The 256,052-nt window shown below is 40.4% G+C and overlaps 15 protein-coding genes and 1 long non-coding RNA gene across 21 annotated transcripts; 5 read left to right on the forward strand and 11 right to left on the reverse strand.

Annotated features, from left to right (window-relative positions):
- Positions 1-969: 969 nt before the first annotated feature.
- Positions 970-6,966, reverse strand: LOC306979357 (bone morphogenetic protein 7-like). Its single transcript, XM_079578259.1, has 7 exons — positions 6,646-6,966; positions 3,869-4,058; positions 2,408-2,556; positions 1,859-2,059; positions 1,481-1,554; positions 1,282-1,392; positions 970-1,178 (listed from the first exon to the last, which is right to left on the reverse strand). The coding sequence occupies exons 1-7, from the start codon at positions 6,944-6,946 to the stop codon at positions 1,029-1,031; spliced, it is 1,176 nt and encodes a 391-aa protein (XP_079434385.1). The 5' UTR covers positions 6,947-6,966; the 3' UTR covers positions 970-1,028.
- Positions 6,967-10,284: 3,318 nt separating this feature from the next.
- Positions 10,285-15,339, forward strand: rae1 (ribonucleic acid export 1; the record flags this gene model as incomplete). Of its 2 annotated transcripts, XM_079579431.1 has the most annotated exons (13): positions 10,285-10,405; positions 10,749-10,867; positions 11,101-11,235; positions 11,357-11,449; positions 11,517-11,603; positions 11,678-11,764; positions 11,837-11,908; positions 12,115-12,222; positions 12,516-12,622; positions 12,705-12,780; positions 12,857-13,051; positions 14,203-14,288; positions 15,004-15,339. In XM_079579431.1, coding segments are annotated over exons 2-13 (1,137 nt in total). In that variant the 5' UTR covers positions 10,285-10,405; positions 10,749-10,777. The 2 variants fall into 2 exon arrangements, with proteins under 2 accessions (XP_079435557.1, XP_079435558.1); XM_079579432.1 differs by lacking the exon at positions 15,004-15,339 and having other exon boundaries at positions 11,131-11,235; positions 14,203-14,292.
- A 1,284-nt stretch (positions 15,340-16,623) lies between these two features.
- LOC306979359 (RNA-binding protein 38-like) lies at positions 16,624-28,695 on the forward strand. The gene is made up of 4 exons (XM_079578263.1): positions 16,624-17,084; positions 19,321-19,444; positions 20,647-20,701; positions 27,246-28,695. Exons 1-4 carry the CDS (start codon positions 16,872-16,874, stop codon positions 27,592-27,594), a joined length of 741 nt encoding a protein of 246 aa, XP_079434389.1. The 5' UTR covers positions 16,624-16,871; the 3' UTR covers positions 27,595-28,695.
- A 22,070-nt stretch (positions 28,696-50,765) lies between these two features.
- On the reverse strand, positions 50,766-54,543 carry tada3l (transcriptional adaptor 3-like). 2 transcript variants are annotated; one of them, XM_079578258.1, is made up of 10 exons: positions 54,527-54,543; positions 54,323-54,403; positions 53,967-54,221; positions 53,304-53,551; positions 53,131-53,236; positions 52,915-53,050; positions 52,353-52,456; positions 52,175-52,281; positions 51,508-51,699; positions 50,766-51,256 (listed from the first exon to the last, which is right to left on the reverse strand). In XM_079578258.1, exons 3-10 carry the CDS (start codon positions 54,174-54,176, stop codon positions 51,064-51,066), a joined length of 1,296 nt encoding a protein of 431 aa, XP_079434384.1. In that variant the 5' UTR covers positions 54,177-54,221; positions 54,323-54,403; positions 54,527-54,543; the 3' UTR covers positions 50,766-51,063. The 2 variants fall into 2 exon arrangements, with proteins under 2 accessions (XP_079434384.1, XP_079434383.1); XM_079578257.1 differs by lacking the exon at positions 54,527-54,543 and having other exon boundaries at positions 54,323-54,501.
- Positions 54,544-54,983: 440 nt separating this feature from the next.
- Positions 54,984-57,806, forward strand: arpc4l (actin related protein 2/3 complex, subunit 4, like). Its single transcript, XM_079578897.1, has 6 exons — positions 54,984-55,123; positions 55,756-55,874; positions 56,466-56,577; positions 56,669-56,764; positions 56,884-57,054; positions 57,328-57,806. The coding sequence occupies exons 1-6, from the start codon at positions 55,121-55,123 to the stop codon at positions 57,331-57,333; spliced, it is 507 nt and encodes a 168-aa protein (XP_079435023.1). The 5' UTR covers positions 54,984-55,120; the 3' UTR covers positions 57,334-57,806.
- A 734-nt stretch (positions 57,807-58,540) lies between these two features.
- pfkfb4a (6-phosphofructo-2-kinase/fructose-2,6-biphosphatase 4a) lies at positions 58,541-68,081 on the reverse strand. 3 transcript variants are annotated; one of them, XM_079578287.1, is made up of 13 exons: positions 64,637-64,963; positions 62,818-62,934; positions 62,649-62,745; positions 62,503-62,566; positions 62,295-62,426; positions 62,093-62,214; positions 61,134-61,341; positions 60,901-61,047; positions 60,647-60,751; positions 60,353-60,482; positions 60,163-60,225; positions 60,020-60,084; positions 58,541-58,881 (listed from the first exon to the last, which is right to left on the reverse strand). In XM_079578287.1, exons 1-13 carry the CDS (start codon positions 64,848-64,850, stop codon positions 58,822-58,824), a joined length of 1,524 nt encoding a protein of 507 aa, XP_079434413.1. In that variant the 5' UTR covers positions 64,851-64,963; the 3' UTR covers positions 58,541-58,821. The 3 variants fall into 3 exon arrangements, with proteins under 3 accessions (XP_079434413.1, XP_079434414.1, XP_079434412.1); XM_079578288.1 differs by lacking the exons at positions 58,541-58,881; positions 64,637-64,963 and adding exons at positions 59,310-59,750; positions 67,898-68,081; XM_079578286.1 differs by lacking the exon at positions 58,541-58,881 and adding an exon at positions 59,312-59,750.
- Positions 68,082-70,716: 2,635 nt separating this feature from the next.
- Positions 70,717-89,315, reverse strand: mapkapk3 (MAPK activated protein kinase 3). The gene is made up of 10 exons (XM_079578169.1): positions 89,018-89,315; positions 82,384-82,523; positions 77,378-77,442; positions 77,218-77,297; positions 77,015-77,141; positions 74,478-74,553; positions 74,286-74,410; positions 73,940-74,025; positions 73,767-73,847; positions 70,717-71,338 (listed from the first exon to the last, which is right to left on the reverse strand). The coding sequence occupies exons 1-10, from the start codon at positions 89,309-89,311 to the stop codon at positions 71,183-71,185; spliced, it is 1,230 nt and encodes a 409-aa protein (XP_079434295.1). The 5' UTR covers positions 89,312-89,315; the 3' UTR covers positions 70,717-71,182.
- Positions 89,316-90,886: 1,571 nt separating this feature from the next.
- Positions 90,887-113,332, reverse strand: dnah1 (dynein, axonemal, heavy chain 1; the record flags this gene model as incomplete). The annotated part of the gene is made up of 73 exons (XM_079578432.1): positions 90,887-91,018; positions 91,417-91,651; positions 91,769-91,975; positions 92,285-92,429; positions 92,600-92,730; positions 92,840-93,010; positions 93,180-93,356; positions 93,440-93,619; positions 93,699-93,869; positions 94,219-94,350; positions 95,521-95,679; positions 95,760-95,904; positions 95,978-96,174; positions 96,252-96,403; positions 96,489-96,684; positions 96,780-97,005; positions 97,102-97,262; positions 97,329-97,478; positions 97,647-97,766; positions 97,875-98,000; positions 98,066-98,197; positions 98,264-98,455; positions 98,537-98,704; positions 98,780-98,971; positions 99,052-99,237; positions 99,327-99,437; positions 99,523-99,714; positions 99,813-99,984; positions 100,098-100,306; positions 100,374-100,509; positions 100,733-100,929; positions 101,272-101,502; positions 101,582-101,754; positions 101,923-102,096; positions 102,179-102,336; positions 102,432-102,592; positions 102,701-102,841; positions 103,406-103,510; positions 103,587-103,745; positions 103,839-103,958; positions 104,299-104,493; positions 104,558-104,735; positions 104,826-104,980; positions 105,054-105,145; positions 105,226-105,412; positions 105,481-105,567; positions 105,657-105,806; positions 105,876-105,989; positions 106,077-106,182; positions 106,280-106,468; positions 106,553-106,666; positions 106,842-107,005; positions 107,074-107,214; positions 107,296-107,475; positions 107,564-107,669; positions 107,939-108,060; positions 108,157-108,321; positions 108,416-108,628; positions 108,872-109,125; positions 109,215-109,413; positions 109,556-109,711; positions 109,900-110,041; positions 110,141-110,223; positions 110,303-110,422; positions 110,512-110,737; positions 110,812-111,005; positions 111,238-111,388; positions 111,494-111,792; positions 112,080-112,291; positions 112,381-112,541; positions 112,640-112,895; positions 113,015-113,134; positions 113,203-113,332. Coding segments are annotated over 73 exons (11,973 nt in total), but the record flags the coding sequence as incomplete, so codon positions are not given.
- A 5,731-nt stretch (positions 113,333-119,063) lies between these two features.
- chchd4a (coiled-coil-helix-coiled-coil-helix domain containing 4a) lies at positions 119,064-120,375 on the reverse strand. The gene is made up of 3 exons (XM_079578802.1): positions 120,266-120,375; positions 119,810-119,908; positions 119,064-119,732 (listed from the first exon to the last, which is right to left on the reverse strand). Exons 1-3 carry the CDS (start codon positions 120,285-120,287, stop codon positions 119,410-119,412), a joined length of 444 nt encoding a protein of 147 aa, XP_079434928.1. The 5' UTR covers positions 120,288-120,375; the 3' UTR covers positions 119,064-119,409.
- Positions 120,376-121,404: 1,029 nt separating this feature from the next.
- Positions 121,405-126,560, reverse strand: LOC306979726 (protein transport protein Sec61 subunit alpha-like 1). The gene is made up of 12 exons (XM_079578823.1): positions 126,280-126,560; positions 125,230-125,297; positions 125,094-125,159; positions 124,939-125,017; positions 124,515-124,646; positions 124,311-124,420; positions 124,074-124,227; positions 123,831-123,991; positions 123,184-123,381; positions 122,471-122,662; positions 122,310-122,386; positions 121,405-122,221 (listed from the first exon to the last, which is right to left on the reverse strand). Exons 1-12 carry the CDS (start codon positions 126,284-126,286, stop codon positions 122,035-122,037), a joined length of 1,431 nt encoding a protein of 476 aa, XP_079434949.1. The 5' UTR covers positions 126,287-126,560; the 3' UTR covers positions 121,405-122,034.
- Positions 126,561-137,717: 11,157 nt separating this feature from the next.
- LOC306979355 (inositol hexakisphosphate kinase 2-like) lies at positions 137,718-143,803 on the reverse strand. The gene is made up of 5 exons (XM_079578256.1): positions 143,227-143,803; positions 141,256-141,481; positions 139,910-140,094; positions 139,318-139,493; positions 137,718-138,474 (listed from the first exon to the last, which is right to left on the reverse strand). The coding sequence occupies exons 1-5, from the start codon at positions 143,480-143,482 to the stop codon at positions 137,911-137,913; spliced, it is 1,407 nt and encodes a 468-aa protein (XP_079434382.1). The 5' UTR covers positions 143,483-143,803; the 3' UTR covers positions 137,718-137,910.
- A 15,017-nt stretch (positions 143,804-158,820) lies between these two features.
- On the forward strand, positions 158,821-172,378 carry mfsd4aa (major facilitator superfamily domain containing 4Aa; the record flags this gene model as incomplete). The annotated part of the gene is made up of 10 exons (XM_079578599.1): positions 158,821-159,053; positions 161,370-161,568; positions 161,928-162,179; positions 163,742-163,853; positions 166,401-166,510; positions 166,597-166,770; positions 168,766-168,913; positions 169,643-169,713; positions 170,092-170,221; positions 172,020-172,378. The coding sequence occupies 10 exons, from the start codon at positions 158,821-158,823 to the stop codon at positions 172,082-172,084; spliced, it is 1,494 nt and encodes a 497-aa protein (XP_079434725.1). The 3' UTR covers positions 172,085-172,378.
- Positions 172,379-174,791: 2,413 nt separating this feature from the next.
- On the reverse strand, positions 174,792-180,200 carry elk4 (ETS transcription factor ELK4). Its single transcript, XM_079578600.1, has 6 exons — positions 179,993-180,200; positions 178,819-179,031; positions 176,562-177,347; positions 176,089-176,328; positions 175,443-175,562; positions 174,792-175,136 (listed from the first exon to the last, which is right to left on the reverse strand). The coding sequence occupies exons 2-6, from the start codon at positions 179,023-179,025 to the stop codon at positions 175,038-175,040; spliced, it is 1,452 nt and encodes a 483-aa protein (XP_079434726.1). The 5' UTR covers positions 179,026-179,031; positions 179,993-180,200; the 3' UTR covers positions 174,792-175,037.
- Positions 180,201-183,985: 3,785 nt separating this feature from the next.
- LOC306979649 (Krueppel-like factor 15) lies at positions 183,986-190,062 on the reverse strand. Its single transcript, XM_079578684.1, has 4 exons — positions 189,893-190,062; positions 188,661-188,948; positions 186,872-187,709; positions 183,986-186,604 (listed from the first exon to the last, which is right to left on the reverse strand). Exons 2-4 carry the CDS (start codon positions 188,902-188,904, stop codon positions 186,436-186,438), a joined length of 1,251 nt encoding a protein of 416 aa, XP_079434810.1. The 5' UTR covers positions 188,905-188,948; positions 189,893-190,062; the 3' UTR covers positions 183,986-186,435.
- Positions 190,063-195,405: 5,343 nt separating this feature from the next.
- Positions 195,406-205,057, reverse strand: nucks1a (nuclear casein kinase and cyclin-dependent kinase substrate 1a). Of its 2 annotated transcripts, none has more exons than XM_079578950.1 (8): positions 204,783-205,057; positions 203,559-203,614; positions 203,315-203,405; positions 202,989-203,035; positions 202,760-202,915; positions 200,481-200,630; positions 200,253-200,405; positions 195,406-196,529 (listed from the first exon to the last, which is right to left on the reverse strand). In XM_079578950.1, exons 1-8 carry the CDS (start codon positions 204,797-204,799, stop codon positions 196,228-196,230), a joined length of 972 nt encoding a protein of 323 aa, XP_079435076.1. In that variant the 5' UTR covers positions 204,800-205,057; the 3' UTR covers positions 195,406-196,227. The 2 variants fall into 2 exon arrangements, with proteins under 2 accessions (XP_079435076.1, XP_079435077.1); XM_079578951.1 differs by having other exon boundaries at positions 203,565-203,614; positions 204,783-205,056.
- Positions 205,058-205,382: 325 nt separating this feature from the next.
- LOC306979363 lies at positions 205,383-210,330 on the forward strand. Its single transcript, XR_013793949.1, has 3 exons — positions 205,383-205,483; positions 208,088-208,227; positions 210,252-210,330. It is a non-coding gene; the product is annotated as an uncharacterized lncRNA (long non-coding RNA).
- The last annotated feature ends 45,722 nt before the right edge of the window (positions 210,331-256,052 follow it).

Here is a 256,052-nt window from a genome sequence, read left to right on the forward strand (position 1 = left end):
GTGTACATAAGAAGCCAAATGTACCAGGAACTGGCACACATTTAGAATCAGACTTTTAATTAAAAGAAAAGGGTAAATAATGGATTAAATAGTCCATTACTGGAGAACTCCGGCAGCTCTGGCGTCTGCGCCGCGCGCTGCCAGACCGAATGGCCTTGTAGCCTTATATTGATCGAGAGCGCTTTTCTTTGAATGCATTAATGGGTTTGCCTGCACTTCTGACTTTAGTGGTTCACACTTACAAAGCATTTTCCTCTGATCATAAAGCCCTCTCTTTTCATCTGCCGTTACAGACTGTCTGTCAAATTCTGTTACATGATGCAATTGACAATCGCTTCAAAGCAAGTTTGACATTCTACCTCATTTAAAATTAGATACCTTTCTGTGTTATTAGACTTCGTAAATGTTGCTGTACAGCTTGTATTTGCAGTTAATTGTCTATGTCTTTTTCTACTGATGTGATATTAAAATGACACAAAATCAATTCGATTAATAGAGGGTTAAAGGCAAATGCATGTACATGTCCGAAATGGTGTCTTTCGTTTTGTATTATACACATGATGTTGTTGACAATGTTTTACTTGTATATAATAAAGTAGCTGAGTAGCATAATAGCCTTGAGATGAGATTATCTATTTGACACAAAGCAAAATTGCAAATGTTTAGAAGGAATAACACAGATACCAAGTGAGACAAACACAGAACAGATTTATTAAACACACAGCTCTGACCTGAACAGGCGGCTGCACAGTGAACCCTGCAGAGAGTTACAGTAATATACTGTACCAGCTCAGTCATATTGGACTCAGTATTGGAGCAGTCCCACGCGTTTCATTCAGTGCATAGATTGTCATCCTTTGTAGGACTCTTCTAAATGAGTCTTTTCAATGCACGCAGATTCATAGGAAGGGAACAGTACTCTTCTCTGGCCATATGATGGTTCTTGTACAAATATTTGGTAACTTTGTTCCTCACTTTGTCCATTTGCTGTAAATCATCTTTCCCAACTCCAGTGGAAGGAGGCGGGGTCAGTGACAGCCGCATGCCCGGACCACCATGTTACGATACTTCTTGAGGATGACGTTGGAGCTGTCGTCAAAGTAGAGCACTGAGATGCCGTGCAGCTGGGTGGGTGCGCAGCAGGGTTTGGGTACGGTCCCTGGATTTATGAAGTGCACCTAGGGTTAGACATAAAGCGTTCAACACAGGTATTACTTAAGTAGTTTTGCAATGCAAAGGGAAACGGTCGGTGAGCCATTTTTCTTTTTTTTTTTAACTTACCAAAGTTTGCACAATAGCGTGATTAGTTGCGTTCATGTAGGAGTTTAGAGGGAAAGCACATTCTCCATCACAGTAGTATGCTGCATAGCCCTCAGGAGCAATGATCCAGTCCTGATCCACATAAATGAAACAACAATCAATCAAGCAGTTTGATCATGAACACGGAAATTACCAGATAGAAAAATTCAAAACTTAGTACCTGCCATCCCAAATCTCGGAAGCTGACATATAACTCATGTTTTTGACATCCCTTTTTAGAGAAACCAAGGTTTCCTGGAATTCAGAAAAATGCAGGGTAAGATTTATTCAATAGACTAGTCACAATGGGCTCAAGGCCGTCTCAGAGATTGCTAATCAAATCCACTTTAACCCCTTACCCCCCGTCTAAACCGAGTGCATTTTCTCCAGTTCCAGTTTTTGTCACATTGCCACATTTTTTCCGGCACGTTTTCAATGCTTTTTTTGTTGTTGAAGCTTTTAGACTTGGGTCAATTCAAACAGGAAAAAATGTGCTCGGTTCATGTGGGGGTTAAGAGGTTAATAGAACATTTGAAGGTCATCCCTGGTCAAAACTCACCTGTTGCTGCCTCTACTGCCTTCAGGGCATCCTGAACTGTCCTCTGTTGCTTGTTGCGGTGGGAGTGACGCCCCCTGTGGGCAGATCTGATACTCCGCAGACGCACCTCGTTGGCTTTGAAGAAAGCAACCATGAAGGGCTGCTTGTCCTGGGACCCTCCGTCGGTTGCCAGCCCTGCCAAGCCCGGGCTCCTCCTGCGCCCTGCATCAGAACTTGGAGATTAATCTATCCTTATGTGATTGGGATGTTGAAAGCTACTCCAAAGATTCAAAGACCATAATGTACTTTATTACATTGTTTTACTTTTACTTTGAAGACTCTTTGGAAAACGTTTGCTATGGAACAGACAATGTTTTTAAGCTACAACAATATTTATTTCCCAGGGATATGATGTTTTTACTGAATAATGGACCTGGGTGCACATCTGTTGAAAGGCTAATATTTTGAGAGAGAGAGAGAGAGAGAGAGACTTCTTTTCATCAAACTGATTTATCTTTTATTTAACGTATTTAACTCAACAGAGTCCCTTTTTTAGCGTCTGCTACTGACCTTGGCTGTCCTCCAAGACCAGGTGAAGTCCCAGGTTGTGCTCTGGTTGGAGTTGCCACAGATTACTGGAGGCTGTCAGGTCAAAAACCAGCCACCCATCCTCCGCCGCCCACACCTCTCTCTGCTCCAGCAACAGTAGCTCCCTCTGGCTGCGGGGCGGCAGAATTAAAACAATTACCACAACTCACATTCGCACAAAATCAACAAGCTTTAGAATAACTCCAGGGATCCGTGTCAGCTAATCGTGGTCACCCGACACCCCGTTTTCTGCTCTCCCACTCTGTCATAACATTACATGTATTTGGCCATTTTGAAGCAATTATTTTCATTCTTTTGTGAAATGAAAGGTAGGAAAACACGTCGAATGTGTGTGGCATGTTTGGGAAGTGTCACATGGATTTTAACATATTTCAATGAGCAGGATGAAATAATATGTGCATGGTCTGTGTGGTCTTGTAACGCCAACACTGCGGTTGTAAGGTATCTCTATACGGCATTTTGTCTTTTGCTCATTTTACTGCCAAGATATTATTAGAAGACATGGGCGTTTTATTACTGCTCAAGGTTTTAGAATAGGTCTGCGAAGTTAAATAAGATTAAAGGCTGTTCCCCTGATGCCCTCTTGTCTGTGAGCGTCTGATGAATGACAATAGGCCATTGCCCCAGCCCATTGTCTAAGAAATGCCACAGGAATTTAGCATACACAGGTTGAAATAGTGATGCACTTCTCTAATCATGCAAATACACATCTTAAAGGAACAGGCCACCGTTTTTCCACACTTAGAAGTTCTTATCAGAGCTTAGACAAGTTGATGCGTACCTGTCTGGCCGTTTTACGTGCCCTCAGTCATGCAAAAAGACGAAAGATGTTACATTTAGCCTCTCCTCCTCTCCTCTATGGGGCCAAACGGGGGTGAAGCTAGAAGCGACCAAGCTCCTCCACGTTTCCCCTATTTATATACAGTTACATGAGTAGTTGCACGATCCAAGTATAGACACAAATAAGCGGATAAAAAGGGAGCACTTCGACAATACTGCACGGACGTCGAGGTGCTCCTAAGGTGTTATTACCCTCAAATTTATCCGCTTAGAAAACCGACATGTTTAATTTTGTGTAACTATGCTTGGATCGTGTAACTACTCACGTAACTGTATGTAAATAGGGGAAACGTGGAGGAGCTCGGTCGCTACTAACTTCACCCCCGTTTGGGTCCATAGAGGAGGGGAGGAGAGGCTAAATGCTAACAACATCTTTGGTTACGTGACTGAGCGCATGCACAAAGACCAGACAGGTACGCATCAACTCGTCTAAGCTCAGGTAAGAACATATCTCAGTATGGAAAAACGGTGGCCTATTCCTTTAAAATAATGCAAAATGTGTCTTTAAATGACCGACGGCCCATAGTTGCTGAGGTAACACCTATTGAACAACACAACGTAAAATGCGATGGGTCTGTGTACCTGTTTGCTAACTTGGGCAGGACTTGGTAGATGCTAACTATGAATGTTTCGTTTTCATGTTGTTCGTGAATATAATCCTTGTAGACTCTGAATTCTGCTGCGGTGATGGCCTCTCCCTCTGGAATTCGGGACAAGTCGAACTTGAACTCCCTCAGGATAAGCTGCTGGTAGTGGCGATCACTGTGTTCAACTGCAACGAGAAACAAAGAGTGGACACGTGATTAGGCCTCAGTGGCAAAACGAAAGAGCCCCGATGACTCTGTTTCGAGGGTTTGACTCAAAATGCGCTGAGTACAATCAGATGTTGCTTTTGTGATCTGTGCCACAACTCGGAAGCAGTGTGGCTGAAATAGGAGGGGGGAAAACTTTTGATTGATCTAAACATCACTTAAGCGCATTCAGGCGTATGTTCATGCCAGTGTGGGAGAGAAGGAAACCCACTCCTGGCTGCGTTTGGATCACAGTCTAAATTACACACATGTGCTGACCACAAGAAAAGGCCCGTTAAGGCACTGGCCGGAAAACCACAGCAGCCAGTGTACTTTTATAAACAGACTCATAGGACCGTATAGAGGATCTCACAAATTCATGTGTGACTTAACTATAACGGTGCCACCCACACCTCTGTAATCACTTTGCCAGGACGGCCCTGATCACGGCTCCTGGACACAGGCATTAAAGTGTGTGGCAGGAGGGGGATTACACTCAGCTCTTAAACTGCAGAGACAATTGGTAAATTAGGAATTGCTTTTGGCATTTCACCTAAGGATTGGTCTATGGCGTACAGTTGTGATTGGCGACTGCACGTTTCTCTGAGTTTAGGCCAAGACAAAGCACAATAGCTTGTAAGTGTTAGGCGTCAATGTGGGTTGTTTGGGAAAGTTTGAAGTGAAGTTTGTACATTTTCAGTGTGCATGCTCTAGTGGTTTGTATGTGTAGAGTGAGGAGAAGGGGGGAAAAAAGGGCTTATGTTTGTCACAGAGAAGAGGATGAAGTGAATGGATACAGATGCAGCCAGATGATTCACTGTGGCAAGAACACTGTTGTAAACTTGTATGTGATTAGTTTGGTGGAAGGGAGAGTGTTATTCCAAATCTACTATTAAGGGAGAATTCAGATGGGATTACACTATTGCCGATACAAGACAAGAGTAGAGCAGAGTGAAAACATTGGGTGCACCTGTGAAGTAAGAAACAAGCGAAAGTCCCAGTGGATTTGTTTATGAGGAAATGTGTCCATTTAAGTACCACTCAAGAAAATCTTCAGCTTTCTCCAAACCAAACCATGACTAAATCAGGTGAAAAATAGGAGTAAATAGGAAATAAAATTGGGATTTTGTAAAATGAGACCACGACCACGACGGCAGAATAACCCACTGCTCCCACTGGTTTGTAACGTTGCCCATTGTCATGTTTACACAGCTTTGGAGTTTATCCTCATCGAGAGCAGCATCTGCGGTAGTGGTGGTGCTGTGTGTGTCATGACACCCATTACTCCTCTACTGGCACCCACTATGACATCACCTTTCACCCCCCTCTGACAACTTACTATTGTTTTAATGCACTGCCTTTTCCAGCACCCACTCTGTCTTGAGTAAGTCTTCTAAAAACATCTCCAAACCAAAAACACACAGTCGTTAGGCGCGCTGCATTCTGAACCTTGCCAGTCATTTGTTTGACCGCAATTAAAGCCGGGAATGGAACCAGGAGTGTTTTTATGATGGCTATAATTGCTTGTACGGACTCGGTGTGTTTACGTTAGGGACCATTAGCTGCACTGATCAGACCTCAGATATGCAAACTTCCCCGTGGGAGGCGTTTCAACACTTCACAGTGCTCCTGACAGAACCGGGCCACACAACCAGCATCCGCTTCACTGTGTGGCATCAACACCTCAGCTAACTCTGCTTGAAAAAAAAAAGGACTTGAAAACACTGAAGATATCAAATAAAACGTCATGTGCCTGAATAAATTTGCCAACCTGAAGCTGAACTGCTTGTTAGATTACCTCTGGTGTTTGTTGTTACTTTTGAAACAACAATTGGATTATGCTAAATTTTGGTTAAAACAACATGATTGCTTCAGAGCATAGAGGTCACTTTTAAGATAAGGTTGTTTAAATGATCTCATCAAGGGACCTAACAGTTCAAAGGAGCTGAAAGTTTAAGTGAAACATCACGCATATCGAGAACAGATATGAAGAATAGAATTTTCTGTAGAACACACAAATTCTTGCAGTAAGCTTCCATAGCTTATAGCTTATAATAAAACTACATATAGTATTGTCTTTCAATAACAGACAAATTAGTCACTTTTTTAAAACTTATTTCACATTTATGTTTTCTCTATATTTCTCTATATCCCACTGCTGTTTATTGTATTAAAAACAGCATACGGTACACTGCAAGTAAACATTATGTATATGCTCTTAAGAAAAGGATCTTTAAACCATTATTTATGAACAAATCACACCAGGAATCGTGGTCTCCAAGTGTGCAAATTACAACTTTTTTTTTATTATCATGTATTCTAAAAAACATGTGTTTAGAATTTTAGATTCCTTAGCAAAACAAAAAAAATCTGATTTATTTGGGAACAATGAAACGACTAATACATTTGTATTATTGGCCTGACCTATCCTACATAGCATATCAAAATAAGTCTATTTTATTGCATTGGTATTATTTAGGTAGGCTAGTATTCCAATTTTACAGTCATTTATATGTAGGCTATATTTTAGTATTTTATCAACAACAAATAAGTGTAAGCCAAACTCACCCATGTTGACAAAACTCATGACCGTGTCCGCTTCATCCAGAAACTGGCTGTCCTGCACAGAGATGGCAGGGGGGAGCAGAGTCGCTGCAGGTTTGTACTCGAACCCGGTCGCGTGGAGGTCTGTGGAGATGGTTTTGTACAGGTCCAACATGAACATTGGCGCTGCGTTTTGTTTAGTGTGGACGTGCGGCCGGGGGCGGTGCGGCAGACCGAGGACGGACAGGATCTCCCGCTGTATCTCTCGGCGCTCCTGGCTGCGCAGTCGTCTCTGGATGAAGCTGGAGTGCACCTCGTTGTCCATTGAGAAGTTAGAGAAACCTACGTGGGACGAAAAGACGCACTGGAGCCAAGAAACCACACAGACAGCCTTGGCAAAAGTGTTTGGCACCATTTTGGCACCGACTTTTACGCACGACTGCAAGTGCAAAAATATGCACACAAAAAATATCTATTTTCACACTAAATGAAACAAATGAGAAAAGCGTCAAAGTTCCCAAGCGGGCTTACGTGGTGTTATCGTCGGTGAGCACGCTCCACTGATCGCCCTGTGTTTTTATTGAGGGTTTTGACAGGGGATTGGAGGGAGGGGCGCGGGGACAAGTCTAGGCTGACTCAATTAAACCGATCAGTATGTAATAATGAAGAGGTGTCTTTGTGTTGATAATGAGAAAACAGGGTGTGTGAACAGTGTCCACTTTACATGTCGTTTTTCGTTGGCTGGATTATCGGGGTGGTTCGGAAAACAATTGACTTTTGTACAGTTTGGTTACATTGCCTTCATGGACATTATAGGCTTGCTTTTTTGTTGAAAAAATATTTCATACGTCCAAATTTTTATTTTTACCAGTAACTGCCCAGTACACCCTGCTTTCTTGTTATCAACATGGTACCTCTGTGCCGTTGTACTGACTCTGTAAAATAGTCTGACAATAAGAACTGAAAGATTTTCCATTTTCAATGCTGGTGTTTAAAGCCTCACTGTGGAACATTCCCGTGCATATGTTGCTACGTCACAAAAGCAACTCAACTGTCGTAAAACTCATGAAAAACCAAACAACATGGAGCATGTTGGTTGTGATCAGGTTGACACCGACTATGCTATTTTTGCTGTGGGTTATCAAAATAAAGCATTTTTAATAGACTTAACTGTATTCAAACCTCATGTGGCTCCCCGACATCAAAGTAAAACTGCAACATTTGTTTGGAGAAGAGCTGGCGATGCTCCGCTCTCACCAAAGACATGAGTCATGTCTGAGGAAAAGCGAGGACGCACACGATTAAGTGAGTAAGCAAAGTAAAAGTGAAGTATTTTTCACCAATAAAACATCCATAATGAAATCAATGCTCGCATTTTATGCTGCTTTGGGATGAAATGTGTACCAAATGTGGCTTTGTTAAACTTAGTGATTTTACACTGTTTGTTAACTTTTTTTCTTTTTAATATAGTTTTATACATTCACAGAGGGCTATGGAAATGTTTCTCAAACAAATCACATCAACGACCTTTTTTACGTGATCCTTTACCACATGAAAACCAGATTCATAACAGGACTATACCGACTTTCTGGACCACGAATTAAATAGTTCTAAACAGGTAGCAGCCCCCAAAAAAGACAAACACATAAATAAAATGGACTTTGAATTACAGTGAATATAGAAGTGACTCTCAGTTTGAGAAACACAAGTGTAATAACTTTTTAGTACATTCCATTGATATTTTTGGTTTGTTTGTTTGTTTGTTTGTTTGTTTGTTTGTTTGTTTGTGTTTGGTAACTTGCGTGGCAAGAAACAGCGAGCGAGTGAGAATTGGGACTATGTTCAAGAGTTTAATGTGAATTCAATATGCTATGAATTAGCCTGAGAATAGGCCTATAGAGCCCACATGCTTGTTCCAATGGAAGCTGGTTCTTTAATGGCCCAAAATGCTCCATGAGTAAAGATTAAGCAGAGGTTTAAAGTTTGATCTACGTACAAGATTTAAATTGTCCCCAGATTGTGGTGAAAATAACCTTTTCTAATTAGCGGGGGTCTTTCTTACTTGTTTTGCTTGACTATGTTTTAAGTCACTTAAAACTGCAGCACCACCTCATTCCCAATCACCATGACAGAAGCTGAATGTAAATCAAGGTGTTGTTGCTACTTAACACTCACTCCATGGTCTGTCCTTCAAAGCAGTGATCACAAGAGATTATACTTCAGAAGGCTGCATTGAAACATGATTGAAACTGTTTTTAATTTCACAAGATCAAATTATTTGCATTTTTCATATTGATGTTTATTCATTTATTCAGCTTCCCCCCCTTCAGTGTGCATCTTTTGGCACAAAAGGAGCTATTGGTGTGGCTTTGTTGATGTGGGGCAACACACCAAATTAGAGATTGTAACATAGCTATTATTAGGCTAGGCCAATCTTTTGCATGCATGCCACAGTTGGGACCAATCTGTATAGATAAAGGATGAATAAAAACAGCCCATAGCTAAAAATGTATTTATTACACACTTCATGCAACTGGAATTACCTTGTTGTCTCTTCCTCACCCTCCACGGTGAGGAAGAGTCCCTCCAAGCTCGGGTCCTCTACAAGAGGCCTGGGAGCTTGAGGGTTCTGTGCAGTATCTGTTCCTAACTGCACTTTTCTGGACTGAGATGTCTGATATGGGATGGAAATACATATACATATAGTTTATTTTTCTAAACAGTCTACTAAAACAAGCAACATAGCGCAGTGGCCCCCAACTAGATTTCAAGGTTCAAAGTGCAATCGTTTACGACTCCAAAATAGAGGCAGCTCAGTGACACAAAGTAAAAGGATAATTTTCTTATTTTTGTGTTTGTTTTAGTACACTACTGTTTATAATACTGTTAATAAATAATAAAAGAACCTGACAATGCAATTGTTGCACATGGAAGAATGCTTGAATGTTTTCTTCGCTTTTCCGTTCTGACATGGCTGTATTTAGAATACAGTTATCTCAATACACTGAAACAGAGCTCATGCTTGGCAATGTCTATGCTGGACAAAGCATCTGAAATCTCTCCATGAGCGCGGAGAAAGATTAACCAATGACCTTACAGCAGCAGCATCCCAACCCACCCCATGATTTGGCCCGTCTGCTGAGGGACTCCCATCGGCCCTGGGTCTATCTATAGCCTGTCCATGGGAGTGGATCTCTCCTTCTGTGGTTTTTCCTCGCCGTGCCGGAGAGTCTATGGATGGGGGACACATGCCGCATTTGGACTATGAACTGAACTTTACATTGTCTTATTTACGGTTTTGTTTTATTGTCTTAATGTTTGGTGCAGCCATATGAGGTAACTCCTGTTGTGGTATTGGGCTACACAAAACCATTGATTGATGATTTGCATACGATGTGAGAAATACAGAAATAAATACAGATGTACAGAAATAAATAAACACATAAATACATGAAAAAAGAATGAAAAAAACACATATTATCTTTATTTAAATAAAAAATCATAAATTCTTCAATTCATAACTTTTATATATATGTATTTATATGTTTTGGCAGCCACAGTCCTCCAGCAGTTCTAGATTTAAAATGATCAGTCAGTACTTTCTGCCCTGTACTAGCCTTGTGGATGTATAGTTCAATGACTGCCCCCCAGCGGCCAGATTCGATAGCCTCTGACGTCATCCACACGCGACAACCGGAGAACAAGCGCCACATTTTACCATTTTAATGCGACAAAAATATTAAGCCGTTTCTCACTGATTTCTGCTCATGGTTTCGAGTTAGTGGTATGTATTTTAGTTAAGAGAATTGTTGGATGTGTTTTTGTACAGTTTGCATTGGTGCTCTAACAGCCGTGACGGTATCTCTGACATTTAGCAGTAGCATAGGTTTCATGCTACTCCATTAAACCTAATGGGCTCTGTTTTACATGTATATTAGACTGTGTGTAAATCGAGGTTGTCCTTTTGTTTGTTTGTTTGTTTTTTAACTTTTGATTGTAGTGATCATATGATAAAAAATGACACTTCAAACGTGCTTTAGCATTAGCGTCTGTCATCGCGGAATTAATAAACTTGTAAACACGTATTCACTTTGATGCTAAAAACAGAAAAACCGTTTCCTTCACAGGCTCAGTTGGGAGGTACAGTTCATGCGCCATGAGTTTATTTGGGACAACCACCGGCTTTGGAACTGGAGGTACAGGGGTCTTCGGAAGCACAACCACAGACAGCCACAATCCTATGAAGGTACACATCAACCTGATATAAATGTATACAGTAAAAATATGTTTGTCCCAGCTCTCTTAAACGTTCACTTACTAACAACAATATCCAAATATAAAGTCAAACCCCCTTAAGATGCGGTGCTGCAATATGTACGTACAACTGTTTGCATGCACGCATTTTTTTTTCTTATCATGGCTGCACAAACATAATTTTAATTGTATTACTTTAATTGTTGTTTTTTGCTCATCACATAGTGCGGTGTTGGTGTACGAACTTTGTTACAGGATGTAGAAGTGTCTTCTCCTCCTGATGACAGCATCAGTTGTCTAGCCTTTAGTCCGCCTACTCTGCCTGGGAACTTCCTCATCGGAGGATCTTGGGCTAATGATGTGAGTTGTAGATCTAAGTCTTCACAATGTTAAATCCTATACTTCATATAACATGCTTGTGAATATAGCTTTCTACCATTTTCTTGCTGACAAATATTTGTATGTAATTTATTCCTTCAAGGTCCGCTGCTGGGAAGTACAGGACAATGGACAAACGGTCCCCAAAGCCCAACAGATGCATACCGGACCAGTACTGGATGCCTGTTGGAGTGATGTAAGTGCTGGGGTGTGGTAATAGCTGTGCTAAAGGCTATTTATGATGTGCTGTTTTTGTTCAAAAGGATGGCAGTAAAGTGTTCACAGCCTCGTGCGATAAGACGGCCAAAATGTGGGATCTTAACAGCAATCAAGCCATGCAAATCGCTCAGGTTGGGCAGCCGTACAAGACCGATGGTAGTGTGCAAACTTTAGAATTTCAATGCGACTTTTTGTGTTTTTACAGCATGATGGTCCAATCAAAGCAATTCACTGGATAAAGGCTCCTAACTATAGCTGTGTGATGACGGGCAGTTGGGACAAAACACTGAAGGTACAATAACCTGCTTTTTCTAGTTTGAACAGCAAAAGTTGTTTTGTCGACCCAGTTATTTTTTCTTTTCAGTTCTGGGACACGCGTTCCCCCAATCCCATGATGTCTTTGCAGATGCCAGAGAGATGTTACTGTGCAGATGTTGTAAGTAGTTGCACATTTTGTCTCTGAGAATACAATGTTTTGATGAGTGGTGTCGTTTATTCTAATTCGTGACAATTCTTTGCATCAAAACTATTTTTGTAATTACTGAACATTTTTTTCAGCAGCTGTGCTCATTTCTTTCACTTTTTTCACAACTTGGCACTATTTAAAAATGGTCTTGTATGGACGTCTTTCCCCTGCGTTAGGTGTATCCCATGGCAGTGGTGGCCACAGCTGAGAGAGGTCTCATTGTCTACCAACTGGAGAACCAGCCTTCTGAGTTTCGTCGAATTGATTCTCCTCTCAAACATCAGGTACTGAATATATATTTTCATGCATGATCACAAACATACTGGACACACGTGGCCTTTAAACTCTACAGTATTTAGATGCCTCAGTAAGGCAAGTCAAGTTTATTTGCAGAGCACAATTCATACACAAGGCAATTTAAAGGGCTTCACAGTTGCATAAAATTACAAGAAAGCAGATCAAATCGATCCCTAATAGAAAGGATAAATTAATTACAGCGAAAAGCAAGAGTGCAAAAAAATACTAGCCGAACCTTCCTGCAAAATTGATGGAAAGTAATGTCTGTGTTTCTATGTAGCACCGCTGCGTGGCCATTTTCAAAGACAAGCAGAACAAGCCGACAGGATTTGCTCTTGGAAGTATTGAAGGAAGAGTGGCCATTCACTACATAAATCCTCCAAACCCGTAAGCTTGAAAATATCTGTTTCCCAAAGCAGATGTTTATGTATAGTTAAAATGGTTATTTGTTTATCTTATTTTCTTTCAGAGCTAAAGACAACTTCACCTTTAAGTGCCACCGATCCAATGGAACCAACACCACCACTCCACAGGATATTTACGCTGTATGCTTTCCTGAAGTGTCTGTGATGTATTTCTTTCTATGACAGTGTCTGATTCATATCCATTTGATTCATGCAGGTTAATGCCATATCCTTCCACCCTGTGCATGGCACCCTGGCTACTGTGGGCTCAGATGGACGCTTCAGCTTCTGGGACAAAGATGCTCGCACAAAGTTGAAGACTTCAGAGCAGCTTGACCAACCCATCACTGCATGCTGCTTTAACCACAATGGCAACATCTTCGCTTATGCTTCCAGCTATGATTGGTCCAAGGTACAAGGCCTTTTTATTATACAGATGAAGGATGTCACTTCTCTATAATTTACATGCACGCAGAGATCAGGATTTGAGCTGTATTCTTGGATGAAGAATAGTTGTCCCAGTGAGATAGTGAGAACTATACTTAAATGCCTGACTAATAGGGCTGGGACAAAATATCGGATCGGATTTGGATCTTAATACTTTGTGCTGCAATACCACGTATCGATACTTTTTCAAGTATCACAATATTTTCAATACTTGTGTTTGGAGGCATTTTTATCCTTCACTCCTTTGTTTTCCAGTAACAGCACTTTGTTACATTTTGCGTTAATTCACTTTTCGATCTTAACACTTCAATAACTGCCAAATGGAATTGGGTTTATAAACTTTAGACACATGACTGTTTTCTTTTTATACATTTTAAGGTAAACATATTACAAATCATGATTATTTATTGTATCTGATCGGCCCCTGGGTATCGTGATACGTATCGGATAATGACAAAAGTGGATCGTCCCAGCCCTCACAGTATTATTCTTTTTATGAATTTCAAATTATGAAATGAAAACATTTTTAATAATATGCATCAAATGTTGGGGATGGGCCAAGATCTTGTGCCACAAGATCTTGCAAGTTCAAATGCCACAAGATTTTTTGCTATTGTGGATTTTAAAAAAAAGATATATTTATTTAGTTAATTGTTACCCACCAGTGTTTACATAATATATTGGTTTGGACTTTTAAATAGATTTTTATATCTATATACTGTTCAGTAAAAGGGAATATTTATCAAAATCTCATCTTGTTCTTGTGAGCGCAATCGCGTGTCTCGTCTCATGGAATTTGTGTGTCGGCCTACCCCTAGCAAACGTTGAAAAATTACTAAATGTAAAATTGTACTAAAGGTTTTCTAAGTCATGGCTTGTTTTGAGTTGGGGACTTATCACCTCTCCTAGAGTCTTCTGATGAGACTTGGCCGCGCCCCTATTTAAACTCGGCAACCCAGTCAAGTTGAGGACTTTTAATAACATTACCAATAACCAGAATTGATACTACAATACAATGGAAAACATTAATGTAACATTGTCTTGACCTGCAAATTCTTGTCCGGAAAACTCATGGCAACGACTGATTTTTTTCTGTTTTTGTTTTTGTTTTTTTAGGGCCATGAGTACTACAATCCTCAAAAGAAGAACTATATCTTCTTAAGGAATGCTGCAGAGGAGCTGAAACCTCGAAACAAGAAATGGTGAGAGAAGGGAAGCCATACTTCTTAAATCTGGGGACAGAGGTCACTGGATGAGGCTGCTCAACTTCCTCAAAATCCTAAGACTTTTGGTGGTGCTCCCTTGTACACGCGGGAAGACAGTAGTGACTTGAATCAGATTTTAGTACTGCTATCTAAAAGAACCATTATGGTGTGACGCTGTTGTTAAAGGCATGTTTTGGTTCCGCCAGCTGACTTTTAAACAAAGATAATACAGAGAGACCCAATGGGTGTGTGATATTACAGCATCAAACCCAAATGTAATGCACACAGTTTGTGAAATTGAGATCTTATGCAAAATGTGGCTCTGAATAGCTCACACTATTATGTCATTAGGAACTTGAAACTTAGAGTTGCTTCTCTCAAGATGGAGACTTGATATTGCCTTAATTAATCCTGGTGTGAAATGTGCCTTGTAAATGGAAGTGTGTTTCATTGTGTCATGCTTGTAGATATTTTAAATTAAGACTTGTTTGTCCCACAACAGAGCAATATCAAACTCACAGTAATTTCTCTGCTGATGGCAATGACAAGATGTGGCTTTGCATTTAACTTATTTAATTTTATTGATACAAAAAAATACATATGACATTTGCACAGATTTTTCCATTTCGAGTTTGTTTTGTGCAGATTTGCGTGAAATAAATCTTAAAATGTAAAACGTTCTTTGTGACTGACTGCTTGCTCCTGTCTTTAGATCCGTCGTGCCAAGTCAATTCTCTTTTGGAGAATTGTGGAAGACCTGCTGCTTTAGTGTTTTAATGCCCAAGACTGACTCCTTCCTTTCGGCAAACGCATGGACCAATGCTGAGGTGCTGGGTACAGTGCATGGACCAATCAGAGGGGCACACTGGTGTTGATAACAGATTTGTAACTGTTTGTCTCAGTGGTCTTCACAAAAGGAGCGTTAATGTCGCTCATTTTGATGTTTCTGCATTATACTGTGTCAATTTTATTTTTTATTGCTCTCCAAAGACTTCATTTTCTCATCTTTGGCTGTTTAAGGTATAGATCTTTAAAGAAATTTGGATGTCAAATAAATAAGTGCATTCTCTGTTACTTGAACATGCTTCTTGTGGCTTCTAAACAAATGTTAATTTACGATTTATTTGAGAGAAAATACAATGACAGATTTGATAAGTCAATGTGAGCTGCCAGCAGGTGGAGCTCAACACATGCTAAAAAAAACTGTAGCGTTGACAAACTTAAGACATCTTTGTAGCTGAGATCTAACGGGTTCCAACAAGGGACAAATAAGATCAAAGCTGAATCTATCGTATGTTTGCGGTGAGAAAGTGGTGGGATTTGTCAACAGGATATGAATGTGCAGGAGACGACGCTACAAAGGGTATGTGTGAAAAGTGAAGCAGTTCATGAAGAAGCGGGTGTGAATTAAATGTCTTTTTATTGAGGTCATTAGAGTGTCACCTCACTGTCAGACTGTCCTAGTACTTCACAGTGGAACACGAGGCATTGAGGGTGACACGTCATGACCCCTGGATTTTTACTGAAGATCTGAGTACTTATACAGAAGCATATACTGGACCTAAAAGTACCTATACATTCTTACAGAGTAGTGCTGTGAATAAAACTACCACTGTCTCAATCACAGCAGTGTTTCTCAATGACTTCAACTGCATTCATTCCTTTAAATTTCATGTAGTTGAAAGATATTTTATTGATGTCTTTCAGTATCATGTCAAAAAATACCTATTTTCAGGTAATCCAAGAGTGCTAGTACTAGAGTATAAGGGACAAGTGCTGCAAATTAGCTCCTGCTATAGGCACTGATGCATACACCAGACTTATGGCACACTTTGTCTATGTTTTTGTATCTGTCCCTATCAAATAAATAAATATCATATAGACTTTTGAGGTTGTACTGTAACTCCCAGTCCCAGAGAGCTCTCCCCAACAGTTTAGTTGAAACATGAAATTAAAAAAAAAATATGCCTGTTACTGTTATATTTCTTTGCATGGGTTGTGCTCAACTCGTAAGCAGAGATCAGGGCCAAACGGACAGATGTGCAGGTCAAGAGCGGATGCTTAATAAACATATAGGGTAATCTCAGCCCCAGACCCGGACAATGACTTGCTCATTAATGCGGTACAATAGACTGTGTGGGCCAGTCCCGCTCTTTTCGTTTACCCTTCAATATAGACTTGTCTTTTGTGTTTCTAGGGACAAAAGCAGGTGCAGGACATCCACGAGACAGACCAGTCAGTGGGCGGGGCCAGGAGCAGAGAAGGTCGGGGATTGGTCAAGAGTTGTGTGTGGGCGTGGCTTCGGCTGTAGTAGATAAAACACCGCGGCTCGGGCTATGGTGACACAGTCCGCCGTAACACCCATGGTAACACCGCGCTCATCACACTTTTGAACCGAGGATTTCACGTTTAAAGCACCGCTGTTGACACCGGCTCGAACGGCGCTCAAGAGTCTCCGCGACACGGTGAAATAGAGTGGGCCTGAGCTCGTCTTTTCTGATGCTGGGACGTTATTGTTGAGCCACTTGTTTGCAGTAGTTCAGCGGCGCGCGTGTTGGCGGTGTTGTCAACGACGGACCAATGCTTCTGCATCAGTTCATGAACGGCGCCCTGGAAGTCATGCCCCCCACACCGATCCAGAAAGACACCCGCCTCACCAAAATCTTCGTCGGTGGGCTGCCGTACCACACGACCGATGCTTCGCTGAGAAAATACTTCGAGGCGTTTGGGGAAATTGACGAGGCGGTGGTTATAACCGACAGGCAGACGGGGAAATCGAGAGGATATGGATTTGTAAGTAAAGTTTCTCCCAACTAGTTTGCTTTGTCATCTTTTCTTTATTTTATTATTTTTTTTATTTCATTGTATATGCCATCTAAATGTTCAGTCCCTTTACAACAATTCACTCTGGTTTTTCTTTTGTGGTCCTTCCTTGTACATCCATTGTTCAACAAGCCCACATGCCAATGGGTTTTCTCCACTGGAGCATGATAATTGAAGAGCATCCCTGCTTTTTCGCCTGACTGGCTGTTTTTTTTTTTTTTTTTTTAGTTTAATGAGGATGAGGGATCTCACGAGTTGATGGGTAACTAAGACGATTATATTTCAACATATGTCTCCTGCCCCCCCTGTTAACCCCTCGATCACCCCTGGCTTATGCTCCGGATAAGTGTGTGTCTTGCCTGCTTGCTTTATATGGTTACTGTGGAGCAGTGTGGAGTTGACCTTGTACACTCTGCTCTCCATTGTCAAGGACTGGAGAAGTTGCTTGTGTGAAGTGTGAGATTTATGCCCAAAACTTGGCTGCTGTGAAAGAATTCCCCACCAACAATGAGTTTTTCTGAACTTCCTTTGATATCAACATAGGAAATATTCAACAAATCTGCATTCCCTGCTATTGTGGTCTTTGTTGGAAATGCTTGTTTGCTTTGCCCATGCATTAATCACACAGTGACCCTTGTCCATAGCTGGATTAATGAGACAGACCTCCAGAAAGACTGTCCTTTTTCACTCACACAAAGAACAGAAGAAGCAGAAATGCAAATATTTACCAGAAGTTTGGAAAGGCAGCCACAATTGTCCCGTCAAAACCAAAGAAGGAATGGAAAATGTGCATGTTTACTTGTAAAAGCAGGACAAGACAATCGCTTTCTGTTGACACATAAACTCTATAACACTGTTAGTGTTACAGGTTTAACAGGCTTCAGGCCGTTGGGTGCTGCCATGAGGTGAACGCCATGTGGTAAACTGCTAAGTCAACAAAACGGCAAGGAGGTGCCCCCTTTTTTTTAAATACACTTTAAGTGGATTAGCAACAAAAAAAAAACTCTGCTGTGTTCATCGCAGTGTAAACACGGGCTCCTTCCTGTATGTTCAGAGCACAGGCCCTGGAGGGGGCTTTGTTCTGCTGCTTTCTACTGTCAAGTGCTTTTAAGTACAATTGTCTGTTACAGAGAATGTAAGGGGTAATCGATTTTTACATTTAATGTTTGTAAGGTAATTCTAAAGAATGGGCCAGGTATGTGTTGAACAAGGCCTCAAAATTAGTCCAGTAAAAGTTTGCATTCAGCATTTCCTTTGCTGCTATTAATAATTAATTAACAATGTGGAGACGGTGGCTCATATAGTTGGGTTGACTTGTAATCGGAAGGTTGTCATTGACATTGCCAGTGAATACAGTGAGTGAATGAGTGACTGGTGCTGCTGGAGTCGTCGACAGGCAGCCTTACTCCAGTCAGTTTTCCCCAGGGCAGCTGGGGCTGCAATAGTTGCTTACCACCGCCAAGTGTGGAATGAATAACAACTGCAGTCGGGTTGGCATCCTATAGACCAGGGGTAGGCATTAGGCAACATCAGGCCCAGGGGCCTCCAGCATCAGATCTCTGGCCACAAGATGATTGTGAGAAATATTATTACACAAATCCAGGGTCAAATATCTGTTGAAGTGCCCTGAAATTCAGAAATTACTGTCAATTACATCCCAAGTTTCCTAGGATGCCCCCAACTCCCATATTAGGGCTGATGATGATGATGAACAACAGTGGCATTTGGAGAAAGTTGGGCTTCACTTTGGGTCACAAATGGGAAGTTCAGCCCCTGAACTTTTCATAAGGAAGAAAATCGTCCCACCACTAAGCTAACTTGTCTTTGTTAGCTCTTTACTGTACAGCCCTATTGACTTGCAGAGGTTACTGAACCCTCTGAGTTGGCTGTAAGGGCACAGACGGCCTCTTTAATGCCAGGAGAGAGAGAGGAGGGGCTGTCTAATGGCAATCTCCTTTAATATTTAGTTCCTAATTGGATAAGATCTTCTCCAGATCCATATTTCAGCAGCTTTGCCCAGTGGCAGCTTGGCCTTCACTGCTGTGGGCACTTAAGCTTATCACTACACTTTGCATTTGCATTGTTGTACAAACAGGGAAATCGTGGAAAGCTTCTTGATATTTTTTCACAAACAAGTTTCATAATGAACATGTTGAGTCGTCTTGATAATATTCAACATCACCGATTTGTGTTTGTGTCTGTGAAGGTGACGATGACCGATGAGAGAGCGGCGGAAAGAGCCTGCAAAGATCCCAATCCGATCATTGATGGAAGGAAAGCCAATGTGAACCTGGCGTACCTGGGTGCCAAGCCTCGCACCATACAGCCAGGTGAGAACTAGTCAGAAAGTTGCTTGTGTATGTTATTAATTACTTTCGTCTGAATATCAAATCTTATTTGCATATGTAAGATAAGCAAATGTTCGAGTTAAAGGTACACTGCGTAACATTTTGGACTGTACTATTGCCATCAGAACAAAACAAGCTCCTAATGACCAGCCCGACACAGAAAAGGCTATATCTGCAGAGGGTAATCAAAGAATGGATTTGGATGAAAATCAAACCTTTTTTAATCTCAAATTCTACTGACTTTAGTCAACATCTCCATGGAAACGAGCTGGAGACGTACACACTCCTGGTAAAGTTGCAGTCATGTCTTTAGGAGAGTTGAGCCGCTCACAGTAAAGGCACCTGTTTGTACATTTATGAGGTATTTTTCATAATTGAAAAAAACAATTCAATTTTGTTTATTGGGTAAAATTCTACACGGTGTGGCTTTATGGTGAGGGCCACTTTTTGCCCTCTTTGCCCCACTTTTTTTTTGCTTTTGACCCGTTCTTCTATGCTATTTTACCACCTGAAAGGAGCCGTGACCGCACTGCAGTGCTCTGTTATTCATCTGCAGATCTTCAGCCATGTTTGACCTGAACTGCTTAGAGGTTTAGACCGTGATTCGAGTAGGGCGACCTCCCAGAAAAAATAAATCTTTGATACGATTCAATATATGACTGTAAATATATTTTAAATATATATTAATTGTTTTTAGTTAAAGTGCATCAACAAACTCCAAAATAGCAAAGGCAATCACTGGTGGTGTATGTTTTGGGGTTTCTGCAGAAAACCAGAGCATTTGGAGAAAAGCCATGGACAGAAACTCTCCAAAAGCATGGTCCGCCTTTTTGGGACCTTTTGTCTGTGAGGCGAGAGGACTAACCACGTTAAATATTTTTCTGAAAGACGTATAAGTAATCGATTGTTTCTACCAATTGTTTTTTAGGCTAAGAAATTCCCAACTTGTTATTGAAATTGTGTAAAACAAAAATCACATTCTGACACAATGCTGGCCTGTCCACAGTTATACAGTCAGTCAAGTGTGTGCGGCTGCAGCCTCCTGCTCTCCGAGCACTGCAAACTGTTGTGTTAGATTCCAAACAGAGTTGCCCTCTGTTTTTCTCTTGTCGGGCCTCTGTGCATTGTTCCGCGCTCCGCCTCTGTAAATGCAAATGTCTGACAGGCTGCATCGTGTCTTCCAGGCATATCCATCGGAGTGCAGCCTATTCACCCCGCGCTCATCCACAGGCCGTACGGGTAAGTCAGCACCACGAGTGGAAACCCTCCTGATCTTTCCCCTCTCTCTCGCTCTGGCGATGCCTCTAGCCCATCGGAGCTAGGTTATCGTTGACACACAGGGCCCCTGGACAGGACATGTCAGTTTCTGTGTCTGTGTAAAACTCCAGCTGTACTTCATTAGCATAAGACGGTCCTGCCCGGAGATGGTTCACATATCTATGGTAATGGGCGAGCATTCCAAAGGTGAATGTCGGACTCACTTGTTAGCTTCTGTCAGGCACGCTCTTGACTCGTGCACCTGCCTTAACTGCTCTGTCACCGAGAAGGCCTTCATCCGGGGCGTCTGTGTTGTGGAAACCGACTCCATAGCGTCTCAGAGTCACGGTCCAGCGACAAGTAATGTGCCTCAGCCCGCTGCAGTGACACCCCCCCATGGCTCTCGAATGTCCTCCCTCAAACAACAGTTTTAACGATATTCACATTTGATATAGTCAGATCTGGATGCAGCAAACCCATTTAAGGACAGGTCCAGACAGTAATCGTTTTAGCCCATAAATTATTACACGGACTACTCCCAGGAGTCATAAAACCGTTAGGCTTTTTAGATCCTTCAGAAGTGTTTAGCTGGATATTTATTTTGTAATCCTTCTAAAGATGAATTATCCTGTAAATGTATTTGCCTAAACTTAAAAGCTATTTATCTAAGCCCTTGAAAGTTCACCACGTCTACTGAAGAAAATATCAACTTTGCAGAGAAATAAAGCAACAATTTGTGATACATTCTAAGGCTGACTTTGATAACATTTCATTTGATCAAAGCACAGGCAGTTTACAGGAAAAGTTGGGTTTATGTGTTTATTAAGGGAGTTACTAAAACTATAAAGAATATTCCCTTATCGGCCCACTGGAGGGGTCAACAGGGACATGTCTAGTCCTGCGCCAAGTCCAATCGGCCACTGGAAAGTCCCCCAGTGTCCACAGTGAGCAATGGTGAGCGCGGATGGCACAAGAGCCCAGAGACGTGAGGAATACAGTGGTGCTTTGAGGCATGTGTCTGACAGGTGTGAGCTCATATTACAGCCTTTTACACCCTCTTAATCTCCCATGACCCGCACCCCAGAGACGCAGGGCCGGCCGCGCACACACAGCACCTGTCGGCAGGACTCCCGAGTCGGCCCGGCTGACAGATGCAGACCTCCCCGAGATGCACAAGTGGCTTTTCTTTGTGCCTCTCGCCTCCCTACAGAGCCCTTGATAACATATGGCGTGAGCAGAGTACGTGGTGGGATTGTTGAGGCACCGGGCAGTGTGGGATCCGAGAAAACGCGTCAGGGGCTGGTCCGCATCATTGCCTTGGCATTCATCTGCTTCATCCCTCAGACAGTTGCCCATTATCAGCTTATTTTTATTGTCAGAGCAGGTGAACAATGCGAGGAAAGGCCCAAGATGGTAGGGCTGTGCTACATATCACCAAATTGTTATCGCAGTTTTCATCCATATCGCAAGAGGCTGCAATATATCGCATGTTGAGGTTCTTCCATATGACTTGTGAGGTTTTTTTTTTGCTTGTAGCTGTGGATTGGTGCGGCGCTCTCGACGCAAAACATTATTCTCCTCCAGCTTTCTGTTTTGAACTGCTTTTTACCTGTTTTTGTCCCATTGGAGCGCTGTCACCGGGAGCGCTGCATGGAGACGGAAAGCTGACACCTCCTGCGTGGCTGCGAGGTGCGGGGGGTTGAAAGCAGATTTGGGGGAAGAAGAAGAAGAAGAAGAAGGGAGGGGGTGTCTGGGGCGTCTACTTGGGGGACTGATGCTTAATGAGCCGGGGTGCTCCCTAGGAAACTCACTACAGGTGTCAAACAAAACACCTTTTTTCTGTTCCTGCTCAAAGACGACTCCCAACAAAGGAGATAATCAGCTCATACAAGTGTTCGAAGGTGTTGTTTTTATACACCCACCCACTCCCTGCGCTTCTGTTTTCACACCAGCGGAGTCACGAGATGAAGGTCACTTTGTTATCACCGCTAAGTAATATTTAGCACCCTGTTGTCATAATTCGCAGGCTGTTCCCATTAAGTGCTTTATAAAGCCACATAGTTTTTTTTTTTTCCTTTTTGAGTGCTAAATGTTTCAGGATCTAATGCAATGTGGCGTCCTGTCATCTCTGCAGTGACGGTCAGCACAAAAGCAGCTGACTGTTGGCTTCCACGCATCAACCACTTTTCACTCAGCTTGGCATTTTTGTTGCTCAGGGACGTCGGATATGACAACTCCTACCCGAAATTACAGAGGCTTTGACATTGACCCATCGGAAAAAAAATAGAGCTTCTAATGTTATCGGTAGGGCGAACATTTTGAATAACTATCACATTGCAATATTTTCCTTTTTGTAGGGAATATTTAAGCAGAACTCTATTTTTTTTCACTCAAACTTGGCTGTAAATACTGTTTAAGTGGTGCCAGCCCACAGTTAGCTTTGCCCGTTAGCCTGTTAGCTTCTTCTTTGTGTTTCCATTAGTGTGTATTGGTGTTCTCCTACCCGGAGGCAGGAAAGTTGCATTTGTGGTTTTCTGGCCAGAGACACCAAGGGGAGATGAAAGACCCCCAATCATCCGAGTAGCATTTGTATTATCCCCCAGGAGGGACTAAGTAAAGGATTTATTAAGGTAAACAAGTTACTTAGTTCTTCTTTAAAGTACTAAAAAGGGGACCAAAACAAGGCTGAAATTGAACCGAATTAGAAAAATCATGACGAAACTTTGGCTCATGCGCCCATGCGTTTTTGTTTTAGGCTGTGCTGGCAAAAATGTGTCGATCTCCGTGAGATGGAAGACCTGAAGGTCTTTGCAATATATTGCAGCTTCTTTATATGGATATTGCTTCACCTAATATTGCGATATAATGATAATTTCCTTTATATGGTGATTTGTATGTTTTTATTTACATTTCTATGTCATGTCATAATGTTCGGGGTCAACCAGTGCTTTTGAGAAGTCGATCCATTACAGACCAGAAATGTACCAAATCGAAATCCCATTTTTATTTATCATTTATTCAAGCTATAATATTGGCATCTTTGCATGAACAAGAACCTGTTTTTGTTCCCAGCTTTCATAAGCCTCATAAATTCTGTTGCACTTAACCCAAACGTGACTATTTGGATATGAAAGGCAGACCACGGCGAAGTGCCCGTGGCTAAACCGCAGAGTAGGCCATCTCCTTATGCACAATGTGAGTGAAGGCACATATGCCCAGCAGCGTCGATGTATGGTCATCTCTGAAAGCTGGACGTCACAGTGAATGCCTCTTTGTACGGCGCTCAATGGCACAGTCAGGGCACAGTGTAGATTGAAGTCAAGCGTGGGGGGGGGGTTGTCTTCATTTGCTTATGTCGCGATGCCACTGTAGCCTCTTGTGGCGCTTCGCCCAATGACACTGTTCCCCTTCAATTCGCCAGATGCCTGTGTGAAATTTACTTGGAAAGAGTCCCCTGTTTGTTCTTCACGGACAAGTAAACCTTGAATGTAGCAACAGTGAAACAAAGTGTCTGCTTTTTTTTTTTTGTAAGGAACTAAACTTGGATTGGTAAGCTTTTAAAAACATCTACACTTTGTTATTGTTCCTCTTTTAATGAAAACCAGACTGTGCTGCCTCCTGGTGTGGGCGTTATGATGATGTAAAATCAATTGGTGGTTAGCCTGTAACGACTTGCCTATTTGAAGACATTTATATATTGGGATTCAGTGCCTGCAACTTTAAGCTCAGACTCATGCTGTCTACTTTTCTCTATTCTGATCCTATTGGTCAGCCTCTGTGAGAGTGACATGAGGATGCGACCAATCGTAATTAAGTGCAAACTCTCAAAAGTGTGTGTTACATTTAAGTAACTGTAATCCTCGATTTCAACCTAGTCAAGCTATCGTAACGAGTAAAGATTCTAGCTTGACAAAAAATCAAAAATCTCTTGTAGAAATATAAAGGTGCTCTATCCTAACGTATGCGCACAGTTAGCAAGCCAGCTGGTTAGGAACCTTTTCAGTCCCTATAGCTGTTCGCATTAGCCATCAAACATCGCAAATTATGAACGATCCAGATGTTTTCAGCTGCTGTGTCAACCCATCAACCACATTTAGGTCAAAGCCTAGTTAGAAATCATTAATGAATGTACAGACCTTTTTGACTTTTGATACAAACTGACGTATAAAAGTGGCGTCTGAGCTAAATGCTAACTCGTTATTGCTTTTTTCAGTCAGATACACCTCCCATGGCCACTAAACATCATCCTCTAAGACGTTGACGATAAAGAAACCACAGAAATTATATAAACGCCATGAAACGGACAAAACATACTCCACCATATGTTAGTATTGTGCCTGTGCCTTCCCTAAAGTTTTCATTTTAAACTGGTCCGGGATTCGTTGGCTAACAAAATCTGCCATTTGTAGCAACAGGTTCAGACAGCTTAAGGCACTTGTATGATTTATATAAAGTCTTTCAGCAGGAGCAAAGGGGCGTAGCCATGGGAACCACCTCTGCACCAACTGATTCTGGATCAAATACTGAAAATGTCACCCAGTTTCGCCCTGGTTTTTGTTACTACGTTTCCGTCTGCAGTGCCCAGGCAGGTGCACACAGCAATATGAAACGGTATAGCCACCGGGAGAATAATAATTAATATTTAACCTTTCCTTATTACAAATGCTGGAACATTGGCTCATTAAAATCCTGTTGACTGAATAGCACATTTCGTAATTCTCCCACAATTTGCGAGATATGATTCAGCCCGTACCGCCGTGAGTGACAGACAGTCGGTGTAGTTTCACTGATGGTAATTCCAGCCTCTTATCCTGTGTTTGCCGTGATGTCTCTGCACTCCCAGCTGAAGCAAGCGCCCCCCAGCTGAGGTCCCGAAGGCACAGTAGCCCACCACCACCTCCTCCTCCTCCTCCTCCTCCTCCTCTGTCCACTCCAGACCGTGTCCAAGGCGCCGCTGATGGTTTGAGAGGTGTAGTGGTGTGCTGTGACGGACTGGAGTGCCTCTCTATCTCTCCTTGTTTGTGGTGTGAAGAGGTTTTGCTGATTGCAGTCTGACTCTTTTTTCCCTTTTGTGGCATGGTTTGGGGGTTTGCAGTGGTAACCTGTGTGCGTGTGTGTCTGTGGGACAGTCCTGGGGAGGGACGGTTTGGGCTGTGGGAGTGGGGGGGTGGGGGGGCGCATTGGAAAAGGTGGGCTGTGTGTGATGATGAGGAGCCTTTTCCACGCATGCTTTTGCTGTGCTGCTGACTCACTGGTAGGACTGGGTGATATGGCACAAAAATTGTACAAAAGTTTGATATTTTATTACATGTACTGCAGTGTTTCCCACAGATATCTGCAGAGACTATGGTGGCGTTTGGAGTTTAAAAACAAAAAGCGTGTCGGTTTTCTTCTTTTAAATTGTCTTTTTACGACTAGAGAAGTTGATGAAAATTGTGTCTACGGCCAATTTGATCAGTGTTTTGACTAAAGGTGGCCAACAAAGTCTCCTATCGATGGGAAACACTGCACTGTTTTCTGTGAACATCAAGTACCATTTTCACACATTCCTCTTGGGGATTGCAGTTTCCTGAAGCTCATCTTTGTAACTATGGTCGTAGACATAACCACTGTAAGCGGTAATATATTTATGTTATGCTAAACAGTATCTATTCAGAGTTTGCTCTATATTCATTTTTATAGCAACACCCTTTGCATCACAAGAGAAGACCCCGTGTCAAAAATGTAGGTGGAAAAAGGTTTTAAGAAGTGGACTAGTCTAACCCCTGACAGAAAGGATTCTGAAATGAACAAAATATACCCAGAATACGGAGACAATGCAGTCCCCAGTCTCTCCTGCCCTAATCAGCTCCACAAGACCCACGAGACTCAGGCCCTGATGAGGTCCCAGGCCACCATTTTGACCCCCCCTCTGGCTGACAACAGCTCCTGATAGTCTCCAGCACATATCACTTCCCTTTTTTGAGCAAATTTGTATGAAGTTGTGTGTGCGTGTGTTTGAGAGTCAGTGAAGCGCAGCAGCTGTTAAAATACTGGATGTCTGCGTTTGAAAACCTGCCAGTAACGGCTGACGCTACCATCCACCCCCCTCCGCCCGCACCCCTCTGTCGTTTTCCCTGGAGGCCCAAACCAACAGGTTGGGTGGGTTTGACTAACCGACGTGCGGGCTGAGTCACCTTGGTCTTTTACATGTAATTCATTTTAATTCAGTCTAGTTTTGTGTACATACGGCTATTGACAATAGGGGAACATGTTTACACTGAATCTGAATTAAAAATGTAATCCGAGGGGTGTACTGCTAAGGTGTTAAAGTCGGTATAAACAACTGGCCCTGAGTTTAAAAGTAAAGCGTACCATATGTCATGAGCAGTGTGTAGTTTAGAATAATAAGAGCAGACTGTGTAAATTCAGCTTCTACAGACCCTCTCAGCGCTGGCCCTCCGGGAGCACTATGTAAACAATAGAAGACAGGCGTTAGGATGTGCCCCCATGCGTAACCCTCTGTTTGCTCTGTGTTCTGCCTCAGGTTGGCCCAGCCGTACATCTATCCTCAGGCCTTCATGCAGCCCAGTCTGGTGCTTCCTACTCAGCTCTCCACCTCCGTCAGCTCCAGTCCATATCTGGACTACAGCGCAGCGTACTCGCAGTACGCTCAGGCCGCCTTTGAACAACAGTACCCCTACGCCGCCTCTCCTGCTGCTGGTTACCTAGGTTACAGCTATGCCACCAGCCCCACAGCCAGCGCCGCGGGGCCTGCGACCGCTGCCACAGCTCCCACCACAGTGCACCCTAACCTACCTTCAGCCACTGGGCCTACCCCCACCTTCCTGCACTACGCACCCCAGCAGCACATCCAGCCTGACCGGCTGCAGTGATGCGGTGATGGTCGACCGAAAGGCCAAGGATTCAGGGAAAAAAAAAAGAGTGGGACTATTGCACTAGATCCACAAGGGCCATGTGCTTATGGCTTTAAGGGCAGAGGGTCAGGAGGACTGTTCGAGGTTCAGTTTGGGAAGCTTTTCTGCAAAAAGTATGTCACCGCTTCAAGTGCTTCCAAAAGCTGACTTCACCCTTTTATTATTATTATTATTATTATATTATTATTATTATTAATTATTTTATCCTCCTTTGTTATTTGTATGTTATTGTCAAATGTGTATGCTATCTTTATTCATGTTTATTGCTCAACCAGTGGACATTGTTTGGGACAGGTTACCCTCTTTACTCTGAACGATCTGGAGTGGACAGTCACTGCTGCTTTATGCTGATGGGTCGGCTCTGCCCTGTTCTCTGTAGAGTCCAGAACAAACCTGCAGCTCATGGACTGTGACAAGAGGAAGTGGACATTTGGTTTTCGAGTCACTGTCAAAGAAAACCCTTTATTTTATTCAGTTAAAAGCCTTAATAAATCGTTTTGTAGCTATAGACAACTGTACGTTAATACCCAGCCCGCAGAGCCCATAAACACCTGTGTTCTTGCCATCAGTTTTGTCGGTAGGAGAGAGAAGCAACAAGTGTGTAGTTCATGAAGAAGCGCATTGTCGTTACTAGTGACCGTCAGCAAATGGCATCTTTTACGTAGTATGTGGATATTGATTACACGGCGTGTGGCGATTGAGAAGCAGGAGTGCTGTGTGGAGCTGACAGTTCACTTCCTTCACTGTTCTTCAGATTGTCATTTTGTTTTGTATTATTTCAAAGGGACATTCATGTACAGCATTTCCAAATGTTTTCATTTATACAAAAACATTTGCAATATTTATATGTAGATATTTATAAGAGGTACTAAGTTAAAGTAGATGTAACTGACTCTCGATGTGGCGCTGACCTGGCTCACTGCAGAGCTACTGACTGCAGTTTTTTGTTCAGTCAAAAATGTCAGAGGTACAGCAACTACACTAGTTGCTCTTTTGTGGATGGTTGCATCAGAAATAGTCTAGATATTTTCAATAAATTGCCTTTTACAGTTTCTACAAGAAGCAATAAAAATAAATAAAATTCTGAATTTTTACATACAAGTCTTGTCTTTTATTGTTAGTATTTAAAAAATTACCTTTTGACAAAACGATCGTTGTGTGGCTGGTGTACAATGCATTTTCTGAATTCCTTTGAATAATAGAGCATTTACTTTTAATCAAACCTCATAGGGGGAATGTGCATGATGTTGCGCCGTGGCAGAGGAAGCCAAATGAGAGGCAGGTCTGCATTGTTATTTGATTGGACTCTGTACAAACTGAGGGTTCTGACAGAAATGAAAAAGATCTATTAAGTCAAAACGCACTTATACATTCACAGTTTTTGAATATGTCACTCACTAGGAATGTGAATACAAGATCTAGGTTATAACTGGGACATTGCTGGCTTGATTTGTGACGAGAGCTACAGTCTCACTAACAACACATGGCACACATCTCTTTTCTTTGTTCTACATCCAACATGTTATCAGTGTTCACAGTCGGCCTATGGATACCTGCACTGTCACTGTATTCAAAACAACTCTGAACTGCTGTTGTTGGGATTACGGTGTGTTTCTTATCACACCGGTAGAAGCTGTCTGGTGGGGGGTGAGCAGAAGGAGAGCAGAGCAAGGGCCTCAGACTTTTATCAAGCCACAACACCACCTGCCGCTGCTGCCGGGCGTTCATTTACTCACTCAGTTTGTTCGATTAAAAACAGGTTCCTTACGCAGATCTCTTTTATTTCCTCAAACAAGCTCGGTTGGCTTCCCCAGCAGTGCCTCTCTGCGTGCCCATGCTTAGCCTAGCTTCATTCAAAGATGTGTCACTTTTAAGCCTCGCTCAGGCCCCAGGAACAAAACACAGGCAAGGTTTGTAGAAACAACAACACATCCATAATGGTTTTGTACTCGCGTTTGACAAAAGAGCCTGTAATTCATCCACCCACTGATGATTTACAATACGACTCCCTTTTCTATGGGCTTTCCTGCTCTGCTTTGTTTTTGGTGAAATCCATTTAGGCTTTGTTTACAATGGAATCAGTGTGGTTTGGGTTTACCGTCTTCAATGGCTTCAGCTTTTCCTTAAGTTTGGGAACCGCCATAAAACTGGTTAAGCCTTTGCCAACTGATGCCAAGCAAAAACAAGGGTTTGAGAAAGAAAAGTTCTCTACTAATACCGGCTACTACAAGGATTTAGTCAATTATAGCTTGGTATCCTGTCAGAGCTCTGTGACTTGGACACAGCCAATGAGGACTTGGGTGAAACTAAAACTTGAAACGTGATTTGACAATGACACTGTTGTACAACATCTAATGGTCATGGAGTTTATCATAACCATGATACTATGACATACAAAGGACACACTGTGGCAATGGCAATATTTATGAAAGTATATTTGATCATAAACATGACAAAACAAAGAGCTTTTTCAACCCCGGATCCTGACTTAACTAAACTGAAAGACATACCCTTTATAGACATTACAGTTGTATTCTCAATATATACTGCTAAAAAAATAAAGGTAACACTTGAACAACACAATGTTCCCTTTGTTTTATATATAAATAAAGGGAACTTGGATTGTGTTGTCCAAGTGCTCCCTTTTTTGAGCTGCGTATATTTACCAGAGAGCTACAGGACTTGTTTAGTGTGTCAGGGAATTCTGTTTTAGTGTAAGCTCCGGGAATATCTTGCTTTAAAATAGAAATCCACCAACACCGAGTGAACAGACGCTGCAGAGAAGAGCAGTGATGATAAGTCGCTGAATCATGTCACAAAGTGTGAAACTCTGTAGCGTTGGACAGAGCAGATGCCATCGCTGTTTGTCTGTGATGTTTATTTCAGTCATCCTTTTTTTGGTTTTGTCACTTTATCTTTCACTATCTTCCCAGCCCCCCCTCATGCACAAACAGTCCTGTTCCCTCTCACACCTTTATTTACTCAGATTGTCATTTGTCTTCTTCACACTGAATAAAGCTTCCTTCCCTCGAACCAACTGTACTCACCACCTCATTTCAACTCTTCAACTTTAATCATGTTAACAGTATTTCTTTTAACTTTAATTTGACATGAAAACCCTCCATTAAGTTGATTATATACTCATTTGTTTATTAATATCAGTTTGAAAAATAACTTATTTGCTACTCATTTTTTATTTATTTTTTTAATTTCATTCAAAAGTGATGTCATACAATCACAATAAAACCGTCAAGCCAACACAGTGTGAATGAAACGGAGCAGAGGAGAACAAGCCTTATATTATCTGCCCCCTTTGTTACTTCACACTTTACACTTCACACTGTTGTCTTTTGAGAAAAAAAAAGTATGTATATATGTCTACATACATGTATTTACAGTCTTTTGTATTCTATATTCAGTTAACAATATATAAAATACAGAACCGTCATACTCATTAATGTTTACAAATGTTCAAAAAGAAACAAACCATCGTATTCATGTTTGTTCAAATCAAGTATCCCACATTATTCAGGTCCAAATACTTCATACTTCTTTAACATTGTAGCTTTGATGTGTTTTTTTAAACTCCAGGAGAGATTCTGACTCTTTCACTTCTTTCTGAAGTTTATTCCATAGACTGATTCCTGTCACTGTAACAGTTTGTTCCATTGCTTGAGAATTGAACCTGGGTTTATTAAACATGTCTGTTCCTTTCAGATCATAGTGACTTTCTCTTTTCTCAAACCTTTCTTGGATGTTCACTGGCAATATTTTTTTTATTTGCTTTATACAAAACCTGGAGGATATTATAGTCAACTCTATCCTCAAATTTTAATAACTTACATTTAATAAATAGTGGATTTGCTGGATCTCTATATCTAATGTTATGTTTTGTTTTCAGAGCCCGTTTTGAACAGTGGCTGTATATACGTTTTACAGGTTGAGCCCCAAATTTCCACACAGTAAGTTAAATATGGTATATGGTAATCATTGTGTTGTATAAAGTGAGTAAAGCGGATAGATTTAGAGAGAATTTGACTTTATGTAGCACCGCGATGGATTTAGCTATTTTTCCTCTTGTGTAATTTACATGTGACTTCCATTTGAGGTCCTCATCTATTGATACATTAACTGTTTTTCTTTTGTCATTGAATATGATAAAGTTTGCTTTTTTAACATTGAGACTACTACTCATAGCCTCACAAGTGTCTACCTGCTGAACGAGGTCACGCAGGCCTGACACTGCCCATAACGCTGAGTCACCCTGAGGTCGTACTTTCACATGCACATACAAAGTGACTTTGGTCAGATCGCACTCCCCAAACGCTTCTCACTGCACTGTGCAACTCTGACGTCAGGGGATTCCTCAGAAGGTTCCCATCTTATCAGAGCACAACACTAACCTGTATCGCAACCAACACATGCAAGACTACAAACAGTATGAGCACGGTACTTGGGATGTTATTGTCTTTTAAGTCTTTTCAGTTAACATACTTTGTTAGTGTTGATTTCAGTCAGTTGTACCGACCTGGCATTAAGTTGAATAAACTTTGGCATTAGTCCCTCAAGAGGCCTGCTCTTCGTCAGCATTAGTTTCCAATAGGACAGGACTCGCTACTTTCCCACCAGAGTACACAACTGCTAATCAGATATCAGAGACAGGTCTGGGCAAAGTTACTCCAGACATGGTTGGTGGCAGAGCAGAAATCATTTGCAAACCTATGAATGAATAACACGACACTTCCAAACAAAGGTGCAATGAACCTGGATGGGAAGTTTCTAAAATGGTTCAACGGTCAAATTCTTTGCTCAAGCTGAATAACCTGAAATATTCCTCAAATTCAGCAGGTCTGACCAGTTAATTGAGTACACAGTTAATCAGCAAAGTAAACACTACTGCTATGCCACTTAAAGGAACTATACAGAGTTTAAAAATGTTAAAATTAAGTATTTTCCTCCCCCTACATGTTCCAGTAATGTCCTAATGTGTAGAATGCGCCCAGACCTGTTCACCACATCTGCCTCTAAAATCCTGCACTGTCACTCAAAAAGGTGTTAATTCGGGTCCGAAGTGCCGTCAAGCACAAGCTTAATATAGAGACTTCGGCTACACATAAGACCAGAGGTGGCAGTAGTGAGTATAAAATGACCAACTTGCATCTAGCCCCTTTAAGATGAGATTGTTTGTTTTAACAGTTGAATCAATTTTATGAGATTATGCCGAATAATGAAAAAAAAAAGTTCACCCAGAGGTAAATAGAATGTGATATTTGTGATGAAGGAGAGTCTTCAGGAGCCGGGCAGGGTGCTGCTCTGTGTCCCGTCTGTGACAGCCTTCATGGCAGCCTGACACCTATGGCGTCGCTGGCCTCTTCCACGAGAGCGACACTAAGCAGACACAGACCACGGAGTTAAAATACTTAACAGGCACTTACAGCACTTTACATTACTTCATAATCTAACTTACTATACTTAGAGGAATAGGCCAGAGTTTTTTTCATACTGAGATATGTTCTTACCTTAGCTTAGACGAGTTGATGTGTACCTGTCTGGTCTTTACGCTTGAGCTCAGTCACACAAAAACACAACATGTTGTTAGTATTTAGCCTCTCCTCCTCTCCTCATGGACCTAAACGGAGGGGAAGTTAGAAGTGACAGAGCTCTTCCACGTTTTCCCTATTTAAATACGGTTATGTAGTTACACACTCAATTTTCTAAGTGGATAAAAAGGGGTACTATATTGTAAGGCGTAATATTTTTTTGAATTGTATTTATTGATTTATTTGACAGGGACATTGCAGTTCAACATAGTACAAAACAAGCTTGTTACTGATGTGATGCAAAAAGAGTTTATAGCTAGTGCTAATTTTCAACTCCAGTCCCTGGTTGGGCCTTTCTACACAAAATTAACATTTTCAATTTGATCTTAAAAACTTACCTATATACACTGTATAAATCATTTACACACAAAAACTCTGTGCTATTTACAAATTCACAAATGGGTACAATTCTGTTTCGGTTTCAGCCAAGACTTAAGTCGAGAGGTGAATATTTCAGTTAAACAGTGCTTTAATACCTTAAAAGCACTTTGATGTCCGCGCTGTAAAGTGCTGCTAAAGTATTATTATGCTCACAACGCGATATTTTAATAGGTGAAAACGTAGAAGAGCTTGGTCGCTTCCAACTTCACCACCGTTTGGGTCCAAGAGAAGAGGAGGAGAAGCTAAATGCTAACAACATGCTGTTTTTGCGTGACTGAGCACACGCACAAAGACCAGACAGGTACACATCAACTCGTCTAAGCTCAGGTAAGAACATATCTCAGCATGCAAAAACGGTGGGCTGTTCCTGTAATATTCTCTCCCCTTTAGGCCTGAGTTGGAGGACTTGAACTCAAACTTATGGACCAATCACTTGGACTAGAACTCTGACTTGGCTAGATACAGCTCTTAAATTTTTGGCACTTCTCGCCTGTATAAACATCCTTTGAAGATCAAGCTTTTAGAAGCCGGTTTTAGTGGGAACCTGACTCAAACTAGACTGGACGGGGATAATGAGGACTTCAGCGTTAGCTTTCTAAGATCGGGACATGACATCAACACCGACTGAACATTGTACGGCACCTAATTTATTCCTTAGAATTAATCTGACATATTCATGGTGGTTCGATGTAAATTACTTTGAGTGGAGGTTTTCAAAAGTCACCTCAGTTAACAGGCAGAGGCTGGGGGTGTGAAGACTGTAATTATTTGGCGAGACAAAGCTGAGGCGACGTGCGGCCAGCTGGAGCAGGTAGCACCGTTAATACTAAAATGATGAACAATATGAGAGGGCTGGCCTCATCAGATGCATACACTGGGTACAGGATGTTATTCTTATGGTAATATGTGGAAATCCGATACTAAAAGTGCAAATGATATTGTTTTATTTATAAAAAATCTACACATTGACTTACAAATAGGCTGTACCTTTCTGTCACAAAGACTGGAATTTACCAAAGACCTAAAATTAATGTTGCAAAGCTGCACAACTACAAGAGAAACAGTTGTAGCTTTTCCATTTGTTCGAATCCCACTTCTGTCTACTGCAAACTATCATTGTGTCCGTGGGCATGACACTTTAGACTTCTTGAGTATTTATGAATGTGGTGTGTGGGGGAATAGTAAAGCGCCTTTGAGCATCCTTACCAAAAGATAATAAATGCATCTAGTTTTAGTAACAGACTACAGTATTACGTAATAAAACAGTGATGATTAAAAGAGGTCCGTAAACTTTCTGACCCCACTGTTGCTGTTGGTTTGGGTGTGTTCATCAATGTGTCTCTCATTAGCCGATCGTAGCTTTCCGTAACGTGATCCCAGTTTGACGTTGAAAGGACTGTGCACGCTCGTCTCCAGTACAAAAATAACCTGAGTCAACTTTTTGTGTCAACCGGTCGATAGCGTAGCAACGGATGAAGTTCCACTCATTTGCCAGCGTTACACTGTCTTGGACACAACTTAAGCGAGAGAGGAGTGGTGCGGTCCACTTCCTAAAGCTTTGACAACAGAGACAAACATTATGGAGCACAGAGGATTCTGGCAAGCACAATTTGGTGAAACGCTAAAACTATCGTATACGTTGCATTGCTATTGGAGGACGAACCGAACCTCAGATCAAGAACCCCCAAAGTGTCGTTGTCTGGCTGTCATAAGTTTGCATGGCATTACACATAAAACAAGGCAGGTTGTTTTTCTTGAGCCGATATTACAACAATATTTCAGTGATTTAACAATATAACTGTTAGAGTTGACCAGGTTGGGAGGAGTTCATAGTTGCTAGGTAACAAGCCGCCGATAAACAGTCAGTTGGGCAGTGACAGAGGTGGGTTAAACGATATATTTTGATGGCTAGTGTATGTCTTAGTACCGTTTCCGATCAAATCTAGTATATTAGTAGTGTTTAGCGTTATTTTTTACAAGGTATGCCCAGTTAATTCAAGTATTGTGACTTAAGACATCACCTATGTTGAACTAGGGACTCATACTACTAATTAACATACTATTCCATGTTCACCATAGATCACCAGGCTTTTGTAACAGATTGAAGTTGCATTAAAACTTTTAAAACGGCCCTTCATGTGTCCGACTTTGCTCCTTTATAAAAGTGTTGGGTGGATGAAGAATCCAGAAAATCAGTTTATACACTGTCCTACTATCCTGAGAATTGGCCCTTCCAGCCCGATCCTACAATCCCGAATATTGGTCCTTCGAGCCGGATCCTACAACCCAAATATTGGTTCCTTCGAGCCGGATCCTACAACCCGAATATTGGTTCCTTCGAGCCGGATCCTACAATCCCGAATATTGGTCCTTCGAGCCGGATCCTACAATTCCGAATATTGGTCCTTCGAGCCGGATCCTACAACCCGAATATTGGTTCCTTCGAGCCGGATCCTACAATCCCGAATAATAACACTGCCTAAATAATGGTAGATACGTACAGAGATGGTAAATGAGGCGTACACTCCTTTTCAGGCACAATGAATGAATATGCATAACTTTGCTTTCTGTTGAATAGCGTTATTGGATGCCATTTCATTGTCAGTTATTTATGCACTTCAGCTTTGGGGGATTGCGGATGAAATATTATTCACTTAGTCGCTAAGAATAAATGAAACAAAAGCTAGACCTATATATCATATACTGTTCACTGATTTGAAGCTGTAGAAAGTTTACTTGGGGTGCGCAGTTCTGAGGTTACTGCCACTGTGATGATAAGAGGCAGCCCAGTGACTTGACAGAAGGAGAAATCATAACTAGTTATTTACAACATTTAAAGTGCAAATGACACATTAGACAAACTTTTTGGCGAAAACCTAGTTAACACAATTATATTTAAGATTTTGCTAAAAGATTGTACCCAGCTTTAGTTTTTGTGATGTTTATAGTTTCACTTCCTAGTGACATAGATGAAGGCAAACCATTTTAAACTGTTGCCGTGCAAACCATGTCAACCCCTTACTGCCTTAACATCATTAACAGCATTTTCTCCAGTTTGGCTTTACCCAAATCTAAAAGCTTTGCGACTGGAGCTTACAGTCCATAGGCCAGAGTAACGCCTCATTTAAAAGCCCTACAAAACTGATCTAAACAGATCTTTTTCCTTGCAATGTTACCATATTATTGCTATTTTGACATTTTTTTCAATATGCTTTTAGGTTTGGGTAATGCCAAACTGGAGGAAATGAGGTCGGTTCAGATGGCGGTTAAGAGTCTATGGGCCCAATCTTGTGTCTCAAAATGCAGACGATAGCGTGACATTTTGCGCTCAGTAGAAGCGCACTTTGTGATCTTGCCACTCCAGACTTAGCGCATTTAAGTGGGTGGAGACACACATTTTCCTCCAACCAGATGGACTCCGCAGCCAGTACAGTGGTTGTGTGGGAGTGGGGGGTGAACATGTGCATTTATTTTGCTTCGTGTTGACGCCAAGTGCGGGCCTATTCGCGCCACCGCGGAAGCTGTAGCTCGCTTTCTCTCCAGACGTGAACATTGTTTAGCTCCCGATGGGGTAAATAAAGTTTTTAGTTTGACCCGTGAGACCCGAAGGCTTAAGAAAGAACGCAAGGCAGCGCAATGTAGACGTGGAAATGAATGGTGTTTGCATCAGTGCAGTCACCTCCTCCTGTGACGCCCCCTCACAAGTGACGGAGGCTAATGGCGCATATTGCTCCGCCACTCCGAAAATAATTTGCCAAGAGCCTGTGCCCCTCCGTGCGCCACCACAAGATCTGGAATGTTATCTTCATCTATGTCACCTGTCGGCAGCTTAAAAATTCAAATAAAAATAACATTTCTGCCAAACATTTCTTCATTAAAGGGACTATACAGAATGTTAAAATTCTGTATTTTCCTCCCCTTAAATGTCAACAATGTCTCAACGTGTACAATGAACCCAGGCCTATCCACCACAACTGCCTCTAAAATCCTGCACTGTCACTCAAAAATGTGTCACTTTGGGTCCAAATTGCCGTCATGCACGAGCTTAATATAGAGGATGCAGTGACACGTATGAACTGAGGTGGCAGTCGTGAGTTTACAATGGCTAACTTGCATCTAGCTCTTTTAAATTGCTAATTCACTGAAATAAAATGATAATTATGCAACTGATGAACTTGCAAGTGATGCTATCCTTCTAAATAAGTCATATTTTCAAAAGCATTAAAACCTGTCATATGCACTTTAAGTAGTTTGAAATATTGATCTCTGCCTCGGGTTTCCCCCTTTTAACAGGCTAAACCAGTCTGGGAACGCTGGCATGCGCACACACACAAATCATGAGCTGGCCGGTTTGTTCTGTTCCATTGTGCATGTGAGCAGCTAATGAAGCATGGGTAACAAAGACGGGGAAGGAGAGTACTTCAGGATGAGTGAGGAACAGTAAGCTGGCAACGAGAACGGTGGATCTGTGGGTCACGACAGGGCAAGGCCGCGTGCCATGTTCTCAGCGGCTGTAAACATTTCACCACTCTGAGAGGCGCTGCCCGCTTCTGACACCTATTTGCTGTATGCGTTTTCACCATTGGGGCATTTCATTACAAGCCTGTTTATTCCACACACTTTGGATCACACTGTTTAACCACAAAGTCTGCATTGTATAAGGACTTGTTCTCGGCAGCAGTGTGAATTATTTGCACAAAGGGGAAAGCAACTAGGTGTCACAGTAAGATGATTTTTTTTTTTCTAAATTGTTCTGCTTCCTACAATTTACACTACACTATTTAAACCTCTTAACCCCCACCTGAACTGAGCACATTTTCTTCTTCCTTCTTGAAAAAAAGCGACGAAGACGAGGATGAAAACGCAACAAGGAAGTAACAAAAAAGTGGAAAAAGAAAGACAAGACAAAAAAGCATTGAAAGAGTAATGAAAAATGTGACTAAAATGAAGATGAAGACGCAACAAAAAAGTCACAAAAGAAACGAAAAAAGTGGCGACAATGCAGCAACAACATGAGGAAAAAAACTAGCTTAGAGGAGTTTTGTAGGTCTTGGCTTTCAAATTAGGCATTACTCTGGCCTACAGGCTGTAAGCTTTTAGATTTGGGTAAAGCTGAACTGTAATGCGCTCAGTAAAAGGAATAGGCCACAGTTTTTACATAAAGCAGTAATACCTGAGGAGCACTTAGACTTTACTGCAAGGACGTCGAAGTGCTCCTAAGGTATTATTACGCCTTACAATATAGTGCCCTTTTCATCCACTTAGAAAATCGACATGTTTAATCTTGAGTGACTATACTTGGATCGTGTAAATGCTTAGGAGTGGGTACGTCTCCAGACTAAACTCAGCAGAATTTGTGTTTGAAACAGGTTAGATCATCATCCAAATAAATTCTTACTCACTGCAGAAATGGTCATTGGGAGCATGTTTTGTACTGATGACAACAGTATAGTCCAAAATGTTACACAGTGTGCCTTTAAGTAACCGTATTTAAATGGGGGAAAACGTGGAAGAGCTTGGTCGCTTCTAACTTCACCCCCGTTTGGGTCCATGAGGGGAGGAGGAGAGGCTAAATGCAAACATGTTTTTGCGTGACTAAGCGCACGCGTAAAGACCAGACAGGTACACATCAATTCGTCAAAGCTAAGGTAAGAACATATCTCAGTATGTAAAAACGGTGGCCTATTCCTTTAAGAGGCTTTAACATATCATTGATTCTCTGGATGGCTTCTTCATCCCTATCTTTGCTCCTCATTTTACTCTCCAAAGGAAAAACCCAGACAATCACAAGGATACAACAGCAGATCAGCGAAACAACTCTGACAATGTTGCCATAGATATGAAAAGTCTCACATGATACTTTTCGGGTTGATTCTTGAGCTCCTAGTTAGCTGTCATTTTCACGCTGCATGCTACACAACAGGTGCTATATCATCTTCATTTCAATATATGTTTTTCTCTTTTACACAAGTCTCCACTGACGCTCATCTACACTCCCCTATCGCTTAAATCTCCTTTGTCACTCTTACATGTGTTTATGGCTTTCTCAGATGTGAAGAAGTCGTCTGTTGGTGTGGTGCCAGTTGTGCCTTATCTGTGCGTAACATGTTCACATCGACCGGGAGGGCCTCCAGCTTGACCTCAGCCAGTGTTGGGGGAGGTAAAGAAAAGCAACAGGTTGAGTGTAGAGAGGCGCCCTGTGCTGCTGACAGCCACAGACAGCTGAACTTCCTGCGGGGCCAGAAGAACCACAAACTGACAGTTTATATATGGAGACTTCCCTGTGCTGCTAAGTTGCCTGGAGTGGCTATAAAGCTGTCCAGGTGCCTATGTGTTGCTTTCCCTGATGTATAATGTGGATTCGTAAAGCTTCGTAACCTCTTATGTAGCAGTTTAACAGTATGCATTTCTTTGTACTGGAAAAAAAAGAAAGAAAATGACATCTGTTTTCAGATCCTGTACAACAACTGCAGACTCCTTACATTGCTCTCAATTGTAGTTGTGCTGGTTTTGAACATTCACAAACATTTAGGCCTGAACTAAATTTCATTCATTGCCCATGATGCAGATAAGTCTCTCAAAATGACTGAGCGTAGATTGTTAGGAGTGACATAAGAACGTTTTCTGTATCAAACTTCAGTGACAACATACAGTGAACAGGTGGATATAAAAACGTCCTGATCCCGATTTACGCTAAACGTGAAGCAGAGTCAGTGGTCATAGTCCTGTCTCACAGACTCGCACATCATGATGGATATTGCAACAGGTGTCACAGTGCAGTTAGGAGTTAGGACATGCCGTAAACCTGTTGTCCTTGGTTTGACCTCTGCATTCTTGAGCTCTCACCACGGACATATGACAACATCCATCAAAATGCTTATTTGCCTCACACAGAGCATGGTTAACCTCCACATGTCTACATCATAGAGCTATTGGTGAGACAGTTGTTCATATAGGAAAGGCCTGTATTCTGCTGAACTGACCTAGTTTATTTAAAGCCACACCACGTACGTTTTTACCCAATAAATAGAATAAAATACGAGCATTTGTTTTTATTACACACATTTTTATTGTTGAAATATACGTTTAAAATATGATCAAATAAACATGTGGGTACTTCTCCAGCTCGTCTCCATGGAGATGTCGACTTAAAGAGGGGGTATTATGCTTTTTTCAATCACATAGCACCAGTCTATATCACACTACAATGATGACCAAACCTTCTGTTGGTCTGTCAATGCAGTAAATTAGAATAACTGCCTTGTATAAAATTGCTCTCTCAAAATGGCTGTAGCGAATGTCTTGAAATAGGCCTCTGTCTCTTTAAGAACCTCTGAGCCTTTCCGAAACGCCCCCTCCACACACTGTCTGTGGCATCAGTGGGGAGGGGGTTCTGCTGAGGTGCAGTGGTTGGTTACTCGGCTGGTGACGAAAGCTCGGAGGCGTCTCCAGGAGGTGGGGGCGTTCCTTGGAGGACTCAGGCAAAGCTATCCCTGAAATGGCAGCCATCAGAGTTTTTACAGATTACTCAAAAATACGTGAATGTGCCAAGGCAACACTTCAGGCATGTTTTTAATGAGGGAATGACATAATAACATGATGTAAAGCTTGACAAAGTCGATTTTACATAATACCCCCCCTTTAACAGAGCCATATATGAGATTTAAATAGGTTAGGTCCTCATCCAAATCCCTTATTTGATAACGCCAGTGCAAAAATATAATTTTCTGTGTTTCTGGGTCACTAGGAGCATGTTTTGTATTGTATTGCTGGCAATTGTTTAATCCAAAATGTTACGCAGTGTACCTTTAACGCTGTTCTCTCGTACCTGGAGTGTTTTGTTTCATTCATGAATATCTGAGTGATCGCCTGAACCTGCTCCTCTGTGTTCAGTCGACTTATTCTGATCATCTCAGCGCAAAAATTATCTCCACTACAAATGGTTTCTTGCTTTTGTTTTTATCTGTATGGAAATGGTGTCACTCCCAGGCAAAAGACAAGATATTTAGGCTGGATTACTTACTTTTACCCTTTCCCATATGCATAATTTGAAGTTTAAAATAAAAATAGAATAAATCAAAATTATTTGTAGCAAGCCAGAATAATCTTTGGAGAGACTGCTGATGTAATAGGCGGTTACTCGAGCAGCAGTGGAGACAGGAGTAAATCACATTCAGCACTTCCAATGATGACACACAGCTGTTGGATTGTTAATACGTCTTGAGAGGAACAATGAGGGAGTTTCTATGCTACATCTATAAAATTCAACTGGCCATGCGTTTACGCTCTGCAAAAAAAGTAGTCAACAAAACATTTCGAAACATTCTCATGCAGTGGTTCTTTTATAGGGCACTTATTGAAATACTTTGAAATAAATAGTTAAAACTTATGTGTGTTATTGGGGAACATAACACAAGTTTGTTTCTAAAAATTATTCTGTCTTCATGTTAAGCTTCAAGTTTCCTCACAATTTATTTATTGCATTGTATTGTTGTTTATTTGTTTGCCCTTGATCATCAGGCTTTTGATCACGTGACATGATTGGTCACATGATCTCTCTTTTAAAATCTCCACACCCGTGATCAACTTTACATGCCCTGACGAAGACCTGTGTGGTCGAAACGTGTAGGCTGGTCCATTACTAATAAAGGACTTTTATTTTTGCGATATGACTCGAGTGCCTGGGACTTTATTTTGCTTTTTTGACTGCTTTCGCTACTTTAGCACAAGCTGTTCTACAAGCCAGTCTTAGCTAATTTACTCTTATGTAAGCTCAGCCCAGTCTTTGAAGAGCACCGGTCTACCTTCTCACTTTTTTCCCAGACCATTGACGCCCTCTTCTATTTTCACAAGTTTATTTCTGTTGCAACATTTAACATGCAGAAAATCCATGTGAGCGAAGTTACCATTTGGTTCCTTGCCCTAAAAAACTGTAAACGAACTTACATAGTTAAATATGGACAAAACTCATTAACTTTAGGTTTATGTGAACAGGGCGTATGATCAAATATGGTGCCTGCCTTTTTCATGCTGTAATTTCACTTATTTCACTACGTCCTCCGAAATCAACATATATATCATCAGCACAATTGTTCACTAATAAAATTAGTTTAATCAACTTACCATGGTTAGTTTTGAAGTTATGTAAAGAAATGTACCATGAATTTAGCCAGACTTGGGTCTTTTTGAGCGGGCGACAGGTCAAATGCCACAGTAGGGTGATCTCTTCTGATTGGATGAGTGAGGACTACATGTTTCTTTATCTTACTGATGTGCAGCTGGGAGGCCATATGTAAAGTGTGTGGAAATCACCAAAAATAGTCACTTGCCCTATAAAGGGTTAAACTTCACACCCCAAATACCACCTCAAAATATGTTTCCCTTGAACCACCACCAGGGATAGACTAATACTAAATGGAGTGATCTCGTCTAAAACGGGCACTAACAGACATAAACGTGAACTAAATAATGACGAAACTGTGTATAAACCTGATCAAACCCTGCAAAGGGCCACTCTTGAATCTAAAAATGCAGAGAACTTCAGAAGTTGTCAGCAGTGCTTTTACTGTTCGTGTACCCTTTCTACTATTTATTTATATACAATCCATTACATTGCATTTCAAACAGGTCATATATGGCATTTTTGGCTTTTCGGACTTTTGACAATAGCTATGTGGCCTAAATGTCTTGCTGTCAAATATTTAAAAGCTTTTATAGCTTGAAAGAATGAATGAAATCACTGGGAATACGTTAAATATAGATTATTTTCACTAAAGCTCTGAAAAGTTTCAATATTGAAGTGCATAATCTCATACAGTTTTGTCATATTGTAAAAATAATATATAGCCAATACTGTTTTTTGCACCAAGGGTTTGAGACTAACACACTTGATAGTGTTTATTCTGCTTTGCATGAGGTAAAAATGACAATAGAGCGAGCTTTACTGAACTAATAAAAACAAAGTATGCAGGCACAACACGTCTCTGTGGAGTCCTACCAAAAGCATCTGTCAGACTTGGGGAAATCTGCCTGAGGCCGAAAGAGGGCAAGTTCAAAACACACGCAATTCACTGTTATCAAGATAAAACTTAGGATAAAGTACTGTCTATGTCTGAGGGTCTGAGTGTGAGGTCTCACATGAACGATCAGACAATAAGTGTGTGCAAAACAACGTGTCGATCCTCTCCGAGCCGCCTGCGATCTGCCAAAACATTCCCTTTAACACATAGCCAAGTGTAGATCTTACAAAATCTGACTAAAGCTGTTGAGCGAGACAAGATTATCAAATTAGCCAAAAAGGGACATCTTCTAACAGGCTGCAGATTTGTTCCCAGATAAAAAATTCAAATGCGCGATCCATCTTTGGGGATATTTTTGGACGCGAGGTGGAGGCTTGTGTCTCAATGGGGCCGTACAAAGGAACTCCCCCGTCATGTTTTACTGCACTGTTCCTTTTCAGTAGTTCCCTCGGACCTCTCCTATTTTAGTATGTTCCTCCCGACATTATTTACTCATTTGTGCGGATCGAGAGAGATAGAGGGAGAAAACGTTGCTAAGCTCTCTCAAAACATTAGTGCGTGATGTGCTCCATCCTGAGGGGGCTGCGCAGGATCGTCCAGCCGGATCCACTTGCAACTCTTTATAAGGACTGGAGAAAAAAGGCCCGCTGACGCTAAATTTAGACTCACTTTATTCAGCCTGTAGTTTTTCCTCTCTCCCTCCTGAGCTGCTGCTGTTCGGAGGCTCTCACCAAAGCCATGTGGGCGGTCGGTCCTGCTCTTCAGCGCGGCGAGGGGAGGATGATAGTGATCTGGCGATAGTAAGAGCAGAGGAAACATGAGAGACGAGAAGAGATGAGTGAGAAGTAGTGGGTGAGGAGAGTCATTGAGTTGCAGTTTTTGCTACAAGCTTATTCTTGACTAAAATGTTACTGACGCATCCTTGGTACTCTACCATCATCCTCCCATGAAACAATCCTAATAATGGTTTGGAAATCGTTTTGTTAGAGTGAGAACCACTTAAATCGTACAGTGGAATTAATCAAAAATCAATAGAAATATCAACTGTTGACAACATGCAAACCAAGTAGACTAAAGAATGACCATTAGTAACTTCTTTTCTTTTTAAAACACTATCCAATTTGATTAGAATCACTTAAACAACAAAGCAACGATCCCTATTTTGTATTTTTCTCCCTTTTTGTTTTATTCAGGGGACGAGCTCAACAAATGCTCTCTCTGCTCCTGCTCCATGACCTCTGACTGAACATATGAAGCACTGGGTGTAGTAATATACCGCGATTAAGACCAATTTGAATGAGCGCTGTCTGTTATCGGACAAACATATTTACATGGGAATTCAAGCTGGATGCTGAATGCTGGACAGAGAAGCCGACAAATCCAAGTCGACCATAAAGAGACCGTTTTGAAAAAGCACATTCATTCATCCAGATTCTCGAAAGTAAAACTAAAACTTCATTTGGGGGCCAAGGGAATGATATATAGTCTTTTTTTTTTAACTGTGAAAGGCAATTGTATGAAGAAAATAGCCCTTCGATGCCTTACTAACCCCTCGCTGTGACCCTTGTCATACATGTACAGTAGGACATAAGTTACGCACAAGTAAATCCGCTGCATAGGTGCCGTTCAGACACTATCAGACCTTATCTCCAAAGCCAAACATATTTCACAAGAGCTTTGACCTCTGTGTCCAAATTTACAGCCAATGACACACTGCACTCTTATCCACCTTTTCTGCCTCTCCGTCTTATCTGTCCCACGAATGCCGCGTGACTCCAACAAAGTGTAGCTCCAAAGAGAGAAAGGCATCGGCTCACATGACAGCACTGCCACTGCCAGGCAAAAACACTGGCAGAAACTGTCATTGATTTTTGAACTAAATGCGCAGGGAAATAATTGCAAAGACCTTTTATGATTATTTTAGAAAAGGCAAAACAAGCGATTAGACGTCACTATTTTTGGTTTGGGTGTGTCCAGGTAAGGCCTTAAAGTAATATTACATATGACATAGGGCCTCATTTCCCAGTTATCCAGAGTGTTGTTGATTTCTGGAGATGTATATATATATTTCTCAGTCAGTCCTTTTATTTGAAGAGTTTAGTGGTGCTAGGCTAGTGCTAGGCTAGTGCATGTCTATGGTAACTAGTAGCCTGCATTAAAAACAGTCTCACCCAAACACAGTGCACCTGAGCCAAATCACTTCTAACACCAGACTACAGATATAAATGTCTGTGTTGACTGAATAATTTTTGAAACAAAACCATTTTGCATTTAAAATAACTTATATTTGAGCAACATCAGCTTCCTGGTTGTACTGTAAGCTTCACAGCGGCGGAGTGATCTCCGTAGTTTTTTTTAACTGCAGCCGGCATTACTACACGTGGAATTCACAAAGGAGCTTTCTACAAATCAGATATGGCAACATTTGGAGGACTAACCCATGATTTAGAAGAGGTTTTTAATGCAGGCTACTAGTTACCATAAACATGCGCTAGCCTAGCACTAGCCTAATAGACGCATTACATCGCCATATTAAATTTAACTAAATAATTAGAGTCTACACTGTGCCACAAACAGTGATAGAAAACAACAGGAATATCAATAACTGAGTATTGAGCCCGATAGTACTTCACGGGGCTATACTTTGGCATGAAGAGGGTTGTTCATTCATAGGTGTAACTTGAATGAACTGATTTATTCAGGGCTGGTACAGTCGCCCCCATCGTCCCCGAGTCAGATTCAAATCAACTGTATTAAAATGCAGTGGTCAGTTGTGTCGAGTCTGGTTTGGTAAGATCAGACTCTGCACTTTGATGCAAATGCTGCTTTGTTACAGTGTTGTTGTGACTGGGAATTTAACGGATTTTTACAGATTAAAAGAAATATAAATTGCTTACAATACACACCGAACCTGCCTTGAATGGAGCTGGAAATACTGTTGATCTTTCATCTTTGTGTGTGAGATTTGGATACCCATTGCTGTAAGTGAAGTTACCTGTGAATGTTTTTTTGTTTTGTTTTTTTTCATCACAAAGGCCTGAAGACATGCGCGACACAAAGAGAGACCAGCAGAAATCCATGCGGTGACCTTGGTGGTGAGCAGGCAGGTGGGCAAGTTGGATTTGCATAGGAGCTGCGGAGCTGGGAAGGAGTACAAGAAAAGCTTCAACTGCCATGCAAATGAGAAGCAAATGGGATTCAAAGCAAGTACAGACAGGGCAGCGAGTTACAACAGGGTTTCTGTCCATAAGTCACCTGTGTTTGAGGAAGATTTGATGGTAAAATAGTGTAGACAAAACAGTGAAATGTGTATGTCGCTTTATGTTAATTTCTATGCGACAATAAGAGCCATGCCACCAGCAGGACGCTCGATCTTTGATTTCAGAAGATAAGAACAGGGCCAGGCCTGGTTATTACCAGGACTGGAGACATTGTGTTAAAACTAGATCTGACCAGGCGAGAGTGGCTCTGTGGTTAGAACGTTTGTCCACGGGTCGGATTCAAAGGTCAGCGTTGAACAGTGCTGTCATCATGTCCATGGGCAAGACACTTCATTCACACTTTCTAGTATGAATGTCATGTCTGTGTGAGGGGCGGTCATGTTTTGGTTAGTCTACCTCTTCCCTTCCCAATAACTGAGATCAAATTGAGTGTTTGATTTTATCTTTATACACTGCCTAGCCAAAGAAAAGTGCCACGTAAAAAGGTCATACACTCACATATTTTTGTTGGATCGCTTTAGCTTTGAATACAGCACCCATTCGCTGTGGCATTGTTTCAATAAGCTTCTGCGATGTCAAAAAGACTGAGTGCATTAAAGGAATAGGCCACTGTTTTTACATACTGAGATATGTTCTTGTCTTGGCTTAGACGAATTGATGCGTACCTGTCTGGTAAACGCACTTAGATGTCGAGTCGAAGTGCTCCTAAGGGGTTATTACGCCTTACAATATAGCACCCCTTTAAATCCGCCTAGAAAATCGACATGTTTAATGTTGAGTGACTATAGTTGGATCGTGTAACTACTGGCGTAACCGTATTTAAATAGAGAAAACGTGGAAGAGCTTTGTTGCTTCTAACTTTACCCCCTTTTGGCCCCATAGAGGAGAGGAGGAGAGGCTAAATGCTAACAACATCTTCGGTCTTTTTGCGTGACTGAGCGCACACGTAAAGATCTGACAGGTACACATCAACTCGTCTAAGCTCAGGAGAACATATCTCAGAATGAAAAAATGGTGGCCTGTTCCTTTAATCTTTCACTAAGATCTTGTATTGATGATGGGAGAGTGTGACCACTGAGCAAAGCCTATCTCCAACACATCCCAAAGAGTCTCAATGGAGCAAGATCTAGACTCTGTGGCCAATCCATGTGCGAAATGGATGCCTCATGCTCCTTGAAACACTCTTTCACAATGTGAGCCCCATGAATCCTGGCAGTCATCTTGGAATACACCCGTGTTATCAGCGAAGAAGAATCACCAGGTAGTCGGCTGATCTTTGACCACCTAGTGTTGCTGAACCTAAGCCTGATCAACTGCAGCACCCCCAGATCACAACAGTTAAATAACGGTGTGTGTGTTTTGGTCTGGCAGTGTGTATTACTAAATGTTTTAAATGTATGTAATTCTTATAACACCTATTATGCTGTATGCTATAATTGCTGTATGTTCATGTCAATGTGGTTTTCAAAGTGACAGCAGCACTGTTGGGACAAACCATGACATCAGAAGGAAAGACGCACAAGTGAAGACAAAGGCTCTCTGTGGAGGACGAGGGGTGAGGCGTGGTTTGGGAGGACAGAGGATCTTCTCAGCGCTGTCCCAACCTCTGGGTATTCTTTAAAATCTACAGAGAAAAGTCTAAAACCATTGGAATACTGTGTTATTATTTTTGTTCCATGTCTCAAAATCCGGATTGTGCTCTTCCGTCATAAATCTACACAAAGTTACCATGTGCATCCAAGGCATGAAGAGAACAGAACAGAATTATGTGAAATCCCTCCAGCTGAGGAACGCAGCGTGGAGGTGGAGTAGGAGGAACCGGGGTTCATACAAAACCGGCAAAACAAAGAGCCAATGAAGAGGGTTTTTGGAGAGAGTTTTCATGTAAACACGCTTCACTCAGGGCAGGGCTGGAAGGCTGTGCCAAGCCATTTTTACATCTAATAAAAAGTCCAGATATGCAATACAGATACCTCAAATGCAGTTTTCACTAGAATAACTACAATTTCTGATATCCATAATAACATTTCTACTACTCAATATAACTTTGGATATCCATCCATCTTCCACTTTTCCGTTTCCGGGTCGTAGGGCTGTTGCAGTTGCCTAAATCACATTGCACCGGGCCCCTTATGGCTCCTCTTGCAGGTGGTGGGTCCACAGAAGGACGGCCTCACGATTAATCGGGCCTGTTGGTCTCTCATAAGGGGCTTCTGAACCACTCTTGGTCTGACCCGCCACCTAGGACCTGTTTGCCATGGGAGACCCTACCAGGGGCACGAAGCCCCCGACAACAGAGCTCCCAGGATCATTCGGGGGCTCAAACCCCTCCACCACGTTAAGGTGGCGGTTCCAGGAGGGGTAATTTTGGATATACATGACATCATTTCAATAAGTACAAATGACACAGAATCTCCCATTCATTTCTATGGATGATGTCATTACGACTAGTCTAGTTCAGTTAGGGATATCCTATTATATTATATACAGTCTGTGATTACGAGTAGTAATGAATCTAGCTCTAGATCATCTACAACCAAATTTTGACTTACACATAGTTTAATTCTGCTTAGAGATATCTATAACTCCTGAAAATGTTTTATGTATACACAAATCTCTACTCAAATGAATATATCTTAATTTGACTTTTTGACTAGAAAAAAGTTCATTCAACGTTGTTTCTTTAGCTGTTTGTAGCCTCTATGGACACTTTTTATTGGGGGAAAGAATGCACTTAATGCAATTTGCCAAAATATTTGCAGAGATTTGGGTGATGTAGGCCTACAAACTACTTTTAGTCTCCTTAATTCAATTTGAAGTCTCCTTTAACATCAGAATGAATGCCTGGTCTGTGTTGACAACAGCTTTCTGCATTTGTGATGCCATGATGCTGCTGCACGTGGGTTAAACACTAACACTGTCATTTTCTGAAGTCTACATGGCTTCCCAATGAGCAGAATAATGTAGCCTCATATATTCAGGAATAGTTAATCACGGCCTCACCTGCTTCACAAGTGTTTACAGAAGCCTCCATAAGCCAATCATTTTGAGAATGCCCACAATCACTCACCAAGTCAATCTGCCACATGGACTGCAGAGGCCTGGGTGCTTCGGGACAACACAGGGCGGAGTAAATGTGGAATAAGCAAACAGTAGATGAGCATCAGTGAACGTGTAAGAGACATAAGCGCTGAACACAAAACCCACCTGCCTTGAGTGAAGCTCGAGAGACAACAAACCAACAAAAGGATCATCTGCTGCTCCCAGCCTGGAGGGGCCGCCGCTGCACCAGCCCATTCAGCAGCCATTCACCTGTGAGCGGTGCTGAATAGACCTGCGCGCTAATAAAAGCTTTTATTCGCAAGGTTATTATTGGTCTGCATGTCTGATATGAGGATATTAGGCTTTCTGTCTACAGCTTGATCAGGGATGTTGAACTACACTGCATGTAATATGTTGCAATGTCATAAAACTATAGGGAAGAGGTTTTGACTGTAAAGACACGTGTATAAGACCATCAAGCCAAAATTATGAATCAAGTTGTTGAATAAAAATGTTGCCTCTGTACTATTTTCAGCGTGTGCTCTCCCTCCAGTCTTTTATTGCATGTGTATCATTTACTACACATTTTGGCGCAAGAATGGGGTTCATTTGACCCTTTTCCTTGAGAATTGAGACACATTTTCAAGGAGTTGGGCCTTCCCTGGACCGTCCCAAATGAACGTGCTGCCATCTAGTGGTGTTTTTATGTTTCTACATTTTACAATACACATGGTTACTGTGGTTACCAATAACATGGGATGTGCTGACCAACTACTTCTGTAAGTGTGATTACAGCCAATTGTGCACCTCCACATTTGCATATCATTAACACAATTACAATAACCTCGGTTAACACATGGCTCCAGTCAGGGCCATATGTAAACTTTAACTTGACAGAAGATGCAGAACATATTCTATTCACAAATATTTCATTAAATCACATGTTTTTTATACAGTATCACAAAATTAAAATGAAAAAGGCATAATCACTCAACAAAGAAAACAAATATAAAATTGAAACTACAAATGGGTCTCTGCTAGAGGACATCACTGATGAAATTGGCTTTATGCTGTTAATAACACGTACTGGGCTCAGCTTATTGATCATGTAACAACATTTACGATCATTAGTCCCTTGTTCTGTGGAATTGTGTACATTGATCTCTATCCATCGAGTAATTTCAAGATGCTTTCTCGCTCTTTCAGTGCTTTCCAAGCTTGGTCTTTCTCCTTCTTGCTCGGTGTGCGTTTTTTTTGCCGAGCTGCCATGATTCGCCGAAACGCCTCCATGACCTCGTTGTCCGACACTCGTACTCGCTGCCTCAGCTCCTGTTTGCGCATCTCCTCCTTTGCCAAACTAGAGTAAGAAATAAAGTACAATTAATCCTATGTTGTTTGTTTGTAATGTTCACCAAAACCATTGAGGGGATATTCTCTACAGAATTTTAACTTTGATCATGTTTATTTTTGTTTTAACATAATAATCAAGGCTTTCTTTCTTTTTTAATATTGACACAAATTCTTCTTACGCTTGTCCAACAACTTCATGAATTTTTCTTTTTTATTTAAAAGTTCATAAAGAGTTAAACAGAAAACCCTAGCACTTACCGGAGCAGCTCCTGTTTGCGAGCTCTATTGTGAGCGCTCAGGGCTTTGAGCTCGGTCTGTCTCTTCTGGAGCTCAGCCAGAACCTCATCCTCTGAATCTCCACCAGGGCCCGGCCGCTCCTCAGAGTCCAGCAGCCCCTGTGCTACCAGCTCCTCTTTGATCCTGGCCTCCAGTGAACGCGTGTGGGGGACACTGCACAAAACAGGGGAGCGGTGAGCGACGCCTTTTGGGTCTCATAATGTTTTCAGTTCACACTTCTGTTCACATGGAAAAATACAAAATCCTAAAACATTGTGCATTCAGGTGGATCAAAACCACAATGCAAGTAGTTTCAAAATGCTAAAAGAAACCAAAGAGATAAACTATTTGGAACACACACATATGATACTACAAATAATATATTCATTTATAATTAAATCATTTATTTCTATTTTATTTTAAGTGAAAGAAGCTTTTCTGCAGCTAATCCAAATCTCAGCACTATAAAGTTTTATTTTTTATTTTTTAAATTCTGGACAAATCAAACAAACTTTGTCATTGTAGTAAAAGATCTTTACCAGTTTTACCCTTTCTTTCGAGCAATGTTTTTTTTAAATATAGGTTATTACATGAGTAAGATGAGACTCAAAAAAGTTTCTGTCGGTATGACTACTTTACATGCGCTCACCTGAAAGATTTTCCTTGGCTTCGGGGAGAAGTTCCAGCTCCATCATTAGCATCTTTCCCAGTAATGTCTGGGATGGGAGAATCCTCCATAGGGGATATAATGTTCTCCTACAAGAATCGCACAGCCATTTTCATATGTTTTCAAGCCAAGGATGAATGAGAGTGATTGTTGACGTTACCTCTACAAGAGCCTGTAGCAGACGCTGGGTCAGAGGACCAAAAGGACAACCATCTTCTGGAGATTCATGCTGAGATTCAGACTTCTTTAGGAGTGAGTCCACATCTAAAGACATCAACAACAACAAAGAAACAAACAGAATTTATCAAGCATGAGTGAAATTAGCCTGGCTCGCAGCCATTCATTGCTTCAACAGTCGAGAGCCACTGCTTTAGGTCACAAAAGCACCATCTTGGTCCATCAGTGAAAACGTACTGTAGAATCTTTGACCCTTAAAGCATTGTCTTTCAAACTGTGGTACATGTACCACTGGTGGTACTTGGACATCTTCAAATAGTACTCGGGGTCAACTGTAGTTTTCAACTTCATTTAGTTATACTGTAATAATTATAATTACGCTGTAATAATCGCTATGTTATCGTTAAGATTTTGTCCGATTTAGATTTCTTTTCGACCCTTTCAAGTCCAGATATGAGGAGAAATATTTTATCAGGTGGTCCTTGGTGTGAGAAGAACTACTTCCATAAAAGTAAGAATATGAACTGTGCAAGAAGTCACTTTACCCTTTGCATCCAGCTCCGACAATGGCCCGCCCATTAGATTTTTCTTCTTATCATTGGCTCGTGCTCCTTCCCTCTGCTCCTCCAGCAGATCCTCCTGAGCCCACCGCTGAGAGTAGTGTTTTCCTAAGGCTGGTATCTAAAAACAATAACAAATGGCTTAAATGAAACAAAACGCAGGGATAAATTAAACTAAGAGTACATTTGTTATTGTCATACTTTGAAATACTCTGCCTCATCGTCTGGGGGCTTTAAAAGTTCCTCTAACAATCGGATCTCCTCATTTGTGATATCAGCACAATATGGTTCCACTGACGCCCAAAATCTAAGGAAAAAGCTTGGCATTACTGGAATTCACTGTTGAGCAAACTAATGATATGACCTTGGTTTACCTGTTAGGGGCGTCATTCTTGGGAACACGTGGAATGTCCTGTGGATCTTCTGTAAATTCATACTCCTGAACCTTGGGCTGGATGTTCTTCGACTTTGGTCTACCTGGGCCAGGACCAGGGGCATGGCTTCCTTTGCCATCCAACTTCTGTTTTTTTGGTTTATGCCGGGATGTGGCAGCAGGATCTGGGTCTTTATCAGTCTTCAGAAACCGCTTGTCTCCTTTCTTGTCTTGCCAGTCCGTGAGAATCTGAAATTTAGCGAGACCCGAAATAAACTAAAATACAGAGCTTCTTCTTCAATGGGATTAGTGACTGGTGGTGCTATAGTTCTATGGATCCCAACCTTTTTTTAAATTATTATTTATCATTTTATCCCTTTCCTTTATTCCAATTACATTTTTTATCACTGATTTGAGATGGAACAACCAAGTAACTTTCTTTAGTGCCGTTTCAGGACACACAAGGAATTAAAACTTTAGTACATGTTTTTTGCTAGATACCAAGCCCTACTGACAAAACCTTTTGAGATGTGAGGTGAAACCCCGAGAGCTAAAACAACCCAGTACTTATATAGACTTGAGACCCCTTTTCTACCATGCAAAACTCCAGGACAACAGAGCCAGCACTTAGGCTCTGCCTTTGAATTGTCCCATCCAGCCCTACCTGTCTCTGTTCTTCTAAAGCTCTGAGGCGGCGGCTGGCTGACGACAGGAGGGTCTCCAGTTCTAGCTGCAGAGTGTCCAGTTCTTCAATCCCGATGCCATCGTCCTCTGAGCGGCCGAGCACAGCTGTGTATCGTGGGCACACCTTCACGTGCTCCACGGGCTTGAAATCGTAGTACTTCAGAGGAGGGCAGTCCTTAAGTTCACTCATGATGCTGAGAGTCACAGGCTGAGCAACACACCTCTGTTATGTCACCTGTGTAGAAGGAAAACACAGAAGCGTCAACTATTAGCGCTGATAAAACAGATGTATGCATCTTCTCCATCTCACTCACACACCCACACTCACGCACTTACGTAAACTCACGTACACGCCATTGCTGCTTTGCCTTTGGGCCCGAATCAGCAACAAAACGCTTTTTATGCTTTTAAAACACACTGTAATATAACAATAATGCGCGGGTAGCTTGCGTACCTACTATTTAACCATTAAAACCGATAAATACAATATAATGCGGGAATTAAGCAAAATTATAAACGTTAAAGAGAATTTTTTTTTACCGTCAACGGATGGCGTCCATGATGGAATAGACCATTAGGTGCCTATGGGGGGGTCGAAATTTTACTAAGTCATATTTACAAGTACATTAAAATGATTCATACAATAGTAAACAAATAAATACTACACACTAAAATAAATTAATGGTAAATCACACAAATATGAAGCAAAACAAATATGTTAAACAGGAAAAACTAAGAAATCTGTGTGATGATCTCAGCGTAAGATGGTATGACCGGAACAAACCATGAAGCGCTGCAAAAGAAAAGAAAAAAACACCGAAAGAAACAATTAAAAAAAAAAGGAAGTTATTTGTTTTTCAATCAAACTACTTTATGTTGCACGTTTTTAATTTCAAATATATATATCAAAAATGATCATTCATCATGCCGGCGTTTTATGTCCTTATATAGAGTTACAGATTACGGTTGCTTTGTTTTGCGCACCGCGTAAGCGCCGCGATGGCCAGAGCGGGTTGTGAACGAGGCTTCTGCTTCCTCTAAAAACAAGCGCACCCTTTTTCATCGACGATGTAGGATTTACGGAAGCAGAGTCCCAGGCGTGGCAGTGGAACTTCCGTCCTCTACAGCTCCAAAATGGTAATGTATCCTCTAACGCTTGCTTTATCTTTATCTTTTAACTTGACAAACCTTTCATACAAGTCTATATTCTGACTAGCTACATAATACCGTGTTGCTGCTTTGGATGTTTTTAAAAGGTGTTGTGAGGCTTGACTCTTGCATCCCTGACAGAGACATGAAGCAGATCAATAATCACCTTCATATTTCTTATATTGTCACTATTATTTCTCTAGGAGGCTATTTCCACTGCAAACCCATCTTCAATCTTTTCACTTTATACATGAGCAAGAGAAAGGGATGAGTTTTGCATGATACAGTTGCATACCACTGTACCATGTATCCTCAAATCCAGAGAGAAGTTGATGACAGTCCTCTAGCAAAGTAGTGCTTTGTTTACACAATGAGCATGCATGCTGTGAGAAGTGAGTTTAGTTTTCATTTGAAGCACAGCATTTATGTCCATTATAAAAGAACCAAGGCGTAATATTTTACAAAAGCAGTGCTTCATAACATCTTAAAAACATTAGGTTCTAGGTGCTTTTGCATATGACAGTGAAATCTATCAGAAAATGAGCAACTACTTCAAAACAAGTGATTAGATTAAGTTCAAATTCATGCATCTTCCCGGTCTTATTTTTTGTTTTCTGCAGACGGCAACTTTACGCCCCTACTTGAATGCTGTGAAGGCCACTCTGCAGGCTGCCCTCTGTCTGGAGAACTTCTCATCTCAAGTGGTGGAACGCCACAACAAGCCCGAGGTGGAAGTCAGGTATGTCCCTGCTTTAGAGTGTGTAGTTTGAGGCTATTCTCAGATTAGTTTGAACCTTCAGGCGTGTACAGACCTGTACAAGCATGCAAGACATTCACAAAGGTTTAGAAAAGACAAGCACGGGCAGGTTTTCCTTGCAGATGTTGGCACACGTTATCATGTCTGAACTTTTCATTGTAGTTTGCACTGTTATTTGTTTTTCTGCTATTAAATATGTAAATCAGGGCCGAAAGCAAATTGCCCCACGGGAACCATGTCTGTTCTGCTTTTATTGGACAATTATAAAGTGTTACATACTCATTATAATGATGTCCTCTGCTGTGACCACCCCTTTTTGTGTTCATTGAAGTAAAGCTTAATCAACTATGTGTTAAAGATGATTTAGACTTGCAGGTGAAATGCATAAAGTTTACTAGTGTATTAATGGAAGAATGAATTCAAGTATCATCACTTTTGTCACCTAAAATATTGCTTCATATGATTTAACTATAATCATACCAGGCAAATGTTCTGTCTTAACTTGTTGAGTGTTATTTAATTATATGTCATTTCACCGTCTAATGGAATTCTCATGTTTATCTGGGACAACAGGAGCAGTAAGGAACTTTTACTCCAGCCTGTAGTGATCAGCCGCAATGACAAGGAGAAGGTGCTTATCGAGGGATCCATTAACTCAGTCAGAGTCAGCATCGCTGTCAAGCAGGTAACTACAAACATCTGCTCTATGTACTTTGTGATAATACAAGATTTAAAAAAAAAGGTAAACATGATAATCATCCTGCCTCAACCTTCAGGCTGATGAGATAGAAAAAATCCTCTGCCATAAATTCATGCGCTTCATGATGATGAGAGCCGAAAACTTTTTTATCCTGCGGAGGAAGCCTGTTGAGGTAAGATACTGCAAATGTATAAGGAGTTTTAAAAAGTTGGATCTATAATTGCTATGTTGTGTTTAAAAAAGAAGAAAGCATTAAGACTAGTTGTCGCTCTTTCCTCTTACGATTTCCAGGGATACGACATTAGCTTTTTGATTACCAATTTCCACACGGAGCAGATGTACAAACACAAGTTGGTGGATTTTGTCATCCACTTTATGGAGGAGATCGATAAGGAAATCAGCGAGATGAAACTGTCTGTCAACGCTCGAGCCCGTATTGTTGCAGAGGAATTCCTAAAAAATGTAAGATTTTGTGTTGTTTTTGTCAACATAGTAAAAAAAAAAAGGAGCAAAAGAAGGATTGCAGTCATGGGGTCTGCCCTCTGCTATACTATACCCGCCACAGCTACTATTTGTTTGAAATCTAAAAACACCAATCAATAATCGCAGACAATAATGGCCTTTTTGGAAACACCTTCTGGCTGTACAAATATTTTTTTATTGATTTAGATGTGTTGTTTTGGTTTGTCTAACTTCTTTTTCATAAGCCATTCTATTTTTGTTCGCTCCACCCAGTTCTGAAGTTGCCATTATCGACGAAACATCTCCAAACCCACGGGATGCTCAAGGGGCCAAATCAGCACAAGCGTGAAGACGTGAAATGGAGAGGGGCCAAACAGAGTATGAGAGGAAAATGACTTATCTGGCAACACCGAAATTTGTGTCTGTCTCAAGCCGACCCTGTACTCATGAATATCAATGATTGTATATAATGAAATCTTTAGTTGTTTCATTTTCTGCTACTTAGAACACAATGGGCGGGTCCTTGATAGTATTAAAGTTGATAAGCATGATTACAGGGCTGCTGAGGCGGCGTGAATTGAAATGGCCAGAATCTTTGTAGTTTGTCTGTGTATGTCATTGCCATTGTTGTCTCTTTCCAAATCTATCAAGAAGGAACAGAGCACAGGCAGTTGATTGTCAAAAAACATTTCTGCCGGCTGACAAAATGTTTAAAAACATGTGTTGATTCGAAATAAAATCAAGTGTTTGTATCTATCCATCTTGAGTCTTGTTCATACTAAATATCCTAAAATTATTTTCATCCTCTTTATTTTATAGAGTATAAAAGTCTCAATAGTAGCATCGAAAGAAGAAAACATGTCCATACAATATTCATTCATGTTAAAAGTTTCAATACAAAGCACAAGTTCAGTTGTTCAGCGGAGGAGGAAATGTTGTCAGACTTTAACTACTTCTCACTTTCTGTTTTTAGCCGAGTTACTCACGGATATGTCAACCTTTCTGGGCCTCAATGTTCACATGAGACGAGCGGCTCTTTGGATGTCGCTTCTAACACTTTAACACAAATTCTTTTTGATTAAAAAAGTTTGCCTTGTATGAAATGCTCGATTGAAAGTTTTAGAAATATCAGTTTTTTTTCCTTTTAATAAATAATAGTTATTATATAAGTTAATTCTACATTTTAATAAAATTATTTTATGAGACTTAAGAATAGAAATTAAAAACAAAACAAGGTCACTGCACTACACTCAAAAGCAATGTATAAAAATAGCACGTTTATTTTGTTTTAAGCAAGATACTGTCAGCATAAAGTCATTTGCAATTAAAATTACTTCACAGAAATATAATTAAATATGGAACATCTCGGTATTTTTTTAATTTATGTGCAACTTTATGGAAATTTAGTATCATTAAATACATCACAAATTAAGTCACTGTAAAAACACAGTGGTAATTATTGATTGGTTGTATCACAATGAGGTCAGACTCCAAATTGCACATAATCAATGAGCACGTGACTGACACTTGATCATTTACTGAAAACTCCAGAATTAAAGTGTGGTGTCTGACCCCCAATGTACAAGAGAATATATTTTTGGATCAGAGTTCCACAAGTATCTTATAAATATGAACACTGAAGCTTTAACACTACTGTGCAGGAGCGAATCAACATAAACAACTTCAATGTAGAAAGTGCAGAGGTGGAGGAAGCACGTCAGGAGACTTCACTGGTGAGGAGGCAGAGGAGGAGGTGACAGGGCAACATCAGAAGTGAGCAGGAATGGTCTGCAGAGCATCTGCGGTCGTGCGGTGGATGTTCACATTCTACAAATAAAACCACATGTTAAAAGCATCTATTTGTTGCACTGTAGCTTAAGAAACAGAAATCCTTGATATTTTTTAATACAAATGCGAGACATAAACCACCAACTGTCCTGTCATTAGAAGTCAGAGCCTGAATGTTAATGAATGCAGTTTGTTGTGCAGCCTCATGAATGGAAGTACTTCATCGTGTGCGAGAATGGGAGACTAAAAAAAAAGCAGAGCGCTGACTTGTGTGGCTGTCCGCAAAACAGAAAAATAAGCAAATAAGATACTGATATTAATATTATCAACAGAGAAAAAACAGGACGAGGATTCATGGATATAGCACTGGTTGATTACAGTTTATTTAAACTTTAAAACACACACACGACTTTAATTATTGTTAAACAGACTTGAAGATACTGTATACTGACATTTGTGCAATGCTGCAACATATAGGGAATGGATTTTCTTACTTCAACACAAATAAAATTGAACAGACAAGATTCAGAGACTGTTTAGTTTACAGATAAGCTCAAACAAGTATTAACAAAAATATTTTACCAATTAAGGCTTAAGCCACCCTTAAGGATTCTGGAAGAAAACTACTTGACACAAAAATTGTGTCTGTATTTTATTCAAAGTAATTATCAACTGGATTCCAGTCAATTGCAGCCATGATCACAGCTTTAAGAAGAGAATCAGTATTGACAGGCGTCGCTCAGTCTGGCAGGTGCATTGTGCGTCTGAATGCTTTAGCATGTGTTGTGTGGGGAATAGGTAGAAGGCTATGGCCTCATTGGTGTAATGTGAGGGAGAGGGATATAGTCTCATTGATGAGCTGGCACTGTTAGCAAAGCATCCTCTGACAGCCGCCATACGTCTACGTTCTGTTTGATGACAGTAAAGACACATCAGTTAAACGCTAAGGCAGTCTCTGAAGAAGAAAACATTAAGACATTTTTACAATATATTTGTCAGATCAGTTTTGTGTTTTGTCACACACATCCAGCCTGGCATGTTTACAGGCATGAGTCCCATGTGTGTTTACGACCATGCACTGGCCTTACCAAATAAATAAACAAACAAACAAACTAAGAAGACCACCCTTAAACAATTTTACCAAGCATTTCAAAAGTCTCTTGTGGGTTTGACCTACCTCTGGCTTCTCTCGGTGTGTGTCTACAGCCTCTACATTTAAATGGATCGATTCAACCTTACAACCTAAAAAGTCAGTACATGTACAGTGTTAGAACACTAACAACTACCATTTCCATTGTCAGTGCTGAATAATGCTCCTACCATAGGCCACCGGAGTCAGCTTGAGTACAGTATGCAACGGGCACTTTAGGTACGGCAGCTCCTCTGTGGAAGAAAGAAGAAATGCATTACTACACCACAATTAATACTTTTAGCAGTCATGGACCACTTCACATGCTTTTACATTATTTCATTACAGGGTTTCAGTCATACTTTGCTGTATACTGTGTACCTGCTGTCTTATCCAGGAAGTAGGCCAACAGGCAGCGCATCACGGCCTGATGGCAGACGACCAGCACATTCTCCTGCCTCTCCAGCTCCATGATGACTGGCTCCAACCGCTGCACCAAGTCTTCATAAGACTAAATACAAGCAACATTTTGTCAAAGTCCAGTATCATCTCGGCACGTCAGAGTTGTGTGTGATTGCATTTAGAGTTGGCTCAAGTACTTAATTCAAAGGCAACGCAACAGAAATACAAGAGACAATAGACAATAAAGTGACGGGGGATGTTCTCAGTACTGACCTCTCCTTTCGGGTAGCGATAGCGGTACTTGTCCTGGTCTCTCAGAGCAAACTCCAGAGGATAGTTCTCTTGGATTTCCTCATACATCAACTCCTCACACACACCCTAAAATCATTTGAATGCAAATTATTATTCAACAACTCTTACTTCAAAGTTAACTTTGTCACCCACAGAGTTTGTGTATGTATTATCCACAGTGTTTCTTTCCACCCATTACACATTGTTTGTTTACACATAGTAAAATGCCCACTCACTGCATCAATCTCATTCAGGACTTTCCACTGTTCATAAGGCACATGCAGGGCCTCTGCCGTCTGGATGGTTCTCTTCATCTGACTGGTCCATATCTTAAGATCGCTGATGTGCTGGGTCTGGATGAACTGGCTCAGCTTCTTTGCAAACTTCAGGATAAACACATGAGAAACCAGTTTATTATGACTATGTGCCAAAATGCTTGCTGCAGAATGTTCCCTGTGATTATTTGCACCTCTTTTCCTCTGAGAGTGAGGCCGGAGTCTCCCCCGATGCAGCCCTTGACGTTGAGCTCACTCTCGCCATGGCGACACAGGTAAATGGAGCGAGGCGTAATGTGTATGTTCATGAGGTAGTAGACGATCCGGCTCTGGATGTGGTCTAACACACGGTTCACCAGGTAGCGCTGACCAACATCTATGATCTTGATGTAGGACAGATCCCTGCGAGACCATCACAGTGAAACATAGTATTGCTGAATACTTTTGCAATTGTCATAGTTCTACCATTTTATTAAGAAAAATGTATTAGAAAATTCTCTGTGACTGATTTGGAGAATTGATGAGAAAGAAGTGCATTAAAACTGTATAATGCACGGCTCCGAGTTGTTTAATCCACTTATACCATGTTCCCACAAACAGAAACTGTCATCAACTCCAGGGCAGGAGATTTTTTCTGTTTTAAGCTGTTTTACCTGAAACTAGTTACAGCTCACATGTTTGTCGTTACTATGGAAACAGCTGCAGTGGAGTGATACGTTTGTTAAGTGGTGACGTCACAGCTCTACTTCCCGGTAGTGCGTGAAACTACAAAAAAACTCGAATACCAAAACCAATATTTCTGAAACTCAACGGGGAGTTACTGAACATACTTATTTCTCAGGCCCATTAGCCAAAAATGCTGTACCTACTGCTATCAAAGTAATATTTACCAAAATCGGTACATCCGGGTTAGCGGAGAGAAATGCTAACGGCACAGCATCTACGCTAAAGTTTTTAATGTTTTTTTTCTCACATATTTACGGTCTGCTAGTACCCGGAAGCGGAAGTCGTGACGTCACACTTAACCAACGTATATAGAACATGATTGACTGGCTGGACATTATACAGTTTTAACGCACACCAGTTAGCCAATCAGAATTGAGTATTCACCCAGACCATTGTATAATTATTGTAATGTGGTTTCCGTCCTCACCTGTCGAGTACTTCATCCAGGGTTTCATACGAGTTTTCATAACATTTAATTCTCTTCATAAAGTCTTCCACTGCCTCGTCCGAGTTACAGTTGGTGTAATCTGGACTACCGAGCTTGACTTGCTAGATAAAGCATAGAATACACACAACACTTAGAAAGCTACATACAAATAAAGCAAGGACGCATGTAAAGAGACACTTGCCACGATGTTCTCTTGTATGACGTCAGGGTCTTCACACACAGACTCCACAAAGAACACTTTAAACCCATTTTGATCAGCGAACTGGAGAATGGTATCTCTTCTCTCCCTGGTGGTGTTTGTTGCATCAAAAACCTAAATGATTAAATTATGACAAATAGTAGGATTAGAACTGCCATGACTTACTCTTGATCACAGTTAACAGACTTACAGCAACTTGTCCTCCGCTCGTAAGATATTGTCGCACATCATTCAAAGCAGCCGATGCACATTGTCTAAAATGGTTAATAATGTAATATTAGTCCACAAATTTATCAAAGAGAGGCTAAAAATACCGGGGACAATCCACTTTGTTACCGTCGTATCCTTAAGCCCTCCTCATTGTCGGGACGAAAGAACTCAAAAGACTTGTAGATCTTTAGAAGTTCTCTTCTGTACTGCCCGACATTGAATTCTATACAGAAGAACATACAAAACACTCATCGAATGCGTATGGTCCATACTTCAAAGACATAATGATACATACCTCTGGTGGGCACTCCAATCCAGTTTAGATAGCGAGTCAGTTTCTTGGAGATGTACGTCTTCCCTCTGGCAGGAAGGCCCACAGTCACAATCAGAGTGGGGCAGTTGGTCATGCATACTGTGAAGAAAAGTAGATGATCAAAGTTTATTCATTTGGCTTAAACATTGTGCGAATTTCTGCCTGTGTATAATTAAGACAGCTCATCTCTGGCGAAAAGCAATCAAAAAGGACAAAATATCCAAGAAAACGGAACTTTTGTCTGAAATATGGAGTCTCTGAAACATACACAGATTTGACCAAGTACTAGAGATTATTGAAATGACGCATTTTCTCCAGCTTTACCCATATCTAAAAGCAAAAAAGGGTCGGAAAGCAACAAAAAAGGCGACAAAAACACACAGTTAAAGTAATAGTCTGTAAGTTTGCAAAGTGAGGAGATGGTGAAATTTTAAAGTAAACAATCGAGTCCCACCCTTCCCCTCCTGACTGGACCAACAAGCCACCCCTAGTTTGCAAAAGGATGAGAGCGAGAACAAACGTAAGTAAACGATCAAGCTCCTCCCCCTTCCTCCTGATTGGACCTGACAGGTCGGTTTACAGGAAAGCTCGTCTCATTGGTCAAAATGATGGCACCGGGGATTCTAGCTAGTGTCTGAGGACAGCAAAGGGAGGGACTTTAGTAAAAATATAGTTATTGAATATTACTTAGCTCACGTCAAATCTCAGCGCTCAGTTATACACACATCTATTACATTTTTAAAACATGTAAACTTACAGACTATCACTTTAAGGAGTGATGAAAAAGCAACAAAAGTGACAATAAAGTGACAAAAACAAACACAACAAAAACAAAAAAGTGCAAGAGGCAAGAGTATGATGAAAAAGCAGCAAGAAAGCCAAACAAGAACAATAAAAAGGTGACAAAAATGGGATTAAAAAGTGACCAAAACACGGCAAAAAAAAACTACGAAACCGTGACGATAAAACGCTTTAAAAATGTGACAAAAAAGCTAGTCAGTTTTGTAGTTCTTAGCTTTCAAATGAGGCGTTACACAGGCCAATAGAGTTCGGGAATGTGATGTCATATCGCTAAGCATCATGGGATTAGCAGCAATTATAAACTAATGGAGATTTTAAAAGTTAAAATACTGTTAGTTATTGTTCACATCAAAACACTTTGACACTACTGTGAGTTAGATGCTTTTTTTTTTTTAGATGCTTTTTTTCCTCTACTTTTTACACCGTTTAGCTAATAATATAATGCTAGTATGTAAATGTATGCTAACAGCTGCAAACATGGCGGATCTCCATGGTAACTGTGGATTTTCCCGAACACCCCCTGTCCAGAAGCTTTTGGGTAAAGCTGAACTATGGAAATGGACTTGGGTAAGACATTCATAAACGGTACTGGAGTGAGCAAAATGACACAATCCAACTTCTTGTACTTTGCTGTATATATTTCTATGTTTGCAACACATCAGTGCTTTGCGGCGCATCCCTCTCATCCCCCTGCGCTGTGGGATACTGTGACCACTGTGACCCTATTGCACTGAACATCACATGAGGAGAAACCTTACGTAACAAAGTGCACCAGATGGCAGCAGAATGACACGCCTGAACTTCACGAACTCAAGTGTTGTCTTTTCGTGAATAAAACGCTGGCGTGATCCTTGTTTGATTGTAGCTTCTTCCACGTGCGCAGAGGTATAACAGAAACCCAGACAACGTAGCTCACTGTTGCTAAACGACGACAAACTGGAGCTAGCCGCGCAGTGCTAACATCGCAGCGCGGATCCGACTCCCCGACTGTCATACGCACCCTTTCTCTGAGAGATGTGCTTTTCGGGAAGGCCATTTTTACAAGGCATCCAGATCTTCTTCAATGGGTTTTGTGTGAGTTCCCGCGGATTTGACGGTGCGTTGTCTTCCATTGCGTGTTGTTGCTGTTGTAGAAGAGGAGGGCTGGAGGGGCTCTTAGCGGGAGCACGGGCTCTCTGTCCGTGAGGATGCTCTGAAGGTGACCGGTGTTTCATCCGCGGGGCAGAGATCGCGGAGGATGGCGATAGAGGAGGGAGAAGCAAGAGCTGTGCCTGTGTCTGTGTGCGCCTCACTCACTCCCGGGACACGTGATAGATCTGACCACGAAACGTAGTGACGAGTGGCGTAACTTCATCTACTCATTCATCGAACTTGAGCCACAAATGGGGGTTTGAAGACAAGGTGAAAGACTGGGATAAAACCGAGAGTTAAGAAAACATTAACAAGCCCCTTGATTTGTATTTTGTCGTGTTGATTTAAACATCCCAAGAGCAGATTACTGTGCACCATTTCTGAACACAAGAGGGCAGCAACAGCAAAGACCTTTGAGACATGTTATCTTGTTCCTGATCACCTTTGTCATGCTGTGCTTCCCTCTCCAGCTGACTCTCACTATGCAGTAGTACCTCAGCAACTGAGACTGAGGATCATCTGCGGTATGTATGAACTATGAAGCACGTGGAGCACAAACCAATAATAATAGCCTTAAACACAACTTGAAAACAAGTTTCAATCACATAAATAAATATGTATGAAAAGAATGTTGACATTCATATAAAACAGTTGCAAACACTATAGCCTAACAAAATATAGAGATAGTTTGATGTACTATTTTCGGCAGCATTTTCAAAGAATGGATGGCTATTTATTACAATTGTTATTTAGACAAAATAATCATTACATATGCATCATAATGTAGCCTATACTCTCTGTAAGCTTTAAACCGGACTCATTAGATGGCAGCATTAGATCGAATCTACATGGACTACAATGAACACAACTCTGTGCCAAATGTGCTATCTTGCTATCTTGTTATTGTTTTTTACCCTGGATAATAAGGTCCACAACTAAGTTGTACAGGACATCCATCCATCCATCCATCCATCCATCCATCCATCCTTCTTCTTCTTCCACTTGTCCGTTGCCGGGTCGTGGGGGCAGCTGTTGGCGCTGCCCAAATCACATTGCACCAGCCCCTTATGGCTCCTCCTGCAGGTGGTGGGTCCACAGAAGGACGGCCTCACGATTCTAACTGGGCCTGTTGGTCTCTCATAAGGGGCTTCTGAACACACAGGACAATGGTTCTCAAATGGTGGATCGCAACCTAAACGTGGGTCATAGGACTATTTTTAGAATGTTGCAGACCGTTGCCAATAATGACTATACCTTTTTGATTGTCAGCCAATGATCAAATTATCTTCTAATACGTTTTAAACAATCACTGGATCATGGCTTATCTTGATTTGCTGAAGTTTAACAAGTTGGAAGCCACATGCTCCTCTAACAGGCACAATGTGCAGCCCGGGGGCCAAATGAGGCCCTCAATTAATCTTTCATAAATTTAATTTTGGACCCACTAAAAGTGTTGGTTTTGACGGATGATTTCAAAATCATCAAAAAAAAATCATTCAAAAACTCAGGAGATGGTGCAATTTCTCAGTCAATCTCTATACTAACAGTCTCACAAAAACTGCCATGAGGAGGCTCCCTGGATCGAGGGGGAAACTTTGGCATGTGTCGAAAATGGAAATCCAGTTGTCTTGTAAGACAACAAGACAACTTTTGTTTTAAATTGGAGCTTTGAAAATAATATCCGTACAGAAAATCCACAAATATTTAACCTTTTTACTTTTTGTTAATAAATTTTGAAACTATGTTAATCTGTGGAAACCATGAGTTTTTTCAACTGACAACTAATCCAGCCGTGTGACTGACAAATGTCACCATTTTTTATTCCATATGGATAGATGGCCTTTAGGGCCAGTAGTTAGTCAACCTGTGGGCTGGGACCCCCACTGAGGTCTCTAGACAATTTCAAGGGGTCTCCTGATCATATGGGAGACACAGATATGTATCCTGTCGGCGTCGCAAATAACAGCGTTTCAAAAGATTGAGAACTACTGACTTAAGCTTTAGGCATCTGTATCACATAGTCTATATATCAGGAGCGTCCCATCTTTTTTCATCGAGAGCCACATATCGAAGTGTAGACCAACGATCGGTGGTCTGTGTAGTGAAACATTCACCCAGGTGCATTTCACAAAGTAGCACGAGTAAAAAGTACAATCTGTGTGCCAATTCAACAAGAAGTCTGAGGGCCACCAAAATGATTTGGCCCCGGGCAGCACTTTGGGCACCTCTGGTATCATAGATTTCTGACATATCCTCTGCCTCAGTGATAGACTACAGGTTCTTCAGGATGTTATGTCACATAAAGGCAATATATAAGACACACAAAGACATAGGTCTACCCGATAGTTGTTGTGTTTGTGTGTTTGTTTACAAAGACTTGACAGGACTAATGCCAGGGTCATTAGTCCTGACATTATGGTCTAAATGGGGATCTTGAATGTAACTCTACGATCCTCTTTGAATGGGACATGTTGGCGGGGAGTTCAAAATGGGGTAAGGTGATTTATGTCTCTAATATTAACAGGAAGCTGCGCAGGGATCCTCTTCCTCAGCAGCTGTCAGCCTCTATAGTAGCTAACAGTCTTTAGCTTCCAGACAGAGACTGATAGGCGCTTATAGCCCGGTATCATTATAGGCACAGGCAATCCCTTGTATTTAACTTTTTAGAACATGGGGCGTGTGCGCACGTAGCTGGCTACATGATCAAACGCCACATGACAACAACAGAGGGATGCGCAACCAGTAGGTCATCATAGACTATAGATGTCCGCGGTCTGCAGTGGGATATCAGAGACATATTTGGCTACTAAATGAAGGTAAGCTCTCATAAACAGAGCACATGGAGGACGCAACACGAAGCAAAAACTGATTTCACAACATAAACATCTGACAAATGTTTGATTGTCTCATATTCCCTTGTTCATTCAACTTCATGTCAGCGGGTCTGTTCTGCGTCCTGAGCTGGGTACAATGCCAGCCGAGACTGCCGTGGAGAAGTAGGGGAAAGGTGACAGCGCAAGCACGTCTCGCTTTGTTTACGTCCTCGAGCTTCGAGTCACATCATTGCACTATTATGGCAGATGTACACATACTGTTGCCTGTTTAAAGACGTTATTACGTGTGGTCCTACCTTCTTGTCCCTGGATCTGTGCGCTCCTGGCCCGGCTGGAGCAGCCTCTCATCATGGGTGACTGTCTGATGGAGCGCGCGGCTGGTGGTGGAGTAAAGGGTTTGTTCCGTGCTGATGTTCACAAACGCGCACCCAATGCCCCTGGAATGGACCAACTGCCCGTTTTCTCAAAATCTACCTGCCTCCCCCCGAACCCTCCCACTGCCCTCCCACTGTCTACAGCTGGGTCTGCCCTGTCTATGTCCTGCCTTCGCCGTGACTGAGCTCCCATGACGCTAAAGTTAAATTTAGGTCGCACGTATTGTCTTCACGAGCCTGTGCAAGTGCAGGTCTGTCGCTCATCACTGCTCATTAGCCATTAGACCAGGTCTTACACTAAAAGACCATTAGCATTCAGCTCTTAATGAGATATAATTGTGAATGAATTATGCTGGTTTAAGTCTTTTATAGAACTTGCAAAACATGTTTTGATCGTAGTGACTGATATACTGTAGTTCTTGCTGCATCAGTAAATTGAGAAGTTTTACTGTTATTGTCAACCAAAGACAGATTGAGTAGTTGATCCAGTTGTATATGCTGTGCATGTGAAATAGTATCATTCACTGAATTGAACCAGTAATAATCACTATACTCTTAGATTTCTAACGTGTGTAAAAGTGTTTTTTACTTTCATATATATTCTGTCGTTAAGATACAAAATTCAAGGTGAAGTAAAACATGCTGTTCGTTGGTGATTCTCACGGGGAACATTCCTTGTAAAGGTCACAGTGCATGACCTCTGTGTTTGGCCCCTGCAGAATGAGCCAGGCCCCCTGCAGCACGTCACACTCACGTATCACCTGGGTCCAGGGCAGCTTTAATTTGTCCTCATTTCTATCATCATAAATGTTTCCTGTGTTTTTTCTAAACCCTCAGCACATCCAGCGTTCGTCCTCAGACCCAATCAGGGTTTGATCCCCGCTCCCGCGAGTGCTTATGATGTTGTGTCCTGAGGCAAGACACTTTACCCACTTTTACCTTAACTTTTTTCCAGCTCAAAAGTTACATTATGCACCTTTAAGTTAAATGTATTTTATTTCCGTTAAGGAGAATACATGAGTCCTCCAGTGTGCTGCATATTATCTTGCACTGTTGGTACAGCATGTGAAAGGCCCATCAGAGAAGTGGGTTCTTGGAAAAGAGCTAATTGTCAAATATCAATAAGAAACTTCACATAAAGATTATGAACTGAATAAATAATTGTGTATAATTTAAGTATTGAATTGCACTAATGATATCCATTCGATTTCTCCTACAAGATGTAGCCAATGCAGTGCAGTTGTTATTGTCTCAGCATCACTCCTGTCTGCCCGACAAGTCAATGAAAAGTCCTGTGGCTGGACAAACACCGCTAGACACTGAGCCCTGCTCGATAGAATTGTCAATGTCGCCTGGAAAGAACAGCAGCTGAGGGGTGAGGAGAACTGACCTGCTCTCTCACAAACACTCTTTCAACTGTGTGACTGCAGAATCAGAAACCTTAGAGAATCATGTCCTGACACCCGGGTCACAAAAGGGCTGATATGAAAAACTGGTGCTCATCCAGTGGGCAAAGAATTATTGGAAACCTATCGATTAAAAGTTAAACACATTTCACAGTCGACTTCACCAGGTGTGTGATCAACATATTGAACAAGGTCATGGTCATTCACCGACGAGGCGACCTGTGAAATGCAGGAAGCAGCTGTCCATCGTTCTACAGCCAACAGACCTTTCTTCATAGTGAGTAATTTGCGTCTGAAAGTTTCCACTCCCTTATGATGACAATGATGACTAAATGAAGGCGTGACTGGGTACAGGTGTCTGAATCTGAGCATTCGGTAGAAAAACACACTGAATCATGATATAATTTGATATGATTCAGTCTTTAAATTTTACAAACTTGATTTCCCAATGTTTGTTATGGATTTCTGCCATTTTCAGACCCATACCGTTATGTTATTTACTCTGAGAGTTGTTTAGAATACAAAAGACAACACAATATTACTGTAAGAAATATGACACAATAATGTCGTTAATGTGACTAAGCTCTCAATAACAATCACAAGATGTATTCATGAAATGTATATTAGTAATACTTCACAGTAAAATGAAGTAATTTCCAAAAGGCTGTGGAGTTTTGTTCTTGGAAATCTACTCTAGCAGCTTAATATTTTGAAGACCATATGAAATGAAAGTAGGCTAAAGGTACTGACTTTATAATCTGACTATATTAATGTTGACCTTTTCCAGCGTCAGATGTCAACCTCCCAAAATGGCTCTTCTGTCTCTATTTATAGTTGGCACTTGATGCCCGAGTGCCAGCACAATAAAACTCACTGTTACACATGTGGAGTGGACCAGAGTAACAAAACAGTCTACGGTTTACAGGAAGCATTTTTCTGAAACGTGCAATCAGGAACTTTCCAAATGTCACCAGCCGTATTGACACACACCTAAGCAGACCGCATAGCACAACTCAGGATAATACACAGGCTGTGTCTGTGAACACATCACCTGCTTTTAAAGTCGCAATTGTAATCAGCGCATAACAGCTTCTTTTTATTAGGTTGTAACAATTGCATCTTAAGTACAAGCCTCTAACTTTCCAGCTATTTGTGGATTTTTTGTCTGTGTAAATAGCCTGTCCAGAAAACTTTAAATTTATACCTCCTTGTTGAACAGAATAAAGTCCCAAGACCTCCTGATCGTCCTCCACTCTCAATCACTATGACGTTACAATAAATGTGTTTAGAAAAGTGTATTTCATTATTTTTTTATTAATGATTTTTTCTTGTAAATAATTTAAGCATTTAACATAAGATAGATCCTTACAAATGTTTTTCCTTTTTCAGAGACCCTGTTTGCATACCCCCCGTTCATTAAAAAAAATGGAACTAACCATTGTACTTGAGTGATGGTTTCTGCACATGAAAGAATAGGCAGAAGAAAACTTGATTGGCTGAGCTGACTTGACACGCGCACTTTAATAGAGAAGGCAACAAACAGCTGATTATTTAAGACAAAACAGGGGCTTTTCACAGTTAGTCCATGTTGTTTGCCTGTGTCAAATTCAAACAACGATGCATAAAAACACACACTTGAACGAGAGGGTACAAAACCAACAGAAGGAAATTACAACCAATACGTAAAACATACAGTACATAAAAATATTTTAGCTAAAATATTTCCTTCACTAGTAATTATACTTCATACATGTCCATCTGTAGACCTCTGCAGCAGGCCTTCACACTTTGAGTCTTTTGTCTATTGACTTTGGCAGACAGTGGAGCCGCTCTTTCCACTTGCGGCCGCTTTTTTGCGTCTCTTGTTCAATAGCGGGTTGCTCGATGTATCTAAATCCTTAATCTTCACCTGGTCATAGTCCACACGCATTGTCGCCAAAGCACTGGTCATCTCCTCCTGTGGGAAAGCAGATAAAATCAATAAAACATCAACATAAAAATGTATCAATTTCAGTAAAAGGCAAGAGTGCAGATAAAATACTTTCAGTTGTCATATGTACGGGTAAAAAGAACTGCCTGGATTTGAACATTGTCAGAGTTGAGGCCTGTCTCACATCCTCATGAGACTGTTCCATATTTTAGCTGCATTAAACTGAAACGCAGCCTTACTGTGTTTAGTCCTGACTCTGGGAAACACCATGAGACCCCGCCCTGAAGTTCTCAGGGCCCGAGATGGTTCATACAGTTCTAACATGTCAGAGATGTACTTTGGTGCTAAACATAACAAGCAGAGCTGTTTAAAATTGTATTCTCTGAGCAACTGGAAGCCAGTGCAGAGACCAGAGCACTGGAATAATATGGTTGTATTTCCTGGTTCTTGTCAGGACTCCAGCAGCAGCGTTCTGGATATACTGCAGTTGTCAAACAGTGAGCAGGCCGTTACAGTAGCTAGTCTAACCTGCTGGAGACAAATGCATGGATAAGTGTCTCTAAGTCTGGTTTTGACACTATTCCTCTGATCTTAGCAATGTTTATCAGATGGTAAAAAGCTGCTGATGTTATTGCTTTGATGTGGCTGTTGAAGTTCAGGTCTGAGTCCATGATTACTCCTAGATTTCTAACCTGATTTTTTGGTTTTAGAGAGTGAGACTCGAGGTGACTGAGTGATAACACTTTCTCTTTGTGTCTGCGGGACAAAAACAATGATCTCAGTTTTGTCTGAGTTTAGTTGGAGGAAGTTGTTTTGCATCCACAAACTGATCGGTTGGATGCAGTGACAGAGTGTATCTACAGGCCCATGTTCACCAGCCGTCAGTGACACATAGACCTGAGTGTTATAAGCTGACCCGATGGAAGCATGTACAGGTAGAATAAGAGGGGTCCCAAGATTGACCCCTGGGGGACTCCATAGGCCATGGCAATTTTGTCTGAGACACAGTTGCCAATTTCAAGATAGAACTTGAACCAGTTTAGAGCAGCACCAGAGATTCCAGGGAGCATTAGCAGGGCTTCCTGATAGAAATAGGGATTTGAATAGTTGCAGTTAGCAAATCACATTTATTTATGTACAGGATTGAGTATAGCCAATGTACCCTGTAGTTTTGCTCTTCACTAACATGTTCTGAAATGCATTATGTGAGTCTCCTCTCAAATGTTACTGCTGCTGTTAATGCAACCGGATGTGTTTAAATCATGAGTTAAGTCTTGCTATAAACTATATATATATATATATACATACAGCGACATGTTTCCTCATTTCCTCAAAAAAAAAAAAAAAAAAAGGCAAGGTGTGCAATGCATGACTTTCTTAACTTTTCATTGCTAAAGAGAAAAGCTGTAGCCATCACTATTGTGTCAGCTCAAGTCATATCAAATCTAACAAGTGAAGGAATGCGCTTCTCTATTCACCGCTTGGGCAGCAGGTCAATAAGAACAGTGTTTCCTAATGGGAGACTTTTTGCGACCTTTTCCAAGGAATTCACTCAGCAGTGACTTGTGATGACAGCTTTAGTGTTGTGTAAACCCAGTCTGTGTTGTAAACTACAGGCACATAACCATTTTTGTTCTGCTTTTGAACGTGGCTCCCCCTAGTGGCTGATAATATAAAGTTAAACTATCATCAACTAACAATACCTTTTAGTGGATTATTTACCATCAATATTTGAGAGCATTAATGGGCCTGATCTGAAATGCACTGTGTGATTCTTGTTAGGGCTGGGCTGTAAGTCAAATTCATTCATGAACACATGCTATTAAAAGTTGACCACGTGGAAAATGGGCTCTATGCATTGGCCTAAAATATTGATGGAATCGAAATTATGTAGGTTTTGACAATGCACTTTCTTCATTTGAAAAATACAGTGGTCCCTGTCAAGGTTATTTATAAATAGATTGATTAAAATTGTAATCGCCTAAACTTTAAAAAAAAGGAGGATATTTCTTTTTGACCATTGCGTATTTTCCTCCCCCCACATGTTCCAACAATGTCCTAATATAAGGTGTAGAATGAGCTCAGACCTATTCACCACAACTGCCTCTGAAATCCTCCACTGTGACTCAAAAAGGTGTTAATTCGGTCCGAACTCCTGTCATGCACGAGCTTAATATAGAAGGTACAGTTACATGTATGACCTGAGGTGGCAGTAGTGAGTATAAAATGGCTAACTTCATCTAGCCACTTAATCCAAACACAGTGCCTAGAAAAATCACAGTCCATAATGATAAGGATCGATGAGCGCTAATGTGCAATCTATTCATTGATGTATTCAGTACTATTTTCTGAAAAACGCCAAAGGGGCTGATTATAGCTCATTAATAGAGGTAAAAGGGAAAAACACACAGTGCAACATCAGAAGATGTCCAGCAGGTGGCAGAGTTGCACTGACCTTAACGTCTTCCCAAAGCTCTTTGTCCTCGTTCAGGACCCTGGTGGTATGGAGCGGAGTGGAAGGGACTACCATCGACTGCTGCAAATAAAAACATTTGTACATCATGTGACACAAACACAAAAAGTTTCTTCTCCGTAAATATGCTGAGAAAGAGTAAGGCCTGAGCTTACGTTGATCCAAGGGTGGTTCATGAACTGTGTGATGGTCATTCTCTCATTGGGGTCTGTTTTTAGAAGCTGATTTATCAAGTTCTTTGCTGCAAGAAAAACATTGTTTACGTAATGTATAAAAACACACACACTTTTGTTTAATGTTTAAGAAGACAAAGCCAGACTAAAAAAACAGCCCTCTCCTCTGTCTGTTTAAATCCATGGTTTAAGTCTAGACTGAAAACACCACTCTCCCTGGCCTTCAGTGTTTGCTGTGTGCACATTTGCCACAGCATTTGTAAACTATAGTGTATCAAAACGTCTCACATATTTAGAGAAGCTCTGATGTGTAACGCCATCATCTCACCTTCCTGTGACACCTCAGCCCACTCTGGGTTGGGAAACTCATACTGGCCCATCCGAATGCGTCTCTTCATCCCAGGAGAGATAGCTTGGCCTGTGTTAGAATAAAATGGTGGAAAGCCGCACAACCTGCAAAAGAATAGTAATTAACTACAGTTAGAATAGAAACATTTGCTCAAGACCAGTGTTTACTTACAGAATATACATGATGACCCCCAGCGACCACATGTCACATGACTTGTCATACTTCTCTGGACCCAAAACCTCTGGAGCTAAACAGTAACAAGGCAAACACAACAGAATAATTAGCGTAGACCTACTGTAGTAATACACTGCGTCATACGAGGAAATTGTTAAATATCCTGCTGTTATAGGACAAATTTCTCTAAAAGTGTTTTTTTTTTTCAACCCAGCCAATACCATATTTAGCTCCTATCCATTTACTATATCAACTAAATTTAAGTATCTAGGGATTCACTTTTTAATACATAATTTCACAACAATGTACGAACAAACAAAGGAATTTGGACAAATGGGGTAACCTGTGCCCATCATACATCTGCATGCTTGAACGTTGCTTGTGGTGTCCCCCAGGGGTCAGCGTTGGGCCCTAAACTGTTTAACCTGTACATAGATGATTTATGTAACCAAAATGCTTGAAAATGGTCCTCTTCGCAGATGACACCAATATGTTTTGTTCTGGTGATAACCTTGATCAACTAATAGATTTTATTTTTTATTAAAAATAAAATAAAATCATGGTTTGATTCTAACAAACTCACCCTAAATTTAAGTAAAACTGAATTAATGATATTTGGTAGCAGTAAGAAATTAAATGCACAATTACAAATAAATGGATCAGTTATTGAAATTGTGAAACAAAATCTAATTTCTTGGAGTAATATTTGATGATGAAATTCGATGGAAAGGTCATATAGAACATATTGGGAACAAGATATCAAGAAACATTTCTATAATGCAGAAGTCATAAATCACTTAATATGTTGTATTGTTCACTGGTATTACCCTATCTAAGCTATTGTGCTGAGATTTGGGGAAATAATTACGAAAGTTCACTGATTTCATTAACTCGTCTTCAAATAAGAGCCATGAGAATTATCAACAAATCCGGTTATCTTGATCATACCAACATATTCTTAGAATCAAAATTCATTAAATTTTCTGACCTTGTAGATTATCAAACAGCCCAAATAATGTTCAGAGTACAGCAGAATAGCTTACCAAACAATATACAACAATATTTTCTCAAACAAAATGTGTACAGCCTCAGGAGTGCTGATGACCATACATTTACAATACAAACGTTCAAATGAACTATGAAAAGTTTTTGTGTTTCCATTACTGGTGCCAAATTATGAAATAATTTAAGCTCAGGTCTACAACTGTGCTCCAGTATGAATCAGTTCAAGAAGAAATATAAAGATTTTTTTTTTTGAAATATGAAGCAACAGAACTTACAGATTCCAAGTGATGCGTCTCATGTTTGTGCCTTCTTATATATTTTTCAGAAAATAGTTTAGATTGTTATTATTGCTTAGTTATTTTCTTTTGAGTTTTGAGAAACTACGTACGAAGAGGAAATTGATGTTATCAACTGTTTTTGAAATAGGGGGTGGGGTTAAATAAGTTAAAGTTCTCCTCACTCCTTTTTGGACACGTGCATTAGTATTTGGCTTTTCAAGGAACTGACAAGTTTGCTTTTGTCTTTTTGATTTGTAACAGCCTTTACGTTAAACATTTTGTAAAGGTGTGTTGTGTTGCCCACATGTTCTCTAGTAGGTACTAAAGTAGTAGTACTAAAGCCTTTTATTTTGCTAAACTGGACAGTTTAATTTCCCAATTCATTTTGAACAAAAAGACTCCTAGGATTAAGAAAGCTCTTCTACAAATACCAAAAGAACTTGGTGGGATGGGATTGCCTCACTTCAGATTCTACAACTGGTCGTGTAATATCTGACTGGAGAGATGGAGAGAGATGGAGAATCAGAGTTGTCACACTACCTCGCTACAAGCATTGATTTATTCTTCTTTAAAGACTACTACCGGTACTCCCAGAGTCAACAGTCCAGTAGTCTCTCATACTGTTAAAATTTAGTCTCAAATTAGAAAACATTTTAAATGGCAAGATATTTCAGTTTTAACCCCGATTACACTTAACCATGACCATCAACCCAGCACTTTGTGAAGTTTCTTTTTGTCAGTGGAAAGTCAGAAATATCAAAACGCCAATGCAGATTTTGTTTGTTAAATAAATGCTCCCATCGTTTCCTCGTCAGCCTCCAAGCTCAGACATGAACACTATACTTCTAAAAGATCCATTGAAAAAAGCGTACATTTCTAAAATATGTAATGAACTGTCAGACATGGGATACATGCCCTCACTTGATCACTTAAAGCACAACATCAATAATAATAAACATCACTGCCTCTCAATGGACTAAGGCTCAAGACGATGTCCACTCCTCTTGAGTCTGTGCTCATCATGATCTGCTCCAATTCAAAGTTCTACACAGATTACGCCTCCCTAAAGTACAGCTTTCCAAAATGTTGGGGTGAACACAGCTCGTGCGTTACATTACAGCTGGACTCAAATCTTTAAATTGTTGTCTGTCTCCCTTTTTTTTTTTGTCATTTCCTTTTAATCAATTTTTTTGTATAATGTTCAAACACGTTAATAAAGAGAATAAAAAATAGAACAATCCTGCAGCTTACCAACATAGTACGGTGTATAACACGGCGTCTGGAGGGGGTTGTGTAGCGTTGTCTCTTTTGCAAACCCAAAGTCCGTTAGTTTTAGGACACCATTCTTTCCCTTAGAAGTGTACAGGAGATTTTCTGGCTGTGGAAAAATACAGGATGTTATAACTGATGTGTAAACTCAATCAAGACAGTCTCCTACTCCATCGCTTGCTTACTTTAATGTCTCTGTGCGCGATGTCTATGCTGTGTAAATAGTTGATGGCTGTGCCGATGTCCCTCATGATCTCGGACGCCTCTGGGAAACCAAGAAACACGGCCACTCTCTCAAATCAAAGGCCAATACAGGATTAATATCGAGTGTTTAGCGTTCCTCACCTTTCTCTGTGAAAGCCTGGTCTCCTCGGACCTGGATTCGACTGAACAGTTCTCCTCCTTCCATACTGCAACACACACATTGACATCATTTGAAATTTTGTTGACTTTGAATTGTGAATAAGTGAATAAACTGGGCTTATACCGAGCTAAAGAGAGTAGGGTCAGACAAGAAAGAGTCACATGTACAGAGTTTAATTTTGTGGATCAAAAATGTGCCAAATACTGACATCAAGCTCCCAAACTCTGGAACAGTCTCCCCCTAAATGTCAGAGCTGCTCCAACCATAGAAACTTTTAAAACACATCTGTTTGCATTGGCGTTGTGTGTGTTTCTCTTGTTGTTTTGTACTCTCATTTTATATTGACTATATCACGTTCAATAACCTGTATGTGAAGCACTTTGGGCATCCAGTGTTGTTGAAAATGTGCAATACAAATAAAGCTGACATTGACATTGACATCATGTATTGTGTGTGCTGTTGCTGTTTTTCTTTTACTGGTGTAAAAGTAGGAATTGCACAAAATATTTAATAAATACACCGGGTTTCCCCAAGGGTGTGTGCTTAGCCCCTTGCTCTATACTTAATTCACACATGACTGCTCTGCTTCTTTTCTTTCCTATCTCATTGTTAATGTGGCCGACGACACCACAGTGCTCTGTCTCATCAACAACAATAAGACGGATACCGAGCTGAAGTGCAACATGAATGAACCTTAAAAAACAACTGGTCCGCACCTCCTTAAAGAGTCTGTTCCCGACTCGGAAGGGGGTAGATCTTTGGAATGACCAAGATGAGGAACTTAAGGTTAGCACCTCATTTGAGCAATTGAAACATAAATGTAATAAAGCAATATTAGACCAATATGCTAAAGTGAAACCATGACCCAAACTGTAAACTGTTGCATCTTAACAACATGATCGTGTGCATATGGACATTATTGTTGTCATTATCACCAAGGAATTGTGTCAATGAAATGAAATGAATGTCAACAGCTATGTTTGTTAATGTATGAGGGGATAGGCATTTATAAGTTCTCTTCTGCCTACTCCCTTTGGGAACAGTGTTGTTATTAATAACAACCTTGCAGCCCAAATAAACTAAACTAAACATCTAGTGCCATGGTGTGTCAGTAATAACCTGTTTCTGAACATCAAAAAGACCAAAGAGATCATTGTGGACGTCCGCAAAAGGAGACCCAATAACCTTCCACTTTTTATCGGAAACGAGGTGGTAGAGAGGGTGCCACATTTTCTGTAATTGAGGACCTGTCCTGAGGAACCGACTCTGCCTCAGTGGCAGGAAAGTCCCAGCAACGCTTTTTTTTTTACATCTTGACCAGGGGACTACAGATGAAAGATAACCTTCTGGCTACTTCTGCCCTTTATAACCACGTTTGTTCATGTGTGCACTGTCCCTTTCAAATAAACCAATCTAACCTAACTTGATGCCCCGACTACCTGACAGTAGTAGGGGCTGTTGGTAAACTTCTATAACTGTGCATCAGCAGTGTTTTCACATATAGTTTCTTAGTGTGGTGCTCCAATGGGTGGAAAATCATTGGGACGACTCTTCCAGAGATCAGTGCCATCTACAACGACCCTCTGTCTGAAGAGAGTGCACAACATTCACTGCACTTGTTCCACCTGCTGCCCTCAGGGAGAAGGTACAGGTCCATCAGTGCCAGTAAATGTTTTCATGGTTTAGAATTAGCACCAAAGCACATCTCTGACATGTTAGAGCCGTATGAACCATCTCGAGCCCTGAGAACTTCAGGGAAGGGTCTCCAGGTGGTTCCCAAAGTCAGGACTAAACACGCTGAGGCTGCGTTTCAGTTTCATGCAGCTAAAATCTGGAACAGTCTTCATGAGGATGTGAGACAGGCCTCAACTCTGACAATTTTCAAATCCAGGCAGTTCTTTTTACCCCTGCATATGACACTGAAGGTATTTTATCTGAACCCTTGCTTTTTTACTGTAATTAAATAATGTTTTCCTATAGCTCTTTTATGTGTTGGTTTTATCTGCTTTCTTGTAATTTTATGAAACTGTGAAGTGCTTTGAATTGCCTTGTGTATGAATTGTGCTCTACAAATAACTTGCCTTGCCTTAAATCCAGACTAACCTTATGCAATGCGGCTGCTTAATGATGCTCCCTTCTCCTCTCTCCCTCCTCCCATGCCAAACCAAGCCTCCCTCTGCAATAACTGTGAACTTTGCATTGCTGCAATAATTACATTCCGACCATATTTTCTGTTTCTGACGCCCTTGATCAGTTTTTGCCTCTTTGCTGCTGCCGAGAAAGAATGTTGCTGTATTTGTGCCTGAACAACAATTTACTCTCGGTGTGCCATGTTTACACAGAGGGTATTTATCAATGTCATCTGCACCATTTATTTATGCACTTTCACAACATACCATGTACTGCTGTAATGCGTTGTTGTTTTGAAAATGACATTGACAATAAAGCTTTCAATGTTGAATAAATATGGCCTACATATCCTTTTTCAACAATCGCACAAATCTTTTACAGGATGCGAAAGTGTTGTTTTAAGACAGCAGAACAAATCTCAAACATTGGGTTGCCAGATTCTCCGGCCAAATCCAGTGATAAAGGACGCTCTCATTTTAATACTTCCAAAACAGCACCTGTCCCCAATAAAATGAGTGCAAAAATCATCAAAATAGTGATAAAACAAAAAAGTAATGAAAAAAAAAGGCAAAACAGTGATGACAATGTGAGGAAAAAGATTAGTTTAGATGAGTTTTGTAGGTCTTAGCTTTCAAATGAGGCGTTACTACACGCGTTTAGATGCTTAGAAGCTGAACTGGAGAAAATGCACTAAGGCGAGGGTAAAGAGGTTAAGTACAGAAGTAGGAAGCGAGTCTAGTGTTTGTGTCCTTACTTTGCAGTTTGTTTAAATACACGATGCCTTTAATACTGCATAGGTACAAGTGTTTCTTTGACCTACTTCTTCCATCCGTTCACTCAGACTTTCCAACAGCCAAGTGTGTTTTAGTTTCAAAAAGTGCCTCCCACTCACAACTTTCACAACCGTTTTCAGACCCGGCCTGTCTCCTCCCTCCTGACTCAACAGTTCGAGTGTCGTCAGGAAGCGGCACAGAGAGATTCAGCAACGCAGAACCAAACAGTTCACAACATGATTCAGTTCCAGAGAAGCCTTTGATGCGCTGATGTCACATAATACATGAATATAAAGTCACTGGAACAGCTGATTGTACAAGGCTGACACGTCATTGTCTGATTCTGAATAACTGCGTGACAAAGTAACTTAAACCTACTTTGTCACACAAACTGTCTAACCGTTTAATCAGTGGATTATGAGTAACTATTTCATTCTAATTGACCTTTCTGAAAAAGTACTTTATCTTAGTCAGTATTATTTTGTTCTAAAATAAAACTTTTACTACAGTACAGAACCCGTCAAAAATGTGGAAACATGTGCGTGATTCTCATTGAAGACATTACACTAATGAACACATGGGATTAAGAACCAAACATATTAAAAATTGCCCTTTATTCTTGTCATCCCTGGTTTCCAACAGTCTTGAGAAATGAAAACCATTTCTGGTGATATGTTAAAAGTGCACAGCGGTAATGAAAGCAAAAGACGGCTATTTTGAAGAATCTATGTCCACTTTTTTTTTGCTAAAACTTAATTCCATATGTGTTAATTCATAAATGAACGTCTTCAGTGAGAATCTACAATGTAAATGGTTTTGAAATAACCATACATAAAAAACTTTGGACGGCTACTGTACATGCAGTAGAATTAGGGAGAAACATTCTTCATCTGTAGAGATATTTGCTTTGTTTGACACATTGTTAAATTTGCATTATAACAAATCCACAGTCAAGTGATACGATTACATTGTTATTGCTTTACCGAAGAGTTTAATGACGGTTAAAACCGCCTGTTCTAGTTTTGTTTTTTTGTTTTCTAACAATGTGAAATATTAAGCAGAGGAACCACAGCTTCCTGTCAGTAGATTTTCAGTTCCTCCAGCACCTGTTTCACTTTGAAATAAAGGCCCTTGTGTAAGTTACGGTAAAACTCCTCAAACTTACAAATACTACCACAATTAGGACTATGACCAATTACAATCAGTAACATGTAACATTGCAATAATGTTATTAGGAAATTTGAACGCAGCATTTTTCAATTAAATTGATCTTTTCTTTTGTGTGAATAAAAATGTGTACATCTCTTCAGTTGGAAGACCTCATTGATTTTGCACAATTTAACTGCACTTTAGTAGTGAAGACTGCAAAAGGTTACTGAAGTAAGTGTGTATGTGCGACGCTATGATAGTGGTTCTCAAACCTTTCTCACCAAGTGACCCCTCATAGATTTCAATAAAACTCTTCCTGCCATCAGTGAGATGTGTTCATATCACAGCCTCTTCAGTCCTGCGTCAGGGAGAAGATGATGGAGTCTCGATCCATGTCAGCTCCAACTGACTGACAAGGACAGATTCATCCACCAGGCTGCCAGGAGGCTGATCTCTCCCCTTGCCTCCCACTGGTCACTTTATGGTGTACATGTATTTGATATTGTTTGTATGTAGTGTTAACTACTGTCTGTTTGTATCAAGTTACACTATTTTGATTCTCGTGTGATAGAATTAACAGTAAAACTGTAAATATTTGTCCTTCCAGGTGTCCCTAGAGCAGAATCGAATGAGGGCCTTAAAAGGGCAACTAAGTTGACCAACTGGACTAAAATATGTCTAAACGGTGTAAATCATTTCTAAAGTAGAAAGAAAACCAAACTTAAATGCATTACTAAAGCATAAATAAGTTTATCTCTCATTCAAATGAATAAAGTTTTAGCAGATGAGTTTGAGTACCTGGTGAAGAGGCCCAAGCACCACCGGTTGAGAATCATAAAGCCATAACGTACAAACATGTTTTAATCTATGAGGTTACATGTTGCCAACATTGCGGCCTTCTAAAGCTGTGAAGCAGCGTTGTTATGGTGACGTACCACTCCATGACGATGAGCAGGCACTTCTTCCCGTGATGCATGTTTTCATACAGACTCAGGATCCGCACGATGTACGGCCCTGCTGACACCCGGCAGTGAAGCTCCACCTCACGCCTGGCTTTGGGGCTGTCGTACAGGATCTGAGGACGGACAACCAGTCACAACCATTACAAATATACACAGAAGGAGATATAGTAGTAGTAATAGTAGCAGTGAAAGTAAAAGTACTTCTTGAGTACTAAGTGTGATTTATGCTTTAGTGCTTAAGTAATGGGACAGACAAATCATGAAATAGTGCAAAAAACGCTGATATATCCAAATAATACATCATAAAAATGGGATGGAGTACTTCTACCGCCTGAGCTATGCCCAATCCCGTCAGACCTTGGAAGCTAAGCAGGGAAGGGCCAGGTCGGTACTTGGATGGGAGACCGTTTGGTAACACCAGGAAGCCTAGCGAATGTAGTGAGTGAGTGAGTGGTTGGTGGTGGTCGGAGGGGCCGATGGCGCAGACTGGTTGCCTCGCTTCCGTCAGTCTACCCCAGGGCAGCTGTGGCTAAAATAGTAGCTTACCACCACCGAGTATGGAGTGAACGAATAGTGCAATGTAAAGCGTCTTTGAGTGTCCAGAAATATAAAACCAATGCATTATTATTATTATTATTCTAATCTTAAGGTCCAATACAATAATTATTTAAGTTATCCTCTTAACTCCCGCCTTAACCGAGCACATTCTCTCCAGTTCAGCTTCCTCCAAATCTATAAGCTCCCCGACTGGAGCTTCTGTAATGCCTCTTTTGAAAGCTAAGACCGACAAAACTGACCTCAGATTTTTTTCTTGCAATGTTGCCACTTTTTTGTTGTATTTTTGTTGCTTTTTTTGCTACTTTTTCATCACTTTTTTTGTTGCCTGTTTTGTCACGTTTTTGTTGCTCGTTAGATGCTTCTTTTTGGCTGAGTTTTCATCCTCATTTACGTCTCGTTTTTGTCCCTATTTTGTTAAGAAGCTTTTAGAGTTTGGTAAAGTCGATCTGAAGAAAATGTGCTCAGTTCAGGTTAAGAGGTTAAGTAAAGCTAGACTTCTGTTATTGACAGATTTACTCACGGTCGAAAATGTAAACTTACACTTTTTTTTAAACTTTTTTTTTTACAAAACATTCTGATCTGGACATTTTTCCCATTCCAGACCTTCCACTGAAATCGCACTTGGAGGCCATTTCTCTGGGGAAAAGGTTTGGTTTACAAATACTGCAATTTACAAGCAAAGATAGTATCTGGAAAACCTGCAGTGAATTCTTGTGCAGCACATAACCCTATTTTACACACAGTACATTATGTGTCTTGTGTTTTGGACATGCAGGTCGTTTAGGGAGAACACGGAATATTTCAGGTTAAGCATCGACCAGTGCTCAGTCCATGTTTACATTTTTCCCTCAGACTGAACCGACGCCACTGCTCATCTGTGGGAAAGACAAATGGGTCAATACCAATGGGAACTGGTCAGATAACTCTCCCAAATACTTAGGCCGGGACTTTTTTCAATCAATTATGATTCATTCATTACATAAGGTTTAGCACAGTTAAAAATATCAATCAGAAACAATCACACTTTACTTTACAGACTGTTTTTTCTTCTTTTACAGACACTTTTTCAGTTTCCTTTTTGCTTAGGGATGAGCACTGCGTAAAGCCAAAAACAATGATACTGTCAAACTTGTTTATTTATATAGTTAAGCCGACATAAACGTATTGAAAAAGACTATTCTCCAAAATAGATCAAACTTCGTCCGTCTTTGGAATGATCACACAGGCCTCACATCTCCATTTACAAATAAGTTCAAATGTAGGAAAATACAAAGAAGCATCTAAAATATATACAACCTTCAAATGAATGAGGCTTAAATGCAATTAATTAATTAAAAAAAGGCAATAATTCACTCAATTAGAAACTGAATTGAGTCCCACCACTACCAAATTATACACAAATAATACTTAGCCTTGAATTCATTAACTAGTCTAGGGACCATATGCAGTCACTGTGCTATCCATTACAGTAATATAATAATGACTTAATTAACTTTCAGCAGCCAAGCAATTACTTCTCTCTAAATAAAAAAAGCAAGTCTCATATTGGACTCAACTAGACCTACAGTAAAACCTGATGTAATATCGGCGATTATCAAAATAAGCACTAAACCAGGACCAATGCAGGACAGTGTTCATTTCGTCGACTAAAATTTTAGTCTTAATTTTAGTCAAAGTGATATTTTTGCTGCCTAAAATTGGACTAAAACTAAATTAAAAGTTTCTCATGAGACTAAAACTATGACTAAAATGTCCAGATATTTTAGTCGACTAAAATAAGACTAAATAAAAATGAAAGGGAGAGACTAAAATCATCCAACTTCTATTGACCGTCTGAAAGAGCCTCAGATCATGTAAATTCTCTGCCAAAGGAGCAGCTCTGAGCTTTATTCATGTGGGAGCAGCTCCATGAAGTCGAGGACCTTGATTAAATATGATTATAATGAATATCATCAATGCAAAGTCAACTAAATTAGTCTTAAAGTTAGTCGACTAAATTAACATGCAATTTTTGGCGACTAAATCTCGACTAAAATTAAACTACATTTTAGTCAAAAGATAAGACTAAAACTAAAATAAAATATGTTGTCAAAATTAACTCTGATGCAGGATGGGACTTGTAGTAGCAGCAGTATCACAAGTATTTTCAAAAGTAGTGAAAGGCCATGTTTCCCATGAGCACAAGTGCTGTCCAAGCAAAACAAAGTGCTCTTTATGTGGCCGTCTGAAACAACAAACTTCCCTTTCTAAACTTTTACTTGAATTTTGAATGTCAACATCATGGTAACGGTATTCGGACCATAAACAGCAACTCCAGGCCCATCCCATTGCTCTCAGTCATGTAGCTGTTGTAGTATTCATTGCACATGATACAGAAAGGTGCAACCTCTTAACGGCATTGATTTTTAATTGTAATAATTGTATAAAAAAAAACTCAATAATGGGATCTGATTTGTTGTTGTTGGTACCAGACTTCAACATAATGACAGAGGAATAACACTAGGGAAGAGTGTCTGTGCTCATATAGATGTCTCATGTCTGTGAGAGAGATGGTCACATGAGCCAGCAGGTGGTCGACCCTGACACCCCTCATCGGTCACACTATATTTTGGGACATGACAGTGATGAAGTGGCCTACTGCTGTTCAGAGAGCCCGGCCCAAAGCCTGACTCACTCGCTACACACAATCTGAAGGGGCAAAAATATCAGCATACAGAAATAGAAACAGTCACAAACATTACTAACATTACATGAACTATATAATGTATGGAGTCAGGTGGGTCTCGCGCATCACACGCATGTCAGATTATTCTGAATGGAACTGGACGTTGACAGTCTGTCAGTTCAGTGAGAGTTGAAAATAGATATTTGAGAGAGTCCACGTGATGTGAATGTGGCACAGGTTCACTGATTTTTAAAGCTTTATGATCCTGATCGGAGCAAACAGTGTGGAAGCTACAGCGTATAATAACCACATGCTGCAATAAAGCTTATCTAAGTTGAAACAAATAAAGAGTGTGACGAAGAGGCTATGGAAAGCGGGGCAGCTTTAGACCTCATCTCACAATAAGCCTAGGCTTCCCAATCATCAAGTTAATTAAATAGTGCCCATTATTGTCTCATAAATGCCTTATCCGTTTGATTTTATTAAGCCGCTCTCATTGAGACAACGGCAAGTAAACAGCGAGCTATTGCCTTTGGTGCTTATTAAATGTGGATAGAAGACAAGAGACATCTACTGTGTATAAATTAAATACATAAAGTCTACAATTATTATCTGTCTTAAAGCAAAATAAAAAATATTATTATATATTTGTATAGTTTATTAACCTGTTACCTGCCCTCTCCCCTGATCAGGGGACTAGGGTTAGGGCTAGTCAACCCTAATCCAGATATAATTAGGGTTAAGAACAGGAAATGTACCGCAAGTTGTGTTTTACTCACACATATTTTTAGAAATTAGAAGGTCTTGGCTTTCAACTTAGGCATCACACTGGCATAAGCTCTCCAGTCAATACGCTTTGAGATTTGGATGTAATTCATTGTTAACCCTAACCCTAAAGTGGCAGTTAAGTGATTGACAGGTTATTGCTCCATGGGGTGAAATATTGGTTGTGATATATAGAGTTCGGGGAAAAACAACTGTTACCATGGTGATCTGCCATGTTTGTGGCTGTTACATACATTTTCCATAGACTAACATTAGCTAAAAACTGTATAAAAAGTGGACAGAAAAAAGCTGTGGAACAACTCCGTTAGCTGCTGATTTGTCCAAGTGTCTTAATGTGAACAATAAGTCCGGTATTTTACCTTTTCAAATCTCCAATACTTTATTGTTGCTGCCAATCCCATGATGCTTAGCAATATGACATCAAAGTGCAGCTAGAGCACCAACATGTGGATTTTGTGCAATAAAGGTTAATGAGCAACATTAACAGCTCCACACTGTCATCACCAAGTCTGACCCAAATTAAACACAATTCCTATAGCTCCAATTGCTTTAAGCAACTATGAAGACCACTTATAATGTAATACTATGTGTGCTACGGCCTCATCAGCTCTATTTATCAGAGTAAAGTCTACTACACTTCAGAGGGTATGCACATGCTTTCCTTTCATTCTGAACACACTGCTCAGTGACCTCAAAGACTTTGAAATCAGCATAACTGTGGATGAACTTGTGTAGTTGGAGCAACTTTTTCTGTGTTAAGCTGTGTATAAACCTGGTCTTATTTGTAGCTTTGGGACATCAGAAATGCTGGATCCAACACAAAAACAAAACAAACAATAAAACATACATAAACTAACAATTTTTAACGGTAGGGAATTTGGTGTGATTCATTAAAAACTCAAACAAAGATGAACTAGGCGCAGTGTCTTGCCCAGACAATTAAAGCTGACAACTCTTTTGTTGGTGGGAGAATGCTTAACCCACTGCATTGCGGTCACTATTTCACCACTAGTACTTTGAAATAATAATGTACAGGCATGTGTGTTGTTACTTTTCACCTTTAGTTACACACGATTTGTACCTATTCATTATAATACAGACAGAGAGACAGAGAAAACCTGGCACCTCTTACTTAAATGCCATTTAATCTTCATAAAAAGTCCATCTTACTAGTCTTTAATGGTACTTTGAAGCATACAAATAAAAACTAGTGAATGAAGTGTCTGATGGGCTGTCCCAGGAGACACACAAATCCCAGTTAAAGAAGCCTGATGGGAGTAAGTGAATTACTTCAAAGCATGGCTCCCCTCCAGCTTTTCTGCAAAGTGGATTAAAGCCATAGGCCTCCATTACATTAGACACTTAGAGAAACACTTAATTCAAAAGAACTGGAGTGTTGGTTCTCAGCGCTGGGCCACATCACAGCCGCTGTGCCATTATGAACCGACATCAAAATATTGACCCAAAGAAATGTATTACAAAAACAAAGCAACATTTGTATTCAGTTAAGGTGCCATAACAGTAAAATCTAAGAACATGGTGCTCATGTGGCGTGCTCCCTTGTGCCTAACCTGACCCCTTTACCTTTCTGTCTGTCAGAGGCCCAAACCTCTCAGGAACCAAGTAATGCTATCCTGGTTCACATGTCGGCTATGATCAGAGAGCGCAGCACAACAGATCTGTGCCTTGAAAGCTAAACAAAGGAACTGGGCACATTATTTTTGTGAGCATCTGTTTCAAAACTCAAGAAAAATGGTTCATTGAAGTTTGTGGACGGTGAATTACTTCATAGAAACTACTTTAGACTCCATGAAACAAATGTAGTTATTGTTATTAGCCTATTTTAAACAACTAAAGGTGGGTGTGTCAGCCGTAACAATACACAATGTTGATTGCTGGTGCACATTGCTGGTGCAGAGGGCCCATTTGTAAGCCTGCTGCTGTCAGCTCTGGCAGATGGATTACTGTAAGCTACTAAATCTACGCAGTCAGCCCATGGTGACAGGTGAGCAGCACGGGCAGAGTGACTGTCTATGAGACTTTGGCCAGATTTCCACTGCTCTGAGAATGGTGCCTCTGTCCCACAGCGGACTTCTCAGAAGATCACAGCATATGGAAAACTGATGATGACACACCTCTGATTCAAGCTCAAGCCACGCTCCTGTGGACAACACATGAGCTCAGAGAGGAGCATTTACAGTCTGTTGAAAAGGATATTTGGGACAAGAAGTGTTAGTTTAACCTTGTTATCGAAGCCAATTGACTTTTGTAAACTTTCTGTCAAGTTAAAGAGTATCTTTAAAAAAACTGTGTAAGTGTGTTTTTAAGGCAGTAGACCTAATCCATTTTCTGATGTAGCCTTTTATCCTGCTTGGCTTTAACATATTTTTGTGGTATAAACGTGTTACTATGACTAAATTATTAACAGACTATCATTATTATTAGTTTATTTATTTTTTAATGGAAACTATTTTTGACATGGCTTAGTATCAGATAGGCTAATAGACAACGTGGGGCCACTAAATGGAAATAGATGCAAATAGATGGCCAAAAGGCACATCATACACCAGAAAGGGAAAACGTGTCAATGTCACCTGCCTTCAGCGCGCACTTCTGTCCAGTCTTCTTATTGTAACACTCCAAGACTTTGCCATTGATGCCTAAGCCCAGGACGCGAGTGGACAGGGTGTAATCGTCCGTGACCGCGTTACGCTTTATCTCCACTTTGGGGTGAGCGGGCATCGGGAAGTGAGTGGCCTCCGCGTCCACTGCGTCCTTCCTGTCCGCGTCTGGAGCTGCCTTTTCTTCTGAACTGTCACCTTTGGAGTCTGCCTGTGTCTCCGCGTTTGCTCCTTGGGGAGGCTTCTGTTTTTCGTTTCCATTCTGCATCATGTCTCCTCTGCTGGTGGGAAATAAGTGCGTAAAAGAGAAAAGTACGCGATGAAGTCCGTTCAGGAACACTTGGATCTGTCGTGGCTTCGATGTCCAGGGTTCACTTGTCCAATAGTGACTCCTTACCTGATATATCCGCGTCTGTCTCTCAGATTATTACACAATCACAAATCTTCGCCTCTCACCCTCACCAAGAGAGGCTAAAAGTTAAAAAAAAAAGAAAGAAAGAAAAAAGTTAAAATCGTATCAACATGATTCGCTCTCGTGTGTTCAAGTTCAGTTCCGCTGATGGACAGACTTGACTCGCTGCGCTCACGAGCTCCACATGGCCCAAAGTCTGTTTGCTGAAGCGCCACCCTCCGCACACTTCAGACTTCTTAGCTGGACATAGGTGACCGCCTTAAAGGAGCAGGGCAGAATTCAGACACCGGTGAACGAACGTGCGTTATGGAAATAAGATGTAGAGTCTACAGCTATACTTCACTAACGGAACATTTTTTTTTAAAGCAGACGTCAAAGTAATAAAGAAAAACTACCACTACTGCCCCTGCCACTTAACCTCTTAACCCCGAGAACATTTTCTCCTGTTTGTCTTTACCCAAATCTAAATGCCCAAAAAGGAAACGCATCAAAATAGCGACAAAAAAACGAGGATGAAAACACAACAAAAAAGAATAAAAAAGCAACAAGTTAGCAACAGAATGTGTGACAAAAATGTGACAAAAAAGAGATGGAAACATGACAAAACAGACATTACACAGTCGAGAAGCTTTTAGATTTGGGTAAAGCCGAACTGGAGACAATGTGCTGGGTCAAGGCGGGGATAAAGGGGTTAAACTCTTCTACCTATTGAAAATATAGTATTGGGCTAGGCCTGGTGCGATATGGACCAAAAGTCATATCTGGTTGAAAATCGATATACGATATATATCCCGATGTGTTTTCCGCAAAGTGAGAGCTGTGGAAGGAAAAGTTAAGTCAAAGCCAAATATGAGTAGTTTTCTTGAAAACTCACAATAAAATGTAAGCATAAACACTGTATAACAAAGCTCCGTAAGGTGCACATTTAAATAAAAATAGTCTTGAAAATAAAATAGGGCAGCATTTATATATAAAGAGCTCAGTTTAAGAATAAGATACAGCAAAAAAAAAAAAAATGAGATTACCTGTTTCTTTTTGTTAACTTAATAGCTTATCTGAATTTGAAATATCCTGATATATGCGATTTGGTCTAATTCCATATCTCATTTAAAAATAAATCGATATGTCTTAAGTATAGAAATATCCTCCAGCTCTATATTGGGCACGACTCAACAAATGTCTCACTAAAAGCACTTGTATATGTTTCATTACAGTCAAAAGCTTTATTACAGTCCAACAAAAGAGCGACAAGGTTATTATATTATTAGATATTACCCATAAAGCTGTGACGACTCAGCACCTCGTATGTAACCGTGTTCAATGAGTAAATATCAGAAGAAAAAATGAACTGCAAATAACTCTACATTTTACTTTTTTCTCGCATGCTGTAGGAGAAAGTATAGTGTCCGGATCAGGCGTTACATTCCAAAGTGTGGTCAAACATTCAGTAATCTAAGGCGCAGATGAGGGCCACTCCTTGTTTGATCCAGTGCCTCTGTGTCCGCTCAGTAGGCAGCTCCACAGACATGACATAGTTGGTTGAATGTCCCGTCGTAGAAAGAGTTCCTATAGGGCAGATACGGGACGACAGTCACGAAACATGACTTCAAACATTCCTTTGCACATTTCAGTCTTGATCCCTGCACTGAATCAATGTTTTCCAAGCACTTTAACCTGCAATCATGAGGTGTTGCTGTGTGCAGAGGGTGGAAAATACAGAGCTGCACTTTGAGTAGCTTAGTGTAATGGGACACTCGCTAAAGTCTATTTTCAGGGAGTTATAAAACCACTAAAGAAGATATGCACAAACACATAACGTGAGCACTGTCGACACCTACTTTTCACACACGGAAAAGCATTGATCTCGAAGTTAATATTGCATTATTGCCTGACTTTTTCCTGTGCTGTGGAAACTTAACATTCATGACACTTTACTCCCATGTGGTGAGGTGTTTTGTACAAACCAGCACGTGTGAGGGTCTTGTAGATGGGGCACACATAGATGCCTGAGGTTGGTGCTGTGCGGTTGGGCTTTGGTATAAGCCAGAAGATAGCCATTTCGGTGTAAAGCTCTTTGGGCCTGGACTGTGCGAGCAGACCCGCCTTACGATCCCAGCGAGCCCCCTCCAAGAATAGACCGTGGATGTAGCAGCCTGTGTCCGGCTTCTCTTTTATCTCTGGTACAGATTTGGGTATTACCTATGGCACACGGCGTCGCAAAATGGGACAAAAACCTTTATCAGACAACACTCAATGTAGTGGGAGAATTACACATGTTTTGTCCACATTGCTTTGATGCACTTCTATGACGCTGACCTCAAAATCAAATCCAATGGTGTCAATGGAGGTGCTGGAGCGGCGGGCGTAATTCTGGAGTGTTCCGGTGAGAAAGGCTTGGGGGAAGAAGAACCCGCTAATCCAGAAAACAGGTGGAATGCCATCAGTGATCCACCTCTGCAGGAAACTGATCCTCTGAAGCAGGTCTGTCACCCAAGAGGCCAGAGGCTTCAGAGAGGGGTATGCCTGAGGGGCAAGTTATGCGTTATTAGAAAGCAAACCATTCACAACATTCACTCAGCAGGGCACAGTAGCCATCCAATAAATCATGTAAAATAAATAGGTATTATGATTCTGTTTTGGTAATAATGCCCTCAATTATATCTACTTTAACACATTCACATAGTTTAAAAAAAAGTAAAGAAGTCAATCAGCCTATTACAAGTCCCTTACTGACTAATTTAAAGAAGTGATTACATTATGTTTAACTTCATATTCCTGCGATATTTAGATTAATGTCTGAAAACTGCAGTAGTAAATGTTGATGACTGGTACCTTGGCGTTCCACATATCAGGCACAGTGTTGTTGAACAGGCTGTTGGCCATAAGCTCCAGTTCTGATGACATCACCACTAAACCCTTGAGGGCCTTGACAATATCTCTGAGGCTCTTAGAGATGACTTCAAGCAGCTTGTTATATCTGAAGGAGGCAGACAGTAGAGAGCAATTCATTAAGTATTAATGACTCTATGTCTGATATAGAGGTGGATTAAGCTACTGATATTTGAAGCCACCAACGCTGACAGAAATCCCAGCATGTATGTTGAATTTGCAGAGAAAGACATTTGATTACAATGAACTCGATCTTACCGAATAACCTCCTGGATGAGCACAGTGTTCATGGATTCCTCATACTGGACAGGATACTTCGCCATCACCTCATTTACACTGAAGGCCGGAGGGATCTTTTCCACAATCCCAGTCACAATGTCCTCTACGATCTGTCGAACACAGAGGAGTAAAAATCATAGCGCTGACGTATTATAACAGTATGAAAACACAGGCATTGTTTTCCATGTTTGTGTTATCTGAGGAACAGTATCTTTGCACCTCTTCTCGGGTTTTGTCTCCAGCAGAAGAAGCTCTGGGCTGGAGCCGAACCACTGTCCCCAATAGGGTAAAAGTTTCATTCTGGGCAAAGCTGATGTTGGCGTTGTCATGGAGACCAAATATCTCGGGAGTGTCATTGATAGGCAGGGCGCTAATGTATGCCAAGTAACCCTGTGTTACAAAACACATTATCATACAGATGAAGGATGACAAAACAAAAATATATGTATTCAATTATTGGATCGGTGAAGTGCAGCAAAGAAAGAAAATATATTATATTAATCTAGTGTACCACAAATAGATGTTTTAGGCTTTACGCATTTCAGTATCTTTTCTCTACCTTAACATCCAGACTCGTGTCAATCTGCCGATACACTCCTGAAGGAGAGTAGATATGATCGGCTTCAAGCACATCAGGACAATAGAAATCCTCCAGTATACTAAGCAGACAGCGCCGGTCCCAGTCATCTGTCACCCTGCCGCCATAGTTAATCTCCCCAGCCGTGTACTTCAGTACCTTCACAGGTCGGACAAAAACAGGGCAAGATAAATGCAAGGGAGTTCATACATTATACATTGTTCTTGTACTTTTTCTCAAACCTTGTAAGGAACAGTCTGGTATTCATCCAGGAACATTTTTAGTTGGCTGATGCAAATATTCAAGTCTCCATCTGTAAACTCATAAGGAATGTTGAATCCTAATGCGCCAAACTTTCTTCTCTCCAACGCAATCCCGTGAAACAAAGTCAGTGACAGGAGCAAAGGCTTCAACAGATTTATCTGTAAGAACGAGGTATAGAGAATTCACTGTCACTAGTCTACCGGTAAGTAAAGATATATTTCAGGAACCTGGCTCGACCTGAGAGGAGGAGTTGATGAAGTCATTGGTGAGCTTTGAATACGTTCTCTGGAGGTTGGCTTTGATTCCCTTCGGGGGCTCAATGGTCATCTTGGAACCATTTTGGAGAATAGAGACAGGAAACTTGTTGCTGGGAAGACTTGTTAGCCACAAACGGAAGTCCTTGTGCACCTGTTTGAAACAATGGGCAGACCAGTGATTTTAGCCCCTCTAATGCATGAAGGAAGGTCTTGTTTTGATTACAAGTGGTTCTCAACAGTGGATCAGGATCCAAAATCTGCCCCAGAACCATTTACTGAATTGTAAGCCTTTACCAAAAATGAAGTCTCATAACCGTTGCTTGTATCTAGATACATTTAATGAAATAATGCATCTTGATATTATATCTATAGCAAATAGCAATTCAATGTAGTTTTTTTTTCTTCTTAATTATAGCAATTATTTTCTATTTGGGTCACAAAGCTACAATGGTTGAGAACCACTGTTGCAGTAATTTGTGTTGGGTTGTTTATGGTCTGACCTTTCCCGGGTCGATATGTTCAATCAGTCTCTCTAGTGAGGGCATCCAGCTGGGAGCGAGGTGACAGTTCTGGAAGAAGACCCAGTGGCCTTTCTTCATAGCAGCGTGCATCATTGTCTCAGCCCAGGGGCCCTGAATCCACACCAAAGCCCACATAAGCAACATGTACAGAAACAACAGACTGGAGGCAGAGGTACAGAGTCACAGCAACGGGCTCGATTCCCAGACCATGTGGGACCTTTCTGTGTGGAGGATGAATGTGTCACTGTATTTCCCGTGTTTAACCCAAAATATACAGTGCACAACACGGCAATCTTTCAGCTAGATACTCCTGGCACTGCACCTGGGCCAAGATTTGGAGAGGGGTCCTGGGTCACTCAAACAACAAATAAGCAAATGGGGATGAAAAAGAGAAGTCTGACTTAAAATTAACATTATATAAACATTAACTAATTAATTGCGAGAAAAGCAATGAGTTGCGTGGATGGCCCAGTGAGTTTCACCCAATAAAGCCAACAGGTCAAAAATCCTTTAATTTTATTTATTAAACCAGGAAAGTCCCACTGAGATTAAGAATCTCTTTTTCAGGGGAGTCCTGGCCCCAGAGGGGAACCTACTGTACATGTTTTAGTAGTAGTAGTAGGGGAAACTGGAGTACTTGGAGGAAACACAGAACACACAGAAAGGCCCCGTCCAGGTGGGAAACGAACCCAGGAACTTTTTGCTCTGAAGCACAAGCGCTAACCGCTGCGCCACCATACCGCTCAAAAAATACATTTAAAAAATAGCAAAAAAGGAGAAGAAGAAAAACAATGGGAAATGATTGGAAGCCATAAAGAAGAAAGGTTTTATGGGGCCGTTAAAGCCATCAGTCCTTTGTAAACCGGAACTGCAATCATACTATGGTGACGCCCCCTGTTTGACCCTGTTTTCTTAAATTGAAAGTAACATAGTAAATACAAAGTGCACAAAAGAAGCGTTTAAGTAAAATGTTATAAGAAAAATGTACTATTTGTCAGTAGTTCTTTGTTACAGAAAAAGAAACAGATGCCATTAGTGCACAGAAAAAGCATGTGAGGTCGAGTTATGAAAATGCTGATTTATGCAATGTCTTGGAAGAGTAGATGAGAAGAATAAAAGCAATTGCCAAATGATAAGCAGGAATCAGTGGACACACTGTCACTAAGGCTGTACATATTACTGGATTATTCCTGGACTATTAATACAGTTATGTGTAAAAAGCCCAGCCCAAAAGGACAATATTTTTAATTGTGTTAAAATAAAACAATTCAGTTGTGTGACCTGTCCTTGGCCGAGGGAGATAGCGCTCATCTTCTTGGAGAACTGCATCACATCAGCAAACTTATACAGGTCCGCTGCAGGGTCAGTGCCTGGCGACAGCACGAAGATGAGAGGAGTGATGTGGGAAGACTCTTTGAAGACCTCAGATAAATCCGATGTCTAATGGAGAAAGTTATTATTATTATTATTAAAATATAATCTATTAGGTGCAGGGCCTTCAACATTAAGAGCTATGATACCTGGGGTTCTATGAATCGCTGACCCAGTTGAGCAGCTACAAAGTCCTGTAAGCCTTGAACAAGACAATCAGCCCTTAAACAGCGCAACACCAAAAGCTTCTGAAATGAGTCCAAATTTGTGTCCCATTCTCCAGGTAGGGGCTCCCTGTTGTCCAAAAAATAAAAGTTTTGTGAACTGAATTTCATACAGGTGTTTGCATGTCAGCATAGTCAGTAACCTGTGTGGTTGGTTGCTGTCAAAAATCAGCCTAAATCCCTGAAGGTGTTCAGCGAAAGTCTTTGCCAGTTTGCCGAAGTTCTCCAGATTACTCAGGCCCAAGATGTCCTGCCAAGTCCGTTCTGATAACCAACTCACAGCAGGATTAGGAAGCTCTTTTACTGGCATTCCTCCAGATAACAGAAACCGCCATTCAACCTGACACAACAAGAAATAAAATTCAACTTAAACAGCATAAATAATGTTTAGAAAAATGTAACAAATGGGGCACTTGCCATGTCGATTTGTTTCCTATTCATCAGGATGCGTGCACACAAAAGGAAGGCGAACATAAGCTTGTGCTTCTCAAACAAGCTGCGGCACACATTGCTGTACAGGCTGAAGGTGAAATATTCATTGATGTTGATGATTCTCTGTTTTATATCATCTGAAGAGCACATAACAGAAATAATGGAGCCATCACTGCAAGTGCATTTTGCATAAGGTACTAGCTCCCAGAAAATGGTCTCTACCTGCTTTCTTTGAGTTTGCGATGGCAGACACAAAGATACCAAGGAACCACTCCAGAGAATACTGATACATCGGGTCTACACTGGAGAGGTCAGAAACACAGAAGAACAGGATCTGGGTCCGCACTGCTACAGGAACATACTCCAGACGAGTTGCATCAATTTCACGCTCTGTTTTTTCGGCAGCCATCACTTTCGCCTTTCAGGGAAGATACCATAAAAAATATATAAAAAAGGTATTTAATGAATATGTTATGTACAATGGAGTCATGTCCTGTGTCTTTTAGTTATGACCTTAATCTCTCCAGCTTTGATTTTGGAAGCTCCCAAAACTTGAATAAGTTCTTCATTGTCCACTGGGTTTCCCTCTGTGGAGCTGAGTCGCAACAGAATCTCATCCTCAATTGCTTTAAGGTCCTGCTTCATTTGAGCATTACTAACTATTAGCTGATTTTTGGCTTCTTCCAAGTCTGCACACTCTTTAGCCACAACTTGACCAAGCAACTGGTCTTGAAGTCCGCTGGTTTGGCGGGAAAAACATAGGTAGAGCTTTTGTTAGTTGGATACTGAGTGTGAAAGTGTAGACGCTTTGTGATTTAGAGAGTACAGTAAATACCTAGGTGATAAGGTGAAATTTATTAATGTGACTTTGGTGGAGACTTCTGGTGAGTAGTGTGGGTTTGGGAGCTTTGTAGTAATATACATTCTGAAGTTTTCATGATATGGGATAACTGAATCACCAAGCTTCAGCATCGTGCTGCCTGATTGCTTAAAGGTCTGAAGAAAAACACAGTGATGGCACAAATCACACAAAACAAGTAAATGGTGACTATGGGTCAGTACCTGCTGTAACAAAACAGGCTCCAAAGCAGGATCAAGTTCCTCCCCTACATTCTCCAACAGGGCGGGTTTGCCAAAACGGATCGCATTCTCTAGGCTACGTAGGAAATCATTGTCACTAAGTTTCACAACCTCAAGTCCGTTTTCACGTTCCTGGGGGGCAAAAAGTAAAAAAGGATCAAATACATAGCAACTACTTATACGTAGTGTACGGCTTCAAACTGAATCTGCAGCTCAGAATGACCATAAACATGAGTTGGTGAAGTGTTGAAACATTTGATATTTGTTGTTAATACTTACACATATTACAACAACTCTTACCAAGTTTTTAATCCACTTATTGGCCTGTCCTTGTGGATCAATAAAAAGACACCACCGTAAAGAGTACTGGGAAATCACCCCATTCTCAGCTGAAAGGTTGTCCTTAGGCAATCCTGCAATCTGAACTCATTATAGAGGACATGAAGAAATTAATTGGCAGGGCTAAACAAAAACTATTGTGCAGCCACTTAATTATCTAAGGGACAAAATAGACTTGTATGTCCTGACCTGCCATGAGCGAATCTTTACAGGGTCTCCAAGAGTGTTAATCAGATTGGGTTCACTAGTATGAGGAACATTTAACTGCTTGAAACTGTGAAGCCACTCCTCTGCCATAGCAGCCCTATACTCCCCCTGCAAAACACTTTCATGATTAAGAGCAATTGTAATGACACATGCCAATTGGAGTCGTCACTTACAGTAAAAGGTCCCAAGTACGCGACATATCCAGCAGACAGTAGCACATCTCCCGTCACATTATTGACCATGTAATCCAGGTTTTGAACTGTTTCTTTCCAACGCACCTTCTCATCAGCCAGTCCTCCTATGAGCTGAGAAGAAAAAATGTTCAACATTAAAAAGTTGTCATTAACTCTTTTCTAGTCTGAAACACTTACCTTATCTGCACGAACGAGGCGCTTTTCACATAAATCATACTGATACTCCAATTCATTTTTCTTTGCTACACGGTCTTCATACTTGGCCTGTAAACTGGCAATGCCACCCTCTACTGCCGCTAGCTTTGCTTTTGCATCATCCAATATTTGTTGGGTCACAGCTAAGTCATCCCTGGCTCCTTGAAGAGCTTGCTATAGAAATATAAAGACAAAACAAACCACGTAATAGACAATTGGGGAACAGGACCCCCGAAAAATAAAACACGTTTTTACCCTTTTAGGTTCGACTGCCTTTGCCACAAAATGGTACACATACATTGCTCTTGCCCACTGGCAAATGGACGTGCAGGCTTTGGACACTTTGGCAATAGCAGCTGGTTGAAATTCCTCATTGTCCATGTATGGCTGAATCTGCTGTATCGCAGAATCTGGAATGTTGTCCTTTAAAGACAGAAAAGATTTACACAAAGAACAGACAAAATGTGGCCAATACATCATATTTTGCATAATTACCACCTTGTCATAATTAAAGAGACCTTCCAGAAATTTACCAGGGTCTTTGAGCAGACCCTTTCCAGGTTCCCAGTAGTCATCAACCTTAGTGCCTGGCTTCTCCCCAGGTACCTTCTTGGGTTTAATGCCCTTCATGATACATACTGCGTCAATAACCAGCTTCACCCCTGGAGGAGGACGCTGTAAAGCTCGCACCTATCAAACACGTATAATGTCAATAATATACAACAATAACACAGCACAGCACAAGAAATAATCAATTTGAAGTGTCTGACCTCAGTAACATCATTTTTGTTCAGTGACTTAAGGCTTGTGAGAGCTGCATCCAGGGCTGGTAAAGCCTCATCCAAGTCTCTCTGGGCGTCAGCAGCAATAGCCTCTGCTATTTGGGCTTTCTTTGAGGCTTTAGTTTCTTCTTCTTGTACTGATTTACGAGTCTCTTCGGCAATTATTGTGTCTTTCTAAAAACAAACAACTGTACAGTACATACAGTATACTGCAAACATACAATTCAAATGCAAAAATACTGTGGAAGTTTTTTTTTTCATACTCTGATTGACTCCATGGTGATCTCAGTTTCTCGAGCAGCCTCCTCCAAAGACGGACGCCTTTTTTCCAGCTCTTCCTGCATCTTACTCACATCCTCTGCTGTGCTAAGAAGCTTTAAAAAGACAAATTGATATAACACCAAATAAAACCACACCAAATGGTAAATAAATCAGTGGAAAATTATTTTTAATGCTTGCCTTGTCTAGACCCGTTTTCATGCGTTGTCGTGCATTGCTTAGTTCATTCTTTTTACGTGAGGTAAGTTTTGAGAAAATATTGAGCAATTCTAGATAGCTTTTGGGTGTTACATAGTTGTATCGTGAAAGCTCAGCTTTGAACTGATCACATTTCCTGGCTACCATCTGGTGGATATTCACACACATCATTGTCTAGATAAAAATGTAAAAGGACGTGGGTCATGCATAATGTACATTCATGTAATGTATGTGATTGAACAATGTGAATGTAATTGTGTGTAGCCAGTTACCAATCCTCTAAGTGTTTCACCACTGGCTTCTAGTTCAGGCATCTCATTCAAAAATGTTGAAGCCACGGCTTGAAGAGCCTCCTCTGGCCAAGCACTGAACCAGTCAATAGTGCAGCATGTGACCAGTGAAGGAAACTGCCTCAGTCGAGCACGGAATACTTCACCAATAGGACTAAAACAAATGATCAAAATAACCCAATTATAGCTTTGATATGAAATGGAAACAAAATGAAGCAGTGGAAATACATAAATTATTTCTAAAAACAAAAATAGCTTTTGGCTCACCTCATGCACAATACTGTATGAATATTGCTGCGGACTCTCTTGAGATATGCAGCCATAAGATTGGCCTTTGTTGGCTGCTGGCCCAGGTCTAGAACCACAGGCTTCATTGTATTAAGAATTCGTTCTTCCTCATCGGATGCGTACAGATTGGGAACATCTCCAGAGTTTAAAATGTTATTAATATCTTCCAGGAAAGACTCACTTTGTATCTAAGTAAAACAATACTGATCAGTGGTTTGTAGATTTGGGGAATTGTTTATACTGTATTTCACTTACCTGTGTATCTACAAAGAGGAAAGTGATTGACTGGTTTTGGAGACCAGCCTTTAGCATGATACCTTTTAGATCTTCCCTCCACTCTGGCAGTCCATAGTTTTTGGACAATTCAATCTGAAAACACTCATAGTCTGATCTGAAAATGGAGGTGAAAATACTATCAGCCAAATAATTGTACCGCAGCTACAGTCTTTACAATAACCTTGCTAAAAAAAATCTATTCTGAATATTAGCTAATTCACAAGCTAATGTGGCTGCCTTTTTAAACTTAATAGTGTGACATACAAAGTAAGCTTCTTTTTGTTTTAGAAGGTTCTTTGCCATTTATCCACTTACAACAAATTGAAGCAATGACTTACATGTGGGAGGCCAGTTTGGTCAAGGACTGCCGACCGCTGCCCCCTACGCCCAGCAGAAGAGCATTGCCTAAAGGCTGGCGCAGGATACGGCTGATACGACACACATGTTCTATGGCATCCATAAAAAGCACAAGTTTCATCTTTGCTTTGCTGGTTTGATTATAATCATCCATGTACCCCTCGATCGCTTTCACCAACTGAAAAATATCAAAAACATAAACACACAATTTAGTTAATTTCACTATACACTACAGTTTAATCAAAGACTTAAAACCAAATGTCACAAATGTTTTAAGGGTTTAAATGGTGATATCCAACAAATAAGTTCATCACTATGGAAACTAACTAATCAATAATAGAGAAGCATAAATAGGGACCAAATGTCCAAAACACAAGTGGTTTGCTAGAATGTGTTCTTTGCAACTGAAAATATTAAACAGTTGTAAAGTCTATCAAATTTAAAGAAGGTCAACTAAGAAAATAGCTGTTCAAACACATATCTGTCAGAAACCTCAACAATGTGTATTTCAAAAACGCACCATGTCCTTGTCCTCAATTAGTGCATACACTTTCACATCAGCTCCAGGAATCATAAAGTCTCCATATATAACAGGCTGGCATGTCACAACTTCTTCAAATGTGGATCCAAATTCCTGGATACAATCTTTCAATAGTGCACTAAACCATTCTCTGTCCTCAAAACAGACGAGGCGGTCCTGAAAAACCCGGCAGCTTTCATGGTACCACAACTGCAGCAGCTGTGATTGCTCCTGCGACAACATATACAAGATTTTAGCTTTTTAATAACAGCAAATCAACTGTTTAGCCTGCACATTTTTAGTTTACTACCTGAACAGAGCCCGCATTAGCCATGAGCATACCCTGGAAAACCTTAGACAGGTCTCTGAGGTTGAAAGTATAATGAGATTTTGCTGGAGTTGGGAGAAGTTGAGAAGTAATAGTAGAGTACACTCGAATAGTGGCATCGACAAGAGCCCCATTCAGTGGCAGGATTGCTGGACCTGAAGAAAAGAGTCAAACCGATGATGTGCTGTTTCGAATATTCTGATTACTAAAATATGAGAATATCCTGGAATACTTTGTATTTTCTGTTCTTGGGCCTTTGGCCCCATAAACCTCAGTAACTTTCTGCCTCTATAAAACCACATAGCCTAAATCGTGATCCTTACCCAGCCAACTGCCAAGAATTGTGGTAAAAATGTGCTTCTTGCTGCCATCATCCATTTCAGTGAAAGATAAATAGTTGAAGTGCCGAGTAAATCGTGGAGTGAGAGGATTTCGGCCTCCACCAGGAGGCCCCATTGCACAAGCAACATTTATGTCCACCAAGTGTCTAAACGCGCCTGTAAAAGGACAATATAGAACTTTCAAATGCTGTATTTTGAAATGGTCACAAGGCCACAATGCAAAACATATAAACAGTACCTATTTGCTTTCTATCATACCAGCCCCCATGGTCCATCCACTGTCTGAGTAGCTCAATCGGAGGTTGAGCTCCATATGTTTCTAACATTGGCATGTTTAGGTCATCAATGAAAAAGATGAAATACTTTCCCTTTGGAGGCCCAAACACATTTTTGCGTCTGACAGAGAAACATATGTGAATAATATGCTTCATAATTGACGCTATAAATTTACTGTTTACACTGTTGGACAAAGATGTGATGGTCCAGTATACCTTTTATCTAGTTTACTGTCGATGTAATCTTGAGTCTGGTTAGCTGAAGTACGAGCAGAGAACATGAGGAAGTGAGTAATGTAGTCCGCTGACATGTTTTTGAGTAGTTTGTCTGACATAGTGAGGGTCTTCCCCGTTCCAGTTGGGCCAATACATAGGACCTTGAGCACACATAACTCAAACATCAATTTCTTGTAGTTTATAAAAAACAAAAAACAAAAATAATATATAGTATATTTATAAAAATACTAATAATTATAATAACTTACTGGCTTCTTGTTATTTAAAAGCATGTCAAGTAGAAATGTCATTCTCACAGTATCAAGAGTGGGGACAATAATGTCTGCATACTTGGTTTCTGCTTTAATGACAACAGTTGGTGCATCTTGCATCCAGCTGATCCACTGAACCTAAACAGAAAGAAAAGAACAAGTGGTGACACAATCCACAACATTTTAAAGGGGGGGGGGTATTATGCAAAATCGACTTTTTCAAGCTTTACACCATGTTATTATGTCATTCCCTCATTAAAAACATGCCTGAAGTGTTGCCTTGGCACATTCACATATTTTTGAGTAATCTGTAAAAACTCTGATGGCAGCCATTTTAGGGATAGGTTTGCCTGAGTCCTCCTAGGAACGCCCCCACCTCCTGGAGACGCCTCCGAGCTTCCGTCACCAGCCGAGTAACCAGTAACCAACCACTGCTCCTCAGCAGAACCCCCTCCCCACTGATGCCACAGACAGCGTGTGGAGGGGGCGTGTCGGAAAGTGTCAGAGGTTCTTAAAGAGACAGAGGCCTATTTCAAGACATTCACTACAGCCATTTTGAGAGAGCAATTTTATACAAGGCAGTTATTCTAATTTACTGCATTTACAGACCGACAGAAGGTTTCATCATGATTGTAGTGTGCTATAGACTGGTGCTATGTGATTGAAAAAAGCATAATACCCCCTCTTTAAATGTTTGCGTACTTTGCTTTTGTTTGGATCATCATCGTCGTCGTCAAAGTTACTTATTCCACCATCGACGAGCTTGTAGTCATAAACCAAACCGTCCGTTGGAAAACATAACTCAATCTGGGAGAAAACATCGACATAATTAGGATATTTTAAGCTATTTCTTAATAGACATTTTATATGAATCATGTCTCACTTTCTCTTTACTCATTTTCCCTCTGAGCCAGTTGCTGAAGTGCTGGCAGCTTGTTGCGTCTCCAGTGGCTCCAACACTCCACACCAGAGAGAAGAAAAACCAGGGCTCAATAACTTCTTTAAGCCGTTCCACTTTAGACTGCGGTGGCGGTCGTTCACTCTTTTATAATAACATATTGTCAAAATTTTAAACTAGATACATACAATTAATAATAAAACAGTAAATGCTATTTTCTTTTTTTTTTATGCAGACCTCTTTAGGCTGGAACGGGTCGAAGAAGCAGTCCATGAGTTTAAGAAGACTACACGTCAGGTTGCTGTCAAGAGATGTGATCACCTCTTTAACATGCCCACGAACAAATGCTATGGAGTCCTGCATAAATGAACAAAATCACAGACATGTGTTAACACTGAATATTATGGAACAAACTGTGAATCTCATAGCACAATTGACAGTGTTAAGGACATCGGGTGGGGGGTGGGGGGGGGGAAGCAACAGTTCTGTACTCTCATATAGATGAGTTAGACATAAGTTGTGTTTGTTGTTTTAACAACTCTTGTAATTGGTTGGGGACATAACAAGTGAATTCAATATGCAACAAATTTGTAAAGGACAATGAAATTAAAAATCTCAATTTGGCCGTAAGATTACTTTGGCAATTATGCTATGTGGCAAAAGGAATTTAGATAATATATATATGGATGTATTTCACCTTGAGAAACCTGGAGAACAAAGAAGTAAGGTGGTCTGAATATGGTTTTATTGCCTCAGGAATCTGATTCAGCCAGCATTCAGTAAAAGGGGTGAGGCCCAGAATGCTTGGCTCCAGATAGACCATTCCACAGCGGGACACAGTGGCTGGTGAGGCAACTGCCAAGTCCTGCACCTCAAACATCATGGTCATAACCTGCAAATTCACAGTTGCTCTCATGAACAGAACCACGTGAAGGGAAACATGTATTCAAACTTACATCTGTGAGCTTGATAATCTCTCCTGAGCTTAGACACAGCTTTTTGTTGTCATCAAGCACTGTGTTCATGTTCTCAATCCACACAGCATCTACAGGACCATCAAACATGTACCACCTTTTCTCTTGGTCCATGGATGTAGTCCCTCCACGGACAAGAGCTGACAGGATTCCATCTGTCCTGCATTGCATAACAAAAAAACAACATTCTACATAGAGATTTTATTTCCTGAGCAGGTATGGGAGTCATGTACTGCTGCAGTCATCCTACCATTCATGTGTGAGCAGGTCATACTCTCCATAAAGCTGTCCCATGGTGATGGACTTGGGATTGAGAACAAATATCTGAACAGCCTCATACTCCCCTCCACTTACAGAAGCCTGTCCTTTCAGAGCTGTTATGGCAGCACCCAACACCTCATAACACTAACAAACAAAAAATAAATGTGTCAGAAAAGTCTTTACAAACTAATTCAAATTACAAACTGACTGCACTTACCTTAGTTTTACCCGATCCCGAAGTGCCCACAAGCATAAGACCATGCCTCACTACTGTAGTCTCATATAGTTGAATACATTTATGAATAAATCCTGAAACCAAATAAGCAATTTATCCATTGACTTTAACCTAGGCACATTGGATTATGAATTCCTTTTAGTGAGACACAAACCATCAACATCTTTTAGGTTCATCTCAGAACAGACCCTGCGCATGGATTGCTCCAGTGTGCCATAATTGATCGGTTCTTGTTTTGTCTCGGGAAATAGATCAGACACAATCCCGTTGAAAAGCTTCAAGTCATCTTGAAGAAACTTTGGAACGTTGACGTCTTTAATTGCCCGCAGACAGATTAAGTCCTTCGGAAAAGCAGAGAAGTTAGAGTATGTTGAGGTGATGCCTTAAATATAAGACAATTACAGCTTACCTCTTTCATCTCAGGATGTTCTCTTTTCAGGTTTCCAGCAGCTGAGATCACAGTTTTTACAGCTCTCATGCCAAAGTCATAATGATCCTAAAAGAGCCAAAATGAATATTACAATTAAGCAAATTTAAGCATCCTAGTATTGTATTATATTGTAAATTAAAGTGAAAAAGTCATACCTGAGAACTAAGTTGTTCAGAGGAAAGCTTAAAAGTAGAGGTGATCTTCTTTGAGAGGATTTTGGCATCACTAAAGCCAAATGAGTATAGGGAAATCTCAGCAATCATGGCATAATTAGGCACCATCATAGCCACAGGACGGAACAAAGCCTAAATAAAACGGCATCAAAAGTGTATTATACAACTCTAGATTTCCTGGATGTTGAAGACACTGTATACCTTTAGATTGTCTGGCAGCTCTGTGCGACCAGCATAACCAGGATTCATTGTAATAAACACAGCACAGGAGGGAACAAGCGTGATTTCCGTTCCCTCGAATTCAAAGCGTTCAACCTGAAAGCAGTTATTAGTTTATTAGCGATACAATTTAGCAATGAAAATCTTTGTAATGTTTAATTAAAATTTAGAAATGGGATTTACTCTTTGCTGTTGTGCTTTTTGTATTGTGGTTATCTGTTGTGCCACTACAGACAGCACTTCGACATCGATACGATTAAATTCATCAAAGCATGCCCAAGCCCCAGAACTACAAACAAATGAATAAAAACAGCAGATAAAAATGTAATACTGTATGTATGTGGAAAAGTTTTGTGTTTTTTTTTTTAGAACTTTGCTGTTTTAACCTTGCAAGTCCCTTTAAGAATTTGCCCATAGCCTTGAAGTCCAGCTGATCTGAACAGTTGAACACCACCGTCTGAATCGCCAAGGCCTTTCCGAGATCTTTAGTAGTCTCTGTCTTTCCTGTACCAGCTGGACCAGCAGGAGCCCCACCAAATTTCAGATGGAGAGCCCCTGTCAGGGTTAGGTAGCACCTACAACAGCACAGACAAAAAAATAATAACATTTAAACTCAGTTTTATCTAGGAAAGTTTGACAGTGAAAAATGTCCTGCTCACCTGTCAGTAAGGGGGGTGATAACCAGCCGACCAGAGTTACCAAGATACTCATATCCGTACAAGAACTCTGCATTCACAACACGGATGTACAAGTCATCCTTTGCCCAGTAGTATCTTCAGGGATAAGACAATGGATTAACAAATTAAAAGGGCAATTAACAACCTCAGACCTTGATATAATACTATTTTCTCATGTTTCTTTTTTTAAAACATTGTGTAAATTACAATATTTTACAAAAATGCACTTAGTACTTTGTACGAAACTCTCATTTGATGAAAAAAAAAGTACCTGAGCTGACTGATCCATTCAAAGTCATTAACACTTGAGACCTCCTGCTGGACAAGTTCAGCGGCAACATCTTTAGCGTGGACCTCTATGACGATGAGGGCCGACAGAATAGCTCTCTGCATTCTGGACAAATTTCCTCTGACTAGCTGGACTAAGTTACCGAGCTTTAAAGACACATGTGGTGAAGTAGTGAAAGTGACATGAGAACATTGCATATGCTATAATAACACACCTGTGTTTGCAGCTGAGGAAAAAGATGACTCGCCAAGTCTCCCTTCTCTATAGCTTCAGATACCTCTGCAGTCCAGAAAACCTGGCAACCGGCTATAACAACTTGACCAGGCCATGACAACACCCAATCCTCACGAGCTTGCTAAAGTGACAAAATGTGTTATTTGAAATTAAATTCCAGCAGCAGCAGTAAAAGTACACAAGAAAAGGAAAAGTGGCAAACCTCATAGTAGACTTTTAATGAGCGGTCAATATTATCTCTTACTGTAGCCTTCATTGTTTTCTCTACATTTCTGAGCCAGTCCTCCACATTTCCAGAAGGCTGAACAGACTGGAAAAGCTTAACTTCTTCCCCTTCTCCAGAGTACATGTCTGTAATTTGTAAATCAGGTTGAAATTGAAGCTGAAAAGAAAAAAAAGAGAACTTTTTACCCACAATTCATTTGATAAAATTGTCAACCATCATGTCTTGAAAAAGTTGAATCTCAAACCCGTGCGATGTTTTCAAAGCATTTGCGCAAATGTGGTTGAACAGCAGTGGGATCTTTGGTCTGAGACAAAATTTCAAGCAGCTCATCATCAGACAGAAAGTAAAACCTAAAAACAGAAATTTCACAACTGCAGCAATGTGGAGCAATGCTATGACAGAAAACAGATGAAACTCATCAAATTAGTTCAGACAGATCTGTAAGGTCAGAATGGCAAAGTTGAAATGATTTGGATTCATAAAGGAAGACCAAGCAGGAGATTTAGGAACGAAGTCAAGAGGGCATGAAGTTGTATGAAAAGGATGAGGTCAGAGACATATTCTCTTTCACTCAGAAGGCAAAATAAACAAAAACAAAGTTGCTAAAAAGGGGTGACACCTTGGGAAGGCACGTCGCTTTGTCTCCAAGTACTCAATCAGACCTTTCTGCACTTGTTCTAGGAGAGCATTTGACTTCTTCAGAGTAGACAAAAGGCGCGAATCTGGGCACAACTCGATAATCTTCAAAAAAAAGAAGAAAATAATGTAGTATTTTCCTTACACTAGCAACACAAAGTACCCCAGTCTGTATTTTTACACTCAAATGTAAGTTCTGACCTTGCGGTTATTGTTTGCCTTTTTCATTACATCTCTCCACATTTTATCCATTTGCTGGTATCGTTGTGCTTCGGCTGGCAGCTGCTGATTTATATCTGGGGAGCTGAAAATGGGCTCAAGGTAAAGCCATGACCGCTGGCATGTCAGCCATTCTTCAAGAACATCCTACAAAAGTCAAAAGGGGGCAGCAGCACATTATAAAACTCAGTGGTAATGCTGCAGTACATTTCTATCTGCAATGAAATAGAATGTTTTGTACTTGAGTCATTTTCAGTTTGCTCTCCCAGTTGACGATGTTACTTTCAAAGGCTTTTTTAAACGGTGAGAATGCCATGCTCTGGGTCATGACGATGTGGTCGTCGATCAGTTGTGAAGCTTCATCTGGACTTTTGAGAATGTAGGTGCCTGTGTTCTTGTATGGCATCACATCGAAGACCACAGCTGACCACTCATCTTTCATTTTGTTAAGAGCCTAAATGAGAATGAGAATCTTAAGAATACTGTTGTGAAAGATCAAAATAACCCACAATGCTTAACCATGCACAATGTTACAATATTTGTAAATAGGATTAACTGTATACATGATAAAGCCCATGCTGATATAAAGGTCATGCACTTATATACATATTACATATTTGTAATTCTAAACAGAACCCATAACAGTTTGTACTCAGAGTAAAAACTGCATACTCTCTACAAAAAATACAATGTGTACCTGTTCAATGGTGTGCTCCTTGCCTGCCACCTCGGCCACCTGTGCGACTTCATCGGCATAGTTTTGCAAACCCATCTCAAGGCAGCCTGAAAAGGTCAAATTGGGATGGAATTTGACCTTCATTTGGATACGCTCTGAAAGCATCTCCCAATGGCGACTTCTCAGGCCTAGGTTTTTTAATCCTTGAATGAGTGGAATATGAGGCCGGAAGTCCTCAATCCTGCTACGAACCAAGGCTGCCATCATGTGACATCCTGTCACAAAGAGGATACAAAAATAAAATCATCTATCTGTTCAGCTGATGATATACATTTTTGGCCCGCTGTTGTGTTTTTATTTTCACCCGAATTATCTTTGAATTGTTTGACACATTTGTGGATGGTCTTGTGAGTCTCTGTGACATCGTGTTCAAGTTGTTCAGAATTGATAGAGCTTAGTGGGTCATTGAGCCAGCGCTCCTGCCAGGAAATCCAGTTGGAGGTAGCCGTCCACAGGTCTTCAAAAGGCTGGAATTCCTTAACCAGGTTATGAAGACGATCATACTAGAAAACACAAGCACTTTGATTAGATAAGTTTGACACATAACGCAGTGATAAACAGGGTATTTGAATGTTGTTTAAAGATTGCTGATTAACTCTTGTGACTGACTATATCATTTTGTAAGTTTCTTAAGGTTCTACTTACTTTTGTCGGTGGCAGCCCAAATAGACGGTCTCTGCTGTTATGGGATTGGGCCATGGCCTGACAGTCCTTCAGCTGTTTTCTTGTATGTTTTACCTTATTGGCCATTTCGTGAGCATGATCTATGTTAGAAACCCCCGCAAACCCAGCAACCACCATCTACATTCACAAAAGCTCAGTCAAGTCTACAATATCAAATAACAATAAAAGCAAGTATAACGTTTTTTATGTAACTGTGGAGTGAGTAGGTAGTGAACCAATACACAGCATTTTGATAATAGTGTAGCAAAGTGATGTACAAGTGCAATATATATATATACATATATATATATATAATTTGAACATACTTGCAGCGAGTCAATTTCTTCCCTCAAGTTGTTCTCTCCACTTTGGTGGATTTTGTGGAATTGCTCCACTTCGTCTTTGTGTTGGGATGTCGTTTTTTCTATTTGTCTGAAAATCTTTTGAGGCCATCCAACTGCAGCCCACCTGTATACACAAGAAGCAGCTGAAATACTGTATAGTCTAAATGTGGCTGTCTTGTGTTTTGAGATCCAAAGTAAGTAATCATCTAATTATTTTTCTTACTTATTTTTGAAATCCTCATCTGGTAGAATGTAACAGAAATCATCCAAGACATCATATTCTGCTAACGTCTTTTTAAGTCGTTCCTGTTTAAAAATAATTAAGACCACAATAGCAATTCTTACATTATAAAAAATATATATTCAGTTTTCCATATGGTCATACTTTATATATTCTTAGCTGCTCTGGAATTTGCTTCATCCACTCTCTTATTTCAGATAGTTCCTCGATTGTATCTGGCTTTTCGCAAAGTTTTCTGTTCATGATGATGCATTCCTCACAGAACTAGACACACAAATGAATACAGAATTTCGTAGTCTCATACTCCATGTAATACATGTAAATACATTTCATAAATTAAACACATCACATACATAATCAATCTGTTTACGGAGCCTTTGAGCAAGCTGGTCCTGCAGAGACTTGGCCAAAGCTTTTCGTTTGTTGCACAATGCCTGACGTACAGCCTCTACCTGAACAGTAAATGGGCCAATATTAATCAAAGCTGGCAGTGTTTGTTCAAGCCTCTCCTTTTCTTTCAAATGTTGCTCCACTTCTTTTTTCACTGCCTGTGATGTCAGCTCTGTTTGAGTACAAGATCTGAATGCAAAATACAGAAAGAAATTAGGAATCTACTGAACAATGACTATAAACAATCATTCTCTTTTACTTACTTGAGCAGTGTTTCTATGTCTTGATTATTGAGTTCCAAGTATTTGACATATTCAGCTGCATAAGCCCTCATAGGTATAGCCGCCTGGGAGAGAGCCATGTGGATCCTCTTTCTTTGCTCGTTTACTTCTGGTTCCATCAAATTCACTGACCCAAGTACAATTTCTCCACCAAAGAAGAGATTTGCCATCACAAACTGTAACATAAATAAATACATTTAAAAAAAGTTAATTAAATCGATTAAGGATGCTGAATAATTGTCTGAGCCACATCAAAATAATATTTTTCAACTGAGATTATAAATTTCCCATTCAGAGACCCTTCTGTGTTTAGAAAAGCGTGGAATGCCCAGGCGAAAACGACTGCCAAGCCAATCTGCCAGTAGGACTTTTCTTTTTAGGTTTAGGATCTGAATATATTTTGTTTACCTTTTCTATTTGTGGCACGCTGTGTGTTGCTAAAATTCCTTCATCAAATAACTTAACAAGTGATGAGGGAAAAATCTCAAGAGGAGTGTTATAATGAACCCCAGTTTGGTCCAGGACCAAGTCCATCAAGAACAAAGTGTTCTTTTTCGGCCTAAGGGAATAAGAAAAAATTAAATACATCAACACAAATGAACACAAGAAAGCATTAACGTTGCTGTATACATAAATACAGAGTCAATTTGAGCTTTGACCTTACTTGTAATGGCTCGTAATGAGGTCTTTTCCCCACACCAGCTCTGCAGAACAACTCAGGGTAGTATGACAGGCATCCATAATTTGCTGAGTAAGATTAGCCAGAGAGTTCTGCACTAGATAGCGCAGGGCGTCTTCCATGTGGTAGCGTACAACATTCATCAATTTCCTCAGTTTGGATAACTTGTATATTTCCCAAGAGAACTCATTCACATTGTAGGTGCCTTGACCAATATCTTGTAAAGGAGTAAGGATGACTTCAGTCACGGAATTTATCCATGTCTCTCTAAGATAAAAGTTCACCTGTAAATGAGAAATAAACAAATTGTTAGTTCCCTTATCCTAATTTGTACCCAGTTAAGACAGAACTTTGCAGGTTGCAAAGCCATCTAAAAAGACACTCTACTCCATGTCTTGGTACATGTTTTACATGTATACAGATAGAGGGTATGCAGATAGAGTTCCACCATACAGAGTCAAATGAGTGGCAAGACTGCATTGTTATTCTTTGATTTGATCGTTGAGAGTTCTGTTTAGAATGAAAAGGCATATGCATACCCTCTATACATTGTTTTTCATTGTTACAATACCTGACTGTGAATGTTAGTCTGTGTGGTTTCAAACTCCACAAGCTGAAGTGGTTTGATCTCAGAACTATGAAACAGTTGCATGTTTGCAACTTTGTTGCACTCCGACCATACATTAGACAATATAAAAAACACCTCTGACTGTGTAAAAAGTGAGCAGAAAACTAGTTTGGCTCTCATTTCCTCATAAACAAAAGCGGGGGCTGGAACGAATTCTATGAAAAAGAAGAAAAACGTATTGGTTGTACATAATTAAGTCACACATTAGCAAGTATACAATCACTGAACAATTGATTTTTTTCACCTTTTTTGGGGATGGGGAGGTGTTCTTTCTTTGGTATGATAATTTGAGAAAACTGTTCCTCTGGTTGGTTCATCACTACTTCATCAAAATGTATGCGGATCATGGTCCTGCTATAGTCCAATTTTATCTCCTCTTCCAGTTTGTTAACACAGTCATTCAAACTAAATCATAAAAAGCAACATAATTGCAACACTAATGCAGTACATTTCACCAATAACATATTCTTGATGTTGATCATGTATTTGAGTCATCTACTTACTTATTTAGTGTAAGACCAGGGGTTGTAAGAGCATACTTCTTTATGTGTTGGAGACTACAGGTGTCAATAGATGGCTTTCGCTTCCCAATAGACATGCAGTCAATAGACAGATGGTAATGACTAAGGGCTTCGGTACTCTCCCTCAAATGTTGGGCGCTCTTGATGCGCTGCACAAAGACGCGGGGGTCTTCTGCATTAAATAACAATCGGATTCTTGGTACCCAGTATCTTCCTCCTGTAACATACGACTTTCCTCCTTGGCAAAGAGGATGGGAGGAAATTAAGCCTGTAAGTCTATGAAGTGAAAACTATATATTTTTTAACACATACCAGTTAACATTGTTTTCTTTTATTGTTCATTGAGGCTAGTATTACCTTTTTTTTCAGTTGCATCTTTAAAATGAACTTTTTCTACGAGGTACAGAGATGTTTCTTTGTCGTAGTCAAGAACTCCAACCAAGTGCCACTGGTACTCATGGGTTAGAGCACCTGAATCTTTCATTAAAAAGATAACTTTTAATAATAAAAGTCTTAACAAGAGTGTCATTGCCAATTCTGCCTACCAAAAGAAATTTTGACTTCTGTTGGCAAGAAGGCTCTTCCTGGAATTGGCTTCTGATCACACGATCCTTCAGAAATCCCAAGAGAAAGCCAGTCATCGGGAGATCGACAATCAAAGTCCTCATTGTCAAAAATCTGAGACAAGAAAAAGTTCAAATAGCATAGTCAACAAAGCACTGTATAGTTGATTTAATAACTATAAACTAAATACTTGCTGTTAAATCTTACCTCCAGCGGGAGGTAGGGTGACACAGAAAGAACACGATTATTATTGTTTCCCATGCACATCGGTACAAGGGTATCAGAGTCAATATTGTTTTCTTCCAGGAGCTGTTCAAGGTTTAACTGTGAAAATTCCCTTCGGCGCCTATTTGGTTGGAGGACATCACATTTTATATTAACATAATTTTTACATAAACAAGACATCACAAACACTGAAGTAGTTCCAAAGCTCTGTTAAAATTAGACTAGGAATAATGCACAATTATGACAAACCTTTCTATCTCTAATTTCCGTGGAATTTTTCCAGAAAAGGTTTGGTACTGCATCTGAACTTTAGGTAAGTCTCCATCAGAGCAGAAGTAAAAGGTTCTTTGCTGAGAAGTGCATTTATCATGATTCCTCTTTGATTTAACTTCTTAAAGCAGAGCACATTCAGATGAAACAAACAATACAAGTTACAAATAATGTTGCCAAGTCATGTGATTTCACCTGCTGTTGGTAGTTTGACAGGATGACCCTACAAAATATTGAATCTGAAGATAATTATCACATCATTCACATTACATGCAATTCTGATCAAATTGTAATATACCTGCAAAGCTAAGGGAGATATGACGTCTGAATACAAGCCTCTCTGTTCAAATATCGGATATCTGAATAACTGATGGTAACATGAAGTGGAAGACGAAGCCTCATTGGAGCTGTTGGGAGGCCCTGGCCCCCTTTCCATCTTTCAACAAAATAAATGACAAGAGCAAAAACATTTACGAAATAAGTCAGAAAACAGCAACTGAAGTCTTTTGCGGAAAACTAACTAACTAGCTAGCTAGTTAAGTTACGTTAATAGTTAGCTTTAAACAAAAGTGGTGAAATTATCTGCAATGCTCTGTCACTGTCAGTCACACCTTACCTTGGCTTAAATATATTTAACGTTATTAAATAACGTTATTTTTGGAAACTTTCGTGCTAAAAAAGCTTCCTCTGCGAAAAATCTCAGCTTCCAAAAACCGAGCTCGGAGCGGCGAACGGTTGCCAAGGAGACTCTAACTTACGCAGTCCACTTCCGCCGTTATATTTACTTCATTGTTATACATCCACAAAGAGTGATGTGAACCCATTGACTGTTAATGTGTGGACAATCAAGGTTAAGCATGTGTGTTATTTTCTGACTCATATGTTAAGCAATTCATAGAGTGAATAAATAGGATTTTCATGCCTCATGGGGTGGCACCATAGAACTAACATTTAACTTAACTAACATATTTTTACATGTCAGAGCCTGGGTATTCTGGTGTACAACAGTATTCTTTTCCAACATGGCTCAGTAAGGGTCCCAGGTTTGATTTCCATGCGACTGCCCACTGCTCCTTAGTCATTTTTATTTTATTGACATTTCAACAAAGGTAGCCTATACAAAGTATGCCGTGTGGGGGCAACATAACTGAAAGAAGACAAGTAAAATAAAATAAAATAACAAGGGCAAGGAGTTAAAAGCACACAACAGATAAGCAGATTCAAACAAATAATACATGAAAAATAATTGAGCTGTCATTCAGGGTTTATACAGAAGCAATTCAACTTAAAGCTTTTTAATGCCATCCTCAATGCCCACTACTAGGCTACACTTCAATGCCACAAGCACAGGAAAAAGGATATTGTACATTGAGCTGTTTTTGTTTTTGTTTTGTTTAAATACCAGTCCAACACCCAAGTGATATTTTAAGGAGTGCAAATACTCCATCAGACAGAGGAAAGGAAGCCACCCGGCCGGTCAAAACCAGTCCTTTGGCTTCTGTTGCCATGACATCATCTGACTGTATACCCTCCTCAAGAGAATTGGTGCAATCATTTTCCAACATCCCCGTGTCTTCCCTCTTCATTTGGAGCAGGAGTGCCCAAGGTGGGGCCGCGTCCCAAATTTGGCCCGCCGAAACAATTCTGTTGGCCCGCCAGAGAGTGAACTACTTTTGCGCTGCGTGTGGTTAAAACTCTCTTCCATTCATTCTCAATGGTAAATATGGATGCAGTACACTTTTTGACCAGCAGCGTCAAATTGGGGGCGCTGTTTCACTCCTTTTGGAAACACTGTTGTGGTGTCTTGGTATTTATTAATCACAGAGTGTTGTAGCATCAACTTTCAGTTTTCCAACTTTTATTGCAAAGGTTGTTAACATCGACAACAGTGTATGTTAAAAATTGACTTGTAAAAGAATTGATGCTGAACTGACACTTTCAAAAAAAATCTAATGTGGCATTTTCTTTGAGTTAAAGGGATATTTCAGGATTTTTGACATAGGGCCTCATTTCCTAGTTATCCATCGCCGTGTTTGGCCCGCGACTCACAGGCACTTTTTCATTTTGGCCCTCGGAGACAAAAAGTTTGGGCACCCCTGAGTTAGAGGTTCTAAAGGTAGTGATAGGATAACTGTCTTTAATGTTACCTTTTCCAGAGTGTGAATGCCATGGTCATTCTCATAGCTTTCACTTCTCTTCTTGCCTGACTAGTCTCTAATGGCACCAGTAGGTCTTAGTGGTGTCTGTGGTGGTTGCCAACACAACACAGCAGGTTGAAGAGAAAATTGAGTTGTAACTTGGAAGTTTAGATAAAGCACTGTTTAACACACCACACGTGATCACACTGGCTGGGACTTATTGATGACATACTACCCAAATAAAAATTACAATTATTGAGAATTTCAGAATATCCAGATAAAGCAATGCTCTGTAACAGATGTGTATCTACTTTTTGCCCAATTTTTATTTTGTTTGATAGATGTTGATGTGACCCTCTATATGGGCTCTTTCCCAGCTCCTTTTGGTGAGATTGAGCCCAGGTGACACTAAGTGGACAATGCCACTGTAGAGCAGGAGTTGAGAGAAGAAGCTGCTGTCGGGATACTGGGGCTTTGGTCGTGTGGTCGTGGGATTCTGCAGACTCTCTTCATGTCTAAATTACTATGATTCAGTCGGTGGGGGCTGGGGAGTGCTAGCAGGTTAGTTATTTAGTTATACTTTTAATGTATACATTTTGTAGTGAAAATTATATCATAAGGTTACAATACTTACTGTATGTGCGACAATAATCCGGTGCACATTCCAACTTTTGGCAAGATTTTGTTATTTGCTTCATACAAAGATGAAGAGAAAGTGCAGAACTAATACACTATTGTCGACTGTAGTTGTTTTATTACTTTCTAAGTAACGCTGTAATCTATTCCAATCAGGCAAGGCTTGTTTATTTGTGGATAGAATTTGGAGTTTATCTGTTGAGTTCATACAAGGTGAGTCCAAGTTTAAAATTACAAGAAGGCAGATACAATTACAATTACAAAACTCGTAATTATAGTATAATTACTTTATCAAGTAACTGTTAATTGCTTTTTGTAACATCTTAACAGCTGAAAATGTCTTAATATTTATAAAATATCCCAAATCTTGAAAAACAACCAAAAACCTCAAAATCTGGCTGGAACAAGCATTATTTTGATCTTGTCAAAAGCAAAGAATATTGTGGTCGGTTCTGGGCGGGTATACACGACTTTCTTAACTGCAAAATACAAAGTGGGTCAAAACTAAACTAAACTTAATAATAACCCTGTAATTAAAGCCGCAAGCGGTGATAGAGGCCCCCAACCTTTTGCGCAACTCCCTTTTGCAAGATGGGCCACCTCTCGCTCTCGCCCCGGCCTCATAGTCACTCGGCGTTGACACCGCCCAGACTTGTGTCCGTCCCCAGCCTCACAAATCATACTGGCCTTACTTACTTTGATCAGCAAAAATGTTTTTCCTGGCCACACACATATTTGGGTGATTGGATGATTATTGTAGCCCTGTTTGTCAGATGATAATGACCACGTTTGAGCTTATTCCATCTAAAAATTTTATATTTTTATTAGACTAAATATCTTAAAATTGCATAATCTTGTTGATGTTTACACAGCAGTTGTGATGTACAAAGCTCACAATTTCATGCTCCCTCAGTGTTTACAGGAGATGTTTCAAACTAGAGAATCTATATACAACCTTAGAGGAATTGATCTGCTACAAAAACCTAAGGCGCACAGTAATACTAAGAGGAGGTGTTTAACAGTTAAAGGCGTTGATCTATGGGACGGAAGTTAAACATGATAGAGACGTATAGAAGAACTAGAAGAACTTGAATGAAGACCATTAGAAAAGAAGTCGATCGAGGATACATAGCATAATTTCTGATTGTTGAAGTTTAAGTTTTGTGCTTAAGTGTTACCATCGTTGGTATTAGAGAAAGTGTATAATGTGTCATCTTTGGACAGAGTCACAGTTGTATAAGGGGTTCGGCAGAATAAGTCTTGGCTTCAGCCTAAACCCCTTTCGGTCAGGCATCATTTAGATTAAATTCTTAATGTATGTGGTTTCTTATTGTATAATGTCTAAGATCTTTGAAAAACATGTGACATGTGATTTAAATGTTCATAATGACCGAAGAAAATAAATTAACTAACTAACTAAATTGTCATTTTATCATGTTGTCATTATGTTCAATCTTAAAGGCACACTGTGTAACATCTTGGATTATGTACTGAAGCCAGCTATACAAAACATGCTCCTTATGACCAACCAAACCTAACAATTATATTTTTGCAGTGAGTAATCAAAGAATGTTTGGGCCTGACATAATTAAATGTCATATTTGAGTGCATTTAGCAACATCTCCATAGTGACGAGCTGCAGACGTCCCGCTCCCAGTAAAGTAATTGTCAGGTTTTAGGAGAGATGAGCCAGATTACTTTTAGTAGGGATAAACAGTAGTTGGATTCCTTCAACGGAGTAATCAAAAACAACACTGCCAGCAACATGTTTTTATTTGTTGTCTATTTATCTACAATTATAATTGCTAAGATAAGAGAATAAGAAGTATGAATGACCTCTGTGAAACGCAATATTATTTGAGTAAATTCAATTTTACAACCTCTACACAGATGATTGGAAAAGGAGCACAGGCGCAGAAAACTCACCGTACGTATTGGCAAGTGTTTTTAGGCATTTGTGCTGGCAGATCCAGAGGAGACCAAAACAGACTGCCTACTGGTTACTATGCAGAGTGTTGCAGTTTCCATAACTGCCCAATTAGCTCGGCGCATATCAGGAGGCCTAGAGAATGGATGTCTGTAAGTTACAATGACATTGAAGACAAAGTGAAATGTTGGGAAAATAACACTGTCTGTACCTTTAACTTTGTTGTATCTCTTCTGGGATTGTAGTCATAGACAAAATATATAGAGGATTCACCATAAAAAGGAGAATTAGATCCTTTATTTTAAAGTTAATTTCATGATCATGACTCCTTGTGGTTGTAAGCAAATAAAGAACAGGCTCAGTTTGTAAGAGGTAGATACAAAGGGTTTTACTATAATTATTCATGAGGCAAAATAGTGATGAAACAGCCTTAGTGTTATTATTTTTTTTACAAATAAAATATACATTTTCTTTTTCAAAAGGTGTGATGAAGTCTTTGGTACAAACCATGTTACAAAATAGATAACTGCAATAGTGGGTATTATTTGTCTAAGATGTTTAAGGCAAAAGGTTTCTACTTCTTTTTTTTTTTTTAACATGGTATACTTTTTTTTAATATGGAGGGAGGGTGGGGGCTTATCAAAAGGCTTGACAGAAGTGAATGACTTGACAGAAGTGAATGACCACAATTTCAGCAAGGGATCAAGACAGTATAGTTGACAGTATAGCAGCAGATGGATCCACAACACAGAGACAGAGGCACAAACAGTAAGTTGTTTTAGCAAGTTTCTCATAAGTATACTTATTTGTTGCACATTGTAGAAATAGACTCTATATATTGATAAAAAGTAAATTCTTGATTTGTGCTCAGCATACATCAAATTCAGTATTAATTACTCTCTCCTTTGATGTCCAGGTAAATTCTTTCAGGCCTGCCTGTAAGCTGTAAGCAAGGGCAGCAAAATTAAGTTGTCCACTAGGCTTTAATTACATTAGCTCGCCCTCTGACTGTTTGTAGGTACAGTGCTGTCAGAATCAGAGTTGCTTAAGGGAGATGAGAAGGAATCCTGATCAGGGAAAACTTCGGCTTGTGGTGGGCTTTCTTTCTCCTCTTCCTGAGGAAAAAGTTCTGGATACTTCTGTAAACACTCCTGCATGCTACGAAAGTGATCAATGCAGTCTGAACCCTTCACCTCTTCCTTACTGTAATGGAAACAGGAAAACGCATCCTTGAACTGGGAGCCACAGGGCCCACTAGCCATGCCACCAAGACACGGGCAGTTCCAGTTGATATCACCATTTGCCAGGATCAGACCTGATGAACAAGTAACAGCAAGGAAACATTTCAGTTTATGTTTATAATGTTCATTCAACAAAATCTATGCAAATTACCTTGTTCTTCATAAGGGTCATTAGGGTCATCAGCAATCAGCTCAGCATTACTTGGGGACTCATGGTCTTCCTTGGTCACAAAAATGATACGGTCCTTGCCTTCAAAGCAGCAAAAACAAGTATGCAATTATATTGAAACTTGCTACGCTTTTACAAAATCTATTTACCTCCTTTATTATTATTATTATTATTATTATTATTATTATTATTATTATTATTATTATTATTATGATGCATAAATACTCATGACGTGCCTAATTACTCATGCGATATTATAGCCTGTTCATGTAGCAGATAAATAATGAAGCAAACATAGTTTTGAGTACAGATCAATTATCATTACAATTGTAAAGAATAAACATCACATCAATATTAGATTGGTGGTAACAGCAACATTACATTGTCAACCATAATATCGTGAGCTAAATCTGTCAAAAATGTAAAAAACATAATTACCTTCCTGCCTGCAGTATGACATGTTTATGGCCAACGGTTTCTACTTCACCAATGTGCAAGTCTAACCAAATTACTCGTTTTTACACAAAACCTTCATGTAGACACCGGTGTCAAGAGCCTACGACTGCGCAGTTCCTGTGCGCGGAGTTCTTTTCCCAGCATGGGAAAGGCCAGGCGCTCCCTGATTGGTCAGTCGCAGACATTGGCAGCCAATGATTTGTGGAGCTCCAACCGTGACGTCACCGCAACGAAACAACGCAAATCTAATCCAAAACTAAAAGTATACCTGACCCTAATCCTAACCCTAAGGATAGTGAAATTTTCCAAACTAACCCTAACCTTACCTTTGCCAAAACCTTACGGATATTGGAGTTTACAAAAGGTGTTCAGGCGTTAGTACGAATCTGACCAATCAGGGAGTCGATATGCAAATGTTGCCTTTCCCGTCCTGGATAAAAAAAAAAAAAAAACGACTTTAAGCGACTACGGCGCTTAAAGATGACATCATAACTTCCTGAGCCTGTCTTGTTTTCCTCAAGGAATTCAGATTATCAATCTAACAATTATTGCCCCTTACACTTTTTTTCTTTTCAATATGTAAATGCAATTTATTCCATTTATAACATGCCTCATGTTCTTTTTATTTACTTTTGATGTGCACTTAGTAAGATTTCTACACTGTACCTACTTTGTTTGTATTTGCTTCTATAATAAAAAATAAATACATAAAAAAAAAAAAACACAAGTCATGAGAGAGAAACGTCATTCATATATCAACCAATCAGTTTAACCCTGACCCTGCCATTAACCTTAATGGGCTGGTGTCTAATCTTAATACGTCTCTGATTGAATGAAGACTGTACACTGTTCACCAACTATCCGAGGAAAGACTTTTTTGTAGCCTGTAACCTATGAAAATCTGTGTTCTCAATGGTTCCCTTACCAATGTATTCTATTAGTGAAGCTCACTTGGATGCTGAAGGCAGTGAGAGACAGAGAGTGAGAGAGAAATTAATACAAATGCAATGCAGATAACACGCAAATGCATATTTTCTAGGAAAACAATATACAAATTTTGCTTTGATACCTGGTCAAAGCAAAATAACCCAGAATAATATTCATTGAAAACGCACAGCAGGTAAATAAGAAACTTCTGTTTAATAGATGTTTTGTTACATCATGTAAAAACAACACAACGTCCTCTCAGGTCCCTATCAAACCCACCCTCACAAGATGATCTCGGTAGTTTGTGCAGCAATTCAGTCTGAAGTAATGACATACACCATTCTTTAGGACCCAGCAACTCAAGGACAAACCCTATGCTCCACATCAGCCCCAGGTGGCAATAGTCCAGTCCTTATACAATATCAAAAAGATTGATAATAGATAATCAGCTGGTCCAGTGAAGTATTTCCTTCCATCTCCCCATAAACGTCCAGGCACTATGCTGGAATTCTGCAAAAATGTATAAGCTTTTTTAGCACTAGCTTAGAAATGTGCATGTGAAACTTCACACTTACTTTGGGCAGTCTTCAGTGAAGCTAATATAGGCAGCAAACAAGTTTTAAATAAGTAACAAGTAAAAAAACAACAACATAAAAACGTAACACTATTCTTAACCCTGGAGATCTCAGCACTGGCACGAGAGGTAAAGTCTAAAATAATGTCAAAAGAAAAAACCTTGGCCCAGCTGTAGCATGTTGATTGTACACACTGTACTAATGCTAAATATAACATGTGAGAGGTTTTGTACCTTTTGGCTGCTGAGTTTAGAATAGCAAAGCACCCATACTGCCTACTTCACTCTGCTCTTTAACAAAGATTTCAAAGTACTGATAAATGATGGTAACAGCCAAAAGAATTCCTGTTCCTGAACCAATGGCACCCAAAAAATCAGCCATGACGGAAAGCCCTCCTATACAGAGGCCACCAAAGGCTGCTGCTGTTGGGATGTACCTGGAGGAGGCAGTCATTGTCCAATTAATATAACAAAAGACACTCTGAATTTTCTTCAATAATTAAAATAAAAGCTTTGAAATGTTACCTGTTGAGCTCATGGACCATAGAGGTTTCTCTGTGTCCTCTCATCACCATTTGCTGTTCCTTCAACTGCTTTGCCACCTGAGTAGCAAAAGTGGATAGGAACAAATTGCATGAGGGAATAAATAAGAATAACGTATAGTAAAATAAATATAAGAAACTCACATCTTTGGCAGAGGATCCAGATACTTCAATCCATGTCTTGGAAAAAAATGCACATGAGCCCAGCATAAAGACTATGTAGATGACAGCATGAACAGGGTCATCTAGCACAGACCCGAAGGACTCGGGGGGAGAAAGGTAGTAACAAAGACCACCCACAGGATAAGCGCGAGCTGGTCCTCCACTTGAAGTGTCCTACAGAAATGTTGTCAGAATTACAATGGCAGCAATAAGTGTGATTATAGTCCTAATGAATGGTCATTGACAGAGGCAGGTATGACTCCATAACATTTACTCAAGTAAGAGAACTTAAGTAACTTTTGAATGTAGAAAAAAAAAGTAAGAGTAGTTTTTAATCACACAGTAATTTTTACTTTTACTCTGGTCATACTATAGTGAAGTTTCAATACTCAATACAACTAAATGTTGTTCCGCTGTGAGTAAATTTACTGTATATGTGACAAAATCTTCTTGTTACATAAAGACAAAAGCAAAGCATGGTGATGAGGATTAACACATCATATTATGTTTTCTTGTAATTATGTCAAATCAAAACTTTTTTTCATGTTCTTTTGCTACTGTTAATTAAGTAATGATGCTGGTCACTAATACTGTATATATATATATATTGATTTATTTTGTATTGTTACTCTTACTTCAGTTAATATTTTGACTACCCACCTCTGGTCATTTAACACTAATTCATTGTTACTTACAGACCATGTTCCCAGGAGGTTAACCAGGAAGTTCCCACTGAATCGTGTGGACAACATTTGGGAAATGACGTAAAGGTTGGAGACCAGTGCAGACTGTAGAATGATGGGAATATTGGAAGTGTAGAAGAGTTTGATGGGGTAGGTGTTGTATTGGCCACGGTAGCGTGCAGACTTGATCGGCAGGTCCACTCTGAAGCCCTGTAGAAGCATGACAAAAAGTAATCAGAAAGCTGGTATTTGCATTTCCAGCTGATGCTTGTCTCCAAAACAAATCACATGCGTTGCACAAATAGATTGCAAAAAATAGAAAGATTGTTTTGGGTAGTCAAGGGGACTTTTATATTTGTGCAGGAATGCAAAGACTATCAGTTGCTTTCTTAAACACTTAATAACAACTCCATACTCCACATTTTTATACCAATAGGTTAAAAAAGTCCAGGATTCCAAAGGCAATTGGCCTTTCAAACGAATGAACATATTTCATGTATATTGAAATACGTGTTTCGTATTATGTTGATGATACATTATATGTGACTGCTGGCGACAAACTAAATTACCTCCCATAGGGGATAATAAAGTTAAATTGAACCATTGAACCACTGAATTGAACTCCAGACCCACAACCTTATTAATATAGAGAAGCTTACCTGGAAGTATATAACCACTGCAAACACAAAAACAGTGGCAATGAGGTTCATGAGGTTGGGTAGGTTTTGTCTGTAAAAAGCTTCTCTCAGCGCACGCACTTTGTCCGTGCGAGTAGCCAGCAAGTGGAACAAGGCAATGATGGCCCCCTCAAACTCAGTACCTGGAAAAACAATTGTTGTCTTTATTGATGTTTTATGAACTTCTGCTTCTGTTCATTGTAAATGTAATGCGAGCTCCTCTACCTCTGCCAGTGTTGACAGTTGTGGGGCTAAAAGCTTTCCAGACAATGGTTTCACAAATGTTGGTTGCAATGAAGAGAGAGATACCGGAACCAAGACCATAACCTTTCTGTAACAACTCATCCAGCAGCAGAACAATCAAACCAGCAACAAAAAGCTGAAAGAGAGAAAGGGTTATAAAGGATAAATAAGAATTTCAATTGAAAATGAAAAATGAAAACAACTTCATACAAAACCAACCTGAATGATGATCAGTAAGCAAATACCGGCACCCATCTCTGAAGGATCTCCATACATCCCAGTCATCACATACACAATGGCTTGTCCAATAGTAATGATCATACCAAACACTAAAAAGAGTTGTTGTTGTTTTTTAAAGCAAATCTTAAATAAAACAAACAAACAACAAAAACATTACCAATCTGAGAAGAAAAAAAGACATACATTTTTGTGCTCCATTGAACAGTGCTCTGTCTTTGGGAGTATCTCCAACTTCAATAATCTTGGCCCCAGCCAGAAGCTGCATAATGAGGCCAGAGGTGACAATGGGTGAGATACCCAGCTCCATCAGAGTACCTGACAAAGAAAGATGTCATCAATGGCTGGTTCCTTCTCAATTTGAAATGTGTCCATTTTTCTTACTTCAACTCTAGCAAGATATGGGTAAAGAATGCTTTGTTTTTTCAACTATTATTTTCCCCATATTTTTACCTTGTTATAGCAATGAAATTCATGATAAAGTATGTCGACCTTTGACACACATGTTTTCTGCAGAGCTTATTGCAAAGATTGGAAAACAACAGTGTGCGGCGATGGTCTTTTTACTTGTTGAACACTATGTTAATAAATGATGCATAATTAGTAGTACCTCTGTTGGAAGCCAGAATTACTCTCATCCAGTAGAACGGATCTGCAGAATCTGATGACATAATTCCAAATAGGGGAATCTGAACAGATTTGACAATTAACGTCACCAAAAGACACACATTTCAGAACCCTTGAAGAATCTGACAAAACCCGAACCTGGCAGCACACCAAAAAAATGAATAGAGTGATGGCCGTCCATAGCACTTTTTCTCTAAACTGAATCTGTAAACAATGGAACAGAATTAGGAGTGTACAACCAAACAAATCTTCATATGTCAAACAAAGAGCATACCTTTCTTTCTGGTTTCTGAATCTCTGGTAATACAGCACAGAACGGCTTGATAACTTCTAAAAATTTAACTGCAAAAAAGAATACAAGGCGATACGTAAGTGCACATTCAACAAAACTACACAGAAATATGAAGAGAAATTTGATTTGCTAAATTTGTTTGTCTAAACTTCTGTCTTCAAATATCAATATAAAATATAATAATCAAATATAATAATATAATATAAATACTTCAAATATCAAGGAGTCATTTCCTCAACCATGTTATCAGAACATGTAGAAAAAAAATACATAATAGTAAATTTAAACACGTAAATAAAGAGGCAGAACTGTCCCAAACTGGGCCAAAACCTAATCTTGGTTTAACGTACTGTTACTTTTTTCAGCTGTTGTTCAAGGTGATGCCAGGTACTGTACTACTGGGCATGATACGTCAGCACTAAATGTATAGTTATTATGAGGATAATTGTATACTTCTGCAAGTTTTCTCGGCCATCAAATATCTAAAAAAAAAAATGTGAATGAACCATTTTAAACTTCACGTTATATTTATGTCCCGTTTTAGCAATGATGTGTCAATCTCTAAAATTGACAGCAGACATTCAACTCACACGTACAATAAGCAGGAGTCTGCACATTGTACTTTATTTTATTTTTTATTTAATCTGAAATACCTCAAATATTCACATCTTAACATTTCCATTTTATAGAAAGCCAGCGTTAGCATAAGGCTAATTCTCAATATAGAAAAATGATTTTATTTTAAGGGCTAAGACATCATTTATTTAACACAATAGATAGATAGATAACGGCAAAGAAGACAACTGCTGAGTACTACGAAAACGAAAACAAGATACTTTGATTTCTTCTTGAAATTCAACACTTCAGCCTCCTTTGTAACAACCATGGTAACAACTACAGTATTACTAGCAGCATCCAGCCCAAGGTTAGCCAGTTAGCCAACCACCTCTTTTTTTGTGTTATAAAATACATCAATTTGGAATGTTTTAGCCAATCGAAAGACATAAATGAGGTTTGCAAAGAAGCACGTACTTCCCATGTTGTCCTAAAGCCCCGGGCCCGGTCGCATTTGAGTAGTTTGAATGAAGAATGGAGTCAATGTGGCTCCATCAAGCAGCCGCTCTGGAGAAGCAGATGAAGAAGAAAGCCCAGACTAGAGACACGTCACCGGAGAAGCCGCTAACACACGTCACTGCTCCAGCCTCACTTACTCAGATGTCAAATCCTAACCATGTGCATTCACTTAAGAGCACGTGTAAAGTAACGTTATCAACACACACATTCTAGGTGCGGTTATCATGAAACTGGGTAGATTTTCTTCCAAATACTTGTAATGTTCCACTCCCTTGCGGTAGATGGCGCTCTAATCTCGAGCTACAAACGCCTACAGAACACATGCAATGGCCGACTAGTCCACCAGATGGTGCCATTGTCTGTTATTGTTAAAAGTACCTGTCATGGATCTATTAAACTGTATTAAAGTTATTCAAATGGATGGGAGACATCACTTTCCATTATTATGAAAAAATATTGTCCAAAAAAATGCATCCATGACTGGTTGGTTTCTATTGGTTACGTTGTTTAGGAAAAGCCATGAATATAACGGTGACGCCATCGATGGTTAATGTTAATTTTAATATGTTTTATCAAGTGCTGGTAAGAAACAACTCTGACTTTCGCTGCCTTCTTAACGTGCTTTTTTAATCCTTTTGTAATCATGACTTAGATGGATAACATCTGTTGTAAGTAATAATTATAGTTCTATTTCTGTGAAGAAGCAATATAATGAAGAAGAAAAGTTTTGGAAGAAAATGTATTATTGCATTTTTAGTAATGGCATCATATAAACTGTTGCGCGGAAGAAGTTTTAAAATGTTTACCTCTATGTATGTCACTTCCTGTCATTGTCCAAAAAGGAAGTGTAACAATAAACATCACCAAAAATTTAGCTAAATCTTAAGTATAATTGTAATTAGTGGTTCTCATAATATATTTTACCTTATATAACATTGAACCTTCCATGTACCACCAGGCCTAATTCAAGTCATCAAGACCAAATCAGGACTGACCACAACAGATAAAATGTGTGTGTCTAATTAAAATAAATAAAGTCTCAGAACTAATCTCCATCCATCCATCCATCCATCCATCCATCCATCCATCCATCCATCCATCCATCCATCCATCCATCCATCCATCCATCCATCCATCCATCCATCCATCCATCCATCCATCTTCTTACACTTTTCCGTTTCCAGGTTGTGGGGGAAGCTGTTGGAGCTGCCCGAATCACATTGCATCAGCCCCTATGGCTCCTCCTGCAGGTGATGGGTCCACAGAATCACCGCGACAGGGGCGCATGGTAGAGCGGGTTCTCATGTCATGATTGGATGGTCGGGGGTTCGTATCCCGGCTCCTGCAGGTGCAGACTGTCGTTGTGTCCTTGGGCAAGACACTTCACCCAATGCCTATGTGGGTGAGTGGTTGATGGTGGTCTGAGGACCGTTGGCGCAGATGTGAGCAGCCTCGCTTCTGTCAGTGTGCCGCAGGGGGAACTGTGGCTGCAAATGTAGCTTACCACCATCAGCCTGGAGTGAATGAACCCCCCTCCTTTTCAAATGCTACAGACTTAAGAGGTGAAAGGGAAAACAATAGAGGTGGGCATAGATTATTTTTTAAAATCTAGATTAATCTAAATTAATTTTGAAATGAATCTAGATTAATCTAGATTAAAATAGCTCGCTTGAATTCTGCCGAAGCCATTCAGAATATGTGTGCTACCCAAATAATGACTAAAAGTAAGTCTTTGAGAACGAGTTTCTCAAGTCAGGTGGTGCGTTAGACCAGGCGCTCATCTCCTGTTTCCAAAATGCATCAGAACTGCTTGAGAACATTCTACTATGATAATTGGTGATGAAAATAATTCATGTTCAAGAAGATGCATTTGTGTTTCCTATCGGTTTATTCAGTTAAACATTAATTTTGAACTAAGAGGTCCTGATGAACTGTTTACAGTCAGTAGCTTTGTGTTAATCAATGTTCTGGTGACAAACTAAATCTCCTCTTCTGCACAATATGACCTGCTAAAGAAAAAAGTCTCTTGCATGGGACAGTTGTGGCAGGAGTCCCCAAATATTTATTTACGGGCAGATCATTATTTATATATTTTTATATATACCAGATCAGAAAATATAGGCCTCTGTTTGTAAGCGTGGGAAAAATGTGCGCGCCTCCTGATTGGTCAACAGTGTCTTGTGATCACTGTCACAACAACGCAGCTCATGCTGCTGCACCTGCTGCTACAACGAGCTTCAACCTGGCGATAATTCTGTCAAAATGGAGATAAACGTCGACAACACGAAGATGCGGGACGTATTTCTTTGGATTTGACAAGAAAAGGAAACGGACATGAGGCGGAGGAGACAGCGGAGAGCGGAGAAAGAGAAGCTAACGGACTCGGAGAAAAGTAGCTGGAAAGTCGTCTCCAAACTCAGTAAGTGCTGCGGTTAAACTCTGCTCGCGGTTAAAATGTAGCTGGAAAAGGCTCTCGTGAACTTTTGGTGATAAAGTTGCGCTGTTTCGTGTGGGGCTGTGGCCATGACATGAGTTGTTTATGTCGCTGTTTTGAAAGAGGGAGGGGCTGCGGGGTTTTTCTGTCTTTTTTTCACTCTGTCATTGGCCGCTGCTTCTGTGTTTTCTTTGGAGCTATATTCACTCACGCTTCTCCTGTGCGTCCCAAATTGGGCATAAAAGTCGTGTAGTGTGTGCTGACCATAAAATATCACGGTGAAAGTCATCATAGCTTGCAGAGTATAGACCCAGCTCCCAACCCAGCTTTGAGAATAGATTAACGGCGATATTTTTTTATCGCCCGATAAGAGTCTCGCGTTAACGCAGCACGTTAACGCCGATAACGGCCCACCACTAGAAAAAAATAATCAATATTTCAATCCAAAGTCATTATTTGACTGCTCAAATGCTCACCTCGGCTAACTGAACTGAATATTGTATGTAATATGTCAAAAATCAATAATTATTCATTCTACTTTCTTCTCATTTTATTTATAAAAAAATGTAATCAAAGCACTTATCACAAGAGATCAACGAGACAAAAGTGAAGGCACAGCTAGTTAATGCTGAAAAACAAAATAAAACGCTCAGGGCCAAGCAGAGCAGAGTAGTGCCAGATCAAGAAAACGTCTGACAGAGCTTACCATCCAGAGTGACAAAGCAGTGAGAAGTTTAAAGAGTGTTATTGCACAGGCGACTGACTGAAACACACTTTGCAACAATGACAACATGGACTGAAAACCTCCTTATAGTATTCACTGTATATACTCTGGGGTCTGATTCAGACTTATGCTATAAACGGCCAGTTATTATCAGACCGACTTCATGTTCTGTCAACTTCCTATAATACTGTCCACAAAAAACTGTAAATCAAATATTTATTACATTGTTTGGCTTTTTTGGACAGGACAGTTCAGGGTGAAAGAGCTCCCTGCTGTCTCTGGAATAGTCATGGCTCGAATCCACAACGCTGGGACTGCAACAGTGTATGTGGCAGTATGTTTTTACTATGTGTTGTGTTTGGTGTTGTGGAAGCAAACATGTGTCACTCTCAGTCAGATGGAGACGTCAGTGATTTATATTGGTAATATGGAAATAGCATCATCTAATGATGTGATAATGAATGTTGTGCAGCCCCACAGGAATTCAACATAATTGATTCTAGTCTAGGCAGTGACTAATTCTAAGTCCAGTAACGCCAAGAGCGCTAATGGAAGGGCACAACCTTCCTTCATTTGCCCTTTATGACCGAGCATGGCTAATATGGGACCCTCATGGGCTAAAGTTTGTCCCCTGTGTTAATGTGTGCTCCTGGTGGTTTATTAGAGTAATTAAAGAGCCGGTGTGAATGAGTGTGACAGAGTGAAGCCCCAGGCGGCTTATTCCAGCTTCTGTGGTTCTGTTATCTAACATACTCTTGTCTCCATGGTTTGCATGTTAAAGAAGTTGTTTTTATGTTAAACTATGTATTGTATATGTATATGTAGTACTCAGAAATAGATACATTTGTTTTATTAGACCTTAACCCTGTTAATGCGGTGGTTTAATGAACAACCTTGGTCAAAAATGACTCCTTTATTGTGAACATCAACATCTAGAGTGATGTTATCATTACCAAAAAATTACAAAAGCCACAACTTTATTTGAATTGGGACACTAAAGAAAATTATTTGATAATCCAAAATTGTCAGGCGTTGTGTCTTTTATGAAACTTTATAGGTAGTCAGTGAATACACAGGGAGACCAAGTATCTACATCAATTATTTTATTATCACTCAGAGTTGACCTTTCCTGCATTATCAGAGTAATTATTATGACTCTATTATTTATTACATTTTCACTAGCCTCTTCATTTTGCACCTGTCAGAACAATGTTCTTGGGCAAGTACTCCAGCACGGCCTATTCTGTGTGTGGATTTCAGTGCCGCTGACCCATATGTGAGGAGGTGATGAAGGAGCTGCTGGACTGTGATTCGATAAGACTCAAGTGGCTTATGGAGTGGGAATAGAAACTACACTCTTTCTGATTTTGAGATGATTTCAGAGGTGCACAAAGTTTTATTATTTTCTTATTAAAAGGGATATGTCAGGCTTCCATCAGTGTTGGATGGTAGCCCTTAATAGCGTGACGCTAAACAAATGATATTCCTAAAAAGGTGAAAATGTTCTTCCTCTGAAGTTCATAGACGTATTGGACGTACTGCTCGGTTCTGCCGACTGAAGACAATACCTCTTGTGCAGTACTCACTAAAATTCATAACTTATGAAATGATGAAAACAAGATTACTATAGGAACTATAGTTATGTGAAGTCCGAGAGCTTTTTGTATTCTATTAGCGAAACATCCCAAGTGCTGAGTCCAAATGCTTTCATCACATCCTGCAGCGATGCTGGCTCTGCTGAATGCAGTCCGGCTGGAAAGCCCTGTACTCTGCTCATGCTTTCACAGCCAGGGGCAACCATGTTCAGAGAGAGCATGCTTGTGGGTAAAATTGTGTAACAGACAATTTGAGGAGATTCCCAAATGCCAGAGGGCTCGCTGGCACAGGCATCATATGTAAAACGGTTCATCATCTTCTTGAATGTCAGGGATTGCACATTATAAACCAGCAGGGCTGACCAAAGTGCTTCACAAGTTTAATAATCCAAAAGTCTAATTTATGTACTGTATGTATGTGTACATGTTGCATTATGAAAACTACAGTGTCTTGCAATGCTAATGCAAGAACAAAAGCTATAGCCTACCACTATTGCTGGGTTGCAGGTGACATCACAGCGTTCTATAGGCCAATGCTATTGTATGGAGGAAAAATTATTTTGTTTTTGAGGAAATTTTTGGTCTTGTACAGAGAGATCATGGACCCAGTGACTGATATTAATGATCATTTTTCTAATTCATACATTTTCTTTTGAGCTACGACTTGTGAAAGTGTAATGCTGTGAATAGGAAAAACTGGCTCCTGCCCCCCGCTGGGCCCGATGACATCATCACATTCTAGAACCTGCAACCCAGCAATTGTGGGCCAAACATTCAAACAAAATACTCTCAACTTCTCAACCATAGTACCGTGCCGCTTTATGGAATTAAACCTCAAGCGTCACGAGCCAGCACTCAAATTCAAATCATCATCTCAAGTCAATACTGTAAAGACAAAGGAGACCACTGAGTGAGGCACAGAGAGCAAAAACATGTGACTGAGGATGTCCTATAAACATTAACTGCTGAGAGAAAACAAAGACAGATATGATATATAGAAACATTACGCTGACAGTCAGGGATCTGAGATATGTCAAAAAGGCTCTAATTTTCACCATGGGACCAATTAGCTGAAGCTCACTGAGAGTGAAAAATTAAAGAAGTGATGATTGCTCCAGGAGCCCCAGATCATTTGGATCCCGGGACGTGTCACTAAAGTGTCCCGGTATGCTATGACTCTATTTTGTTCCCAGTCACAGTTGCTGTTGCCATAGTGATCTGAACTGGTCTTATGCAACTGTCCTATTTGAGGTATAGCAGCGGAGTACAAGGACACACAAGAACATGTTTACTTCATGTGATGAATACGTAGACCTGTATTCACTACATGCAGACGCAAATCTTTGTGCAATATCCTGGAATATGTGACTTTGCAATTGATGTAGCAAAGTAATATATATGTATTATGGTTGGTCTATATGTTTGTTTAATCAGATTAAACAGATAGCCATAAGCAAGAGACATTAGTCCAGTCATTTATCCTTGTAATGCATACTGTTACAGATTCAACAAACACATCAATACACTGTGCTAAACTTTGTACTGCAAAGAAACTACAATTAAAATTAAATGTAACTCACAGATGATTGACTGCAGGCCAAATGTGCAAATATCTGAATTCCTATTTTTTCCTTTGTGCTAAGGGTTCTGGTGTTGGAATTATAGAATTGATTGTTTGTTTTACTTAGATCCCCTTTAGCTACTGCAACAACGGTTGCTATTCTTTCTGGGAACTTGACTCTATTAAGCATGACTACGCGTCTATACATCAGCAATGTACAAAATGCATATATTCATAGTGACATCCGCACTATTTTATTATTATTTTTGAGAATTTTGGATGTAAACACCTGAATCAAACAAAGACACTGATGTGTTTGGCGTGGACCATGACTAGCACACTGCTCACTGGAAATATATTTTCATTATTTCTTTGTTTTACTCCTGCATGCAAGGAATACGCAAATAAACTTGAGCTACAATCAGGTCACCCACACAGCATGTGGACATTATGAAAGATATAGACATTTAAAGTGCTAATACAAAGGCAGATCGCTCTGGTGACAGAATGGGATCATTGCGATGGTTACAAGCAGACCACTGACCCTCAGGCTGTTATGCAACATCAGCTGCTACCCTTCGCTAGTACAGCTTATCCTCCTCATCCTCGCATCCACCCATTCTGGTAAATTTAGACACACCACTAAAGCTGCATGTTTGACATACTGTGTTTCTGTTATTGTATTCAATATTTGTCCAATTGCAAACTCTGAAACTACTGTACTTTGGTCATGATAGGGATAGGGAGGTTTGTCTTATCAGTGCATTTGTTGAAACTTGTTGATATGTTTGTTTGGTCAAAGTTGGTAATGTTTTCTTTAATTCTACATTTGAACTTTTGTTTACCTTCAGCTCACATGAGCTTTTCTGGTTATCTTTGTTATCAGATAATATTATTTTTACAAAAATAACAAGGCTCAATAAAGGTTGAAATGTGAAAAGTATATTAAATATAAATAGTTTTATTCTTTGTCATTGGGACAAAAATCTAAAACTGTTTGTTTGTTCATTGGTTCATTTCGTAAATTTTGGGAAATTATGCTTGAATCCATTGATCTTGGACAACCTTTATGCAGAGTGCTCTTGTGTGAGATGGAGATATGCAGACGGTCACAGTTGCCCATAGAATACAGTATATATCAGCTCTCATAACGTCATGCACTCCAATGAGGTGGCCCACGCTCCAAATAACATTTCAAGCCCGAGGAAGGGTGGAAAACTAGGTCTTCACTTCCCCACAGACACGGACGCATTAATGTTTCCTTGTGTTGGAGATCTTGCTCTGGTCTGACAGTTGTGTTGAGACGGATGGCTGTGGGCTGAGGAAGTGCTAATGGTCTGCATGTTCTGTTGACTCAAGCTGTGCCAGGTTAATAGATATGGTAAATAATGTACTATATCTGTGTGCATCAGATGGGATTGGGTCTAGATCTGGTCTAGACTGGTTAGGGGTGACCACAACAGGTTCAGGCGACTTAGGATTGAGTCATTCTCCTCTGGGATTCGCTGTGACAAATGTTTACTCACACAAAGAGGCACAGAGGCTTGATACACAGTAGCCGACCAGAAACCCTAGAAAAAAAACAAATCTGATCAGGATATAACATTGTTGGACATTATAATTGAATCTGATATAGAGGTTTCTGTTTGCTCTTTCTCACTTGTGCATATATGCTAATGAAGAAAATACAGCAAAAAGGCAAAAAAGATTAATAAATATAATAAAAACACCAGATTTTTTTTTTTTTTTTTTACTAAAGTATTTTTACTAAATAGAAAAATAAATACTAAATACTAAAAGTTATCCAAGAAATACATCTTTTAAAGTGAAAGTACAGTGTGCAGCCGACAGCCGAGTGGTTAAAGGGACTGGATGCAAGTTGGCCACTTTTATACTCACTACTGCCACCTCAGGTCTTATGCGTAACTACAGTCTCTATATTGAGCTTGTGCATGACGGCACTTCGGACCTGAAGTTACAACTTTTTGAGTGACAGTGCAGGATTTTAGAGGCAGTTGTGGGGAATAGGTCTGGGCCCATTCTACACACATTGCTGGAACATGTAGGGGGAGGAAAATACATAATTTTTAAACATTTTTAAACTCTGTACAGTCCCTTTAAGGCTGCTGCTCATAAAAGTTAAAGCCCACAGTTTGTGCTATTTGTATTTTACGTTGCTGAGGTCAATTACAGAGAAAATAATGTACAATAAACCTTGGAGCTTTAAGTTTCTAAGCCTGAGCTGTGTCCACTGAACTGTCATGCTCAGGTGGATGATGACACTTTTGCTGCGTCCGAAACTGTCAAATTGTAGCCTCTAAGTACTAACACTAGCAACTATTCCTTAACCTTTCATGGGGTCAACTGATCTCTATGCAGTTACTGAACTAGAGCTTCAGAGTTATTTTGCACAATCCGTCCGTCTTACCCAGGGGAAGAGGAAGTGACATCACCAACGGCTGTTTTTCTTCTTCTTTAAAGTTATTTGTGGACTGCAGGCTAAACAAAAGTGCATGTCGCCACCTACGGTATAGTGTCCAACAACAACAACAACAACAGCAACAACAACATAGTGTCAAATAAAGACATTTAAGGAGAAATAAAATCCAAATGATCCTTCCCATTTCCCTTTAGCCTTGTTTTATCACAACAGCTGTTTCATAAAGCTACATTATGCAAATTAGCCATGTGGCTTAAGTTTCTACTAAATGAAAACAAAAGCACAAACTGCCTTCATTTAAACCATTTACTGAGGCGCCTCTTTAACACACTGACATGTGACTGAGCTGTGGTGAGGACGACATCGATTTTGTCACTTTTATCAAGTTTGGCTTGTGCAGTATCTTTTCAATTTTTTTATTATTAATAGGTGTGTTTGAGATGAGCCAGACGGACGCAGTTTTGACAGCTGATTGCAGACGCGCGGTGCATGCCGGTTAGATTTCTGTCCGACTTGCTCCAGACGGGCTCTGATGTCACGGGCACGTGGGGCACGGAAAGATCGTGAGACCCCAACGAGAGCAGCCGACTTGATCAGCCGCTGCATCTCTCCAGAGGCAACTGCAGCGGCTCCACGGCCGCGTGCATGACGGGAAAACACCCACCTGTCCGCGGCTCACGCTCAGGTGATTGGATACGAGTCTGCTGTGATCAGAAACGTGCTCCTCGCCCCCTCCCCTCTTTAGATCTGAACAAATAAACTATGACTGAAACTATTAAAGTTATGTATCGCCCCCTAAAATAGAGCTCATGTTTGATGCTTTTCAGAACAAACTAATGATTTAAAAGGACGTGTTTTATCTCACAAACTTGAACAAACAAACAAATGGGAAAGTTTCCTCTGATGAAGAATGATGTCTCTGGAGTGAAGGAAACAGAGCAGAAGGTGAATGACTTTTATTTAGGATAAACTTTAAATGAACGCGATATCTGAATGAGACGCTGCGTGATCTGAGGCCGCTCTCGTTGTTCTCTGCATGTGGAGTGGTCGGATTGGCATCAGACTTTTTTTCTCCGCCCCCGTTGCGCCGGCTACTCTCGCCGATCATCCAGGCGAGCCGCAACGGCATCTTAAACACACCTACTATGTGCACAGTGCACCTGTCAATCAACAGTGGTTGCGCATGAGTCACTCGAGGGTGGGGCCGAGGGGGGTGGGGGGATTGGTGCAGTGGCTTATGGGATGGCACATAGCTCCTAATCACCGGTTAGTTAGCATCAGAGGTCCCTATGCTAAAGTGGCTATGATAGTTAGCATTGAGGCTCCTTTTCCTAACTCCTTCCCCTACTGACAGACCAATTCGGAAGCATCTTGTCATGGCGGACGCTGACGCGCATCTGGTTTGGCGTAAGACCTCTTACCAATCTGCTCGTTTCGGACGCAGCATTTGACTCCAAATCCAAATATGGAGGCGCAATAGTTTTCAATCGTCTCCACCTGGTTTTGCAGGTGGGCCTTGAAGGGAGGGGCGGAGAGATTGTTTAGTTGCTCTAAAAATCCAAATCTGCACTGACAGAGTTTAATGCATCAGATCTGATTATTGGGTTGTCTGATTACTCCAGTTGCCTGACTTTTCTCACCATGTAAACCCACTGTTCAGACGGCACAAACCCTGTTTCCAGCTTTATGTAAAATTACAATTCTCTCATAATGAAATGTAAAACCAGCAAGCAGGATTTAAGCTCTGGATTTTCAGTTTTACCTAAATCCATCTTGAAAAGCCCATGCTGATACTTTTAGGCTTTACCACAGGGGGATAAACTGTCCTAGGCCAAAGTATAGCCACTCACTCAGGCCAGAATATACTGTACCAATCTAGAGAGGTAGCCAATCTCACACTGTCGCTCTTATAGTCTTAATCTGTGACTTCATTTTTTGGGGGTTGAAGTTTCCATTTGTGCAACTTTGCTGGTAAATCAAGAATATTAGCTACTGCCATATAAGGTTAAGGTTAGGCACATGTCTAGAATGGTTCGGGTCAGGAAAGGTATTTTTGGGTTGTTTTTTTTTCTCTTTTTTTTTAAATAAAAAAAATAAGTTATTAATTTTTTGTATGGCTTAATACCGGTAGTACTGATAAAACGGGGACATGATCTGGCCTGGAGGGGGTATTAAATAACCTTGGCCAGAATATACCCCGCGGGATATAATCCAGCCGAATACACGCCTCTATTAGTCATACCAACAAATCTTTATTGTATTCACCAGCAAACAACAAAGTTAAGAAAAAAGGTATCCAAACATATCAATAACAATATCTACAAACATCATTATTGTCACATTAATAATGGAATGTAGTACTCATTATCTTTCCTTTTTTTACTTTTAGTTTATTATGAAACATGTTGAATAAATAAATGTATAAAGTCTATATCTTCTTTTATCTACATTTCTATATTCTCTACATGGACAGTTGAATGAGTCAAACGTACGTCTTGTCACACACATAGAGTTCTCGCTCCTTTAAAAGCCCTGTTTAAACACACACCCACTCTGAATGTGCTTTGTGCAAAATATAAATAAACATATTGTAAAAGCCACATGAAGCAAGAGTAATTTCCCTTTGCAGCGCATCAAAATGTATCCTTTAATTGTTCATTAGACACATAGGTTTATGATAATAATGCATCATTTGCTTCAATATCTTCAGGACGCACAAATGTAACAGGTACAGTATATCAATGATGGCAGCAAGAGGTTAGGGCATCCAACCCTGAAACGACAGCTTATTTGTTGAGCTTAGCGGCCCCTTTTTGTGCCTTTGAATGTCATTTCTCAGTCTTGGTTTGTGCTGTCGTCCTCCAGTTCTGCAATGATTGTTATCAGATTCTGGAGACCAAAAATATAGCCACTATCTTGTCCCTCGTGAATCACACTGTCATCACCGTAATGTTTGCAAGTTGTGTGGGCAAAGTCTATCATCCTGACGTCCACTTTCGGGCAACTGCTGAAACTGCTACTGGCTTCACACGAGGTAGAGGGACTATGGGAAAAACATAGACCCTCCGCCATGTCGTCATGCTCCTCCTCATTCTGAATATGCACCTCGTCGTCCTCGCCCGACTGTCCGTCCTCTGGGCCTTGGCGTGTGTGACTTTTGTGGGCCGCGCCGTCGTAGATGATGAGGAGCGAGCTGGAGAAAAAGCGGTAGGATTCACAGTCCTCGAGAGCGGTCTTCATGTCGCGGAGCCTGCGCAGGACGGGGGACAGCAGCTCGTGCCGCAGTCGCCGCCCGCTGTGGAAGAACTGGAAAAGGGCCTCTTTAAAGCCAGCTGAGGTAAGTTTGCGGCCGTGGTATTTGTTCATGAACATCAGCTGGTCTGTGTCGGACTGATATACCTGGAAACAGGACAAACGGTTTATTAGTCTCTTATGTGCAAGAGTTTCCCAAATGAATGTGTTAATGCGCAACAATTGGTTATTCTACCAGTGTAACATTAAGTGACCAAACTCAGCTATTATGTAGCTGATATTTGTATTGTAAATAGAGCAATCTATTCAGTGTGAGTTAGAGTCTCAAGCAATTAATGATGGTTCGTCACTTCTTCCTGAATGACATTATGACATTTTGAATGTGCGTAGAGCAGTGAGGTTATTACAAAAGTGCAGCAGGACATTTGCCAGTCTTGTTTAGATTTAATATTTGCATCGCATGACGCACAAATGCAAAGTTTATGGAAGTTGCAACAGAGTGACGAAAGAGTATTTGTAGTGACATTTGTGACTCTTTGAGATCTTTAAACAATGATTTGATGGGAACAGTTCGCGCTGAGTCTCATTCATGAAAAGAAGTGGATCCTTTTCTGTCTGTTTTCCGCGCAATTTGACAAAAATGTAATGAAACACAAGAAAAAGACGAAGGGCAGGAACGACGAGGGAAAGGACTTTGCTCTGAAATCTACTGGGCAATGTTTTATTTACATGACACCTGTTTCAAAAGGCACAAATCATGTGCTTTTGCAAATTAGGTCTCAGATTATGTGAGCTTTCAGGCTGAAAATCAATATGAAAATGAAACAGTCCTTTGAATGGCTCTTTAAAATGAAAAAAAAAAAGAGAGAGAGGAAGAAATGGCTCCAACAAAAGACCCACACATCCCATCATCTAAATATCTAATTTAACTCTATTAATGGTGTTCACATTCAGTACAGTGTGCAATCAAATGTAGGGCTGAAAGCTCACCTGCATGCCACCGAGTCGAACCCCTATGGTGGCTGACGTACTCTGCTGGCACTTGCGGATGTGCTCTGCTTTCTTCTCCTCTGAGGCGTCGTCTCCGTGCTGCCGTGTGCCCATTTTCAAGTCCAACACACACGGAACTGTGTGCCGCCACGTTAGGTTTTCTAACAGGATGAACTCTGCCACACTGAGTCAAAGAAGAATGTTTCATTGCATTAACACGGATATACTCAATGTTGTTTGTGACTTTTCTGCCATTTTTGTTTCCTCTGGTTGTGAGTCCTAGCACAAGTGATCTCTGGCTTGATTTAGATGCAACTAAACACAATGATTTTGATACAATTTAATTTATTTGAGTAGGCCAAGCTCTATAATATTCTAATAATGATAACAACCTGATATGGACCTTATTTGGAAACAACCGACCAAAAGACTAAGTAAAGTTTAATCCATAAAGAATCAGCAGTATTATGACAACCCAGTATTTTTTGATGCTGTGTAGAAGATGGTCTACTTCAGATGAGTAGTCAAACGTAGTCAGAAGTAATGAATGAGTGAATGAAGTAAAAGCCATGAGCCTCTGGTGAAAGGATACTGTACTGGTTGCGGTGCTTGGCGTTCTCCCTCATCCTCTGTAGATGCTGCTGGTGGCACTTGAGGCTCCAGGGGTTGTGCGTGAGCTGCGGTGCCGCGTTACTGTGGCTGCACTCCAATCGATAGTGCAGCACCTCCGACTGCTTCAGCCAGTCCAGCTCCACCTCCTCTTGTAGTTTATGGACACTGTGGGCCATGAGGAAAAGCAATATTGATATGCTGGATGGTGAACTGTAATGTCATATCCCATTGCATTCGAAGTTTTATGTTGGTAAACTAAAGACAATTTCAAAATGGGAGATAAACAAGTTAGCGTTGACATTGATTTAAGTATCCTCATGACCAGAGTTTAAATTAATTTCATTATGTGTTGCTGTGAAAGGTTTAAAGTAGTACTAAGTAACTCATGCCCCTAGAGGCCAAAAGCGCCACTGCAGGTGTCGTAGCATGTTACGTTTTTTTACTCATTAATTGTCCGTGAGAGTAAATACTACGCTGACAGAAAAGACAAATTAATATTGCACATCCAATTACACAATGAAGATAATTTCTTTCACTTAAACTTCATTGTAAATGCTGTTTAAGTGGCGCTAGCCCTCAGTTAGCTTTGTCTGTTAGCCTGTTAGCTTCTTGATCGTGATTCCATTAGTGTGTATTGGTGCTCCGGGTCGGTGCAGGGAAAGCTGCAAGTGTGGTTTTCTGGACAGAGACACCAGGGGGAGATCAAAATCCCCCGAATCATCCCATTAACACTTGTATTACCCCCCGAGGGACTACGAAAATGATTTATTAAGGTAAAAAAGTTACTTAGTACTACTTTAAATTTGAGAGAATTTTAGTTTTTATTTTGAACACAACACACTATACTAAATACTTAAAAATCTGAATATAGTGATTGGTAGCACCAACGAGGTAGGAGGGAATAAATGAAAAAATAAATGAAAAAAGGGTAAAAAAAACAAAAAACACTACAACACTTTGAGTTTGATCAAAACAATCTTGGTGCATTCAGATGTAAGGCAGCGGCAGCAGCAGCCTATAGCAGTTTATATAGTGTCCAGTATAGGGTTTAGTGACGTGAGTTAAGTGCTTGTGTGTTGTGTGCAGGGCCAGTTACATAACCAAGACTGTGGCCCATCTGACTGCCAAAGAACCAAGATCAGTCTCGAGCAGTATTTAAAGTCTGTTTGCCTGAGGTAAAGTTACTGGTCAATGCAGCATCAAATGATAATGAGACTCGAGGCTGTAGCACCCTTTCACACCAACAGCTTTAAACAGAATACATTTTTTCATCAAACTCGGGAGGCTCATTGACACAACAGATTATCCCTTGCTGTGACGTCTCACCTTTTTTCTTTGTCTTTGCGAGAAGAACGTCGGCCATCTTTGTAGTTTTCACTGTCCACAAGCAACGAGGAAGTCATCATTTTGCTCACTTTGACCATCTTAGTCTTGGGCTCGTTGTCAGAAGAGGGGTCTTTATTCTCCAAGTCGAAGGGGCCGTTGCGCAGGGGGTGAGCGAAAAGACAGAGGTTCCCTTCCTGATCTTCCTGAAAGCTCACTGACACCACACCTGTGGCACACACGGAGAAGTGTCAACAGAACTGAGAAAATACATCACTGAGCAAACACACACAGAGCTTTGGGTGAGACAAAATATGTGGATTCTACTTATTCAATCTTCTTTGGATGCTTCAAGTCAGATTGCACTGTGTATGGGCTCATGCCGGAGACATGTAAAAACATAGTCGGTATATGGTTTGGTTTTCAACATTTGAGTCTAGGCATAAAAGAAACAAAGTGCTATGTAGAACAGTGAATAAGTACATAAAATTACACTTAAAATCAATACAATAAAAAGTTCAGAATACTTTCAGTTGTTATTCACGGCTAAAGAGTTCAGATCTGTATCAAATCTTTAGGAAGAAGATTTTGCTGCATAAAACTGAAACACAGCCTCACTATGTTTAGTCCCGACTCTGGGGTTCTTGGAGCCTGAGAGGATTCATATGGCACTAACATGTCAGAAGCTGCTTGAAAGTCTACTATTTGAGCATCAGGAAGCCTCTCTCTCGTCTAGAGAGGCCAGTGAGCAGACCGTTACAGAAGTCCAACCGGTTATTTAGATAAGTGGTTCTCAACTGGTGGGTTGGGACCCAAAAGTGGGTCGCGAGCCTTACCCAGTTAGCATTTCTTACAAAACTTATTGACTGAAAATGCACAACTAAAAGTGACAGGTGTCCAGTACTGACCATGATTAATAGTCCTTAAAATCCTCAAATCAACAATAATCTGTAGGTAAATACAGTATTTTAACAGATTCTATGGGATTTTATGGGTTAAAAACCACTGAAAGCTGAAGATGACATTAATTTAATGTGTTAAAGTTAACACATAAATGAATGCATTCTTATCCCTAGATTTCTACCTGATTTTTAGGTTTCAGAAGTGACTGATGATGCTTTATTTTTGTTTCATGTCCTCGAGCTGGGACGTGAACCAAACTTGCAAAGTGCTTGATTACTGACAGAAGTTATTTTTAAGTATTAGAACCACGCAACTTTGGAGGTTTCCATTTGTGGGACAAAATAAAATCCATACTAATGCCGCCAGTGTAGAATTGTGCTGGCAGGTGTTTGGTTTGGTTTTAGGCAGTGTATAGGGGCGCTTATGATTTCTTTTGGGGACCTCTGGAGAAAAAGAGATGCATTGTGTGTAGTGGAGCTTGGAAAAAGAGAGGCCACTTTGTTTCACCTTTCGCTTGTGAGTGTTTGATGCGGATCCAAAGGAAACAGCTGCACGGGCCAGGAGTGTGCTTGCATTAAAAATTAAAAATAAATCGCTTTTGAGGATGTGTGGTTGAGAAGTTGAGAAGAGAGATCAGTTCAGTTGATGTTGGGTCATTGAGGATACTTAATATAGTTTATACAGTACTTATGACCGTCTTTGTTTTGTGTGCTCAGGACTGTTGTAAAACAGCTTGTTTTTCTTCATGTCACAAATGTTTTAAATATTTGGATGGGCGTGGGCTGCGTGGGCAATTTGAGTGTCAATTCCAAGTGTTCTGAAACAAGAGTTTATACAAGTATACTGTATGTTTACCATTTCTACAGTACCCCCCTTGTGACAACATTTGATAGAATCTGCTAGTTTACAAACCTAAGCATTATCAACATATTTTTTGAAGGTAAGATGTTATGATTGTTGTTGTTGCTTCATCATATGTGCAAAGGCAACAGTACAGTGCTCTACATAACAAAGCACCATCACATCAAGTCCAAACAGAAACACATTACACACTCCAAACCAAGTGCTTACCTCTGTACTGTGGGGTGAACTTTCTCATGGCGGCAGGCAGAGTTTTATAAAACTGATGTTCACGTGGGATCAGAGGCTTGCAGATGGTCTCCTCCCGGAATCGCAGCACACAGCAGTGACCCCCCACCTGGTGCACAAAAGGCTCAAGCATCACCCCTTTCTCCATGTAGCTCTGCGGCTGTAGCTGCTGTTGCTGCTTTTCCTTCTCCTCTGCTTTCAGGACCTCCCGGGCCTGAGCCTCCACGGCTGGACTCATCCTCCTCTGGCCCGGACCGCTGTGCCGCGGGCATTAGTCTTTCAACATAGAAACGTCCAATGTGTCAGGGTGTCCCAGAAACACAGAGCCACTGCTGTCTCCTCCAGCCGATGTAATGGGGATCTGCTGCATCTGCTGCTCAATACAAAACACTGTAAAAAGGAAACAAGAGAATAGCCTCAGTTTCGTGGACAATTCTTTCTCCAACTATATGGTGGTGAACAAAAAGCCTTTTTATGCAAATTCAACATTAGTAATTGGTCAGGTATAATGAGAACAGAGACAGGCCCAGCTTGTGTCTATGCCGCAGTCTGGAGCTCACTGACAGCACAGAGGTACTGCCACTGGTACAGCTCTCGCAAAGCCACACACTTGCCCCGCCCCTTTACAAAGGGTGGACCAATCAGCAGCAGTAAAACCAGGTTGTTGGGTGGTAACCCTTGGAGGCAAAAGAGCAAGCAAACAAAGACTAGAGAGAGAGAGAACGCAAGAGGAAAGAGGAATAAAAACAAGCTCAGCTGCTTTCCTTTGGTCTGACAGCTCTTTGAACTGTATTACATGCTCAGCAGCAAATAAGTGAGGTAAAAGCATACAAATAATGTACAGTATGTAGTGCAATTCTTATTCTTATTGCATTTTATATCAAAATGCTGAGTAAAGTATCTGTAATAGCAAATACACACATCAATGAGACACTATTGGACGAGAAATCCTCATCTTATGTTTACCGTCACACTAAAACAAATGGTTTACAGAAATAAACAAGAGTAATGGAGGTAAACACATTTCATACTGATGCAAAACAATGTTCAACACAAACATCAACAGCACAATTTCCTTAAAAACAGTCTTTTGTGAAACCCAAAAAACTGGGAATGTAAGTGGTGAAAAATGTGGTCAGGTAGTTGTTGTGGATGCTATAGTGCCACAGTGGAAACTATAATCCTCCTCTCACTGTCCCAGCCCGTCTTGACACAGATTACAAGAGCAGGCAAAATAACATCTGATTAACACGCTCCTACGCTGCCTTTCAAAACACAGACGGGTTTAATCACCAAAACAACACTAAAACAGGCACCGAACATGGTCAGACCACAAAACTGGACATGCAAAATGTATTGAGATTGAAAAATGTATTGGGAGAATATCCAACAATAAACAGCATCTCTAGTTCAGGTAACCAACACTGAGAGGCTACGCACTAAAGACTTGCGCACTAAAAATGCAAAAACATACATTAGCCCTTGATTAGGTTCCATTACTGGGATTTTTTCTTCCCTCAACTCTTTAACCAAACAATAGTAAGGTATTTTCACTGACAATGTGTGAGTTAGTTAATACTGTTTTGTTGACTATTTACTTGTTGCATAACAGTCCGAGAGCTGTAAGCAGCCTATATGTGTTTCACTGGCTTGTACTGCCGTTGGGTGATAGCCGTGGGTAGATGCAGTGAACACAGCCTTGCTCTAATCTCTCTAATCCTGTCTCTTGGAACACTGGAGGCAAAATAGGCCATAACAAACAAAAATAACCTTGCTTGCACTTGAATCTACCTACAAACCTCGTGAAGACCCCTTAATAGCTTTTATTGTTCATGAAAATGGGATTTCAGAGCCGTGCATACCGACTGTTTACTTGAGGCCAAACTGAGCGTCAAACATACTCTGCTCCTGCGTGCTTGACTGACACACATTTAAATTCCCTACAGACTTTTTGTTGTGATACTTAAGATGCGGTCGATGTGTCTTTCAACTCAAACTCGTTGTGAAATATACAGGCCAGACAGGATAAAAGCAAAGCAGAAAACATGGACTTGAATGCGTGCATGTTTTTTGTGCACCTTGCAATTAGGATGGGTTGCTCAACCTCACAGCAAGAAGTGCTACAACTACCTGACTAAGGAACTGAAAGAACTGAAATGTGAGAATGTGTTTTCACATTTTAAGGACACTTGTGCCGTTACACACTTCTGCGGGTAAATTACCTTTGTCACAAGGACTTGCTAAAATGATAACTTCTATAACTACTATTATTACAAACACCACTTAAAATGTAATGTGTACTCCCTTAATTTGTTGCAGGGCTATTTTATTGGTGGTCAACACAGTACACTTACATTATCATGTACAGAAAAAGGGAAGTAAAAAGGGAACTGTGATAAAAAATAAAAAAGTGTACAGCTGCTGTCAGAAACAGTCTTCTCAAATGAGAAAGCACAGATGACTGTATAATATTAGTGTCACATCAAAGCACCTTCAACTAAGGCAAACCTGGCTTATAACAGGTTCATCAAGGAAGTACGTTCGCAATTTTCCCCAGGAACGTACTTCTTTGTGTACCAGCTCAACCTTATGCCAATTAACCAGCATTGTCTATAAAAAGAAACAAATACTTTTCTCTGGAATGTCAAAAGCTATGCCATAATAGCTTTTAGATTTTCTTAACTCAATTGTACATTATTACACTGTTGTACCATCACACAGTAACAAGGTTCATTGATACTGAAATAAATACATGCTTGTACTTCAACAAAGTGGAACTACGGGAGAATCATCCACGGCTTTTGTGTGTGTCACATTCAACCCTAATTGGTGTAAAGTTGTCTCAACAAACTGATGGAGATCAGAGAGGGATCCACAGCAGCTGAAATAAACAATCAAAACATGGCAAAGAATCTGCAGGGACTTAAGAGGGAGTTTGATGCCTCATTTGACTGTGTCCAGCACCTCTAGAAGGATTAGAGGCACGTTCAGGTATGCTATGTATGTGACTCATACGAGAGAGGACACTCGCTGGTCAGGGAGGGGTTGCAAATGTGGGAATGGATTCTGTCCTTGTGTGGGCACATGGCATTGGGCAAAAGGCTTTACGACGGTTAAAGGCGAGGTGTGACATTTGAAGGGCAGAGTATTTAGATGCACAAATAGGTTTATACTCTTCAGTAAAATGAGCCAAGTAATGCTGTCAGCATTAAAATTGTGGAAATGGGGTGCAACTGATAGTTTTGTGGTTGCAGATGCTGCACAGTGCACTTACTGTATGGCAGCATCATGTCTGACCTGAGCTCCAACATATTGCTGAATGTCTCCCTATGCTGTTCTGTGAACATAACAAGGACAACCAAAAAAACAGTAAAAATAGTCAAAGGATCTATCCAAGGTCCTTCCTCTGAGGCAACTTCTTTTGAATTAATTTTCTTCATGAAGTAAATACACTACATGAGCTCATAAATATGCTCATACTTCTTTGGCTGGAACATGAGCACATGATGCCCAGCTCCTAAGGGCCAGGACAGGTAGAATCGCTGTTAGGACCTGGCTTGAACTCAGTGGAAAAACACTGAGGGCACCTGTGTGTGCGGACTCACGTTCCACACTGGTCACCTCACCTTAGACCAACCCTGAAACAAGATCCTCGTAGGCCACCGAACTGGCACTAGAAATACCTCACACAAGACATTCACCCCATTAAAAGTTATTTTTAATCAAGGCCAACTATGTTTAATTTCTGAGTCTAAAGAGATCAAAGCAAAAGGACACAACAGTCTGGCGGCACCTATTCATTTACAGTAGCTGCCCTCACATATTTATGAACACATCACCATCCTCATCTTTATTAACTGACTCTATAATAAAGCCACAGCAGATCTGTAAGATTCATATATGTAAGATTAATAAGAATCCCGAGAATCCCAGTACAGTTTGTACTACACAGAAAGCCATGATGTGTCAGAGAGTGTAAACTTCCTCTTGGGCGCTGTGGCTTCCTGAACAGTGACGCTCAATATTTCACTTCTATAAATCTACGACACAGCAGTGTGTGGTTATAAAGTCGAATGAATATATGTATAAAGTGAATGAATATTGAATATTGAAGCTTGTCAAGCATATACATCACAATGCAAATGTCTGCCATTATTACAAATGATTACATCTATAATACTGTATATCATAAGTGGCAGTGACAGTTTTAATTATGAACACCTAATTCACAGTTTAGCTGAAAATAATCCTTAAAGACAACTCAAAAGAAGAAAAGCCAAAGTAAAACTTAATGAATCAGTTGTTTCTGCTGTAAGAATGTGAGTAGATGTTGAGTCACTGAATGAAGGAAGGACTAATGAGGCTTAGTGGACAGGATCTCGGACTCTGGACGTCACACTTCCTGGATTTAGGTATTTGTGCACTTAAACTGTCAGAGCTTGTCCCAGTCTGATGGCAGCAGTCCAGTGACACAAACCAGGTTAGAATTCACTTGCACTTAGATCATAAGTCTAAAATCATTTGTGCCGTGCTTTCCATAAACTTGTTCACCTTAAATGGCCCAGATCATCAATTCGAGTACTTGTAAATTATTACTATTACAGTAATATTGTACTGTGTCACAAAGCACAAAGACCATCTTCCACCGTTATCACAAGTTACGTCTTGTCCCATGTAGTGCATGTGGACTTGATCATGAGGTACCAGACAGAGTCCTAACTATGCTGCACTACGTGATGAAGTGATGTAGTTCTATAAATATCTTTAAGATAGGACCCTGGACATAGTTGTGTATCCATAACACTCACCAACATGACCACGACTTTATAAGCACCACAACAGAGTCTCCATTGGGACAGAGAACATGCCTGTACAGTTTATCATCCCCAAATAAAATATACCAGAGTACAGCTGCATCTCTTTATACGTTACTTGCTAAAGCTTCAAATGAGGATGTAAAATTAAGGCTGGATTTGTGGCTAATGGCTATACTAGAAAAGATGATCAGCCGGATGGGAGAGTTGTTGCATATGTTGTTGCAGTTAATTGACACGGTGTTTATGTTATGTGATGAGACATTAAAGGCAAGGCAACACTGCAAAGGTGAGTTTCTATTGAAATACTCTTTGGTCACAGCTTATGTTTTAATAGAATATTTCAGTCAGATTGCTCAGTATGAAGGTGAAGTTTACAGTAATTAAAGGAGATATTCTTCTCATTCAGAAATGCCCCTGATGTGTTGTTCATGTTTTCCCTTCCATTCACCATTTTGTAAAGAGTTAAAAATCAGCAAAGGAAGGAAGTAATGCAATAAAGGGTCATGATGAAAAATACATTACAGATTTGTTGATTCTGTTTATGTATTTCAAGTGTGATTGTCCTTTAGTGTTGAACATTCTGTGGGGGACAGGTGCTCATATGTCTTTTAACACAGCAATGTATCAGGCTAAATATAACCCTGCCTTTCACTATAAATAACAACATTCAGCCTTATCATAAAGAGAGGTGCTCACATCAACACAAAGGCATGACCTTGTGTAGTTCAGACAGAAGCTCTGACCAAACACGTGCACATATTTCTGACGGAAATGGGGCACAGCATATTCATACCCGAAAAGGACATGAGTTTGGAGAGCACACTTCACTGTGCATCTGAGATTACATTTTTCCCGAAGGGAGGGCAATATGCTGTAAGCAGAAACAAGACCATGAGTAGCACGCGATGGTGGAAAGCTACTTTTCTAGCCACCACTGCCCTGGAGTGGACTGACAGAAGCCTTGGACCAATCTGTGTATCAATCCGTGTATCCGGCCTCTCAGGGGCCCAGAATTACCAGGAGCCTCGTGCATCACCACCATCATCAGGCAATTAAGTCTCCAGTGTTTGCCAGCTTTACTGACTTTTCACCAACATTAACACTATTAAAATAATAGTAAGGACCGAGACACTTTTAATAACAAAATAATAATGTTATATCAATAAAATGCAAACTCTCACTATTGTGCAAAAGACCAGCTGGTTCTTAATTGATCAATTTATGATCATGTAGATGTGAAAATCGTCCGAGTGGCTGTCATCTGAAAAACTGGTCAACTGTGAATAATTATAAATTACAGAGTACAATTATCTGAGAGTTTCATGGTTTTGCTTTTTTTTTTAAAAGACCTGAGGTGACCAGAGATTTCATTTGGAATCTACAAATCCAAAGCTATGTGGGTCTGCTGGCAGCCTGTGTTTGCTGTGTGCCATAGACTGATCTGCAGTGCAGTGCAGAGAGTGCACGTGAGCGAGAGTGCACATGCCAAAAGAAGAGACCACTGCTCTCAAAATCTGAGGCTTTTGGAGCTCTAATGCAGCCCTCGCTTCCAGCTTTTGTTAAGTGAGTATCCCAGCCTCAATCCTGCCCCAAATAGAATCGCTTATCTTCAACATGTACTTCATTCTTAACAATCCCTGCAGCAACCGCCAGCACAGACGCTGCGTCAAAGCGGTACATTAACGTCTCTGTCAGGAAATCATGCCCCGCATCTCACATGTTCTATTAATACAGTCCCATTAACCTCTAAATGCCCTGCAGATACAATGAAGATGGTTGAGTTAAGTTACTGTTGAGAGGATGGCCGCAGTACGGTTTGGCAATACAAATCATAAAACATTAAATCCCAATAAACAGATGACTTTAACTTACTTAGGCAGGACAGAGAGTGGCAGGTGTCTGTTCTCAGAGACAGAGAGAACACGGCTGGGACCTGAGAGCAAGGACTCCACAGCCATATTTATTTTTCTGTGTATTATTTTCACATGATATAGTGAGTGAAGGAGTTATAACCTTTTTCGCCCACAGCATTTAACTAATATTCATCTATCTTAGTCCTATTTGTTTAGACCCATAATTATGTTTCCTCTGAGTAGGTTTACCTTAACACTAAAAACATGTACACAATAGGCCAGGGTGCAGAGAAGTTTGTTTGTGTGAGCAATTTGGGCCAACACTCAAATAAACAAATAAAATAAACAAATAGATAACTGGTTGTGATCCAATTTCATGATACCATTTTTGTAGCTTAAATGTCAACTCTGTTCAATCTTTAAACACTTCTTTTTACCAGAATTGTATATTTTTATCTGTATATGACTTTTACTACGCTTCATTTTGAATCTTATTTTTTGATTATGATGAAAAGTCTCTTAATTTAGACACCACTTTAACAGAACCCCGTTGGATGTTCTGTGCTTATATAACTGTGTGGCCCTGGCCTTAGTAACATCATACCTGAGACAGACAGACCACATGAGGAGAGATATACGTGCACCGGGTTTACAGGAAAGAGTTTACCACGTCTATCGCACAGTGAGACGAGGTGACTGAAGCGGATAACTTACTCCTTATCATGCAGTGTTTGTCATCCAAGGCAGGTTAACGTTATTGACGGTCACACCGCACCAGCAACCCTACACACACAGGAAATGTACACGATTCTCTGAAGAAAAAAACAAGTAGAATTAACAACCTTTCCCTACATCAATTGAATATGCTACCATATTAAATTGAGGGGCGCAAAGGTTACTAAAGTCACGAGAGGCGGTGACAGGACAAGGATGCTGGCTCAAAAAAAAAGCGTCTGATGATGTAGATTGGTCTATGATGTCAATGATTTTCTTACTTTTGAAATATTTGTGCTACTGTCAGCAGTTACCAAATAGTTGATTTGCCTTTGTCGTTTAAGTTCAAAGACATAATATTTACATTATTCAAAAGGTCTATGGGAATTTTGAATGGGATTTATCCGAACCCTGTGCTGGGCTCTATAAACAGCAGTCATGATACTCTATAGATTTCTCGCCACCTACACTGCCTGAACAAAAATAAAGTTGCCACAAAAAATAGGTCATGGGCTCCAATATCTAGTTTTAGCTTTTATTACAGCACACATTCGCTGCTGCATTGTTTCAATGAGCTTCTGCAATGTCCAAGTATCCAGTGTCGCATTCAATTTTCATCAAGATCATGTATCAGGTGGCCGAGTGTGACCACTGGGCAAAGCCTTCTCCAGCACCAGATTGTCAATGGGGCGAAAGATCTGGACTCTATGGAGGCCAATCCATGTGTGAGAATGATGTCTCATGCTCCCTGAGCCACTCTTTCACAATGTGAGCCCCCATGAATCCTGGCATCGTCATGTTGGAAAATGCCCATCAGGGAAGAAGAAACGCATTGATGGAATAAGCTGGTCATTCAGGATGTTCAGCAGATCTCATTCTTAGTTCCTGAACCTAGACCCTGACCAATCCGGTAATCATAACATTTCCAAATCAAAAAGGGTTGGAAGGGAAATTAAAAGGACGTGGTGTTCATCTGTGTTTTTTTGAGATTATACTCATTTTCATTTTAGTCACACAAACTCCAAGAATAGACTTTGTTGTCTCTGTGTCACTGACCTTTCCGCTGGCTTGTTTTTACATCAGCCACAGTTGCTAAAGCGTGTCTCCCCTATGGCCAAATCCCATAGCTGCACTCAAGTCCAGCACAAATTAGAATTCCCTCTGCTTTGTGCGCTCGTCGCCTACAGGACAAGAACAACCTGTTCCGGCACGTGGCAAACTTTAAAGTCAAATACACGGGATTGGACGAATCGCTGTAACGTGGTTTGGAAAAGACATAGGGAGAATGTGAAGAGTTAACGGACAGCTCATACACCAATGCAGCCGCTTTACATCCCTTGATGTAAAGCGGGAAGGTTAAATATAAACTCGCCCTCAACAAAGGAGTATTTGATGTGAATGTGTTTGAAGGGAGGCAGAGGGGGCAGACACTCACAGCGGGTCAACAGGAACAGCTTAAAGCCTGCCCGGTGTGTTGCAAGGCTTATACAGATGGAAAACAGAAAGTGACCTTTTTTATATGTATATCTACTAAGGGGGTCATTTATCAAGGCAGGTGCTAAATAGTGGATGCAAGCTGTAAAGTAAAATCTGCTGATTTGTGGGCATGTGGCACTTCATTTACCAATGCCCATATTATAGTATCAGGCCTCCAAATCTGATTCGTAAATAAGACTGGGCTCTGTGAATAAAAAATGCATCAATGAGTCTGCTGCTGATCCACTTTTGCAGGTGCTTCTCGCTTTGCACATATTAAAGTTCAAGTTTGCGTCTTTAGCGGCGTTCGTGCATAGACAACTCGTGATACTTTACAATCAACCATGATGAAAAAATATAAATATGAGAAGAACATTTTAAAACAATAACATATATACTGTATCCACAACCTCCTTGAAAAATTGGCTGAGGGAGTTGCTCAAAATAGCCTTTATGAACAGTGGCTCCACACACCCCCTGCTCTTCAAAGAGGGTAAACAGCCACTTAGCGCAATGAGTAAACGCTGGGGCGATTATTGTTTGCCATCTCGGGATTAAAACTTGTCACACTTTCCATGACTGGGAGGGTAAGCCCCAGGCATGTGAAGAGACGGGCCCTAATGCCCCCCCCCCTCCACACACACCGACTGGACAAGCACCTGAATAATTGAGGAAGGTCATAGAAGAGCTTTTGGCGCTAAGCCGAGACCGCCGTTTGATACCTGTCCTTCAGACACGACACTGACACGATGCTACTTTCTCTCCACACAGTTGTTCATTTGCATCTTCTTTCCGGACAAGTTTAGCTGTTGGCATTTATGAGTTTTCTGCTGCTTGCTCTTTATAATAATGTTGTTGTTCTGCTAAATTCTTTGAGTTGCCTTGTGTACGAAATGCGCGGTATAAATAAATTTGCCTTGCCTTGATTCTACAGTATCTGTGACTTTTGCAGCTCAAATGACATACATTTGAATGTCTTTTAGGGGAAAGCGCATAAAAGAAGCATGAGAGTGCTATGTACAATCGAACAAAATGCAACACATGTTATCTTCAAAGAAAATAATTGACGCCAAGCCAAGGCAATCCAAGGACTTCGAGCTTGTTAATGGTCTAAAAGTAACGTATATCATGTGACTATATCTTTGAAGCAGCTCATACGGGATAGCTATATTCAGATTACATCCACTATGTTGAATATCATCTTTAAAAGCACTTTACAATACTGAACAATCTAAATCCCAGTGTTAGAAAATTAAGACCAATAACCATAATAAGAGGCAGTAACATACCTTTGATATTGTAGACTAATATATTGCTCTGTAGGGGGAATTAGTTTCTTTGGTTATGTTTTATGGACCTAAATCTGACATTTCAAACATTTACTGTATGAACCTCTTATCCGAAATAATTTTTTCACAGCAATGGAACAGCATCAGCGCACATCCCTTCAGAGTGAAAAGTGAAAGGGTATTTTAAAACCAGGCCAGTATGTAAACCACAAGATGGAAAAGCTGAATCATTTCATTGCTATGTGTGACTGGAAAGTTAGGAAATTGGGTGAGTGAAATAAATCTTGGGTGGGAAGACAGGTTGTCATCATCCATGTGACAGCTGGGATTACATTTCCAGTGACGTTACTGGCTGAATGGGGCAAACCAGCCAGTCTAGGAAACCTCCATGTGAGGAAATCCTCAAAGCAACTCATGTTATGTAAGAGCTCCTGGTGGTGTCCATTAGGGAATATAGTCAAACTACAATCAGAGCCACAACAGCCATCATTATGATGGGCGGCACGGTAGCGCAGCGGTTAGCGCCTCCGCTTCACAGCTAGAAGGTCCCGGGTTCGACTCCCACCAAGGACGGGGCCTTTCTGTGTGGAGTTTGCATGTTCTCCCCGTGTCTGCGTAGGTTTCCTCCGGGTACTCCGGTTTCCCCTACCACTAAAAACATGTGCAATAGGTGAATCCTCCAGCCAGGTGATTCTGACCATCAGCCTGGCTCCACATCTGGAGATGGGTCCCCGGGCGCGGCACTGCCGTCGACCACTGCTCCTTACGGGTTGCCCCAGCGGCATCGAAGGATGGGTTAAATGCAGAGAACAAATTTCCCTACGGGGACAATAAAGTTAACAAACAAAACAAACAAATGACCAGAGTATTATTAGTTTTCAGCTGCACTGTAGAATAAACCAAGTGCTTGACTATAGGATTTCATGTTAGCAAACACTAAAAACTACATTTAAAATGGCTCTTTCCATTGTATTTGAAAACAAGAAAAAAGCATCACCTGCAACACAGCAGTAAAAGATCAGTCTTTCATAAATGTACACATGATCTGTGGCACTTGTTGAGAAAGTCATAGATTCTACACCTATGTGGGAGAAATAACACACATTTTTACCAACAGCTGATTTCACAAACGTGTTGGAGTAATGCATTAGGTAACTACCACACTGCCCTGGGTCATGATCCCTCTGCCCTCTGTTAGTCAGAGTAAAACCATCTGGTACATAAGTGGCTCTAACAACATGGCTTGGGTAAATATGTAGTCCTCAATAGAAAAGGGGAGCACCTGCTAATGTCTGTTGCAGAAATTCTGTCACAGAAGCTGTTCCTATGACACAAGTCGTGTCAGAACTAATAACTGTGAATGTAAATATGACCTTCAGTGATGTTTTATTGTAGTAATTTTAGCATGATTTTATTTGGACTGATGGCTGTAACGGATGAATGGTTGGTTGAATGAAATAAAATAAACTAATAAACTAAACTGTACTGCACTGTTTTTAGAAAAATATTGAAGCACAAAGTGAAAAGGTTTGATTTGTAAAATTGATCAGCGCTGATAATAACAGCAACAACAAAAACAACTGAGTGACAAGATTCAGCATTTTTTTTAAAAGTCAATTGCATTTTTGATGCTGCTCTGACGCAGAAGAGCGCCGAGGCGTCAGCAAAGGTCAGAGCCGAGCTCAAGAAGAACAATAGCAATGTTGGCTACAGTTCCCTCAATCAAACAACACTGCACTGTTCTGTGCACTGGCTCATGAGCAGAGAGCGTCTACACCCCAGTCTGAGGAGCCAATGTCTTCTCCCACACAACAAAAGCACTTGTTTCCTCAAACAACTCGCCATTTTACCCCATGTTATGTCATAAGAGGAGTCTTAAAAATGTTATGTGTTTGCACTTGCTGTTGCGCAACGACTGATGATTGTATAAATAAAGTGATTGACAAAAGGTCAATTCTACATTTTCACCACTTTATACTTATAACACAAGCAAGTCTTTGCAAAGAAAAGTTCAACATTTCCCCTGCTATAAAAACTGCCCTGATAACATTATAATCTAGGATCATTAAACTGAGCTTTGTTACCAGAGTTCAGACAATGTCAACCAGGAGCCGACCTTCAAATACAACACCATTTGTTTGCTGATAAAAAGCCATTGCTGCTTTAGTCGTTACGCAAGGCCTAAGTGCAGCCAACTTGACCAGGACGTCTGTGGGAGCTGTTAGAAAGAGAAACTGAAAAGGGTTTTGATTAATTAGAGCAAAACGCCCTCTGTCCCCCCGGTGCCTGTAACAAACCCCACCTGCAGGGTCCGGGTCCCGGGTCTCGCCTCCTGCGGGATGTACTTTGGAGCCTGACTGGCGTTTCTGTGAATTCTTGTGTTTGCTAAATGCAACAGGAACAAAAACACCGGGAAAACAACATTGTGCAGGCTACAAGGAGCGGACAGTTGCGTAACCCACTCCAGAAAAGGGACGGCAACTGATTAGAAAGGGGACCAACAACCCAATTAGGTTGTTCTCACAATCCAATAAATCACCTGATTCTGAACCTTATGAGTCCATCCTTCATCTCCGACACTGATAAACTCTATCGCCTGGGGTTCTGCATTGACTTTCTAACGGGTGTCAAACACATACCAAAAAAAGGAAACACTAAGGTCTAAACACAATTTAGACCTTTATAATGCACCTTTATTGTATGAATATAATAGTAATAGCATTAATACCTGATGGTACTGAACGGTTAAATCCTGTTACAAAGCAACAAACATTTGAGGGGGTTACATGTTTGTGAAAGCTCTCATTTGTCCAGGAATGTATTCATTGTAGTGATTTAAGCTTCTCAACGACACAACAATTATTATGTTTTTATAGCCAGGACATGACAATATCAGCTACAAAATAACATACAGGTCTGGCTATAAGAACAAAATAGTATCATTACTAGAAGACCTAATGAACCTAACTGGACATGTCACACAACTTTATTTGGATGATTATAAAAGGAAAATTGTACCTCTGCTTTCGCTTTTGAAATCTGCCAATATGAAAGACAGAAGAAAAGAAAATATATCTGTCACAAAAATGATAGCCAAATCCATTGATTCATTCATGTGAAAGTATTAATTAGTAAGTAAGTAAGTAATCTTTATGTATATAGCACCTTTCACAGACAAAGGCCACAAAGTGCTTCACAACACTACAAAAGAAAAACTACAAAAGCAAACAAATGTGCTAAACAAACGAAGAGAAGAAGAAAGACGGGTGGTACTAGAAGTTAAACCTTCTCACTGGAGGTTTATATCCGATGTGCTGTATGACCAACAAACTACAGTGTGGATAACAGCTCAAGAACCTATGTGTACGACTATTGAAAGCCTGATGCAAACAAATGAACACATTTCACTGTTGGACATGTGCACCTTATTAGCACATTATTCCAGAGACACGAGCCATTCATGAAGCCATCAACAGAAGTGACCCCAGTCCCTAACCTGTTTGCTGCCCCGTGGCCTGGTGCCGGACTGTTTTACTGTTGTTCTGTGACCTCCTCCGCTCTTTTGGCTATGGGACAAGTCAATCCACTGGAGATCCCTGGTGAAGTCTGTCTGAAGTGACTCATCTGATAAATGAAAATAAAATAAGAGTTAGACGATTTACATGATAAATTGTGTTTGACTAAAGCTGCTACAATTGTAACCAGTGCTGAATTTTGTGTCGAGTAATACACTGTATCCATTTGTATTTTCAACATGGTAATATATTTGATAAACTTATTTTATGTATTTAATTTAGTTTATTCTTTTAATAGGGCCAAGTAAAAAAAAAAGTAATACTAATCTGGCAAAACTGATCAGTTTTATTATTTTTTGCACGGACCCACACGACTTCATTGCTTTGTGCTATGCAGCATCATCAATGTTGGGGTTGTATTACGCTGCCATAGCTGCTGCTTTTAAAAGAGTTTATTTGGTGTCACGTTTTCAAACCTAAAAATGTTTCCCACTCCTGCCGAAACCCGGGATCGAACCAGGGACCTTTAGATCTTCAGTCTAACGCTCTCCCAACTGAGCTATTTCGGCGGATGAAACGAGAATTGTACAAAAACGCATCTTATATAAATTGGTAAATACGGGCTTGATATCAGGTGAAATGTATGCATTTTGCGTAATGTCGCGTAGCACGCAAATATTAGAACAAGCAAAGGAAAAGGTGGCTAATGGCATAGCAACACTAGCTAGTTCTAGCACGGTTGGCGCTGGAGTTAGTCACCACAATTATATCCCAGCTTAAGTTTTGAATACGATGTGATGAAAAAAGTCTACCCATTTCTCTCACTGCCGACTGCACCTGCCCCTTCAAAAAACCTACCGTTCCCTCCATTGTTTCCTCAGTTTGGTCTTCAGGTTTTTGTTTCCTTTTGAGAGTTTTGTGAGTTTTCTAGTTGCTGTGTTCCCCCCCCCCCCTAGCCAACAGCGCCATCTTGTGTCGTCAAGCGGTAACGTTATATCCCAGGACGACGGGCAACGGTAGACCCGAGAGTTTAGACTTATTAACTTATTAACTTATTAAGGGTTATTAATAACTGGTCAGTACCATACTATACTGTAAAATTAAAAATAAATCTTTAAATCTAACTTTACACACTATGGCCAGTACTTTCACGCAGTGTTTTTACCTCATTCTTGCAAGGCGGAACATAAACCCATTTATTGAACAGCAGATGGCGCTACACTATCTTATTTGAGAGAAAGATGAGCCCGGGGATATTTTTCACCGTGAACAGCTTAAATGACATTACTTGGCTAAATGTTTTATTTTGCATTGAGGTGGCGATATGTTCAAGACTTACAGACCAACGTATCTACTTTGAACTCGGGCCCTGCGCAGCCTGGGTGATGACATTGTGTCCTACATTTGCAGATTTTTTATATCTTTTTATATGTAATTGACAGGATGGAGAGGACTCGAACTCTCGATGCTGAAGGCAGACCATTGTTCGGCCATATTTGCCTTAATCACAGGGATACGATTTGGGGATTTAGGTGCAATAGTAACCCACCAATGGACCTACTGAAGGTTTTCATTTTTCTTTTTTCTTTTTATTCCGCTATTGGAGTATTTAGTTTGCTCTGAAATTAGAGTAGAGAAGGGTAGGCTTGCCTAAACCAAAGAAAATGTTTTTTTTTTTTAAAGTGTCTGGTGACTCTAAAACTGGTGATGCAGAGAAGGGGCGTCACTTTGAGCCAGGGACCAATCAGCGCTCAGTCCGACAATGAGATAATTAGGCTCGTTAACTTGAGAGCACACTGACTTTTTGACTTACTTTTGAGGGCACTCGCTTTGCTGTATGTCCTGCAGAGTTGCCGAGTAGCACTAGGCTAACTGTGTTGATGGACCTCTACGGGACACACAAAAAACCGAGATGACATTATGGGATGAGCGCGTCTGGACACTGTTCAGGCGCCAGTGGAGGCACACGGTGACTTACTGGAGTGTGTTCTTCAGCTTCGGCCTGTGCATCGCCTTCCTGGGGCCCACCATCCTGGACCTGCGGTGCCAGACGCACTCCACACTGCAGCAAATCACCTGGGTCTTCTTCTCTCAGCAGTTCTTCCTTCTCCTCGGCAGCAGCCTGGGGGGACTTTTCAAGAGGACGTGAGTTGGGAAATGAAATTACCTGAAACAGTAACAACAGATTACAGGGCTTGTAGTTACTGCACCTGAGTAACATGTTGAATAAATTGTACTTCTTTGTGTAGTTTATACACATTTTTCTTTTACTTGAGTAATATTATTTTTTGAAATAGTAGGAGGCTCTGTTTGATTTGTTACTCCTGGTAATAAGTCTTTTAGTGACAAGCCACGTTGACAAATGAAATGTAAAATTCCAATTCAAAGTTTCTTGTGCAGTATTTCTTTTTTTTTTTTTTTTTTTTTTGAGCATGTCAGAATCCTTGCTCACATTATTTTCGTCGGCCTACATCAAGACGAAAACATAGCTAGATCAGACTTCTAAATTTGAAGTAAAGTTGAGTTAATATTTTGGCTACTCCTCTTCCCATGTAGCTTACCTACTGCATTGTAGTGAGTGACCCCTCTTCAACTCACCTCTCATTGTGATAATAAACACTGCAGTAAGCTATAATGCACACAGATAAAGTAAGCCATTATGTAGACTATAAAGGCACAAGTACAAACGCAAACACAAAATTGTTATACTGTTGTTCACAAGCTTGTGAATGACCAGTTAGGACAACTTTTATCAAGGGTTATCAAGAATATACCAAAAAAAAACTTGTATTATCTTCATCTAAAACTTCAGACAAATCTATGTGTATAATTTTTGCATCGATATTGGATTAAAAAAAAATATTTCCATTTTGTTCAGCGACGTGCGTACCAGGACACAGTGCACGATGTGAGATTTGACTGGCAAATGTTCAGCAGTTACATACATGCCCATGTGTGCGCCTACCAGACCCACTCCAGTTGGTTTCATTATCACTGGTTTCACCTACAAGGACTTTATCAAATTATTATATTAAATGAACAATGTGGACAAGGAGAACAAATGACACGTGAAGAACGATGAGATAAGGAGATAAGTCTAGTGGGTCAATGTGCTATATGTAAATGGTGCACGCGATGACATTACTGTGGCAACAAAAATCTAAGGGAGCACGTGTGACATGCCCAAAGTAAAACTCAAGTTACACGAGAAGCAAGTCTCAGAGGAAACAATATTAATGTATGTAAACATGAATAGAGGAATTGTACATCCAGAACAGCTTAGCTTTTTCCTATATAAAGAAATTAGAAAACATTTTTTGAAACACTTGTCCTTCATGCCAGGGGACTGCAGATGTAAACTACTACTACTACTACTTTTACTACTTTTTATTGTATCGGCCAAATTGTACAGCATAAATGTATGAAATACTTTTACTCAACTGTCTTGTAAGTCACTATGATACGAGGTTTCTGCTAGAGGCATAAAACTAAACATGCAAAGAATGATGAAAAACCTGGGTAATAAGATAAGAAAAGATAAGATAAGATAAGTTGAGATAGCCTTTATTAATTTCACAATGGAGAAATGTACTTACATTCAGCTCTCAGAAACACTCAGGGTGTGCAAAGAGGCAGGAAATGTGAAAAAAGCAATTAAACGGTAATTGTTTTTTTAAATAATAAATGAAAGGTTGAATTATTCAATAGTGAGCTGAGTTGATTTAAGGCAAGCATATATAACGAAATTATCCAAGAATTATAAGAAACCAAACACCTTGGAATTCTCCTTGATAATAATAAAGTTCAGAGTCAGGTCAAGAGCATGTGTAACAAAGTAAAATCTAACTTGAGTTGGCTTATTTTCATCAGGAGGGTTGTCCCATCAGGTCGCCCTGTTATAGTTTAAGCAATGATTTGTCCCCCACGTCACTCTTATTGCATCACATCTTTGTTACAAACCTCTCCTTCCACACTCAAGCCTGTTGTTTCAGCTCAAGCATGCAGTCATCAGCTCAATGACTCATCATTGTGATGTTTTTAAAATGTTAGTACTTTTAAATGTTATTTTAAGTGTTTGTAAGAGTCAACGCTGTGCTTTACCAAAATATAGAACATCTTTTGGACAGGGCACATTTTTCACAATGGTTAAAAAGGCTGCAAACTGGCATGAACACCTTCAACAGAGGTCTGAAACAGTGACTTAGATCAGGCCAAAGTTCCACACATGATAAAGATGCATTAAATGTAAATTGTTGATATATAACTCCCTTTTTATATATTAAGCACGTGTTTTGTTGAATGTGTCTTAAAGCCTCCTTTGGAGGAGAGTTTAAAAAAATAGCAGTTTTACAATAACAATTGAAACCATGTGCTTTTGTTTTGTCCATACCAAACGAATAAATAAATCCTTTTATTTGCCATTATGACTTCTTTATCTTTACTTTCTTTCATGTCACTCAGGTTGCTGTCTTCCCTGTGGGCTCTCTTCACATGTACAGTCATCATATCCCTGATATTTGCCCTCATACCGCTGTGTTACAATGTGCTAATGCTGTCCATCGCGTTGGCCATCACAGGAATGGCCATGGGCGTGATTGACACCGTTGCCAATCTGCAGCTGGTCAAATTGTACCAAAAAGACTCAGCCATCTTTCTTCAGGTACAGATGACTTTGACTTGATTTTTGACAAAACAAAGAAGGTTATATTGTTTAGCCTCAAAACTGGCCTACAACGTTTGTGTTTGCACTAAGATAGAGCAACAATCTTGTATTTGTTTTTATTCTATACCTGACGCCTGATGCCTGCACTTGCATCTGCCTGTTTGTACTCTTCACTTGTTCACTCATACTACTCTCTGCTGCAGACCACATCTCATGCCTGCGCCCAACTGCATGGCCGTTCTCCGTTACCTTTCCTTTTCTGAGGGGTCCTTTACAGACTATTTTGTGTATCAGCATGGGGCAGAGGGATACGGCAAAAGTGATATTATTTTGATGTAATTGTGATTGTCTTCCAGGTGTTGCACTTCTTCATTGGCCTCGGAGCGTTGGTCAGTCCTCTGGTGGCTGACCCCTTTCTTTCAGAGGAGACCTGTCTCTTGGCAGCTAACTCCACAGCGGTCAACTCAACTTTTAATCTGAAGCACCTCCGCAGCAGCCTGACAGGACCTGGGGCTGCTCTCACCAATGTGTCTCAGTATCCCCTGTACATCCAGGGCATTGCTCTCACCCAGGTGTCCTATGCTTTCTGGATCATGGCTCTTATCAATGTAAGTCAGTCTAATATGACATAAACTCATGCACGGACTTGAATCGACTACATACTTCGCCGACATATGCAATACCTATTGGACATGTTTTGCAGAGAGCAGCTAGAATATTTACTCAAATAAGAGCAACTTTACTTTGATATAATTTTATTCAAGGAAAAAGTGACAAAAATATGTACTCAAGCAAGAGTAAAAAAGTACCTGGGGTAAATGCTACTTGAGTACTGAGTGACTGTGTGTGAAAGTCTGATTTATGATTGAGTACTGACAGAAATGATGAGAAACTAAACATGACAGAGACTGAAATTGCAGAAAAATTTCCAAGAATTTTTTCACAAGAATTTTTCTTGTAAATTTACAATTTACAAGAATTTTTCTGACCAATAAAGTACATGAAACACAAATGATATCTGTATTTTATGCATCACAATAAGCTTTTGCCAGTTGAAGATTTACTCACAGTGGAATGGGTTGCATTTAAAAAAAAGATACTTCATTATAAAAGTACTCAAGTAGAAGTAAAAAGTACCATATGATAAAACAACTCGGTTACACTTTATTTTGCACTACCTTAATACATTACATAATCTGCTTTGGAACAATCTGTAATAACTCGTACCTATGTTGCACATACACGATAGAATAATGTGCATTAGTGTTTTGGAGATACATAATGTAATAAGACAGAAGATCCTTAGAGCTAGATCTTGTGCCTGGTGCAAGGGTGCGCTAAGTCTGAAGCTGCAAGATCTACTCAGCGCAAAATGTTACAATATAGTCTGCGTTTTGAAACACAAGATTAAGAGTTAGGGCTTAAGGTTATGGTTCAAGTCTTTGTCTTATTACATTATGTACCTCCAAACTACAAATACATCATTATTCCATTGTGTGTGTAACCTATAAGAACAAGGTATTACACATTGTGACTGCATTACATTGTACACAATTTGGCAGGTACAATGTATTAAGGGTAGTGTAAAATTAAGTGTTACCTAATAAGGTGTTACCAACTACACTAGCAGATGTTGTATCAGATCTTGTATTGCTACTGGATTGATCAGAGAGGTGAGCTCCTACAGTATTGCATTAAGTATTGTCTGTGTTTTGGCCACAAGTGGCAGAACTTGTACAGAAATATCACTCATGCCAAGTCACACCCATGGTCCAGCCCTCTTAATGTTTAATTATAGCATGTATAACTATTCAAGCATACTGTAGCCTCTGAACACTTATGATTCAATGTAAGCTATTGTCTCCCCAGGGTTCATTACTACATCATTTGTGGCTTTATTATTAGTTATTTTTACAATGGTGAAATGAGTGCGTCACCATCACCACTCCCATTGATTGGTATTACATTATTATTGCTTATGACTTTAACCAATTCAAAAGATAAAAGTCTCGCTCTAGGTTAACATGCATTGACTGTTTTCTCCACTCTTTGCTGCAACAATTCTGAGTCAGAATAAGAAAGTTCAGTGTACACAAATTGGATCAGCTGACAGGATATTCAGCACAACAACGGCCTCTTTGTCAAATTTAAGTGCTGTTTGTCTGTGCAGCTCCCTGTGCCCATCGGCGTGCTGGGTCTGATGTACCATGAGAGGCTGCTGCCCTGCTCTGGGACCAGTCCACGTCTGCTGGAACAGAGGCCTGCAGCTGAAACTCAACGAGGTATCCCATGTGTTTGGTCACTGTATTGTGTCGCTGCTTAATCACAATTCAAATACATACAACAAAGCAACAACTAGCAATGGATATGTTTACATGGAGACCAAAAATCTGATCACAATCTGATTTCTGGAGCTCTCAGATTATTGAAATCATGTGAAAAAGACAAATATTAAAATATATAATATGCCGCATATATATTTGGTACCAGCATCTCTGACAGATTCGCTGGTGCTGCTCTGTGTAAATATTTATAAATCAAATATAAAATCAATCCTGTTCAATGTGGAACAGGAAGCCAGTGGAAGGATTTAAGAAAGCTGCTGATGTGTTTGTATGTCTTTGTCTGCGTTTGAACCCTTCTAGCAGCATTTTGAACAGGTTGAAGCAGTATAATGTATTTTTGTGAAAATCCATTACAATTTGCTCCTGATAAGTTTTTTCCAGATTTCGTTTATTCATTCATTCAATCTTTATTAAGGACACAAGTGAGAACACATGATCCATATTTATGTTTAAAAAAAAAAAGAAGATAGAAAAATATTAAAATACTGCAGATAACTGCAGCAACAAAACAAGGTACCAGCCATTCTCTAGCTGCCACTCACATAAAGACACGAGCGCCAATGATTCCACATTTTTCATCTCATTGAGCTGATCTCAGGACACACCAGAGTCCGTATAATAGCATTCTGAGAGTTGCTCAGTCTACACATAAATTTAAAATAACAATGACGAAGTGCAGCAGGACAAGAGCGTACTCAGTCAGCAAACATCTGACTCTCACTACAATGTCTAAGCATCTTTACCAGCAGCCTCAGAGAGTTATTATAGGCAGCTGTGGGCCTCTGCAAGCTGGACTTTTTAAAACTTCGCCACAGCTGTGCGGATACAGAGGAGAACAAAAAGCTTTAAACAGATTAAGCTTGACATCTACAGAACACATAGAACTTCCTGACCAACATGTTCGATTGTCCATAGACTTTACACACCTGCCCGTGCATGTCCTGGTCATCAGTAGGGTCACTACAGATCCTTGGTTCTCACAATCATTAAATAGCTTTTCATAGTGTTATATGTAATATCATTATCAAAGCCATATTGTGAACAGATATTCAGGAGATGTTGAAGTCCTGCACTGTATGGACAGAACACAACCAGGTCACCTGCATACATGAGGTGATTCATGCCAGAGTCTCCTGCGACACATCCAGTCTTACAATTATTGAGCTGTACAGAAAGATCGTCCATATAAATATTAAACAGCAGTGGGGACAGCATCCCACCCTGCCTGACCCCATTGCTGACCCTGAAGGAGTCAGACACAGACTCACCCCATTTCACCGGCATGGTCTGCTGAGAGTACCAGAAAATGAGAATTCTAATGAGATAAGCTGGAACACCTCTATTTGATAGTTTTGTAAATAGTTTGTCATGACTGATTCTATCAAAAGCTTTAGATGCATCAAGGAAACACAAAAATATAGTAGAGCACTGGCAATGATATTTATCTAGTAACTCCTTCAAGGCAAAAATACATGTATCAGTACCATGCTCTGGTTTAAAGCCAAACTGGTTGGCAGCTGTGTAAACATACGATTCAAGTCTGTTCTGGATTACCCTCTCGAGCACTTTTGAAACAGAACAGGCCAAGGCTATAGGACCCGGGTTAGACCAGAATCAGTTAAAACTCCAAGATTTCTGACTTTCATATCAGGTCTCTGTCCTTCACCTCTTAACCCTTGCCTTAACCGAGTGTATTTCCTCCAGTTTGGCTTTACCCAAATCTTGAAGCTTCTGGACCGGAGGCTTTAGGCCAGTGTGACGCCTCATTTGAAAGCTAAGACCTGCAAAACTGAAATAAATGGATCTTTTTTTTTTGCGTTATTGCCATGTCGTCGTCACTTTTTCCACTTTCTTTGTCATCTCATTTTTGCTACTATTGTGTTGTGTTTTTGTCACTTTTTTGCTGAACTTTCATCAGTTTTTTGTCACATTTTTGTAACTTTTTTGTTGCGCTTTTGTTGATTTTTTTGTGTGGCTTTTTCATTTGTTTTTTTGGTCACTTTTTGCTTGCACCTTCATCACTTTTTTTTCACATTCTTGTTGATTTTTCTTGGCTTTTTTATCGCGTTTCTGTCACATTTTTGCTGAGTTTTTGTTACTGTTTTTGCTGCACTTTCATCACTTTTTTGTCACATTTGAGCCACTGTTTTGTTGGGGGGTTTTTTGGTCACTTTTTGATATCTTATGTTGCGTTTTCATCCTTGTTTTTGTGTCGTTTTTTGACTCTGTTTTCAATAAACATTTAGATTTGGGTAAAGCCAAACTGGAGCTAATGTGCTCGGTTCAGGTGGTGGTTAAGAGGTTAAGAAAAGCTGCACTGTAAAGCCCATTAAAACATATCTTTAGTTTTGTTTCTGATCAGTGGCAAAGACGAGTTCCCCTATTCAAGGACAGATCAGTGGCTTCCTGTGTGAAAACGGCCTCTGTGCTTGTAGCTGCTACACCGAGATGAAGATGATGTACTGTACCACTTTGCATCTCCAGCACACATATTCCACTGCTGTAACCTGGCCAAACTTCGGGGACGTCCAGCTTCGTTCTTCATCCTTCACATTGTGGGTGGAGCCATCTTGTTTGTCACTGATGGAATCATTGTGAGACCTCTTAAACCTAATTACACACATATAATGCATGTCATATTTGATCTTAAACCGATGATGCTGTCTTGTTGCTTTTGCAGGGCTCATATTCAGGCTTTGTGTACACCTACGCTGTGTCCCCTCCTTTACTCATGGCGCACAAAACCGCTGGATATCTAGACAGCATATTCTGGGCTGCCATTACGCTGAGCAGGCTGGTGTTTATCTACTTGTCCTACAGATTCTCTGCTCCGAGGCTCATCATCTTGAGTTTGGTAAGAAAATAAACTATTTCACTTCAAACACGGTAACCCTGTTTTCAACTGGAATATCTGACAAACTCAAAGTGGCATGTGTCTTTGGCGACATTCTTCTTGATTTGGACTTTTAAATGACAAGAATGTTTAGGTACAAGCAGAAAATCGCATTTAAATCACATGAGGCTGCAGTGTGCGTCTCCATCCAGGTTTTACTTCTACCGTTGTCCCGACTGGAGTAGCTGTTTGGTGTATGTTTGAGCAGTGGTTGGTGTTATGGCATCGGGACCCCCAATCACCCCGGGATGACAAACTGTAACCCAAAAAGGAGTTTTAAATATAATGTAAAATGTTGTCTTTTCCTCAGATAATATTGTTTAATAAGCACTCAATAAGCCCCAAAAAAGCTTGAAATGATGATTAAAAAACAACACGATAAGGGTCATCTTAACAGACTACGGTAGTGATTCTATATTTTTCTGTCCATGAATATTAAAATAAATGTTTTCTAGGAAAGGCTCGCGACCCATTGAAAACGGTTCCACAAGCCACTTTTGGTCCCACCACTTGAGAACCACTGTGTTAGAGGAACATAAATACAGTTTTCATTCTGAAAAGAAAAAGGAAAAATTTCATTCAGGCTTGTATAAAGGCTGTCCTTTCCTTTTTCAGGGACATGAGTTAGATGTAACCACAAACCTAAGCGCTGTTGAACCAAGACCAGAGTGAGTGTGTGAGTGTGAAAGAGGTTGCGATTGTCAGCTGTCAGGCTACTTCAGATCAAATATTTGAACTGACTTCACGGATACAGAGAGCCAGGATGTTTGAAGCGAATTTCTCTGCTGTATTCCTTATTGTTTATTCTTCATTATTACTAGACACCTCTGTTTCTGTTGAAATAAATGGATTATTATTTAACTTAGTGCACTTTCAGTGAGCAGTGTTGCCTGAATGTCAGTGTAAGTTGTATTGATGTTATTAACTTCTACTTCCTTCTCCTTTGAGCAGCACAGCATTGAATAATCTGATAGGTTTCCTGTTATTGACACTTACCTTAACACCTAATACATACATATTGTCAAGAAAATGCTGGCCTTTGCTCCATGATAGATTCTCTACATGAAAACACCCCATGAGGATTAACATGTTACTAACAACATGTTTTATGAGGCTTTGAGGATGAGTTATTCCCTTTAGTGGATGATAAATGTTTATTTATTTCTAAATAAACTTTTACAGGTGCTTAAAAGATTCAAGCTACTTGTTGAAATTGTGTTTATGCTTTTGGTTTAGATGTTGGGTTTTGACAGTAGACCTTTTACAGTAGATTATACGTAATCAGTAGACATGTGATTGATCCATAAACACAGCAAAAGCCAGCTCTCCAGCTGCCGAAACCCGGGATCGAACCAGGGACCTTTAGATCTTCAGTCTAACGCTCTCCCAACTGAGCTATTTCGGCTCCGTGGGTGAAGAGCTTTGCAGCTCAGTCGCACGAGTACAGGAAGTGCTGGTGCTACACAGGTCTGTGCTGCGCTGTGGAGGAGGGGCAAATTCTTCAGATAATTCCATTACTCATTTAGCTCCAGCGGCCATTGCTTTATTGCTCTTTAAATCAGTTGTTATGTGAACTATTATTGGCTTATAATACAACATTATGGTCCCAGGTCTTTGTTCTATATCTAAATGTTCAGAATCAGACACATTAGTTTGTAATGCATTACAAAACTGCAAGGAGTTGTTTATTACTGACTGTTTAAACTGTCGAAGCAAAGTTTAAAGTCCAATCCAAACAATGAGCTCTCATTTCCATAGGACAATCTGTAAACCTGTCGATTATAAAGAACCATGAGCTACAATCATTTCAGTCACTATTTAAAATTGTTTTGTTTTTTTGCCCAGATCTAAGTTGCATCGAACAGAACAAGGAAACAGGATTATAAGATGTTGAGGTCATTACTAAGTGCTCTTTCCAGAAAGTTTGCCTACAATAAAACATGCCTGTGTCCTCAGATAGGGGTAGTGGTTGTCCATGGCCTGCTGCTGATCTTCTACACCAGTCAAGTGTTCCTCTTCATTGGGACCACCGTCCTGGGCCTGTGCATCAGCAGTGTGTTCCCCTCCATGCTGGCCTTCACCGAGGATGTGCTGGAATACAAAGGCAGGTCATTCAAGTCTATTTCTTCATTTTTCTTAATTCAAAAAGAAGCGTGTAGAACAACAGACAGAAACTGGAGTTTATATATTAGAGCACCAACTTATGAGCAAAAATAAATATACTGTGTGAGTAACGATAAGTACCGAAATGTCTCAAGCTTGTGTTCAGTGTAACACTTCATTTAATGTTGAAAAATGTATCTATAAATATCACTTGACAGATGTGCGTTGCTATATTTCAACATTTTACAAGCTTCAGTTGAAATGTAGCACATCATTAGTTTGAAACTTTTAGAGGAAGTTTGGACCCGTGCTCAAAAGGTCAACCTCCAGCTGCCGAAACCCGGGATCGAACCAGGGACCTTTAGATCTTCAGTCTAACGCTCTCCCAACTGAGCTATTTCGGCATGCAGAGGTGCAACAATAGCAATCCTACACCCAGATAACAATAGGAAGTGCTGATCAAGGCGGTGAAGTCAGTGGGGGAGGGTCTTTGTTTAGACGGGATCATGAATATGCCTCAAAATCTTAGGCAGACAATAAAACTTTTATTTGTCCCACAAGGGGAAATTGTTTTTGTGAGTTAGTGAGAGCAGTAATAGTAAGTGCAACAGGTGAAGAAATATGTATTTATTTACTTAAGTCCTATGGCAGATTATACTTCATCTGTTTGTCAGAGTTTTGATCTATCTATAGTTAAAATGAAATAACAAATATATTTCCTCTGTTACAGGTTGTGCCACGACTGTCCTGGTGACTAGTGCGAGCACTGGAGAAATGATTTTGCAGCTTTTGGTTGGATCTGTAGGTCTATAAATATTTGCTTTAAAATATCATATTTTTATAGAATGATACTCATGTCATAATTTAGAGGTGAAAGTGCCTTTCTCCAAACTGAAAACAACAACAAAAAGTTGCTATACAACATACTTTGCCATTATAACAAAATACAGATACATACAGTGAAAACCATATGTTTACATACACTTCATGAAAAGACACATTTGCATTTTTTTCTCACAAACCAGAAATAACTTTTTTTTTATTTTATTTTTTTCCGGTCAATTACAATTTTGTGTCTTGTTATAAAGTGTATGTAAACATGGTTCCCACTGTATCTGTAATTTGTTAAACCTGAGGTTTTGTGTTTCCGTCTGTATAATGCTGTTTATTTTGGTACAGATCATCCAAGACCAGGGCAGTTACGTCTTCATGTTGTGCTGCACCATAGCCTCCTTTATTGGCTTCTGCCTGTTTATACTGTTCCTCTACGTGAGACATATCCACAAAAACAGCTACAGTCACCACACAGGTATTTCAACTGGTGTTTGTCTTTTAGCAAGATATTGAAAAACAGGGATAAATCAAGAGTGTCATGGTGGTGCAGTGGTTTGAAAGAAACTCCCACGTTTCCTGGGCCAGGCAGTGAATTTGTGAGTGCTTGGGGACAATAGATGAAAATGAACACATTCATTAACATGCACTGTCTTGATCAAATGAATAAAAATATAACCAGTGCAGTGAGCATGGGCTAACAAAGACCCACACGCTATGTTGGGTTAAAGAAACAAGACTTGTTGAACTTTAAAGGCATTTTTAATCCAATAAAAGCAAGAAAGCAATATTTACAATTGTGACCAAAACATACACAATTTTTCATATTTCATAAACATGACCTATTTGTGACACCCATTGTTAATTTTGACAACATATTTTATTTTAGTTTTAGTCTTAGTCTTTTGACTAAAATGTAATGTAATTTTAGTCGAGATTTAGTTGAAAAAATCTTTTAAATTTTAGTCTAGTTTTAGTCGACTAAAAATGCCTGTCAATTTAGTCGACTAAATTTAAGACTAATTTAGTCGGCTTTGCATTGATAATATTCATTATAATCATATTTAATCTTGTTCCTCTGCTTCATGGAGCTGCTCCACATGAACAAAGCTCAGAGCTGCTCCTTTGGCAGAGAATTTACATGATCTGAGGCTCTTTCAGACGGTCAATAGACGTTTGGATGATTTTAGTCTCTCCTTTTCATTTTTATTTAGTCTTATTTTAGTCGACTAAAATATCTGGACATTTTAGTCATAGTTTTGGTCTCATGAAAAACTTTTAATTTAGTTTTGTCCAATTTTAGTCGTCAAAAATATCACTTTGACTAAAATTAAGACTAAATATTTTAGTCGACGAAATTAACACTGGTGACACCAGATCTGAGATAAACATGTTCACAGATAACAATCATCATGTGGATTTATTCACTATTGCAATTTTTCTTTTTACATTATATCACAATAATTGATGCTTTCATATGTTGTTTTGGTTACAAATCAAGTCCTAATTAATCAAGCCTCCAGTCGATAAAGCTCAGACTGAAATCTGGAGGTTCTTCGCTTTCAAATGAAGAATGCCAAGTTCTGTTTCCTTTTTAATCCACAAAGAATGCATCCTATTACCTTTCAATCAAAAATGATTTAGATCTCAAGTAACGATGCAAATGCCGCGGTGGCCGCCCCAGCGGTTTGCGTTCGTGCCCCACAGCAACGAGTGATTCCTGGCTGGAAGGCGCCTTTCTGTGTGGAGTTTGCATGTTCTCCCCGTGACTATGCAGATTTGCTCCGGGTACTACGATTTCCCCAATCATTACAAATATGTACAATAGAATCCCCTCTGGGGCCAGGATTCCCCTAGAAATGAGCTTGTTCATCTCAGTGGGACTTGCCTGGTTAAATCAAGATCCAATCATTGCTCTGAAAATGACTTACAGGGATGACTTTCACTCAGGGTTTGAGATTTCTCTTTTGATATTCAGGGTTAGAAGAATGCACTCAGAATTACATGGGCAACATCTAAAAACTGTAATAGTACGTAATCAGACTTAATGCTAGCTTTGCTTTTCGTCATTCATTAGCCGCGCAGCCGTGCCAAATCCTCTGGACTGTGCTGCCCTCCTTCGGTCTTCTTCCATAAGGCTTTATGATGTGGATATCACATCGAAGATGCATTACAGCAACCAAAAGGATTAGACTAGACCAGGAATTACCTCTTTAGGTCGCACAACACTTTACATTTGATAGTAAATAATATATCCCCTCATTCTCTCGTTCCAGATTGCACAAAGGACACACATATGAAAGAATTGCCATCCTCTCTTCCAGGATCCAGAGTGGAGTGAAGACTGAAGGCAATATATTATCATTAATGCTGGACATTTGTGACTATTTGTTGCACATGATGATATTTTATGAACAATTATCAGTGGAGCCAATATTTCATGGTCTTTATGTACTTAAAATAATACACTGGTTTAGTTAGATATGTTTTATTGTTGGTCTCTTCTCCTGCACATCTTGCACATTAAAATGCCACTTAAAACAAGCAGCTTGTAAACATCTGGAAAAGCATCACACAGAGAACTCTAATAAAACAAAGCAACAAATGAGTTGTATGGTTTTACATTTTAAGATGAGCTCAAGGAGAAACAGATACATACAAGAGGGAGGAAAATGCGAAACCTCTTAGACTGATTTTTGCTGTATTTCCTATTGTCTATAATAGTAACAACCGATTACCTTTGAAAATAAATGTTTTTCTTTCTTAAGAAAAAAAAATGCTATTGATTTTGTTCATTGTACTTTACACAACTTGCAGAAAGACATTCTGCAAGTTGATGAATTTCTATATATAAAATAGTAAAAAGATTTACATGGGAAAAGAACACATTAAGAGCTGCCAATTGTATTGGACTCACCCTGAATAAACTTGGATTAACATGTGGTATAACGCCTGATTGCCAAGTTTGAGTTAAACACATACAGATTAAATATATATTTTACATACAAAATATTAAGTGCTGGACGTCATCCTCCCTTTGGGAAAATATACATGTGTTGTAATGCAAAACATCTGATGATAGAAAAGTGAATCCAATAGTTACAGGAACCCCAAAAGTGCAAACGTCATGTCACAACATCTGCATTTACAATATCACAATATATCAAAACATTGTACATACAAAACATAGACTCTGAATATCCCACATAAGGCTTTGATTTCCCACAGAGCAGCCACTTCCCAAACGAACAACATGAAAGAAACACATGCACAATTGAAGCATGAGATCAGACAACCCAAAATAACAGCCATCTAACTATGTTCTGTTATGTACAAAAATAGAAATTAATCTGAGCAATCTATAGGCGTTACAAGAAAAACAGTACACATAAATGATAAGCAGGTTATAATAGTATATGCTTCAACACCAGTTAGCACAAACATGTTAGAAGCTGGCTGGAAAGAGCTGTGGCTGCCAAATTAAAGGTGTAGTTACATACTGTGCATATTTCCCACAATGCAAGTGTGAGACTCACTAATGCAGGCAGGCAATCAAACAATCAGACTTTATCTCCAGGAAACCCATTAAAACTGATCTCAGGGTCTGTTTTGAGCAGTAAATTTGACCACAGATTTTCAAAATGAAATTGGGTCCAATTGTACAAAAGGGATTTTGTAGATCATATAATGAAATTGGGTAAATCAAAACAAAAGTGTAAAACAAATACCAATGTTTTAGTTCATTGGTGTTTGTAAAGAGCTTCATAAACAGCTGTATAAACATACATAAATATTTATGTATATATTTAGCGAGTAAACATCCCTGCAAGACATGCAGCACATTTACTGTGCCATATAGTAATCTTTAATAAACACTACACATCCTTAAGGGTTTGCACCAAATTTAACCACGGTAAGCCCTAAAATACTGTGTTTAAGGGTAAATCACATTTTCCACAGATGGAGGTGGGCTTGGCTGTGTTAAGGCACAATTCTCTGTGACTTTTGGCTCCAAAGATTAATGTTGGGGTTTATAAGCATCTGGCTCATCGTTCATCCCTGGATAAGGACTTGGCTAAAGACTCCCAAGTTTGTAAACATTTGTAATTGGTATATTATAGCATAGATGTTGCAGTCTACCTCCTATGGCTTCAAAATAATTTAAAAATCCACATAAGTTTTCTGCTGAAAACAAGGCTAGCTGAAACTGTCTTGTGTTCTTCAATCACTCAATTGTCCAGCAAGTAATGATGCTTAGTATAAAACACTTCGGTCTAAAAACATAACAATTGTTACATTGTTATATACTGCCACAGAAGCCCTGTTTCTTCTAAGTGATATAGTAAGGTTTGGTTTACCTAGGAATGTGCAGCAGGCTTTTCAATGGTGCAAAGTTGATCATTTTAGAGTATAAAGGTTTATTGTTCTTGGATATCTCAAAGGTGCTTTGTGACTTTAAATAAACTCTGATGCCTGGTGAATTTTGGAATCATAATTTCTATGTCCTGTAATTTGTCACTGCGTAAACACAATGATAAAGAATCCAACCTTCTGAAGCCATAAGTTGGCTTTAATGGATTTGCTTTCAAAGAAAACCATTGCTGCCGTTTGCAGTATCAAATTCTTCCACTTTGTAGAACTGAGTCTATGAACTACACTTTGAACATGCAGAGACAGCATGTTGCATTTGATTAAAAACTATGGCTTCGCTGTAATTCTTTGCATTTACATTCCTCCAATGTTCAGTGACCTTTTAGGTTTTCTACCCTATGTAAAGGTCAAGCGCTGAAATGATTGGCATAGGAAAAGCAGGGTTCATGGCCACGTATCCACAAGAAAAAGGTAAAAAATATTGGCTTGGATATGGCTATCGCCTTTTAAGCAGCAAGAGTAGGCTTGACATCAAACGAACAGAAACAAACAAAAAGACTACAATTAAGCATGCAGGTTATACGGGTACAGCTATAACCTGTCGAATATAAAAGCACAGAAGAGGCCGGGAAAACAAGGTGTCTTTTTGGCAGCAACAGGAACAACAGAAAGTTTAGATTATTAGGGTCCAACAGTCACCATAGAAATTCCTCTTTAACAATATTTAATTATTGTCTGGGGCTTCCAAAAATCCAGACATCAATCCATAAGCATCTTTTATGAAGAAAGTAGTAGCATCCATAAGCTGTGAGGGGTGTGCATATGCAAAGGTTCAGACTGTAGTGTACCGGTTAAGTCAAGAGCACCAGTGACACGGGGAATGAGTGGCTCACACAGCTCTGGGCTGTTTTGTTCAGGCTGCATTACGTCTTCTGGGGGTCTGGGGAGATGGGGCCCGGCGTGTTGGTCCCATCCAGACTGTGGACAGGGATTTGGAACTGAGGGGTGAGCACCGACGGGAACTGAAAGAAACGGGTGAGAATAAGACGGCATCGCAGCAGCACATACCATTACTGCTACAACTAACAATCGATTTATTTGAAGGCGGAGAGGTGGCAGAAGAGGAGCGGTATGGAGTGAATGGGTTGAGAAAAGAAGAAAGATAAAGAGTGGGAGGAAAATCATATCCAAGTGCTAAGGAAGCTTTGTAAGATGTCAGTACAATGATGAAGGGGCCAATGCCTTGGGGTATGAAAGAAGGGAAAAAAACAGGCTTTTTCTTTTATTTCAAAGAACAGGAGAATTTTATAGTGAATAGATGGACGTACTTGAAATAAGTGGCCTCCCTGGCGTCGTGTGGCTGGACTCAACGGAGCGACTGGACTGAGCGTGCTCCAGAAGTGTATGTTGGAGAGAAGAGGACTGGGAGTCAGCAGCAGAGTGGGAGTCTGGAAACACACAACATTTGGCATAAGCACATAACAAAACCAAGACTATTTAAATATCATATATAGAGGGTATGCTGAAAACATTCCAGAATAGCAAAATGAGTGTCAATTTGCAACTGCCTCTAAAATTGTCACTCAAAAAGGTGTAACTTCGGGTCCGACCTGAGTGATTTTTTAAATTCATTTATTTTAACAAGCTCCTGATGGTGAATTTTAATGTAAGATATGAGACATTACAGCAGTTTAGTTATCTGAGTGAATACCTTGTTGCCAAAAAAAAAGTAAATATGAAGAAACAGACGCAGGGAGACCATGCAAACTCCACAGACAAAGAATCCAGGGCAGGAAATTCTTGCTGTAAGGGTGAGAGTGCCAGCCTTTGTACCATACAAAGTCCGTAATCACGTTGCTCCCACACCATTGAGGGCTTATTTATTCTCTCATTTTGTTTGCAGACAGATCCGTGTTCATGTGTATCAACAAAGCAGAAATGTTGCCACGTACTGGTTCACGATGAATACTTTACCTGTAGCATTGCTGGTGTCAGAGACGCGGTGGGCAGAGACGGGCTACAGAGGTTCATGGGGGAAAAGTCAGAGGCAGTGACCAGCAGAGTGGGTGGTGGGCTTATTTGCAAGATTTTGGGCGGCTTCCGGGCCTTTCCTGAGCTCTGAGTGGCAACTGTGCTGATGCTGCTCACTGAGAAGGAGGAGTTTATTTCTACTGGGATGTTTTCATCTGCGGCCTCTGCACCACGGCTGTCCACCTGCACACAAAATAAACAAGTTCAAATGATTTGTATTATATTATGCAACTTTCGGAAACTAAAGATACATTTTTCTATATGTAAAAAATGTACACTACCTGCAATTACTGATTAGAAAAATAAGGATTGACAAATAGATGGGAAATAGACAATCTAACATTTACAGTAACTGTCATAAGTATTCAGTGTTGACCGTATACATACAGCACGTGCAGACACATTGTATTACTTGCCTTCTCCTGTGGCTGGTTCATAGCGGGCTCTAATGGCTGGGAATCTGCCTGCAGCTGAGAGGACCCTGATTCCATGTCTGCGTCGATGACCAGCTCTTGGGACGACTCCACCACCAGGCTGGGGGAGGGGCTTGTGGAGCTCATGTCCGAGAGAGTGAACTGCGCCTCTGTCGACGGGATCTGCTCGAATGTATAGACTGCCTGTTGCGTTAAAGAGGATTGTATACCCACGTCGTCTTGCCTGGGAAGTGAAATCGGTAGAGGATCCATCGAGGTGGATATGAGGGTTGTCTCTATGGCAACTTGAGGCGGTGGGGCTGCTGGTATCAGCTTTGGTGAGGAGTTTCCGAACTTGATGACAGACGGTGAAACAGTGGTCTGCTGCTGTGGTTGGGATAAGGCCTCCAGGCTCAGAGATGTGGTGCTCTGCCCCCTCCTCTCTGACATCTTCTCGGCTGGGTTCTCTATTTTGATGGACTTAAAAAGCTGCCGGCCATTCTGTAGTGAGTTGAGGGTAAAGGATGTGTACAGACCAGAATGGATGTAGTCATTACGGTTTGACTGCTTGCTGCTTGCAGCCAGAGCACTAGAGGCCATCGGTGCCTTGTTTCTGTCAATGAAATCCGCTTCCTGTGCAGAGCCCTCGATCTTTTTGGAGAGAGGCGTAATGCTCCCCACAGCCATCTCTATTCCATCGGCTCGAGAGGCAACATCACCTTTCAGGATGTCAGGATAGGACACAAAGCGATAGACAAACTTCTGACCATTCACCTTCTTTATGATGTTCTACAGAATAAAAGAAGAGCAAAAACAGGTTCAGCTCAGTATGAAATAGATGTCCTCAGTCCTACGCAAGATTGCTCTGTGATCAACCTTAATATTGATCAGCTTAAAATTATTAATAACTTTTAATCTATAATACTGGGAAAAAATATTTTACATATTAACGAAGTGTGGGACCACTGTGTGTGCATGATAAAGAACGAGAGTGAGAGTGAAAAAACAAATATACTTAAATAAAATAGGGAAAAAAAGACACCACTGAAGAGTCTGGTGAGTGGGAGAGCGCTCTTCTTCCTGTCTGAACCAAAATGGTGCAGCCAAACAAACCAGAGCAGCGCAGCACTGAGTGCCCACAAGGTCAGGCATAGCCAATGTTGAACCACAATTTGAGTGGGAGACAGACATCTTTAACGCTCTTCTCAGTGCTACTGTGAGCAACAACACTTACTTGTCAGGAGTCTAATGTGAGCCAAATTCATACAATCTTGAGCTAGGCTCATGGCCAGAATCACCTCGATTCCATTCTTGCTCAAATAGGACGTAACTTATTGTGCATGTTTGTGATGGTTGGAGGTAAGAACACGTGGAAACAAACTCAGACATGGGGCAAACATTCAAACTCAATATAAAAATGTCTGGGAATGGCCGTTTAGGTGATGACCTTAGATGTTTGATGTTTGAAACAGTGGTCACCAAATACATTTGCCCAGGGACAAAAAAAATATTCTCGACAGACACGATGTTGAGCCAGCGGGTCTTTTGAAATTAAATAAAATTGTATATTGTAAATAAAATCAAATGCTATTCATCAGTAAGTAAAGATGGAACGAGAGCAGAGGTGGGCTGAATCCGGCACTCGAGTCTCTCTCCATAATTTATATAATATTTGGGGCATTTTCCATCCCAAATTGCATAGCGGTGTATCAGAGGCACCAGGACCATCCCACCTGGAAGAGTGGCCTCAAGTAGCTCTTTGCATTTTTCATATATGACAAAACTGCATTGTCCATGCAGCTTCAAGGAAAATGACCAAGAGAAAAGTAATCTTATGACATCTGCCCATTTGTTAACTTTACGTCAGTTCTGTTATTTTGCCTATATATTTTTAAACATTACAATAACCATCAAATGGTTTACAGATATAACTTAGTACATTTAACTAACTTAAGGTTATCATTGGTGCAGCACTCTAACTCAATACAGGGTGGCCCCAGGTCACCTCTGAATGAGAGACTGACCAAGTGAGAGCTGTTGGGGAAGCATATTTGTGATCACTGCTTGGTAGAGCGGGGTCATTATGTCTTGGGTTCGAATCCCAGCTCCTGCAAATGTGTCTCTGTCATTGTGTCCTTGGGCAAGACACTTCACCCTACTTGCATCCATTGTCTGCGTACATTGGTGTATGAATGAGAGTGAATGGGTGACTGGTTCCTTACTGTTTACCATTTAGTGCGAGCTGGGACCGTTTCTGTACCTTGTCGTAGTAGTATCGGAGAGCTCTGCTGAGTTTGTCATAATTCATATTCGGTTTGTTCTTGCGAGCTCCCCACAGCCGGGCCACCTCCTCAGCCTGCAGCAGTTTGAACTCCCCTTCCTCATTGGTCCAGCAGATGAGACGCTCATTGTTTGAATCCAGTAGAAGCTGGAGGAGAAACTGCCAGAGAGTGACAGAGTTGTCCATGTCTCACTGGGAAACAAACAATAAGGACAGAGACATAAAACAACAAGATTGAACAGGCGTTTTAGTTCTATCCTCTGAACACATTTTGATTAATCTGGCAACCTGTTGAAGAGTTGCTCTTATCTGTTTCTGCAAAGGCAACACCACTGTCTTTAACTTTAAGCCAGGCAAGTTAGACAAAGGCTTTTTAAACTTCCCTTACAGTCACAAAACACACAACTTTACAATAAAATATGCATCTGCTGCATTAAAGGTTCGTCCATTAGTAAAAAAGAAATGATAAGGCAGTATAAATATTATTGGAGAGATATGTATCTCAGTGAAAGAGACACCACACTTGTGTTCAATCTCTCGTTCGTCAACATGTGTGTGTTTGTGTCTAAGCCTCTTATGTGGATGAGTAAATCTGCGTTGAATCATCATCAAATCTGTTAAAGCTGCAGACACACCCCCCACATGCAATCTGTCCCACGCTCTCGTGTTAATAAAGGGCTGCAAAATAGGACACTGTCAAAAAATGTGGCCAGCAACTGAGGCTTAACGTTGTGTGTTATGTAAGACAAGACATTAGCAGCAGACTAGAAAGGACAAAGATACATAATAAAAGAGGTGAGGTCATAACAGAGAAGTTTTATGGCATTCGTTCAAAGAAAGGTCTTGCCATTCTTTTGATTAACATCTGTCAGTGATCAGGCACCCGCCTAACAATAATGTCTGGCACTGGCACCCACACAAAAAATAATAAGACCACTTGTTGATGGTAAGTAAGGCTCAGGGGTTTGTTAGGATTGACAAATGCCGCCAGATCCTTACGGCCAGTTTTTTATGTTTTTGAGTCGCTGGCAGACTGCATATCAATGCCATGTAAAAGAACCCAAGAGACAAACAAATAATTGCGATGACGTGAGTTTGTCAAGTGAAAGGTAGCACTGATCATAGCTCACGTTAGCTTGTTTGCTAACCTTACCTTGTTCGCAGAGCCCGCTAAATTACTTCGGAGTCGTCCAGGAGTCTCAAAATACTCCACAAACATTGTGTACCGTCGTTTTACCACGCCATAGTTCATACAATAAGTTTGAAATAGTCGTAAAGTAATTACCAAAGGAGGACATATAACAATCTGTCTACCATAGCTTCAGCGAATGATAAATCCTTTCAACAGGAAGCTATGCTGCGTTCACTGCACCTCGTATTACACATGATTACTTCATGATCTACTCATCTGTCGCATAAGAACAAAGTATTATTGGTGATCGTTTTAGATTATGAATACACAATAAAGCTCAGTTATCTGGCATTGATTGTTTGACGGACGTTGATACATCACACAAAATATTCGATACTTGTAAAGAGCAAACATGTTGACATCAAACTCATTTTGAGATCACTTTTAGCATCAAGCGTTCACTGCAATAAAAACAAGTAAAAGTGACGAGCTGACTTATATCTAACTTCCTTATACGACTAGGCTGAAAATAGGTTTTATTGATACGTGTAAATTGTTATTATACAAGAAGCCACAACGAGGCAGTATAATACCGTACTCGACTTGGTGATGTGAACGTCCATGAGAAAGCCAGTGGCTTAATAATAATAATAATAATAATAATAATAATAATAATAATAATAATAATAATAATAATAATAATAATAATAATAATAATGCATTTATTATTACTTGTTATTAAAAAAAAAAAGTAATTGGCTACTTGTCCATCCTGTTCATTTTTGATTACCCTTTTTCCTGACTATTTGCAGTGTTCATGAGAGCAGTTGCAAAGGGATTGCGAGATCAATGAAGTTCTATCTTATCTTATTTTCTTCAGCTTCATCCGGGAGCGGGTCGCAGTGGCAGCAGTCTGAGAAGAGATGCCTAGACTTCCCTATCCATGCACACTTCCTCCAGCTCTTCTGGGGGTATCCCGAGATGTTCACAGGCCAGTTCCTCCATGTCCTGGGTCTCACCCAAAGCCTCCTCCCAATAGGACATGCCCAAGGCAACCAGGAGGCACCCGAAACAGATGTGTGAACCACCTCAGCTCTAGTTCCCCACCCTGTGACAGAAACTCATTTCGGCCACCTGTATCCGTGATCTTGTCCTTTCGGTCATTACTCATAATTTGGTCAAAAGGACTGAAGGACTGTAATAAATAATAACGGCTTACACTTGTATTGTGCTTAACAAGCCTGTGTCACAAGTTTCTCAAAGTACACTGTGGCAGCAGCTTACCACAGCCGCCCTGGGGCAGACTGACCATTTGCCACGTGGCTATAATGTGTTGTTTATATCCTATCTCTTATTATGTCAGTGCCCTCTGCTGAACACGTGTGGAATTCATTATTTTATTTAAATCTAAGTTGCCCACAAGTGGCTGGAGTGAGCATACTGGTTATTTCCTTTAAAATCCATAACTCCGCTCAGTAATGGGTGAGAGACTTTATTTTGACATGCTCAAGAATTTGTGCACTACAAGTCAGGGGCCGGATTAAATCGTCTCATGGGCCGGATTTAGGCCACGGGCCGCCTGTTTGACACCTATACCATACAGCGCTTTGGGTGACTTGTCTCTTGTGAAAAGTGCTATACAAAGAAGCTTAATGATCCACAAGGGAAATTGTGTTGTCAATTACCATATGTACTGTATGTCTATTGTTCTATTCTGGTGGGTGTATGTCATGAAGACATATGGGGTCTCATTTAAATAATACGTTTTGGCTATTGACAATAATGTAATGAAAATGGCCACAGCTGTGATTGGAGGTTAATACAGGTGTTCGTCATATAATTAGAATATCGTGAAAAAGTGCATTCACTTCTGTTATTCAACTTTAAGAGTGAAACTAATATATGATAGACTCATTACAGGCAAAGTGAGAAATGTAGCCTTTATTTGTTATCATTTTGATGATTATGGCTCACAGCTTGTAATTTTTTTTTTTTTAAATCTCAGAAAATTTGAATATTTTAAAAATGTACTGTAAGCCATAATCATCAAAATTATAACAAAGGCTTGACATATGTCACGTTGCATCATATTAGTTTCACACTTTAAGTTGAGTAACAGAAGTAAATGCACTTTTTCTGACATTCTAACTACAGTGCCTCTCGAAAGTATTCATACACCTTGAACTTTTGCTCATTTTGTCATGTTTACAACCCTAAACATAAAGATTTTATTTTGATTTTTTTACTGAACGTTCACACACAAGCAACAGACAACTGTAAAGTGAAAGCGAAATGATACATGATTCTGTTATTTTTCAAAAAATAGAAAAGTGAAAAGTGGGGCTTGCATAAGTATTCATACAGCATGAATGAATACTTTGTTGAAACCCCCTTTGCTGTAATAACAGCACAAGTCTTTTGGGGTCTGACTCTACAAGATTTGCACATGTAGAGACTGACATTTTAGCCCATTCCTCTTTACAAAACAACTCAAGCTCTGTCACATAGAAGGAGAGTGTTTGTGAACAGCAGTTTTCAGATTATTCCACAGATTTTCAATAGGATTTTGGTCAGGACTTTGACTGGGCCATTCTAACACATTAATATGTTTTTATTGAACCATTTCATTGAAGATTTAGCTTTGTGCTCCGGGTCATTGTCCTGCTGGAAGGTGAATCTCCGTCCCAGCCTCAGTTCTCTTGCTGACTCCAGCAGGCTTTCCTCCAAAATGTCTCTGTATTTGGCTCCATCCATCTTCCCAACTATTCTTACAGTCTCCCCAGTCCCCGCTGAGGAAAAGCAGCCCCACAGCATGATGCCCCCCCCCCGTATATTTGACACTGGGGATGGTGCACTCAGGACGATGAGCAGTGTTAGGTTTGCTCCATACATAACGTTTTGCATTTGGGCCAAAAAGTTCAATTTTTGTCTCATCTGACCAAAGCTCCTTCTTCCACATGGAGCTGTGTCCTCCATATGACTTCTAGCAAACTTCAAACGGGATTTCTTATGGCCTCCTTTCAATAATGGCTTTCTTCTTCCACTCGTATATGAAGGCCAGATTTGTGTAGAGTAAGACTTATAGTTGTCCCATGTACAGATTCCCCCAGCTCAGCGGCAGGACTTCACAGCTCCTCCAGAGTTATCTTGGGGCACTTGGTTGCATTTCTCACCAGTGCTCTCCTTGTTCAGTTTGTTAGTTTACGTGAACGGCCGTGTCTTGGTAAGTTGGCAGTGGTGCTATACTCTTTCCATTTCTCAATGATGGATTGAACTGTGCTCCGGGAGATGTTTAAATCTTGGGAAATCTTTGTATAACTTAATGCTGCTTTAAACTTCTCCACAGCTTTATCCCTGACCTCTCTGGTGCTCCTTGACCTTCATGATGCTGTTTAGTGACCAATACACTCCGACCACAGCTCTGAGGACCTAAAAGAACAGCTGAAATTATACTGAGAGTAGATTACACACAGGTGGCCTCTATTTAACCGTTAGGCCAAGGTGTGAACATTCTGGAGTTATGAGGAATGTTTTAAAGGCAATTTAATGCACTCAGAAAATGCTGTATGAATACTTATGCAAGCCCCACCTTTCACTTTTCTATTTTCTGAAAAATAACAGAATCATGTATCATTTTGCTTTCACTTCACAGCTGTCTTGTGTGTGAACGTTCAGTAAAAAAATCAAAATAAAATCTTTATGTTTAGGGTTGTAAACATGACAAAATGTGTAAAAGCTCAAGGTGTATGAATACTTACGAGAGGCACTGTATATGACAAGCGCCTGTAGAGAACGCATGGCTGTGCTTTAAACGTGGTCTCAACTTTCTCAATTTCACTTAGATGCAAAGTAATCTCTTTTGGAAAACACTCTAAGCAAATACGCACGTCACGTGCACGCACGCACACACACACACATACACACACGTACACACACGCACACACACTTTAAACACAATGTTCACAAGATTCAAACACAGATTTTTCTTTCAGTTTATTTTAACAAATAGGAAAATAGCATTTATCGTATTCCAAAAGAAAAAAAAAATAGCCTGTGTTGGACAGACTCACAGAGAACCGAGAGAGATGATTAGTGATGTGGATATAGGTCAGTGGAAGCAGCCTGGGAGGCTCAGACAGATAAACATGTCTGCAGTCTGTCTAATGTGAGCAGGCCAACACTAGAATCACGGACACAGTATGGGTTCAAAATGTGTCTGCACTGATGCAAAGAGATAACACAGTAACTGTTGGATGCCGCTACATGCAGGAGTTCTATTGTTGAGTTTATTTCAGAGCACCAATACCACCCAGGAGGATACAGTTAAAAGTAGGCGTCTATAGTAAGTAGTAGCTGGTTCTATAGCCACATACAGTTATGTGAAGTCTAATGTGATGCACAAAAGAATGAGCACCATAATTGTCTGTTAAAATAACAAAGGGAGAGCTGGAACCGTCCGTATAAAATGTCAGTTTTTTGGCATTTTTATGTTACATTTTGCAAGCATGTTATAAGAGCACAACTGATTCTCTTTTTCACTAACACAAGTGCACTTGAGACCAGCATACCAAGCTTAATGCATCGTGGATGGGTAGATTGGGAGTCCAGATCCGAGACATTCCACAGATTGATCACGCTACAATCAAAACATGTAAGTGACCATTGTCCTCTCAAAAAACACCACTGACTAGCTTAATGCACTGATTGAAATCATCTGATAAAAACATCTATATAAAGGCTACAAGCTTTGCACATGTTATTTCATGTTCTTATTGTTCTTTACATTTATTCTGAGTATGTTACAATACACATGATTGAGAAGTAGTTAGCTGCCTGTTTACCTCTTGAAACAGTTAGCATCTCTTGCTTCTAAAACCAACCAAAAACATACAGTAGCAGCTACTGTAGTGTGTACTGAAAATGATAGAGTAGTACTTCACATCACATTTGCACCAATGAGCATAAGTTGAACATATAGGCCACTGGTTCTGCTGCACAATGAGAAAAGTTCAAAGAGCAATGAGCTTATAACGCTGTCATGCAGAGTGTGTAGTTTTCGTGTTGTCTCGGAACAAAAACTGGGATATCTGGTTAGAATCACAGTTTGAAAAGAAGACATTATGAAAAACAAAAACAGAAGGATCAAGTGACATTTGTGAGATGGACAAAGGCATCCGCTTGAGATCAGAACAATGAAAGGCAAACAGGCCAGGGGTAGGGAGTGGGGCTTGACAAGGCAATAAAGGCCAATATTAGATGCACTTTTTATTATGCATACGTTTTTAAATGAGCAATCAACAAAGCTAAATATCTAAGTGTTTGGTTGAGACTTAGTGCTTTAATCAGGATTTTACCCTTAAAATTGGTCATGACTCAGGTCATCTAAAGAGATTTCTTTGAAACCTCATAATCAAACGCATGGCATAACACTAAATAGATGCACTGGAACAAGGTACAAAATGTTTGGAAGCTTATTTTTGTGGACCCTGAAGTCTGGCTTGGTGGAAGTAAGTAGGGATGCACCAATTCTTACAATCCACACATCAAAATGATTTAAACCAGATTTGATTATTCTGAGTTAGCAGCTTGTGTACCTTACCAGGTACATTAATATTAAACAAGTTAAATTGTTAAAGGAAAGCAACAGGGGTTTCCCTGTCCACCTACCTAAGAAAAAGCCGTTGCTAAAGTCAGGCTCTATTGTGTGGTCAATCACAAGACAGCACCAACAAATAGTTCACTATGTGTTTTACGCGACTAGTGTGTTTCAGGGATTCAAACCAGCAGTGGCTGCAGGGCTGTACTAGACTACAGTAACCACATAAATGTCAGATTGTTATTCTCGTCTGTTGAATTGTATTTGAGGAAATCTCAAAAATACAAAGTCAACTGAAAAACTTTTCAGAATTTGATTTACTTCTTATTATTGACCTCGAGGATAAAAAATATACCAAATATATGTTTGGTTGTTGACTATAAAAATAGCAAATAATTGTGCATCAGCAGCAATGTGCAACCACATTTTGTAACATACAAAAAGAGATTTGCGTAAATGGCTCCATAAACAAGTCCCACTGTGTGTCATGCCATTATCTGATATTAATATGGGATTGGTGCATCCCTAGAGGGACAGTTGAAGAGCATATTGACGACAGAGCACCAGAAAACCAAAGTACTGTGAGATATGCCTCCGCAGACTGACTCCAGCTGCATTTTGTGTTGAAGGCCAGGAAATCCATTTGGATAGTTTTTTCCTGAGGTGACATAGTACTTGTAGCACTAATATGGGCAACTCACAAGGACCAGTTCAAAGTAAAAAGCAGTGGTAAAAACAAGGGGGAAAAATGAGAAAAAAGGGGGAGGACAGCAATTATTAGTTTCCCCTCGAAAGTTCGGCTTGTAAGCACCTTCAGGGACACAGTTCTGCCCAGGCCCTAATGGGGACAATGGCCCGACTAAAAGTGTCACATGGTGGTTCGGATAATCCGGCTAGGTCTGGAGCTTCGGTGCACCTTGGTGTGTTTAGAAAGATGGTCACTGCGAGCAAACTTCTTCTCACATAAAGAGCACTCGTAGGGTTTGATTCCAGAGTGGGAGCGGCGATGACGGGAAAGCTCATCCGAACGAGAGAACCTGGGCACAACAATAGGATAATTGTACTACAGAGCTTCAAGAACACTTTTTTTTGTTTTTTTCAGTGTATGCTTACACAAACATCATCAAGCAACACGTCTGAATGACTGTGTGTCAAAATGATAAAACCAGACCTAATTTATCAACAAGAAAGTCAAACACATTATCTGTGTTTTAAGGTGTATTAACAGTAAACTGATTTGTGCCATTCTTTATGACTGTTTTATTATAACTGACATTTTAATTGAAAAGGTTTTATAAACATACCTCCATCCACAGTCAGGCCAGCTACATGTGTATGGTTTTTCGCCTGTGTGACGACGAAAGTGCGCTTTCAGGTGGCTGCTCTTGGTGTACATCTTCCCACAGCCAGGGTGGGAGCACTTATGGACCCGCTCAGTAGTGGGCACTCTGGACATACGAGGGGGCACAGCTTTCAACACACCATTCCCCAGGCCCCCCACCCCAGTTACACTTGTAATCTCAACAGTCCTCATGGTGATGGGCAAGGGGGCAATCTTTACATACTTCTGGTCAGTTGTCTTGGCGTCTCCGTTGTTTAGAGATACCAATGTAGCTGTTGTTGTAGTGGCAGGGGGCACCTGAGGCGCAAGAAGAGTGACGTTCTGTCCGGTAGCACCCTGGAGTCCCATTACCAGGTGGGTAAGCCATATACCACTGGGGGTACCAGGAGAAGACGCTGCAGGAGTTTGGTGTTGGGTAAGGGATACGGGCTGTATCTGCAGGACCAAGGGGGCCCCAAGGAGCACTGGGGGGCTTGCAGTGGGACAGGGGGATACTGTGGCTGAGGGGGCAGGCTGTGCTGGAGTGGGGCTTGTGTGCTCAATCTTTGGGGTGACTGAAGTGCATTGTGGGGTATTAGTCTCAGGCTCGCTGACTGTCTCTGTGGGACTTGGAGGCTCTGCTGTAGTGGTGCATGGCAGAGGCGAGGCCTCCTCTTTTGGGGTGAGCAGCCCATCACGGACAACGTCCATCTTTTCCTTGAGGAACTCCTCAATATCCTCCAACGTGGGAGAAAATGGAGACGGCAGATGAAAGGGGAACTCTGGAAGTTTGGGTTCCTGATTGGAAGCTTCTTCCTCTCCTACAATTCCAAGAAAAAAGTGACTAATTAAGTGATTCTTTTGCATACATGCCGTTTATGTATATACAATATTAAAATGGAGAATGAGAAAACGAAGAATGAGGATAAATTTGAAGCAAAGGATTAAAATTGCACCAGGTGAACAATTTCATATTTCATAAGGAAATAAAAAAAAGGTTTTCTTAAATATTAAGTACAGTTGACAAGTTACACAAATTATTCACCTACAAAATTTATATACAAGATTTTGCAAGAAATGTCCATTTTGAACACACAATGCTGAAATCAAAACAGTGGCAGCAGCCTTATCCACTAGACCACTGCAAGGTGCAGTCAAGGTGCATTAGTTGCTATAACACTAAAAACAATGCATCTGGTTTTTCCAATGCTATTGTTGTGTCCATATCAAATAAATGAAATAAAGGTGCCAGCATTTCACAATAACGTTTGCAGTATTACTTTTCAGAGACCCTCTGTAAAACAGAAGCTCAGTGAGACTATCCTGGTTAAACAGACATACAAGAACAAGAAAAATCCATCAACAAAATTGATCATTGAAATAATTCAGTCATGTTGCAGATATTGGCCAAATCAGCATCTGATGTTTTATGAAGTTAAGATATTTCCCTGTTTACTATATATGTGGCCTTAATAGATGAATTCCAGACCATGACCCAAAATTATTAATTATTAATTATTATTATTAGTCATTTTAGGAAGGAATATCAGATACTTTGATGTTTATATTTGGTCCTTAGGCAAAAGATGCGACAAATGAAGAGGTAATATTTCCATGACTATTGCTGTCCAGCCATACTGCACATGCGTATACCAGCCTAAACAACATTATGATAAAGTTGTAACATTATAGTATCATTATTAATCACTATTAATGGTGAACTGGTCAGAAATATAACGGCTTGCAGAAACATGAACCATTTTGTTCCTCACCTGAAACACCTAGAAAAACATGCAATTTTGCACCCTCATCTTCGTCGTCGTCCTCCTCGTCATCTTCGTCAAGGGCGGAACTCGAGCTGTGCATAGCCCCCGGCTCACCCACCTCGGGACTGTCACAGGAGGCTGAGCTGCCTCCCTCGCTGCTCGCTCCATCTCCCAGACCCAGAATGAACAGGCTGCTGTCCCTGAACAGGTCATTCTCCAGACTCAGCGTTCTACTGCTGAGAGACACCATTGATCCAGGCCTATCACAGCCGGGGAAACTCTATCCAAGAAAAACTGCAAAGGAGAAGAGAAAGTGTTTGTTAATCAGTCAGAGATGTATCCTTATGTGGCGCAGAGGCAATGCATAAACACTCCATGTTTGAAGATTTAGCTAATACAGTCTCTGGACAATTACGTATGAAGCCCTTTCCTATAGCCAACTAATGCACGACCTGAGAAGTCCATTTCACTACAGATTTATGCTCACAATTTATTGGATAAGATTAATAACTGCATGGTCAAAATAGCCAAAATATCTTCAAACATAAAGAGGATTAGAAGCTTACAACACATGTGGTCCAGGTCGAATCACTTCATTACGTGTTTACATTCATTCATCCACATTACCTCGTTGTTAAAACCGCATATTAATCAACCCTTACCCAATAGACCTGGGCTGTGATGGCGTGATCTACCATTCAATTTGACTTCGGACGCTTCTAATGTTAGGAACGAGCACGACAAGACCCGTCTTTCAAACACTGGTTACGTAACGTGTTGATGAAGTGGGGCAGTATGTTATAGTAAAGCGCTCATGTGGGACACGCATGGCCGAGTGAGCGAGCTCCATTGTCATCGATATGGGTTCTGGGGTGTTACGTTAGCCCATACGTGTGGAGTCTACATCCTCATATGAGTAGAGTAGTATTATTATGCTACTTGCTGTCACAGCGTTGGCTAAGCACATGTTGCAGCTGGAGCTGGGCCTCGCTCCACGCAGCTTCGTAAACACGGGCCGCAGTGACGCGCCCCTACACGCACACGCACGCACACATTTGCAGGAAATCGGAAATAGGCCAGGCTCCCGAGCTCAAAGGCAGAAAACGGTGAAGTAAAGACGCGGGGCCCACGCTAAAATGGCACCGCCTGCACAGGAATTCTGCGCTCTCAAGTTCGGCCCGGACAGCGCTGGTCTGCACCGATGTGCGCAGCTACAATCTACACTCAGGTCAACCTACCTTGCGTGAAATTAGCTCCTGGCGTCACTACGTCGACGAGGTTTCCTATTCGGGTCTTTTTGTTCCCCTTCCTCGTCGTATTATTGTGGAAGCACGCTCATGTCCCGTCCTTGCCACGGGTCCATGTTGGCATTCCTTTTCCTTGCGTCACGTGACTGCATCGCTGTACAACTCGGAGGCACGGGTCCTTTTCCGCCAGCCTGATTGGCTGGCTGTTGCGGAGGCTCGCCCTAAAACACGCGCTACGATTGGCCCCTGCTCCATAAATTCGGGCTGCCATGTGTTGATAAAGGACAAGCCCTGCGAAAAAGGACACAATGTGGCCTATTGATACAAACATGAAACAACAACAAGCTTCATAGGGTCGATTGCAATAAAAGAAATGAAGTAACCCAAATAGCCGGTGCATCAAAAACTAAGGTGGTTCTCAATCTCAACTCACTGGATTTTTATCTTAACCTTTAGGGCACTCATTGGAAAAACTTAAAAAATAAATAATTTCATATAAATAATTTCAATTCAAGAGTGTTATTGGGGGACATAACACAAGTTTATTTCTGTTGTAACATTGAGGGGGTCGGTCACCTCCAATATTGTTTGCCTAAAATGTTTTACTAAAAATAACCTTTGGCAACATAAAAGCATAGTCCAAAGGTTTATTGGTTTAAATAAGGACAAAGCTAATTAACTTTACATTTAAGTGAACAGTGTGATCAAATACGGTGCCTCCCTTTTTCATGCTGTATATTTCACTTCTGTCCTCCAAAACCAACACATATATCATCACTTTATTCACCAATAAAATGTGTGAGTTTCATCAACTTACCAGGGTTAGTTTTCAAGTTATGTAAAGAAATGTACCATGAATTTAGCCAGACTTGGGTCTTTCTCAGACTCAGAGACCGGTCTCTGCTGAGTCAAATGCCACAATAGTAGTCTCTTCTGATTGGCTGAGTGAAGATTACATGCTTCTTTACCATATACTGATGTGCTGCAGGGAGTAAAGTGTGTAAAGTGTGCGGAAATTACCAAAAAATAGTCACTTGCCCTATAAATCCTAAATTTTCAGTGGCAAATAGTTCTCTGTTTAGTTAGACACAACTTCAAAGGGTCAATTATAATGATGACTTGCATGTTACTATTTCTACAGTCAGTTGTTCAATGCCATTTTTAGGCCATTCATTTGAACATCATTTATTTATTTTAATGCACACTTTGTATGAGCCTATACTGTCATGTCCAGACAATTTCATCCTCAGATTCATGCTACCAGTAGTGTATTCTTTCTGACACAATTTCAGACTGTGGTAGATGCAGCTGATGCGGGGCCTCTTAGAATAAAGTTTAAACTAATCAAAGTTCTAGCATAGATATTGAAATATGCCATGATTACCAGCTATGCACAAAAAATGCCATTTGGATGAGAACCTAGTATATTTAAATCTCACATTTGGCTGCCTTTAGTTAACATTTCCATGGAGACGAGTGGGAGACGTTACGCTTCCAGTAAAGATACAAGTCAGATTTTTACAGTTCAGAAATCTTAGACACCAAGAAAGATCAGTGGGGAGCATCACAAGCAGTCAAACCTGAGAGGAACACCTGAAAGAGTCCAGACTGCAGGTTTTGATCCACGTTTTTTGTGTGTTGAGGTCACTTTCAGCTGCTAATTACTATTTTTCCACAAAAATACTTAAAACACTTAGTTTAGGCCCTCTGGTAATCATATGTACCCATACACACAGTATAACTATCGCAACAACGCCCACATTGACAACTGTTGGAAAAATAGTTGATTTGATGAAATACAGTGCAATTGTCAAAATTGATTTACCAAATTTTCTTAAAAATGAAACGTTGATTAAACAGATTAAGTGATTTTTTGCAGTATTTCAGTGAGATTTAAAAATGAAAGTTTTAAAGTAAAGTCCATTACAAATGCCACATTCACAGGAATGACACTTTTCTTTGTTTGTTTGTTTGTTAATTTTTTAGTTATTCCACAACAAAAATATCTGTAATAAAATAAATACTTGCATTCTACTCTATTTAGGTGAAATGCTACTTTAAGTTCATAACCTTAACCATTCTAGCCTCAGCACTGTTCATTGCGAGGAGTTAATTACACTTATTCCAGTTAAACTGCGTTTAGTCAGATATTTCCATCAAATCTGGATGCCAAGGTCAAACTTTCACTGAAGAGATTATGCAGAGATTCCAGCATGGCAACATCATAGAAGCCAAATGAGTGTCACCTTTGAGTTGTTATGTGCTTTGACGAGAACACTTTGGAAAACACGCATGTGATCAGAAGTTTACTTTGTGGACTGGACTGAGCCTGTATAAGACCCCTGTAACCTGTGTTAGAAAAGCATCTGTTGATAAGTCCTCAACTCATTTAAACTTCACTTTGATGAATACTTCCTGGATGACTGAGAGCTTGCACAAACATGTTTTGGTACCTAGTGGTATTGGGCATTTAGATAATCCCACTGATAATGCGCACCAATTAACAGACCACAATGTAGTCAGCGAGGGAAAACACACAATAGTGTTCTGAATGGAAGTGTGAATGGTTTTGTTTTGTTAGGATATGGGACAAACAATAGCCTATTGGAAACAATGACGCCTATTATGATTAATAAGTGATAATATGATCAGATTCTGCAAAATAAAATAGTAGTTACTCCAGAGGCTTTTAAAGATTGCTGAAACTAAAGACAATTGAAAATGTTCATGGTTAAGGCTATCGTAAAAGGAGCCTTGAAGCTCACGGTCATAGGAGCAGATGCGCGAGCCTCTTGGGGACGATTTGCTGCCCTCTGGTGCTTCAGCGTAGAAAAGGACAATAGTAAATAGAATAGTTTTAGTTTTGTGCAGTCTCAGTGTTGCAGACACCGATCGTTTATTTGAGCGTTTGGCATATACTACCATTGTTAGAGTAAATAGTGGACGAATACAATTATTTCTCTATGGATGGGATGTGCCAAGTTTGCAGTCTTATGGCCAACCATTTTCTGTTGGGACTGAGGAGCAGCAGCTCTACTGTGAGTTCTTGACAAGCAACTAAGGCCCTGGAGATGAACAGCTAGGGTTATATGACACATTATAAATCTGTTGGAGTTTATTTCTCTTATTAAAAGAGTGAATGTTATATAAGCAAGTAAACACTACTTAATTGTATCAATGTGCAAACACCAGCTTTTTACATCAGCTTAATGAGCCTTTAGCACTGACAGCAGTTACCGGTTTGACTTTAACAGCTGTTCAATCTTCTTCACTGATGAATGTTGGTACAACACTGAGCACAAGGAAGGCTGCAGCACCACGTGACAGCTGCAGCTGTGGGAGGTGCATGGAGGTCTCTTAGCAACAGTACGCAGCAGGACTTTGCCTCCTTCTTACAACTTTGCACACAACTCATTTTTTTGGTTGTGTGATAACATGTTAGGTTAATAATACCTTTACAAAAAGGTGTTTGCAGTTTCTTGAGGGATTTTTCCATAACTGGGAAAAGGATACTCATCTCAGCAGGGAATTATCTGATAAAAGAAAAAAAAGAATTTATTTTTTAATTTAAAAAATATATTTCTCGTGTGTTTTAAGCCTACTGAAGTACCGGTATGCCATAGGTCTATATTTAAAGTTTGTAAATGACATTGTTTTATGTATTGTGTTTAGTCTACCTATCATACTTAAGTATCTGCTACCTTCAGATGTTGATCTGATTGTATGAATTGCTTGATGGTTGGATTCATAAGGAGAACTGTGGTGTGAGAGTAGGTATGAATGAGTTTACTGTGATTGTTGTTTATTTCTGATCCTTTTATGTTGAGGACCCCCTTGCAAACGAGATGCTGCATCTCAAGGGGCTTTTTCCTATAAATAAGTATAAATGAAATACAAATCAACAGTTCACCACAATTTTTTGGAAGTAAAACTTAAGCAAAGCGATGAGTGAACCAACAAACATGTCCAACCAGAGTAACTCTCAAATGGCCAAGTCTTTGTGCTGTTGTCACAACTTTTTAAATGAGACTTCAAAACATTCATTAAACAGGAGTTTTGGATCACGAGTCACTTGGTCTGTTTTGTTCTTCAACAAAAACAGCATCACATAATAGGATTATGAATCATCAATCTCGAAAGGACCGCCAAGCCTAGTGACCCCAATAAATGCATGTTAATTACCCCCATGTGAACTCTGCAGAGGCAGCTAGTGGAGGCCATGGATACAAATATGGATTAAGTTATATGGTATATATGCCAAAATAGATACACACATATACTTTGCCTATTTACTTAATTGCCTAGATATCATGGATCAGTGATATTTAGTTTTGCATTGCTATGTGTAATGTATTCTACAGGTTAATGTACAAAACAGATTATCTGTATAAAAAAGTAGGTTGCCTTTATTAGAAGCTGGGAAACCAGAAACATTATCAACATCAGTTAATATATATTGCCATTACCAGCATCAAAATGATCATTGCTCCGCACCATTTCCACAACATGCAAAAAGACTCCGAGCTCCTTTTTTTTTTATACAACTCCAATGTGTCTCCTGTAGGAATCACAAGTCGGCTTACAAATAGTTACAATGCCAGTACAATAAAGGTATGGATAACAAATAAGAAATTAAAATGCATGAGTGAAGATCTGTGCATCTCCAGTGTTAAAAGCCCCAACTGCTCACTTCTTATCCAATTGCTATAGTTGGTAACAAATGGAATTTGGTTGCAATTTCTCTGGCCCATAACATACTTGTCTGGAAAAAAACAAGAGGCAGAAACAATCAAATGTGCTTATGAACAGAGAGGTCGGCTCAAGTTTACATCCATATTGTGTTCTTGGGACTAGAAGCTATAAAGAAATGTCAAAGGAGTCTCCCAAGATCACAATACCAAATTTAAGTTAACTTTTTTGCTTTTACAGTATATCAAACAGGATCACAAAAACACCTGATCCCCATTCACTAGTTTTGAGATCTATATGGCTTCAGGGATTTTTTAAATAATTGACATTTTGAATAAATTTCGGCCCACAGTACAAATTACATTCTCAAGCCTCCAAGACAAAAGACGAGACACTCCGAAAGCAGAAAGGAGTCAGAGTAAGGCATTAGTAGACAAACGCCTGGAGCTGCTAGCCTCTGGGTGGATAGACCAAGATGGTTGTGAAACTCTACTTCCTTGTTATCGGACAGTTTGATCTACAGCTAATGAAATTACTGGACATGGTCTAAAGAACAATATAGTACATAGAAGTTAAGAAGAAAGCAGAGGGGCCGGCCCAGTCCCCTCCACACATGGTCATTGGAAAAGATTGGATAGGGTCACCTTGTTCTTTAAAATCAAGATACATTTTTATTTCTTTTCTTAAAAAACAAACATTACAAAAAAAATCTTAATAGAGAATTAGAACAATGAACCAACAGGAGAAATTGACAATCTTTTTGGGCTCTCAAAAGCAGAAAAAAAAAAAAAAAATCACATCTCACATACTTGCACTTACAAAAAAAAACAAAAAAACAAAAAACAAAACAAAAGGTCACCTGGCACAATGGGTTGGAACTAGTTCATGCAGAGATGAAAAGGTGATTATAGAAAACAAAAACAATCTGGTAAATCATTTAAAAGTCCAGCATACTTCTCTTCTAAAGGAGACTGAGGAGGCCATTATTTGAACCGTTTTACTAAGAACTACACAAAGGAGCCAAAGCACATAAAACACAAGTGAATGTTAGCGCTACTCTTTAAGTCTACAGTGTAACCATACCTGCCCAGTCATGGTAGTGGAATATAGCTCAAAATGAAGAACTTCATTGCTCATGTGGTGCGCCCACAGTGCAACCGGATCACGAACATGTCTTTTTTTCATTCATTTTTTTAAAGGAAGGTAAAACCCAAAACAGTATGAAAGATATGCTTATCAAGTAAAATGATGCGCAGTTAAAACCAGGAATAGAGCTTTGCATGCAGTTCTGTGGGCACCACTCATAACAAATCATTTTAACATGTAAAAGCTTGATCGAAGATGAAATATCAGGACGGATGCTCACAAACATCATCAAACTTGGAAAAACAAACATTAAATGTAGTGTCTCCTCCTCTGAGCATGATTCCTCAAAATTCAGATTTCACAGACCCCTGTCAGTGCAACAGTGGCACAATGACAAATGCTAAGCTGTCAAACTAAAGATGTGTAAGATGTCCAAACCATTGAGCCAGGCCACTAGCATGAAACAAAAAATATATATATAAAAAAAAAATTAAAATAACTCTAAATGCTGAGCAAAAGAAGAGAAAGAGAAGAGACAGGGAGCACATTTTCTAGTCTTCTCCAGACGGCGCTTCCTCCTCTGATCCATCTTCCTCTTCTTCCTCCTCCTCCTCTTCCTCTCCATCCCCTCCAGGGGTCTCCTTGGTTTCCTTCGACTCCTTCGACTCCTTTGTCTCCTTTGTCTCCTTCGTCTTCTTGGGGGCAGGGGAACTTTCCTTCTTCTCGACTTCTTCCTCTTCCTCCTCTACTGGGCTCTCAGGCTCCTCTTCTTCCTCATCTTTGGGCGAGCTCTTCTCCAGGGCCTTGGTGCTGGGACGACCCTTCCCTTTGCCTTTGACAGGGCTGGGGGTCACTGTGGGCACAAAGAGCCGTTACTAAACACAATGTAACATGCATAGAAAACTGCAAACAACAGTAAGAGCTAAACTCAAACTAAAGGTGTGTTCTACTGACCATTCAACTGCACTCATGACGGTAAATCAATTCAAGCCTCAGAGTTACACATTTATGATTGAAACAATCAAACACATATCATTGATCATGTAAACTAGGGCTGAACGATATGGACCAAATTTCATATCTCCTTGTTGTGGCTCTTAGTCCCACTGGAGCAGCAACGAGCATCTCTACAAGCAGAACCGGTTCTGATTGAGTAATCCATAGGAAACGTGTGACTCCTTCATTAACGATGCCTCTTACAGATGCTGGTTTGCGCCGCAGCCTCTTTATACTATAAACTTGCAGGCGCGGAGCCGCTGCAGATACACACCTGCAGATACACGCACCACTCGCACCATCCCAAACGTCTGCGCTGTTTAAGGATCCGTGCTACACGTTGTAATGAGCCCGTCTGAATCTGCCCTCTATATATACGCTTATACATGCAGCTGCTACTTTATTAAGAACCAAAACAAAGCGCACATGCAGGAACATGTGCTTTTGCACTCTCGCTCGCATCATTCAGAAACTATGACGCTATTTTTAATGAACTGATAAGAGACACGATAAAGAAAGAATGCACAAGCGCTAAACGCCCATAACTGTTAATTTGGTTCATATTGTCATTACATACGTAATATAAAAGTATTTGTTGTATTTGCGTCAGTCTGGTTAGGGGTGCTTAATTAATGGGTAAGAGAGTGGCTGACGCTGAATAAATGAAGATTCAGACATGAGCGCGCCATCTCCTAGGCTGCACTAACGCTTGTCATTTGAACCATGCCGTGCTCCAGGTTGTTTGAGGAAAGACGGCCTGCACCAACACTTGCACGAGCGAACAAAGCCACAGCCCGACTGTGTCAGTATGAGGTGTTTCTTTACATGTGTGACCGAGGCACAGCATGTTTAATGCGGAGAAGAAAAAAAACAAGCCCCATAGCATTGAATAGAGAAAGTCTACTTTGATAATAACCAAAATAGGCAATGTTTTAAAATAAATATTGTCTATACGAACATAGACTATGACAAGTGACATCACGAGCAGATGCTCCTGAACGGCGGTGTCGACTGGAGGGCAAAAGGAAAGCAAAGCCTTGGCACTCAGTGGTAAATTAGCTGAAAACTTTTGACTAAAGATTGTACTAAATATAATAAACAAGTTAAATATAGTAAATATAATCAAGTTAAATATTAATAAAAATCAATGTAGTCAACACACATGCTGCTGTAGGCTGCACAAATATAACAAAGGAAGGAGAGGAGCGTAAAGTTTCATAAATTCCTTTCAGATTAAACACGAAGAAAGCAACAGCTAAAAACGATTTGGATGTGAGTGTGAGTTCACCCCATGAGTGCTTAATTCAGTTTTTCACAATTCAGAGTTTTTCTAAAAGTGAAAAGTCTGGACAGGAGAACATCGGCCCCACAGATGCCTGTTTCGGATGCCTCCAGGTTGCCTCCCTCGGGAGGTGTTCCAGGCATGTGCTATTGGAAGGAGGCAGAAGATCCAGATCACGCTGGAGGGATTAGGACTCCGAGCTAGCCTGGTGTCACTTCGGGATCCCCTCAGAACAGCTGGAGGAGGTGTGCATAGACAGGGAAGTCTGGGCATCTCTGCTCTGACTGCTGCCTCTGCAACCCGACCTCAGATAAAGTGGAAGAAAATGGATGGAGGCCAGTACTATGGGTGTTGCTGTGTGCTGCTGCAATTCTGTACTTAAAATATGTTGTAGTAGCAGATGCTGAAATACAGGTAAACAGTTTATGCTTATTTCTATGTAATCAATGATGGTAATGAATGACTGGCCCAGAAGCTAATGACTCCAATCCATTTTCTCCAAAATCACCTCAACCTTCAACCCCAACGTTTAGCAGTAATAACCAAATTAAAAATATCATCTAGTTTTACAAATTGACTGCTAATTTGATTTAAAAAATGTTGAAATAGTTAAACACATGTCAAAACACTAGGGTGTAGCGATACACTACAATTATATTTTGGTTCAACTATTTGGAGGGCAAAATGTTGGTGCAAAAAAACCTCCCACAGAAAACAAACTTGCAAAATGTGATTATTTAAAATGCATTTAGGGACCCATTAAAAAAAAGTATAACTTTATTCCTGACTTGTAGTCCATTAAAAGATCAAATAAAAAGACTAGACAAACAAAATGACATTTTGAAAAGACAATCATGTCTCCATGACCATTTATTTGTCAAGTTTGTCAATTACTGGAATACAGACAAGTGCTGTTCCAGACTAGTATATAGCTGTGCCACAAAAGGGCTCAATTTTTACTGACATAAGTTGTTTGCGAGTGGATGCCTGCGATGGACTGAACATCTCATGGCAGCTCCCGTTCCGTGTCCCAGCTCTGGTAAGTGTGACTACTTCAGATAGTTCAAGGATGATGCTGATGAATAATACCCCAAAATAAGCCTACGGAGTTGTCCATCACTCAGTAGAGTCCGTGTGAAACGAGTGAAACATTTGTGCCACTGCACTTAAAACTTGCCCTACTAAATTTACGTGGTCTGAATGTTCTGCACCGAAACGGTTAATATGCCCTGTGTATAATACACCCTTTCAAATTGCAGACTCATCGGGTACAGTATATCAATGCAGCCAGGGAAGAGCTTTTTTCACTCACTTATCCTCAATCACATATTGCCTAACCTGCTGGCCCACCTCACACCAATCAATCATGAAGCCACGCAAGTCATTTTTCACCTTATTCTGCCCCGCCGACTCTTTTGGCTCACTTTGTCATGGCATTTCCGATAGAGCATTAAGTCCGTTAACCAAGTGGACAACGAGGGATAATGTTTGCCGCTAACATATGATGTACAGTAGATCGATTTGTGCAAAATCTCTATGTTCAAGTCAACACTGCACTGTTCATCTGCGCGGCCTGAAAACTGATTTTATCTCGACTTCTCCAGTCCTCTTTGAAAACTGATAGGAGTGAAGGGGCGGGCTCGATTCATGGCGGCGAAGTTGCGCACTTCAGGAATACGGTGAATACATGAAACATGTTGCTGTTGTTTAACTTCTACAGAGGAGGCAGTCAGAGGTCTGGCAGAATCTAATCCAACAGTGGTGATGAGGGGTGCGTACTTGTGTTCATGAGTAATAATTAGTCATGTGCTCCTACTAGTTCCAAGGTTTTTTAGCAGATAAGAGATGAAAACAATATCTCCGGCTTTGCTGTAGTTTTTGTGACTGGCATCAAATGGTTGACTATAAATACTGTTTTGGTTTTGACCAGCATTTTTTTTTACATTTATTATTGACCTTTATTTAACCAGGATAGTCCCACTGAGATTAAGAATCATGTGAAGTGTTAACATATCGAATCATCCCTACATACAACAAACAAATAACCTACCTATTGAAATGCAGATTTTACCAGGCCATTTTTCTGTCATCTATGAACCAAAAAAGAACTAAGAGAAATGTTTAAATCTCATCCGTTTCAATGTTTTCTCCAGAACTCTGGCCAACAAAGCTTTTTGCTGCGCACTTTAGGCACACAAGTCAAAAGGCTTTTATAAAATGTATTTGTCGCAGTGATAATGTTTTTATCTGGGATGTAGCACGTTTTTAGTGCGAGATGCACACGGACAGCTGCCTCACCTGTTGCCTTTAGCCGAGGTTTGGGAGATTTCTTTTCCTTTCTGTTTGTCCGTCCCTGTCGAATAACCTTCTTTCCTTTCTTCTTTGAGTGACCATAGTCACTGTCATCATCATCTTCCACCATAAAGTCTTCATCACTGCCAGACTCGTCCGCTGCATCACAAACCATTCATAAATGCAACAGTAAAAGTACACAGTTGTTCGTAACCTGTGTTCTTGAGTACTTACGGTCCAGGTAACCTTCCTCTTGATCTTCATGCTCCTCATCCTCACTGCCTCCGTCTCCCAGCAAGATCTCCCTCTGTTTAGACACAGCTTTGGATGCTGCCTGGCGCACTGTGCGCTTCCGACTCACATCACGCTCATCGTCACTGTCATCTGAGATGTACATATGAGCAGAAACATGTAAAATAAACAAATCAGGCCGATGCAATTCATCCAAATTAAATAGAAATCGCAAATCTCAGCTTTGGTCATGTTGCCATGGGCCTTTTTAATAGTCAGGCCAACAGCCTTATCAAACTGCAGTAAGAACACCTGCTGCGGAGTTTAGATGAGGAATATCAATTATGGAAGATTATTTTTTTAATAATGGAAAGGGAAGAATTTACAAGGCCTATCTTTTCTACATTAATGAATTACAACAGTGAAACTTGAAGATTAAAAAATAAAACAAAATCAATTGAGCTTGCCAGAGAAGCAAAATAAGAAAATAGCTTGCCTTTTACTGGATCACATAATGTTTAATAATGCACAACCTGTGTTTTGTACGCTAGCACAGAAGCAGGTGTTAGCAGCACCAAGTGGAAAAGCTGGGTAGATGCACACAGAAATACACAGAAGGTAGAGAAAAGGAGAAGGTACTAAAACTACACAATATGAAAAATAATTAATAACATAAAACAATATATATATATATAACATATTTTGATTAGAACTTAACAAAAACACAGAACATCCAGAACCAAATTAGAGCAAAATTAAGACAATCATGGCTGAAACAAATCACCATACATTTTTTGCTCTCTGTAAGGTGGAAACTCGCTGTCAGAAGAAGAACCTCAGTTATTGCAAATAACATTTATTAGATTTAGACAAAATCTAAATCTAAAGGAAATAATAGTACATTATTATATTAAACTAAATTATAATTTTGCAATATATTAAAAATATGTAGTGGCAAGCCTTGGTGAATACTAAAACCAAGGGACAGAGGTTCTTTTGGGGCTGGAGTCTCTTTGTTGGAAATAATTTTATCTAATATTCAATCTACTTATAGAATTTCGAAAAGGTGAAATAAAGTGAACACTGAACTGACGACAGATATAACATTTTGCGACCCAATGCAACCCGACCCGGAGTGCATCATTACTGACAATGCAGAAGGACACAAATCCTAGTGCAAAGACAACCTAGGAGCTTCAGTTGAGGTTTTTAAGGCTGCAACCCAACAAATAGACCAAACACATCTGCACTTACACCACTTACATGAGGAGCATCACAACAAACAATTGCTTGTGAGAAGGTCTTGTAACAAAACCTTCTCATGAGCAACACTTTGCCATGATGAGAACATACCTAGCTGACCTCGGAGAGGCAACGGTCAACAATTGAGGAAACCTGCCCTATCATACATTAGTATATGGTAATAATAATAATAATGCATTGGTTTTAAATAGCGCTTTTCTGGACACTCAAAGACGCTTTACATTGCCCTATTTGTTAACTCCATACTCAGTGGTGGTAAGCTACTATTGTAGCCACAGCTGCCCTGGGGTAGACTGACGGAAGCGAGGCAACCAGTCTGCGCCATTGGCCCCTCCGACCACCACCAACCACTCCAGGCCCTTCCCTGCTTAGCTTCCAAGGTCGGACGGGATCGGGCATCGCAAAGGCGGTATGTGTCTAATTTATCTGATTTCTTTATTTACAGTACAGTAGAAGTCCTATTGTCACACGTCAGATCAGTGCTTTAAGTGCGCCCCCTCCCCTCACATAGAAGCATCCTTGCATGTGCTCCGTTTCCCCCGAGGAGCACACAATGTTGAACCATCTGCAACCAGCCCGTGTTGAGCTTTGAGCAAAGGCAGTGACAGGTGCCCTCTGTGTTTTCCTACAAAGTTGTGCATCTTGTGTTGTAAAGACTCCACAGCGCTGTACGAATGTGGAACATGAAACGTTGCAGATCCAGGGATGACAAAAAAAAGTCAGATCCCGTTGCAAAAATGGGACATTATAATGATCATGCCTCAACAATACCAAAAGTACATTGGTAGCAGGGAGCGCGTATGCTCTGCATGTTAAAAATGTGCCCCTGTATCAGTTATTCCAGTCATCGAGGAGATAAAAGTGCCATTAAACAAAAGCTGGTCAACCCGTTTCATTGTTCCACACAGAAATATGTATGCAAGTGGAGCAAAGTGAGATAAGCAAGTGAGTCCGCTGCATAAAATGTAAAACTGTAAATAATTTTGGCTGGAAAGAGAACAAGGTTTTGAGGTAAATACCTGCACCACGTTTTCTTTTGGGTGTCCTCTTGCTGGGCTTTTCCACTTTTGCTTTTTTTCCTTTCTTCCCTTTTTTTTCTTCATAGTCACTTCCTCCATCTTCATCCTCCTCTTCCTCTCCAAAATCATTGTCTTCCTCCTCACTCCCAAAATCCTCTGCAACCATAGGCAGATTTATTTGACTGTGTCGTCTGCACAGTGACAAAAAGTGTGTCGTTTCCACACTTACCGGCAGAATCGTTTTTTTCTTTGGGGAGCTTCTCATCGGAATCCTCGCTAAAAATTAAAAAAATTACGTTGAATAAAGCGTTTTGGTCAGTTCAGAAACCAAACTACACTCTAACAACAATGGTACTCCAGACAAGCTACCTCCTACATACCTCAGTTTAATGTAAATTCACAAGACTGTTCTCTTTAAACTCATTACAGCTACATTCTGTGTGAGCCAACATCATTACAACATTGAGACGCCAAACTCCCCAACAGCAATTAAAGACAAATCAATATGGCAACCGCGTAACCATTTTCAAAAGTTCTCATCAGTGTCTCTCTCACCTGTCTTCCTGTGAGTTCTTTGAGCGCTTGTGCTTAGGCTCCCGTGGGGCTGTGCGCACCTTCTTCGGTTTATCACCACCATATTCCTCATCTGTGACAAAAGACGACACGACTGATTGAGCTAAAAGCCTGAAAATGTCCTCAAAATAAAGAGTGCTTTGAAGTAATCCTCATCGGAATATTGATATTAATGTGAAAATGTGAAATGAAATCGTAAGTGCTTTAGAAGTATGATGCCTCTGACCTATACCTTCAGCATCAGACTCGTTGAATTGTGAGTAGTTCACCACCTTCCGGTTCCTGGAAGAGCAAAAACAATTGGTCAAAAATGTTTTATTATTATTTCACATGCTTTTTTTTTTTTTTTTAACTCAATGAAATAGAAGGAATCACTTATAGGAGCTGAAACCTTGAATGCACTTCAGACACGGTGATGTTCAGGTGGTAAAATATGCAGGAGCAATTAGGAAACATATCTACAATTAACAAAGTCAGATAAGAATAGATAACTTATCAATGGGTGAAAAACAGACAGCTACAAAGGCACTGTGTGGATTGATTTAACCAAATCCAATGAAGTTCTTACACTACCATTCACTCATATGATCGCGTTTTATTGTAAGTTCATTTCCAGGGACTGTTTACGCAGATATACAAATACTGATTTCATTTCAATAATCAATAGCATGGCAGGACAGCAAAGGCAGAAGCAGAATGTGAATTGAGAAACAGCAGACGCCTCACATACGAATCACAGCGGGCTGTTGGAGGGGGGTGTGGTCACTGGTGGAGCTCTCCGCCTTCCCCTGACATCAACCACTAAGGCTAATTTATCACCAGCAGTGAAAATGTACACCCGCTCTCTCCTCGTTAACCCGCTGGAGCATTTTCAAACGGCACCACGTTTCCCGCTATCTGCTTTGCACAAAAAGACGTCCATAAACACATCTCAACTTTGCGCAATGTAGCGTCTATTCCACAACACCGCCATGCTCAGTCTGCGCGGCAACAAGATCACACGCGAGGGCCGACCGCCACCTCGGGTTTTTTTGGTTGGGGGCAGCACTCGCGTTTGGAGGATGAATGGGTGGCCATATTCTCATTCTCAGAGTGAGAGGGAAACGTAGCGAAGGCTACTGTAGTGGCCGTACAACGCAGCTGGGTAAATTCACACTAACTCATTTTCCGCTTGGCCTACATTAGCAAACCCACGTTGTAGAAAATAGGAGACGGCGCAGCGGCGGCATGAGACATGGCGAGCGGTCCACACCGCTGCCTGGGATCCATGTTAGAGAAATAGCAGACAGAGGAGCTCACGCACACGCTTGCATTATTTCTTCATAAAATTAACACGCTTCCCGGGTACAGAATAAAAGACGACCGAGCCGTGCACGTAAAGCACGGAGGCTTGCCAGCACAGTGGCGTTGTTTAGCAGGGCGCACTGGAGCACGCGTTTAGCACACCTACCTCACTGGTCTTGACATTTTGCAGGAATACTGTAGAGGTTGAGGATGTTAGAAAGGGGAGAAGAAAAGCACGAGAAAAACAAATAATTTCCCGCTCTGCAAAACACCGAGGGGAGCGGCGACGACGTCCTACTCCAGCGTCCGGGCTTGCGGCTGAAAACAAAACAGCGACTTGATCTCCAAATGTTCTTATTTTTACCTTCAGCTACTCAAAATGGTGAATAAAACAAACTGAAACTGCAGCCTGTGTGCAACCAAACCCCGCGGCCTTCAGGGGGGTGGGTCCTTACACTCAAGTCCCGCCTCCACAGGAGCCGTGAGAGGAGAGCTGAAGAGCCTCCCCGTAACCATTGGTCAGTTTGAACGACGGAAGCTCTTCTGATTGGACGGAACTTGTGCTCGTCAACACATTTTTATCATATCGTCCTCCACCTCCATTAGCAAGCTCGGTTGAGCAGAGCTGCTAAGAAAACAAAAAGAGGCCCTCAGGTTTGATGCAAACAATCTTTTTTTTAGAGTTCCCCGTGATCAGAATGCAACATTGCAAATATAAGTTAAAACTAAGGCCAGTATTATGCATATTCAATGAGAAAATGCGGACTTGTTCCAAGGACGGGGTGAATGACGGCGGTTTTACCAATGGTGAAACAGGCTGGCTGCTTCACCTGGCAGAAAGCAGAGAAGCATCTGCTGCAGATACAGGTATCAGGCAGATGCAAGCGCAATTTCAGTCAGCATCGCATAGCTTGCATTGGCTTAACAGTGATAAATGTACATGCAGTTTTCCAAGGATAGAAACATATTTCCCAATAATTTGTTTCCTGTTTTAGTTTCATTGACCATAACGGTTTATAAGCAGCAGTTTGTGAACAGACTGCACGTGGCATGGAGACATAATGAGAGAGAGAGAATAAAAAAGAATCCTAAGATAAGGATCCTTGGCGGCAAAACCACTTCAGAGGAATCCCCCTTATCAGGGCTTTGCTGGTTCCAATTCACCCAAAACCAGTTTACCAAGGATGCACCTGGTGAACAAGATTTATATTTACTTGTCATATGCAGGTCAACACATCAACAATGCAAGGGGATCAACAGGCTTATCTTATATGTTTATGATGTTTATCTTATATAATGTAATGTTTAACTAGTTTTTCTCAGAATTGCAAGACAAATTTACCTACGGGCACAAATAAAGCAACCTAACCTAACAGATGCATCTACATTGTGCCTTTGGGCAAGACACTTCACCCACCGCCTGTATGAATGTGTGTGTGAGTGGTTGTTGGTGGTTTGAGGTAGGCGCAGAATGGAAGCCTGAGTTTACCCCAGGACAGGGGTCAGACTACAGTGTGGCGCTTTGAGAAACGTGTGAGACAGGCTTGTAATAAGTGTAAGCCATTAATATTATTTAAGTGAAGTTATGCTTTATTCATCCCTGTGGGAAATTCATTCTCTGAATTTGACCCATCCTCAATGCTGGGGCAACCGGCCGACGCAGTGAGCACCCAACGTAGGCCGGCGCTCGGGGACCCATCTCCGGAAGTGAAGCCAGGCTAATGATCAGAAACACCTGGCCGGAGGAATAACCTATTGTACATGTTTTTAGTGGTAGGGGAAACCGGAGTACCCAGAGGAAACCTACACAGACACGGGGAGAACATGCAAACTCCACACAGAAAGACCTTGTCCAGGTGGGAATCGAACCCGGGACCTTCTAGCTGTGAAGAACGAGTGCTAACTGCTGTACCACCAAGATGCCATTGTCAGTGAACAGGTCAACAAACCTGGAATTTTCTTTGGTGCAGTCATGCAAAAATAAAACATAAAACTTGGTATAGAAAGATAAAAAAAACTTTAAAAATATTGTTCTCATTAATACAATTTGAATAAAATTAGAAAATGGGTGGAGCGGATGTATGTGAAGCTTTCCTAAGGCCCCAGCGGGTCTGTCGACGGCCTCGTGGGTCCTTCGCCCTCTCGGAGAGATGAATGTAGTATTACCTGTTATACTGGGCTTGACTTTTTTGATCACTGGCCACCACTTTTTTGCAAAGTTACTTGCCACCAACGGCTTTCACTAGCCAAAACTAAAATATATATTCAAAAATTCTGTTTGTCATTTCTACTTGAATGTAGATTTAAAAGGATGCATTCATGTAGAAACCTAATCAAAATTAACCTAACAATAGGCCGACTGCTGAGACTTGCTTGAATTAAGTTCATGATACGTTATCATTATGGTTAGGCTACATGGTATGATTGCAGTATTATTATCATAATCATCTTGGTCTATTGTTGGTAACTGTATCACAAATCATAACTTACTTTTTGAAAATTGACATTTTTTCCCTGTCAACATTTTTTTCTCCTGTTTTGTTTTGTTTCACCATATCTCAGGATCCTGACTTCAAATCTCGAATCTCCCCCACCCACCTCCCTCTACAATTTTTTTCTGTCTTCCACCATGTCTTTGCAAGGTGTTCATGTCATAAGGTGCATACAAGTACACCAAACATGTCATGAAATTTAACCACACTCTTTAAGGCAATTTCAGATTAGTCAATTTGTTCACCTTGAGCTGGGTCTAAGGTACGGCATAAGGGTTTGATTCTCATGCCACATGAGAATCAAGTGCAAATTGCTACGGTGGCTCAGTGGTTTGCACTCGTTCTGCACAGCCAGAAGCTCCTGGGTTCGTTTCCCACCTGGACGGGGCCTTTCTTCATTTTCATCCCGTGTCTGCATAGGTTTCCTCCGGCTGCTCCGGTTTATCCTACCACTAAAAACATGTGCAATAGGTGAATCCTCCAGCCAGGTGTCTCTGACCATCAGCCTGGTGCTGAGCCAGATCGCTGTCCTATGCTGGCTGCTCACTGTTGCAACAGGTCGCCCCAGCAGCATCAAAGAGGGGTCAAAAGCAGAGAACAAACATGTGTCCAAATTGGCCCAATAATGACTCCTTTTTATGAATAACAATGCTCTAGCAATCCTATTCCCCTTGTCTGGGACTTGCATTAAGTGCTATAATTTCAGCAATGTTGAAGGAATTGACATCTCAAGACGAAAAATAGTTTTTAATTTAGTTTTATTTTATTTCGAGCAATGAAAGGATGTACAATACAACATAAAACAATGATACAAAGAACACTGATAGTCAAACAAAAAGGAGCGGGACGAAATTTCACGAACAAACCCTGATCATAAAGACATGGTTAATTTAATGTGGATTAGAAAAAGGTCAAATGCATGCTCATTGCTCCATCTTTTCTGCAGTCTGTCTGACAGACTTCTTGTCTCCATATTCAGGGATGAAGCTTTTGTGAGGAGCAAGTTTGTTGCTATGGTAACCCAGCCAGTGACTTTCACAGCTGCCCAAACCTGATCTTCAGCGTGTGCTCTAACCCGCTGCAGAGGGGAGTTCAGCCAGAAGCAGTGGACATGATTCAGTCACACCTCATCATCCAATAATTAACATAGCAAAGTTAACTAATGCAGTCTCGTTAAAGAGGTTTGCTCTTTCTTGGTCAAAACTAAAAGAGAGTTAATTTATGTTTCTTTACGTCGTCTAAAGCGTTAAGTAAAAGACAAAATGAACACTGTGAGAATGATGAGTTCAAACAATCACTCTGTTCCTACCAAATTTGTTGTAAATGCACTCTGAAATTATAGTTGTTATAACTTTTTAATAATGTGTTGCATTTTCAGATTAGAATAGACTAAGCCATACTATCTGTACAGTTACAATACTAAAGCCTGGGAGCAATTGAAGAAAAACAGATGTTTTTTTTTAAATATATTTCTCTTCCCCGCTCTGTAACCATGGTAATAGTAAACCATTGGTTGCCGGAGTTCAGAGTCTATAAGAGGACCTCAGTTTGTGCCTGCAGATGGAAGAAGAGGGAGGGCAGGGGAGGGAGAGAGTTCAGCTTTCTTACAGCCTGGAATGAAGCTGTTCTTCCTATGGCTCAACGTGGCCCTTAGACGCCGAAGTCTCATCCTTAAAGGCACTGAACATTTGTGTGATGTGGCTGCACAATATTAGTTAAAAAAAAACAAAAAACAAAAACTACGAATATGCGATATGGGTTTGCAATATTGCAATTACAGCATTATTGTGAAATCTTGCTAAACCTGCCATTCCCAAAGTAGGGGGTGATGTGATGCTGCTGGTCAAGACGCCCTCTACTGTTAGTCTGCTGAAGGTGCACATAATGGAGGCTCTTCTCAGCTGCTGGAGAAAGTAGAGACGCTGATGTCCTTTCTTGACCAGTGCTGTAGTGTTTGTGGACCAGGATAGATTGTCTGTGAATAATGAATATGTTCAAAGTTCAACACTGTGGCCTGGATTGGAGACCCTGATCTAGCTCCTGTATGGACATCTCAGTGTTTGAACATGACGGTTAGAAGACACAAGCAGAAGCTGTTTTCAGTATCACATGGATTAACATCAGTCTGTTTTCCGTAGTGTACACCCGTGCACAGCGCTTACCATAACTTTTGTTGTCCATTAAGTCAAGGACGTAGGTTTGGTCTTACTATTGGTGGGGATACCCCCCCCCCCCCCCCCCCCACACACACACATTAGACTTGTCAGACATCATCACTTAACCATATTAGTATGACTTTGTGTAACTGAAAATCAGTCTCTTCTGATCTGTCGTGCTGCCCGGGGCCCTCACTGCTGCGCTCAGAGAACATGGGGCCGAAGCGCTCCGCTCTCTTCTCCCACTTAACTTGTTAATAAAACAAGTTTAGGGAAATAAACCGGTGAGACACAGTGTGTTTCCGCTGGACACGTAGCTAAATGTGGCACATGTAATAAGGCTTCATAAACAGACAGAAACTCTGTTGCAACCCGACATGAAGAGCCTATCCGCGAATATTTGACCAATCAACAAGAAAAAAAAAGTGTTGTGATGCTAATCGCTCTCTCTCCAGGCCAACATACCCACATCTGAATTAGGCCTAGGTCTATGTGAAAGCTCACACAATGTGAAGATCTCAACATGAAGTTAGTGTGGACAACTTGGCCATCCTGAAATATTGACATGTCCCCATGGTCCCAAAGCAAACCTACGCCCATGCTTAAAGTGAACATTTAGCAGCTGTGGCTGATAAACTTTATTCTGGACGCCTCAGCGTTGATATTTTGAAACACGATTTTGAATCAGCCTAGACGCCCTATGCAGGCGACAATGGGGATGAGAAAGAGAGTTTAATTTTTAGTTAAAGACAAGCATGGCTCCTTACTGAACACACTTCGTTGAAGTGAGCAGGATGGATCTGAATGTGGAGGAGAGTTCTATCAAACCGCAGGAGGTCCAGACGAAACGTTTTTGAAGTGTTTGATATTGAAACATTATGACATGGTTTAAAGCATCAGTTAATCAGTTATTTTCATAAGCAATATAAGCAATGTCCACATTCTTTTAAGCTGACTCCTGTTTTAACTTACACTTGTTGTCCCCAGTGTGTCCACCAGATGGCACTGCAGGACTGCATGTGGGAGCCTGCAGTTGGCTCCTCTGTCAGCGCGTGGAGCGGTGGAGGTGGGTGTCTGTTTGATTGTGTCTGCACTGCAGTAGTCTGAAAGTGTGATTCAAATGTCTCCTGACCTGGCGGTGACACTCTCTCTGCGAACTCTTTGTGCCAAAATCCCACTGATGCTGTGAATTGTCAAACGCAAAGAGAAAAAAAGGGGGTTGGGGGCTAGGAACTTCCAGAAATGACACTCTATTCAAAGGGCTTATCTTTGCCTCCTGGAGCAATGATTGTTCTTACATATCAACCTCTTCCACTTTGGATGCTCATTCCCTTCATTTTGTGCGCTCCATTTTCAGATGAGTAGCTGGGGGCGACGCACTGGATAAGTAGAGTAACAAATACAAGGCGCGTGTGAGGGGGAAGATAGAGGCAGTGCTGCAATCCTCAACCTGGTGGTTTATGTAAAATCAGAGTATTAATACAGCTACAAACAGCCCAGTGCTTTGCCACATGAATGTAGGTCAGAGGTGCTCTCCAGCAGTCCACCAAACCCAAATAACATTTACCTGTAATGACCGTTGCCTATTGGTATGCACTGTGACACTGTCGGCATAGATGTACATTTTTCTTTAGAAATGTTGTACATATGTGTAGCTCTTGGTTTTATGTACAGACACAGCTACTTTTAAATGTGCTCACTCGCATTTATGGACCAACAAAAGTTAAAAAGTTAATTGAGAGTTCAAAGCCAACTTTAGACATCATTATTTGTAAATGTAGCCTGTAAACACAAACTTCATTTGTACATTTTTATTCAGATCTATTATTTTATCTCATAGAAAAAGTTTTGTGAAAAAGGTTATCACTGTAACCAGCCTTTTTACATGTTATACATGTTTACTATGTAAAACTATAGTAACATTTGAATATGTATTGCGACACTATGAAGTATTTTTTTTTTTAAGTGAATTGGTAACCTTTATTCATCATTTTGCCAAAAGTTCATAATGGATTTAAATGACATGTTCGGGAGACAATGGCTCAGATGGGAAAGTGAGTCGTCTAATAACCGAGAGGTTGGAAGTTTTCATTCTCAGCTCCGCAGGTGCAAATTGCCATTGTGTCTTTGGGCAAGGCACTTCAACCACCACCTGTGTGAATTTAGTGTGTGAGTGACTCGGATGGTGGTTGGATGGGCGTCTACTCCAGAGTAGCTGTGGCTACAATAGTACCTGACCACCACAGAGTATGGAGGTTAATGCAAATGTAAGCCATTACTACTACTATTACTACTATAGTCTTAGTATTAGTATTATTATGATGACGATGATGATGATTACTATAATTTTTATTATTATGATGATGATTATTGTTAATTACAAAATATAGTTTTAGCAACTCTGCTTTGTGAGATACATTTTTTGAGGATCTGACCAAAGATTTTTGTATTGTTTCGATCTGAATGCACACTGATGTTTCTTTGGTTCATATTGTGGAGCCACATCCTCAGAGGCCGTCCCTGCGTCACCATGATTTGCCTTGAATCTTTTTTGTTTTTAATGTTAGATGTTTATTTAACCATTAGAGACAGTGTCGGTGAAATATTGGTTAGTCTTTTAATCTATTTATCAGTATTTTTGTCGTGAGCCTCAGTGCTGCCAATACGGATTATAATGTTTTCAGCCATATCTGCATTGAGCCCTTCATGTGGTTTTTCAGATCTGTTGCTGTCTGTGACGGATAGGACTTTTTTTCTTTCTATCTTTTTGAACAGGTTTGTACATCAGTTATTTTACTTGTCGTCACTGTTAGTTAAAGGAAAATAAAAAAGAAACAGGTTCTTATTTATTACAGAACAGATTTTATTGCTATAGGGGAAATACAAAATCAGGTTCAGATCTTTTATTGAAGCGCAAAGCCAGAATCGAGACTTTGATAACAGATAAACTGTTCCTAGTCCCGCTCCTGAGCGCTTTCATGAGCCAGCTTCCAACAAAATCAACCAACAAAAAACCTTGTTTGCTTTTCATCGGAGGGACACGCTTTTAACGGGGGACATGTAAACAAAATGAAAGATGAAATACAATGCTGAGGTTGGACTGCTGTTTCATTAGGAGCCCGTGTATGAGAGAATCCTAACAGTGTGTCGTTGGTTGAAAGGTTGGCATAAGACTCTGTGTGTTCCTGACAATTCCCCGCTCTCCCCCGGAACTGAGATGGGCTGACAGTCGTGCGGCTTGAAATGTAAATAGGTGTACCATTAGTATTCTGCTGGTGCCCCATATTCGCGCTTGGTGTGGGTGCATGTATGTGTAAGTGTACCGAGCGCGGTGGGTGCAGGGGGGGTGCTGGGGTAACTGTGGGGAATTGCAGTATTTGATTAGGCTCCCCCTGGTTTAGTGTGAAACTCAGTAGCAAGGGTTCATCCACGGGACACCCCCAGATCGCTGAGCACACCACTCTGTGCCACTGTTTTTGGGGAATATGAGCGCATATACGTATGGATTTAGCTCACTAGAAAAGGTACGTTATAGAAAAAGTGATGACATTATGTGGTGTCCTCGCACTTTTACTAACCAAAAAAAAAGGCAACTTTTTACTGAATTTAACAGCCAGTACACTAGTGATATTTTGCTGTTGTTTTGGCTTTAGCTTTGTCGGTGAAAAGGCGAACTTCGATACAGGGGATGGAAGATGAAGGCCCATTGATTGTGTAAAATAATCATTCAAAAAAAAAATCCATATAGTGAGATCATTTTAATTTTTTTTACATTTAGGATGAGACGCTGCAAGCTAGCTGGGAAAAATAAAGTAGATCTATTTCCCCTTGAATATGTAACTGTAAATTACACGCATAAATGTAAGAGAAAAACTCATTGGTTTCATTTTTTTTTTTTCAAATAGATTTTAATTGTTTTAATTTAGTTATTGAAAATAAATCCTTGTTCGTGAAATAATCTAATAATATAATTCTAAAAAGACTTTTCGGGTAAAAGTATTGAATTACTGTAAAAGTTGGTGTCTTATTTAGATGTTGTCTCTAAAAGCATTTTGACAAGACAATCGTTGAAGTTACAATTTCTCACATAAACCGGAGGAAAGTTTATTTAATGAAATAATAAAAAAAAACTGTAGATTTAACTGTTTCTCTGTTTTCAGGTGAAAGCTTACGGACAATCTGGCTCCAAAGCAAAAACAAAACAAAAGAAGAGTAAAAAAGTACCTGCAGCGTTTTCCATTTAAGATAAGATAAAGATAATTTGTGACATAATGTATCCCAAAAAACCCTACGAGAGCTGAAAATACGTATATGTAAAATGTCCTGACATCGCAACGGCAGTTTCTGTTTTTGTCCATGTTGGTGAAGAGCAGCTGGAAGGAAATGCGTCGATGCAGAAGTCTTGTGGGTGTTGCATGTCCTGCTCTGCCAGACTTAAATTCAAGTTCAGCACAACAGTCTTTACATTCCAGTCGCCTGAACTTCATTTACTGTCTCTTTAACTGCTGAACTTTAATTGACTCTCTTTCCTTGGAAACTTTGGGATAATCTGCTCCAAGTTCCTATTACACGCCAGAGTATTTATGGGTCTCAACTCTCAAGTATTAGAAACAAATCAACATGTACAATAGGGTCCACGCAGGGGCCAGGATGAATGGAATGGAAATGAGCCCGTGGTTACAGTCTGGCATGCATGAGTTTTGTGTGTGTTTATTAACCTCTTAACCCCCGCCTAAACCAAGCACAATTTCAACAAAAACGAGACATACTGGGGATGAAAAGAGCAACAAAAGACAACATAACACGCAAGAACAAAAGCAACAAAAACACGACAAACAGCCACAAAACAGAAAAAAAAAATAGATGAAAAAGCAACAAATGTGCAACCAAAACATGATAAAAACGTGACAAAAAAGCACCAAAATAATCGTAAAAAAAAACGTCAAAACAGGCGACAAAGAAGTTGCAATAAAGCAGCAAAAATGCGACAAACACATGGCAAAACAGGCGACAAAAAAGTGATGAAAAAGCAACAAAAAGCAACCATAACGTGACAAAAACCTGACAACAAAGCCCCAAAACAGAGGACAATAAAGCGTCAAAAATGCAATAAACACGCAACAACGAAGCAACAAAATGTGACACCAAAAATACAACAAAAAAAGTGGCGACAACGCAAGGCAAAATCAGTTTGTAGGTCTTAGCTTTCAAATGTGGTGTTACTCTGGCCTATAGGCTGTGAGCTCCAGTCGAGAAGATTTTAGATTTGGGTAAAGCTTAACGAGAGAAAATGAACTTCTGCTCCTCACTTGTCCCGTTGAGGGCTGTGTCTGTCACAGGCAAGAACAAAAGCAACACAAACACGACAAACAGCCACAAAACAGAAAAAAAAAAAAATGGATGAAAAAGCAACAAATATGCAACCAAAACATGATAAAAACGTGACAAAAAAGCACCAAAATAATCGTAAAAAAAAACGTCAAAACAGGCGACAAAGAAGTTACAATAAAGCAGCAAAAATGCGACAAACACACAGCAAAACAGGCGACAAAAAAGTGATAAAAAGCAACAAAAAGCAACCATAACGTGACAAAAACCTGACAACAAAGCCCCAAAACAGACGACAATAAAGCGTCAAAAATGCAATAAACACACAACAAATAACTACAAAAAGATGACAAAACAGGCGACAACGAAGCAACAAAATGTCACCAAAAATACAACAAAAAAAGTGGCGACAACACAAGGCAACATCAGTTTGTAGGTCTTAGCTTTCAAATGTGGTGTTACTCTGGCCTATAGGCTGTGAGCTCCAGTCGAGGAGATATTAGATTTGGGTAAAGCTTAACGAGAGAAAATGAACTTCTGCTCCTCACTTGTCCCGTTGAGGGCTGTGTCTGTCACATTCACCTGTGAGTGAACTCGTGTCCCTGACGACACAAAGCAAATGACGCCGTATACTGTTCCTGTCAGCCATAAACTCCAGAAATTATCCACGGACGCACATGGAACATAGTGCAGTGCATGGGTGCCACTGTGCTAATCCGCCACCTTTCATACTGATTGTTGGCAGGGGCTATAGAGGATAAAGAAGGAGAGAGAGGGTGGGTGGGTAAATTGCAGAAAAAACCCAACAAAACAACTTGACAGTATGATTTAGCAGCCTGAAAATCCTTTAAAACTCCTCAAATGGATATAAGTCGCAGCAGCCGCAGCAATAATCAGAGTCTTAGCGCTGCATTGAAAGTTTACAGAGGTTGTTTTTTCTGCTCAGACAGAAGTCCTTGCTTTCTCACACTCACTTAGCCACTGCATCAGGATGGCTGCTGCTGGCAACCTGTGGCAAATGTGTGATAAACATTGAACAGATTTTTGCCTTTGGGATTGGTTTCCAGTTCTAGTGTATTGGTACAATCTAAATAAAAAGACAACCAGGACCATATTGTATGAAGATTGTACGGGGTAAAAAGTCGCCACCTGGATTTCACTAATAGGTCTGATCCGGGGTTGCTGCAGTTGGTCAAGTGTAGGTTCAGCAACACTATGAGCCCAATGAATGAGATCATCTGAAGACATGAACATCCTGAATGACCAGGTTAATCCATCAACGGATTTCCCCTGACGGGACACAGGCGCATGATGACAAGATGACAATGCCAGGATCCAGCGCCGTGCTCACATTGTGAAAGAGTGGTTCAGGGAGCATGAATCGGCCTCCACAGAGTCCAGATCTTAACCCCATTGAGAATCTTTGGGATGTGCTGGAGACGGCTTTGTGCAGTGGTCACACTCTCCCAGCATCAATACAAGATCCTGGTGAAAACGTAATGCAACACTGGATCTTTTGACATGGCAGAAGCTTCAAAGCAAATATTATTCTGTGAGCTACGTTTTTGTGCCGCCTTTTTTGTTTTTTTTTGTCTGTTTGTTAAAAAAGTAATAGTCTGGTGTGTCTTAATCTATAATATATCTATAATAGATCTACATACCAGGAACAGGGATAATAATGGGATATTTGCTTTTGTTAAATGGCACTGAAATGGCAAGCACACATTTTTTTGGGCTGAGATTTTCTGTTCTTTTTACATTTTAGCTCCATTTCAGCCTTTTTTGCTCCTGATTTCCTGAAGTTTTGTTTTGACACAATTTTCTGACATTAATTAATGACTTATTATTTGTCTAGATTTGAGTATACCCTATTGAGATGGTTTGGTAAATTTCATAATAATATTATCGCACATAGCACATTTTTTCAACGTCATGCAGCCCTATATCTATCAAGTAAAAGCCATATTTTTTTTATTATTTACTTTATTTATTTCAGAAATGAAGATTGATAAAAATGTGTTGTTTTTTTGCCGTACTGTCTTTGTGTCTGAACGAGTCTTATCTGCTATTTATTCATATTTTCTGGAACAAATTGCGTGAAGAAAAAAAAAAATTGCCCGTCCTACAATGAGGCAGACTATAATTGGCTACATGCTAATCACAATCATTATGAAATGCATTAATAAGAAATTAAGTCAAGCAAGTTCATTTGTGTTTTCTTGTGGGACTTTCCTCATTGTCTCCCACACACAAGACACTTGCGATACTCACAAGTGTCTTGGTTTGTTGCTTCTTGTTATTTTTCACAATTAATCTTCCCCAAATTAACAGCAAATCACAGTGTAAATTTGTAAGCAAGCAGAAGGCAAAGCAATTATTACTTTGTTTTGAGGCCACACCGAATAATTGGTGTTTTTTTTTCCATATGCTCCTGACACATTTTGTGTGTTTTCCCATTGCGGCGAAATCTCCATCGGCGTCTGAAAAGGGATTATTTATTCCGCCGTGTTGTAGAACGCTGTGTTACATGACCAACACTTTATATGGAGCAGTAATGACAAACCTCCACAACGGATAAAATACATTTTAAGGAATGTGTGTAAGATTTATTTGTCACGTTTGGAGTTCTAGCCCAAATATTCTCTTATGAAACAACAGTTAAAACCCCCACCGTAACTGAGCACATTTTCTCCAGTTCAGCTTTACCCAAATCTTAAAGTTACAGTGCCCAATTTGAAAGCTAAGATCTACAAAAGTGATGGTAGCTTTTTTGTCACATCATCACCACATTTTTGAAGCTTTGTTGTCTTGTTTTTACCACTTTTTTGTCATGTTTTTTATATTTTCATCACGTTTTTGTGGCTTTTTCATTGCTTTGTTTTTGCTTTTCTTGCGTTTCTTTTTCCGGCACATTTTTTTTGCTCTTTTGTCACTTTTTTTTGTCACTTTTTAGTTGCGTTTTTGTTGCTATGTTGTCGAGTTTTTGTTATATTTGAAATTCTTTTTCCGGCACATTTTTTTCACTCTTTTGTCACTTTTTTGTTGCTTTGTTGTCGAGTTTTTGTGGCTTTTTTGTTGCTCTTTCATCCATCCATCCATTTTCTTCCGCTTTATCCGGGGCCGGGTCGCGGGGGCAGCAGTCTCAGCAGAGATGCCCAGACTTCCCGATCCACACACACCTCCTCCAGCTGTTCTGGGGGGACCCCGAGGCGACACCAGGCCAGCTCGGAGACATAGTCCCACCACCGTGTCCTGGGTCTGATTTTGATTTAGGCTTTTTTGTTGCTCTTTCATTCCTCTTTTATTGTGTTTTCATCACAGTGTTGTCACTTTTTTGTCATGTTTTAGTCCTTTTTTTTGTCACATTTTTGTTGTGTTTTCATCCCTGTTTTTGTTACTATTTGTTGCTAAAGCTTTTATATTTGGGTAATGCCAAAAAAAAAAGACAAAGAACAAAATCATAACATTTTTCCATAAGCAAATATATAGTTTATGATACGCCTTGTAAACACAGCCTTCTGAACCCTTTAACACACACAAAAACTGAACTCCAAACCAGGTGCCGTCACTGCCACATAGTTTGGCTTTAAACACGACTATTTAAAAGCCCTGTGACAATAACTGAGATTAACTAAAGTTTTCAATTAAGTTTCGATTCATTGCACAGCCCACTCTTTTCTATCATCTAGGCATGACTCCAAGGCTAATGTCTGATCTTTGTTCTCTCTTAAATAAAAGTATGAAAAATAAAACCTAAAAATTAAAATTGTCTCTCAACTTAAGCCTTGAGTCACAGTCGTGGCACTATTCCCGCCCCGATTTAAAGCGCAATACTCTTGGCGCGGGTCAAAGAGGCGAAGGAGAGCCATCTGACCGCTCAATCTGCTTTATTCGGCGCTCTTCCACACTTGTTGAGGGGCTGTCAGCCTCTCTCACTCACGTCGCTCCTCCAGCTCGGCGACTGCAGGGGCGGATCAAAGCCGGGCGGAGGCGTTGGAGCTGGGGAGGGGGGGTGCCGGGATGAGTATTTCTGTATTTTTGGGGTGAAACAGAGGACAGCCTGTCTCTGTGACACACATAGATAATCCCGCTGCTATAAGGAGCGCTGAGCTGCTGCCGCGGCAACCCCCTCACATCAGCACAAGTTTAGGGCTCCGTTCAGGAGAGCCGTTCCGATGCTGTTTCTCGGGCTATAGTGGATCTGTTTACCTGGGATTAAGGTGGCTATGGTTTAATACACATGCTGCTGGCTGAAAGTGCTCAGATCATCTCAATCATCTTGCAAGCCAAACACAAAGAGAGCAGTTCCTTACTTTCTATCATTAGGGGGAGATTTGGGCTGCTGTTGGTACTCGGAGTCTATCAACTACTTCTCTACTACGGCTGATGTGGCAGCATTATTTATAGTAAGCTTATTTTCATTGCATCCTTCTTGTATAGGGCTTTTATATTTGTAGACATTCAGCAACTCTCGGTTCACATGCCGAAATACAGAGGTGTCTTGAAGTGCCTTGTTCAATCTTCACTTTGAAATGTCAAAACATGCGTCTCATTGAATCACTTTCCAGCTGAGAGAAAAAGAAAGAAAAAAACACCCTTTATCTATACACTGTGCACAGAATTACTAGGCATGTGAGTTTTGTGGCCAGATTGTTGTTTTTCTTCACATTATCCAACCCTAAACTCTAATTCGGACTGAAGGTGATGAGCTACTGTGTAATGAGGGATGTGAGGCCGTAGGAGGTCGGCAGTTTCGAGTGTGTAGAAATGATTATGAAGCTTCTTTTTGTGGGCAAGAAAAAAAAGATGTAACAGACCCTGAAAGGTATTAAAACATGTATTGCTTTACAGAGAGATGAAATGCTTCAGTGTGCAAGAGGTGCAACGGCTGCCTGGATACATATAGAAAATGCTTTGATGGCTGCTTAAACTAATCAAGAAGCGGACAGATTCCATACATGGGAGGCTTGAAAGTGATGTCAGAAGAAGAGTGGATCAGTCAGATAATGGGTGTTGTTTTGGTTGTCAAAATGTCCTTTTTTTTGGTTAGATTGTTAGTTGTATTCACTAAAATGGTAAGAAAATAGACTTGCCAGATGGTAATTTCTTGTTTCTCAAAGTGTTGCATTGAGTTTAGTTGAGTCCAGCAGCCGGCCTAGTGATAAAGACTCAAATATGAGGTCATTGTTTGAAACCTTTAACAGGCTTTCAAATGATTACTTCTACATGATCCTCACTTTGGCTCTTTGAACTTTAGTTGCAGTTTCTGGTTGTGTCCACATGAGGGCAACCTTACATGCACCTGTGGACAAAGACAATGGCCCATTTTATTTCCAAAGGTTTGGACAGTTGTTTGCAATATTGTGTGAAATAGCCAATGTAATTCAGTCCTTCATTGTACTTCAACATAAACATTTAAGAGCCTATATTGCCATAAAAGCTAAATCTCTGTCCTTATTTCATTTAATTTAGAATAAGAATCCAATTAAAATTCTATCAATGAAATAGTTCCAGGTCACCTACTAAAGTGTGATGTGGGGTTTTATTCACAACAACTCTCAGCCAGACGCTTTACTGATGTGGTCCCACTCCCTGGAGCGCTGACACACTTGTCCCGGTCATGCTCTACATGTTAATGTCTGAAGTTGGCTTCTTGGAAATTAGACTGAAATTGCTCATGTGCAAAACCTACATAACATCAGAAAACTAACAACAAATAGAAAGGGTTTCCTTTCCAACAGGAAAAAATTCATGAAGTCCTTTTTTATACACGGTGTTGAATAAAACGCTTCACATGCCTTTTATGGGTAATGATATTAATGAGTTTTTACCTCTGTATAAATGATGCATTCACATGTACATTACATTACACAACATACATTTTTAATTTCTGATACATGTTGATCTCTTTTGTAGTATGTTGCTCTTACCTCACGAACATCAAAACACTGAAGAATCATGTGTAAATTTGTCAGACACAGTTGTGTAGTAAAGCATGTATTGTGTCTAGCGTGTCCCGTTGTGTCTAAAGTTCATAGCTGTGTGTGAATAGGCCGGTTATAAGAAAAGCAGAGAAACCACAGCCTTAAACCCTGAGTGTTGTCATCGTGTTGTATCAGAGCCTGGACTCTTCTCTGAACAGGAAACCAAAGTTTTAGAGGAACAGAGGGGGCCATAGCGGCAGAGTGGAGAGCATTAGCCTGCAGCTAACTCCAGGCGTCCTGCGACTGCAGCCTGTCTCACATAGGCACCCCGCTATAGAACTGTCACGCTCTGACAGCCAGACTGCTGCTTGTGCGTGTCAAAAGTGCACTGCAGTGGTAAACAGTGAATGAGGCCAGCGGGAGAAGTTAACGGAAAAGCTTGGTTTAATGAATTAACAATAGCCGGCTACCATAGATACAAGTCACTTAAGTAAATGTGTCATAGATACCGTAGCTTTATCCATTTTAGTTTGATCTGTGTGGCATACTATACTACTTAATAACCCACAGAAGTTTTTCTACTTATGAGATAAATGAAACTAATCTCACCAACGAGAGGTGATTAAATCAGAAATGTGAAAAGTACTTTAGGGATAATTGGGTAGTACATACTGGGATGACAGTGTTGGGGTTGTCGAAGCTGGAATCCGAGTCTCCCACGTTTATGCCATTATACTGTGTCTTTCCTGCAAAACACTGACTTTGGAAAAATATACAAACATCCCAACAAAAAACATCCTCATCCAACCAAAGACTGTCAGTTTGATCCACTTACTTCTTTTTATCTCAAACATGGCTTACATGCTTCTCCAGCGGCTCCCCGTGGGAGAGGCTTTATTAAAATGTGATTACTTGATTGCTTTGGATGCTGATTGCTATTTTGCATGCCGTGGACTCACCGCAAGTTTATTTTAGTCGGTGCTTGGCAGAGGCAGACTGCTGTCGTGCTGAGCAGCTAATTATAAATGACCCCATCTGCAGAAAAGAACATCTTTTTTCCCGCATGCGTTATGTGGGAGCTGGGTCAAGGTTAAAAATTAAGAGGACACTAATGTGTGTTTGCGGTCACATTCTGCCCTTCTATTATCATCTTAATAGTACGTCTGAGCCCCTGCAGTCTGGGTCCAAACTCCGGCCTAATGATAGTGAAGTTCGTCTGACAGCAAGTCAGAGTACTAGACCCCGTCTAATAAACAAGGGTCTTTGAGGCCTAATTTAATAAAGCGTTTGATTGAATAAGTGTGGAGTGAATCAGAGAGCTAAACTGTACTGCAAGTGGTTATTATCAGAGTTGGAAGAGCCTGTCTTTTTAATGGGAACTTGTTTAAAAAACGTTTCTCCTTGTATGCAGACTGAGTACTCGCCACTGACCCGTGACCACCTCTTGAGCCATCAGGACTCTTCAGTGCAGCCAAGCAGAAGACATACAAATATGTTCACTGATGAATATTTGGGAAAGAAAGTGACATAGGAGCTTGTCTATTTTGTGGTCCTTTGTGGTGTTTGCGCACGAGCTAAAGTGGAGCAGTTGCACCGTCATTTGTGCATTTCTTTCCTCACGCAGTATTTTTTGATTTACATATTTTTTTTGTGGCCCCATTATTGTAACACACATCATTTCAAAGGATAAATTAGTAGGCGAGTAGGCCCATAAGTGCTTGTAACCTGCAGTCATGTGTCTCTCAAACGGCACATCCTGGTTAACCTGAAGAAAGCTATTAATTAATATGTTTATTTTTTTTCTTTTATTGTAGAAGAAATGCGCTAATATGTGGCACTGGCAAGGAAAACAATAAGAATTCAGTAGTGAAACTCAGGGATCTCAGATTATCTTAGTGTTATCGTCTGTACTATGGAAGTGTGGGACGTTTTGCCTCTAATCCAAGAAGCGTCTGATGCGACATTGATGGCATAAAAATGGTGCAGCCCAGTGTAAAAGTGCCTCACCGTAGAGTTGGGCAGTGAATGATGTCTGCTCACATCCATCTGGCTAGCTGCACAAAACTCAATTAGTTGAACAGACAGAAATGTTGCTGTATTGGTGAGGTTATGCAGGTTATACAGAGCTCTGGAGGTGAGAACATGAGAATAAGTTCGAATTTTTTGGTCTGCTCAGTGTCTGCCATGTCTAGTGTGCATGGGGTGAATGTAGAAGTTGATTCTTTGATTCCTGCTTCCTGTTTTGGGGAAGTGGATTGATGTTATAATGTTTAGGGTCTCAAATGTGTTGTACAAATGGTTATTTATCAATTTACCTTCAAAGCATCTTAATGCCTCCAGCCTAAATGCTTGAGAGCAGTTTGTGGCCAGAGGACGTCAGAGGACATCAAATGTCAGAAGCTGTGCACTCTTCCTTGTTGACCCTGTCATAGAGAGTGCCCTCCCACTGCCTCCAGCTCAGACCCTCTCTGTGTCACACATCCACACACTGCTCCATCTGACATATTCAAGAGCAGGGTTGCAAGGGCTGTCAACCTCAAGGACAAGGCCAACGGGACGCCCTGACTCAAAGTCTGCCACGCAATTAATAGGTAATACATTGACTTCTTCAAAAATACATCTTGCCTTGCAGAATGCAAAACAAAAAGATTCCATTTACAACTTATTTAAGGCTTAGCCTGCAGCTATCGTTCAACCTTCAGCCCAGTGACCCAAAAGCAAAAAGAAACAAACCAAAAAAACATACTTAAACATTTAGCTTATAGCTCTCTCTGCCACAATTGTTATGTGCTGGAATAGAAATAAATAAACTGTTAAATTAAAGTGAAAAATGCTGAATTTAAGTCACTTGAAACATTACTCAGTGCGTTCAAAGAGTGAGTCAGGAGTGAGAGAAGTCTGTTTCCTGCTTCTGTTAACCCCGTGTGTTTGAGAGGTTCATGATGTCACTGCCCGCCTCGGGCTTCAGCACAACTAGACACATCAATCTCAGCAGTCAGCAGTTTACCCACCACCTGCACAGGTTCAACCTCCTGGTCTTGAAAGGACATCAGAAAACTAAAATATCTTCTTATTCTTCAAGTTGTCCGGTGGTAAAGGAAAGCACAACAATTATCAGGCAGCAGCTCTTTGCTGTTGGGAAAAATAATAAACAATAAAGGGCAAACAAAATGACAGGACTGTATCGTTTTGACTTGGGTGGGTCCTTTACGCTTTAAAAAGAAAGTGGTTTGACCAGTGACACATACTCTACTGGGTAATCTTAACTGGAGGAAACCTTTTCCTCTAACGAAGACAGAATAACCACAGAGACCTGAACAAGACTACATAATGGAACAGCTGACCGCCAAACTTCAAATGAAGATGTGACTCTGAAAACCTTCTGTCAGAGTTATATTCAAATGTTCCTCACACTTGACCTAAATAAACGTAAAGTAAAAAAAGAAAGGAAGAAAATGGGTTGGTTTGATTGACATTCATGGTATTTGTTTGTTTGACCTGTTTTATAGTTTGCACCTCGCGATAGAATACGTGATCAGCATTATGTGGAGTAAGCTGGGGGCAGAGGACGTCCCAGTCTGAGTGTGCATACGTGCTCATGTGTTTCAGAGTGATGTATTGAGCCAATCGCAGCATGATGCTTCATTCATCATGTTTATTGCAGTCGTTTTTTGGCCGTAACCCTCTCGTTTCCTGTGTTGCTCAATCTTTCCTTCTCCATTTTGGGCACAAAAGCTGCTGAAGAAGATGAATAAAGTTTTCATGAGACTTCCCGAAGACAAAGAGGGGCTGCCAGAGCGCTGAGAGATAGTGTTTATCCATTTGACAAGATTTAATGTGTCAAACCGAACATGCCTGCCTGACTTTAGCCTCCTGACCTCCTGGATTTGTCTACAGGTGGGGCATTATTCTTCCAGGCTGCAGATTTTAACAATGCCACGTTGAAGCTTCTATAAATCATAACAACAGAGAGCAGCACCTTAGCATCCCCAGAATATTGATGCACTTCCTCTTTCCCATATCCAGAGGAGAATAGACATTTACATTTTACGACAATAAACACGTCTTTTACTTTGTCTCAATCTTTTTCAACTTCATAATCCAACCTTACACATCCTTAATAATTCATACTCCCATCTCTAATAGATTTTGATGGACGGCCTCGCTCACATTATTTGTCTTGCGTTTGAGCTTCATCATGCTGAATAAACAGCTTCTTTGTTACTGCTAATGTCACGGAATAAAAGCTCTATTTCACTGCTAATTGTTCTCTCTAATCTTTTCACGTAATTGTTTTCATCCTCAGAATAGCTTTTGGCTTGAAACGTGCCTGCAGGGTATGGTTACCTATTGCAATTCAGTTTCCTGATCTAGTTGGGCTTAAATTGTTAGACAAACCACCTGGAAATAATAATATGAAGCAGTTTGTAAAGATTCAGCACAGATAGTGTAGCATCAAGCCTTTGACCTATTTCAGAAAATGTGCGCTCTCTCTCTCTCGTGGTGCCCTAAACGTATAAGAAGCTGCGAGGGGACCGCTCTTTCTCTTTCTGTCGCCGGACCTTGCACCTTAGACAGGTCGAGTCACTGTTAAGTCCCAGCTGAAAACTTACCTTTTTTCTTCGGCTCTCAACTTGCATTGACTCATTGTTGTGTTTCCTTCATGTTTTTATTGTTCCATTTATTGTACTGATTTTATTTTACAATCTTTTTCTCCTAGTTTTTTTAATGACGTGTGCTGTGTTGCATTGTACTGTGTTGTTTTTAAAGTGCTTTATAACTAAAGCTGGATTGGATTAGTTTAAAACACACTGTGCCATAGTGGTTAGCCCAGATCTGGACCTTTTTAAATTGTGATGTGTTTCTGATAGTGTTGGGCAAGTTACTTAAAAAATGTTATATGTTGTATTTTTGTAATCACTAATATGTTGTATTACATATTCCTGTTTCAAAAATGTAGCTGAGCACTTTGAGTTACTTTTGAGTTACTTTTGGCAAAATATAAACTGAAAATAGTAATAATGCCATAGAGCAAAAGTGCAGTCAGAGATTTCCTTTTCCTTCTTGTGTTTTGTTTTGTTTTGAGGACATAGCTACACGCATTTAAATGCACTTGTAACTTGTGTTACTTGAAATGTAATGACTAATATATTCCCAAATATTGTGTAAGTAATATGTTATATTCCTTAGTTACTGAAAAAAGTAATGTATTTTTGTAACTCGTTACTTAGCAATGTCCTAATGTGTAGAATGGGCCCAGACTTATTCACCACAACAGTCTCTAAAATCCTGCACTGTCCCTGACTGTCCCCGATTCTACACAAGCTTAATATAGAAGCTGCAGTTACACGTAAGACCTGAGATGGCAGTAGTGAGTATAAAAATGACCAGCTTGCAGTTAGAAAACAATTTGGAGAAAAAAATATAAACTTTCTCTAATTATTCAAAAAGTACATTAACAAATTCTGAATTATGATTATTGTTTACTACTAAACAAAGATACAAAGACATGGACAGGAGCAAAGTGGTTCAACCGCCCATAAATAAATAAATACATACAATAACGGAGAATGCTAACATGATGCTTCATGTTAGCAAACGTGCTAATGCTATGGCCGACTGCCGGTTTTTTGCTTCCACTAATCTACTGTGAATAAACATCAACATGGACCCGATTTAGGCTTGACTTTATTTGTAAGTGATAAATAAGTTTATATTTTGCCAGAATATGGTTGAAAAGTGTGAAAAATGGTGTGTCCTAAAGTATTCTGTTTTCCCCCTTGGCAAGGCCACTTCCCCTTCTATGACGTCTGTATCAATAGTCGCAGGTTTTAAAATAATGTTTGATAATTGAAACTGCTGGATTTTCCTGATTCAAATAATGATGAAACATCGTCTTATTTGGGTCAGGAAAATCCAGCGGTTTAGATTTATCAGACCTTGTAGTTGTAATCTCCCTGATTGTTTGAGGATTTCTGTTTTTTTTACTCACTTTAAATAATCTGTTTGAGCATAAAGTATTTTTCCTCCCAAAGTCGCCTCTATGTGAACAAGGATCCAGCTACACACGCTTATGCTGGCATGCCTAGCCTTTTCTCTTCACAGTTGGTCTCACTTAGCTTTTGTGCTACACCAGCAATAACACGCATTCATGCAAAACACAGCGTTGCACGAGCCAAGTTGGCAAGCCTCGTTGGAGACAGACAGCACTTGAGATGTCAAACAGCCAGTCAACACACTCTTGGTTGATCTCTTTGTAGCAAATGTGAAATATCACATATCCTGAAAGCTTGGAGTGTGATTGGAGAAATCCATAAAATAAACCCTCATTTCATTTACTGAGTGGGATATTCAAGTATGGAAATATTTAGTGTTGGCTTACATACATATTACTTGAGATCTACAAACATCTTCTTCTGAGACACTGAACAGTGAAGAGACACCAAGAGCCCCCACACCTGCAGCACGGAGGAGGCGTCACAAGAGGAGCTACAGGAAACAACAAAAGGGACCAACGAGGAGATGGTGATAGACTGTGGAGGGAGCTGTGCAGGAGGAAGAGGAAGGACGAGGTGGAGCTGACCAGTGCAGGACACCACGCTCTGAGACGGGGACAAGCCCAGGAGGCGGTGCACCGTTTCAGATGATCAGAGGAGACAGAGGGCAGCTCCAGTTTCTCCATCCTCCAAGGTCATGCGGGTGGAGTGGCTGAAGGACAACGAGATCATCGACCCGGCCGAGGACAGGAACTTCTACATCACCATGGACCACAACCTGATCATCAAGCAGGCGCGTCTGTCCCACACGGCCAACTACACCTGTGTGGCCAAGAACATCGTGGCCAAGCGCAAGAGCTGCACCGCCGTGGTCATCGTCTACGGATTTCCCATCAACCAGTGCTCCTCCTGTGACCAAAACAGTGAAGATGGCGGCCGCGACACAACGATCTTTCACCAAAGAAAAAAAAGAGTGGAAAAAGAGTGGTGCGCACTGAATGGGTGCTGCTGCCGGATGCTCTCTCATCGAATGCAATTTATCCATCTGTGAGATCAATAAAGTATCATCTTATCTTATCTTAATTACACATTACTGAGGTACATGTGAACAACAAAGATACATTTACTACATTCAGTAAGATTCTTTGGTTCAACTTTCTTTCTTTTTTTCACAGACAATTATAAGATCATGATTAAGATAGACTTTGTTGTCCCCAAAGAGCATCTGTACATCTGTCTTGGGCTACAGTGCTACTCTAACCAAGCTGGATTAATCAACTTGGCATCATTGGAAAAACATGAGGTATGCTTACAACCACTAAAGGCAGTTTTGCTTTGTTGTTTGGCTTCAATATGAGATTTTTGAGAGCTGTGATTGGCTAGAAAGAGGTTTGCTTGATACAATCAGTAACAAACACGGCACCCCAATAAAAGGCTGGCGGCGGTGAAGCTGAAAATGACTATGGTAACGGTCAAACAGTCTGGTTAATACAGTATTTCTGCCATAAGTGGCAGTGAAGTAAGGTCCAATTATTGGGGATGGCAATATTTAGAAATATAAGCAGGATTTTGGCCATCCAGTCACTACCAAACACTGATGAGGTACAATATTTGTCAATTTTATGTTTTGAGATTTTTTACATAAATTGTATCTCTCCCAGCTGTATTGTCCCCTGCTCTCCATTTGAGATTATGACATCATCACATTTTAGAATGTGAAGGCATTATTTACACCGGAGCCTTTCCAGATTGATTTCACTGTTGCACATTAATATCAATCTGGCTTTTGCCAGGCCAGTGCCGCTCGTCTGCACACACACTCACTTACACAATGATTCATATAGTCCATCCAGTCCATACCAAAAATGAAAATGCCATCCGCTTCAACATAAAAAGACTATATCTTCTACCTCTTGGCCCATGAAACAGGCCTTTGTTCCCCTTAGAGAGAAAGGAGAACTGGATTAAGGAAGAGCGACACATAAAAGAACTGCAGGTTATGATAGGTCAGGAGGGTTGGGAAATAACACAAGCTGTAGCAAAGGCCGGGGAGAAAAAACTTTATCAAACACAATGATGAATGACACAAGTTGTTATTGAGGATCAACTCTTTAGAGATGCTGCTGTTTTTGTCCTAATTTGATTTCTCACTCTGCAGACCCTGACAAACAAAGCCTCTGATTCCCCAAACTTACTCACATAAAAAACACATACATTTATTTGCTTGCATTTAAATTTCATGTTTTACTGAAGTCAACAACTTGCTGAGTCTATTATTGATGAAAAGAGCTGTAGACAGATGGACAATCGGACAATATCTCAGCGTTTTCAAATATACAGCACCTGGGGCGATATTGAAAACATACAATGAACCTAACACAAGCTTAACTTTCTTGTTTGAACGAACATATCCGTGCACATTTGCGACTTATCCTGAGTGTTAGCAGCTCACAATGAAAGTTAAAGTCTACAGGTTGTTACTCCATGACAAATTTGCCCGCCCTTTGTTTAACGGCGTCACATTGACATTTAATTAACATGTAATCCAGGTCATGTGGAGAAGCCTAATTTCACTCAGCAGATGTAGTGGCATGCAACCCCAAATGCCTCCGTTCGGTGGTGAAATGCCAGTGGACGAGACAAAAGAGCAATAGAGGCTTCAACACCACGCCGTCCCCCCAAAAATGTCCCCCGAGTTTGTTTTTAAGCACTTAAAGCAATTAGTGTGGCATCCGCAGCCAGCTGAGCCATTGATTACTGTTATTTAGAAAAGCTGACAGCCCCCTGATGAGAAAACAAAGCTCTCGCCTCTCCATCTTCACACAGCACGTCACCTTCGCTCACCTGTTCCTAAACACCGGAAAATAAAGCATACTTTTTAATTAGTGGGAATAACGTCTCAAAATAAGGTCCAAATTACACCAAGATATGATATTGCAATGAAGACATTTTTTTTAATTGTTTGTCAATATGAACAAATACAAGGTGGGGCACAGATATTGACATGCATTCAATTCTGAGTCAATTTCTTCGTCAATTCACCTTGACGCTCTGCAGGCTTTTGTCAGTGAGAGGACAGACACGTACCAAAAGTAATGATGGGAAAAGTGTACTAGGGAACTATAGGGTGGTGATTTGACAATATGAAATTGAATAATGTTCTGACCTTGCGACGTTCTACAAATTTGGAATTTGTTTTATTGTGATTGAGCTTCTGCAGAAAGCTTTTTTTTTTTTTTGCCACTATGGGTCAGCCGTCACTGTCAGGGAGAGTGACAGGAGGATTTAGGTATTCAGTGAATGATCGGGAGGTCGGGGGCTTGAATCCCAGCTCATGAAGATGCACACTGTTGTTGTGTCCTTGGGCAAGACTCTTCACCCACCTTGCCTCCAGTGTCTGCGTGCATTGGTGTATGAATGAGAAAGTGAATGGGTGACTGGTTCCTTGCTGTGGGGTTTTGGACCTAATGGAGAAAAAATATACAAGTTGAGATGATTTACCATTTTACCATTTTATTATTTTGGAAAAGCTACTAAAAATACATATTGAATCATGATGAAGTCGTAAAATGTAAATTAAAACCACGACGTATGCTCAAAGTCATAATACTGATTATTGTTTTACATATTGCCCACATTTACTACTAAACTACTAATAATAACCAAAGCATTGGTAGTTGACGTATCCTTTTACAAATGCATTAGATGTGGGAAAATGGGCTGAACAGATGCTGCTTAAAAGGGAATCAGGAGCGGTAAGCCGAGCTGCAGATTCCTTCCCGAACAAAACAAAATGTATTTGTGTTTGTATCCGATAAGCCAATACTCCCTCAGGTGTGGTCCTGGGCCTGCTGCAGTGTGGGACAAAGCAGGGCACAAGAGCCCCTCACACAGATGGGGACATTCTTGAGAGATTGCCTTGCATGTCAGGAAGGCACAGACTGGGAACTGAAACCAGGCTATAGCCAGGCACTAGGCCTGTAGACCAGCAACAACAGAACCATTATGGCCAGGTGCTGGCTCTGGGGCAATGGTGGAGCTACATCTGAGCTACAGAGAGTATACTGTAAGCCAAGGCCAGTGGATAGCTGTGAGACACACGCCTACAAGGGAGAATGTATAGAATTTCAGGATATACGGATATGAAAGTTACAAGGCCAAAAAAGAGGTTAGGTGTTAGGCTGTGTGTTGTTTATCAACCAGATTCTTGCTGTTGTTTTGTGTAAGACATCTTATAATCAATGTAATTCATAGTGTATGCTGAGATACAGATTATTTGTGCAAGATCTTTGTTATACAGCATATGTGGCATGTGTGGGGTTATGGTCAACCCTAATCAAACCATTTGCTTTGAGATTAAGGTAGGGAGAAACAAGCTTGAGCCTGGGTAGTGACTGGCGTTCTCTTTCGCAATTGCCTGGATGGACAGTATCAGTTCAACCACGTTTGAGTCCAATCTCAAATAGCCTCGACTTTAGGGAACGCCTTGGCCATGTGTAACAGTTTGCTACATATTGCGCTGATTGTTTAAACTTCAACAAAAAAAAAGAGAATCATGAATCACTCTTCATCCTAATATTTCAAAGCGAGTGGGCTTCAGAGCTGGGGGTGAGACAGCAGGATTGTAAGGCAGCGCTCTCACACTTGTCACCATCAAAGGTCACAATGATAGATCTTACATTTCTCCAGCTCGTCTTCTCCGGTGCTGTCTCCCCTCCAACCCGGCTCCCCTGTGTGTTCGAGTAGAAAGAGCAGAAAACTTCAGTGTGTGTGTGTGTGTCTGTGTGTGTGTGTGTGAGGGGGGGTGCGTGTGTGTGCAGAGATGAGAAGGGAAGTCTAGAAGCTGCAGCAGAGTGGAGAGACAGGATGAGGCAGCGAGCTGTCATATTTGAGGTGAGATGCGGGTTCACGCCAAGGTTAGACTTTTCTCAGGGGTTTGGAGAACCTACTGAATGGGAGATCAAAAAGCTAAAGACAGGAGGTGAACAATGAGACAAACACTATCCACACTGTAGCACCTGCACATAAGACTTTACCATGGCTTGTGGGTCAAGCTGCAGGTGTCCAAAGCCGTATATTTGCATGCATGTGAAGGCTTTAAAGTGCTGCCTTGAGTTGAATCTCATTGTTACTGTAAATTGGAATCAACATGGGCAGCAACAGTGTTTTCTGCAGATATCTGCTGAGACTATGGCACAGGCAATATTTGAATTATGTAATGCGATAACATTTTTAGAGTAAATGCCACTCGTTTCATCTGTTCAACCCAAATCGTGGCTGTCCTTTGTGTGGACACTACAATTGCTTTTTACAATATTACAAAAGAGTTAAATGCATATATTGTTATACCAATTTTGATGTGCAGCTTTTGGGAGAAAAGACAAAAGTAAAATGTCTGAACAGGGCTTTTCAATGTGGAGTTGCATATTATTTCTGTGTCTGCGTAGGTGTGCTTCAGTTTCCCCTAACTCCAAAATAGGCAAAAATAGATGGTCAGGTTGGCCTTTAGTGGAAGACCTGAAGCTGCTCAAACTGTATGATAATCGTCCATAATTAAAGGAATAGGCCACCGTTTTTACATACTGAGATATGTTCTTACCTTAGCTTTGACGAGTTCTTTAGGACCTGTCTGGTCTTCCCCCGTGCCTTCAATCACGTAAACACAGCACAGACGGCGTTAGCATTTAGCCTCTCCCTCTCTCCACTATAGCTCCAAAACAGGTCAAGATAGAAGCTACCAAGCTCTTCCATGTTTTTCCTATTTAAATATGGTTACGTGAAGTGTTGCACTACAAAGTATAATTACACTAAATTAAACAATGTGGATTTTCTAAGCGGATAAAAGGGGGAACTATAATGTAAGGCGTAGTAATACCAGGAGTAGTTTGGCAATCAATTGGAATCATGACAAAATCCAGACTGCCCTCTTCAGATTCCTTCCCCTTGGTCAAAAAAAATAATCAATAAATCTTTTCCATCTTGAGTGCTTGATTTTTCTGCAAACCCATTCTTTAAAGGTGGTCGATACATTGGAGATATCTTCAGTAAAAAAAGGAGGTCCACCACATGGCAGGAATGGGCTGACTTGTTCCTCTCTTGTATGTTGCCTTGACTGTATGGCGTCCTCTTGAACAACTGCACATGGACCGATGACGTGAAGGAGAGAGACAGATTCACTGGTCCTCTTTTCTGTGTGCTTGGATGTTTGAAGCCAAAACTGCATTGCTCTGGCTTGCACCTTCGTCATGACATAGACGCCTCCGCATGTTCATGTAAGCCAGGCCCAGTTATTCAATTTGCTGTTTCAGAAAGGCGTTATTCTCTGTAAGGATCCTAAATGTTTTCCTTCTACTGTGTCGGGTCAGTGACTTGGTCAAGAGCATCTGGGAACGGTCGGCTGCAAACAAATCCCTACAGGCCTGGTCAGCAGATGGAAATGCAGACATTTTATCACCTGATTGGATATTGTTAACTCTAATTGACTTTGTTTGTTCAAATGCTTAGGGACTCTTAATCAGATCAGCTGAAATTGTGTGACATCGCAGCATTTAAGAAACCTCCATTTGAATGTATAGAGGTTGTGCAGATGATGTCACAACATGGCAACTGGCCAAATAGGTTTCAACGTTGAGTTTTGAAATTAGTTTTTGTTTTGACGGAAAGTTGAAGGTTCTGTTTAGAATGGAAATCATGTATGTGTACATTTCAACCTGGATAGACTCAAAATGACAAAAGCAGTGATTAGGAAGATTTATTGATATGTATATTAGTTTTGGCGATCAGACCCGGGCAGTAGACATAGATGTATGTATTAAAGTCAGTATGGATGAACAGCTTGGAGTGAAGGATGCAGCAGGGAGAAGCCATCGCAGAAGAGGTGGAGATGGGGGGGAGGTGGGTGGCAGCACAACTGGGAAGCGAATGAACCATGCTTGCTGGAGGCTTAAATGCGGGACCGAGGGCGATGATTGGCTGCTACGGAGATGCAGCTCTTACGCTGATGGGCTGAGGTGGAGGTGTGGCGAGCGATCGGAGGTAGGTGATGCTGAAATTAGTCTCCCAGGTTGAAATGGGCCGACAGTGGTGCAGATGGTAGAGCGGGTCGTCTCATGATCGGAAGGTCGTGAGATACACCAGTGTCTACGTACACTGGTGTATGAATGGGTGCGTGGATCCTAGCTGTATTTGTGAGCCGAAATAACTTTTAGCCATAAGTTTAATTGCTGGGTTGCCAGTGACATCACAGCGTTCTAAAGGCCTATGCTATTATATAGATGAAAACAATATTTTTTTTTTGAGGAAATTTTTGATCTTGTACAGAGAGATCATGGACCCAGTGACTGATATTAATGATATTTTTTGTAATTCATACAATTTCTTTTTAGCTACGACTTGTGAAAGTGTAATGCTGTTAATAGGAAAAACTGGCTACTATCTCAGTATGGAAGAATGGTGGCCTATTCCTTTAATAATAATCTTCAGAAAATCTTGAAACCATGTTTCTTGACTTGACTTGAGTAGTTCTGTTTTTAGTGTTGCACCACCTAAACCACCACGGACCAATGTTGGCTGAAGAAATGTTGTCTGGATAACATTGAAATACATTGGGATTTGGCAAAAACTACAATTCTGTAGTTCACCCTTTTGCACCGCTGTGGTTTGGTTACTTTCAGTTCGTAGATTCCTTTCAAATATTGGCCCTCCATGCTGCCTTCCATCTGAGTTTCACATCATCAAATTCTAGACAGCGAACCAGCATTATGGAGACATTAAATGACTGTCGCCATGGAAACAATATATGTATGTTAAGGTCATCTTTTTTTCATTTCAGTGTCTTAAGTGTTCTGTTTACATATTGCTGTTGTTCGATACGGTTAATGTGCGTAGTTTCTTGTCGTCCCCCAAGAATCCTCTTTGCGAGAAAATGCTGCATTATTTATTATTTATTATTCCAAAGCTTGAATGTCAACTTCGCTGTTTCCCCAAAGTGATGAGACACTGATTGAAACAAGCAACATGCTGGGAGATCTGCAAGACAAAAAGCTTTGCGTAAATGTGCGGAAACAACTGGCGAGTGCTGGTGATGGGTTTCCATCAGAATGTTTCCAGAATAGAAAACTCCAGGTTCTCTTCGTCGCACACTGGCCTATCAAACAAAAGCATGCACACATTTATATTTAGCGCAAGTCCATGTGCTACAACAATAGGACACACATGTCACTGCAGTGGCTGCTGGGTTAAAAAACTCATTTAGTTGTGCCTTTATGTAAGCTTTTTCCATTTCGCTGTATCTACTTTATTTGGGATGAGGGAATAATTCAGTGTGTATTTTTGAAAATAGACAAAGCCTTTCAAATTGATTTGTTTTGCCACAGCTTTCTCCATTTTGTCGCATTTATAAAGCTTTCCCTGAAATAGTTTGGTGAATTTCTTCATCATGTTTTGTTTTTCTATACAAAGGCACAAACTCTTCACTGTCAAACTGATGACAATCAACCAAATATAGTTCTGAATGTCATTTGTGCATTCGGCTTGGTTCTGGGAGTAATAGAGTTCAGTATCAACCCACACCTCTACATGACAATATATTAAGGCAACGGTCAAGCTGACAAACTGCACCAACCCAACGCAGCAAATTAAGATCTATTAGTATGTGCCAAATCCAATTACCGATCTCCCGAACATGTACAGTATTCTGACCTTACTTATAAACTCGACAGCTTGCCTTTTTCAGTTGTGTCCCATCAAAACCCACGTCTGCTATTATTGTCCGAAAAATGAGCTCCAATTAGCAACCAACAAAACCAACACGACCTGCCAAAGTGGATTATCGCACCCCCGAATTCCCCCAGCCCCACCCAACACCACCCCATCACATGCTGGTTTGCTCTGGCTGCCTATTTACATTTTTATTGGCCAATTATCTTGCTCTCTAACCAGTGCGTCTGGAAGTGTGCGGCACCGTAATAGGGGGGATTGTCTGCCATTCACTAATTGAAAGACTTTTAGGGGATTACTGGGAGGTCAGAAATAAAGTTGTTTTCAGAAATCATAAACATAAGCCTATCCTCGCGCTCAGTCGAGGAATATTATTTTTTTGCTCCGACAGCTGTTTATCTTCTTTCTTTCCTCCAATGCACAAGGCTTATCTGTCTCTTCCCTATATACATGCAGAGGCAGACAGAAGGGCGGTGGGTTGAATTAGCCTTGCATGTGCTGTTTTCTATTCTATTCAATAATTTATGCATCATGTCATGTTGTAATGTAAAGCTTTGACAGGGTTGAGACACGGAAGCCCCAGTAAAATATGCTCTGGTGTTAACTCCCCATATCCCGCCCCAGGTGGATTGAGCAGTGAACCTTATGTACACTTTTTTTCTCTCCAATTTTAATGCATAAAGCATGCGATATATGCAGCGACATTCCTGGTTCTCCTTACTCGTTGCAAGTGTGCAATACTTGTGGCCAAACGTGTAGGATTTGGGTTATTATAATTGAATTTTTTAATTGGTTGCTTAATTGTTCCATTTCTGTGAAGCAGTGCAGCTCGCAGTGCCACTTTGTGTTTAAAACAAATGCTAACCTGGCGAACAGATGTTATTTAAAGGCACATGGGAAAGTCTGTCACCTTGTTTTATTATAAGACTTGTGTTGTGCAATAATAATTTCCCAGTACCATACAGAAACTTTGTAACATACTGTCCTCAGGTGAGCCACACATTTAGAGGCGCATGAGCTTGAGCACACAGAGCTCCCGGGGAGAAACAGGGAGTTAGCTACATCCACTGGCCTTTAAACCAAAAACTATAGAGAACATTTAGTCCATTGCTGCTTCATTAAACACGGCATATAATAAAGATGACAGGTAAAAGAGAAAGGGCATGTCATGTGGAAAAGGTCAAGGACGAGATTTAAACTCATGGAGCCCCACAGTGCTTTAAAGCAGAACCATCATTTCTTTTGTGACTGTCCTCATAGAAGTTAAAAATACAAGTAGCATGGACTGAAGTGAACACTGACTGAAGGCTTTACCACTAGCATTAAATTGGATATTTTGCTTCAATTCTTGTTTATGATGCTATGATCAACCAAATGTCTCTGTCCAGAAGATTGTAACGCTCACTCCACTTGAAAACTTGGAAACCAGACAGATGACTGTGGCATCAGCTACATTTCCACAGCGCTATGCTAGCAAACAGGAAGTGGAGTAAACCGATCAGCGAAGAGGAGGCGTTTGTCGTTGCTATTAGCGGTTCTGCGTTAATATTCACACAGGATTATGAATCACGAAACTCAATTGTTATTGAGGAGATTTCAGCAACACGTGATGGCAAATAAACAAATCTGATTGCACAAGCTCGTTTGAGGAAGTAGAAAACAGTAGACTCACTACGCTAACAGCATAAAGGGTCATTGTTTCCCTTGACATGTTGAATTCGTGCTTTAGCGCTCCAACATAGCTTAAACCTTTAGGTGTGCACTTGCTTCTCTTCCAATTTACCTTTTCTAAGAGGGACCAAACAGCTGAACACTATACTTTTGCTGAGACCTCTGCTTTGAATCTAGCTGTCCTTTCTATTGAAAAAATTCACATCAACATGGTATCTTGATTTCTGGAAAGCAAATGAACACTGTATTTGCCCCAGATGAGTCAATGTGGCATACAGAGGGATAAAACACATAAAACATGAGCAATTGAGAACAGCCTGTGATAAAGTGTGTGTGTGTTTAGTAGTTTGTATTTAATGCTGGCTGAGGAGATAAGTGGCCGCTGCACTTGGGCTGAAAACCGCCACCAGAAGAGAGGCTCTTGGGCTGGAGACACATGCAACTCTTAAAGCCAATTACTCACATGTACACTAGCCTGCTCAAGCTCTGCAGTCTCCCCTCCACTGCACAGCAACATAGCACTCATCTTAGTTTGATGACCTACAGGGACCATGGCTGACACACAACGTTCACATATGCTCAGATCTTTCTCCACACCAATAAAAAGTGTCATAATAATGATGTCTGCCCTCAGTGAGGGGACCCAGTGAAGACATGAATGAAACTCTATGGAAAACAATGGACGTCAGTCTTTCAGTCAAGAACCTTTACAAATTATTTCGCAAATTATCTTCGCAATTTAAGATCAACAATTTAAGATCTTTATTCATTATACTATACCAGGCGGATCACTCTCCAGTTTGACGTCACATATTGATCTTCCCTTATTGTCTGTTTTCAGTCTGTCAGAGCCTGGGGTGCTGGATATTCAATATATCATATAAAAAGACTGTTTCTGAAGATAAGTAAATTCCAATTCCAACGTTATGGATTTATTGTATATAAATTCTTAATGTTGATTTGACTAAACCATAAAACACAAATATATCTGTCTCAGTTTCAGAATTACTCTGAAACTGAAGCTATTGTCTCTCAATATTACACAAAATTATGCATCATGCATGTTAATAAAATATTGCATGTCATTGCAGTTGACTCAATCTGCAAGCTGCAATGTGTGTTTTCCGTGCTTTAAACTGCAGTTCTCTGCTGCTGCTTCCTCTGCTCTACACAGACACACACTCATCTTATTTTAATGCGTCTGAAGGGGAGGCACTCAACAACGCAGCAGGGGGCTTCCCAGCGAGTCACGGAAGCACTCAAAACATACACGGCTGCTCACGCTACCAGTGTACACATAACACACACATACGCAGACCTATGTGTGCATACATACAACACGGCACGATGTGCAGAGTAAAAATAACTCGCACTTTGATTATTGCTGTATGAGGATTTCTCTCCAGGTTTGCCGTAGAAATTCTTGGTCATGTGATTTCCGTGACTGGGAGGCTGAGACAGTGTTCCCAGTCTACCAGTGCGAGACCGAGACAGGAAACTCAGGCCGTCATCAACTGCGTGATATAAACCGAACCAGTCATGTGTAAAAAAGAAGTGGAGCAATCACTGCAATAGGCTTTGTTTCTTCAAATGCAGTTTTACAGTTTTCTCACCATTATAGTTTGTGTGAGCTCTCGGTTGTCTAGGAGGTTTCCATAACACTTAGCCTATAAAACATAACATTACACAAGTTGTTTTCAGGTGAAATTACTACCAGATATTCAAAGTAAGTCTTAAATGAGCATGTTAAACACCTGATTGTAGACAAAATGGAGGCTGACACATTTATCAGCAAAACTTATGAGGCTGTTGATTTATGTGGGCCAATCGCAGTCTGCGCTCCAATGCTGCTTGTCACTTTGACTTTTGTGCAGCTTCTCTGTTTTGTGACTTCATTAACGGCCAACCTCTGATGAATCTGCCTGCTGGAGTGTGTATTCCCTGCTGGCATCGCATCTTTTTTTATTAATCAATAACGGCAACTCCCGGAACACAAGCAAAGAAGGGGAAACCTGCTTGCTAAGGCTTTGAAGTATCAAAGTTGCATTTACAAACTCTGCAGAAGCCACAAATATTACAGGGAAAGCTGGTGTTTGGAAATACTTCAGAACAAGCAGCAAGACTTCAGATCAAAATGTATAAAAGAAGAATGACTTTGACACATTTAATTTCATAACAAACAAGTGTGAACCATGTCCAGCTACAGTCATTAAATGTAAAGCCTACAGTTCACAGTTCATGAAGTTGATATTAACATTCAAATCATACTTTATTGATCTCGCAATGGATGAATGTAACATTCACTGAATAGTACAGATGTTTGAGCTGAGACGTTTTCCACATTTGAGAGATTTGCTTGAAATAAATGCCTGTGATTGACACAACCCATGGGCTTATGAGTTGCTGTGAGGAGTGCTCTCAAACGCTGCTGTTGAAAAGAGAAAGAAAGCATGCTTGCAGCTTCATCTAGTCTTTTACGTTGTTATGTTATGTCTTAATTTGATTTGATTTGATTTAAATGTATTAACTGTATGGCATTGTACGTATAATACCTTTATTTTACTGTTACTTGTTTGCACATTTACCATGTTCTTTGATTGCACATTTCCTACCTATTTGCACCCCCTGAGTGTTCTTGAGAGCTGTTGCAAGAAGTGAATTTTTCTCCATTAGATCAATAAAGTCTTAAAGAAATAGGCCACCATTTTTTTCATACTGAGATATTGTTACAACCCAGCTCAGCTAGGGTGAAGGGGAAGTAACAAAACCAAGATGTGAAATGGTAAAACTAAAGTTATAATTTATTTAAAAAGGAATGCAAAGGTAAATTGAACATAGGTTTCATAAGGGTTTCCAAAACAAAGTTCAAACTAATAACCAAACAAAGTACAAAAAACAAAACCAGTCTCTAACTAAGTCTTAAGGACTACGAGTGTCTTTACAACACATTCAAAAACACAGAGCAAAGTGGCATGCTGTTCACATCAAATCCCAGCAGCCCTGAATGGCAGGTTGGCAGGTCCTTTAAGGGTGTGGCTGTTCAGGTGGGAGCCCAGGGTTGGCCTGACTCTGGGGCGGCGCACCAATCACAGGCCAGGGAAGCAGTAGGACCATTATCTAATCAGGAGCCAGGCTCAGAGACAGTCCACCAATGGCTGTCGAGGACTTCCACAGTCACATTTAAATACAAACAAAGGGTTCAGCAGCACACAAGATGACACCACAAAAGGGGTATGGCCAAAATGGAGGAGCTAGTGGCCTAGGGCCGTAACAGATATGTTTTTACCTGAGCTTAGACGAGTTGATGTTTCCTGTCTGGTCTTTGTGCATGCGCTCCTAAGGTGTCGCCTTACAATATAGTCCCCCATTTTATCCGCTTAGAAAATCGACATGTTCAATTTTGCGTAGCTATACTTGGATCATGTAACTACTCACATAACCGTATTTAAATAGGGAAAACGTGGAAGAGCTTGGTCGCTTCTAACTTCACCCCGTTTGGCCCCATACGTTTGTTAAGTGTGACGCTACGACTTCCGCTTCCAGGTCCTAGCATACCGGCTAATATGCGAGAAAAAAACATCAAAAACTCTTAAATACAACAATCAATATTTCTGAAACTCAACGGGCAGTGACTCAACCTACTTATTTCTCAGACTCATGTTCAGTAACTTTCTGTTGAGTTTCAGAAATATTGATTGTGTTATTAAACCGTTTTTTGCAGTTTCTCACACATCTATGACCCCGGAAGTAGAGCTGTGATGTCACCACTTAACAAACGTATAGAGGAGAGGAGGAGAGGAGAAGAGGCTAAATGCTAACAACATCTTTGGTCTTTTTTTTGGACTGAGCGCTCGCACAAAGACCAGACAGGTGCTTATCATCTTGTCTAAGCTCAGGTAAGAACATATAATGGAAAAACGGTGGCTCCTTTAACTTATCTTATCTTAGTCTAACATTTCAGATCAGAGCACTTTTTTTTAAGCTCAGCTCTGTTTCAGGAACACTACTCCACAGGGGCAACAGCTTCCCATCGAATCTCTCCCACACACTTCCTTCATCTTCGTTTCCTCTTCTTAAGCACCACCATTGCACAGTGCTGAGTAATTTAGGGTTCCTTGTGACAGGGCATCAGACCGGTCAAAACTGTCTACACATGGACATAGCATTATGTGACCTCTGGTGGCTCGATCTGATTTGAAATGCAGGACCACAGGCCAGGGCACTTTGTATTCTCTGCACAAGACCAAGGTTAAGGTAATTTTTCCTGCAATACTAGAAAGATGAGATCTAAACACTGATGCATGGCAAATCAAAGTCTTGATAAATAGATAAATCAATAGTCGAGTTTTATCGCTACAGACAAAACAGCCTCTGAGACAAATATTAGCTTGGAACACTGCCAGAATCTCTGCTACAGCTTTATAGCACTTGAAGGCCTATTTGCTCTGCTCTAAATGCTCCAGTCAAACAGGGTCAAGAATCAGTGACACTAAACTTCTAAAAGTTCCCATAGCGCAGCACTTTTGGATATTGGAGAGGAGACTACTTAGAGCGTTTGACATTAAGCCTTGATGCAGTTGTTTTGATGTTCTCTCCAGCGTCGCCGTAACGAGGGGGCGCAGCACCGTTCCAAATTGCATTTCTGGGACAAAGGCTGCTTTTGTTGTGAGCTGCACATGGACAGAGTCAGTGGAAGGTCTCAAATGGCATAATCTTGATTTTACACCATAAACACACTCTACACAGATGTACTGTATACCACTTCATAAAGTCACACACATGGATCGGAGTTACCACGGTAAATCACAAAAAAGTGTATTTTATTTTTTTATATTTATATATTGTATACAGAGCTTTACTGGTGAGGGAACCATTTTGAGGACTTTTGGTCATATGGTAGACTATTTTGTTTTGAATCCTAATTGTTATGGCAATTATTATTATATTTTTTTCTAAACCTATGGCTACCATCAGTAGGACTGGCTGACCAGTGGGTACATTATTTGTTTTTGCGCAAAGTCAATTTGAGAAAAAAGAAAAAAAGAGTTTTGCACAAATTTTGCTTTTGGACGCGTTACGCTGCTATAAAATCAACAATTGAGGGATTTTATTATTTTTTGCCGTTTGCTTTAAATTTACAAAGTGCTTTCATAAATTACCATAAATAATTAATCCTTTAGATGCCAACCACTTTGAATAAAATGCAATACATTTATAATTACATAGCATTTTAATAATGGCTATATTTAGTGTGGCCAACCTTTTTTGTGGATTTGATTATCCACACTGAAAAAAATGTGTGAAAAAAGTCTGCTTTTAGACTGTTTCATACTGACTGTATTTTGATCTTTAAACTACCGTATTACAGTATATTTACATTTTTTTCATGAAAAAATATTATTAACTCTTCAAACGTCAGTATTATATATATATATATATATATATATATATATATATATATATATATATATATATATATATATATATATATATATATATATATATATATATATATATATATATATATATTGAATAAAATGCCATAATTTACTAATTACCCCTTTTCCCCCTTTTTATACTATGGCTACTATCAGTGTGACTATAGCCTGTCAGTCTGGATAAACTGTGGGAAGATTTATTGTTTGTTTTATCCATTATCCATTTTTCCCTTTCCCATTTTCAGCATCAAACTGCAAACAATTAGGCAAAATATCAGAATTTTGCACCAAATTAACATATTTTCTGTATCCTTTGAAAACAAAGGCTTTGACATTGACATTGTGAACATGAATGCCTTCACTTTGCACAAGGAGCAAAACGGGTTGTTTTGTGTTGTTGTTTATAGCTTTCTTTACTAACATTCTGTCTGCACATGAGGAGACTGGATCCTGATGGTCATCCACCAACACTTCTGGGACATATTTTTTTCCCCAATGATTCAGACTCAAAAAGGGAGTCACTCACAACACATCCAAACCTTTTTCGGAGAAAAAATGAATAATCCAATGCTGCCTGGTTGTGGTATAGGTCTATAATATAGGACAGGGGGGCATTTAAAAATGGCACAAACTAAGGGGTTTGTAGTAGCCTGGTTTTTATTTTATTTTATTTAGCCTTTATTTAACCAGGTTAGTCCCATTGAGATCTTAGATCTCTTTTACAAGAGGGACCTGGCCAAGATGGGCAGCAACACTTGGTTTCCATACATTTAAAAACATACACAACATTTGTTAAAACATTCACACACCGATGATCTGGACTGGACTGAGATCACAGGAGACTTGAAACTATTCAAAGAAATAAGGTCCGTGATTTTGAAGTCCTTCTGCAGGAGGTTCCATGTAAATGGAGCCGAATAACCATACCATACCCATACTTACTGCGTTTCATACAAGGGTCTGGAACTTCACAATAGAGGCAGAGTTGGTAGATCAATAAAGGAGTTTGTTTTCAGATATTCAGATATGTCTATAAGCGTGTTAAAACACACCTCTGTGCCAATTTTCATGAGAATTGAATAACCACAGCAAATGTTATCGCAATAAGTATACCGTCATATACACACATTTCCCTAAACAAGGCATAAACATATACAGTGTGACTGACATTCATTTTTCATGATTTGTTAAGAAAACATAATGCAAGTCATTTTGTTTAAGGCTGTATTTGACTGGACCTCACTGGGTGAAAGGGGTGAAGAGTGAGGAAACTCATCGAGCAAGTTGTCAGAGTTCGTACATGAACCCGCAAAGCTGAGGATAGTACAATGTTTTTTGCCATTCGTGCAGTACCTACTCGGCTCCACGTAATCTATCTCATTTAAATAATCAGTGAAAGGATAAACATTTCAGAAAGTTTACACTCATTTTTTAGTTTGTGAGATAGGTCGGAGCAAAATGTATATGTTCTGAGTGCTCTGACAGGCTGAGTGGGTCTCTTTGCACCAGCCGTCAGAGAGTTTCCGACAGCACCGGGGAGGACTATATGGCCTCTGTCATGCTATGTATTATGCAAAATCCTGCAGTTTCTGGAGGGAAAAAAAAGTTGGTTGAGCTTTTTAGAGCAGAACTAGAGTGAGTTGAGTGGGGTGGCTGGACTGCAATGGCGGCGCCGCCGCTGCTGCTGATGTGGCTCCCAGAGAAAAGTAACAGATGTTTAATAGAGGACAGCCTGGCTACCTGTTGGGATGGGTCAGTGTTATTCTGTAATAAGAGGCACTTTCCCCGGAGCTGTGCCATACTGGTTCTGTCAGCAAATACCACTCCTGCACTCTTCACCTACGACTTCCCCGCGCTTTCATATGGAGATTTCACTATTTAAATAAGCCAGGCCCGAGGACGTTTTTATACCTTATGCTGAAATGTACAGAATATAGATCAAGATAATTAGAACATATTATTCCCTGGTTTTAGAACTGCGTCGACTGGAGTGAAAGACATCCGTAAGACAACAAGTAAATGAGAATTATTTTCCTCTTAAGTAAATCCCTAATGTCTTTCTGCCTTTAGGTTATTTATGTTGATGACACATAAGCATATAGTTAACCTTTTTAAACATGACATTAAAATTCCTGTGATGCGTGAATACTATTAATCACTGTTTTGCAGATTTCTGTGCTCGGTCACTTCATAGTCATTGATGTCCTGAACTGAACAAACATTTTTTCCGTAAGAATCTGCAGGGTGCCCGCGCACATGAAGCAGCTGACACAGACCCGCTCATTTATGTCCCGAGGCGCTTATATCACACACAAAAGGAAATAATTCACTGCTGCACTCCCAATAACCCCGGAGTCCATGAAATTTAAGCTTTAGCTAAGTAGCGGCACAATGCATTTGATGAAAAAAAAAAAAAGAAGACACATAGACTGAAGGGGCGTTGCCAAGTTTGGATTTGGCCAGGGATCTGTCTCGTTGCTTGTGATCTGTACCCAGTAGAAGGGTGCTACGCAGGTGCAGTTTGTTAATCTCCGATCTGACCTTCTGTTACGCAAGCTGGACTTTCTCTGGCCACGTCCTCACAGTGTCATGAAGCCGATGAATCTACAGTGGGAACCTGATGTTTGCATACATTCTATTAAAAGACACATATGCATTTTTCTCTCACTCCCTGACATTAACTTTTACCTTTTTAGGTCAATTAGAATTTTTAGTTTTTTGCTAAATGCCAGAAGAATGAGAAATAGATTTTGTTTGTGTTACTTTTTACAAAGTCAGAAGTTTACATACATTAAGATTTCTATACCTTAAAACTATTTGGGAAAGCCCAGATGACAATGTAATGTCCTTGGAAGCATGACCCAAGTCTTGTTCATCCTTTGGTGATATTTCTAGACATTTAAAGGTGCCAGGTTCATTGATTCAAACAATGATGGAAATGTCTAGCCATTATACAGAAAGAATTAAGGCAGGTTCTGTGTCCCAGAGATGAACATGATGTGGTCTGAAATGTGAATATTAACCCATTACCAAATGCAAAAGACCCAGTGAAGATGTTGGCTGAAACTGGTGAGAGTTTGTCATTATCCAGAGTGAAACGAGTACTATATGGGCTGAGAGGGAACTCTGCCAGGAAGAAGCCCTGGAAGAAACATAAAAAAAGACAGACTGGAATTTGCAAATGCACACAAGGAGAAAGACTTACAACCTGTGGTCTGACAAAAAAAAACAAAAAACATTTATTTGACCATAATGTCCATCGTCACGTTTGGAGGAAAGGGAGAATCTTGCAAGCCTGAGAACACTGTCCCAACTGTGAAATTTGGGGGTGGCAGCATCATGCTGTGGGGCTGTTTTGCTGCGGGAGGAACTGGTGCACTTCACTAAATAGATGAAGAAAGAACACTATGTGGAAATATTGGAGCAACGTCTCAAGGCATAAGCTCGGAAGTTAAAGCTTGGGCGCAGATGGGTCTTCCAAATGGACAATGACCCAAAGCAAACTGCCAATACTGGTTACAAAGTGGCTTAAGGATAACAAAGCCAATGTTTTGAAGGGGGCATCACAAAGTCCTGATCTCCATCCAGTTGAAAATGTATGAGCAGAGCTGAAAAGGCATGTGCACGCAAGGTGGCCTACAAATATGGCTCAGTTACCCCAGGTCTGTTTGGAGGACTATTGTGAGAAGCTTGTGGAAGAAAATCCAAAACGTTTGACCCAAGTTATACAGTTTAAAGGCAATGCTGCCAAATATTAAGGAAATGTAAGTAAACTTTTGGCTTTGTAAAAAGTAATATAAAATCGTGTAGAAAATTCTATCACTCATTCTTCTGGCATTTAGCAAATAGAAATTATTTTGGATACAGTATGAACAGTATACACAAAGAACAACAACACAGTCCAGTTTGTATTTTGTAATGAATATTGCAGGATCATCGTTAAAATCTAATGATGAGTATAGTGGTTTCGGTTCAATGGTGATATTAATAAAAATAAAAAAATCCTAAGTAGTTTCAGATGACCACCACTATAGTTTCTGGCATTGGCACAAGAGAGAACAGACCCCTTGAAAGTAGAAGAAAAACACGATTTTGAGCTTTGACTTAACATTTAAAACGTTTGCGTCCGTACAAACTTGATTTACGGAGCTATCACCCAAAAAGAAGAAATAAAGCACAGCTGTTGTCTGCATTCAGGAGGTTCAGAACTGCCTGTGCCCATGTGCATATTTCAGAGGAATTCTTGATGAGCTTGCCACTTTACTTTCCTCCAGCCTCTGTAGTCAGAAGTCAGACCCACTTTGTGATCAAGAGCCATGGAAATGCTTTGTGTCTGCCCAGTCTCCCTTTAATCCACTCAATACATGCATTAGCGAGTGGCCACAGTGAAGAGCGCACTGTAAGCCGTCCTCAGTGCTTTGTGGAGTGTAGAAAGAGGCAGGAGGGTGCGGGACAGGTCGAGCAGTGGGCAGAGGCTGGCTGGGTGATGGCGGGACATGTCAAAGAGCTGGGTGGGGGGTCACTGTGGGGGGTGTAGTGTCAGGATTTCTCCATAGGCGCCTGACTCACCCCGTCCAGTCTGCCCTGACGTCCTCAGAATCGTGTCTAGACCCTCAGTCCATTTCTCCGCTGACACGTCGACCTGCTGATGGCCACGCTTCACTGCCCGGCCTGCCTCCTCTGTCTGCCTGATGTTTCTGTTTGCGGTGGGAACGGAAAGTCGAGAATTCCCACGTGGCCGGAAAATATAAAAACTTTTCATGTCAAAATAGATAATAAAAAAAAAATACTGTAAATTCGTGTACCCTCATTGTCACTTATACATGTTATGTTGTTGTTATTCAGTGCCCAAGTGCACTGCAGTCTCTTTGACCACAGCACACTTCTCCAGTGAAATTACACATTCTTTTTTTCTGCAAAATAGAGACGCCACTGTTTGAGTTTGGGCTTGGTTTTTTTTCAGGCGTGTCTTCCACATAAAGTAACAACTGGCTTTACTCACAAAGACTTTCTGAACTAAAGACCTAATTTATGAAATTCTCAAGCAGTGGTTCTTGGAGAATTTCGGACCACTAAAAATATCCTCCTCCGACCACAGACGAATTAGACACGTCCTTTTCCAGGTTTGTCCATAGAACATATGGCAAGAAGTAATTAATGATCGATTTTCTGTTTTTTCTGTAATTAAGGGGGAAAATGACAAACTCCATAAATAGACTCATATAAATTAATTGGATGCCGATTATTGTCACACAAGGGTATATTAAAAATATCTTTTGAAACACAATTGTTTGTCCATTGCCAGCTGAGTATTTTATTTATTTATTTATTATTGAGGGCACTGTGTAGACCCTTTCGCTGCTTACATCCTCAGTGACATCAGCTGGAGGCAGGAAGTGATCAAGAGAAATAAGATTAGACTAAAACTAGTGTAAAACTACAACTATTAAGTGTGGTCCTGTTGTGGCTTAAGGTGCAAGAACAAGAGGAATGACATTTGAGACGGTAAAATATGGTTTATCTGATATTACAACAGTGACATTGTTTATCGTTACTATGACAACAGCTACAATGGAAATAGATAGGAATCTAGCGTCCCACCTCCAGCTAAGCCCAGAATGTTTACAAACAATTACAGGGTCTATTGGGACACACATAACCAAAGTTTATGAAGTACAACATATACTGTATTTAAATTCCTAGTGTTTTAATATAACAAGGAAGCTACTTTTCCCAACTGGAATCACCTGCCACACTAAATTAGGTGTCAACACCATTCAGAAATCTGATGAAGCTTTGTCACCTCATTTTTGTCATACACCAAATTCATGCCCCGGTCACAGAAACACATACCTATTTGCTTTGCTTCACATTTGATGTCTTAACATCCTCCTCCCCTCCCTGTTCTTCTGTCTGCACTCTCTCCAGTTGGGAACACAATGAGGCTCAAGATTGTATTCATCAGAGGGCAGGCTTTATCTGGGCTTTAAAAGGGAAAACGTTGGAAAGAGGGAGGAGCGGAGGATGAGGCCAGGCGGCTAATAACTGCAGCTGGCTTGTTTTAATTGTGCCCCGAGTCCCTGGTGTTGGCTGGGACGGGGAGCTGCTCCTTTCTTACTCTGCACAATAGCACACTTAAACGTTTGGTCACAATGACACGCTTTTGATGGCGGCCAACCTGTCGGCAGTCAACAGTGGCCATTGTGCGGCTGCCCCAGAGTGCTCTGTGTATGGGATATTTTATAGTGAATGTTTCTTTTAATCTTTACAATGTACTGACTGAAGACCCCTGTGCCAGCTGGACGGATGCAAGTCGGAAAACACAGCAACAGAACAGAGCTCAATGGCACATTTTGAAGTCAAATTCAGGTTAAAGCTCAGTAGTTTGCCTCGTTAAAGAGACATTTTATTAATGTTGTGCCCAACGTTCCATTGATAGCGACAGCTGGACTTTTCGTAATACAGATGGTTGATGTTTTGTGATTAACCAAGTCATTTCTAGAGGATCAAAGTTGGTGGCTGAGTTCCCACAAGTTGCAAAGACAATGTGACAACAGGACACATGAGTGAAAGATTGCTCTGGCAAACACTGCCAAAGTTCAATGGGAATTCTCAGATATCCATGTAGATAAGCAAAGTCTGATAAATGCAGTACAGAATATGTACTGCATTTCCGGTCGAGCGTGATGTTTAGTAGATTGATTTGTGTAAAATATCCCATGTTCATTTGCACCAACACGTCAACACTGCACCGTTTCTCTGTGCGGCCTAAAAATGTATTTGTTTTCGTGTAGGAACTGATTTTATCTGGACTTCTCCAGTCCCATGTTAACAGATAGGAGAAAAGGGGCGGGCACAATTGTTTGTAATGTGTTTGGAAGGTTAAGGATAAGTTTGGATGACAAACAACAATTAAAAATGTTGGTTCTCTGTTCCATTGTGAATCAGGTACAAGGCCTTTCATACCTTAAAAGCCCTACAAAGTAATGCACAAACGCAGACTGAAAGGCTCAGAGGCTCCTGTGTCTCTGTGACTGCAGTTTTGGTTCAAACAGCTAGCTCCAATAATGCATGCACTGCAAATCCTCCTCATCTTTAATCAGGAGAGAAAGTATTTGGGAAAAACATCTCTCCCCACGCCTTTGGTGTTGGAGACATTTGAAGCACATTATGCACACATTGTGTAGCATTATTATTCCGGTAATGAATCTACAGTATGTGGGACAATAGTGTTCATTGCTCCAGTGGTTGTCTGTAGCATTCTAGCAGAAGGCTGTGGTGCTCAAAGCCACGGGACGTAGGGGCAGTGCAGCACAGTGGTTAGTGTAGCAGGGACAGATGCAGCCGCCATGCCGGGCTCTCTACAAGAGCGAGGCGAGTGTGGTACATCAGGAATGTGTGTGCATCCAAAGCACTGTGTTGTTTTTGTTCCCTCGATCTGCCACGCTGAGGGTCTATTGTCAGCGTGACCCGGGTGAAAACAGGAAGTGACAAATCCCGCTTTTCACTGAAACTCCTAATAAAGAGGTAGCTTGACAAAGAGCCGTGTGTGGTATTTTTGTGACAGAGCTGGTTAGTCAGGCCTGTATGGATGGCTCTTTTAACACCAGCACTGACGCTGAACTGCTGAATGCAAACTGCAAAACATTGCGTCCATCCACAAACGCACATTTTAACACCACCAAGCTTACTGTTTATTGTGCAGAATTACAGATAATAACATTTATTTGTGAAATTGGTTTGGGTATGGATCAAGTGAGACTAAACATGCCACACTAGATTACAGTCCAATTTCCATCTTTTACTTTCGTGATAAACTCACACATTTATCAGTGGGCACAGACACTGGAGACAAGGCGGATGAAGTGTTTTGTCCTGTAATGACACAATGGCAGCAGTGACCAAAGATTGGATCTTCAATCTTCGGATTAGTGAATGAACTGCGTTGTCTCTCCACACACTATCACTTCATGATATTGGTTCATGTGGCGCGCTTTTCAGGGTGGAATCTTAATCGCTGGCACACACCTACATTTTTTTGTTTTTTTTCCAGACTCGAGCCATCAATTTAGCACCCACAGTCAAGGTGATTTCACCTGCAGGGTTTTGTGTCTGTGTCCTGGTGAGAGAATCAAAACGTTAATCAATATGCTGTCTTTCTATGCCCAACAATTTTGACTCCTCTGTGTATCACAAAAACAAAAAAATATATATATTACGGGAATCTTTTGCACTGAATTTTGTTTTTACCCATCTTTTACCCATCTTGAATGAAGAGTCCCACATGATTTTTCCCTAATTAATTGAGCCTTTCTTCATAGCCAACTTTACAGAACATGTGCCCTGATGCCCGCTATGGATGTGACAATTTCCACAAGCTTTACCTGACTTCCCTTCTCTTGAGGCTCTTCTCCCCTGACCCACAAAATCACAGCTGTGAAGAGAGGACTGTATAGGAAGTAAGCGAAGCTGCTGCCATTGTGTGCAAGGTCAGAGATAAGTAGAGGTATTAACTTGGTGAATGAGACAGAAAGAGACCAACAGAGAATCATGGACATGCCTGGCCATACGTGTGCAGTGCTGGTCTCCGGCGAGCGACAAAGAAAGCCCCCGCCCCACCCCACTTTTACATCTGTTTTGTTGTTACTTAGGTTACCCTGGTACTTTTAAGACATTCACCAGTCACGGCTCACTCTACCATCTGAGCTATGGTCCCTCCGTAAGAACCATCTCTATTCCACAAAACAAACCATTTTAAGTGTTATTAAATGGTAAGTGTTTCCAGCCATATAGAGTCATTGATACATTCACTTGGGTTTAGTTGCTGTGATACACAGGACAGTCATAGCCACCAATAGGCCGAAGAAAGTTGCCACGACTGTGTGAAATATTTGTTCAAAAAGGTATTGTGTTGCATGGTTTAGTTTTCAGCACCATGGATAGCTCCTCTCATTCAAACCTGTCAGCGACTTGATAATATTTCTTCAGTAGCGTCTTTTCAGAGGCATGTTTTATGGACAACTCTAAAGGATTAAACTTTTGAAGTGGACACAACTTTCATTCTCAGCAATGATCTAATGATAGCAATAACGTGGAAAGAGAAATGTACCCAAAACACAAATAAACATGCAATGTATTACATTATGTAAAATATGACAAATAAATATCTTAATCAACACCCTATGGTTGGGTACATTTGGTTTCAGAACATGGCAAAATAGCAGGAAGTGGGATAGTTTTATGTCTTACAAGACTCAATGTATGTTTTAAAGACATGAAAACAAACATGATAAAAAACAATCACATTAAAATCAAGCAGATTGTGTAGAGGTGACTTTCTTCCTTGAACTATCTACTTTTGACAGCTTGAACAGTAACCTCCATCATTATTTACTTACATATGCAGCTGCTGTGTGGGGTTTGCAGGCAGTTCATGCTGATCGCATGCACCAGTTCAGATGCTGGTTGACTTTGCACGCTTTCACTCAAGGTCTCAGATACCGCAGAAAAACAATGGAAAAAAAAGCACGTTCTCTGTATTAACATTCAAGTAAAATCTTATCTTGGAAAATCAAAAGTGTCGGAAGAAGTCAGCCGTGAAATAAATTTAGTGGCAATCATGCTTGACTTTTATTAGGCATCTCAGAACAAGGTTCACAACTCACTTTGCCTCATACGCCCTCGTTAACAACAAGCAGAGGAGGGAAATGTGCTCACAACACTCAATCAAAGCCACAGGAAGCAGGCGGATTACAAACGCTAATGATAGCCACGTAAATACAACTTCCTGACATTGATTAGTCCTAGTATTTATCATGCAAATTCTACTCTTATTATTATTTTTGTTTTATTATTTAACTATATTACAGTGTTCTATCTTCATAAAACCCTACCTGGAGTGGTGTTTTAATTCATCTGTGCATGTTTCAATAATCTTGCATGTTTCGTCCCACTTCAAAGTCTTGTTTTTGCACCACTGCCATATTTGCGTATAGACTCCCTGATTGGTTAGATTTGTGCTCACGCCTGTAAGACATTTTTTGTAAACTCCACTATCCTTAGGGCTAGGGTTAAGGTAAGGTTAGGCTTCGTTTGGAAATCTTCACTATCCTTAAGGTTAGGATTAGGGTCATGTGTACGGTAGTTAGTAGTTAGTTTGGATTATTTATTTATTTATTTATTTATTTTTTATTATTGATTTTATTTTAAAACAGCCAGAGGTGATACATGGCACGAGGCCTTTCAGCATAGCACATTGCTGTCGCACACCGAGCCAGACAAACTCACAGCAAACAATTCAACAGAAGAAGACAAGACAATAATAAGACGAACAAAACAAAACAAAATATTAAGTAAATACAAACTGATAGCACAGACAATGACAGACAGAAGAGAGAGGCATTAAGTAGTTTTAAGAATATAGATAACAATAAGTAACTAAGGATGTGTCCCATAGAGCGAGTGTACCTTGGGCACAAATAGAGGGGGTGAGCCTAACCTGAGTGCTTCTAGGGCAGAACTCCAACCCATACGACGATAGTTTGGATTAAGATGCCGTTGTCATGTGGAGGTGATGTCAGGGTTGCAGCTCCACTTGTCATTGGCTGCTAATGTCAGAGATTTGCCAATCAGGGAGCGACTGGTCTTTCCCTTCCATTTGCGCCCTGGTCACTGGTGTTCAAAAGGAAGAAGTGCTTGCGATTAGTATATTGTATCAGTATATCACCAAAGACAACAGAGCGCCCAGAGACGTGTTTTAAATGAGTGCTTCATCCACTGATCACCACCTGGATCTAGCGCAGGGATGTGTGAGCAAAGCACCACAGTGAGCAAAGGGAGGCCGGCTTTATAAGCAGCATTACGGACAGAGTCCCAGCTCTGAGCACATTTGGAGTCGCATGCAGATCTCGTCTCTGTCCTCAAGGATTACCGGCGTCCTAATGTCACAGAGAACTTCCCGTTTTTATCTTTAGGGGCCAGAAATTGTTTTCCGGCGCAGCTGTGTCTAACCGTTGGGTTGAGCGTCGCCATGAACCAAACTGTTATGCAGTGGAGTGTGTTGGTCTTTAATCAGGCCATAATTAATGATTAACTGGGGTCAGTGTCAATTTCGGTTCAATTTGAACTGATTTTCAGATTCGAGACAAAATCCTGGATTTCCGAACTGTCCTGAATTTTTGGTGTCAGACTCTAATGCGATGTGATGCAGAGCTGTTTGTCCACTGACCTATATGCACCATCCCATGTCCAGCCCATGTCCAGCCCATGTCCAGCCCATGTCCAGCCCATGTCCAGCCCATGTCCAGCCCACTTACTCAGGTCTGAAGCTGAAGATTTCACAGAGCGCCCTCCATCGGCACCAATGTCTAGTCTACAGCCTGCGTTAGAAACACAAGATCCGGCCCAAAATGTTTATTTGAGTGGATGATGGTTGAGGGAAATTTCCTTTTACTAAGCAGTATGACTTTTAATTTGCACGGTGGCTGAGCAAGACGGTCCCAGGTTTGATTTGATTGGTTCTCCCTATGTCTGGGTGGGTTTCATCTTCTGTAGTTCAGCGGTTCTCATACTTAAAAATATAAAATATTTGACCTTCCAAGTACGACCTACCTAGGTTAAGGTCAAATTAGAGTAAAACATGTTCTTAAATGGGTCTTAAATGGACAAAATTGGACTAAAATATGTGTAAACCCAGTGTAAACCAGAAAAACACCAAACTTAAATGCATTAAACTTAAAACACCAAACTTAAATGCATTACAAAAGCACAAACAAAACCCTGAGACCACCTGAACAAGCCCAAGTACCACTAGTGGTTTACTAGGTCTAGCAGATTTGTAAATATGCTGACAGAGTTGCAAGCACATTTTCATTTACCTCCTCCTCCGCATGCCTGTTAGACTTTTTGTTTACATTTTTATGTCTGTATTAAACACACTGAGTTTGATAAAACTCCTGTTACCTAAGTCTTGACATTGACTGCAAAGAGTGGGAGCTAAATTAGCTACACATGCGCAGCAGCCAGTTTTCACACACAAATGGATTTACTGTGTCTGCGCTCGAGCTTTATCTGCTGCCGGCAAACAAATGAGTCGCCTACATTCGGCCGCGATAAGCTCATCAGCACTATGCTTGTTTGTGCTAACCATATGTGTGTGTATTCAAAGGCTTTCAGCTTCACAACCCCATGGACATTAGCGCCCCAAGATGCAAAATTTTGGCCCCAGCCTATTACCCAGTGTGTTTTATCCTGATGCTGTTTCTGGGTCAACGCAGAAATGAACTTCATTTGACCCTATATACCTCCCGTGATGCAACGCTGCTTGTAGCCTCCCACAACATATCCCACAATTCCATGCAGCCTTTTCAAACACAGGCACAAAGATACATTGAGGATACAGGGGCGAATGCTGAGGCGGCAGAAGCAGGCACAGCTCTGCCAGCGACTGACAAAGCGCTCTCAGGCAGTTTCACTAGCATCCTTGTTTACGTCCTGTCCTCTTCTTCCTACCTCCCTTTTTTTTAATCAAGCATCCCCCTGGGACAGTCTGTCAGGGAATGAAGGGATCCTCAATAGACAAGGTTTGAAAGAGGACACTGTAGTTGTTGCACAATACCTGACATACACGATAGATCTATTTCTGTCCTCCTTTAAAGGTGCAATGATTATGCAGGAGAGTGGATTTTCCTCTCAGCCTTAAACATAATAACAAGGTAAAAAAAAAAGAAAGGAAGTCGAACTGATCAGACTATGGAGAGTGAACTAATTGATTTCAGTTGATTTTTATACCAATGGTTACAAAAATGGCATAATGAGAGAAACAACCTTAAAGGGGCTGGATGCAAGTTGGCCATTCTATGCTCAATACTGCCACCTCAGGCCATATGTGTAACTGCACCTTCTATATTAAGCTCGTGCATGACGGCAATTCGGACCCGAAGTGACACCTTTTTAAGTGACGGTGCAGGATTTAAGAGGCAGTGGCTGTGAACAGGTATGGGCTCATTCTACACATTAGGACATGGCTGGAACATGTAGGGGAGAAAAATAGATAATTTTAACATTTTAAAACTCCCCATAGTCCCTTTAACAAAATAATAATTATAATGCATTAGTCTTATGTAGTGCTTTTCCAGACGCTCAAAGTCGCTTTACGATTTTGTGCATTATTCATTCACTACATACTCGGTGATGGTAAACCCTGCATGAAAGTCTGTGACGAAGAAAACACTGCTCTGCCATTCTCGGCATTCAATGATTTTCTATTTGTAGCCCTGACCATATAGAATGATAAAAGACAATCATAATAATATTGTGATTTGTTATGGTTTACACAGAACAAGGACACCTATAGTAAACCACCTCTAGTCTTAGACGGCCAATCTGTATTTTTTTCCTGAGTGGCCCATATCCATTTGGTATCCACCTCCTCTTTTTTATCTCATTTATGATCGGTATCAGGTCCATTCCCAGAGCTCTGTATTCCATCCATCATTCCAAAATTCTTCCGAGGCAGATTTATGAATGTCTGTGACTTCTTCAATGCCACTTTTGTTATTCTCAAAGTTTCAGCCCTACGTGGGAGTATTGCTTTGTTTTTGTGATTGATGTGGAGATATCTTCAAGCGGTAAATGCTGCCCTGGCTTTTTGTATTTGTTGCTTTATGTCCTTTTTTGTGCCCCCATTTTGGCTGACCACACTGAAAGTGGCTC

This window comes from Gobius niger (assembly GCF_951799975.1).
Source record: "Gobius niger genome assembly, chromosome: 20".
Taxonomy (NCBI): domain Eukaryota; kingdom Metazoa; phylum Chordata; class Actinopteri; order Gobiiformes; family Gobiidae; genus Gobius; species Gobius niger.

What these genes read in the sequence shown, in the direction of transcription:
- LOC306979649 (XM_079578684.1), bottom strand. Translation starts at nt 188,904, where the DNA reads ATGGTGTCTCTCAGCAGTAGAACGCTGAGTCTGGAGAATGACCTGTTC. An exon ending in TGTTTTTCTAGGTGTTTCAG is followed by an intron (nt 187,710 to 188,660) that starts GTGAGGAACAAA and finishes TTGGAATTGTAG; the next exon opens with GAGAGGAAGAAGCTTCCAAT. An exon ending in TGGCCTGACTGTGGATGGAG is followed by an intron (nt 186,605 to 186,871) that starts GTATGTTTATAA and finishes TGTTGTGCCCAG; the next exon opens with GTTCTCTCGTTCGGATGAGC.
- LOC306979355 (XM_079578256.1), bottom strand. Translation starts at nt 143,482, where the DNA reads ATGAGTCCAGCCGTGGAGGCTCAGGCCCGGGAGGTCCTGAAAGCAGAG. An exon ending in CAAGCACCGCAACCAGTACA is followed by an intron (nt 139,494 to 139,909) that starts GTATCCTTTCAC and finishes TCAGTGTGGCAG; the next exon opens with AGTTCATCCTGTTAGAAAAC. An exon ending in TTCGACTCGGTGGCATGCAG is followed by an intron (nt 138,475 to 139,317) that starts GTGAGCTTTCAG and finishes TCCTGTTTCCAG; the next exon opens with GTATATCAGTCCGACACAGA.
- chchd4a (XM_079578802.1), bottom strand. Translation starts at nt 120,287, where the DNA reads ATGTCATACTGCAGGCAGGAAG. An exon ending in GTCATACTGCAGGCAGGAAG is followed by an intron (nt 119,909 to 120,265) that starts GTAATTATGTTT and finishes GCTGCTTTGAAG; the next exon opens with GCAAGGACCGTATCATTTTT. An exon ending in TGACCCTTATGAAGAACAAG is followed by an intron (nt 119,733 to 119,809) that starts GTAATTTGCATA and finishes CTTGTTCATCAG; the next exon opens with GTCTGATCCTGGCAAATGGT.
- nucks1a (XM_079578950.1), bottom strand. An exon ending in AAGAACTCACAGGAAGACAG is followed by an intron (nt 203,036 to 203,314) that starts GTGAGAGAGACA and finishes TTTAATTTTTAG; the next exon opens with CGAGGATTCCGATGAGAAGC. An exon ending in AGAGGAAGGTTACCTGGACC is followed by an intron (nt 200,406 to 200,480) that starts GTAAGTACTCAA and finishes TTTGTGATGCAG; the next exon opens with CGGACGAGTCTGGCAGTGAT.
- mapkapk3 (XM_079578169.1), bottom strand. Translation starts at nt 89,311, where the DNA reads ATGATGCAGAATGGAAACGAAAAACAGAAGCCTCCCCAAGGAGCAAAC. An exon ending in GGCTGAGGTGTCACAGGAAG is followed by an intron (nt 74,026 to 74,285) that starts GTGAGATGATGG and finishes TTTTTCTTGCAG; the next exon opens with CAAAGAACTTGATAAATCAG. An exon ending in AGCTTTGGGAAGACGTTAAG is followed by an intron (nt 71,339 to 73,766) that starts GTCAGTGCAACT and finishes GCTTTCCCACAG; the next exon opens with GAGGAGATGACCAGTGCTTT.
- tada3l (XM_079578258.1), bottom strand. Translation starts at nt 54,176, where the DNA reads ATGAGTGAACTTAAGGACTGCCCTCCTCTGAAGTACTACGATTTCAAG. An exon ending in TGCTACAGGCTCTTGTAGAG is followed by an intron (nt 52,282 to 52,352) that starts GTAACGTCAACA and finishes CGATTCTTGTAG; the next exon opens with GAGAACATTATATCCCCTAT. An exon ending in CGCAAACAGGAGCTGCTCCG is followed by an intron (nt 51,257 to 51,507) that starts GTAAGTGCTAGG and finishes TTCTTACTCTAG; the next exon opens with TTTGGCAAAGGAGGAGATGC.
- elk4 (XM_079578600.1), bottom strand. Translation starts at nt 179,025, where the DNA reads ATGGACAACTCTGTCACTCTCTGGCAGTTTCTCCTCCAGCTTCTACTG. An exon ending in TGACACCAGCAATGCTACAG is followed by an intron (nt 175,563 to 176,088) that starts GTAAAGTATTCA and finishes GTGTGTTTCCAG; the next exon opens with ACTCCCACTCTGCTGCTGAC. An exon ending in AGGGAGGCCACTTATTTCAA is followed by an intron (nt 175,137 to 175,442) that starts GTACGTCCATCT and finishes CGTTTCTTTCAG; the next exon opens with TTCCCGTCGGTGCTCACCCC.
- LOC306979359 (XM_079578263.1), top strand. Translation starts at nt 16,872, where the DNA reads ATGCTTCTGCATCAGTTCATGAACGGCGCCCTGGAAGTCATGCCCCCC. An exon ending in AATCGAGAGGATATGGATTT is followed by an intron (nt 17,085 to 19,320) that starts GTAAGTAAAGTT and finishes GTGTCTGTGAAG; the next exon opens with GTGACGATGACCGATGAGAG. An exon ending in GCCTCGCACCATACAGCCAG is followed by an intron (nt 19,445 to 20,646) that starts GTGAGAACTAGT and finishes CGTGTCTTCCAG; the next exon opens with GCATATCCATCGGAGTGCAG.
- arpc4l (XM_079578897.1), top strand. An exon ending in TCAGCATCGCTGTCAAGCAG is followed by an intron (nt 56,578 to 56,668) that starts GTAACTACAAAC and finishes CTCAACCTTCAG; the next exon opens with GCTGATGAGATAGAAAAAAT. An exon ending in TGCGGAGGAAGCCTGTTGAG is followed by an intron (nt 56,765 to 56,883) that starts GTAAGATACTGC and finishes TACGATTTCCAG; the next exon opens with GGATACGACATTAGCTTTTT.
- LOC306979357 (XM_079578259.1), bottom strand. Translation starts at nt 6,946, where the DNA reads ATGGACAACGAGGTGCACTCCAGCTTCATCCAGAGACGACTGCGCAGC. An exon ending in CATGAGTTTTGTCAACATGG is followed by an intron (nt 4,059 to 6,645) that starts GTGAGTTTGGCT and finishes TTCTCGTTGCAG; the next exon opens with TTGAACACAGTGATCGCCAC. An exon ending in CTGCCCAAGTTAGCAAACAG is followed by an intron (nt 2,557 to 3,868) that starts GTACACAGACCC and finishes GCCGCCCCGCAG; the next exon opens with CCAGAGGGAGCTACTGTTGC.
- LOC306979726 (XM_079578823.1), bottom strand. An exon ending in TTTTTTTGGTGTGCTGCCAG is followed by an intron (nt 125,018 to 125,093) that starts GTTCGGGTTTTG and finishes AAATCTGTTCAG; the next exon opens with ATTCCCCTATTTGGAATTAT. An exon ending in CAGTGGTTATATACTTCCAG is followed by an intron (nt 123,382 to 123,830) that starts GTAAGCTTCTCT and finishes ATGCTTCTACAG; the next exon opens with GGCTTCAGAGTGGACCTGCC.
- pfkfb4a (XM_079578287.1), bottom strand. Translation starts at nt 64,850, where the DNA reads ATGAAACACCGGTCACCTTCAGAGCATCCTCACGGACAGAGAGCCCGT. An exon ending in TCATACAAGAGAACATCGTG is followed by an intron (nt 62,215 to 62,294) that starts GCAAGTGTCTCT and finishes TGCTTTATCTAG; the next exon opens with CAAGTCAAGCTCGGTAGTCC. An exon ending in TCCTGAATGAGATTGATGCA is followed by an intron (nt 60,752 to 60,900) that starts GTGAGTGGGCAT and finishes AAATGATTTTAG; the next exon opens with GGTGTGTGTGAGGAGTTGAT.